This window comes from Scomber japonicus, chromosome 6, assembly GCF_027409825.1.
Source record: "Scomber japonicus isolate fScoJap1 chromosome 6, fScoJap1.pri, whole genome shotgun sequence".
NCBI classification, from domain to species: Eukaryota; Metazoa; Chordata; class Actinopteri; order Scombriformes; family Scombridae; genus Scomber; species Scomber japonicus.
The window spans coordinates 10,568,697-10,857,054 of record NC_070583.1 but is presented as its reverse complement, the minus strand read 5'-3'; the positions used below and the strand labels follow the sequence as shown (position 1 = coordinate 10,857,054).

Below are 288,358 nucleotides of genomic sequence, written 5' to 3'. Positions count from 1 at the left end.
CACAGACAAAGAGGAAGCTTTCAGTACACAGAATACTGAGAGCTATGCCACTTACATTTCACTGGGAAGTTATTGCAAGTGCACTTTTAACACTGACTTTTGAACAGATAGATGTGCAACTTTTACTTGGCAAAGTGTCACAGGTTACAGTATAATGGCAATGATACTGTCTAGCAAGACAATAATGGTCATTTCAAAATATAGAATTTCTATTTTAACCTTTGCCACTAACACGTATCATTGGAGAAGATGCGATTATCAACATACCTGGGAAGTCTCAGACAGGGCAAGGCTATTGAGCTTTGAAGTCAATCACAGGTGGTTTCTTGAGGATTACATCATTTTGATGCAGTGAAAAGGATTTTGCCATTTTCTCATTGATTGAGTTCGTTGTTGTCTCTCTTTTTTACTCATGGAGAGGCTCCATTCTGTCCTTTTGTGGCGTTGCATCACTTTCACCTTGAGGATTAAATAAGATGTAGTACCTCAAATGTATTTGCCTTTTTAATTTTTTTAATTTAATTTTTTTTGCTGGAGTTTGTCTGCAACTGATATTCTATTCAGACAGTTTAAATTTAGCTTTGGTACTCCAAAGTGTTTCAGCTTACACTTCAGACTGCTGTGCCAATCACATAAACCGAAAAGGAGTCTGGGACTCTCAAACATGTTCCGTAATCAGAGCCTCAGCAGCATGCTCCATTTGTGCTTGTGAAGTATAGGCAATGTAGATGCTCTATGCTAGGTGTGCAGAGTGTCAGATGTTACTGCAGTATTGCAGACTCCGTCCATTCTGTAAGCTTCAATTGCACATTGTACAGTGAGATTGGTGTCAAGGGAGAATGTAGGTATCTCAACATGAGCTGGCCAAGACACAGAGCAAAGGAAGGAACTCTTCACTGGAGAAGACAGAATTATGGTATCATTGGATACATTGGATCTGGAACCAACATATTTTGATAACCCAGCACAACTGTTGTCAAAGCTATCTCAGAGTCCTTTAATATTCAAATAATCATCAAATGATAATGATTTAGTGATCACTGGTTCAGAAAAAAGCATCTTGATGGTGCCTTTGCCCTTTATTTCAGTAGTTTCAAGGAGAGTAAAAACCTGATCATGTTGGTCCTCTAACTGCAACCTAAAATCTTGTTCAACTGCAATTGAATACAATATGCTTCAATTCAAAGAAGACATTGTTGAATTTAGGGATGCAAAGAATCAGACTACATTCTATTACATATGAGATAAGGGTTAGGGTTAAACAAATAATTTAAAAATAAAGACTTTAGTGTTAACGGTGCAGCATGTAGAACATAGTGGAATCTAGCAGAACTGACTTGTTTTAATGATGCTTTACTGTGTTTTAATTAGTGTGTAATCACCTGAACATGTGAATCAATTTGTTTTTGTTACCTTAGACCTTAGAATTATATATGCATAGGCCTTACACAGAGCCCAACAAGTTACACAACCATGTTTCCACAGTGGCCCAGAATGGACAAACCAAACACTGGCTCTAAAGAGGGCCTTTTGCCTTTTTTGTGAGTTTCGCTGCCATCATTAGTTCTCCTACACACTTGGAAAGGGAGGTTGAGGGGGAGGGATATTCATTTGGTTGCAATTTGCAGCCTCACTGCTAGTGTGTAGTGAGGAGTATACAGAGCAGGAGGCATTCTTAGGTAGGTAAATCAAGGCTTTTGCAGACATTCATATGCAACTCAGATAGTATTTCTGAGTGGGTAAAGGTAAGTACAGCTAATAATTAAAATATAATTTCAATGCACATGGCTCCCCCACTGAGAGTTCAATAACAATGCCAGTATTAATAAGACTTTTAAATAATTTTCTGCTTTGTCCCACTCATTAAAATTACACCGACTGGTTTTTTGTATATTCCGTGTTTGTACGAGATCACTTATTTAGCTTGCAAGAAGATGTGAAATATGTTTAAAAATCTGCATCCACACACTTGAAAACCTTTGACTTTTAAATACTGCTTATGTTTGTCAATGTTGCTGTAATTATGCTGTAATTTCTATTTAATCTCATCCAATCTGATGGCAGTTCAACACATGCACATGTCAATCTGACCACAAGTGAGATTAAACTATAGTAATGAAATACAGCACAATCAAGAAACTGAACAATGTAAGTGGTGAATAAATGTTCATAATTATAATTACCCATGTCAAGTGATTTTAAAGTGCCTGGAGTGGTCTTAACATTGAATTAACATGTCAACAATTGAATGGAACCAATGTAGAACAAAACAATTGACTCATACAAGCATGTCGTGTACATGAAAACAACCAGGGGTAATGCAAAGGAGCTGGACAATGCAGAATTTTTTTTATTAAGGTCTTACTAGGACTGGTATGGTCCTTTAAATACAATTCAACTATCTATAAAGGATGAAAGCCAAGTTTGATTATATCAATTAAAAATTTTCAAAATTGAAATTGGATCTGTCGACTGATTTGCCAGTGTGGGTGCAAAATGAGGATTCAAGAAGAAATGGTCCAAGTTCAAGATCTTTATTGCAAAAGATTTGAGTAGATTCTGCAGAATAATACTGAAGAGGATGGATTCGCACCAAACCTTTTATAACTTCTTGCCTCCCTCATGACACATTGCTTTGCATCTCATCAAATCACTGTCTTTTCTCAACTTCTGTCACAACCAGAGCATCCCAAATATCAGAGCCAGGAAGTATGTCCTATCTGGCATAAACAAAAGTCTGATATTCCGGTCACAGCAACTTTTTTCCTAAGAGGTATGTGTCTAATAGAATAAACAGTGTCATGTTGTACTGATCTTATCCTTTTAGAGAAAACAATGGGATGCAGAAGAAGTGTAAGTAGAAGTGTAACTACCAAGACATAGTTGCATTGATAACCAAATACACAATTTGGCAATCAGGCCTGTTGTGGACTTACACAGCTGCATGCTCTGGCTGTCTGACACTTGTGAAAAGATACAATGAGGCATAGCAACGATGCATATCATATGAAAGGTACATATCAAAAATGCATGGCACGCCCCAAAGTATATAATTTCCACTACACAGATAATAAAACAATCTAGGCAACAGCGCTGATAAGAGCAGAGTATGCTTGTTTACACACCAGATAGGTGAATGGATATGGCATTGTTGTGTAGTGATACAGAGGCAGTCTTACCAAAGAAAGTAGTTTCATGAAGTGAAAATCATTTCAATATATATTATATTTAACTTTAAATCTTTCATGGGAATGTGACACTTCATGACGACTAAACGTTTTCGCTCAACAGTGTATGCTGCAAGATGGTACAGTAGGAGTTCATATATTCCTGTTGCTCAAGGACTGTCACTTGTCTTGTGGATTCCAATTCCAATTCAAAAGCCCTAAGGTGCTCACTGTACCATGAATGTAGACACTTGACAGCAAATAAAGGCTGGCCGTGCACAATGAGGATTAGACTAGCTCAACAAATTCCAGAAGCCCTCCATTGGATCCGTTGGGCAAGATCATTCCCACTGAGTAACTGGTGCCATAGCAAGTTTGGCCACCCAGATACATCTTTCTCCAGGAAACTATATGTTTCCTTTGAGGATATTCACAGGCACTGTAGAGAGATTTGAGACATGGATGGCAGGTTTCACTTCAAAGCGCACTGTCCACAGAGCTACAAGTGTTCCAAAAACCTTGATTAGTTGTGGAGGCCTCTGGGAAAACCTACAAGTATCTATGCCTTTGTTTCTAAAGTTTCCAAAGTTTCTAATTGTGTCATCTGTGTGAAATGGAAATAACACTAGCTCAACAATGTATTTAATATCCATTAAAAGATGTTATGATGGTTCACTCCAGAGCACTTTGAAACCAATAATAAAAGAGAACAGACCTAATCAGCTCCAATTTTCATGAGCATTTCCATCTATGCTCTTTCAGGCGGCAAAGTTCAGTGAGACAGGCTGTGGGCTGTACGCTTTGTCAGTCCACTTGTAGGGTCACTGTCTGATTATGTCACTGAGTTGAAATATTTATTAGAACATTAAGGCACAAAGCCAACTCCAGAGTTATTATTCCTTTGCACAGGTCATGGAGCCTGGAGTCTGGTCGATAACTAAACATGGAAATATTTTAATGTATTAATTAAGGCACACTGCCTTTCCACATCGAAGCAGTGAGTAAGAGTGGGACTTTCTAAAGCTGCTTGTACAGGATGAGAATGTCCCTGCTTTGATTTTGCTCAGAAGGGTTCAGTTACTAATTATTTTCACTGAAATTCGGACAGCTACCTCGAACTTGCAGAAATTAGATGAGAGCTTTCCAAAAAGCCACCAATTGAATGGGCACCTAAATTCACTACTGTTTCTGCCTTTTTTATTTCCAAACACAGGAATAAAGAGGTGTTCCTTTTCCAACTGGTCATGGTCTTTTAACAGTGACTCATTCAATGCCTCATGACCATACTTACATAGCCTTGCAAAGCGCAGCCAAATAAAAGGACTTCAGTGTAGCACAAAACTGTGATGGAACATTTGCCAATACCCAACACACAGCAGTAATCTTGTTTTTGTTTTGTTTTTGTTTTTTGTTTTCCCCAAAAAAAATAAATCAGTGTAGAGAATGTGGAATTGTAACTGTATGTCTTCAGTGGATAAAAGTGAATTTTCTTTAAAATATTTTCCATCACAGAATGACTTGTTTTTTCCTTCATTTCTCTAAGGTTTAATATCTGTGACAATGACTGAAGAATGAGAACAAACTGTAAAGTTTGATCTTCTCGTCCAGAATGTATTCAACAGATTCAACTACATTTAAAAAAAAATAACCTCCTGTTTTTGTAAGATGTGGCAAGAGGACCACAAAGCTCTACGACTGGGGTTTGACTCACTCAACTGTTGGACTTGGTGGAGCCAACTTGGTCATCAATCACACAGTCATGTTTCCTTAAACATGATTTTTTACAGTCTTTCTTACCCCAGTAGCTAACACCAAAGAGGATATAAACTAGAGCGCTGCCACTACTTCAGTAATACACTTGCTAATTTAATAAAGGTGGCCTAGTTTCAGTTCTCTGAAATGTATTTTTCTTTCATACCCCTCCTGTACAGTCATATGCTACTGAACACTTGTATGCCTCAGAACAATGTGCTTCAGGAATGTCATCTGTAATATTTGACTGACTTATTTACAATGTGTATGTGCATGCTGTGTCTTGTCAGGATTTGACGCAAAAGTTCCATACACATTTTGTAAAAATCACACTCTCTGTAGACAGTGCACAGCTTCATACTTCTCAGTAGAGAGAGAAGAATGACCAAGTTCACAATTGAAACAAATTAATTCTGGTGTTGACTTGTTAGATTAATTTTTCCTTCACTAATGTGATTTAAAGGCCATTCAAAGTTTTGAGGGAGCAGGGACTTTTTGTCTGGCCCATTAACTAACTGAATTAATCTAACTTTAGTTCTACTTTCATCACTACAATTTACCAAGTGCTTGTACGTACCGTCATACAGTGTACTTGTCAAGAATCACCTGGTAAGGATACAATGTCATAGTCAGTAACGGACAAGTGCAAGAAACCAAAACCGTAGCAGATTATTATCATTTTAAATGAAAAGTATGTGTCTAGCTTTCCCTATTATACTTAACCTATCGGGGAGGACAGCACGAGGAGTAAGGGAGGCTATCTATGTCTACCATATTTCATCATGGGGGTTGATCTACGATACCATTTATCACTTACCTACACCACTGTCCTTTCATGCATTTCCAGGAGATCTATAAACCATTCACATTTGGCCTCATATGACAACTCCTATGGCTGTCGTTTACACGTAGTCTCAGGTGACTCCAACAACTCCTAATGATTGTCGTTATAACAGTCAGGAGCACTGATGAACCTTGATAACGATAGAGGTTACAAAATAAGATCATTGTTGTGCGGGTGTACCTAAAAAGACTGGCTTGGATTCTGTCAAAAGTTCTTGTTAAGTAAAACATTGAACAAATGAGGATTACCTTCAAATTTAGTCAAGATACAACAACATTTTTGATTGTAAATATGCTACATTTACATCCACTCAGATTGTTTTTCTTTTTTAGTGGGGTCATTGCACCAATGATAAGTGATTTTTCCCCCATCTCACTTATTGAATTCCCATCCACTCACTTGAAAAAATGCAATATACCTATGTGTGATAACTCTCCCAAAACACCCCAAATAACCTCCATTTCGATATGGTGGTTGAGATGATAGCAAGCTGATGTTTATCCTCCCATTTCCATTCCTTTGTAGATCACTGAGTATGTTTTGGTGAACAATATTTTTATCTGTTGCTGTGGAGGATTTTATTTTAGACCAAGCCTGAGACTCATAGCAGGGGGTAGAGTACACAACACTTCTCTTAAAATTTAGATTTTTTTTTCCTTTTTTACTAATTACAACAAGGACATGAAAGCCATTAAAGCGTAGTAAACAAACCATGGTGCCAATCTCTAGTTGGAGTTTCGTTTTTCTTCCTTCTTTTCCCTCATTATTATTATTATCAGCACCAACCACAGTTAAAAAGGCATGTTATTTTTGAAAACACTGGCTCACAAGGAATTCTGCAGTGTACAGGGCATCTTATGCCAAACCCTCACATGCACAAGTACACTCCTACACACAAGCATGGAGGCACGCATGTCCCCTTCTGCAGACACACTCATCCAAGGAAAAGAAAGAAAAAAAAGTTACATCTTATTACTGCATGTTGTTTCAAGTTTAAATTATACAGCCACATATTTTTTCAAACATTTTGCTAATCAATTTGGAATTCCTCTTTGAGTCAATTAAAAGTTCTGAAGAGATCTAAACTCAGTAGTGACTACTTTTCAGTTTCTCTTTAAACTAATGCAGCTTTGGCTATAGATAAGTACAATGTTTTTGGCCCCCAGCGTTTGTTTGAATCCTACAATTTGATATCAGTGTAAAAACATTTGAGATGTAAGTCATACATTCTGGCTGGGTGCACAAAGTTGGGAGAAAAAAAAGATTTTTCACGACTGTTTTTGGCTCTGGAATAAAGAATATGCCCAATCCCATCAATAGAACTGCTAAAGGCAATTTAAGCGGAACCAAGAGTTGCAGTCTCCCACTTTCTTGGCTGTTTTATTTTTATTTTTATTTTTGGACAAAGTGCTTTGAAGTATGAAGACCATAAGTACTTTTTCATGGGCTGAAGAGGTCAAAAAGAAAAGGCCTTTTGAAGCATAACATATTCAACTGTCGTTTGCCATCCACTTCTTCACTGAATTCATTTCACGTGCAGGCAGCTCAGAAAAATATGGAAAACAGGCAAGTTGACTTGATGACTTAACCTTACGCTAATGCGACCCTTACGCTAATGAGACCCTTAATCTTTCCATCAACCCCCTTTTTCCCCCCATCTTTCTCTTCACCTCCAACCAAAATATGGGGTGGAAAACACTTCCTGTGGGTAAATGTCATTCGTCAACTGAAATCAGTGTTTGGATTTGTGAAAAATCCTTCAACAATGACGTGACGAAAAGCTCAATTCGACCCCAGTCAAATAATTCACCATTTTTATGAGCGTCCTTGTCAAGCAGTGAAGTGATGATTAGGTGGAAACTGGAGGACGGGAGATGGTCATGCCTGAATGGCCCTGTGTGAGGAAAACAGAGTCTTGGCAGCTGACAGTGAGTGGGGTGAAATCACGGCCACAAAAGGCCATGTTTCCATCATAAAAAGATAGATAGATAGATAGATAGATAGATAGATAGATAGATAGATAGATAGATAGATAGATAGATGAGAATTACAACCATATTTCCTTGTAAAAAAAACCCCTAATTTTACTCATAAGTGGCATGTAGATTATTGTGAAGCAGAGAGTCATGTGCATCATGAACCTTTTGTTTATTCAATGTAATGTAGGTGGTGAATAACAATGAGCTGTAAAACTTTAAACACTGACTGGTGGGATAATTTACCAGCACTCTCAGGCACAGCATAATTCAATAATGCTTGCTCTTACAGGAACAGTTCATTTTCTCTCTTTCTCTCATTCGGAAGTGTTGGTTAAATGTTTTATTAAGATTAGATTATGGAATGGATACAATGCAATTAACTGTTGTGTCTCTACCCATAGCTACAAGTCGCACTGTGCTTTCAGAAGCTAATTGGCATTATCTTTCATTTGTTGAGCCATTCTGTATTATACAAACAGTTGCAGCACTCATCAACTTTAATATGATTTGTCTGACAGGCATTCCTGTGATTACCAATACATTATGCCAGAGGAATAGTTGCATTTATTCAGCTGCTGTATAATTATTTTTTAAATCTATATTTTGAATGCAAGGTGTGGTACTTCTATTTCCCCTTGAGATTTGCATTGCAGAGCTCTGACCAACAAAAAAAGGGGCGACATTGGAAAGAAACCATCATTGCCATATTCTTGCAGTCTTTTCAGGAGAATTGCATTTGATTTGCATCAGCTCTTCATTCTCTTTTTTTTCTCCTCTCAGATTATTTGCATATATTAATGAACCAATCTGCATAATCAAAAGAAAAGTGAAGAGAAGTCTTGTGATTTATTTTGTGTATGACATCGCTGCCACCTCCTATAGGACTGCTCCCCCAGAGGGAGAGGTGTGACTCAGTGAGTTAAACACTGGAACAGGGTTTGTTGTTGCGTTTCTGCTATTAGCATAATTGTGTTATTTTGATGCTTTTCTGCTGAATTCCTGAATAAATGTGCTGTCAAGAGTGGATAAATAATGAAATATACGTAATGCTCCGACACAGCCCTGCTCAGTCTTAACAAATCATTAAGAGCATAACATTATGACACACATATTTTCATCATGTCATCTCATCAGGAAAAAGCATAATCAAAAACAGTTTTTACAGCAGTATTGCACATTTTTATCTTATGTATTAAGGGAAAAGTAACTATATGAAGAAACTTTCTGGTCCACATAGCACATACAAAACAACATATCTTTCAAATACTGCTCTCTAAACTCTAGTGACTGTAAGAATGTCAATTTAATACTCATTTAGATCCATTATCTGAAAGTTGAAATGGCACCAGTTTGGGATGTTAAACACCTCACATCCAAGAGCCCTGCTCTTAGAGTGACCTCTGCTTCCTTATCAATAAGAGCTATTGATATTGTTGAAGGCACGATCAATCTCTTTTTAAAGCTGTGGACTTTTTCTATAGGTAATTAGCATGTACCATGCCACTGTACAGTAGGTTGATTTTAAGGATTTGTGCTGGTGACTCATAATATTACAACATCAATTCTCCCTTTTCTCTGAGGCAACTCCTTTAATATTATCTGTATGTTTTTGGGATGGCCATATATTAGAACATAGTTAAATGAAATATAAATTAAGATAAATGCTGTTTTAAACTGCTGTACGTGCTGCGTAACAATTAAGAGGCAAGAAGTGAAACGATACAGATGTTTGTGTGCTGGATTTCTATTGTTACACAAAAGACAAAAACTTGGATGTGTGCATGCAGGCTTGAAAGTATCTCGAGGGGATTCCCTGATTTTCTTCTGGAAAACTCCCCTTTGCTGCACTCTAAAGGCTGACAGATGTGTGTTGGATGTGAAAAGTACTCAAAAAGGTTGTGCACTTTTGCCAGATGTCTTGTTCCTGAATCCTGATAAATCTTTTATGAACTGATTCTAAAAGCAATTTCCTTTTGGTTCCTCTTTTATATCAACTATGGCACTTTTCACAGAGTCTCTTGCTGTTGTGGGGCTGCAGAATAAATAATAAACTTTGGTAATGCTATCAAGGGATTGCCCCAACTATTTCAGCTATACCCAAAAGTGCACAGGTGTCTTGTGTGTGTCTGCGCTTCCTTTGAGGCACAAACACATAATATATTGGCCTGTTATCCATCACAATTCGCTGACAGAGCCTCGGAGGAAGAGCGTTTTCAAAGACAAGCCAGAGAATACATTTTCACCACTGCCTCTGCTTAACTTCAGGGGGTAAATAGAGCTTCTTAGAAAATGTGGTTTTGTGTTCATGAGAATGTGTGTTTGTGTATATATACAACAAAACAGAGAAGTATATTGATAGTTTGACCCATTCACTGGACAATCAGCAATGGCAGGATGTCTCTGCTCCAGGCAACACCCCCCACTGCTTATCCACTTTCCTCTGAAAGATCATCTCTCCTCTCCTCTGTTCTCCTCTTCTCTCCTCTCCTCCTCAGAGTCTTCTCTGGGCTTTAAAAATACTTTGCCCTCAGGTGCACGTATTGGTATGAGGTGGAGGCTTGCCTGTGGGCATAGCTTTGGAGGAGAAAGTGGCTGCATGATGTTCTCAGGTTGTTTTTAACAGAAGTGGGTGCAGAGGCAGGAATGAGTTCCCTCTGGTTTCTGAGAGGAAGATGTCTAAATCTGTTCTGACACAAGATGCTATCAGAAACAACAAAACAGAAGGAGCTGAAACATTGTTAAAAACCCACATTTTAGGGTTACAACTGGAGGATCCGGAACACTGGGGGACTGGAATCTTGTTTTCCTTTGATAGATGAGAAAAGAAATCTTATTATTTAATGGAATTTTTACCACATACAACAAAACATAATAAAAGAAAAAGTGCTGGGCAGAAACGTGGTGTACATGTACTGTGGGGGAGGGTGCAGAGACACACAAGGAAAAGTGTCAGTGCTTTAGTTGAGACATTGCAGGTACATGGATGCACTTGGTTGGTCATCTCATTTCATTGTGTGTTATGGGTTATGGCAGACACTGACCTGTCAGGCTGGAAGAGTCCACAGTGTTCCACATCAGTGCTGCTCCTACAGTCCCCGAGGACTCCTTGTGGGCCACAGTCTCCGTGCTACATCCTGTGGAAGCTCTTAGCTGTACTTCCTGGGTAGTATTGACGCAGAGGGAACTACGACTTTAACTTTGTTTTGTTTGTATCTGTGAGCATGTTGCACAGCCTGCAGATTTCAGGCCAGTAGTAAGGTCAGAGTGTAGCAAATGCAGTTCCTCTGAGTCTTGGCTAAGATAAATGCTATATTTCACATTTATTGTGTAAATGTATAAGTTTGGGTCTGATGTATCCTGTCAGTGATGCAGGTTAAACCATGTTGTTCGATCAGAATGGGTCAATACACATCATCCATTCTGAGCTTCTGACCCTACCCCAGGTTTTGTTGTACTGGTGTTTCTATTATGGATTTGAATTGAATTTAATGTATACTTAAACCAACAACTTGACCTGTCTAGAAAGGGCTGTAAAAGGAATGAGTGTGAGGAGAGAATTGAACCTGTGTTTGGTACCTCTGTAATATAACTGTCGAATACCAAGGTTTTGGAGCAATGTTCTGATAACTACAGTTGCAGAGTAGAGCCTCTCCAAACACTGACAACACCACAAGATTAACCCAAGCCAGCAGTCTCATATGAATGGGGTCAAACATGTCTTGAACGTGCGCTTTCAGTAGATCTGCGTCATGCGCGTATCTCCTGTATGAAAGGAGTATGAAAGGGGCCAAAGCATGAGCTGCAATTGGATTGACCCTGTCAACCTCCGGCGTGAAGCGAGGTGGAGAGTGTAGCTGTTGGCAAACAACAGGCACTGATTGAAGTCAAGGAGCAAGGAGCTCTACCCCTCCTTCCCTCTTTCTGCTTTTGTTCCTCTTTCACTCTAATGTCACATTTCATTCAGAGTTTGAAGTTGAAAAATTTCACCCCCAATTTCCTGTCAGTGCATCTTTACAACTTAATCGTGTTTCACTTCCAGTTGAAAAAAACAAACAACTGAATCACACATGAAACATACAGAATGAAATCTTATTTTGCTTAATGGAAAGTACTCTACAACAGTCAGTGTCACGTGAATACTATTTTGAAATTAGCTTTGAAGGTATGACCTTCCCAGCCATCAGGTCTGGGGAGACCACCAATAGGAGATCTTGTTGCGGTACCAGTAAAATGTATGATAATAATCTTAAATCAACTGCCTGTTACTCTATGTGAGATCAGACTGTAAAATGTTATTTTTTGAAATATCACATGGTGTGATGACTGTGCTGAAATGTAGTGCTACACCTCACAGTCCCGTTTTAGCTCTCAATTTTTGACGTACAAATGTTGACAGTCTCCATCTCTTTGGCTTTTGTTAGTATCAGCTGTAAACGGACCAAAGATCAGTAATCGGATGTTCTCCACCCTCATTATCAAATCATAGAGTGAGATTATATATTTTGGAACAGTGGCATTTATCATTCCAGTAGAAGTAAAGCTTTAAACAATCTGCTAATGAGAACTGAAGCTTCACTGGATGCTTACTTGAAATCTTACAGTGACACTTTGTATTGGTTTTGTCCCCCATCTGTGGAAGCATTTACACTTGCGTGTCAATGACTTAAGATAGTTTCTGACTTAATATGAAATGATTAAAATCAATTGAAGATATTTTTCATGTTTTTTTCCCAGCTCAAAGTTGGAATATGAGACTCACTGAGACAAACTTGAACATAGTGTACCTCTCCATGGCTCTCTATTGTTGTACGGTGATTTGCTTGTTGTCTTGGCAACTATTTATAATTTACAATTCTTTGTTTTGTTTTTCTGTCAGTCTGACAGTTTTGTCATTGATTCTGTTATTGTGTCTCTTCCACTCAGGCTGCAATTTGATAGGAGCAAAAATAAATGCACTGTAGCTCTGGCCTGACCCCTTCATGCATCACTGTAAAGCTCCAGTATCTGTCATCTGCCACTCAGATCACAGCCCCTCTTCAACAAAAAAAAATAGCCCAGCTCTCAAACCAGGAAAAATCTCACAATTTTCACCTGCTCTCCTTTTTTTAAACGTTTTTTTTTTTTTTCTCTCCCCTTTTTGTCTCGCAATCCTTGTTCTCTCTCCACCTTCCCCTTCCACTCTTCCGCTTCCTTTTTGTTGATTTGAATTGCAGCTCTGATGGGAGTGAAATAATCAGGCTGCCAAGTTGGCTGGACATGGACAGCATGGGGCGCTTTGATCTGGACTTTCTCTCATATGCATGCGCACACATATGGCCATGCAAGCACACATACACGGAGCACGAGGCACAAGCCAATGGTTTTTTTCGGCTAGAGATTTTCAGCGTTATGTCTGTTGACAGCCATGCAGATGATAGGGATACATTGAATGAGGATGCATGCCCATCACAAAGTAATACTTTTGTGTTCATGCTGCTTTACCACTTGGTTAAGTGGTATTGCCTCTAAAATGCACATCTGCTGGTTTGCAGGCTCCACTTAAAGATGGTCAGATGACCAACTTCAAGCATGAAGCAACCTTTGGCTGAGGGTGCTTTGAGTATCTCAGTGTGTGTGTAACCTTACAGTACAGACCATCCCTGTAGCTGTTGTGTATAGGGATGTCCTTAGCCAACCTGCCTGTTTAAATAAAGGCTTCAAGGTCTAGAAATTCAAGGCCTTTGTGAGGGCGTACATTGGACAGATTAATTGCATAACTGATATGCAAATTGTGATAATCCTTAGAGTCAACTCAGTTAATATGGTCCTTGTTTGCCTTTTATATAACCTGGTTATTGTTGTTTATGTAAGCATGGCATCTGCATATGTGTTTAGTCATGAGTGAATTGAGCCTCTGTGCAGATGGTGCATTCAATTGTTTTCGGGTGTTTGATGTTCCAGCTGTTCTTAGCCTGCATCTCAACAAATTCCCAAGGATTGCAAGCCCTGATTGTAAGAACTGAAGGCCTGTCTTCATTTTAAAGAACCGTGGTGGAGCACAACATTGATTAAATATTAGATAATAACAAGAATAATAACAATAATAATAATGCATTTTATATAAAGGCGTCTTTCAAAGCACTAAAGGACACCTTACAAGACACACATAACACAACAACAGCACATTGCTTGCTGTAGTAGTTCACTGTCCACAATTGTTGTGCTTAGCTTAGCCGTGTAGCTAACGGGCGATACTGACAGAGCAGTAGTCAATGCAATGTACCAAACAGTGTATGTGGCTCTGAGACCAGTCCAAAAAGGCAGATAGTTATGCCGAACTGTAGGTCAGTTAAAGAGACTTGGAAGACGTTAAAGTCAGCTTTAATCACAGATGCTTAGTGCGGAACTAAATAAAATACCTGCAATTGTCGGTGGAGTACGGCAGTGTGTGACTGTCCTCCTATGTTGTTTAGGCAGATCTCGACAACAGATGTGCATCCAATGCAAGGAAATCCTTATCCAGGAAAACATGGTTTTAAAACACCAGTGTTGAAAAGTTATATAGCCTTAAACTGGATAAAAACAAGGTAGAAAGTTTCTGGCGGGTACACAAAGACGCTGACACATGCACAGTTATCTGGATCGTGAAAGCATCACAGTTATCTGGATGAGTAATGGATCCATTACTCAGTAATGGATGGAAAAAAAGTTTTTAAAAAGCAAACAGGATTGTACAGAAGTGTTAACTAGCATGACATTCATTAAGTACTGCAGTCTGTGACAGCCTGTCAGCGAGCTCTCATAGCGACATATAAACTCTAACAGAACACAACAAGCTCACATATTTTTGGACACATAAATATGTCCATTAGACGTTGTGCCGCCATCTGTCTCACTCTGCAGGTACAGGCACGTAGTGAGCATGATGCGTTCATGTTCAAAGGACAGCGTCTCAAATGAGATAATTGAGTGAATGGTGCACAGGGGCTCAGCCTTTTTTACAGGGATACTACAAGTTTGGTCTTCTTTGGGTCATTTAAAGAAAAGTTATAGTGCTTGGGACCTTGACCCGTATTGATTTATTGATTTTCAGTATGATTTTTGGTGAAGAAAAGGATGGTTTACAGCAGGGGCGATGGTATGATCAGAAGTTTAGGGGGCTCAGCACCTAATGAGAATGTGACATTCAATGCCCTACAAGTGTTTAAAAAAAAACAAGAAAAACAATAATAATTCAGTGTTTCCCACACAATTTTGAGAGAGTATGGTGGGTTTATTATGTATTTTTTGGGGTGCTGAGATCACATTTAGGGGTGTTAGTGCATCTCTAAAAAAGGTCTAAAATCGCCCCTGGTTTACAGAATCCACAATTTATGCCACCTTCAATTCAATGGTTGTGTTATTTGAAAATGTTTTATGGGATGATCTGCACTAAAATTACACATTATATCTCCATAAATGTTTTAAATGTCATTGTCATTGTACTTTAACTTGTAAATGTATACCTCATTTAAAACAACTAGTTAGAGATTTATGGGCCATCACCTTGTCCTTTTTGCACTACACGAGAAATTTGTAGACACGTACTTTTACTCGTACTTAAGTAAAATGTCATCAAAGTAGTGGTATTTTTACTTGAGTAGTACTCTTTCCACCTCTGTGCGTACAATGTAATGAACACAAGGATTATGTCATGATTTAAGAGCTAGATTATTCCACAGCCAGGACCTTGTTTTGAAAAGTGTTTTGTTATGTTAAAGATATCAAGATGGCAGAATTGTGCCACTCATCCATCAAATCCCACTGAGTAACGACCATCAATTAGGTCCCCATAGATAAAAATAAATATGGTTTTACAGTTCTCGATAAACATGTCTGGAGTGTACGCCGATTAACTTATGATTCCTAACCAAATAGCTTTACCAATAGCCAGCCATCACAGACAGCCATTCCAATGACAAATGTCCAATGTTCTGCAATAGATGAAGACAGCGTCAGCCTGCCAGGTACCTTCCTCTGCATCGTCTCCACAATGCCCTACTGGGGTCGTTTAGTATTTATTCGATTGACCTGGCTCTTTTATGGCCCCGCTCTGCTTAATGGGCCAAAAGAGAGCTGCAGCTCACAGTTTACCCCATCTCATAAGATGATGCATGTTATGACTCCGCTCATATACTGTAAACTTCAAAAGGCAGCATTAGCAAGTTCGCCAGATCCCATTTAAGTCACATACTGACTTACAGTGTCTGATTAGAGTACAGTTACAGCTAAGTTAACCACCTCATGTCTGGTTCAGACTGAAGTTTCTTCCCGGTAAAGGGGAAAGTTTTTGCTTGCTCTTATCTCTAAGTGCTTGCTCATGGGGGAACGTTGGGTTTCTGTAAATTATGTATGTGAAAAGTGCCTTGCGATAACTTCTGTTGTGATTTGGCACCATGTACAGTAAATGATATTGATTGGACTTGACTACAGATTTGTGTAAATAGCGAGTTTGATGTATTGACTCTGCTGTAAGTTTTGTTTCAGTGATTACTTTTAAGTTAATACTGTATAAGTACTTACTGTGTGGACTTTGGTGACATTGAGTGTTACCCAGCGTAGTGCCTAACATCAGAAGAGGTCTTATCAGCAAGAATAGCTGGAGACACTTGTGTGGGTGTGCACAGTCTATAGAAAAGGAGCAATGAGGGTTAACTAAATATATGAAACACTTCTCAGTAGAAATCTATACAACAGCAGCACTCATCTGCAAACTACAGTACAAAATGATCACAATCAACACCTCTCTAACACATTTTAACATAAACTGGAGATTATAACCTTCATGAATGTGTGGTTTACTGCAGGGCTGTTATATTACATTGCATGTACTTTTATCAGGGCTACATTAAATGATTCATAATTAGAAATAATTACTGTTCATGACAGTAACAGAAATTTAACTTGATTCAGTATAATGTATAGCTTGCTGTTTTTTATTGCAGTATAGCATAATCTTTTTTCCCACCCATCTACACAGCTTCCTAATCCTGTTTTGTAAAATATCTACATCAATATTACCATAAAATGATCATTTACCTTTTAAATCAGATTCACTGTCAGTATGCCTGTAGGCTGGGTAAGAACTTATAAAGACATTGTTTGAATTCAGTTGTGTTTAACAGTAGTATGTATAATATCCTATTTACCACTGTGGAGCAGAAAAGCTGCAAAATCTATTCACAAAAATCAAGCTGTTTTGGCTCACCTGTTAATACATAGCCTGCAGTGCTTTCCATCCAGTAGACACAGGAAAATTGACCCACTCAAGTTGTGTTTCTGGTCACCAGATGAAGTCCAAAATTTAAAAAAATGTTTATGTTAGCTCTGATTTTAGTCTCCATTTACTCTATAGAAACACGATTAAGCATCTCCAGTCATGCTAAGTGCTTTGTGAGTATGCTTTGAGCTAAAAAAAAAGGTTCTCTCAGAACCATGAGTGTTTGTAGAACATTTCATAGCAGTCTGGACCAAAACAGTGGACGGACTGGCAGCCAAACAGGATGGACTGGCGTTGTCTTCCATCGAGCCATGCCATTACAATGATGGCGAAAACCACCACTAATTTACTCAGGCTCTCTCAACAATATACACTTTAAGCAAAGCACTGAGCTACCAGTGCAGTGGATTTGGCTCTAAGCAAACCGTTCACATTACATGGAGTTATTAGATTTGTCAGTCATAAAAACTAATTCATTTCTATTGTCGTCACATAATTTAAAAATAGTTGCTACATGTGGAGTCATCCCTCCGTAAAATCATTGAGGCTTGACAGTCATTTGGTGCTGAGAACATAAAGTCTTGCTGGGTTCTTTTGTATTTATTTATTTTTAGTTTGTTTGTTTTGTAGCATAATTTGTATTTGAACACAGCACATTCCAGTCAAAACATTTTAAAATCAAACACAGAAATGCTTGATGACTAAAAAGCACGCTGCTGCTGCTGCTGACTAAAGATGTAGGAGTTTGGGTTAGAATTACAAGGCGATGGCCTGGTGACTAATACCCCCTCATGCCATGCACCTGTCCTCCTCTGACTCCTAGAGAAAGTGTTGCCATCGGGGCCTCCAGTCACCATGATGTATTTATCTCTGGCTCTCTATCATGACTGATGCTTTTCCATTAGCATGGGGAGGGGGTGGGGTTGGTGGTGAGGGGGGTGGACAGGGGAGGATTTTAAATCTCCAGCGCTGGCTTGCATGGCCAACACCTGAATAAATTCACCCTCCTCTTCCCATCTCTCCTGCTCTCTACTTTCTCCCATATCTCTGTTACTATCCACTGATCATGTCTCATCCATCCCTTCACTCCCATGACCATCCTCTCTCTGCTTATCTCTCTATCAGCCCTGTTGCAGCCTTCAACCCCCCCCCCCCCCCACCCCCCCTTCAATCCCTCCATCTCTCCCTCTGTCTAGCCTACACAGTGCCTGTTCAGTGCCTTGATAATCCCTTAAGTTCTTTTCTAAATGGCTGACTAACCCGGCAGTGTCCTCTGAAAGACTTAGCATTATTGAATGAAACGTGGTAAACGCTGCCGTTGGGGAAAATTAATGCCACATCGTATCACTCTCACCCTTCATCTCCTCCCATGCGCTTGGCCCAACTATTGTTTTTATTGAAGAATTGAAGCTGAAGAGTGATATTCCCTGTGTCGATTCGACTGCCGGTGAGGCTGGCCGAGTATAGTCAAACGCAATACAGAGCTGTCACTTTTGATCAAGATGATATAGATGGTTCAGGGCTCTTTTTTTTCAAAATTGCATGTGTTACCTCATTTCCATTCAGTTTGGGTTTACTAGGCATTTAAGACGGTGAGTAAGACTTCACAGGAGCGCTTAAAACAAACAGAAAGAGCAGGAACATGCATTTTGAAGAACCCAGGTGGAGGATGCTAAATAAAAATTGAATCGCCTTCTGCACGTTGCAGCGATACAGTCCTTTGATGTTTCACCCTACAAGACATTTCATGCATTATAAGTGTGTCTTTTTATCTGGAATTCTGACTGCACAAAAGCATTGGAAATTATTTAACAGCTGTATTATCTATTCTAAGTTGTTTTCTTTTTTTTTTTCCCCCAATGATGGCTTTTCATGAATTCAGCCTGAAAAGGGTGCTTTGCAAAACGAACTAAAAAAGAAGTCATTCACGTTTAAGTGAATTCAACAGGACCATTTGCCTTCTTTTATGCTTTTAAGCTGATGTTTAAAGGTGTCATTTTATGTCAGAGACTAAAGAAGTAAAAACCGTGTTGGAAAATATTTCCCCTCTAGGCCTTTGTCTGTTTTTTTTGGGGGGGTGCTTTTTTACAGCAAAATTACAATCCACAAGTGCGCTTTCAACGGCCACACTTTGCAATCATTATTATGCAAAAACACAAAAAATGCATTGCCTATCTTCTAAGAGCATATCAGAAAGTGTGTGTGTGCGTGTGGTGGCAGGGGGTGGGAATGGTGGAATGGTGGGGGGGGTCTGAAGTAAAACTTTTCTTTTGTCTTTGTGTTCTGTGAATTTCCTTACCAATCGATCACTTGCCAGGTCAGGACAGACAGTTGAAAATTAAACACCTTTGTCAACGCTACCTAGCAACATTGCCAGTTAAATGGAGAGTGAGAAGATTTGAGCCTACCTATGCGGCCTGTGTCTGCTTTCAATCTCTATGCTAATTTATCTCCTATTGAAGAATCCTGCAGAATTGTTCGAACCGAGTTAGGTCTTGTTAGTGAAATAAATGAGGCTCCAGTCACCAGTAACTATGGGAACAAGCCCACATATTACAGCAGGCAAAAGACTGCAGAGGCTAAGGGGCTTGTCAATGAGAAGAGGAAACGATCTGAAAAACTTGTGGATTGATTAAATATCAAGATAAACCGCCTAGTTCAAATAAGCAATTTTAGAATTACTATGGATAAACTCAGGTCAGAATTATTTAGCAGTCATTTTCAGTGATGAACCCGCCTCCCACCCCCCCCACTAAATAAATCCAATAACTATTCACTCTCTTCCCACATTCAGATTCACAGATTTAGTAAGCTGTCATCTCCTGCATAACTGACATGTTATTGATTGTCTCATTAATTCATTCAGTCAGTTTATTTTAACGGGAAGCATTTCTAAAAATCAAGATATCTGCAGCAAATTTTCTCTGACACCTCCTTACATTCACTTTCCCCCCATGGTGCCATCAGCATATGTAGGACGTCATTCCCTGATTCGCCCTTGTTATTCTAGATGCCTTGCACAGCAGCTCCTTACAACCAGTAATTGTGCCGTGTGATATTAGCCTGCTGATTCCACATGGTAGTCAGCGTGTGGTCTGTTTAGAAGCCGGGCTCATCAGAGCCAAATGACGCCACATTATCGTCAATCAATGCTTCATCAGCACAAATAAACAAGGCAATGCTTTAGGTGCTGATACGAACAACCTTTAGCAAGAAAAAAGTTACTTCCTTTCTTTCTTTCTTTCTTTCTTTCTTTCTGTCTTTGAGCCTAAATTTAGATCTTATCATGAGTAAGCGCATTCAGGTGGATGCCTGAGCTCTATTTTGGGCTCTCAATTTTCCACCACTGTTGTTGAACATTCCGTTCACTTAGCTGGTAAACCGTGCATTTTGAAATAATTGCAGTTTAAAGAGTCACAATTCATTTCTGTCTCACAGCAATGGCACCTAATGTAATAATAATTAGGTGGAGAGGGGGGGGGGAGGAGTTTCTTTCTAAAACAAAGCTAATCATGTGCTCGGCTCAGTGTTTGAAAATGTGAACACTAATATTCTCCTGTGTTCTTCTGTCACATTGGCTGTATGTCCTGCACAGGGACAGCACATGTTGTTTAGCTTAATTCTGGACTGTGATGCAATTTGTATTGTTTTTGTTTTTTATTGTAAATGCACTTCATTATGCGATAATCTTATAAAATAGACATGTTATTTTGTGTGTTTTTTTTGTTCTGTTTATGCAGGGATTTTAATTGCAAGTCATATAAGATCTTGTGGAACAGCTTGTGGAGCTGATGAGTGCTGTTCCTCTGCTCTGTGTCTGCTGGTGTGATTAGGGACTCAACTACTCATTTAGTCCCTAATCACAATTCAACAGGAAGTACGTTACGTCAGAAAAGCCACATGACGGGAAAAGGATAACAGAAATAGATCAATATCAGCTTTAAGAAAGTTATTATCTCACTGGGACACTAAATTTACAACACTCACTGTTTGGTGAATGACAACAAATCGTTTTGTTCCTATATTATTTGAAGGTACCTTTTTGATTTGACATGAATTTTAAAGACTTTTTTTCACTTTTTTCAGTAAATAATGAGGTTTCATTTGAGAACAGAAGAACAGCAGGCCTGCATTGTATTTTATGGGTAAGAATAACATCCAAAAATGACATGCCCTGCAGGTGTCGCTGTTGAAGCATTTTAATCAGAATGTCAATAATGAAGTTTTTTCCAAAGAAGAGAGAAAACATGTTTTGTAAATAATAGTGAGAATTGGTAATGATTTATTTCAATCAATTACTCTTTTTTTTAATATCCTCCTCTCCCTTTTGCCGCTCAAAATAAGAGGAGGATGAACCACCTCTGCCTCTGTGGACAAGCCTCCTCTGGTGTAGATGTCCAATCCTGCTGGCTTGAGATAGGACCAATAGTTACATTCTACTCACAGACATTTCAGAGGAAGAAAGACGCATCTGTGACAACAAAGTAATTCTAAGTAGCATCTCTTTTCTTCAAGACAGTACAGTTAATTCCCCCTTCAGCTGCACCCTGCAAACATCCATGTGAGATGAGCTGTGGAAATGTCCCCATTTGAGCTGCATTCAGAAATCTCTTTGTTCCTCTCCATTGGGTTCCAGCCTAACCCAGCATTACTATGAATAGAAAATCTGATGGTGATGTAAAGTCATTGTACGTGCGTGTGTGTGTGTGTGTGTGTGTGCGTGTGTGTGTGCGTGTGTGTGTGTGTGTGTGTACATGTGGGCACATGATATACATGTCCACCCGGTGTTTTAATAATTTCTTCCTTATTACAAACTCAAAAGATCAAAACAAAAGCTGTCCTACATACAGTAAGGAAGGTTAAAAACAGAAACAAGCTGCTTTGGAAAATATAAAAAGAGAGAAATGGCCCACATGAAGACAATTAGTATGTTTTGTGTTGTGCAGTGTGTCATGTTACATCAAGCGTTAACTAATTAAGTTGAATCTCTTTGGGTTATTGACTTTTGGTTTGGCAAAATAAGACATTTCAAGCCATAACCTTCAGAATTGGAAACATTTATCACTGTATCAAATAAAACACAAATTAACAGATTAATTAATTGCAGCCCTAAACTAATTTATGCAATACTCTTGTGTCAAATACACAACTATGGAAAGGACCAGCGGGCATATTTTGGATTTGTGTGTTTGCATATTAGTTTGCATGCATGTGTTACAGGAACATTTACATAAACTCTAATGATCTCCACGGTTTAATGCTGTAATGGACATGCTGTATGCTCATTAGGATATAGGTGCTGGTTTCCCTCTTGCCTTTATTCTCTTTAATGGTGTTGCCATTATGGATTCATTATGTGCTACCATGGTTTGGCTTGGCTTGCAACGATTGTGAGGTTCACTAATCTAATGACACAGGAGTGCAAGCGTCTGACTGCTGTGCCGATAGAGGTCGTGTACTTACATAGATCAAGATAAAGAGGCTCTGATTGTGTGCATTGGTGTGTAAGTATCGGTTTGTGTGTCTTATTGTGTGCATCCTCTATTGATGTGGCCTGATCTTTGTGCAGAGGTGGTACGGACGCTACTGTTAAATCATTATGTCCCTGTAATTACTTTGTAAGACCATTGGTATGCTACCTCGTTTTAACTGGCTGCTTAAAGATTAGGACAATTGAAGATTTTGTTTTATTTTATTCATGCAAGCTTAGGCAGCAGAATAGCTGACACAGCAGCAATTTCCACACTAGCAGTAAAATAATTGGTAAGTTAATTGAATGATTGTGGTGTGTATTTATTATTTTTCTTTTGTTCAGTTCCTGTCTCTTTGAAATAAAGTCCAAGATACAAGTTCTAGCGTTGCACTGGTAGAGGGGTCATGAACAATGTTGAAATGTAGTCTCCCTTCACAAAAAACTAAACTAGTGCAGCATCAAGCAAATAATTCACCCCAAAGATCACTGGATGGCAAGAACCCCTGTCCACAGTGTGCTATATCCACATTCAATTACAGCTCTTGGCGACACAACAAAAACCTCTCTCACAGCATGATAAGACCCAAACCAGTCTATTTGAAAGGCCAAGATAAGACCTGAATAGAGATTAGAGGTGGCCAAGGTTAACGTGAAGAGCCAGGATCCACTCATACTAAGCAAGAGGATAATTGAGCTCTCGTGGCCTGGTGATAAAGCAACGCTTAATCTCTCCCAAACTGTTTTAATGAAAACTGGAATTCCCAGTGAATTTTCAAAAAGAAGTTGAGCTCTCTTTGCAGTGGAAATAAAAGGAAATATATATTTGGGTCTCACTTTCAAACCAGACTAATTCCTTACAGGTGCCATTCTCTCAAGGTTATAGTTGTACAATGATACCCAACAGCAAGAGGAGATGTGGCCAGAAAAGTACGAACGATTTGCTGTTTAAAATTTTACGATGCAATCTGGGGATCTTTGCACATGACTTGCAATAGTCATTTGGCACAAGCAACTTAATTGAGAAGAAATTCATCCACTCTGACATTCACAGTGAACTTTGAGATTAAAGATTAATGATAAACTAATGCTTCTATCAGATTAATCAAATGACTAGGAGATTAAATTTGGATGCTTCCTGGTTTTGGTTTTGATGACATAATTACTTTTACCCTGTTGGAAAGCATCAAAGAGCTAGCATCTCCTTTTTTGCCACTTAGAAAAAATAGTAAGGAATGAGCTAAAACCCAGATAGAGGTCACACTGTGTTTTAATTAATTCTTAGCACTTGTTCAAACAAAACTTGGTGTTTTACTTGGCTGAGGCTTTTCATTCACAACAAAACAATATGTAGTTGCAGCAAAGAAAGATCTGTTTTACATTGCCATATACTTATTTGCATTAGCAGTATTGCCTATGTAGAAATGCTTGTCAATTTAGCAGCTGTTAGACCATTACATTTCTCCATTGCAAAATCAGTCTAAAATGTGACAGAGTATATTATTATAGATAGTTATATGTGGTTATATATTGTCATGACATGCTTATAAGTACAGTAGCTATTGATTAATGCGGCAAAAAAAAGCCTTACCAATGCAATAACTGAGTGAAATCAGCCACAGAGCAGATATACATTGTGCATTTATCAAATCCCTCAGGAAGGTTGCAAATAAATTAAATGTGAATACGAGTCATTAGAAGCAATTTAAGTGTAAGCCTGTGAATCCGAGCTTCCTGGAAAGTGTTTTCAGAGGGAGTCTTTATTACTGCTGAATATTACGTGTAACACAATGCAACCTTAATGGAATCCGATGACATGCACTGTGCCGGCTAAACGGATTACTCTCCTCGTGTCTCGCCCACCAGCACTCACCGCTGGCATCCCTCGCAACAAGCCGCTGACTCAAAACTGCTCCAGTTATGAACTTTCCACACAGACTTCAATAACCACAATTTATTATGTGGTGGTAAAGAAACAGGGGGTCAGTTTTTTTTTTTATTTTATTTTGTTTTCCCTCTATCATCTCTCCTCATTTTTCTTAGCTCCCCTCTTGTATCACACCTACCATTGTTATATGTGTTCTGATCCTCTGCCCTTACTGTTGTCTTGTCCCTCCCTCCCTCTTCCCCACACCTTCCTGCTCTGTTCTTTTTTTTTTGTCTTCCTTCCCCCTCTGTCTCCAGCTCGGGTACTCCTCCTGAGTCTTTTTCTCTGGCTGTGTGATTAGTCAGTTTGAGAGCAGGTCTGCAGCTCTCTGATAGCATCCGTCTCCCCCACATGTTCCTGCCCGGAACAAAATAACTTTGGTGTTAAAGAGCTGGAACTGTGAGTGGTTTGCAATGTGTGTGTGTGTGTGTGTGTGTGTGTGTGTGTGTGTGTCCGTGTCTGTGTCTGTGTGTGTCTGTGCGCACATGTGCAGGTGTATATATGTGTTTCCATGCGTGTGTACTTTTTCTCCTGCAGTAAATAGGACCAGTGGATACAGAGCAGCAGTGGAGCTTGACTTTGCTATGTTTATACAGATACATGCTGTAGTTGACAGTTCTGTATGTGCCTTCATATTATTAAAACATTTAATGATAATACATTAAAACAACAATATGTCAATTTCCAGATCCACATATGTATTTTGTTGTTTTAATATTTGTATTTGTATTTATAAAGTGACCGAAATTCAAATGTTAACTTTTGAGTGTTATTTTAGCCGGACTCGTGGTGTCATTCTGTCAACCTGATGGTCAGTTTACCACTTAGATCCTCTCTGGATGGATTACCATGACATTTGGTGCAGGCATTCATCATTCCCAGAGGATGAATCCTAATGATAATCCTAGTGATCTCCTGACCTTTTTTCTAGCATCATCAGCAGGTTAAATAGTTTTCACCTATCCAGTGAAATATAATAATACTGAAATAAATCTACTAGATAGATTGACATACAACTTTGTGCAGATATCCACAGTTGCCAGCTGATGTATCCTAATGACTTTGGTGACATTTTTGGTATTAAGTGGAATGTCTCAACTACTATAGGATGGGTTGCCATTAAATTTGATTAAGCCCCCCTCACTCCCCCTCAGGATGAATTGTAATCACGTTGGTTATCCACACTTTTTTTATTTTAACCCTTTAGTGCCATCATCATGTCAAAACTGCAGTTTGGCCAATATGTTGGTTTATGACCAAATTCCTGCAAAACTGATGAATGACGTTCTCATCAGCCTTAGTTGTACTTTGTCTTGCTATAAATACTAGAATGTTGGCAATGTTTTTGTGAGCATGTTCACATTACACATAACACTGTATGCGTGTGTGTGTGTGTGTGTGTGTGTGTGTGTGTGTGTGGGCTACATAAGTGTTCGCTCAGCAACACAGCTAAAGTTACTGCTCACAGGGGCGACTCCCTGCTTTGCTAGATGCTGCCTTGCTGATGGAAAGGGAGAAACTAAAAGATTTTACACCCAGTGGCATCAAAATGCTACCACTCCTTAGCTCCACCATCCGCATTAGCACCAGACATTTGACTCGCTATGTGTCTCTATCTTTGGGGCCCCCGTTAAGCCTACATGTGGGAACAGGTTGTGACAAGTGGTGACAAATTTTACGCTGCCGGAGTCATTGCTTATTGAAATGAATTAGGAAAAGTAAGGTATAGTGAGAGAAATAAGATGCAGTCCAGTGAGGGCTGATGTCTGCCTGAATCATGCTTTCAAGTGATCGGAAAAGCTGAGTCACAAAAGGTGATTCGGGGAAGGCGCTTTGTCCCAGTGGCAGAGCTGTAATAAGCTCTACCTACAGTAGCTGCAGTATGTCAAGTGAATTTCAAGCCAAACTGGTGAGAAACCTCTGAGATGTCAGAACAATAACTATGTATACCTTTTTGCAGAATTACACGGGATGGAATTTTGATAGTCCCATGTGAAAATACTTAACAAATTAAATTAAAGCACCAATAACCCCACCATGTGATCAATTATTACATGTTTTACCTTTGGCTAATAACTCATCAGCTGTTAGGTGTATCAAAACAATAGCACAGTGTGTTCCTTGGATGATCTGACTGATATAGATAGAGGGAAAATGAACTGTACTTATACAGCTATTTTCTAGTCTTTTGACCACTCAAAGCACTTTTATGCTAAATGTCACATTCACAAATCTATAGTCCACACAGGGTGCCAACCAGCTCATCAGGAAGACCTAATATTCACTTACCATTTGGTTTAGTATGTTGGCCAAGGACACATCGGCATGTGGACTGGAGGAGCCAGGAATCGAAGCACCCATCTTCAGATTGGTGTGCGGCTGCTCTACCTCCTGAGTCACAGCTGCCCCCAATTCATCTACTCTTCACCAAACTTGGTACATACCATATTTAGGTGATCCAGAGTAAAACTTACAGATGGGGATTCTGAACAAGTTCATAGTGATTCATACAATTTCACCCGTAGGCGATGCTACACATAGCTGCAGATTTCTGCATTTTTAACCAACTTCTTTCAGCTGTCAGTATTCACATGCCTTTGCTGCCGGAAATGCATCTTTTAGTTAGCCTATTTTAAATATTCTACTCAGAAGGCTGTTTTGGTCCCTGAAAAATGTGTTTCTATAAAGAAGAAGCAAAAAAATCACCCAGAGACATTAAATGGGTAGGAGGGCCTGCAGCACTCATTCCAGTTCTTATGCATGCAAAGGGGAAAAAAAGAAATTGTGAAATGGCAGAAGAGGTAAATGAAGACTTTTATAGCTGATGAGAGAGTAAGCCATTTTGCAAGTCGCCAGTGTACTGTGGACACAAAGCTTTCCCTCGAGGAATATCTTAATCACAGCCTATGCCTCAAAGCCAAATGTCATCAAAGCCATTCAGTGGTAAAGATGTAGAATGGCAGGTCATGCAAAACATTGCCAGAACATGTAGTAAAAAAGCAGTAGCTTTTAAGTGTATGCAGGCATGAGTCAGTGTATGTTATGGGGGAGGGGTCTGTGGAGTTCAAGCGTTACTTTCTTCCTTCCTTTTCCCTCCCTCTGCACTTTCTCTTTGGTGCCCGGAGCATAGAGTTATGTGCTCGTGTTCCTTTGTGCTCTCCTGCTTTTCTTTCCAGGCTTTTTTATTTCATCTTCTCCTGGACCTTTTTCCCTCCCTCCTACCACTTCCTACACCTTCTTTGTTCGCACTTCCTCGCAACTCAAAGTGAACATGCACACATACGCACACATGCACACTCAGGGTGCTAAGTATCCATCCAATATTATGTCTTTGTTTGAGGAAGAGTAACTGGCCAGCATACCAAACTGTGAAAGCCACCTGTGAGGCCCAATCCCAACAGCAGCAAGGGACTGATTACGACCGAGGAGATGGACTCTCCTCACAAAGTCAGGAGCACGTGTTCAGAGGAGTGACCTTGGTGTGGGCTCCACATGCCCTCCATTATGTTTTTACAGAGTTTTCTTCTGAGCCACTTTCACAAGTTGTTGCTCACACACAGAGAGATGCATTATCTGCACCGCTACACACATTTATGTACAGTTGATTAGAAAAGCTTCACGCATATGCCATGTCATTTGCACCTACATCCAATATGACGTACACGCCTACAGTGTAAAACTGACACACAGCCTGCATTGTAATGACTGAGTGACATTCACACTATACAATACATTCACTACCATATGTTTCATTATCCAGTGCATTGGTGAAAAGCCATTGTCACAGGTTCCCAGTGCTCAGTGTGACACCTCCTTTTTTTTTTTTTTTAAGCCTGCTCTCTATGATTTTCAATTTACAAAAAAAGTAGCAAATTATCACATTTGCTTATATGAAATTGTTGCATGTGTCAAATGTCTAGTTGACTATTCATTTCGGCACAATTTCAAGTTCACTGTGGAACTTCATTTATCAGTGTATGACTGTATTAATGTGCAGCATGGCCCCTTGTTATTGGCTGCGGCAGTTGTAAATGAAGTGCCATCCTCAACAGGGTTTTCTGACGATGAACAGCACACTGCTCTCTCTCTCTCTCTCTCTCTCTCTCTCTCTCTCTCTCTCTCTCTCTCTCTCTCTCTCTCTCTCTCTCTCTCTCTCTCCATCTCTCTCTCTCGCAATCCACCATGTTGCAACCATTTGTTAGCTTGTGGTTTAATCACAGCTTATTCTTGTTTTTCTGTGAGGAATCTGGTCATTCCTTGTTAAACCTTGATCACAGAGGTGATGAAATGACTGAAGCTGCTTAACACAGCAGCCGTGTAGTTCATCTTTGTCTCACACCACAAACACAGTGTTAAAAGAGGCCTCACAAGTCTACTGTTGGCAGACAGATCGCCAGATGGGCTTATACCGATGATCGTGTGTGTGTGTGTGTGCGTATGTGTGAGTGAGACTTACTCACCCCCATGTCACCATGTCTGCCTATCTTTGTCTTGGACTGACTCGCACTCTCACATGGACACATACACTCGGCAGTGTAATACAATCAGCAGGAGTGGCAAACACAAGCAGAGAACATCTGCGGAGCAACGGAAAGCCAAATCCTCTCTGCTGGGAGACAGTGACCATGGACACTCTGGCATATGGAAGGGCCAGAGCTTTCCAATGAGGCCAAATAATGATTGATGCTAGAATTCGCTCGCTACACAACAGTCTGTGCATGTCCAATATACCAGAGAGCCTCTGTCGCAGCCAAATGAGCAAATAAAACATAATTTCATTGTCATTGATGATCGAATTATCCTGCTAGTCGAATTTGTACCAGGGTGCAGATAGTAAGGGAGTATCTAGTTTAGTTTTATCTCATTTTGGGAAGGAATGGGAGAATAAAAAGAATGATGATATGGTGCGTGCGTCATTGAAACCTTAGAGTTGGGAAACAGTGCATTTCTTTCTTTGGCAAGGTGCTGAGTTGGAGGATGACGAAAAGTTCTGTAACAGCACTGGCATCTTAAACACATACAAGATCCAGACTAAATCCAAGCCAGCACGTAGTTCAGCTGAAAGACCTTCACAATAACATTGTCAGGTGTAATCCCACATTGTTAACCAAAGAAACTATTTAATTGTTTATGGTTTAGCTTAAGCCTTTTTGCATAAAATAATATCATGTGGTAACTGACTAGACTGCTGAGAACTGGATTAAAAAAAACAACAAAAAAACCCCATCAATTTCAGTTTGATATTAATTAATTTATTTATATTGGTTGTTTTTTTGTGCCTTATGGTGATCATTAACTGTGCATAGTTTACTGGAGTCCGGAGTAACACAGCAGAGTATACATTTATCTCCAAACAGAGTACTTGTATTCGTTTCAAGTGGAACCTGTTATTGTGTTCTTCTATTTCAGGATGAACTGACAGTTAAGTGTTACTAGATGCAAACAGATGTTTTCTCACCTTCGTCTCTTCTGTAATTTTAAAAATTTTGTGGCTCACCGTGACATATTTGGAGCTAAAATGGGTCAAGGGCACACTAATGGGAATATACACTGGTGACACAATGCAATTTTAATATCAAAATGAAAGTGTGCACTGTTGCCCTCTTGTCTAGCAAATCATAGTGGAGTGCAGTAGCTGCAGACAAAGTAAACCTTTCTAAAAGCATTTTAACTTCTGGTATTTATGTGTTTGCATGTATTGTTGATTTAAAGAAGGGAAGTGTTTAATAGGTTACATTCAGAGGTGATTCTCACCAGTTATCATTTACTGCCCATAAGCTACTGTTGATTAAATTTCTGCAGCCATCTGGGGACAGCCGGACTGGTGTGCATGTTCCATCTGCAGCTTCTAATTTGAGGAATGCGGTGTACATTTCCAAAGCACTGAACAATTTCACAAGCCCCATCTAGTGTGACTTCCTGGATTAAATCAGCAACTATCAGCGTGCTCTTTAAAATAGGTAAACAATGACTTTAGTGATTTATGTTTTGTATAGCTTCCAAACACACAGCTGCTGTCATCATCAATAATAAAGGAGATGGACAGAAGTAGAGACCGACGGTTCTGTGGAAACACAGTACGTTTACACAGCACAATCATCACTAGTAGAAGTGTAAAAGTGAGCACTTGTACAATGAGTATGTGTGGCATTGTTGCTTATAGAGAAAAACATATTCATATATATTCTGGTGGTTTGAAGAGAACTCCAGCAACATGGTTTAAAGAACAATGCTATAAAGTTGTTCAGAACATGGCTTACAAAGAAATCTCCAAGAAAGAACTTCATGAACGGCTTGGGAAATAACTGCATTTAAAACATTACTTGTGCCAGACCATATTACACTTCAATTTAAACCTGAAAGTACCAGAAAGTTGTTTTATAATCCCAAATTGCACAGAAACACTAAGTGAACTACAGCAGGTGCAATTGTTTAAAGGTGAACCAAGGCTTTATGAAGTGATGGATGTTTCCAACAGTTATTGTAGGGTTGTAATATGATCTTTGGTGTAAAATTAAAGTCTAAAAATTGTGTTGACTAACCAAGGTTTGTTTTGAACTTCTCATTTTGTATTTGTAGGATTTTTTTTTAGCTATATCACAGTGTTGTGAAATCAGAGCCATCACTTTATACAATGTAACCAATAGAACCCAAAAACAGAGTCCTAGGACTATAACAGATGTGAGACTTCATGAAAACAAGGCAGAAAGTTAGTCTTTAAAGTTTAAAGTTAGTCCATCTATGTTAATGTGTGTATACAGTACCAGTTGGACACACCTTACCATTCTCCTCAATGAGAAAATTTTAATTGGTACTACAATATACAATACACAATCTCTCTTTGGAGGAGGTTCATACCAGGATTTAATAGAGGATGCAACTTTTAAATTGGGTAAGAGGAGCTGCTTTAATCGTAAGCAGCCCTTAATACGTCCACTTATGCTGTCCCCTGCCCACAATGTAACCTAATTTACAACTGTGTCACTGGTGTGCCAGCACCTTTGGTCACAACCATGTGAGCTAGCACCATGAACTTGTGCCACCACCTGTGCACTCACCTTGATTTCCAAAAAAATAGGGCATCATGTGCCTTAAGGGAACAAGCCCAACTCAAAAAGTAATCCACAGTAATCCACTAAAAAAAACAAAAAATAGGAAAAAGAAGTATGCTCTTCTATGCACTACTGCTTCTCTGTAGTAGTTTACTCATTAAAGAAAAGTATATGTCATTTATCCCAGTTCCCATTTGAGTCTCCATCTGCATTAAAGAAAAAAGAGGCCTGTATTTTCCCTATATGGCTGTGGGACGACAGTGACATTGTATATGCTGTCACCCTGTGGTTTGTGAAGAAAAACAATCAGGTCGCGCTATACATTCACCCTCTGCATACTGCTGCTTTGTGTGACTGCGTCGGTACACTTTACGCCGCAGTCTCTGAGGACATTTTGGTTGGCTCAGTTACTCAAAGGCACACACTCCCATTGTAAGATATATTTCCACTGGAGATAGCGCTGCTTGAGGGAAATTTATTATCTCTATATCTGTAGAGTTTGATTGTAATGTGTCTGTGTTAGTTTGTGACCTCTCTACCATGAAAACCAAAGAGTCCTTTGTCAACCACAGAGAGAGTATTTCCCAAAAGACACGCTTCAAGCTGATATGTTTGTTTTAGCGGCTCGTGCACCTATATATCTCCTCTACCACACACACATGCACACACTATCAGCTCCGCATGGTCCCATTTACCGCAGTTGATTTGACAGTGTGTACATACGTATGCCTGTGTTAATATAATTAGACTTGCAGGCTTCCTGAGTATGTAATGAACCTCTCCTGTGGGAGCCGTGACGTGAGATTCAGTAAGAACAGCCACACTATCCAGTAAGTTGACTTTAATAGTAATAGTAAGTGAGTCCATGTGTTAATTAGAGCTGTCCATACTGTAATTTTATGTCTCTATGTGATAACTTATAATAGGTGAATGTGATAATCTATGATCCATCCCTGTGGTGTTTTTATAGCAATTCCATTGTGATAATTCAGTCTATTTTTGCACATCCTGTCATGGAAACTGCAACCAACTCTTCATCTTCTCATCTATCATCCACAAAGCCATCTCTCTCTCTCTCTCTCTCTCTCTCTCTCTCTCTCTCTCTCTCTCTCTCTCTCTCTCTCTCTCTCTCTCTCTCTCTCTCTCTCTCTCTCTCTCTCTCTCTCAATCCTTAGTGTCTAGGCTCTCAGCTCACTCCATGGATCCACCACCACCATGACATGTTGTTGCTCACAATTTATCAGCAACTCAGTCTGCACCATGGCCGGCTGAACCGCTCTGTATAGAGCCCTGCTTGATCGATGGTCATAAAAACACTCACACACTTACAGAGCGAAGCACAGGAAGAATCACCATCCAGAGAGTCATCCTTAAAAGTGATTCAGACAAAAAGACTGCTTGACTATTGGGTATCTTTTAAAGGCAGAATATTGAGGTTCTAATGTATCATTTAAATTGACAACTTTATATTATCCAGTTTATTTTTGGCTGTAAATTATGTATGTTGTAATGTGGGTGTCATTTGTTTTTCAGAATTGGAAATGTAATTTTAACTACTTCAGCTGCCAATTTAAAGGGATGGCTTTGCTCAGTCATTAGTTCACCACTTTGGTCTTGATAGAAAATTCTCAATAGGTATTGGGTAGATTGAAAATTGAAATTCTGTTCATACATACACCATTTTCAGAGGATGAATCCCCCTGACTTTGGTGAGACTCAGACTTTTCCTCTAACTAAAAAAAAGTCAACCTTTTCCTTTTTTGACTTTTTTTTTCTCCATGAAATGACTTGACAACTTTTTTAATGGATTGCCTCGAGATGTGGTATACATGGCTCCAAACTTCACGTCTGTACCAAATGTCATGTTTCCTGCCTGAGGAACTGTCATGACCTTGGTGATTCCTTAACACTTCATCTGGTACCAACATGTCTGGATATCTCCTCTCTGTGTGTAGTGCTAATTGGCTAATGTCAGCATGCCCAAGTAACCTCACAAAGCTGCTAACATAGCTGTAGACAGACTGACTTCCAGTTGTTTCTCACTATTACAACAATTTCTTATTAACTTTTCAAATCACAATTTTACATCAATATTGAGCCATTTCCTGGAGTAAAACTGTTGGTTCTGGTGATTGAACACAACCAGATAAGATCCATTTCACAAAATGTTTTTAGAATCACTGCAGAAATCCCAAAGGGAACAACTCCAATTTTAATACCCTGTGATATTATTCCCAAGCAGTAAATAAAGTGACTCACGACAGATTTATAACAACCATGGTAATGCACTTACTGTTTTATCTTCCTTTGATGTCACCCATTAGTAATCATTCCACTGCAGCTTTATTTGTTTGACAAAACAGCCAAGGCCAAGTATTTTCTAATTAGCCCTTATTATCTTGAAGTTTATTGCAGTCACTCTCTACACGACTTCACCGCAGTAGTCCTCCTTCAAACAATACCTTCGCATTAGCATTTTGCATTGTCTGCTTAACAAGGTTCGAATGCTTTATATTCCTTCTGCCACTTGTGAGGGAGCCGCAACAGACCAGAACAGGCCTCCCCATGACCAAGACTTGCTTAATGATGAGTGAAGGGGCCTCTGTGTGTTCAGGCTCATAAATATCTGTCTTTCTGTGCGAGTGTGTGTGTGTGTGTGTGTGTGTGTGTGTGTGTGTGTGTGTGTGTGTGTGTGTGTGTGTCTCCGGTTTTAACACACTGCAGGCAGAAGAGCGTCTGCCAGGCTGCGATTATGCCCATGGTAGCTGCTAGCAGTTGTGTAATCATCAGCGCCTTATTGTTGCCTGTCTTTAAAGACATACTTTCATTGTTGCTAAGACGAGCGATAAAGCTAAGAAGGAAGATAAAAGGCATACAGAAAGAGAGAGAGACAGAGAGATACAGACAGAAAGTCCACCAGGGATGCTGGAGGGGACTCTTGTTCTCAATTATGCTTTGGATTTGTGGGGGAAAAAAAAAAAAAAAGTCTAATTGTTTTTTTCCCCCCTCCTCATATATTTCCTGTAACTCCCATTCTTCCTTTCACTTTCGTTTTCAGCAAATGTCTCCCTCCTCCGCTCGACCCCCACCCCTTTCAGGGGTTCTCTCCACAAATTTCCTCTTCCTTACATCACATGCAGCAGAGAATCAAAACATGGGAAGAATGAAGGAAAAAGGAGGAGTGTTAGTGGAGTGGCTTACAAGCAACTCATCTCCCATAGAGTTATTATTATTATTTTTTTTTTTTGCCTCTCGTTCTTCTTCATTGGTGTAAAAGTACAAGGCTGACAGAATGTTCAAAGTGTTCAGGATCAAAGAAGAGCACTCTGCTTTTCTGAGTGATGGGGGTGGGATTGGTTCCAGAGGGTTAGCTAGTGTCAGACCGCATCACGCCTCTCTTTTCTCGCTATCCCCTGCTTGTCTGTCTTTCTCTGTCCGTGCCTTGTTCTTCCTCTCTAACCCTGTCTTCCCCTCCCTGTTTACTGTATCTCACTTTATCTCACCCCTCCTGCCTCTGCTTTTTTTTTTTGTTTTTTTTTGTTGACTTGCTCTCTATCAGTCTCTCACTCTCTTTACATTGCTCCGATCTCTCTTTCTTAGCCTGTCTCTTGCCGTGCGTCATCTCTCTTCATCTTACCTTCTCTCACCCATCCATCTCCACTAGGTCTCACTGTCATTATCCATCTAGTTGTATCATTTATCCCCCCCCCTCCCACCCCCCTCCACTTTTTTTTATTATATCTTTTTACCTCTCCTCCTCATGTCCACCCTCCACTCCCCTCCCTGCTCCTCTATCTCTCCCTCATCTCCTTTATTTCCCACGGAGGCCCATAAGGCTGATGGCTATTCTAATAGGCTGTAGCAGTTTCAAACGTGGCATGACTTAATTTTCAAATTGATGGTAAATGATAAATCAAAGACACCGTAAAACGCCAGAAGGAATCTTAAGTCCTTGAGGATGCGCGCCTACACCTGAGGGCTATTTGTGGACAATGAAGCAGTCAAGTATTCAATTAGATTTCATGTAATTTTTTTCTACAACCACTCTCACGAGCTAAAAATCCTCACCATGCTTCACAATTGAAGTCTAAATAACAGTTAATAGCACCTGATCAAGGTTTACTACAGAGCACAGGTTGGTGTCAGACACAGACATTGTCTACTCACTAAATGAATCAACCTTGTGATTTATCAAACTGTTGATCTTTCTTTCTCCGCTGTTTCTCATTACTGAACTCAAAGTGCTGCGAATAAAGCAGAAAAAGACACACTGGATGATTTCCAAAGTGGCAATACTTCTACTCCTGTATGATTTCTGCTGTTCACATGGAAACATCACACTTGTTTGGCTTGTTTTCTACTTTGGCCCTCTGGATCTGGTGTTTCTATTCCATTTAAAAACCAGTCTGCAGTGAGGATCATATTTGACAATGTTGCTCTTCCATTGTAGTGAATGCAAGTCCTCCAGACGGAAAGATAGAATGTTGTTTGTCCTTGCTTTTGAAAACACAACAAATTATACAAGATATACAGCACTGAGAAGACCTTTAACATGTTCAGTTAAACTTAAACAAAACATAATGAGCGTCAGAATGTAGGTATGAACTTATATTTTATTGTCTGTCAACAAAGTTGACCCTCTCGACCCCACACCGTGAAGTGCTGGTGGCTCTTATTGCAATTGCGCTGTTTTCCAGATGAAACGTGATGCAGATAAAAGAAACTCGACAGGTTTCATTTGGTTTTGGTGTTTCGGTACGAATGACAAAAATTGAAAATGATCTGGAAAACATTCTCCCACACAGGAACAGCAATTTTTAAATGTATCTGCATTAGTGTGAACACAGTTTTAATGACAGCTGAGAGGAGGTTGTTTCTTATCTGCATGTGTGTGTGTGTACATGTGTGTTAGTGTGTGCGTTTTAGAGGTTTGACAGTGAAATGCAAAAGCCTTGTTTTCAAATAATTAAGGCAGAACTAAAAGATTGATCTGAACAAGAGTGGATTTGCATTCTGGAGATCACGAATCTGTGGTGAGTAATGCATTACAATCAAACCATAATTCTAAGAAACAAAGATCTGATGTGCTTTTGTGCAAATGCGTCATTTAAATCTGCCAAGGAGATGACACAGCTGTTGGCATCAGGACTTGTAATAGCTTTGTCAAATGCATGCGATTATGGGTGCAGATAAAAGACATGACACATGCGTACACACACCCACCCACACACACACACACACACACACACACACACACACACACACATCCTTACCTACTGTGAAAAGCAGGTTACCAGTCTCTGTCTGACTCTGACATTATGAGAACACCAGGTGCTCTGAGCAATAGGTCTTCTTCCCTAACACGTCCCCTTGAAGTGTATTGTTTTATGAGGTGTGTGTTTGTGTGTGTGTGTGTGTGTGTGTGTGTGTGTGTGTAGTTGGTGGAGGGGTAACAGGGTTATGGAACCGTTCCCAGAACAGTGGAAGCTCTCTGCATTGTGGTGTTGCTGCTTTTCAGATTGTGTTGTTACAGTACAGGTCAGACTAATCAAGCACAGAGAAAAGTGTAGGGTCATGTCTTTGTGCACACATTATATGTATTTGTGTGAATGGTGTGTATGTTTGTGTAGGTGTACAATGCCCTGTATGTATTGCACCACTCCACTTTGTGTATAACTATGAGCCACCTTTGAGTGGAGAAATCTCCAAGGCTCTCTCTCTCTTTCTGTCTCTGTGTGTGTGTGTCTCTCTCTCCCTCTTTGCATCGCAGCCCATTCAGCCACTTTGAAATGCAGAAAGCGTCTGAGAGGACTGTTGCTAAGCCAGGGCTTGATGCTGTCTTTCAGATAGGGTGAACTTTTAAAGAGCTGGGGAAATAGCTGAGCACTGATGGCTGGGGAGGGTACGCGAGTTGGCAAGCAGTTGGACTCAGACTAGAGCGGAGTCGGATCTCAGGGGCAAGTCATAAATAAATGAGGCCGACGTCTGGCTGTTTGGCCGGGAGGGAAGCGTTGACTGGGTGGCCATGGAGTAGTGCAAAGATATGGAGCATCGACTGACAAGAAGTACAATGAGATGTCACTTTGAGGAAGATTTATTTAAGTCTCTAAACATGAGATGAAGCTAATTTCTCCAGTATACAGATGATAGAGTTTGTTGGTCCCTATTTATGAATGAATGGAAGCACTGATTGTTGATTTTGTATTCAAATCTCAATTATCTGTTGTGTCCATTGCTAATGATGTATCACACTTGCAGAGAACATAGATATAGTTTGTAAACAAGGTTGCATGCCTGCCTTCCTCTCCACTTCCTCTCCCTCCCAATGTGATTAGGAGTGTAATGGGGACATAATAGCATGGCAGACACAAATGGTGCTCAATTGTACTCATCTACACCCCTCTCTTCTTCACGCCGCCCTTTTCCAACCCTCCCAACCATCCTGCTATTGCTCTGACTCTAATTCTGTCTACTGCTACTGCTCAGGGAAATACAATCAGAGCATAAGCCATTGACAAATTCCCATTATATGCAATTTCATGGACGAGAAACCCATTTGAAATCAGAATGATCCCCTGAATGTATGCATGCAGCTCCCCAAATGAGCTAATTATGATTTCCTTTTTTTTCTTCATTATTTACTCTCATGGAACCCAGGAGACAGATTTGCCTTTTTGAAATGGAGCTGAGCTGGAAAAAGGAGAGCAAAATGCGTGTGAGAAAACACAAGAATTAAATAAAATAAATGTGGCTTTGTGACAAAAAAGGTTTTGTCTGATGCCGACGTTTTTGACATACATCTTATTCTGTAGCACAAAGTTGCTCAGACAACCAGTGTTTCCTACCGTTCTTTTAACTGGAAGGTGCCTTTCAACCCCCATGCCATTTTCAGTCATGCTGGGGACAACAAAGACTAAATACATATTTTTTGTTTCAAATGCAGTTTTTTTCTGCGTACATGACATTTAACTGTTTCATACAACATGTCTAAAAAATGGAGTCCATACAGGAGTGTGTGTGTGTGTGTGTGTGTGTGTGTGTTCTTTTTTTGTTTTGCTTTACTTTGTTTAGTAGAGAAACATCCTGTAACCAAGTGCAGCTGTGTTCCTTGTTACACTGACTAAACAAAAACAAAACAATAAAAACGGGAGCTTCCAAGTCTTTACACTGCTGTGATCAGTCCATTACAGCTGTAAAGCCCTTGTATATTAGTTTGCCTGACTCAGACATACACACTCACATCCAGGCATCAAGGTAAGCTTGTCTACCTTACTCTTTTATATATTGCATGTCCATAGAATGTGTTTCTGTCATTTTACACACCCATCTTTTTCCCCCTACTCTATCCTTTTATCCATTCATCACCACATCTGTAAAGGAGCATCCATTTCCGTTGTTTCGCATGTTGCTATAGCAACATGTGCCTTCTCAGTTTAAATGAGTGGATATTCTCACAGTGACAGCTTTCCAGACATAATCGAGATAGGAAAAATGTCAAGATTGGAGAGATCATTCAAATGTGTTGTCCTGCTGTGGTTTTCTCTCTTCTCTCAACAACCCTCTCATACACCCATAAAAAGTCTTATAGGATCATTCTTTAGCTGAGGATTCTGTGGGATGATGTCTTTTGTAATGTGCCCCTTAATGTGCAACATAGATCACTTTACCTTTGGTATAAACACTATACATCATCTGATACTTGCAACTCAACACGCTCAAGTCGCCTTCCCTATAACTTCAAAACCCCTATTGTGTAACACAAAATGTTTTTACTGAAATAAATATATGGCACAGTGTGTGCATATGTTTCTATTTTGATGTACATGTCCATTAGAGATATGATACTTGAACCATGAATTGCAGCAGCCAAGCCACCCAGGACCGTTTACATCTTTGAAACGCTGCACTGACAATGAATAAATTCTTGTGTTTGCTGCAAAATGACTTTGAATCAGACTAGAAAGCATTAGGAGTCAAAACAATTCCATAATTCATAGAGCTCTAGAGGTGGAAGCTCTATCCGTGACGCATACTGGCCCATAGATTATTTACAGCTTTATTTGCATATGTTGCTTGTATTTGTTGTGCAACACTGCACTTAAGTTAATGAAATTTCTGCAGAAGATTAGCGGGGCAGCTCTGAATGGCCCACAGCCTCCTCAGCAATCGGTTTGAGCAACACAGTCATTAAGTTACTCATTCTTCATCCATTCTTAGGCTGTAAAGTCAGGTCTCCCTCTCAGAAATACTGTAACTGTGGTTTCATCAATCGTTCCTGCTATAAACTAATTTCATGCATCCAGATACAATTATGCGTCTACGCATCATGACAGTAAGGACCAGTTTTGACATAATGGTCCATCTCCCCAAAGAGCAGTCTGACGATATTGACTTTGTGATATATAACGTAGCTCGATTACAGCATCATTCCTATAAGCCAGCTAATGTCCTCAGGCAGTTTCCAGGTCTGTCTGCTTCAGAGCAACAGTTGAAATTCAGAAGATACAAAGTCGTTCTCCCAGCGGATCACCACTCCCTTTTATTAAGAGGGTGAAGATGATGATTTCATGTGAGTCATTTTTAGAGAGACCTTTCCCAAATTGACACTGACATTTCTGGTAGGACAGGCTAGAAGAAGAAATTAATCTTTTTTACCACTGACTGTGCTGGGCAGCTCCATATGCCACGTTTTTTCAACTCGGTTCCTCACCTTCCTCCATTTCGGCTTCACTTCACATCATTTCTGAACAAGTGTTGGTACAAAAAAGACTAATGCACTCTTCACAGATTATATGTGGCATTTTAAGTTGTCTCAAGCATGCTTTTATAACAATTTTCAGGACCAACTTAACACTTAAATGCTGTTGGGAAACTCTTCCTGACCCACAGATTTACTGGAAGATGGAACAAAAACATAAAAGCTTGGTTAACACATATATTATATTATATATATATATATAGCTTTTCCAAATGTAATATATATTCAAGTTATACTGAAGGATGAAATTCAGTTCTTTATTTTAATCTTCCATCAGGTATGTAGCATATGTTCCTGTCTTGCATTAGTATTTTTAATAACTCTAACCACAACCCTTATCTTGCATGCTAAGTGAGAAAACAACAACAACAACGACAACAACAACAACAACAACAACAACAACAACGACCAACACAGTTGTTTAAAATCTGCTGTAATGATGATACCAGCTGCACCTTTGTAAGACTGAGCCATCCTTGCAGACAGTTCTGATCAATGGAGCACAGTGCACTCTAGGGCACTTCACTTGTGAATCACCAGCCAGAGCTCCAGAAAGAGGCCACATTCAGGTTTCTATGCAATGTTAATTTGTTCCCAAGAGAGACCCAGCCTGACTGTCTTAATGGGTCGGTGGTTGTTGACGGTTGTGTCGCAGGACTAAACTAAGCTCCCTATTAATCCATTAAGGTGTTGCAGAGGTCTCCTTATTCCACCTGGACAACATACTGTGTACGGATGATAATAATAATAATAATTGTGTGAGTAAGATTATGAGCAAAACATGTCTTAAGGTTTTTCTTATTTAAGCTTAATTGTATTTGCACTTTAAAAAAGAAATCTTAGTACTATAATAGAGAGTAATGCATTTAATTCAGCTTCTGTACGTGTCGTGTTTTCCTCTGAGTTTTCTGATTTCAGGCAAATCTCATCACTGAACTGCATGTTTTAATCCCCCTTGAAGGCATCATATTGGCTGATTACACATTAGCTTTTGGTTTATTAAATCAGATACATGACAAGTGTTGTAATATACTGTCATGTTTGAAGATAAATCTGATGTTGTGTTATACAATATGAACTGGTGAACAATGTAGGCATGTGAATACCATTGATTAGTGCATTGCAACAAATCTATTTATAAAGTTAGGCTTCTACCAAAATGTCCTAACTTTGGTGGTTTCCACAACTTGCAATCCTGGCAGGAAGACATCTGCGGAAACACAAGTACAATCACACATTCAACAACACAGTAAATGTAAATCCAGCTGTGAGATGCTTGGGTTTTGTCTGTATCTCAGTCACTCCTACAAAACCCCTCTAGAGATTGAAAACTTGCTACTTCAATGACTCCCCCTGTTTAGTGAGCTTCAGTCCCTAAAAACATCTTCGGTCCCCCAGCTTTAAACGTAACAAGGCAAAGAATTCCTTGATACCATCAGCCATAGAAATGTACAACACACATGCAACACAAGGGGGCGAATGTGTTTGTCTAGCACATAAAAACTCCTAGTACTCACAGCAGTAGCAGTCAGTGCTGCATCATATTGTGTATATTTCTGGGCTGCATTGTGTCTTCTCTCACATTGGATCTTTGTACTCCATGAGCAGTGCTGGACAGCGCTACAGAATAATTTTCTGTATTTTAGAAATGATGTATGACATGTGTGGACTATGTCTTACATTATTATTTTTTCTTCGCAGTGTGTATTTTTCTGTTATTGTGTGTGTAAAGTTGTGTGCACACATTGCAAACCAATTTCCCTCTGGGATAACAAAGTTAATCTAAATCTTAAAACTGGCAAGCAAGAAATCTTCTCAGTTCAGTTCCACTAAGTACAGCAGCATGGGTGCAGTCAGCTGTAATAAAAAAACCAAAACAGTGTATTGTAGTGCAATGTATTCACAGTGTGCACAGCTATGATTGCACATGTTGAAAAGCTTGCAATGACAAAATGAATAAAAATACATACTGTACTGGCTGTAGACAAAATAATGAGGACAAGAAACTTCAACTAATGCAAACATGGGTCATACTAGGTTAGATACACTTAGTAGGAAACATCTTGAATTGATATATAGAGTCTACTGGCTGCTGTTGCATTCATAGTGTATTTGTTAAGTACTTTATATCATTTCATAGCTGAAGAAGTCAAACTATCCAATAACCAGTTTCCCTTTTCTGAAGTTTCTAAAACTATTATAAAACATCAGCCATACTTTAAGAAAGTTCAACTTCATGTATAGACTTAAGACACGATTCAATGGGAGGCTCAGTAACTCTCACTGATATTATTTTTGGACCAGCAAGAGCCTTTGTTCTCTTTCGTTCCCCTCTCTCTTGCTGACTGTTTTTCTCTCCGGAGTAGTTGGGATGACTGTAACAAAGAGAATTAAATATGAGTGGCATGTTGGCCAAATATGAAGAGAACAAAGTGGGACAAAGAAATGCCATACAAACCATTAATTAAGCTTGTTTGATTCATACTGTATTTAGTTGGAACATTCTCTCTTCCTTTTACCAATTTAATAATTGAGCTCCCTTTGTTAAATCCACCGTGTTTACTAAAGTGGGGATAAAAACCAAAAAAATTTCCAGTGCCTACTTTTGAGCGTCTATAAGTATTTGTGCTTTGGATATTCCTCAAAGTGTTCACCCTGTTTCAAAAGAAGTGGATTTGTTAACTTTTAAGGGGATTAATTTTCCTTTTTTGCTCTGAGTAGATTGGCAATCTGGTGAGGAAGTCAAGCCTGAGGAGAAAATTGCTCAGATTTGTGTCTGTCTAAAGTTAAGACTGTCAGACCAAATTTATTGACATACCGTATACTGATTCATTTCTCCCCAAAGACCTACAGCATTAACTGTCATATACTGCTTTTCTGCTATGTTGTACACTGTCTCATCCTTTCATGACTTCTCTTTTCTCTCCCTCTCTTTTTTTATCATTCCTTTCCTTTTTTTTTACTTGGTTGCAGAGAGCTTGTTAGACCACAACTTAAACTCTTTCCATCCTCTGGGATGTGAATGGAAGCCAAAGCATTAATCAGTACTATTTCTTAAGTTACTGCTTGGGTTATTTGAGCCCCTAACTCAATTGCTTTTGCACAAGTTTCAGAGTAGATGTGTATTTTGGTTGTATCAGCCAGCCTGAAGATTGTTCTCCTTCTAGTCTTTTTTTTCCATAGCATACATATAGGTAGGGAATAGGTAGATAAGGAATAGTTAGATATCTTGGAAAATGCTTTTTCTGGGAGATCGATACAACTCTAACATTTAAAATATGAAGCCACAGATGAGATATAAGTAATGAGCTTTAGAGGTGTTTGTAGGTGGATCTCGTATTGGACAGAGCCAGCATAGCTTTGTCTTAATACTAAGCTAAGCTGAGCTAACTTTTGTACTAAGCATACAGTTGGGAGTGGTATAAATCAACTAACACTTCAAATCAAATATTACTAGATTAGAATTTAGTTTCATGATGGGAATGTGTTTTAATTCTAGAAGTCAACTAGGATTTTTGTCTTCCTGTTGTCTTTTTCCATACCATAAAGTGTTTAGATACATTGCTTATTTTTTTTCTTCTCTTAATTGAAGAAATTAAGTCTGTATTAAATGTTGTTTAGTTGTTATGGTTGCAGTTTTCATTCACTATGTTAATAACTGGTGGAGAGAGGTAATTGGTGAGCCGTTGAATTAAATGTTTGGAACTAGAAAGGCTTGCTGGCGATTCAGTTAAGTGTTCAGTCCTTCATAATTGCAAAGTCCTTGTACTGTGCTGTGCTATGTGGGATGAAATGAGTTATTCTCAAGTGTTTTGCCAGAACCATTATTATCAGAAATTCTCCAATAATGTGTGACTGTTGCGCATCTATCTTTGGGATTTGATTATTTATTTATTTTTTTCCACTGCAAGCCAATTCCAGTCAAACAAAGATGCTGGCAAAGTTAGACAACTCGCAGCTCCGCGGAAGAAAAGCAATCAATCAGCCAAGTTTTTAAAAGAGCACATACCCAGAACCTAATGAATCACCACACTGGAAGATTTCCTAATCGCCTGGTAGCAGAGTACAGAATGCAATAATGATAGATGGCTGTATGCTTCAACAGCAAGGATGTGTCTTGTCGAATTCAGATGTTGTAAATTAGCTAAATACTGTCCTGAATTGTAATGCAACTTTGGTCATTTCAACAACTGAGCAGTATAATTATTTCATAATGTTATTGTACAATGTTTCCTTATGGATTATTATTACTATGTTCTATCTCACACAGGCTCTATCCCTATCCTCTGCTGGACTCTATGGGTAATATTCTCCTCCAATCAAACACTTACAATCACTCACTGAAATTCACATTGATGTAACCACCAAATCAGGGTACGCCAACTGATTATATGTGTCTCAAGCAGTATAAAAGGCAGCATCTCACAGCGGTCACAGCTGAGCATTAGTGGAGTGGATGGACAAAACACTGAGCATGGGTTATTCACTCCAGTTCTGCTGCGTTCCTCGTACATTATTGGGCATCGATGATAGATTTTCTCTCCAAGGAGATCCAGGACCTGTTAGAGAAGGAAGATCATATCTGTCTGTCTGTCTGTCTGTCTGTCTGTCTGTCTGTCTGTCTGTCTGTCTGCCTGCCTGCCATTCCCACTCTTGACAGACAGAATGTACTCTCTGGTTCCCAAGAAGGGAGAGGTTTCAGACCATTTTTGGATCTACACAATCTGAACCAGTGTATCACATGATAACTGTTATTAGACTATTATTAGACTGGAACTAGTTCTACCAGGTGACAGGTTGACCACCATTGACCTGAAAGATGCTTATTTTCCCAGTGAGGTGGTACCAAAACACAGTAAGTTCCTGCATTTTGCTTTTCAAGGGAAAGCCTACAAGTACAACAGGCTGCTTTTTGGCTATTACCTGGCCCCCCGCACATTCAGCAAATGTGCTGCAGCTGCTGTGCAACCAGGGCATGAGGGTTCTCTTTTACTAAGATGACCTCATTATCTTGGCCAAGACCAGAGAATGGGCCATTTTCCACACAGCCAGGGTGGTGCTGCACCCAACCCAGTTAGGTTTTGCTATCAAATGGAAGAAGAGCGCCCTCCAGCCACACCAGCAGATGGAGTATCTTGGAGTCAGCCTTGACTCAGTCAGGCTGCAGACTGTTCTGTTAGAACACAACAGAACAGTCCACCATTGTTTGTTACAAAGCAAAGTAGTTGGGATTCCAACGTTGGTGCATGGAAAGGAGAGTAGAACCCTTGTCATGTGCAGAGGGAGAGATTCTCTTCCTACAGTTTTCAGTGGAATAGGGGTTGTGTCATGCCACAGTTAAAGTGTATGCAGCAGTGATTTCCTCCTGGCATGGGGGCTTTGGTGTAGCAGTCTTCACTCAACCTCTCATGAAACGTATCCTACAGGGGGTTAGGAGAAAATGCCCGGTGATGACTTAGTCCATGGTTACAACCACTTAATGTTCATGTCAGCTGGGTAGGACCCCCTACTGCTCCACTCAAGCAACTGGGATTATATCAGCAGTGTTGGGGAACGTTACTTTTAAAAGTAACTAATTACATTACAAAATGACTTCCATTAAAATATAACTAGTTACATTATAGCATTACCTTCTGAGAAGAGTAACTTGTTAGAATACTTTTGCTTTTCCGAAAATGAAAACCCCTTCATAATTCCTTGCACATGTTGTTTTAGTCCAGACCTCCTTTAAATATAATTACTGTACCATCATCACACAGCCAAGTCTGGGCCATAATTTGTAAATCTTTACACTAATAGCAGGAATAACAGACACAATGTCCCATTTACAGCTCTTTATTGTATTAAAGTGGCTTCCAAAACATATGTCCACATACAAGTTATAAAACTACATAGGCTATAGGCTTTTCAAACACATCCCTATATCATTGCAACAGGGCAACAGGCTCTTGTTACCCAGGCACAACTTACATGTCCCTGTAATGCTCTTATTTTCTCCTTTAAAATCAAAATAATGTGAATATTTCACTGAAATGAATGCTGCGCCATCTTGTTAGCTGAGCTTCTGTATATGCACAGTGATATAACCAGAGCATGTAGCCAGGTGCCTGCCTGTCTGCCAACGGTGCAAATTTGTGGCAGATTTTCTTTTTTTGTTGCAAAAGTTACAGGAGTAGTTGGTTAAAAATTAACGGATTACCTTTTTGAAAATGTAACTAAATTGCTAAGTACTTAAACTGCGGACCTAAGGCGGTAGATTACTTGTTACACCAAAAAAGCAATCAAGTACTTTGTAATGCGTTACCCCCAACACTGTATATCAGTAGTAGGAGGGTCACACTGACTAACCTAAGCTCAGTCAGGCTCAGTGAGGCAGTATGATGACATGTTGTGGCAGGGCGAACATTCATCAGGCCTGTGTGTGTTAGAACCATGTTCATGAACTCCGGTTCTATAAGCACACATGGAGTCCTCTACCTATTGAATAGAATATAGAAGAGTTACTATATTGTAGCCTTTGTTTCTGTTTCATTTCTGAGTTGAGATTTTTGTTGTTGTTGTTGTTTTTTTTTCTTATTAATCTCAAGACCTTGTTTTGACTTGAGCTTGACAGTTCTGTGTCATGTTTTTAAAAAAATGCTTCTCTCTTTTTGAACAGCATGTCATAATTTGTCTTATCTGAAGAAAAAATCTGATTTACAAGAGCACCAGGCTCATCCCCCATCCCCTATCAGAAAAAAACACTATAAGAGGACTCTTGGCAATGCTTTAAAATGTCATTGATATAAAAATAAATACAAAGATTAGGCTTGTTTTCAGGTCTTTTGTGACACCTGAATGCTAATCCTATTAGAGTATCAAAGTTGATGCCTTTTATATCCTCACAGTATCACTCTTTTTTTAACAAACCAATACCGATCATTCACATCAAGCACAGTCTGGTTTATGCTGTTAAAATAAAGTTGAAGTTTGAGACATCCATTTTGCTTTAACATGCATTTCAGCATATTGCTTAAGCCTCATCATTTTGATAAGAGACAACAGGAGCATTATTAAAATGATAACAAACAGACAACAAGGCTGAGGGTATGATAAAAAGCACAGACAGTCTCCACCAACTAAAGACTGAGCTGAGGAACTAAAAAAAAACAAAAAAAACAGGACCAATATGGAACAATGTGAATTCATGTTGTAGACTACAGTGACAGCCAAAATCTCAAAGCTTGATCCTTTCAAATGAAACACTCTTGGCTTGTTCTAAAACAAGCTAGTTTCCATTTTGGGATCAATTGTTGTATCTTAAGGGAAAATAACATAGGCTGTACACTATTTCATATGCTTTCTCATATCGTCTTCATGAGCCACAAGAGCCTGGAACAATTTCTATAGGAGCTTTAGGCCTAAGCGACCTCTGACAGATTACAACATAATGTTTGTTCTTGTAATAGATGTCATCAATAAATTAGAATAAATTAGGTAATTCTATTTGAAGGAAGTTGAAATCATTTCCATTGAATAAAATAACTGGCTTAAAAAAAATCACCGTGGATTATTCATCCACAGTATTTTTTTATTATGATGTAAAAGAATCCTCTTCAGCTTGCAGTGAGTGGGCTGTTTTGTTTTTTTGCATAATGGCAATTCAGAATGTTCCCCTGCAGATTTCCAAGATCTCATTTTTGTACACTTCCAACAGTGCCAATGATGACATGTTGATTTAAAGTGACTTTCAGACATTGCATGTTTTGTATTTTTTATATGTTCCTTTTGTCCATAAAAGGAGTTTTTTGAAGAGCTGCCTATCTGTCCTTTTATGCAACACTGATCAAGTCTGCCTTTTCAACCAGCTTTATAATTAGTCCGCCATGAATACGGCCGGAACGTGAAATTTCTACCTCTCAGGACAGTTTCATGCACATTTGAAAACGAGCTTAATTGGGGCCAAACTCGGTTGATATGAGATCTTATAGGAGGACATAAAGAGATGCAGTAGACACAGACAGTGCCGCATAAAAGCAAAGAGGTCTGCTTTGATTCTTAGACTAGATAAGGTAGCTAACAAAGGAATCCTCTGAAAACAATGCTTAAATGATGTTTGATAGGAACAGTGTTTCTCTCAGTTGTATTTCATATGCAGCTTCACCTATTTTAAAATGTATTTCAAAATTCTGCGATGTGAAGGTCCTGAGTGCAAAAACAGTAGAGCAGTATGTGTGAATGTTATGTAAGCCAGAACAATCATATTGTGTATTTAAATTCATACAGATAATAAGATGTGTCTGTACAGACTATATAAAGGAAGGGAGGAGGAAGTGCTGTCAGTGTTCAGGTGCTGTACCAGTGAAGTGAGAGTAGTGTGTGGTCAGAAATACAACCACCTATTAAAGAACAGATAATCATTGATTCAAGCTTTTGGCTTTTTTTTTACTAAATGAGAGTGTTTTCACATTTCTCAATAATATCAATAATATATATTTGTGCATGTAATATATTCATGGTTTGGCATGTATTGACTAGTTCTGCTCCGTAAACATCTGGAATATTACATGTGACCAGAGTTGGTTATTTAATATGCTACTGGTACATTATGATACCATTTAAGATACTTAAGTTGAACATTTATACATTCATACTCTTTCTTGCTGAGAGTTATATAAGAAGATCAATACACTTTCATGGCCGTACACCAAGGAGTAAAATCACAAAGAATGGATTGACTGATAATACCATGAATTGTGCATCATGCTCAGCCTTTATCTACCCAGCTTTAAGGTCTGATTCACAAAACATTTTGTGTTAATAATATGCCGACGCAAACACGTACATAAAGTTTTGCAGCTGGCTACAATTTCCCCTTGTTTTGTGTCTGATTGAGTGAGCGGAGTGGTTACGAGTGATTCAAGCTTCCAGTCACATTCCTGCCCACAGATTGGTCAACAATGAAAACTGCAGAAAGCACAAAAGCCTCAAATTGAGTGTCTTCAATTAACAGAAGTGCACACACACAGAGCTCTTCACAATCAAAAACCAACGTCCCTTTTCTTTGTGTGTGTGCATTTTTTACCTCTCTAGTATTTCATCTATTAATAATCTACAGCAGTGTCAAAATACAGTTATTTATGTGGCTCAGGCAGGTCTGAAAAGTGTTGTATCTGAACCTTACAGTAATGTTCACGTGTCAGCGGGATTTTGCAGAAACATCAATACTGATGTTCTGTTTGTTGCCCACAGCTGGCTGTGTTATGGTTCTGTGCACAGTCTGACTCTGTGTCCCTAGCTGACATTCTCCACCAGTCCCACCAAATGCCCTCAGACTATTTTCCTGTTGTGTTTGGATTGAGTGGGAGAAGTCCTCTTACAGGAACAGTAAATGGTTAACATATGTAAGTTTAACATGTGTTTCCATAGATTTGACTAATTTGCATTTGCAGCGTCTGTGTAACTCATTTGAACAGGATTGTTATTACATTGTAAGTAAGATCATTTGCAGGGTATAGTTTACCTTTATACCGTATTTAGGTTATATTCATGTCTATTCTTAGAGTTATGGTTGTATGTTTGTTGGTTATTTATGAAGAGGATTCTGTTTCCTGAGGGCTGTTGCACAAAAACAGAATTAAGAAATGAAGGATAACTGAAAAGGTGAGGCTCCACAAAGTCTCATCAGTGTATCCTGGCTTAATCTGTCGCACGATCGCCAATCCAGGATAAAGGATATGTGAATATGTCAACCCAGGTCTAAGTAATTCAGAAATGTGCGTGTTCACGACTTTCTTACATAGACCACTCGAAAGATTACAAATTTACTGATTGTACTGACTGAAGAAACGCCTGCCGCACACCTCTTACCAAGTGAGCAACAGCCTCCAATGGAAACTAATGAGGAGGTGAAACATATATGTTCCAAGAGAAATAATTCTGATGTAATTAAACTGAGAGAAAAAGCCTGACAGACAATAACGCACTGATTTAATGTGTAAGTGGTCCAAATACTAAACACTGCTCCATTGAAACCATCATAATTACAATTCAAGGAACAATGAACAGTTTACATTTTGCCTTAAAAGGGAACAGAGGAAGTTAATGTTACTCAGGATATTTACCATAAAGACAAATTACAAGCAAGACTATACTATAACCATATGCACAAATCTCTCTCTCTCTCTCTCTCTCTCTCTCTCTCTCTTTGTGTTTGAATGAATGAATTCAATAGCTTACCAAATTTGATAGAGCTGCAAACAGTGCCTTCATGCAAATTTTCAGCATGTTTAACTGAATATAAGAACATGCTTTTTATGAAGAAATGTAGTGAAACACAGATCATATGTGGATGGTGAAGGCTCCATGCTGCACAGTGCTGAAACTTTGGGACCCAGCAGTCTGCACAGAAAGCTCCTCTCATCTAACACGTTAACACCCTAACAAGGGTACACCATTGTGAAGAAAGAAACATGCGAATGGGACTTTATGTATTACATTCACTGAGTAATGATTTGAACCTGCAGTAATATTCATCATATCTCTGACCTCACAATGGACCGCAGGCTTCATAAAAACCACACGACAGCTAATAATGACTGACATGTATGATTATGAAAAATATAATTATATTTTTTTTAAATTATAATGTATCTGTTGTATTTTAATGCAGGCTACTGAAAATGAGGCAGGATACATACAGAAGACTATGAATTAACTTTAAAACACATTTATTTCTGCTGACTGAATAAATACAATACCAGGATTAACTAAGCCTGGCTGTTAGCCTGGTTGGGAGCAGGCTAGCCGCACAGAATAAATCTCCATGGTAACTTATGCTTTTGTGCAACTGAGTCCTGGCTAAATTCAGCCAGGATAACCGGAAAATCCTGGCTTAATCCGCTATTTAGGTTTTGTGCGAAAGCCCTCTGGTGTCTTGGTTTTCTGCTGCTCTGACTTTTTCTTCCTGTGTCTGTTCTGCCTTTCGCTCTACACTTTACCTCTACACCTGCCTTGCATCAGTCTCATGTTTTTCTCATATACTGTATTTATGTCGTGGATTTCAGTTCAGAGCCGTTGGATCCTTTCTTCAGTCTGCTCTTTTTGTTTAGCTCTGTGTTGTTTAGTTTTGCTCTTTTCAGTTTAGCTCAGCCTGCACTCCAGCCTAAATAAAGATGTTTGTTACGGAGAATGTGTTGATCAGTGGTTAACCTCATCACGTCAAAGTTCCCTGGAGCCCGGGATGTCTTATGCTGAAAGTGTTTATTGAAGCTTGGCCAAGGAGAATCAAAGTATTATTAATACACCCATCTGCATGATGCCACCACGATTCTGAGGAAACGGTCCTCCGTTGATAGTCTTTAAGCCTGCACAGATAGGACCACAAAGACAGTCATATCATCTGACCCTGATTGCCTTCACTGTCTCAAGGGGAGAGTCAGAGGCATTGTCTCTTTACTGTGACCTCAAAGCCCACTTGTCCCTAAATATGGAAAATTTAAAGTAAAACAGTTAAAGTAAATTTCACCCATTGCAGGTATTTTGTAAATTACAGTTTTTGCCTCATTTGTGCGAGGTTAGTGACTGTGAAAGCAGCACAGTCCTCTTTTTTAATTTGCCACTAATTATGAAGCTACCCAACAATTGAGACTGGCAACAGGGGGAAACAGCTAGGCTGGCTCTGACCAAAGGTAACATGGTGGAATATTTTTTATATCTTCACTCAGATATGAGATGGGTATTTGTCTATGTATCTGATCTAACTCTTGGCAACACAATTACTTCAATGACTATGTATAGTGCAGCCATAGAAATCACTGAAATGTTGTCATTTTGTGAATTTCTGCTGTGCAATAAGGTGATACATGACATATGCTGAAAGACTCAGTGATATCAGTGTGTATAGGTAGAACCAAAATCACTATATTACTCTTAAAGTAATATAGTTAAGCCTCTTTTGTCCAATGGTTAAAGTCAACGGATTACAGTCGTTGATGGGCAGTCACTTACTGTAGGTTGGCAGCTGGCTTGCGGCAGCGGAGCACAGCTTATATATTATTAATGTTAAAGTAGTTACAGTCCATCAGCTGTTCCGTCCTCCTCCTCCCACTGTGCACGTGCCCTCTGGGTCCACAGGAGTGCTCAGCAGCACTGAAGCACAGCTCCGCCTTTCATCACACACCCACAGGACAACCTCAATTTAGTCTTCAGTGTGTCAAACAGCACATAAGAGAATGACTTGTCTTGGAGAATTAACCTACAATCTTACTGAAGTGTTGTGTTTTTTGTTCTTCCTTCTCTTCGTGAGCTCTAAAAATTCCCATACCTGACTGCACTCTTTGCAACCACATGATAGAGATTGGCATTTATTTGTGATATTTATTACAAGTTTTATTTTAGATGACTGGAATATTTTGCCTATGTTTACCTCCAACGAAATAGGAAGTCATCATATAAAAGTTCAGGTTTTGCATTGGACATTTCAGTGTGTCAATAGAAATCTGAGCTCTCTATTTGCTTGAATTCTGGGTGACCCTGATTGAATCATGAAATATTAACTTTAACAATCTTAGACAGAAACAACACAATCAGAGGCCAGTGTTTGTGTTTGTGTGTGTGTGTGTGTGTGTGTGTGTGTGTGTGTGTGTGTATGTTTGTGTGTCCGTGTCCGTGTCCATGTCCTTGTCCGTCCTACATTTGTTGATCTTGAAGCGTTGGTCTCCATCAAGGTAAAGACATCAGCTGAAAGTGCAGACATTGAGTGACATTTAACTGCCAGGAAAGTGCTGAACTGACTGCAATGTAAAGAATCAATATTACAGGAGAAGCTATACTGCAATATTTGTTTTCCTGTGGAACAAAAACAAAACCAGAAATAAAATGAAAGGAAAAGAGATTCATGTGTTTTAGGGAAATAAACCTGACCTCAGCTTTTTACTTCTTTCATTTTTTCTGTCCATTTTTCAACTCATGTTGTCACATTTATTGTGAGCCCAATTTTTTGGGAACACTTTTTGGTGCAGGAAACAAACAAATCTATCAATCAATACATGCAAGACTTGACAGAAAACATTTTATAATCAGTTTAGAAAAAGTCTTGTTTTTATCAATTCCTATTAAATGTATTCTTCCCTTCTCTTTCTGCTTCTCTAATTTCTGTTCTCAAAACATTTTGTGCGGTCTATAAGACTTTCTGTCAATTACAACGCAAGAGATAAACCAAAGCAATATATTTTCACAAACTGCAGTGTTAAAAAATCAAAATTAAGGTTGATTTTTACAGAACTGGAGCTTTGAAAATGAATTTGAAAACCCAATTTCCATCTAGAGTGATGTGCAACAGAGACACAATTTGCAAAATGAACAAAAATTTCAACTGAAAATCCACACAGTAACACATGAGCACATAGAGAGAGATTACTGTGTAATGACTATTGTGAGTGAGCATTACGAAACCATAAAACAAAAGTAATAACCAGTAATAACATTTTAAATTCATTCATCGTCCATAAAAACATCCCTAACAAAAGTACAGTAAGCTATGTATCTGCTTTGCTTCTTACTTGTCAGTGACAGACTCCACATTAACAAAAAGAGAGTGCACACTGAAAAGATTTGACTCTATACTCCAGCAAATTAGATTTGCAATGTTACAATAACTTTGAGATTAAAGTGCTGACCTACACGTTTGATTTGTTAGTGTGTGCAACCACATGTGATGAACTGTGTAAAAACTGTAACCTTTTTTCATACATTCCCCTGAAGGCTAACAAGAGTCCTCCAGTGCACTACTTACCCACTATGAATACAAACACCCTTAAAGCTGAAAGTCAGCACTTAAACATCATCGTGTTTCATTTGGAATCCAGTGTGCTTGAATAGAGCCAAAATAATGAAAAACATATTGTGTTCCTAATACTGAAGGACTTCACTGTATATTATGTGATCGGAGTAGACTAAATGTTCTTCTCTTCTAACTGGCGGGTGCAAACGTTGTGAAAACAGTTCAGCAATGACTGGTAAGCTCAACTTCCAGATAGAGTACTGGCACGCTGTGCTTATTAGCATAGCAATTTCTGCCAGTGATTTCGCCTGACACAACAATTTTGATTTGACCAAACAAAGCACATTTGCATTCTCTCAGTTTCAGTCATATACTGGATATCCAACACAGTTGCATCACCTCTAGTGATTTTACGTGAGTGTACGAAAGTTGGCATAATGTTATTTGCTGGAGTAAGGAGATCTACTGTTTCCTGGAATCATGGACAGATGCTGTCGAGCACAACTTTGGACCTGGTGTTGAGCTGACACAGCCCCTGTATATGCATGCCAAACTATCTCTCACAAATTAATTCAATCCAGGACTCAGTTACAGAATACTTGCATCAGTGTACAGTCAGGTGACATGAATCAGCTCATGAATATGTTTCCTAAGTTTCTCTCCCAATTTGTTTTGCAGGTGATGTTCACTTGAGTTAAGGTTGCAGATTCTTGGGGAGTAAAGTTTTACAGTCTATAGTATTAACTTGTGAACATCAGCAGGCTGAGACCTGCTGGCTACCTAACTAGAGCTGGTCCAGCAGCAGATGGACCTGCAGTGCTGCTCTGCACCACAACGCCTCTGCACATGTGTGTATGCACCGTTGCGCGCCTGTGTGTGTGTGTGTGTGTGTGTGTTTGATACTACCCCAGGACTCACCTCTGGCTCCTACCATAACAGACGGCTCTGGGTCATTATGGCAGGTCCAGGAATGACGAGTAATGCGGTGATGGATTATAGTTGGTGTGAATGCTTGTGTGTATGTGTGTGTGTGTGCGCGCGTCTGTGTGAATCAGGTCACCTCCACTCCCTCCTGACCTTCCCCAGTTTCCTCTATACCTCCTCCCTTCTTCTATCTATCTCTCCTTCCCTCCTTCTCAGCAGCAGCTCTCTGCAAAGGTTATTATCACAGCAAGAGAGGCCACAACTCTTTTAAAGTCAGGAATTAACACACATGTAGTGAGCTGAATTGAGTATAAAACATTAAACATGTGTGTGTATTCTATAGTTTTTATTATAGGTAATAGAATAATTAATTAAAAAGATACCTCCAGAGTGTATAGGGCTGCATTACAGTTTTGTACTAAAGGGTGCACACAGCAGTCTGTTGTTGTATATTTACAGTTTATTTTCTCATCTTTATTGATAAGCAGTATGCACCAAAGCTGTGTGGGAGAACACTGCAGATCTAAATCTGCCTTTGTTTTGATCTGTTCGGGGAAATATAAGTGGGTCATGGGTCACTACTGTCAGAGATGAAGTAAGGGTAATCTGTGTGCAGGCCAAACATTGTATGACACTGGAGATGTCAGCAAAGGAAGCAGACATGCTTTTGATCTGTCAGAAACGATAAAGAACAGGATAGGAGCGCAATTGTTCTAATAACGCACACCTTACAGTATAAAGGGGAAGTGGTTTTACCCACTGTGGTGGTTAATTAATCTTTCACCATTGGGGGGTTGCCAGGCTGTGAAAAGATCTCTTGGCTGGTTCACTTCTACAAAACAGCTGCAGACGTCCTGGATCACAATCTATCCATTAACAATTTATTAACACTTACACCTGCAGACCCAGGGTCAGACTGGGAACACAATTTAGCCTTGGCAATTTTCCTCTGGAACAGGCCCAATATTCCCATTATTTATATGCACTTACAAGTTGCATCAAACAATATCAGGCTATTTATAATACATAGCCTAAGCCACAGATATCAATTTGGCACCCTAACAACAGGTGTACTTACACGGTTTCATAAAATAACGTAATAAATAAATAAAAGAAAAGCCAAGAAAGAACCTAGAGGTAAAGTGGGCGCATTGTTATGGACGACCCAACTCTCAATGCACTCATGCTACAATCCATAACTTCACAAATAAAAAAGTATGACATAAAGATATAATGTAGTCTAAGACAAAATGCAATGCTGTCATCATGAAACAACATAGTCAAAACTTAAGTTTCACACTGGACAAAAACTTTGGCTTATAGGCCAAACTTATGATGACGTGGAAATGTGTCTGAAATTGGACATTAATTAACAGCGCTCTGTTTGTAGTCAATCATCCAATATTGTGTTTGCATCTGATTCACACGTCAGGCTCAACAGTCAAGATTTCATGCTACCAAGACCATTTAAATGTTCAGTTACTGCTATTGCCAGGCTGTGACAAGCAACACCCTATTGGAGCACATCCAGAGTGATAATCTGAGTCATAATAACACTTTTAGTTTGACATCATGTAAAAAGGCATAGCAGCCTTAAACATTGGCTCGAATAGAATAATATGTCCTACCTTCACTGCACTCAACTCTTCTCTGCCATCCTGTTTTTTCATCCATCAATGTCCAAAGTCATAAGAATGGACAGATACTTTATGCTGCTCTTGTGATGAAGTGTACTATAATCTATTCTTGATGAATTTTAAAGTTGAAAAGCTGTGCTCAGTATGATGAATCCCCTATGGCCTAACTCCGCTGTGAAGACAGTCACTGCATGAGCTGGCAGTATTACCTGCTGGGAGGTTGTCATGCACCTTTCACTTGTCCTCAGCGGCAGCTTCCTCTTCTTGCGCCTGTTCTCCGCTGGAATCAACCTGCTGTTCATGTGTCCAGACTCTTTTTTTCTCTTCTCTTCTTTCCCCTTCTTCATTTGGCACCAGTGGACTGTTGACATTATCACTCCAGCTAGTAGGATTTTGTGTGGTACTGGCATCGGTAACATTATTTGTGAACAATAAAAGTGTTAACTTCAAACATTTTGTAGCAGTAGCCTCAAGATTTTTCAGACCTTTATTCCTTTAATTTGTATTTTTGAGTTCCACTCTTTCTGTCTTTATTTCATTTGATTGTTACATACTTGAACTCTGACATTTGGCTGTTCAGCTATTCAACACATGCTGGCTCAACTATTGCTACTTGGTTCATGAGCCAGTCCATGCATAGGAGGAAGAGAAAGGGTGAGAATAAACATCCCTGCCACACACCAATCTAAGCATTACCAAACATAAATGATAATTAACAAATGGTATTAGTTAGCAGTCTATTAACCATTGATAAAACATTCTGTTAAAATGTATAAATTATTTATATGCAGTGCCTCATTAGAACATGGTTCACAGATGGTAGGACAACATGATGTAATGTAAAGAGGAAGAGGAGGAGGGAAGCTCTTTATATGACCTGTTTAAGAGTAGTCAGGCAGATGGGATGATAATCATGGACACGCAGGTCTGGATGGAGGTCTGACTGCATTTCAGTAGAGTTATTATCATGATAATACATTCTGTCAAAAATATAGAGAGAGCTGAGAAGAATGAACCATAAGAAGTCATGTTTTTTTGTCATTTATATTTATGACAAAAGCTGCAGTAATGTATGCATGAATACATCAAGCCCCAGGGGCAGACTGACCAACTAGAACGATGGGTGGTTGCCTGGTGGCCTGGTCAACACCGATATGAAAAGTAAAAACAACCCCATGCTGTTCTGTGTTTCTGCTATGGACTGGTTGGCTGGCTCCTTAACAGGTTTGTTTGTGTGTGTGTGTGTGTGTGCACTCACATATGGGGTCATAAATTTGACACATCCATCCCTCTTCCCTCCATTTACTTCGGTACATTCTGCTCTTCACACTGAATGCTGAGCTGACAGTGTTCTGTATAAATTTGTGAAAATAAACCATAACAAGTGAGCAGTATATGCTGCCTTCAAGGTTCTGGTTGAAGTATTAGTCTTTCAAGACAAGCACACATGGATTTTGAAAAAGGAAAACGAACAACAGATGAATAGTTTGAGATTGAAACTGTTGAAATTTGAAATGAATTCATTGAGTTTAGTGATTTTTGAAGGTGATGGTAAGGATGGGGTTGTGTAAAGTTATTGCTTTACACAACCCCAGTTCTTGCTATTACTAGTTCCATCAAGTAATATTTTGGGTTGCATAACTCAAACTGAACTTGTTACTATATTGTTCCTGTTGGGCAGAAACTTTGTATCGCCATATTTTGTCATTTTTATGTATTTATTTTTTCATAAATTAATTCTATCTCACTCTATACATCTGTCTGTGGGCTTTACACATATTTCCTGAAAAGTAACAGTTTTGGACATACAAGGTTTACACCCAACGGCAACGTTATGAAACATGTTGGAAGAGGCACTGAATCACAATGGTGAGGGTTTCAGAGGATGGATATTCCTTTTGACAGAGACAGCAAGCTGTGTTTGCCCCCGCTTCACCTTCTAGTCTTTAAGCTGAGTTAAGCCAAGAGCTCTAACTTCACTTTAGTGTACAGATATAAGAGTGGTATTGATCTCCTCATCTGACTGTCAGCAAAAAAGCTAATGAAGCACAGTTCCCTAAATGTTGAACTACTCCTTTAAGGATTAATCTTCATGAGTAATGCAGTTACATGTACATCATGCTCAATCCTGTCTGCTTTACACTTCACTATTAAATATAACATTCATGAATCAAACTAATATGAAATAAAAACAACCCACGAGGGCAATTAGACTGAAAATGAGACGACATTGTTTAGACAGGTATCTGTAAGAAGATAAAGTCCACTTTGAGTTATACAGCCGTTGTTCTGACAGCTTATCTAATTCGAAACACCGCACGACACAATGCATTTGAGACAGGACTGCAACTAATGATTCATTTCATTATCTATTATTCTGCCAATTCTTTTCTTCATTAATCAAATGGTTGTTTGGTTTAGAAATGTCAGAAGAGTGTCGATCAGTGTTTCCCAAAGTCTGAAACAAACACTTCTGAAAATGATTCATCGATTATCAGAGTAGGTGCTAATTAATTTCATCAGGACAGCAAATATCGTATTCTCTGTTTCACCAATCGCATTAAACATGAATTTCATCTTTAATGTTACACATTAATCGACAAGGAATGTGAACTGACACCTATTTGATCTGCCATTGCAGTGCATTGCACGGACAAACGTTGAATCAGGTTCAACTTTATTTTCCAGACCACCCTGCGTTTCATGTTAGAGCCCTTTGCTTTAGGAACCCAACTGTGCCAACGCACTAATCTCTTTGAAATGGATGAGGGGGTCTGCTTTTTTTGATGTAGCGCCGTCATCTGTCTGAACCACAGCCTATAGGGTGCAGAGGAGTGAGAATATGACACTAATACAGCCTGAGGTCTTGATGTAAACACACAGTAGGGTACTGCTGCACCATCTTGGATTGTAAAGCTGTGTTATAGTTGATATACTGTGTGAGGTTGTTGGAGAGCCATTGGGTGCTGTATCCTGCTCAGAGGCTCTAGGCTTGTCATTCCTTTGCTGTACACATTTACTCTGTAATTCACCAGAGAGAGAGAGAAAGGTTTAGACACCAGATTTGCCATGTTTATGGTGATGAAGAGTACGATGAGCATGGAAATGATGAAGATGACGGAGGTGAAAAGATAAAAGAAATATGACTCGTGGAGAGAGAAAAAATGCAGGAAAGGAGGAGATAAGGATTTGTCACAAGGGAGGAATAAAATGAGAAATCTGCAACAACTGACTGCAATTACTGTGCCTCCTCATCTATGGCCTTCTAATTAAGAGAACAGAGGGAGAATGCAGATTAGAGGGGAGGGCCTGGAGATAGGCCTGTGGCTCTCCAGTCCTCAGAGAGAACCTCATCCAGGGAATCTATCTGTTCATACAAAACAATGAGGAGGTCTACATTATTCATCTCCAGGAGTGAGACACAGAGGCACACTGGACTGTAAGGGAGAAGAACAATTGAGATTCATTTCTCTTAAGGTTGATTTTACACATGTGGTTACGGTACAGTTTATAGAGAAAAAACACTATGTGTGGGTTTTTAGCAATTTTCTCTACTTTTACTCACAGGTTAAATCCTTCTCAGCACATACTCACAGCGTTTCCAACTACCAATCACATGCAATTTAGCAAAGTATGACTGTTACCCTCTTAGCTCCTGATGGTGTTGCTGTGGTGTAGCAACTTGCCAAGAAATGACAGCGCTGCATGAAGATGCTCACTTCGTTTGCCTCCGCAAGGTGTTAAATCTGTAGAGAGTGTTTTTCAAGTATCTCTGCACATCAGACATTTATCTCTGCCACATAACTGGTGTTATCGATTTGAAATAAAGGGATTTACTAACTTATTTTTCACTTACTTGATCCGGTTGTGGACATCATTATCAGTGCAGTGTACAGGTGAGAATGAAGATGTCAATCAGATGTTAATATCTCATAGGTCTGACCTACTTGTTAGATTTTTCCTTCTACCTTAAAAGGAACTGCTAAGCTATAAGAATCATATCAGTTGCATTTCAAAGCTGTTCCCTCTGGCTACTGCAGGATCAATACATAGGTCAGTATCAGCAGGGGGTTCCTGCGAGAGGAAAATACAACTTACTGAGATTCACACAGCGAACTCGTTCATGTGCAGTTCCCAAGGAGTGTTTGCATGCTACCCAATGATATCTGAATGGGTCACAGAACGAGTATACTGGGATTATTTGCAGTCTTTTGTCTCACATGTTGGTCTGTGTTTAATTCAAGACAAAAATCCCAGCGGAGAAAATGGAATAATCGGATCTGTTAGGTATGTACCGAACTCTGCAAATAAGAACAGTCAAATGTTTGGCAGCAAGGGTTGCCAAAACAAAACTGACAGCAGACAAAGATGGAAATCTGTTTTGTTTGTTAACTTGCTCCTTGATACAGGGAGGTCAATCATCAGAAGCACATAAATGATGTTGTATTCTCTTTGTGTGACCTCTGCCAAGCTGGTTCTGATTCACAGTAAGTCCAGTTTGTCTGCTAGTGTGTGGGATATTTTGATACACATTTTACTTTGGGAAATTCTGGTGAAATTGAACAGAAAGTTAGTTCATGTGCAGGGCAAGGGTCAGATTTGTTGTGCAGAACATTCACAGTTTTGTACATAACTTATTGTAAAGTATAGAAGCAACATGATTTTCTTTTTTAAGGATAGCTCAATCCAGCTCTTTTCTTCTCATATAGGTCTATTATAGGTTGATGTAGAACATTGTCTATTATGACCATTACACATATAAATGGTCGTGCAGCTTCGGTGAAGTTATATCTGTCTGAGTGATTTGTCTGTGCTGTAGTTTTAAGTGGTTTTCTTTATAACATTTATTGCTGTTCTTGTCTGCACACCAAGCAACTTATGTCTAAAAAGACACTAATAATCACTTTATTATTAATTGTATATGTATATGTGCACGATGAAGAAAAATTTCCCACCAATTGCTTGGATTTCAATATATGGAGACAGCCCTCAGAGCCATTTGGGCTGCGGAACAACGCATACTTAATGAGTCATCCATCACTTCTTGAAATGCATTCCATAATGTATTAAATGGGTAGTACAAAGAAACAACGGTTTAATTGAAAAGTGTATTTGTGATGGTTTGCATGGATTTCCTCATGATAGACGCACAGAGTTTCTTTGTACTTGCAAGGACGAGCTTCTTCATTTTATCAGGGCTGTACATCCTTGTACTTCTGCAAGGAATTCATCTTGTTATCCCCTAGGCTTTCACCTTGAACATTACAGCTGCAGCTAAACCAATCCTCCTCAGCAAGGTCTCTCTGTGCCTTAACTCTCTAATAGAACTGAATAGCAAAAGAAGGGATGACCATCAGGGGCCAGCTCAAAGCAATTCTTTAGCCAGAAGATTGAGGTTGATGTGGTGTAGGAGTAAAGGCAGTGTGCGAGCATCTCCAGTTGAGGAGATGGATAATGTACAGGTGCTGAAAGCTGTGGTCAGACTTCGGCAATTTGCAAATATGGCTTGACTCACAGCGTAATTAGTTTTCCTAACCACAGGCATGCTTGGAGCTAGGGCATTTGCATCAGCAATTGACTCATGGTACATGCAATTGCTTTCCCTTTTATCTTATAATATACAGAGAGCAAAAAAGCAATGAAACAATCAAGGGCTGAGATATTATAAATGCATTTCATATCAAAGGATGATGCTGTTCTACATTATCAGACAATATGAAATGTTTTGTACTTTCACAAAATATTCTCAAAGTATTCCACTGTACTGCAGAATTTTAACCAGGCATTTCTGGCCTGGCTCGCCTCCCTCACATAAATCCGTAGAAAATGTGGATGTAGACTGCAAGCTCATCCAGGAATGTTATTTGGGGATTTTTGCTGATCATTGCATTTTGTATTTCAGCTCTGAATGAAATGATCTTACTCAAAGTCAGCAGCTATAGCTGGGTGTGAATGAACTGGAAACAAGCAGAAATGAAAATGCATGATGCACAGTGCTGCTTGCCTCAGGATTGAGGATTTTGCTTTGGTAGCTGTGCACAATTACACCTTGACCAGGTAATTTTTGGGCTCAGCTTATATTAATGAGGGTCCTAGCCATCTCACAAAAGCAGGACAAACAAACAAATTAAATCAAATAAATAAAATCCCACTCCCGCAGGAGAAAAAGTCCTGTGATCATTAAGAACATGTTTGTGGTTTAATCTCTGCAGATCTGAGTTTGTGGTCCTTACTGTTTGTAAGACAGCATGAATTATTTCAAGTGGGGTTTGGGACCGAAACAGCTTTTGGCAAAGCACATATTGATGGGAAGTTTGAGGCACAAAAGGAAAACCCAATAGAAAATAGAAAGCACATTGCTGTTTATGAGATAATCCAAATGCCACACACACACACACACAGGAACACACAAACAAACACCCATTGTGTTTATCTGACAGAGCATACAAGCAGAAGAGAAAACAACCATTTAGATATGATCACATTACACGGCACAGGTACAGAAGTTGGCCTATAGATCTGGGGAACACACTATCAAGCGACCAGAGAAGGAAATCACTCTTCAACAGCCAGCCTTGCTCAGTTCACATATAAGAGAGCTCACAGGTCCTCACAAAGAAAAACAACATCAGAACCGCAGTTCTATCAGACATCTGCTCACAAACAAAACCACTCACAGGCCAGCTGAAACTTTGTCAAGGTTATGCATTTATGCAAAGGAGCCCCGAAAGGTGGCTTTTGGAGTGTTTTTTGATGCTTAATGTGTCCTTTGAAGAGTGTTTTGTGTCTGTTGCTGTCTTATGCAAGTAGGTGTTGGCAGTTTTGCATGTAGGCGTTATGCCAGCATAAACAAGCTTCTTTGGGAATGCAGAACACATTATTCAGATGTTAATCTAACCAGAAACAGGGTAAAAAAAAAAAGATTTAAAAAACCCATAGGTGATCATTTGTTACTTTCCTCTCTTGCCAGCAAGTTATTATAAATGCAGTATGCACCTGCCGTGTTGAATAAATGTGCAACCAGAGATTGGTCACCTACTTATCAGATGGTGTGCTGGAAAGTTTGTGCTTGTTGCTCAAAATACTGGAGTTGAATTGAAAGAAGCAGAAATTCACTTAAGTGTTCAGAGTGAAAAAAATTGTTTCGCTATTTACTTGGAAATATCATGTTGTCTACAATATAGCAAGCTTTGTGCCAGAGTTTTGCTTTATTTTATGTTTCTGCTGACAGAGAGAAAGAGAGGGATGAAGAACAAGTGGCTTCAGGCCAAGGTGTATTTTGTTACGTGTGCACGTGTGTGTGTGTATGCATGTGTGAGAATGTGTGTGTGTGTGGTGGTGATGATACAGTATAGTGCTGAGTATGTTACTGGGTATCCTTTTTCCTGCATATCATGCATTTTGTTGCCAAGACTCAGGTTTTGATAGGAATGCCAGGGCAAATTATGCATACACTCCTTTTTTATGAAGAGAAGAAAACTCACTCTCTTTTTATCTCCCTGGACACACACACACACACACACACACACACACACACACACACTATGTATGTGTTTGTGTGGGCACGTTTTGCTAATCCAGCCTGCTCTACTTTGACACAGACTGTATTTGGCTTGGGGAAAAAAAAAAGGGAAAGAATCCGAGGGGCAAGCCAGGCTCATTGATCTCCTATAGCTCACGACAGAGCCGAATGCCATTTGTTTTCATGCAGAGGTTAGATAGTGTACAATGGAGGTGGATGAAGAATCAGAATCCCATTATAGCTCATCCTCTTGTTGAAAGTGTTCTGGTGTTTGTGTTTCATAAGCCAGTATTGATATGGAACTCAAAGACAGAGGATACATCTTGAAACAAAATTCACCTATAAGGAGGTTTATTCCAAAATGACACAAATACAAAAACTATACCAGCTGTCACTCCAACAAGACAACAGGCAGAAGAAAAAAATATATATAACTGGGGGAAGACTAACTTCTAATTAATCAAATGGATGGCATACATGTGGGAGAACTTCCATCATCCACTGGCATATATTGATCTCAATGGGGAAAGAAGTATATGGAGAGTTCACTCAGCCAAATGTAGTTTCTCCTTTGAATCTCTGAGGGACCAGAGGATGTTGTTGCAGCTCAGTCTACTATAATGGAGTTGAAAATGTTATTTCGTCCAGCCAAAATGACTTCTCAATATATACCCACAGAAGGCTTTATTGACTGATTCACATTTTATAACATGTTGTCAGAGTGGAGGCATACTGAATATACTGAATGACCCTGTGCCCATCAGCAAGGAAATGTAGCAAAGTGAGCCAGAGGATGCTGTCGTTGCTGATGATTGGTCAGCAGCACGGCTAGCTGGGAAAGTTTGAGCATGAGTTTCCCTTTGCTGCAGGAAAAGTTCGCAGACAACCTTTAAACTGACTGTGCTACTTCTTCCAAATGTTCACACGGGTAAAATGTTAGGTTTGCAACCAAAATGGAATGAAGAATTTGGCTTTGATGTGGCAGTCTGCGCATGCTGAAATGTCAAGGTTGTTTAGGTTTCTGCGCAGCCTCATTGAACACTCCCCCACCCAAAAAAACACCACCAACAGCAAAAAGCAGATTGTGTCCTTTGACTGGTTTTTGTATGTGGGTACACGGTTTTACTGTGTGTTAACATTTCTCTCCTTCTCCTCCACTTTGTCTCTTCCTACTGTGACTTCCATCTGTGTAGATTATGAAGTGAACAGATTTTGATCTGCTGTGAGTCCAATGCCATTAGCACTCTGTTTGATATTTAACAGCTGCCTAATAATTTATATGAAATGCCATATTTGATGCATACGATATCTGCCTAATAGATAGTAGTAGTAATAGTAGAATTATGTTGCCTCACACCTGCACAGACTAATGTGTCACATCCTTCAAGTATCAACTGAAAGAAACAATCAAAGACAAAAGAGGCAGTATGTTTGCATCCATTAGTGCACATATATCACAGTGTATTATTTACTGTGGTTACTTTTGTAGCAAATTGGTCATGTGTTTATTTGTACACTGTACATGCAAATTGTGTTTACACTTATCAACAAAAGGAAATGCTTTTTTTCAGCAGGCATATGTCATATGGAGCTTATACTCATAACCAGTTACGCATGCCAGTCATCAAGTTGACATTGCCCTTGATGGTCAGTTTGCCATTGTGAAGAGACCTATTTTAAAGAAGAAAACTAAGAAGTAGACCATTAGTTCCTAGTGGTTTGATGGCTCCAAAAACACTGGATCCTACACTTCCCATAATGCAACTTAATGGTGTCTTTCCTTAGATCAGTCCTATTTTGTAAATGTACTTATTTTAAATCCCAAGCCCTTAACCATGATAAGTACCTACTGACCTTAAAGTGTAATATAAGCGATTAGGCCCTTTTAAACATGGTGTACATTTTCAGACTACGTGATCTCCAGTAAAATGTCTGTTATAAAGAGAGATGGTTAATGATGAAATCTAGGCAGTGATGAAGAATCCAGTTAATACTGATGAAATCCGGGTCAGGATGATGTTATGAAATCATGCACAGCCACTGTCAATTTGGCAATGTATGGTTACATGTGCTCCTCTGAAGACTTTCAAAAGGGAGAAGTCTTACTGATATCATTATAATACATGGTAAAAATTGACTGTGGGCAACAAAAACAAGCATGACTTAAAATAAACAATGGGAAATTGTGTAGCATGGTTCACAAGTGCACAGAACAATGAATGTAAAACATGCAGCACAAGCTGCCGGTTGTTTATTTGAAGTAGATTGTGAAGCAAGGTGTTGTAGCCCATTCTTATGCTCTATTCTTAAACTGTAATCACATCAAAAAAGCATGAATTTTAACACGGCATGAAACTGAAATCTCTGCGTTATGAGGTCATTAGTTATACTTATTAGCTTTAAAATTGGCCCAGAAAGTCCTTTGGGCCAGTCTTTCAAAGATTTTGTATGCAAAATTAAATCACATTCTGATTATAATGATAGTAGCTGAATGATAAATTAAAATGTGTGATATTTTGTTTTTTTTTCATTTTACATTTTAAATAAAGGGTTATCTGGAAAAATGGCATGCCTGTGAGCCATTCAGCACTGAATGAGCAGAACAAGTCTATGTGTGTGTGCCATGTGATTTTCATGTCACAGTATGAAGCATTGGTTTGTTTATGTCTTTATTTTAATTTGTAATTTTAAAACTGTACTAACATCATACAACATACATGTGAATTCAGTTTTTTCTGCCCTTATATCATACTTTACTTTATGCTGTTCAGAGTTCTTCTGCTTTGATCAGTGGGGCCGTGCAGAGTCACTCTGCTAGAGTCATTATGACTAATGAGATGGGGAGAAAGTCAGGGCACCTCGTAATATGCATTAATAAAATCATTCTATGCTGGTTGCCCTTGGATACAAAACGTGTGTCAAATAAATTACAAAAGGCCAAGTCATGTATTGCTAAAAAAAAAATCTAAAACATATTCAATTTTCAATCCAGCCTTTGAACAAGCACCAGTGTGAGTGTCATTTGCGATACAGTGCGATCGTCCCTTTGCCAAGGGTGTAGAAGCGGAGAGTTGTGATTTCTAGTTATATTACATAGGTCTCTGGTGTGTTTTTCGATAAAATCGCTTCCTAGGGCGTTCCTTGCTATCACCTTCTTAAGTTGAGCCACACAGAGTTGAATAATAGATCATGTTCTGCTTCAACTCAAAGAAATGAATTCCCCCTATACTGCCTTTGTTTCATCATTTATCTGTCAGCCAAATGTTCAGCTGGACTTATCATAGAAGATACCAGTTTTTATGCATCTCTCCTCACTACAGAACACATTAGCATTGCCATTGTCATAAAATATCTCTTGGGATTATGTGTTAGAGTGCTGCTGTGTTTTTGCTGCACGTGCCATAAAAAAATGACAAAAGTTAGGCATGCACATCACATTCATAATTCACCTTTCATCTTTCAACAAATGTGCTGTACATATCACCAGTGGAAAAAGTAATTATAATAAAGGACATTTTTCCAGTGTGTGCCATCCTCCACTTATTTAGCTGTCTGTATTCATAGAAGGTTTTTTTTGTTTGTTTTTTTTCAAGGTACTGTTCCCTAAATTGGCCATGTGTTTTTACACATGTGTTATTGTATTTACTTGTAGTACATCATGTATAGCAGGGATGCCCACACTTTTAACGATTTTTTTTATGAGCTACTGTCAAAATGACCAGTTTGACATAATCTACACACACAAAAAATCCATTTGCTCAGAAAACATACAAAAACAAAAAATGTTTGCATTACTGCATTGACCCTCCAAAGCACAATACATTTCTATACATTTAGATGACTTACACTGAATGGAGTCGGCCAGGGTTGCATAATCTGGAGAGTAGCTACTTGTAGCTAGTCTCAAACATGATCATATATTATTCTGGAATGGTATCTGGGTTTAATAATCTTCATGTGGGAAAAGGCTGACTCACATAAATAAATTGAGGAGAAAAATGAGGTAGCACATTTCCTCATGTTTGAATCTTTTTCCTCCATGAATATGTTCCAGAGCTGCCCAGCATGGGCCCAAGACTTCAGTGGAATATCAGCCTGCAGTGACAAGCTCTCATCCTCCAGCAGAGTCAAGTTCATGTGAAAGAGTGTTGTGATTTTTTTGAGGCCGGGAAATCAACTTTAGTGTCTTATCCAAATGGAAAGCACATGAATGTAGCCATCAGCTCTAGTAAAGCAAACTCTTGAAAGCATTTGTCAAAGTGTGACCGGACATTTTCAATCTGCTCTGTGCAGCATGCACTGTCAAGTTTCACACATTCCTTCCCTCGCTTCTCCAGCTCAGATGCAATGTTTTGGAAGTTCCCCAAATCAGGGCAGTGCAGCTTTGAAGACAGCAATTGTAGTTTTCATTTTAAAGCTTTGACTGAGCTGATCACGCAGACCACAGTTTTTTTTTTCTTCTCCTTGCAGCTCTAAATGAAGCTCATTCAAAATATCAGTCAGATCTGTTAAAAGCAGCAGTCATCAAGTTGTTTGTATTCTGCATGTTTAGTGCCAGTGTCTTTGATGAGAACTTGCACAAATAGAACATGTGATTTTCACTGACACATGCATGACCTCTTTCATGTTCAGCATCGTCACACATAGTGCTTCTTACTGTATTAAGCAGTGTAAGTTAATAAAGCTTGGAAATGCGTCTTCCTCCTTGTTTTTAGCAATGAATCCATTAGAACAGTCCACTATCACAGGTGCACTATCAGTGGTCGTTGTTAATATTGTTACAGTAGTTACATAGTTCCTCTTTCACTGTCATGTCGATGAACAACCTCCTAATGAAAATGCACAATTGTACTGTATTGCTTAGGTCCGTGGACTCGTCTAGCTGCAGTGAAAAACACTTGCAGTCTGTTATGCCCTCCCAATGTTGCTGAGTCAAATCATCAGCCATCATTTCTCACTGCCATTCAGATTTGTTTTTTAAATCAGTCAGTCTGCTGTCTTAATGAAGACCTCTTTTTTCATTTGTCCATATTGGAAAGATGTTTCTTACGTTTAATCATGGTTACTCACTTGGAAGGATGTTTTGGTGGCTGCCATTACTTTTGATTTCAGATGTGTGAAAAGTGACCCAACTGTGATTTCTGTTCCCTCACCTTTCACTTTTTCCATTTGCTTTTTGTGGGGAAGTTGCTGCCAGTTTTTACGAAGGGTTCGAAAGTCCCTCTCCATGTTTCCTTTCTTTGGAAAAGTGATGAAAGTTTAGCAGATCAGGCAAGTGCACCTTGAATAGGATGTGGTGAGAAAGGAAGTCTTCCTCCCATTCTGCATGGAAGTGGTACATTTTTGATTTCTTATTTAGACCCACACTAAATATTGTTACTGTTCTTTTGCTATTACATATTACTTTGAATTAGTGGACATGGTTGCTATGAATGAGTGAGATTAGCTCATTAGAGTTTTCCATCAGCTAGCTTTGCATTCTGGGTTGCGCTGACTACAGAAGCAACCCAGAATGCACGTGATCTACCAGCATGGCCTTTACAATCTGCCGGTCAGTCACGATGGGCGTATTGTGCACCCCCGATGTACAGTTTATATTGTGTGCACAACAGCAGAATGCATGAGCAGGTTTGCTTTCTAAACCACAACACTGCCCAACCAAGAGCATCCCACAAGCATGATAATAAACCCTCTGTCATCCAGCTCTCAGTTTGTCTGTGTGTGTGTGTTTGTGTTTACCACCCGCGTGGGGTAGAGAGCGAGAGACCACTGGCCTTTTGTTAGGAACCAGTTAAAGCTGCTACTTCTCTCATTTCCACTCCTCCATCTCCCTGTCATACAAGGAAGAGTTCTACTTATTATACATACTATATGTCAGATCACTGACAGATTTTTGAAAATGTCTAAAGAACAATATAGCCAAAAGTCTCATGGGAGCCATTCCTGTATAAATCTGCATGTAAAAGAGTGCCTATCTTTTTTTCTTCTGAGCCCTGTAGTTCCTTTCTTTTATAAATAGAGATAACTCTGTTGTTGATATTTGTTTAATATTACTAGTTTGTGACTTGTACATGAACTGTATCTATATCTACTTATATCCTGCTATTAGTATCTTAAGTACAGGTTTTAGGCACTGCTCTAGTTTAATGGTCAGAGGATCCAAACCCACTACAGAAACATAAGACAACATGTAACCAGCTCTTTTTATAGGATAATTACGTGAAAAATTGATACCAGAGTCTCCCTCTCTTGATAAATTAAACAAGTTGGGATGACACCTTGCCCTCTCCAATTTGTTGTACCTACTCTTAGCTAGAAGTATGTTTAACTGGAGAGGAAAACATCCCTGCTATACCAACTCAAAAAGGACCATAAGTTGATGGACTCCCTAGCAGGAGCAACTGCTAGTGTGGTTGATCTGGAGACGACCATTCCCTGGACAGGTCTTGGCACTGATTTCAATGGGCACAGTCTGATTTGACTGCAGACACCACATCTGATCACTGGACAATGTCTGCTTCTTCTTCTGAGAGTAAATCATAAGGTTCTCTTCTCAAAATGATCACAATATAATATATCTGAAATCACAATGAACTGGATTTCATCCTATCTACATAACACGACATTGCACTAGAATAAATCGTCATCAATTTACCTTTCTAGACTGCACTGTTGGGGTACCTCAAGGGTCCATTTTAGGACATCTGTGGTTCAGTATCAGTGATTTGTCGATCATCCGTCCAGAGATAAATGTATGCAGATGACACGGTAATATATGTTCATTCTAAATTAAAAGTGGCTTTACAGCTCACAAGAGCTATGGAGAACATATCTGACTGGCTAGTTCAGTTGTGTCTGTCTTTAAATATGTCAGACTGTTTGTCCTCAATTAAAAAAGTAATTACTCCTAATTCAGAGATCTTAGTGAGAGGGGAAAGTAAATTGGTAACCATTTTAAGTATTATGCATGATTATTAATCTTAATTTTTTTTAAGTATATATTGGTGAAAATCAAAAACAGCTGAATAATTGTCATATTAATTCATAATTAAAAGTAGCAGCTAGGATGTACCGGAACTTTATGATATTATCATATCTGCCCTACTGTGCCACCCCTTGTTCACAGGCTTGTACAACAACAACACAACCACTTTTTAAATGGTTTAAACAATCTCTTAAAACACGAGACAAAAAAACAAACTCATTCCACTATTGCAAGATTATAAAAAAAACAACTTATTGAGCTTTGAATTTTATATTCTGTGTGTGTATGAGCAATGTTTGTTTGCTTTATAAGATATTGCATGGCTTAGCTTCCTCACTCCTCAAACAAGGTATTCTCACAGCTCATGGTGAAATAAGATAAACAAGATCATCAATGAGGCATACTGTCAAATCAAACAGTTCTCAACAGTGAACACATTTTCGGTTGTAGTAACAAACCAGTGGAATGCTAGCTCTACAAATATAAGAGAGTGTCTTAGTTTTAATCAATTTAAAACTTCTGTCAGAAAATGGTTGAAAGACATACAGTCATGTTGTCTGATAATGCCTCTCTGCATGTATACTAGTCTGTACTATAGGTGTATTTATTAGTCTCATGTAGTAAAATGACGCTTTAAGGAAATGGTAACAGTCATAATTAAAGGGCAAGTAGCGTGATGGTCCACACGCTCCTAACTGAAAGCATTTTCGTGCTCACTAACTATTAGCACCTCCATACACTCACCAATATTAATTACGTCTCTGTAATTCCTTTTCAGAGGCATGTCCTAGCCTACTGCACTTCCATTTTCTCTAATCTAGCTGGAAAGCCTACATATGCTGCTGGAGGGGGCTGCTGTAAAACTAGGTTTTTCGTCTGATCTGGTACTTAAAATCTGCTGATGCTGGAAATAAGGCTTAACCACACCGCCTCGCTGTGGTTCAATCAGGCTGCTGGTGCTCAGAACAGGATTACTCCTCCTCGTATATGGACCAGAACAATTGCATTATATTCAGAGATAAGGGCGAGTCATCACGCAAGATTGTGCAATGCAAGCCCTATATGAGCTCTCTACATGTATAGATGTATCCTTACTATGCCTTGACCTTGTATCTATATATGAATTTGAGCACTGCAGTTGAATACTTTGTTGTGTGTCTGATTCTAAATTATTACCCAAGCATCTTTTGAGACAAAACAAAAATGGGAATGTGGCATGCAACGAATGGCAATGATTCACATTAGTATTAATACACTTTCTGTATCGAATAAAATGCTAAATGCTCAGCCTAAATTGTCACTCTGCAGTTCATTAAGCACATCGCCAAATGAGCATTAGATCATGGCTTATTAAGCTGGTGCTTGATTGGCAAGTGGTGAAATGAAAAGCTCATTTTGCATTCACATTTCTGTTGAATTGGAAGGTAGCAGGCTAGACAAGAGGTGATTGCGTCTTGTTCAACTACAGCTAAGTGTCACCCTGCTCACGGTCAACAGATTGTTTGCACTCATGGATCAGTTTTTCCTCTTTTTTTTCCAGTTAATAAATTTTGCTGTAAAAGGGTGTATGCAATGGTACTTAGACAACAATAGAATGAAATAGTTATTATAGATAAAGCTTCTTTTTTTAAAATGCTGAGTTCAAAGTCCTTGGCGTATTACATTGTGAACATACTAATACTAATGGGAATTTCAACATCACAGTTTTCACACCAAAAGTTAAAGACTATAAAAGTTCTGTATGAAAGGTTTTACTACTCCCAACCCAACGGCAAGCTGACATTATGTAATATTTCACACTAAATCATAATTAACTACAATTTTATACACTGGAAGGTTCATTGTTCAATGTAAATCTGTTTGGCATTAAAAGATGCAAGGGAGTAGCTGCTCAAGATAACTGGATACCTGTGAGCATACAGTTGCTTTTGTTTGAAGACTAATGATAATGTGATATTGTAGTGATCCCCATTGGGAAAATGTCTTTCTGCATGGCTGCACCTCCAGAGAGGTACTGTAAGAGCACATAGTTGTGTATAGATCATCACCCATGGACCTGCTCAGGATTTAAATTGTGTTATTTTTGCTCCTGAGCTACCTTGTTGTCTTCATTTGGGTCAATACACAGAAAGAATTAATGCTATTGCTAAAAAAAATTAAAAAATTAAAAAACATCCTCCTTTTTCCCTTATTTCTCAGTTCTCGCTCAGTTGTGTCTCACTGAAAGGGACCTCAGGTGGTGCTGTTGTCCTGACAACCAATAAGGGGAGCATCACAGTCAGACGGCTGGATAATCTGAGAGGGGGAGAGAGAGAGAGAGAGAGAGAGAGAGAGAGAGAGAGAGCGAGCGAGGGAGAGGGGGCAGAGGAGGGGAGGGGGGTGATTTTCCCAGACTCTGAGCAGAAGCCTGCCTCTCTCAATCGCCGTTGCTGGCTGTGCCGTCCTGTACGCGGGGAGCATTACGCATCAGTGGACTATAGTGCGAGGGCCCCGCGCAACACTGCACGTTTTCGCCCCTAAAAAGTATTTTAGGAAAGTCTTATCACCCATCCATCCCGGGCTGTTTTGGACTTATAGGCATCCCGCGGTTTTTTTTTTTTCGAGAAGTCTGGACAAGTACTCTCCTACCTCCGTTCCTTTTACCCTTGGATCTATAGCTCCCGAAACGCGCGCTCCTGTGCTTCAAAATGCAAGTCGGACGTAAATCGTGTTGGAGGCAGTTGCAGGCTTCTTTTTTCAGACTGCTATGTCTTATCCCCACAGGATTCCCCGTCCGGAGTGTGGATATGCAGCGGGCAACCGACAACATCACCGTTCGCCAGGGCGACACAGCGATTATAAGGTAAGACTCATCTTCCAACTTTCCTCTCCTCCCCGTGTCCCTTCGGATGCACAGGCAGCATCTTCCCCAGCCACCAGGCAGCTGCATGCTCCCAAAGCTCATCAGATGACTATTTATTGTAATGATTTGGATGTTGCACAATCATTTTAAGACGATTTCGCCTTGATTTCATTGCAGATAAGTTATAGCCTACCTACTGACCCCATATTATAGAGAAGTAAACAGAGATGGGAAAATGTTTAGGTTCCCAACTTTTACCTCATCAACATTATGATAATCCTTACACTATGTCTATAATATCAGTTTAAGGCTCGTGTCGTCATTGAATTTATAATTAACTAATGTGATCTCCTCATTCATACGCTGACCTGAATAATATAGTTTTGCAGTGATATGACACCCTGTTTTTAGGGGATTTACGTGGCTAGACAGCTCTAACGCCTGCGCTCACATGACGCACAGAGGACCAGTGGTCACCGATGCTCCTCTTTACTTAAGTGAAAAACCTCATGATAAGCCGAAGTGCGTCACGTTGTCCGCAGGTGATGTGTGTGCATTACTGGCAAGGACAAGGTATTGTAGATACAGATGAATGAGATGATGCGAGGAAAAAGTGCGCAGTCTTCTTTAGATGTACGACTGGCTGTGGGGGGCTTAATTATTACGCGCAACTATATCCTTATTAATATTAAGCTTCAGTCTCCAAATGCAGTTTTGTCTGTCAGGTAGGGTCAGTTTTTGCGTCTGTAATAGCCTTATAGCTCACTTAATCACTTACTAGACAATGCAAGCTGCCAAACTCTGTGGTATTGTGATACTGCTTACTGCTGGGCAGATGTCAGTGACCACGTGATTTGAGCCATGTGTTTTTGTCAGGCTATAGAATGCAAGAGGATTTAGATTCTGTGCTTCTTTTTTTGGTAAACAAAGCCCCAGTTCCCTTCCACCACCACCCCCTCTACCCCCTCCACAGAACTGGATATAGGGAAGTCCAGAGGTATAATAGGCTGCACACAGAACACTCAATCACATTGATTTTTTTCTCTTCCTCGCTCTACACTCTGTCCTCTCTCCACTTTCACGCTGTATTTACAGTACCACCACCCCAGTCTCGCCTAATGAGTGCAAGAATATAGAATGCAATTAGGCCTATAGGATAGTTAGACCTTTAACACAGTCTGTCAGGCACAGACACACAAATAGACACGCAGGCAGATTTCCTCACACGCACACACGCTCACACACAAACATTCACGCATGCAGAAATAAATCCCTTTAATGGATTCCTTCTTGCGTACAGGTGCCATCCATTCAGGTACCTGCTGATCAAATTAGTCAATTGACTGAGTTACTGGTGAACTCACCAGGAGGGTCACAGCTATTTGTTTCACTTTCCAAATCCAATTGAGTAGGTCTTTGCTATATTCAGCCGTTTAGTTACCCAGCCTGTCTGTTTTCCTTGAAAGGTGATGGCAGGCTTTGCACTCAGCCAGGGCCAAATTAGATTCTCCTTTCCAAGAAAACACTTGCATCCCAAGTCCACTGTTTTACCATTATGTCTGATAAATGATCCCTGAATAATTGTCTGCAGTAATCACTCACGAAGTGTCCCAATTAATTCAGTGTTTATAATGCATTTTGATGGCATTAGTGATCAGTCTTATAGTTTTGGTCAGTCATGCAACGATAAACTGCAACTCAGACCCCTGTGGCTCCATTGAAAAACACAACCATTTTTCACACCCAGTTTCCACCTGACAAATTGGATACGAGAGGGGGGGAGGAGAAGAAAAAAAGCGTAGCAGAAAAAAAAACAAGAGGGCTAAAATGTGTGAACTTTGAGCAGGGGTGGGAGGCCGTCGGCTAGTAATTTGTCGAGCAACACAGTGTATCTGATTCCATAAGCTGGGTTTTTGTGAAGGCTGAGGGGATATTGGTGACCTGGGGGCGTAATATAGCCTATGCTCCTTTAGTGGAGCCTGTGGCTGCAGTCGTGACATTCATGGCACAAGAAGAAGAAAGACGCTAGAGTAGAGAAACAGTATGTGGCCAAACAACCACTGTGACAGAACACACAGCAGCAGGCCACGCCACTGAAATAAGAAAAGGACATTTATTTTTACCAGGGGCTCAAAACTGTGTCATGCTGAATAAATAAGCAAACAAAGTCCCTCTTCAAGCTTAAAATGCTCAGATATGCAGCACTATGTTGGCTCACTGTGAAAACTGTTGTCAAAGATCTATATTTAATCTTTACAATGGCTCTAAAGTAATTGATGCTATGAGAATATTTAATGCTTTACTTAATATTGGTGTGGTACATTTTAAAAGCACGTTTAAAGGGTACGTTATTCATTACATACAGAGACACAATACTTCATATTGTGACACAGTGCTGTGCTAGCAGGAATCTCATTCTCTCTCCGACTCTATCAAAAGTCAGCATAAACCAAATATTGACACCAACTGTTTGTGCCTATAGGGAACAGCGGGGCATCTAAACAGATCTTTTACTAGCGTGTGTACTATCACACTAGACTGAAATTCAGTGTTAGTCTGTTTTCCTTTAAGTCAGCTTCAGTTGTAAAGATTTAGCTATACACTTAACCTTTGAACTCCTTTGCCTAAACCGGTCATCAAAGGGTTAATCTGGAAGAGATTACTCGCTTGAAGGCGGCCAGTATGTTCGACTGGCTTAGATAAACATTTTCACACCATCATTTGCAGCGGGAAGTTAATTACAGCTCATCTTGTGTACACTGGGTTGTAATATAGGTTGCTGGGATTCCTATATGGTCATTAGTAACATTATTTTCTCTGAACTAACCAAGTCAGCATGTCGAGTCCATGGGTCTTCTAATATTTTAATGATCTGGTGGTTCTTTGCTTAGTTCAAAGATTACAGACTGTCTGGGTTTTACATTTGTCCTCAAGCTGTCTTCTTGCACTTAAGGGCGGGGTGGGGGGGCTTTCTGATAATTTGTGTCTGCTTGAAGTAACATTTGCCCCCTTTAAAGGCATGACCACAAGTCCCCAGCATGATAAATCTAAGCCTGTATCCCAGCAGTTGGGTTTCAGACCTATAAGATTTAGGTCATTGAAAAACACAATTTGTCAGAACCCCCTTCCATGGTGACTTAGCCTCTTTTGTTTTTTTTTTATTTTTTATTTTATTTTAAAATTTTACGAGTATGATGCCAACAAATGAAACCAATCCCCTGGCATCCTCGGTGAGTCACAATATGAATCTGAGGAGATAGAAAAAGAAAGTTGCACCCCACCCCCCCACATTCCTCCTAGTCATTTCTGTGTCACAATAGTTTACTTTTTAATTGCTTTTTTGATTCTCTCACTAAGCAGTGGCCTTAAGGGGAAGGTTGCAATGTCAGACAAAGCTCTGATAATTGACAATTGCTTATAAAAGCATTAATGACACAGCCTGTGTGATTGCTCTCCTCTGGGTCAATTATCTATGATTTGACAATACACTCTGCCTGCCTTGTTACTTTCAGGGAAGATGATTCTGCACTTGTTCTTTGCCCCAGAGGATCTTTGTCAAAATTTACCCCAGAACTCTGCCTTTAATTTGAGTCAGCCAGATATTATGTATGTGAATTCTGCTAGAGGCTCAGACATGATGATAGCCTAATTTGAGTTCTAATACAATTCGCGCTGCCTTTGTGAATTGTTTTATTTTCTTTTGCATTATTAAAACTTCAACTATTGAACTCTGATAGCTGATGCATCTTTGAGTGCTGTGTGTGCATTAGCCACACACCAAAGAACAGCATTTTTCCAACATAGGAATGAAGACTTTCTTTTCTGTAATAGAGTAATTAATACAGTTTATCAATCCAGCAACACATGCAAGCCAGTTTGTGAAGATTGCAATAAAAAATGAAATATATTAGAACCAATGTTGAGAGGCTATAAAATCAAAACAAAGTATACTTATTTTAACTTGATTATCACTCTTTTATCAAGCTGTATAAACCAGTGTCATGATGTTATTAGTAATGATAAAAACATCTCAAATTTACAGACATTTCCAATCATGGTTACAGTGATGATGGCAGGATATAGCATGTAAAAGCATCTTTTTAAATAAATTCATAAAAACAGATTAGAAACTGCTATAATGGCATTGCAGGATTCATATTGTGCCCTTTCCATTATTATAGCCAGTTGTCTCTTCTGGCTTTGAATCTTCTATTTTGAAATTGTAAATGTATTAGATTTGTCATTCACTTAGAAAATAAGAACTTTCGGAAAACAATTTAGTCCATCTGCTCAGCCCAGCATCCCAAATTATGTTGGACAAATGTGCAGTGGTCTAATGCCAACGTTCAGATCCAATACAGCAAGTGTTGTGGCCCTTATTTAGCGTAAGCAAAGATGTCGAGGTTGACACTAATAGAAAACACTGTCATAAATCATTAAAGTCGATATGAAAACATGGCCACATCCATGCACGCATGATGTTTATTTCCACCACTTTTACATAGAACAGATCTGTAATCAACATTTCCTGCTGTCACGTTAAATTATGGCGGAAGTGCAGTGCAGGTATTCATTTTCACAGACACTACAAAGCTTTGGTAAATTGATACTGTGGACAATACAAATCAGGTCCGAGTGGACTGAGGAAAATGGAGGGAAAACAGATCAATTTCTGGATTTCCACACAGAAGGCAACAGTGCAACATAATTTGGGATGTCCATTCCCCAGGGGGTCTCTACAGCTCATCAGATCTGAGTGCTGGCTTTTTTTTTTTTTCTTTTTTTTTTTACAGTTTGGAGCCTCCCTAGGCATATCTCAGTCCCTCTATCTCTTCATCTCCCTCCCCCAAATCTCCCCCTCTCTTTTTTTCCCCTCTGTGCCAGCACTGAAGTGTCCAGCTGTGCTGTCTTAACCTGTTTCACAGCATGAACATGAAGTCAGACGAGAGAAAAGGGGGGAAAAAAGAGGAACTGAGGACTGAACAGAAAAAAGAAGGAAAGACTGACGGCCAAAGAGCACTTACCAAGGAAGAGTTACACAAATAGAGGGATGAGCGAGGCGGATGATGGGGAGAAATAGGGTGGGAGGGAGGGGGAGGGCAGGGACACAGTATTAGTACAATCAGCACATAATCCCTTCTGTTCCAGCCTGGGCCGACGTAGGATTTTCAAATCAATTTCATTTCCACTCATGATGCTACAGTGGGGGAGCTGAGTGGCTGCCAGTTGGGTCATTATCGTCTTGTCCCCATTTTGGCGATGGGACAGAGCAGAGGTGAGGGGAAAGCTTCAGGGGCACGGGGACATTGGTTTCGGTTGATATTTTGCCAAGTCAGCAAAGTTTTACGAAGTCTTCTGGAACAGCTTGAAGTCATCAGAAGTTCCAGAGGCTTTCATCTTGGTCAGTAGGATCTGAATAAACGGCCTGCAGAGACAGAGCCAAGTCTTTTGACACGGCAGATGAACAGAGTTCAGACTCTCATCTGAAAACTCACAGTCCAGTCCAGTTCAGTGGGCTGTCTGAGCTTCTTTCAAAGGCCCCCAACCAGATATGCTTTCAGCCTGTAGTTTGATGTTTGGTAGCTCATCCTCTGAAAACATACCAGGACTCTCTCAGCTCTTCATTATGTGCTTTCAACGTGTTTTTTTGTGTGAATAACTCAATAAGAGGAGCCTTTTTTGATACAACTGAATATTAAAGCAATGCTTCCCCCTAAAAGCAATTCCACTCCATTTCCCTCTTTACCTAGGCTTTTGTTGGGCAGACCAGACTGTCTCTTAAGTGCATGTTTAAACTACTCAGCAATTTCTCACAGCCTCTGGCTACCTATGGACGAAGCCAGTGGAAGTAGAGTGGAAGAGTATTCTCATTGCTATCAGAACATTAAAACATCAGTATTACAGAGATATAGTAATAGTAGGGCTGGGCGATATGTTTGAAATATTTATCAAAATAAAATGTTTCAGTCGATAACCATTCAACCAATCATTTTTGGTAATTTTTGAATTATCTGCACTGTCTCCACACTGTTTTCACGTTGTTTCAGTTGTTGTGTCACATAGCAATGGTTGGGTGTTTGAATGTCACTCATAGCACACGCCATTATCAAGGGATATGATTGGCTATCTATGAGCCAGGGAGGGAGCACAGTGCATTTAATGTATTCAAGTGAAACTATCAAACATTCTATTGAACAGGCTAAAGATGTAGTATTAAAAATGATAAAGAGGGCAAAGAGCATATTTCAAGTAATTATAACTTATAACTTAATGCACTGCTGTGTAGAATATAGCAACACTTTGGGTATGTCTTTCTTACTGTACTGTGCAAATATGTTCTACTCTTCACTCAAGCTTTATCACTGTAATGAAGCTTTCATCTTTCAGAGGTTCAGCGCCATTACTTGTGTTGCATCATGATTAATTACAAAATCAGCACAGCTCTTTACTGGAAGGTTCAATCTTGACTGCTATTAACCAGCCGTTTTGCAGAAATTTAGATGTTATGTAGAACTGAAGAGAACAAAGCAGGAATTTGAATTCAAATTTTTAATCCACAAGGAGCCCTGTGTCAGCCCTGAAAGGGCATATGAATAAAATGAATGTGCCCAATCTGAAGTCAGGTCAGCTGCAACTCTGAAAGCAGGTTAAACACATTTCAATCTATCAGTCAGTCAGGATGAATTCAAATTAAAGCTGCAGCATGTGGGTTTGAGCTGTGATGACTCCCGTCCCTGCAGCTGCAAATCCACATGGCTTTGACGCAGATTAGAGGCCTTCAGTAAGTATAGTCCTGGATTAGCACACTCATTGTTTACCTCCCATCTCTACCAAGATCAGCAAAAAAATCTGCTTACTGACCCAGTGACACTTGCTGTACATCTAGATGGCATATACTTTTCTTTACTGTCACCAGTGAAGCAAAGTATTATGTTTAGCAATGATGGATTGGTTTGGATGATAGTTTTCACTGTGAATGACCTAGACAACAAATTGCACCTACTTTACAAGCAAAACAGGAAAAAATGCCATATGACAGGATAATAAGAGCTCTATGAATGTGTGTGATGGCACAGTTAACTCTTGGTGCCATATCATTCAAAGTTATATGACATCTCCTTTAGTATTTTGAAATGCTGTATGTGATGTGAGGTAAGTTTTCACAGTTTGAATCATGAATCATGACTTCAACATTATAGTGTTGAGTTGTCTTGATTGTCTTATCATTGTCTGCCCCTTGGGCCACTAGAGAGCAGCACATATGTAGCACATTTGCACATTCATTGACAGTTTAGTTGTTTATTGTTCATCATTCTACATTTAGCTTTAAATGGAGTTGGTGAGTCATGAATTATAAGTCACTTATTAATTATTGCTTTATTCTATTAAGTGTCTAATTGCAATGACTTTTAATTGACATTTTAAGAAATATTCATTTGCTTTCCAATAAATAAACAAATGCTTTTAACATTAAATGTACTCTTGGATACTTGGAAAAAAAGATGTTTTTTTTCCATGAATATGCAAAATAATTGACCGACAACAAACCTACAGTACACAAGCAAGCCTGGTGAAAGCCTGCAGGCACACTGTTGTACCAGCAGTGATCACTTACCTTCATGTATTAATTACCCTGCATGGTCAGCTCTCAAACACAGATGCTGCTCTTATTGCGTTTGCTTTGCACAGACTGATGACACACTGTCATGAGACATCCATTATATTTAGTGGGTTACAGTCCCCCGACCTAATTGCTTAACAGTAACGTGAACGCCGTCATTCAATAGCATCACCTGCCAAGCTGAGCCCCGTTTCAGTGTAGAAGTCAAGTGCCAATAATCAGAGTCATCAACACAATAAAGGTACAGAATGGAAAACCCCCTGTTAACGTTCCTCATACATCATTATTTGTCAGACCATGAAGAATAGTCTGCACTGAATAACAAAGGAGCTGTCAAAGAATTACAGTGTGCTATTTTTTCATAACAAGGCAAGCGTCAAAATGCCAGAATATAGGCTTATCAGCAGTTTGACCACTTTCAATATGGTACACTGCAGTGACCTCCTAAAGCAACATTACAGTCAAAGTTATGTACCATATACCATATGTCACCACCCACAATGCTAAGTGAGCTACACTTTGTCACAGTCGCATACAAAGTTCATTTGTAGCAGAAGAATAGTGGTAGTAGGTGTAGTGTACACATTCTGCACTGTTATGATAAGCAATAGCATTTTGTGACAATGAACCTCTTTATTTGACAACTGTCATTGTTATTCACTGTAATGTCATGTCATTGTTTGTTCCTATATGTTGAATGTAGGCAGTGTTATTTATCAGAAGATTTACTTGCAGAAAAACTCTCCCATTGCTATTCATCACCAAGGTTTTTTTTTTCTAAGGATAATGCATAGTGACATTTTTATTATCACCAGGAAGATCTATTCAAGTGGTTTGTTGTCATCTTTAATGCAGAATATGTTGATTCTATTCAAATTAAGCATTAAATAGCTGAGTGGTCTTTGAATTGTATAATTCTACATCTTGGTACAGGCATGTGTGTATTATTTATTTATGTTTCTATTTATTTATGCATTTAGTGTAAATTAAGTGAAACCAGAACAGCAAACACTTGAACACACGATTAGTTGGACTGTGAAATTTATAGCGGACGTTTTTGAAGATTGCGAAAGATTGAAAGAGACGGAAAAGAAGGCAAAGGAAACATGAAATATGATGATGTTGGAGGATAAATTGGATTAATTCCATCACTGCAAATGACTTTGTAAGATGTTAGCAAGCAAGGGGAACACAGTTTGAATGTGTTTTCTAGACATGATGTAAGCTTTAATAGAAACATGTTTTGTCTGCAGTATCCTATTGAGTTTTACTTCCCACTCCAAAAGAACCAGAGATACGAAGCAGTAAAGGTGCAAGAGATGAATTAGTGTCTCTCTCTTGAGCATTTGGCATTTCAGGAAATGGAGATGAATCCATGGCCTACTTGCTCTGTGTTCCCCTCTGACTTATACAGCATAAATGTGTCAGGTGTAAAAAAAAAAAAAAAAAGAAAGGAAAAAAAGTTTGGAATACTTTTTCAGTTCACACAGCACAGGCTTGTTAGATTGATCTTTTCAGCATGTGCACTGACAAATGAAAAAAAAGAGGAAAACAAAATCAGTGTTGCTTGTCTGTAGCCATTAGTTATACCCATTCAATTCAATTTAATCCTCGACCCAATGGAGTAACATTGTTTTCAATTACTAAAATCTCACTTGTATCTAGACATGGTGTACGATTACTTCCAATTAAATCAGGCTCCCTAGTGAGTAGTCCAGGTATTGATTACTGAAAGCCTCCCCATTCATAACCTTCCTTTACTTAAAAAAAAACCCCGCAATACTGACCCTTTACAAAGCCTTATTGTCAGCTGACACCTATGGGCTCATAGAGAACTCGGTCTGACCCAGTAGTACACAGCCTGCCTGACTCATTCATTATTACCTGATGTTCACAAGTTAAACTTAATTATCTGTAGCAGTGTGGTGCTCTCGCATTTAAAAAAGGTGTCTGTGGGAAAGCGCTCTCAACACCTAAGGCCAAGGGGTGACATTTGCCAGCACATCAGTGAAAGAGGAGAAAATCAAATCTTTAAAATGAAGTGGTGGTTGATAACCTTCAGGGTGTGTGGTTGTTTTTTTGTTTAGATTTTTGGTATTTTTGCTGTTTTGTAAAATTCTGCTGAAATTAAATCTAGTATGAAGTCACTGCTCTGTGTTGTTTTTGCTTTGCAGATTCATACTGTTTTTTAAGAGTAAAATAAGCATCTATGTGCTTGGAAAGTTAATTTAAGTTCTGTTAACTTTTCAATTTCCTTAATTATTGCAGCCCCTAAAATTCGGGACTTTGCAGACATTTGCATCTCATTGCTTTGTTACACAGCACTGGAGGACTTAATGCAATGTGGTATGCCTGAAGTAAACATTGTACCCAAAGACTAGGAACAGGTGGCCAAGTACAAATACACAGTCCCTTGGAGAGATGGCAGTAACAGCCTTCCTTTGTGTCTTCAAAGAGAGAGGAAACAAAGGAAGGAAACCGCTCAAGCTATTTAACCACAGCTCAGTTCAGATTCTTATAAGCCATTGCTCAAAAATAATGTCTGTTTTATTTAATGAGGGCATTTACATTCAGTAGTATCCCTGCAACAAAGACTAGAAAAAATAAATCATATAGAGGAGAAGATGGTGTTGTGTGATGTGATGTTTGGGATGAGGAGAAGAATGGAGAGTTTCGGTGTTTATACGTGTGCATTGGTATGCTCGGTGTGTTTGGATGTGTGTCCGTTTTCTCATGTTTGTGTGTGTGTTTAGCACTGACCGTGAGTGAGTATGTGAGAAGCCCACTGTACCAGGGTTAAAAGGATTAGAAACCTCTATGGTTATCCAATCAGCTGTGACAGAATACACCAAAAAGGGCTAGAGGACACACTCCACACTAGAAGGCTGTTTTCACATTCATCTGCTGGCACACACACATTGAGAATGATCTTTACAGTGAAGTAGGAAACATCTTGTGTCATTTTTTTATTTGGGAGGAGGAGTACATGTCATTTTCAGGATTTCAACATAATGGATAAACCATATCAGGCACACATACGCTCAAGCAGATCATGTCAAAGTCAAGTCTAAAGCTATGTTCAGGAATGAGGTGATTATTTCCATGTGTTTTAAACTCTCCACTATGCTCTCTGCATAATGAATACAAACAGAAATCTCATTAGAATAGTTCTCAATACCATTTTCTTTTCATCACTTTAATTGTAATATTCTCAAGGCATCTTATAGCACAGAATAGGGTTCTGATTCAGTAAAAACCAAATAACCTCTCACTGTCACTCTATAATACCTTTTTTTCTGTTAGGATTGACTCACAGTAGCTGCACTCGTCCAAGTCTTAGACACAAATCCCTTCTATTTTTATTCAGATTCAGACTGAGGCCAACATTCACTAACGACTTCTGCCAAAGTGACAACATAGGGATAGGTATGCTATTCACTGACTCTACACACTGAGAGGAAAGTGTTGGTGCCTGTCAAAGACTTGCAAACAGTATAGCATGCAAATCTCATTATTTTGACAACGTAACATTCAGGTGATGCCATTCAGCTCCCCGACTTCCCCTGAATTACTGTAACATGTCACTCATGGTGGCATGGAGGCATTGGGCCAATTCCACAAAAGGATTGTGCAGTTTTTTCAGCCACTAAACCTGTGCAAATGAGACAAAAGGTGGCGTGTAATTCACAAAACACCCCAAAACTGTGCTGCCAAGCAAAAAGTGTCATGGTGCGCCTGTTCCATTTGCATGTATGTAAATGAGGTAATATTCATACATTCGGCACAAAATTGGCCCCTTTTTTGTAAGTAAGCCTTGTTGCAAAAAAGTCCAATTCACAAAGACCGGGGCTACCTGCCACATGCAATTAGAGTGATGTCAATAGCAGGGCACACGATTAGCACCAGCCACCAGCCAAAAAATAACAATGGTAATCAATTGAGTGGCTGGTAAAATTTGAACATTCACTACAAAAGCTTACTTTGAACCGTGGTTATTAGTGTCTTCAGATAGTTGGGTTACCTCCATATACACTCACTCCTCTCTCTCTCTGCAAAACTTTATGCTTGTGTGGCATTAGATGATATTAAATTGATACCAAATGATATTAAGGATGCAATCTACAGTCAGACATGGGGGGGATCAAGTGAGGTTGTGGGCTTATCTCGGATTTAAAAATAAAAATAACAGCACTGATGGAGCTCAGGATTCATCCATATAGTAAAGGGCTGCTTTATTGCAAAAATTCACCATATAAACCTGGAACACACAACAAAACACACAACATTAATTGCTGTTAGATCCTGACTGATCTGGTATTCATAAAGTTATTGCTGTTGTGCCATGTGTATAAATGCACACAGCCTCTTCCACAGTTTGGAGACACACTTATACTTATCATTTCAGCTGCTGTATGATGCTGCATTAGGGATGAATGGCCATACCTTTGATGTGGATATATAGGCCTAAGGAAACATAGGGCTTAATTTTGATGGGAGGAACATTTCTTAGAAATGGGGGGACATAGGGCTGTGGGAACATAGGGCTGACCCCAGATTGGATGCTTAATCTTGACATTTTAGAACTGCATGAGTCACATTAATAACTGTATTACTACATTTACTACAAGAGAAGTAAAAGAAGCAAAATACATGAGAGTTTATTTGTGATGGTGGAGAGCTGTGTGTGTGTGTACTTCTGTCAATTAAAGACGTGCAACTTGATGCTTTTGTGCCCTCTGCAGTTTTCATTATGGACCAATCTGTGTGCTGAAATGTAGAGAAAAGCCTGACATAGAAAAAGATCTGCTCAGTCAAGATGCAAAACAAGAGCAAATTGCAAAACTTTATGGGCGTGTTTGCACCGTCATATCATTAACACAAAAGCTTTTGTGAATAGGAACGTAAAACGGAGCAAATAGAGAACAGAAATGCAACAGAATTCACAGTGCCATGAGTGGGCATAGTCCATTCTTTGTAGATCGGAACCATTGTGGGAAGGGTTCAGCAGTATAGAATGGCTGGTGTCAGGCAAGGAAAGGAAAGGGTTTTTTCCAGTGTTGGGTGTAATGCATTACAATGTAACGCATTACTGTAATCACATTACATTTACATGTAACACAGTAATGTAACGTGTTACAGTGTCTACAGTCAGTAATCACATTACAATTACTAAACAAAGACATGTGGTGTTACTTGTGTTACATTAGTTATTCAATTGTTATGTAAATACAAACAAAAAATAATAATCAAAGGTGTGTTTCATGCATGCTTGCAGCACAACTGCCTGACCTCTCATGCTAACACGAAGCAAATAGAATAACACCTACAGACCTGCAGTGATACCCAGGCTTAGTGCAGACCCCAACCAAGCAGCCAAAGCTTGCGTGTTGCTTGTCAATCTCCGTCTTTCAGAAATAAACTCAGCAAAGTACCGATAATAGTGAACAGACAGCTGTCAATAGACAGTAGAACTTTGGTGAGCTATCTGGACTGCTGTTATGTTGGGATGGAAACACCATCTAGTGCACTAATGTAGAGGCTCTTCAGCCGGGTCAGTCTGGTGATGACTCAGAGGAGAAACAGGTTGCCAATATACTGTATGATTTTGAGGCAGTTATTATTTGTACAACATGGTGTTATGATGGTCATGACTCATATTATTTTATCTGTTGATTTATTATTTTGACACATCACCGGCGTTGCTAAGGAGTAACGCAAAAGTAATACAACTAGTAGTGGAATTACTTTCCACAAGGAGTAATTAGGTAATGCATTACTTTAAAATAAAAGAAATGAGTAATGTGTAATAGGCTATATTACATTTTTTGAGTAACTTCCCCAACACTGTTTTTTTCATCCATCAACACTCCCGATGCAAATGGTTCCTTTGGGCTCTCTTTGCTTTATTGGCCTTTACGTGTTGTGCTCATAACTGGTCATAAAAGCAACCGTTTTTAGAAAATATGACAAAAAACAAAATCTTACCTCAAGCAGCTGAGTCAGAATATATGAATATATGCAGAATATATGTATATCCCCCATGCTGTGCTGTCTCAGTGAATTTGCTCCTGAGGTTCTTTTATGATATGCGATTACTTGTCCACCAACTATATGTGTTGTGTTTGTACAACAGCATTCCTAGCTTTGCTGTCAGTATTTCCAAATTGGCCCTCCAGACTCCTGCTGTGCTCTGTGCTTCATGCTCGTCTCACTTCTACTCTTACTCAGTTCATAATTCGTCTCGTCTTTGCCGCTCTTCTCTCTCTCTTATTTTGATGTCTCAATTGTTCGAAACTAAGCTGCTTTAAAAAAATGTAAATCTGTCATGGACAGGACTCAGGGAAATTTTTGCCTCCTCAGAGAATAGCTTTTGGGTAATCAACCAAGACACCTTATTCCTGAAAACTTTTAAATGTGTTTACCTAATACTTTGAGTAAATCTGCTTCTTTATGGTTTCCTCTGCTTCTCTCTTCTTCTAATGACTTTGCATGTATTCAAGCTTTACCTTTCTACTGCAGCTTGAACTTTTAATGGTGAAGTGTGTTTTTTGGTCACGAACTAAATTCCTTTTTTTTTTTTTTTGTTTTTTTTTTTAGAAGTGTTTCAGAGGTCTGAGTTAGGACACATATGCACCAGCTGCGTTTTTCTTTTTAACTCTGCTTTTCTGTTTCTTTCTGAGTGAGCAGAGTGCTTTCCCCCAGGTTGTCTCTCTTTGCTCTTTGTCCTAGACTTTCAGAAACAGTTACGGCCCGTTGCACCATATCTGTGTTGTTTCTTCGACACGTTCTGAAGAGACTCGGTATGAGAAAACCGTTAGCAGAGCGGAGCTTTCCAGAATTATGTCACAGTGGTATTACACAAAGGCAGACTTTGAGTGATGAAAAGTTGAAGATGCAACAAAGAAGTTCCAGGAGTTCCTACAGTTTTCTCCCATGAAACATCTTGCCATTCATTTATCAAAAGCTACTTCTGGAGGTTTTTGAGAGACCCCCCGCCCCCCACCCCAAAAAAAAAAAAAACAAGACTTGAGAATAATGGAGCCATTGCACTATTTCCCCAAGGACATATGATAGACCTACTCCTCACACTCATCTCCATTCTCTGCAGGCTCTCTGGCAGTTTGAAACTGTAGTTATTATCAAGACTTTAACCCTGTGTATGGAAAATTGAGGACGAGCGATAATGGCCATAGTGATGATAATGGCAATAGCGGTGATGAAGACAATAATGGAAATAATGATCATGGTGGTGGTGCAAATTAATTGTCATTTTAGAGAATATTCATATTTAAATTATGGTAATGAACTTTCCCCATTATCATTAGCTGTGGAATTCATTAATGTAATATTTGATTGACTGTGGTGTATTTACATCTTTTTTTTTTTGCACTTAAATGGAATCGCTGCAAACATTTTTATGATTATTTATTTATTTATTTTTCACTAACCATTTACTACAAGATCTATCTCAGCAGCAGGATAGAACAGGAACAAATCCTAGTTCAAGGGTGTCATCCAAAACCTCAATAATGACCCAGCAAATGATGCATTTGTAACCATATGAATCATTTTTGGGGCACATTTGAAAACCTAAAAATGCACATGCAGTAGAAGGTGAGAGGTGTATTGAGTAATTGAGCCTTGATTTATGTTCAATTACTTATTTATTTGCATTTATTTCAGTGTTTCATCAATACTTTAGGATTAGCATATATTCAGTTGCTCTCCTGCTGCCTGTGTGTACCACCATCCTCGGGCCAGTTCCTACTTGCAGGAGTAAAAGTAAAGTATAACTAGCTTGCCTTTAAGCTCTCAGGTTTTGTTGAACTACAAGTCGGCACTATTCTGCAGAATACTTCGGTAACACCTTACCAAAACTTGTGTGGCCTTGTTCCCGCAGTTCAATGTCTAAGAACAATATTCAGTCAAAAATGTCTCATCACTAACCACTAAATGCAGCAACCCACTTAATTTTCATTTCCCCAAGAATCTGTCAGTCACTGGGGCAACGGGGTCGGGTTGGATTGTACCAGCACCGCAAGGAAACCTGCTGAAGGGATCAGTGATGTCAAGTTAAATGGGAATTATTTGATTATAAAACAAAGGGTCTGTGAACCCCAGTGATTCCTTCCTTCACAGTGGCACGACTGTTTTGATTATGTAAGAGCCGTACCACAGAAGAAGTGGAGTGCTTTACACTGTGCCTCCACAATACTTTATTGACAGTAAGACTAAAATATAACAGGAGAAACCTTCATCATTTAGTATGATAGCATGCCACAACCCAAGAACTTGAATTCTCTTTTCCAAGCAGGTTGGAAAAAAACAACACCAAAAAAACACTTATATTTTGAGTAATGTCCTTTAATCTTAAGGAAGTCTATTGATACCATTAGTCTAAAAACAGTTAGACATGGTGCACGATCTACAGCTCCATAATGCCTGACTTATGTCTGATTCAGAGCTGGTTAATCTGGCATATGGAGGGCGGAAAGGGAGTGATAAATGTTGTGTTTGTAAAGTGTGAGGAGAAACAGAGGGAGAGATCACAGGATACAAGAAACAAGACACGCTATCACAGCCGAGACAAAAGAGGCAGAACCTAAGGGACATGTTTCTGAGTGCACGCCTGCTGCTTTCTGACGGTACTGCTGACAAAGAGGTGTGTGTGTGTGTGTGTGTGTGTGTGTGTGTGTGTACAACTGGGCTCGCCGCATATTCCAGACTGGTGTTCGTCTGATTCTGTTTGTGTCGGCGCGCCTATGTTGCACGTCTGTTTTTATCCGATAACAAGACCTTTGTTTGCATTTGAGCTTGAATGCTATTAAAACGTGTGCTTTTTTTTTTTCATGTGCATGCATGTGTTTATATTCACGTGTATAGTGTGCATTAGGGTTTAACAGTGATATAGCATTTGGGGGCTTAAACATGTGTCACTGTCAGAAAGCATAAAGCACAATAAGAAAATAAATCCCATTAGCTACTGGGAAGAGCTAGCAAGTGAGGAAAAGCTTATTTAATGCTGAGGAATAGCCGGTCTCCTCGTTGCCAACATCTGCCAGGTGTCTTGGTTTGGTGACTGACGAACAACCCAAATGCAAGGCTTTTAGAAAACATAATGTATACACTTAACCTTTGTTCCACCTCATTATGGAAAACAAAGAGACATGATGCCAGTTTTGTCTATGACACACAATCTGGCACTTGAAAAGAAATCGCCCTCATATGATTTGGCAAAGAGAGAGTGATGAGAGGCATAGTGAGGAGCGATGTGGGGAGGGCGGGCGAGAGAGAGAAGAAAGAGATTGATCACTGGGTGGGTGGAAATGTCAGTGAGCTCCAGGCTATGCATTTTCCACATGTGGAAGCTGCCATTTGTGCTCTTTTTTTACACTTGTGTCTAATGCTCTCTCTTAGACCTCACAAGCAACCCCGGCGTCTGTTTCCCTCTCCAGATTTATGTTTCGCTCCCTCTTACTTGTTTATACTCACAGTGAGCACCCACTTTTGTTTGGTTTCCGTCACGCATGTAGAGCAGATGATATTCCCAGGGGAACTTATTTTACCTCTCCTTCACTCATTTTTCAACAGATGTCTATATGATTTAGTTGAGTCGAGGACACATATTTCTCCACAGCTTTTTACATGTACATCGCCGGTCCCTTCCTTTCATTCCTAGCACCATCCTCCCTATATTACATTGTGTTACCTCTCCTCTTGTCTCTCCGCTCCTCTCCAATTTTCTCCTATCTGCTTCCTCCAGAGGAGGAACCAATTGACTGGTTTTGTCAAACTCCCATATCCACTGTTCAACAGCAGGATGGGGATAAAAAATTGTTTGCGTTTTCTGCAAATGACTTGTTGTTTCCCTATATATATATATGTGTGTGCATGTGTGTATGTGATTATGTTTGTGTCTGCTCACAGCATATTACTGCGCTTTACCCTCTCATCTAAGCCTCCACCAGGCACGTTAGCTTGCCCACCCAGGAAAGCCAGGATTTGCAGAGAAGGCCATAATTAAAATCAATCATAAGGGAAAGCCACTTCTGAGACACGCAGGAGTTTCAGCCTCCAACGCCCCACTGCTGAGCAGCATGGGAGCCCGCCAATTAAGACCCCTCAGCTCAGCGCTGTATACCCTCGGCTCAGTCACATTGTCGAGGAGGGGATCCTTTGGGCTGCGGCCAACAATCAGCCAGCATGTTCACATATACAGCATGCAGCACACACAGCTGGAAACCCGATGTTTGCTCTCCGCTCAGGCTTGTTTGTTGACAGGATATTCATGGCTTGTGCACTCAGTGGACAGCATGCAGGCCCCGTGTTTCACCTTCAGGAGAACCTGAATTCTTTATGGCATGGGTTCACACACAACACCTTGCACATGTATTGTGTGGAACTGCAATAAAACCAAATGCACATGCAATATCCTCACACATTTATCTAGCACAAAATGGCATTTGCAGTGGCTGTTTTTGGCAGTGCCCCTGTATCCTGGTCTTATTATTAAGTACTATTTTTGCCATGTTTGAGAGTAGAATAATAAATTTATACAGACTTATTTCCTGATTAGTTATTTGCCAACAAGAAGCCTGAATCCAATCTCACAACAAACAAAGCTATTACGCAAGTGTTTCTTGCATCATCTCTTATTTTGGTCCTTCAAAAAGAACTAAATAAGAGGGCACACTCATGCAGAAGATTTCTCCTCTCTACTTTGATTACAAAGCTGGCAGGTTTCAAACAAAAGCTGTTTATGCATTTTCTACTGTGAGATCAGAGCATGCCTGCAGGCCAAGCTTAGTGCCAGATGCACTGGCCCCTGTGACAATCTGCCTATAATCTGATTAATCTCTATCCACACACCGCATCATATGTACTGTATTTGTGCAGTGATATTTCTTGCTAACATGTTTGAGCCTCATTAACTGATTAGAGAGATATTTTAAGCCTGTTACAGGTTTCTAGCATTCAGTTCTGGATGTATGCATGTGCAGGTATGCATGCATTATATTAATGGAGGTGAATTTAGTTACATAATGCTTGTGCGCTGTTCCTTTAAGTATGCGTGGGTGCACATGTTAGTGCATTTGCAAATTCTTTTTTTCGGTGCATGTCTGTGCTACAAAGTGGAAATCCCTCCAAATGGTAACATGTAGGTCAGAGAGACAATCTGACAGTCAAGCAGGCTGGAGCACCATCAGGATAAACAAATAGAGCCAAGTGTGGCGGGCGTTTGGTTTCAGCAAAACCGTGATTGAGGTAAACAAGGTGAGATCAGAGAGGAAACACTTTCATTGACACCCAGTGAGGAGGTGAGTTACCATCGATGGCAGTTTCCAGTTGGCTAATTAAAAAGGGGTTGCTGTATGAGGGTTTTAAATGCTGCCTTCCCAGTCGATAAGCTAAATTCAGGTGGTGGAAGTATTCTCATCACATGAGAAACCCAGGCTAAGATGCCCTGAACATGATGATGGTATTGCATTTGCCCATTCTGTGTGTGTACACCATGTGCCTCAGAGAACGCTCATTGATTTTGTCATTATTGTTTTTTTTCTCAAAACCGAGAGGAGTAAAGGTAGATTATTTCTGTGCTGCAAGCTGTGTTTGTGAGTGGGACAGTGCATGTGTTTTGTGTTCTCATATGTCCCCTGTGGTATGCATTGGAGAGTGGAGAAAGAGAGCAAAACAGTATCTTGGTCATTAGTACAGCAACAAGTTCCTGGACTTAATTCCTAGCAGTGGTTGGTCCTGTGCTGTGCTGTGATGTCTGTGTGTTTGATTGATTTATCTCTAATTTCCCCTTATGGCAGGATGGCTGCAACTCCCATTACTGGACTGTATACAGAACTGTGCATTGTATGTGTGAATTAATGAATAATAATAACCGTTATTGTATTGTATTATTGAGTCTATAGCTGTGGTAAACCTATGAGATCACACTGTTTGAAGTGTCTTTGTTGGAGGGACTGGGTGTGACTGTGAGTGCATCACTATTTATGGATATACCTTTATAAATCAACCCTTGGGAATAGCCTTCGCCCCACACATTGTTTTAACCCTTCCTTTGATTAAATGTGTCTTTTAATCAGGGCTTGTCAAAGGTAGCTTGATAACACATTAAAGCATCGTACTTTAACAACATTAAAAATAATAATGCTGTTAATGCAGGTTAGGAATTAGAGTAAAAAAAAATATTAGGGTCAGAGCTAATCAGAGGTAGGGAAAGGGCAGAATACTGCTTCACACCACTCTAGTCACTGTACAGTATATTCTTTGAATTGGTCAATGATGGTGAAACGCCTCTTGAATGGGAACTTCCATTTCAAACATTTCCAGATGGCCTTCTAAGATCAGCCCAAGCAATCATGGCAGATGGATGCCCAGCTAGAGCCCAGTCCTGCACGAGGTTTCTTCCCATTAAATGGGAGGTTTTCTTTGCTGCTGTCCCTACTGTAAGTGCTTCCTCATGTGGGAATGTTGGATCTCTTTAAATTAAGTGCCTGGAGATAACTTTAATTAAATTGAATTGAATCAATAAAACTATGGCTTTGTACAGTTATTATCAGACAGAGTTTAGTTATCATCAGAGTGCATATAGCCTATAATATTACACGCAAGCCAAGCTCACAATTAATGGCAACAGCATTAGCCCTGGTAATATGGAAAAGACTGCAATCGATTCAATGGAAAGAAGTAGTGGTATGAGACTACCTTTCTTATTTGTGCTATCTGTTTTACAATCAAAATCCAATTTAGTGTTTTCTGTGTTCAGTATTGCACAGCCATACTGTGTGAGTGAACTGAACTGAACTGAAGATATTTTTAATTAATGTTCCAGTTACCTCAACTTGATTAGTACATTTGTATGAAGCTTCTCCTGTCCACTTTTCTAAATATAACCTTACTGCACTTAAAAATCGTTCACTGGGGGAACATTTCAAGAGATTAAAATATTCAATAAATGTGCAATTAATCATGATTAACTACATAAATTCATGTGATTAATCAAGATTACATTTTTTAATTGCTTGACAGTTTTGACAAAAAAAAAAAAAAACTCATCCCAACAAAAAGCAGTTTTGGGGTGGTAATCCTCTTTGGTCTGATAGATTTCAATAGGAGAGAAGTTCTTCATCTTTATCCTCCTCAGGGAGATCATTTTAGGCAATCTCATTATACTAGCTCATATTTCTAAGCACGCCTAGGTTTGGGTACAAATTGTCCTTTCATCTTTTGCTATGTTTCTCAACTGGTGCTTGCTGCCATGAGGGGAGTATGAAGTTCACCAATTCATCAAGTCTTTTTCTTTCTTTTCTTTTTTTTTCACTTCTTAATGGAGTGCTGCTGTCTCAGTGAGCTGAGGCCAGCTTGGCATACAGCAGAAGATGTGGACAATCTACCCTTCAAACAGGTAGACACGGAGGAAATGTCGAGAAAGAGGAACACCTTGTGACTATTGTGTCTAAAAATAAATAACATCATTTTGAAAAAATCCTGAGCTGAACTTTGTGAAACTGTCATCCACTGAGCACCACATCCTGTAGTAGCTCGTGTTCTAGCTACACGGCCAACCGAGGCCTGCCAGGGCTTATTCATTATTTATCCACGACTTAAACCCAGTTCCCCTGTCCCCAACATCAAATTTCTCTCGTTCTTTTAACATCTTGTTGCCAACAGGAATCAACATCCAGCTGGCCCACAGCTTCAAATAAACTAATGGTGTTTTTTGATCCGTAAACATCGTGTACCGGCCATCTGGCAAAAACCACACTTGGCTATGTTGAAGTTTACTCAGTGTGAATTGTAAGTGTCTGTGGTGTGAGGTGTTGTCAGATCAGACAACTGGATCTCGTTGGGCCGTCTGCACACCTGTTCTGAAGAGCTGGTTCATTCTTTTCAAAGAAGAATGGTATAAAATTGACACAAGATACCCTGTCCATCTAGCCATCTATCTATCTATCTTGCATGTTACTGTTGCTTTGTCATGGCAGAGATGGAGGTTTTGATCTCACTGTCTCAACCAGCAACCAGCATATGAACATGATTTTCTATAACATGATGATTTAGTATTGTATGTGATAATTACATGGATCTGAGTGTAAATATACAGTATAAAGGTTTCCGATGTGTTACTACAGATGACGTTTGACCTCTATAAACTGAGCCCCAGCTAGAGGCCTGGTAGACCTGCTGCTTTTTGCCATCCAGCAGGTTTACTGCAACCCTATAATAATGACCACACACACACACAGACAGACACACACTCACATTAACACCACCCGGGTCCTAGATTATAGTGACCTACATGTGGTGGATATTATTGAACTAGGTTACTGCTAATCAACTGTATGCCCATAAGCATTGTAAGTGTGTGTATGTGTGTGTGCACATGTGCAGAACAGATAAGATTGATTGGGTACATATTGGTTTGTTAGCTTGTGGGGTGTGTTGTTGTTGTGTATGCGATTATATGTGCGTCTGTTAAATTACCGGTAGTGTCATTGTGTGCTGCACTATAAAACTTGCTGTAGCTACCAAACATGATTGTAAAAAAATATACGACTGACACGAGCTTTGTGCAAATGCCAGCTACTCTTGAAGATTAAAATATTAAATGTCCTTGTGCTGGCTTCTCCAGACATCCTACGTTAATCTGGACCCCCGCCATTTAGTCAGCACTCCCACATTCAGCCACTCAAGCAATTCGCCTGGACACACACACACACACACACACACACACACACACACACACACACACACACACACACACACACACACACACACACATATTAACATACGTATGTACAGTGTATTGTATGGTATGAGGCAGGCAGGCTCCAGTGGCAATGTAGAAATAGATCATAGTGTGGTTAGTGTTGCAGGGACTGAAAACTCATTACTGCTGGCCTAGATATTCACATTTACACTCCTTTCCTCCAATGTCACGCACACACTTTAGCTTTACATGCATGTGCACTCAAATGTATGTACGGTGTGTGCAAAGATCTACTGTTAAGTTCTCATAAAGACTTCAACTATATCCTTTTCTGCCAGCCACACAAGAAACACCACAACCCATATGTGGCCTACCATATCTCTTCATTTGTCAGTGCACAATACAATTAAACACGCATTTCCTCCAACTCTGTGCTAGTTTGCGCTAATGAAAGGCTAATGGTCTGCTGCTGCTTGAGTGGAAAGCAGAGCTTCTTCACACACTCAATCTTGTTTTCTGTGAGTTGTAATTGTTTTGACATTGTGGTTGTGTGACAGAGTGGTTGTCAGCGTGTGTGCATGATAAATTGAATTGCACAGGAAAATATTGCACGTTGGAGGGATGGAACGTGCTGCATGCAGATGTAGTAATAAAGAGAGGATGTGTAATAGACATAGTGTGCTGTCAAACCTTGCCTCATGGGGACTGCCAGGGTTAGCAGGTCTTTTGACTGTGGGAGACCTCATTCGTCAGCCATCCTGCTCTGTCAGATACTGTACCACCTTTCTGTGGACTCAGTATACACCTCTCCACATCCCTCGCTTCCTTCTTCTCACTTACGGCTTCCATATTTTATTTTCCTTCAATTTTTTTTTAATGGTTACTTTAGAGGAGCTAACGTCGTTTGAAACTCAAATTACTGAGAAATCACGGTTGAGTGAAGAAGGTGTTCATACCGCCTGTGAGCAGTGTGGGAGGTGGGATGAAGTGGGTGTCGAGGTCCTCTGCCAACATGCTGAATTTTGCACTGTGTATATTTTGCCTCTGCATATTACCAAGAGGTCGCATAAGGCTTTCAGCTGCTGCCACTGCTCTGCTTATGGGTAAAAATGTTTTAAGTGCAGTACTCTGTTGGCCACACCCACACAGTGACATCAAAGCAGATGTTTACCATCAGCTGTTGAAGGTAAACTACCCTCTTTGACATCACTATTGAAGTGCTGCATTCTTGAAAGCGACAGTCGTATACAGTACTGTCAATCTTTGACAGGCAATAAACATGCAAATGAGAATGCGAAGCGGATATAGTTGAATACCTGAGGTCAAATCCAAATCACGATTCAATGAACAGAGATTTTAACATTCAGTACCGCTTGTCAAACAGAATAAATACTCTTTTTTTTTTTTACAGACTTGTCAAGCACCTTTTTTTTTTTCACAATCACCAGAGGATTGTCTGTTCAAGAGCACCCGCCAGTCTTTCATATTAGAGGCTAAGAAAGACTCAAGCCAATTATCTGTTCTCCATTTTCATCCTCATAAAAGAATTCCTTGGAACTGAAAAAACCTGTTCGAGGCATAAATCAGCGGTGATTATTTCTTCCTTCTTGTCGTGCGTTTGCTGTTTTTTCTCTGCGCATCTTAAATCTCTTGGGATGTGCTGTGCCTCCAAAAAGAACGAAGTGTTCTGCCCCGTTGTGATATCTCTCTTTGCAACTGATAGTTTCAGACAGGACACTAATCGCAAGGTAAAGGTTGACTTAATAAGAGGATTAGTGACCTAGGAGGCATACACATGTGTGCGAAAGAATGCACAAAGGCACTGCCACGTGTCATAGAGACATCAAACCCACATGAACACCCTCATAACATTTGGCTTTAGGCATGATATGAAGTTGTTGAGATAGAAAGCAGGATATGTTATTTATAAAAGATATTGAGTTTTAACTATACATACATATATATATGTATATATATAAAGATACTTCACACATGATTTCCCCAATGAAGAGGAACTTTAAATATTCAGGTGCTGAAAGATTTACTCACAGCTCATTAGTCAGATGCCGACTCTTCCTAAGTGTAGGACACATACAAGCAAATGAGAGCTGAGCACATATCGATATTTATTTCACTTGCAGAGCGTGCTTCTCCTTGTGTGCTTTCAAGTTTTTCTTTTTTCTCTCCTCTTTTTTTTTTTTTTTTTTTCCCAGAGTGTAGCTTGATATATGTGGGCAAACGGTGCTTTATTAATTCAAGTTTAAAAATAAACAATAATTAGGGGAAACTTTCATTTCAAGCTTTGTGGGGCACCAGGGGAATGTTCCTCAGTGGATTTAACTTCACAGGTACTGATTTAATACAAAGACATACACATGCTTCTTTTTTTGTTTTTGTGCTCATTGCTTTGCCTGTTGTAGCATAAAAATAAATAAAATAAATTTTAAAAATGCACGTACGCTCAGAAGGTTTGCATACTGAAACTTTAACCACCCACCTCTGGTAATTACTGCATGAACTCCTGTCTGAAGCATCAACTGGCAAAGTGAAGGGGCCTCATCCACACGTCTCTTCAAGCTGTTTTTCATCCAGTGTCGATGGATAGGAGGTAGTTTGAAGAAGAGATAAATCACCTCATTACAGAATAATATCTTACAAGGGATTATGACATAGTGCTAATGAAAATTGCATTGTATCTTGAACTTTAACATCCAAGGGCAGTTAAGAGACAAATAGCTTCTGATGGTCTCTTTACTGCAGTCTCTTTTTCAACCTCTGTATATCACGCTGGGTGGCAATGTGCGACATGCCTTACAAGAGGAATCCTAATTAGCTACTGTTGTAAATGTGCTCCGTTTCCCTTCATTCCAGCCGTGTCTTACATAGTTCTTCTTTGACTACGGCGCACTGTGATACGGCTCACGTTGATCTTGGGGCGGGGGGGGGACAACAATGTAGAACATCTTTGCCAAGACAGAGTTCACTACTTTAAATAAAATTAAAAACTGGAGATTTTCACACATAAAAAATGAGCTACAGTACAGTGTCTTCAGTCTAAGCATATGTGCAGGTTTTTAAACACTTGCTAAGTTTTGCTGTCTGTCTACACTGCTCCACTAAACTAATATACTAAACTAACTACTATCTCTGGTGCATTAAGTTTTATAGATAAATGAAAAGACCAAGAAAAATTAAGCTGAATGACTGAAAAACCTAAGAATAGTAGCTTGTTGTGATCAACCTCTTGTAATGTTTGCTGTATATGTACATTTTCTTGAAGCGAGGTTGACACTTCCATAATTACTCGGAAGAAATGATCTGCACAAGTTATGTGTTAAAGTGTTCAGCCACCACAGTATGAAGTGATATACAACTCTGTCATACATGTGTCACATTAGCCTTTTATTTGCCGTGCAAACACACAGCATAGCCCCTTCAATTAGCCGGTTATGTGCAAGAAAAAAAGTGTAATCTATAATAAATAATAGATGTCCTCATTATTTCTCAGCATACATAATTCACTGTTGTTCTTTGTATTATGCATATACCTTTTTATCCACAATGTAAAGGGTTTCTCCAGTGTTTTTATACCCACTCAATGTTTCATGCATTTATTTTCCTCAGAGTCCAGGAAAAACGATTCATTGCTCAACAAGCAACATATCTAATCAATGGAGACACGCGTGATTGTGAGGGCTTGTGCGAGCTCCGTGGATGATGGTGGTAATGAAACGGGTTTTGGGAGATGGCGTATGAATTGGTTTGTGACACATCTAATGGTGTCGTATAAGATCTTGACTTCATCCCGCTGATTGGCGACATGCATGCACGCGCATTCCAATGCATTCTCATTCCCAACCCGACGAATACGGCCGCTTGTTCAGTGGAGCTACGCTTCAAACTGCAACGTTCTCGGTACCCTTTTAGCGTCAGTTTGGCCTGTACTACATATCAATAGTGACAGGTAATATTTTAGTTGAAAAAGTATCAACCTGGACTGATGGCCTAATGCTGTTTATTCTGTTTCCTTGTAGGTTTTAGACCAACCATCTTGTTGCCACTCTTGACAAGAGCTAAACTCCCATTACAGCCCACTCTCCCTGTTCATCCTTATCACTTGTTTTTCTCTATTAAATATCCTCAGCCACATATTCATGGATATTGTAATAGTCTTAATATATTCAAGAATTTATGTCATTATTTCCTCAAACAGAATTTTCCTAAATTAATATTGAGCCACCTGTGAACACTGAATTTCTTTTTTAAAAGACACTGTATGTAAAAAGTGGAAACTGACAGTAAATTAAAAAAAAGGTTAACAGCACAGAAATGCTACCATAGAACACAGGGAGTGAAACAAATGATAAGGATGAACTGGGAGACTGGGCTCGAAATAGAGTTTAGCTCCAGTCAAGAGTGGTAACAAGCTCTTACGTTGGTCTATTAACTTCAAAGAATCAGAATAAACAACATTAGTCCATCAGTCCAGGCTTACATTTTTTTGACTGGAACACCACACCATTGATATCTATAGCACAGCCCTGTATGTCCTAAACTGATGCTAGAGGGGTATCTAAAGTGTCATAATTTGAAGCGAAGGGCCACTAACCAAGCTGCCAACGAGTTGCTAATAAGAACGTGTTGCAAATTCACTCAGTATCTCTCTCACACCCACACACCCAATTAAGCTTAAACTTGTCAATATGTGACAGCTCAGCTTTGAAAAAGCACCTCTCAATTTACTTTCAAGGCAGTAAATGTGTTGCATTAAATTTGACCATTTACCCCTTTATCACATGTCTGAGATGCTACTGAGGAGATTTTGGAAAAAGCAATGCAGTCTTATAACATTGATTGGTCACTGATTGGCATCCAAGTGATTTCCATCATAGGCAACCCATATGCTGTAATGCCAATATTGCTTAACATTACAGATCATAGATACATGAAGCTGCAGGGGGAACTTAATGTCTGTTCACTTTTCTGTGGATGGAATTAGCTGATTGGATAGTAGTGCAGAGAATCTGAGAGCCACTGGACTAAAAGTAGACTGAATCCAACTAACAGCATGAAGCATCACAGTTTCTGATTGCAAGCGGGCTGATATAGGAATTTTTACTTTTCTTATCATCTCTGTCACACTGATATGATATCTGTTGTTTTGTCTTCTCCACTACGGAGCTCAGCTAAACCTTGTGTCGGGAATTGTGGATGTTTTTTTTTTTTCTCACCATCATCTCAGTATTCAAACTGCCTTAGATGAAGGGTCTCTACTATATCTGGTACTCTTGCCTCTAGTATACATGCTGTGATTAGAGTTTAGTTTGTTTACCTCACTTCTCTCTGCTACATGCAGGCCTTTATATTTTGTCGAGGTTTGCCTTCACACACACACACACACACACACCCTCTACTTTACGGGGAAATGTGCAGTTATTGATCCGCATTTAATTGCTTCATAACAGGCCCTCCTATAATGTGACATGCTACGCTTTTCACTAATGCACCTTCCATGTAGGGGCAACGGTGCACATATATCTAGCCTCAGGGCACAGCTATACTGCTATCTGTGATGGAAAGAGCATTTTTCAAGGTTTATTTGTCTGTCTTGTCTGTCTGTCTAACCATAGATGGTTTATGTCAGCAGCAACGTACAAAACAGATACTGCCAACAGTGCAGAAGTAATAATCCTGTTGTTTACAGAACTGATTTAGATGAGGGATGGAAGGGGTAGAGGAGACAAACAAATCAATCTGAAAATGGCCCTTAACTGTTATTATTTGAAATTTAAAAGTATATGATTGACCGGAAAGTAATGCATTAGCATCCATAAACCCAATAATATTGACCTCTCATGATTTCATATGTTAAATTCTATCTTCTATTGTTCTTTGATGATAATGACCACCCACTTCCACTTGAATAAATGTATCTTGTTGTGTCCTGGAGTAGATATGTGGTCTTAATCACATAATAGGACAGGTTTTACAAACAGCCAGGACTCACAAGGCTGTTTGTTTCTCATTTCCAAGTCCAAATGAGGGGTTGGTTGTCAATTGATGGGTTTTAGTACGTTTGCCAACAGTTGGCAGTGAGTAGAAGAAAATGACACATTTTCTGGCAACTTATATATTTAATGTACCATATATATTTATTTATTTTGAATATATAAAATGTCTTTAATTAAGGTATTTAGAAGTAATAATAATAAAAAACTCAATTAACTCAATAGAAATAAGTTAAAAGATAAGAAATAAAAGGTACTGGTGTTTGCGATTCACAAAATGTGTGTCCTATAGAATCAAAGTAGAAGCAGAGTCTATAGGTGGATGCCAGGGTTGAGGTGAGGTTAACTGGAGGGCAACAATATGACTGGCAGTAGCTTGGTGAACAACAGTAAATGGACTGCATTTATGTAGCACCTTTCTAGTCTTCCAACCACTCAAAGCACTTTTACAATACATCACACATTCACACAGGCTGCCGTGCAAGACTCATCAGGAGTAGTTTCTAATGCTCATTCACACACACTCACATATCACTGCCACAGTCTCCTGGAGCAATTTGAGGTTCAGTAAGTTGCATAAGGACACTTTGACATGTGGACTGGACGAGCCAAGGATCGAAGCAACAACCTTCTGATTAGTGGACCATCCACTCTACCTCCTGGACCACAGTTGACGCATTTTTGCACATTGACTGAAGAATCAGTGGTCGCAAAGTAAGGAGTCAAGCTCCAACACTGTCAGAGTGAACAAAAAAGTATTAGCTTGAATTGTTTCAGTTCTTAAAGGAGGTGTTACATGCACAGCATGCTGCCACTTCTGAATGGAACTACAAGTGCTTCACATGGCTTCGCTCCTCTTGGCTCAGTGTTCAGTGTGATCACTCAGTAATGATGGAATCATTATACATCATGTATAATAATGTCATTGGGAATAATCTTTATAGAGTTATTATTATGCATACTGTTAATCTGATGTTGCACATTTATGTTTATTTTACAAACTGCAACCCAATTATAAACCTACAGGTGGCAAATATGTAACGAGCACTTGTTGATCAGGATTTGTGAAACACACTGTTAATAAAAACATGTTAGTTAGGATTAGTACTTATGCTTTTATTGTATTGCCCTATGATATCACATGTACAATCAGCCATTCACATAGAATAATAATAATAATATATAATCTCTTTACATATAAGACATTTAATTTCCCATGTCAGAATGTATAAATGGTCTAGTATAGCTGTTGCGGTATATTACAACACCAGATGTGTAACTGTCTAGAGCTGTACATTAACTTACAGATTAACCTTGTTTATCCCACTCTTCCTCCTCCCATCCTCCTCCTCATCCCTCCATCCTTCCTCCCTCTCTCTCTGTGATTCCCCAGAGGGTGTTTCGAATTTATGAAAATTGACTCTGTGTCTCTTTGAGCAGATGCTCTTGCTTGGCAGCAAGAAATGCTTCATTAGTTATTTAAATCAGAATAGCCTGGGACTGCATATCAGGCACTAAATTAATTTGATATATGGCAAGAGAAAAATAGAGCTATTAGTGGAAAAACAAAAACACAGTGTCAGTGTTGGAGGATTTGCTCTGTCCTAGTGTTAACCATTGCAGTTACATGTCTGAATGTCATTTCATAACCTTGAAAGATATATGCTTCCCCCGGTAAGAGCTGAAAAAAATCCATTAGGACTCCATATTTGTCAAGCTTTATATGCACTGGCCATTACCTATATGCTGAGTAGAAATATAACATGTTCTGCAGAAAATGTCATCCCAATGTGCAGCACTGTCACAGAGCCTAGTATATATTTACTGTATGTTAAAATTATGAATTACATAGTAACCAGTGGCCTGACATGAATGGCATCCTTCTTGATGAGGATGTATGACCAAAGGGGTTATGGGAAAATGAGCCTCAGACCTTGCACAGCATAACAGTGTGTGTGTGTGTGTGTTTCAGACTATTGCATATAGCGTATGCCATTTCGTACAACCTGACAGGATGGCCAATTTCATGTATTTAGAAGCCATACTCATTATACTCTACGTTGTTTGATTTGACACACTGTGGTAAGAGCGGGTACTTAAATGTATAGATGTTTTTTGGCGGCTGCAGAGGTGAGTGGAGTTTCACGTCAGCACAGGATGGCAGCAGTCGGTGGATGGCAGTTTATTACGTAGGCAAGGGGGCTCTGTGCATGTGTTCATGCATGTCAAACCCAATCCTTCCGAGGCTTAGAGGCATGCAAAACAGGACACAGAGGTGTGATGAAGCTCGGAGCCCACTGTTTACACTGCTATACCTTTTTCCACTCATACCCCCACTTCCATTTTATCATCTTCTCTCTGTTCGCTCTAATTGGGCCATTATTTTACCACCACCCCCGCCTGGTCCATTGAGAACACCGCAATCTGTATTTAGGCGCTGGTTCCTGCTTCCAGTTTGTTTTGCGCAGTCTGCCACCTTGCATTATGCGCTCCAATTTAACACGTCATTTGTAACAATTTGTTGCTTGTTTATATGGAATCACTATTCCAATTAGGCTAAACGACAAACAGCCGCGGCTGTCAATACTGTCATCCTGACTGAGTCCTGTGGGGGATCGGGCTGAGCTGTATGTCTTTATTCACTGCCGTCACCATGACTCCTGACGTATTTTTATTGCCGGCCATGATGAGCGCAGAGTGTTTGGGGGCGTATCTGTCGAGCGTTTTCCGATCAAGGACAGTGTACATGGTGAAATCCAGTTAGCACGCAAGTATCAAAGAGCATATTGGACAAGGGGATAAATTAGTAGTTCTGCAAGACTAACTTTTCTTTGTTCTTTGTCTACTGTTTTTTTCTCTTTCCTCCCACAAGGCGTCATCTTTCACAAACGGATGACTAGGCTTAAAAAGCTAACGCTCCGAGAGATATGGCCTCGGCAATTATACTCCCTTCCCTCAGATTAGTCTGCCTGCCGTTCTGTAATCCTTGTGGGTTATTATGAGCGGAGGTGCCCAGTGGAGAGGTTTTCGGTGATCAATCTTAAACCATCCTCTCTAATTTTCCACGGTCAGCGCTTCCATCCGGCCTGCCCTTGTCGCTTGGCTGCACCAGCCAATTACGGCTGTAACTATGTCAGCTTATTACAGGACAGGCGTGGCCCTTGCCGGCGTATTGACCTCATGTGATAGGCCTAGGTCTTCCAACCTCCAGGCTCCAATTAATTACTACCATGCCCTTGTTGAGCATGCAAACCAAGAGAGGGTTGAATAAACAACACAATCACCGTACCTGTGTGTTATTTTCTTTCCACATGGATTAGGTTTAATTAAATTGAACACATTCCTGAACATTCAAGCATTATGACAGGCAATAAAGGTGAGATAAAGGTTTATTGGCAAGAAATTAAACTTGTTACTCAGTCTGTGCTAATGCACTATATATTGTCTATCTATATTTTGTCACAGGGCCAATAAAGAGAGAAATACTGGAAAATGTACTTCATCAGTGTGTATAGGAGTGTTTACAGTTAGCTAATAAGGAGGAAATTAAAAATGTTTGAAGTGAATTATCTCTCCTGCTTTCAGTCTCCCTCCTTCCTCAATTAAATGTATGAAATGCAGTGCAGCACGGACTTGCCACTATAATTATTTTGCCCCCCCCCCAAAAAAGGCATTCCTAATTAATATGACAGATCCCTAATGAGAGATAGACAGATTGCTGACCCTGCAGGCAGAGTGGACTATTGAATTAGGACAAACTGAGGAAAAGCGAGAGAGGATGAGAGTGAGATAGGAGGAGGAGAAAAGAGAGAGATGTTTTGTGTTTGTGCATGTATGGATATGAGGGGGTTCAGTGACACTCAATGAGGCTATTATTGATGAGACCGTTCTATCATTAGCTGAAGTAGATCAGAGGCCGGCATGTCGGACACATGGTTGGCTGGTGCACTGGGTCAGTTCACAGGCTGACCTTATTAACAAATCAGACTGTTATCACTGTCACCAGCATAGCGCTAGCTTTATATTGAATGACCTGACTTGTTAAAGCTCAGGTTGTGAAAATGAAGAAAGATGAAGCTCTTAATTCTTGGTACCATATTTGCATTTTAAGAGGTTAATTCACTTATGTCATCACACATGTGTGAGCGTTGTGCTAAATAAATAGTGAAGTGCATAGAGGTTGTCGCTCCACTTGTTGCACAATGTTAACAGAGCAAAGATCCAACAGAATCACTCTATTCTACATTGTATTAAGTACTCTTAAGTTGAAACAAGTGTAACTGTTCATTTTGTTGCATGAGACATTTTCATTTGACTTTCTGCCTACAATTTCAATATTTCTTCCATTGTCATAATACCTTCTTTTCTATCCCACAGTACAATATACTCTGCCCTTGGCATTACATCTATGGAGGACCAATTTGTTTGGCAAGTTACTTAAAAATTGGAGATGACTAGAGCTTTCATGTCAACCTTCATACTCAGTCTGCATTTGGTCTCCGCTTGGAAAAGTTTTAAGACTGAAAGAAAAAAGAAATAGAAAGAAATAGAAGCAGATTAAGAGTGAAAGCAGCATTGAGGGGGGAAAAAGGAGAGCTGAACATTGTGGCTTCTCAGAGTGAATCTCGGAGAGAAAACAGCACTATATACTGTAGAGTTTATCCTTCAAATTGAGAGAGTTTACCTACCTTCAGACATGCTGGAATCTCTTCAACACAATAAGCTTCAATACTGGGCCCAGTGGACCCTTCCACGCAAGGTGGAATGTTCAGTAAGACTTTTGTGTCAGTGTGAATAACACACCAGATAACATAAAAGTAGGTTCTTTGAGGACAACGTGCAAGCAAAACAAGCAGCACATGCTTACAGTACATACGCCCAATTGCTATACTGCTAGTGCAGATAAGGACACGCTTAAAAAGGACAGCTCTTTTCCTCACTGTTTTTGTAAGTGGAGATTTTTACAGAGAGGCTTGGCTGGCTTAGAAGTCATCCCTCAGCTGTTGAAGTGAGTCAAGGATTGGATGCACCGTGTGCACTCATTATTTGACCCAGGCATTCCCACAGGCGTGAAAGGGGGCTTGGCCCTTTGTCAGTGGAGGAAAAAAGAGACGTATGACAATCTCAATTCATCTAGACCCATGAGTTCCCCCTCAGCCTTTTTTCCCCCCTCCCTGCTCTCTGTTACTCTGCTTCTTTCACGAGACTCTCCCCTCCTTTGATGGCGCCTTCACTGTCCTCCCTCTCCATTAACTGTCCCTCTTTCTTTTCTCTCCATTTACCCTTTCACCCTCTTCGCTCTCTCTTCCACTCATCACCCGCCTTTTCAGTCTACTGCGGGCTCTGTTGTGTGTTGCTGCTATGTGTGGGAGAGAGAAGCAGAGATAGAAAGGAGCGGCGTGAAGGATGGGGGAGCCAGACCATTGTGACGGAGGAGAGGGATGGAGGTGTCCAGGCCATTACTGACAGGGGCTAAGTGGTGCCATGCTGTCCCACTGTCTGACCATCTTAGCGCCTGGCTGGCCTACACCCAAGTCATTAAAGCCCCTTGTCCCAGCTGTGAAATAAAAGGCCATATCACTAAGGGACAATTTGGGACCATTTTCAATCACATTTATTGCAGCTGTATCACTGTCTCTTTGTTCTCGGCTCTGTTTGCAGCTGAGACAATTATGAGGATGACAACCAAGGAAAATAGCAAAAAATTATCCTGCTCTTTAAAAGAGCTGACCATGTCATAGCTTAATTTGCTAATCTCAATCTTGAACGATCAATGGCTTCAATCACTGCTGTGTGTGTGTGTGTGTCTGTGTGTCTGTGTGTCTGTGTGTGTTTGGGTTGTACACACCTGCATGAGTATTGTAACACTTCTAGGGTTTAGCCTTCGCCATCAGGATAGTGATTCTGCTTCATGATTAGTAGCTTGCTGATTATAGGCTGCTTGACCCAGGCTATGGGTTCCTCTCCTCTGGGAACAGGAGGAGGAGGAGCAGGGGAAGGAAGGGACTAATTGTTGGCCGGAGTGTGGACGCTGCGTTGGTGGATAAATGAGGTGATTAATATGCAAGGAATGGAATGTCCTCTCCACGCAAAGCTTGGAAGGAATAGCAGGGGTTCATTGGCTGGGGGTGAGGTGTGTGTGTGTGTGTGTGTGTGTGTGTGTGTGTGTGTGTGTGATGAAGAGGGGCCAGAGAAAGAGAGTGCAGCAAAGAGGCCTCAAAGACACAAAGAATGCCTATGTTGTAGCGAGAGAGAAGTACACACTGACTCACAACAACAACAACAGAGAACTGAAAGGCCTTCTTCAGGCTTAAACTATGTGATGCAAATTGGTAGGAGAATGTAATGAACACAGAAGTTTCAGCTTGACTTTGGGTTTGAATTTGATTGTTTTGGTAGTTTACAACATGTTCTAAAATGGGATTATCAATATACTCCTTCCACAGTGATTTCAACTCCACATAAACTTGAATGATGTGACAAACAGATAAGCATTTAATCGGTAACTGACTTTTTTTTTCTACTCCCAGATAAGCTGTAATAAGATCAGACTCTATTATGTTGTGGTTATCATCTGACACTGTTATGTCCCCATATCCTAGTTTACACAGTTAGAGCTTACAGCTTCATTTGGGTAATAACACAGCAGTGCACAGAAGGTTAACTAGACACCCAGCAGATACTGCCCATCATTCGCTGTAGTTAAAAACCTGTTTAACTGTAGGTGTGAAACTGTCATCTGTGTAAACCTTTCCTCAACCTTCAATAATCATTTTTGCTACTCACGAGAGCTTGTCTTTTACCTCAGTGCTGAAAACAACTCATCCATCCTTGATCTATCATCTTTTATTATTGTGAAATAAAATGATGTGCAATGAATTTGAAGCCAAATGAAATATATACTAACAAGATTTTCAAGGTTGCACATAGAGATGAATAACATGGTCTAATTGAACAACTTTACGAGGCTTTGCAGTCAACTCTCCCTGTTTGACATCGCTCTCCTGATCAGGCTATGGATTTTGGATGTCACCTTAGCTCTAATTATCCCTCCCACACACAAATTTAACTCCTCACACACACACTTGGCATCCTGCCTTTTTTCTATGTGACACATATACACAATCACACACACACACACACACACACACAGACACAGGGTGCTTTTTACTTGGCTGCATAGTAAGTGAAACATTCCTCTTGTTCGGACGTACAGGAAGGAAGGACAATCATTTTATCACTGTCAATCTCTGTTCTACTGAACCGCATCAGCCAAGTTGTCTCTTTATCGAACAAATGCAGTCACTCATCTCTGAAAGAGGCGATTCTTTTGCTTTCTGCTCTACAATTGAATGACTTAGACACTGTATATGACTTCCGCTGTAAGCTATAGAAACAGTGCTGCTCTTGTTTTGGTATTCAGCCATTACTGAATCAGCAGGGTCAATGTGCCACCATAGATATCAGCTATCAACATATTGAAATTAGAATCAGCTTCATTGTCATTGTTCAAGACATCAAAATTATAATGCAGTTCCCAACAAATAACGTGAATAGACTCCAGGTTAGTTTATAGTTAGTGCGAAATTAAATTAAATTCAAGACAGTTGCAAAGGTCAATGTCAGCCCTGCAGAATGTCTGCTTATAACAAGATGCAAGCAGCATTGGACACATAGTGCATCTTTGTTCTGTTTGACTTCACTATTGTATGATCGCGTGCGTCAATAACACGCTTAGGGCTCATCCATTAATCTATACAAAAAAACCATTACAAAGCCAGTGATACACTCAACAAAATTGCACATAATCATCCGGTGCCAGTACGAGAAAAAGAAAAAGCAACATCAAAGTTTTATAACCTCATATATAAAATAGAAGGATTATTCCATTGCCTGTCACCTATGCAAACATCCAACCTCCCAAGGGAGTTTTCCTAGCAGGAGTGATTTGAGATTTCTATTACTATTAATTTAGTTTATGCTCATGTGCTTAAATATCTTGCCACAATATTTATGAGGTAGATAGCCAGAATCAACAGATTTCTCACAGGCTAGCAGATGTTTCTTTAAAACATTTGTATCAGTCTCCTAAACAGTGGAAGTAGCCATTCTATAAAAATCATAGACAAGCCCAGTGACAGAGAATCATGATAAACAAGCCATGTGTGAATTATTCATTTCATATTTAATGAATTATTCTAGTTTCACCTGATATTTACATGTGTTCTGACATCTGACCACTGTCCTTTTTTTATCTTTGTCCAGGAACAGCAGTGGGAACAGTGTTAACCTCTGCACATGTTGAAGCTTGTGTTTCAAGCATTTGGCTTCCCTTGATACACATCAGGTCAGCAGTAGAAGTAGCAATGACAGGGACTGCAGTGCGCAGGGAATTGGCCTTTCCAAATCGGAGAGAAAAAAGGGCAGGAAAAACAAGACATGACAGGAAAGTGGAAAAGTTAAAGTACTAAACTGTTAATTAGCTGATTTTGTGCTTAAAATACTGCCTCCTGAGTGGCACTTTGTCAAAAGTAATTCTCATTACAGGTACTGCTAGAAAAGCACCTCCAGCAATCATTTACATACTTTACCTTTGGGACTTCATCCCATGATAGATGTGACAATGTGTCACTGGCGATTCTCACAGCAATACCCGTGATCTCATGGGATGGCATATAAATAGCATGCCACTTTTAAGGACATTTCATGGATCATGTCTAATCGTTACTCAATGCCTAAATGTCATTTAAAAAAATATGGCTGACATTCTGTTGAAAATACAATATTTTCCACATTAAAATGCATTTTGTTAAGATTTCTATCAAGGAATGTGCATCTTATCATGATAATTTTTGTTCAGTGAACGTATATGATGTTTAATTTGTTCGTTATTACGAAGATTCATTCAGGCTTTTTATATCGAGAAAACCTGAATGAATCTTACTGACAAATTAAACATTGACTGAACGAAGGTTATGAAAATAGAATCCACATATTTTGCTGTAAATGTTTTCAAGATATGTTTTAATGCTGCAAAATATTGCATTTTCCACTGAATGTCAGTTTTTTTTTCTTTTTTTCCCCCCTTTTTCTCTTTTCCCGCCAAAAGAAAGTTGACAGTCACATGATGTGGACTGGCGTGATGCTGGGTTGTAATGGAAGCCTATGGGACCTAAAGGGCATTAAATGATGATAAGACATTAAATGACAACGAGGCATTAAATAACGATTAGACGTGATCCGTGAAATGTCCTTAACAGTGGCATGCTATTTATATGCCATCCCATGAGATCAGGTTGGGTATTGCTATGAGAATCGCCAGTGACACATTGTCACATCTGCTGCGTGATGAAGTCCCAAAGGTAAAGTATGTAAATGATTGCTGGAGGTGCTTTTCTTGCTGTACCTGTAATGAGAATCACTTATGACATGCCTCTCAGTGGCCAATACTTTCAGCATGCATCAAAACCAGCTAATTTAAAGTTACTTAAAGGGCTATACATAGTTAATCTTCCATGGCGTGCCCTCAGGAAATGAATCAACAGTATAGCATGTGAACTTTTCAACTTTCCGGTCATTGCCCACTTGGAAAGTCCAATTCTTTGTTCAATGCAGTCTTTGTCAGTGATACTTCTACTGCTGCCCTGACGTATATCAAGGGAAGCAACATGCTTGAAACACAAGCTAACGTAACAGTTCAGCTAACTACAAATGCACGATAGTGATTCAAACAACAAGCAATAGCAGCATCTATAGAAAACACCATTGCAATGATAGAAAGCCTGCAAGAATCTCTGTAGTAATATGTTATATCATATACATTATGGAAATGAAATGCACATATCTCTCTAGAAATATTACCTATCTTAAGATATTGCATTTTCCACAGAGAATAAAAGGAACGTCAGCCCTTTTTTATGTTGTTGTTGTTTTGCAGACAGAAACACATAAAAAGCACAAGATGCATTGTGATAACATGCAAAATGACTTTAGAACCTGGCATATTATTGATATGTCAAGTGATACCAGGCTACAATACCACACATTCTTATTTACATTGATTCTGCACTGGCCTTTCAGCAAGAAAACTTCAGCATGGTGCGAACAAGTGTCAAACAGAATCCCAAATGGTCATCCACAAAGCAAAAAAAAAAAAAAATCACTATATCTTGTACGATTCATCACTCGTTGATAGTGAAATTGAACTGATTAAACAGAAGATTCCTCTCAGTGAACTAAACCTATTAATTATCTGGGGTTAGACCAATGTGTAAAAAAAAAAAAAAGACCAATGTGAACTTAAACAAGGTTATGCTGTCACGGCTGCAGTATATTAGTGCTAATGATCACCATTAACCCATGGCAGCCATTGAATTCCTTATCCTCTAGTTTCTCCTCGAGAGAAACTTTCAGTTACCCCTCTGAATCGATACGAATGCTGTCAATAATTAAAGGATCTGTTAAAGTTAGCACAGTTACGTCTGTTCTATGCTTTCAGAGGTATTGACTCACCACTCTATATTTCAAGGCTATTATAGAGTAAGAATTTTGTCAAGTTTACAGCTTTTTGTGTGGCAAGTACACTTGAAGGACAGTAGCTCTTATATCATTCAGACACACACTTGATATCGATTGAGCCAGTGGAGCAGCGTCTGCTTCTTCTCTTTTGATGGCCAAACTATAAAGCTCATCAACAATCAATTTTAAAGACTGCAAGGTATGATATATTTTTTCCCCCTCTTCTAAACAACACAATAGAGAAAAAAACACATCAAAACATATGCAATCACTGGTATGCACATCAATCCAGTCTTTATGAAGCCTCTTAAACAGGCGCTCTGCACAGATGGGGATAGTACCCACACACTGAAAGCCTCTCCCTGTCTCAGTGGCATGCTCCCTTTGTTCACTTCAGAAATGTTTACAGCTCCAGATTCTCCTTGTTTGTCTGTACGCACAAAACTGATGTGAGATAATGACCCTCACGGAGTGTCAAAGAATGATGCTTTCTGACACTAATTGTTCTCTTTTCTTAAGCGGAGCCATCTTAGTCAATCTCCAGAGCACTCCATAATAAGGCCTGTTGTGGAATAGAGAGGAGGAGGCAGACACAATGAACTGACTATTGAAATCCTGACGCTTTTAGTCATGTGTTGATTTCTTTCTTTATTTTTTAAACTACACAAATTATTCAAGGATTATGTCTCCTGCTCTCCCCTGACCCATCACTGTTATTCTCTGTGAGGTTGTTCTGGTCCGTTCGCTGTAAGAACATCTGCAGAAGAGGATGAAATATTCGTTCTGCTGGCTGGTTCCTTCCATACTTCATAAAGTGGATTTTGAGATAACAGCCATGAGATTAAAATCCAAATTGCTTGACCAAGCAGAAATAACTACATAATTGACCAAGGTTGACCTCAGGCATGAGTACAGTCCAAAGCTGCTTAGAGATACGCATGACTGATGTGTGCTGGTAGTCCTGATACTGTATAGAGGACGTCATTGTTTTAATAAGTTTCAGGTCAGATTCACTGTAAGAATTATTGTAGCTTCAGTTAGTATTTTGGGAAAAATAAAGTAGCATATAGAGTACCAATTAACCAACCAGGTATAATTCACACTAATTAATGAAGCACCGAAGCTATAAACTGTCATGTAAACATCATTATCTGATGGTTTTAATTAGAGTCGAGCCATAATCATATTAAGCAAAACCCAGTAAATTCTTCCATATATCTTTGCTAAATAACTGCCATTACATGCATGCTTTTTTTTAATCATTCTGACTGAATTCATCCCATTGGAAGAGTTGAGGTCGTGGGATGTGATCCAATACAATCTGGTGTTTTGCTTCGCAGTTACATTCCATCAGAACAGCTGTGTGACTTGAGCAAAAGTAATGCATCATAGTGATATATCACAGTGTTCATACCAGCCACTGTCAGCAGTAGGCTAAGCCATTGTTGCTAAGTTTGGGGTTAATGGTGCATTCCAGTTGTATTCGGAAGTCGGAATTTCCAAGTTCCCATTTAGAACATTCCCAGCAGCAACTGCCAACTTCCGAGATCAATGGAACACAATTTAACCCCCTTCGCTTTAATGAGCAGGTGGCAAGCAGGACATGGGAGCTTGGCTTGGGTCTTGAGGAGTTGTAGCATTTATTCACTGACAAATAGCCTAAACTGTGCACTACTTCATTCACAGATATATTGCTAACTATGTCAACCAGAAAGAATATTCTCTTGCAACCAGAGAGAAATGATCAGATTAAGCATTTACATCATTAGTAGGCACCGATAGCTTCCTACTGAATGGATTATCAAAGGTTTACACCAGCCTTCTCACCCAGAACATTCCTTTTGATCAAGTCTCTTCCAAGTGAGATGGTTACATGAGACATTTTTATTCCAATCTTGGCTATTATTCCAATAATTAGTGTTATATTACATGTAAGAAATACATATTGTTGTATGTAAACCAGGTTATTAGAGAATGAACGCTTTGATCAAACACTGAGCGCTACAAGCAGATTCCTCCAGGCATACCTGTGTATGTGGAAACATACTCATCATTGTCATCTGCTCTCGTGCTGTAACCGTAGCAGCCTCATAATTAATCAAGTAAAGGCTGAGCCCCAAGCCAACTGAAACCGTTTGATCTAACCACATCAGATGGTTGAAGATAACCCCATCAACTTCATCAGTCCAGAGGGATGTGAGCTTCCTGTATGATATGTGTTTCAGCCTGATAGCGCTAGACAAATAGCAACCTTCAATGCATACATTTCATCACGATACCAGATGGCAATGTGGCAATATTACAGAATGATGTGACACAATTATTTCTTTATTTTATTTAATGAAAGGATCCAAAATGCAGACATGTACATGAACAGAGATGCAAATACATGAACACAAGCAGATATGAAGTCCGGTGCAGCGTGAAGTGGAAACACTCCCCCTCCCCACCACCACCACCACCACCACCCTGTCATGCACACCACTTTCACACATTTGTTTACACTATGTTTAAGTCAAGCAATTACCCCAAAAGACAAAAGACATAACTAAGCGAAAGAAAATAAGCAGATTGTACTCCAATTAGATGATTGCATGTAAGCGGCTACCCACATGATCCCCTCCGCATGGTTACATTAATTTAGTTTGAAGGAATAATGCAATTATGGTCTCCGTCATTACAGTCGGAGCAGACCGAACGGAGACAGGTGAACACCTCACAGTAATGCAGCACTTTTGGAAGCAGTCATTACGGCTCCAAGGGCGCCTCTCTCATTACTTCCCTCTTAGTAAAGGAATCCGTTAATAAGTGATGGGAATCAGTTAATAGTTTAGAAAGGAAACAGCTGAAGTTAGAAGCAAGGAAAGGACACCACAGTCCTCTTTTTTTTTCATTCTTCAAGCCATCCATTGTTGAAATCGATTGTTCCGCTTTAGTGATTCCCCAAGGAGCCATTTAGACTGAGTTGGCTGTGGGCTCGCCATGAGCTCTCTCTGTCTCTCTCTCTTTCTGTGTCTCTGTCTCTGTTTGTCTCTCTCTACCCTAAACACTCTCTATCTCTTTCTTTTGCACACATACACACGCACCAGACACAAGTATCTAACAGTGTTTTTAATGGCCCCAAGTTTGATCCACTGTCAAACAGCCAGAGATATACAGTTTCTAGTGACTGAAGAACCAACCTGAAAGGTGGATTTATTTCCCTTTACAGAATAAATCCAGCTCTCAGTAGTTTCTGTGTGTGTGTGTGTGTGTGTGTGTGTGTGTGTGTGTGTGTGTGTGTGCACATTCTTAATATCTGCTTGAGCATCTTTATACTGTTCATCCATCTCAGCACACTGACACACTGCATACAGTACATACACATACGTTCTCACACACACTGTGCTTAGTATAGTAGTTGCTGCCTTGTGATTAAAATGTTTGAGCTGTCAGTTTGCTGTAATCCCTGCCCCCCTTAAGGCTTTTTTAGGGCACCCACCATAACCGTGGAAGTCCACACACTCTGGGATTAATTAATAGTTTAGCCAGGCCAACACACTTGCAAACATCTATTCAGTATGGAGGGAGGGATACGGAGGAGGATAGCAGGTGGGAGAGGAGCAGATGGAGGGGAGGGAGGCAGAGGTAGCGGCCAAGAGACTGAGAGGAAAAACCAAGTCGACTGGAGTGGACAGAAAACAAGATTTGTATTTTATGTGCAAACAGAAAGAGCAAGACAGAGAGAAAGACGGAGGGAGTCACAGCTGGGGGGAGAAAAAAATGTGTAAACAGAGGATGCAACACAGAAAAAATGTAATTAAAGGAGCAGAGTACGGGTGGTTTGTAGATTTGCGGATAGATTCTATCTGGTATGTTGGTCATGCCACACTGGGGTGGGCTGGCTAGATGAGGCTGTGAATGCACTATGACTCCTCTCCTTATCGATTATGTCAGCCAAGCTCTTCTTAGCAGGTTGACACAAAATTCTGTGTGTGTATATGATCTGTTTGGCCGTCTGTCGGCGTCTGGCTCAATCTGCACACACACATTTGCAAACTGTCTCCAAATCTGTGTGTGCCATTCCTTAATGTGGGTTTAGCACCTGCAGGACCATTATGGACGACTATGAGAGCGTGCGTGTGTGTGTGTGTATGAGCACATACTCTGCCTCTGTGTGAACTTTCAATTAGGAATAACTTTATTGCTCATAGCTCCCCAGAGGCCGTGATCAATCACTGTCATCAATAAAGACAGGCCATTTTGTCAGAAGAACCCACAAGCCTGAGGGTGTGATGGCAGCGGCAGAGGAGGTTCCTAATCGAGGATGATCTTTTACCACCAGTCGTACCTCAGAAACTGCCTCAGCCTTTAATCCTGTTATGCAATTACCACTTGCCATTGCTGGGAGGATCAAGGCCCACTATACAGCAGAAGTGGGAAAAGCAGAAAAGAAATACTGCATTTGAATTCCTCAGATGAAGAACCTCAACAGCCTGTGCTTTCATAAGTTAAGGAACTCCAATTTGTGTACTTTCATGCAAAGAAAAAGATATCAGTCTTCAAGTGATGCAAGTTAACTGTGCCACTACAAGCACATATGCTGTACAAATCATTTCCAAACAAACTTACACAGTTCAGTGGTTAAAGCTTTGATTTGTTGACATGGCTTGAAGCCAGCAGAGCTCCAGTCTAGTTTTGAGGGAAGAATGTTTTTATAAGGCTTTGTTGTATAAGAGGGGACAGAGAAACACTATTTGAGTCTTTGAATGATGGGTCCCTCATCTCACTACTCCAGTGGAAAAGATAAGGTAGTAGCTGTTCAGAAGCTTGTGTGAAAGGTTGAGCAACCATTTACAACAAGGCGATGGGATTTGGTTTGAAAAACTGATTTCGAGCATAGTCACAGAAAAGTTGTTGCTCCATTTTTCACCAGTGATGAGACTGGGTGAAAGACTATTGATTGCTCTACATCTATTCATTTATTTTTCATTACATGTGAGATCTCAGACTATGCTGATCAGAGGCCTGATGAATCACACTGCTTTGTTTTTTTCTCTTACTTCAGAGAATATGTTTTCACTATGTTTCAAAAGATATCAAATGAATTTGATGGAAAGGAACAAGTCAATTGTTTTTGTTGTGGTTAAAGCTACACTAATCAATATGTTAAGATTAAAAATTGATGTACTGGAAATGTGAAAGGGGTCATCCATAGTGACAACCCACAGATAATTATCACTACTTTCGCAACAATGAATCAATTACTCCATCAGCAGAAAGTTAATACATTTATTGGCAACAATAATCACTCAAGCCAACTCTCTAGTTCCCTTCAGCTGTATGGAGCATTTTAACATTTTAGCTCTTGCGGTTCAATGTTTCGGTTTTAAAGCTGAGAACATTTCTCATTTGGTTCAGTGTGACAACTCTCGTCAGTATCATATTCGGCAGCAGCAGTGTGCAGCTTTTACTAGAAAAAAAAAACTGTCATAAACACTCAGTAAACTTTCTTGTCCAGCTCCAACACCAAAGGTTGGAGTTTAGCTGGTAAACATAGTTGAGCATTAGACAGAGAGCGTTTTCCCATTGGAATTGGTGGATAGTAAACCAGAGCAAAAGGAGAATCAATGTTAGCGTTGCACATTTTCAAGGTGGCCAAACACAACTCCCAATGAATAATAAAATTGCTCTATGTCCACTGGATGTGTAAATAGGTTTACCTTTTGCTTGCAGTTCTGCCATATACATTTTATTAGGGAATATATAAATGTTGTGATTCCAACTTGTCGCCCCTATGTGGCCAAAAAAATGGAGTAATCATTAAAAGCAGTCCACTGTTACAGACTTCACAGTGATAAGTACATGGCACTAGAGTCTATATTTGCTGCTACAATTGGCCTGTTTTTATGATACAGTATATGAATAGAAATAATAGATAATTAAACCATTTCACAAAGCATTTTCAGTTTCTTAAATGTGGCAATTGACTTTTTTTTGCTTTAACCTATCTTAAAAGATGATTGCACAGTGTAATGACTATAGAATAATTACACCATTAGTGTTAAGACTGGTTTCTTAAAAGCCTCGCTTTCACTACGCAATTCTGTCTGAAAATCTGATGACAGACTAATTATATTTGCACATGCTATGTTTTCATCACATTGAGAATACTGCTTGAAAAACTTGTCTTTAATAATGTCTTTAATATTCAAGAGGGCTTTCTTCCTGTTAGCTACAGTAGCTCTTGTCTTCTAAAGAAGCAGTAGACGTACAGGTGGAGGGCTTTGTATCCACCAGAGGAAACTATTTCCCTCTTTTCTGTAGGCATACCTTTTTTGTACAGTCGCGTTTGGTCGCGGGCTCTCTTGGATCCAGTGAAAGGGTCTCTTCTATTGTCCAGCGAGGTTAAGCTTTGAAGCAAAGGTGGGGAAGGAATACACATTTATTTACATCTTTTTAAGCCAGTCGCTAACGGAGACCAACATCTTCGCTCGTTGGATGAATGGTTTAAAGACAAGGCGTTACTCGCGCGCCCCTATGATTTTGTTGACGTCAGCGGCTGGAAATGACGTCGGATCCTGCGTTACTTCCACTACGATTCTAAACCCTGATGTAGTTACTTGTTTGTGCAAAGCAGTAATGTCAATACAACAGCTCTGGCCCGTTCCCAAATTCATTATAAAATTGTGACATTTTCAATTTACCTCTTCAGTGAACATGCTTCTTTCTTCTCTCTTATTTGAAAAAGTGGTGTTGATTATTTTTCATTGAATCACGCTCTGAGGAAAACAGAAAGCGATCCAGTTGTCTTTGCGACAGCGGCGCAAAGAATATTACCGCTTGGAAATGCTAGGGGGAAAAAGTCGATTCCCTTTTAAAACTGTGTGGCTCATTTTTGTGTGCTTGTTCAGTTATTACAAAATCAGGTGCAGACTGTAGACATTAGCATGCAATCACATTCACATCCACAGACTCAATCTCCGATTGTTGCTGAATTAAAGTGTGCTTCCAGACCTGCTCAACAGCAACTTGTACTACACCGAAATAATTGTAGCCATTACCAGAAGTACCGTCATGCTTTAGCAAACAGACAGTTTAACCTTTAGACAGCAAGGTATGCTGTGCTCACTGTGTTGCTTTCTCCTCTAGCATTAAAACTAACCTCATCTTTGCTCCAAAGAAAAGCTGATGTTCACAGCCTCCCTCACAACAGATGAGTCGACCATTTCACTTATTAACATGAACAGATTTGTAAGGGTGCATGTCAAAAACTAGCACATCTTAGGTGTAAGGCCATGCAAACAGTACACCAGTGGGTACCTGGGTCTATGTAGATTCATGGCTGACTGTGTGTACGCACAAAGCCAGAAATATGCATGCACGTTGTTTTTCATTGGATTTATAAAGCTGTGCATATACATGGTTCTGTTTTATAAATGTCATTGTGGAACTGGGCACGCACGCATGAGCCTCATTTCCACTCCAACAATTAGATATAAACGGATGAAGATACACCCTTAACCAGCCATTCTCTTATCAATATTGTCTGCTCCAGCAGTCTATACACCTGTCAATGAAGTAAACAGGAAAGAAGTGAAGCTTCACTGATTGCATTACACCAGAGAGGTTCTGTAAGAACCAAACCAGTCTCACATCAAGGTGTGTAATAGCTGTGTTAGTCCACGGTACAAAACGTATTAGTTTCAATATAACTGTGTTAAAATTGTAGGATGCCTATGTTTGTTTGGCCTGTTCTTTTCTATTTCTGTCTAAAAGAGAAAAAAGACTGAAATTCCTAAAAGGAAGAAAGAAAATAATGTATGTTTGTATAGTAATCAGCCATAAACTGTGAAGGAAACAGAATGTGAAGCTGATTACTCAAGCCAATGCAGTTTGGGACTTGTTGACCTAGATGATATCTAAGCATTTTCATATACACGGCCCACTAGACTTTTTCAAAGAACCTGAATTATTTCAACAAAGTTTATTACATTACATAGATATGGAGGCCATAATTACAAAAACAAAAGATCCTTAATCATCTCTTTTAAGGTTTGCTTACTGTAACTCCCACAGATAGTGAACACAACTCAAAAACTCATTTCAACAATACTAGTTAAAACTATCCCTGATGAACTAACATCTTTTGTTTTGTTTTTTTTAACATGTTTCAACTGTAGTAGATTGATATCTAAGAGCTGTTATTGTGAGACGAATATGTTTTCTGCTGTGAACCAGCTATTACACATATTGATGTGAGACTAGGTTGCAGGAACAGTGGTCATTACACAAAGCTGTTTATACCATCCAAAATATGAATTCATCACATGGACCTGCAAACCATCGTCAACAGGGACATCTCAGACATGTAATCAGTGATTAGTGTGTAGTGCTCATTTCTAAAATGTCTTTGCAAGGGGTGTCAAAACTAAGGACAAAATAAAAAGAATAGGCCTACTAAAAGCTTAAAAAGTGTTGACTCCTATGTAAATTAAAAGAACTACAACATGTGTCACATAGCAGTAACTGATCAATATTATGATTAAAAATGTGCCTTTGATTGGCATTTCACAGATTGATATGTATACCTTATAATCGTGAGGTGCAGTGCAGCTAGTTGTTGACCTCAACAAACAATATTGTATTCAAAGATTCTGTCTCAAACCCTATATTTAATCTCCACCTCAGATCACTTTAGAAGAACATGTCTACATGTGCTCTCAAGCATGCATGAGTTGTGCACATTCTCATGTGTGCAGGAAATGCTGTATGCTGTATGTGTGTGTGTATGCATCGTTTATACATCAGTGCCTTGTAGCGTACAACTACAAATATTGTATGAGCAGCAGCAGTGAACACCCACCTCACTTGTTTGTCAGTATATCACACAAAACTAAAAGAAATATGACTGTTTCATCATTTGATGAACCCTAATATGGTGATATTATTATGGTGTTATTTATTATTCCGTACCGATAAAAGGACTGCATTCTTTTGAGTGATGTATGTGAGGAGGAAAAACAACTTCTGAAGTTAAATATATTTACAGATGGAAATGCCAAACATAATAATAATAGGAAACATAATCCCACATTATCTTTGTTGTTACTGTGTCGTCTCACCACTCTACAACACAATTCATAAATACACGCATGAGTAGTTGAGCCCTGACCTACTGTATATCTGGTTTAACCTTGTAGAGGACCACATCCCAGATAATCCTTGGACTTTAGTTAATATGTGCTTTTTTGTGTAACTCAACTGTATTGCAATTTTACCATGTCTGAGCCCCCACACATACCAACCTGGAGCCAAAAGACACAAATCAAATGACTGCTGGTCACATAGACTACCATGCATCTCACAGTGAACAACAGATTTGTCTTTTAGTGAGGATAGTTTCAAGTTTGAACTATGTGTTTACACACATGCTTGCACACACATGCACACACACTCAAGGAGAGAGTGAAAAGGAGAGAACAGAGGTTGTGTTTGAGTTCAGGTCTCCGGTGCCATCATCAGCCTTCCCCTGTACTCTGACCTTTGACCTCACTTTAATTCAAATGGTCAACTCCTTGCACTCTCCCTCTCCCTCTCTGCCTGCCTCTCTGTCCTTCTCTGTCTTTATCTTCTCATTCTTATCTTCTTGCTGACTCTCTGCTCTCAATTCCTGAGTACATCACAAATTATATTGTGGCTGTGTGTGTGAGGGTCTTAAGAAGCAGTAATTGGGGTTATCTCTGCAGAGGATTGTGTAAATGACTGCGGCTGTGAATCTATTGAAGTACACGTCCAGTGTAGAGAGCATTAGACTTGACTATGTGTCCTAAATAATACAAATGGACTCGCAGTGTGTGACTTTTTTAAACGAATTTGATGCCGCTGTAATATGTATAATTATTGTGTGGTTACACAAATATAGTGGTTCTCAGCATGAGACTGGACTGAGGTTATGGGAAATTCAACTGGATCACAATGTGTTTTTAAGAGGACTTGTAGGGTTACTGTTGACCTTACTTTCTTTTAAAAAAATACCACACGAAGGGCCCCATCTTGCGGTCTGCGCACAACGGATGGCAGGCATGGCGCATGTGTTTTTGTTAGTTTCCCCCTGTGCAGTTGTCATTTTCTCGCCCTGCGCCCACGTTGTCTAAATAGCAAATGCACTTACACCAGTCTGTGCGCCTATGGGTGTGTTGGTCTCAAAATGAGGTGTGGTCAGGCGCATTGGTGGCGCGTTGCTATTTTGAGGCAGAGGAAAGCGATTGCGCTACTGACCAAAAAAAAAAACAGGTCTAAAGTCACTGGCGCATATGTTACTGTTATTTAAGGGAGCATTATCAAGAGTCCAATATGCTCCTATATAGGCGGGTTTATAGGGGGGTATATAGGTGGGTATATAGGGGGGCATATAGGTGCAGACACTGTGCTTGTTACCACATGGATGCGCAGCAGCACACAAACATGCAAAACATTACAAATAAAAGGAATTCATATAATGATGTACATCAACATATTAAAAATACATGTCATATTAGTTAGTCATAATATTAATCAGATGTAATTAATTGTTAAAAATGGAGAGCGCTGTTGTGGACAGTCCTAACAACCTATGAATGCGCTCCTGGATATTAAAGGAAATGATAGATGACATTCTGATTGGTTAACTTCATGTTACGCCCAAAACACGCATATGATTAATGAGGGGACTTAAGTCCATCCCTTTTAGACCATGCGTCTGGCGCAGTGACTATTTTTCCGCCGTTAAAATAGCAAAAATGGACTTGAACCCGCCCCAAAGGCACTTGTGCCACGCGCTTCACGCCATGCGCTATAGATGGTTAAAATGGGGCCCTTCATGTTTCCTTCCAAAGCATCATGAAAATGAAATCATAGTAAAATATAAATCATCAGTTAAGAAAACACATTAAGATTATTCTGGTTTAATGTAAATTGGGTCTTACTGAGTTAAGATAACAGTGTTTTGAACAGAGTAATTGATGAGAGTTGAGACCAGAGCCAAATCCCTGCAACAAAGTCCAACAGAGCAAGAATCATGAACTCTCAGATGATCAGACAGCTGGGGAGGGGCAATAGTTCAACCATTTAATTGAGTAATAGTCCCTCTGCATGTGAAAACTGTAAAAATTCAAGAATTGGAAGGTTTATTTACAATATCCTTAAATATGTTTTTTACCTGATTAACTAGAGGCTACATTTTCATGAATATTCAGAATGATTATGTCATATTTTGGTGCAAGGTTAGTCTTCCTTCAGTTTGACAAAATGGCGGCAGACATCTTAGACCTCCAAAAGCAGCATCTCTGCAGTTGACAGGAAATCATGTGTCCTCAGCAGTGAAAGCTCGTTATCTTCATAGTTTTCTTAGTTTGCAGTGTGCTTGTGCATGGTTCACTTTACAGGAGGACTTTAAAGCAGTAAGACATAGACTGTATTAAGGGTCTTTTAAAAAGTTTGTTGACTTATTAAATATTGTCTATCAAATTTTAATATCCAGGAATTCAGTGAGTGTACAGTTACAGTATGAAAAATACATTTGAAAAATTGGCTCAAAGGATTTGACATTAGAAACTTTTGTCTTGTTGTTGCAGATCATGTGAGCACTCTTTGAAAAAAAATATGGGTGTAAATGAATCCTGAGTTTCAAATGGATACTGTAGTGTTGAGTACAAACTGTTTTCCAGATGCACCCATTCATAATTCAAACTGCAAACCAGTTAGAGAGCAAAACCTACTACAGTTGGTTTGTACTCTGTGCTCCAAATTGAAAACCTCATGTGGGAAGACAATATGGAGACACTTGGATTCCCACATCAAAAATGCAATGAGGCAAGTTGATGAGAAGCATTTGCTAAAAAAAAAAAGACTGACAAGCATGTTAGAAATATAATTTGGTTTCAGGCCAGTGAGAGCTTTGTAAACCACCATAGATGTTATTAGGGGATAAGTCATAGTGTAATTGTCCATAAACTATCAAGAATTTTTCTGAGAAATGGGAGGCTATGTTAGAGTTAGTGTGGTCAATCTTTTACCCCTCTGGAAAAAATATGACATTATCTAGGACAGCACAAGGAATGATTGGATCATTTGATAGCCATTTTTCAGATTACTATAAAAACCTGGAGGCTCAATAACAAACCTGGTACCAAGCAGAGGTCACCATGGCCAGAGGGAGACTGTTTGTAAGCCTCCTATGATGTTCAGAATCAGAATACTTTTATTGCTCAACTATTGTATATTTTCACAGACATTACATAATTTAGCTTGGTAATTACATGTGTATTTAAAGACAGAAAGAATAAACCACAATGTACTTAAACAAAACAAGAAAACCAGTGTATGTATGAAACAGTGGAAGAAAAAATGAGATCAGGAACATGCAGCATATAGTTATTGCACCCCAAGTAATTTGTTTGATGAAATGCATAGATTCCAGTGAGTTGTAGTAATGTATGGTAATTATGGAAGCGGAAATGGGGGAAGGTACATTGTAGTAATGATTAATCATTTAGGAGTTTTATTGTGTGTGGGATGTAGTTATTCTTGTGGTGGGTGGATCGAGTCTTTACAGTCTGGAACCTCCTTCCAGGCGGGGGGTGCCTAATAGATGTGATGAGCTTGATGGGAAATGTTTAAAATGGGACCATCATTGTCACGGGCAAGTTTACATTTCTCAGTTGGATGAGATCTTTTTCTTTTCTTTTTGACTGATACTTAAAATTGTTGCCTTGCTTTACAGCCTAACATAAGACACACTGTTTTAATGAGTGTTTGATGTTTTTTATTCCATTATTGAGTAACTGCTACGTGTTTCTCACTGATGTTCTGATGTGGAAACCTTAACCCTAACCCTAACCCTAACACTTTCAATTACGGTTCTTTTTGTAGGTTGAAATTACTGGTGTCAATTTGACCCCAAACATTAAAATAATAATAGTTTGGTTTATTTTGATTTTGACAACAGATGATGCAATAAATGTGCTAATGGTTACTATCTTTCATCAGTAGCTCACAGGGTCTTCCAGTTCAGCATAGCCTGTTAACATTGTATAATAAAAATAAGAAGAAGATGACTCACCTCCATCGCTGACGTCATGTGATTTCCGGTCAACTGCACAGAGGTCTACTGTTCTGTTTGCAGCTGGTAATCTTGTCTACATTGGCCATTTGACACCAATCTTGGAGGCCATCTAGTTGTCTGTTGGGAGTCTTCTTTAAACTGTGATGTGTGTTTACAACAAACAGTTTGGGCGGCTATTTGGCTGTTTTACTGACTGTGTGATTGCCTGTGTTTCTTGCCGCGTCTGTCTTCTTTTTGGTAATGTTGCTGCACTCTCAGCAGTTCAGTTTGTGAGTGTTACAGTATTAGCATAGAACATGACGTTCAACCCCCCATTCTAAACTAGAATACACTTTTAAAAGGCAGTACATGGTCTATATCACGATTTTTTTTTATGATAAAACATGATAATTAATTTACACACTCACCCCTCAGTTTGTGGACTCTAGTACTTTTCAGTCTGTAACTTTGGTTGTACTTAGTGTTCTGGCAGGACAAGAGAGGGTGTCCAGGGTGGTAGCAGGCCTTTGATCCTGCAACAGCTGGTGTTCAGTCTCTACTGTATGATGACATGAGCCAGTGACCCTTACTAAAGTTTTTATGACTCTTGGAGTTGCCAAACCATATAGTAATACCTGTGGTTACTTGTGGACTAGTTTTCATGGTTTCATAGGAATTTGGGGTGAAAAAATTCCCAACATTTGGTCGTTGTGCTCTATAACCCCCCCCCCCCCAAACATTAGCCACTGGGCTTCTGGCTATATTTATACATCAGATCAGATTAACACCAATAGAAGCAAGATTGCTTACAGCAGACTCCTAGTGATAATTACAAGGCATTCATCTCTCATTTGGCGTCACATATTTCAAAAGTGGATGGGTCCAGCTGCACCACTGTCATCAACATTCCAATCAAACATGTTAATTAACTCAATGTGTGCTTCGGCTCATGTCTGTTTAAATATACATTCAATTTATAAAGCTATTTTGTATGTTCATGCTGTAAAATAGAAGTTGAATGCTTCCAGATAGATAGCATCTTTCTTTTGATGTGGTGTAAAACTAGCAACAGTCTGGCATCAATCTTACATTACACAGCCAGACCAAAAAATAGAAATGAAAAGTAAAAACTTTGGGCTGTTCCCATTTCAATAATTTCTGATTTCAAAGCAGCACTGCCTCCCAAAACTGTTTGTACAACCACAATTCCAATCTGCTTGCAATCTAACCTCCCTGTGTGTGGGAGGATAGGCGTGAGTGAACATGCAGCAAGACAAACTCCAGTTAGCGCTTGTAAAATTGGCCCACGGAACACACTAAATTGCTTGTGCGGGAGCCTTTTGAAAGCGTAATCTCTGTTTATGTGTGACGTCTGCAGGACATGTAAGCCTGAATTGAGAGATTGATTTTTCATAATGAAAGACAAAGAGCTGAAAAGATGGAAGGCTGAATGAATGAATGAATGATGAATGGATGAATGGATATATAGATAGATGACACATTTTCTCACCTTTCTCCTCGGGCTCTCAGTCCAGCGATGGTGTAGAATGCAAAGCAGTGTGTGTGTGTGTGTGTGCATACTTATATGTGTGCATTGTGTGTAGGTGTGTTCTGTGAGCTGTGTATTGATCGCTATGGGGTGATGTTTTATTAAACAGAGTTGAGGACAGAGAGAGGAGCGTCAGAGAGGCTGATGTCCCTCATTGTTTATAAAGTCTCTCTCAGCTGTTTTTTTTTTTGCTGTCACAAAGTCATGATCTCCTCCACTTTCACCTCCTCCATCTTTATTCATCATTTTAATCACTCCTCATTACCTTCTCTCATGTCTTGCTTTCTTTATTCATTCTTTCACACTCTCTGGATCCACCTCCCAACTTTCATGCCACATTTCCTCTTTTGCTTTTTTTTTTTCCAATCATCGCCGTGAGTGCAATACTCTCTTCGTCTTATCTTCCTCCATTCCGAGTAATTATCTCAAATGTCGCAGGTACGTTAGCTCCCCTCTACCATTCACTCTCCGTTTTTGTTTCATTCTCACGCCTCTTTTCACTCTTGCTTTCACTCATCCTTGCAGCAATTTTCCACCTCCTTCCTGCCTCTTGACTCGCTCTCCACCTCACTTCCTTTGAGTCTCTCGTTTTCTTTACTCTTCCACTCCCGCCTTTGTCCTCCCCCTTCCCCACCTCTCCTGGGTAAAGCCAACAGATAAGCCGGTTCGAACGGACATGCCTTCATGCTCTCCTTCTCCCTCTTTCATTTCGTCCTCTCGCTTCTCCCAGTCTCTCAGGTCCTGCAGACCCCCGTGGACTCAATCTGTGAATCCCTAGTGTCTGGCTATCCCTCTTTCCCCATCTTCCACCTCTCCGCTCATCTTTCCTCCAGTGAAGGAAGAGAGATAACACTACACGCGTCCATGACCTTCTTCATCTCCTCACTTTCTTCCCCGTCACTCACCCACCATCCTCTTCACTCCTGGGGGAACAAACACACAGCTAGAACACACACACACGCACACACACACACACACACAAAAACAAGACTTTCAGACTTTGTGTGTAAAGTAACCACGCTGAGTCTTGTACAGGTTGTTCCTGGCCCACTGTCATACAGTTGAACTACCAAGTACTGTAGAGTATAATGTGCCTTTGTGAGTGTGTATCTTTCTTTGTGTCTGTGTTCTATAGCACATTCACTATGTGTTTCCTCTCTTCCCGCTATCTTCCAATCTGGACTCAAGAAGGTCAGCGAGGGGAGGATCTGGAGAACCTCTGTGACACATACTGAGAAGGAGATAAGAATGAAGAGGGGTGAAGAGGGGCGGCATGTGGGAGAACTAATCAACAGGTCCAGTCATGACCTTTGAGACTTAGCCTCTTGTCATGCTCATCCAGGCTTGACACCCAAACCTTCCTGTTCTCTCTCATCCCCTCATCCCCCTACCTACTTTTTCACCTATCTCTTCCCGTATCTCCATCGGATTTAATGTAATAACTTGACAATACAAAGCCAGCTTCAAGAACTGAAAGACTACATTATTACTCTTTTTGACTGACTTTCATTTTATCTATATTTGATGATCTGAGCCCTGAAAAAAAAGGTACATTTTGTGATAGGATCTCAACCACAGATTTCCTGGATATACTCTTTTATTTGCTGGAATAAAAAAAATATTCCGATAAATAAAAACACCAATATAGGTAATGTAGGGTGAAATAGAACATTAACTGATTCATTGTATGACTGTAATTTAATCAAGGAATGCGCAATCTGTTTCTATTTCATTCCTCTGTTGACTTAATGTGGAACAATTAATTTGTGGATTACTGTTAGTCAAAATAAATTAGTTAAGATATAGATTTAAATAACACAGTATCACAAGGAATGACATCTCATTGGATGATTCTGCATCTTATGATTTATATTTAAAACACAAAGCTGCTATTAGACATGGGTAAAAATAAAGGCATGTCATTACACAGCAGAATTGTCCAAAATCTACCTTCTTGTTCTCAATTGCTTTCCTTATTTAGTAACTTCCCCACATGATCAATCGATGCCTATTTACAATAAATACATAACTCAATCAAGTCATGTTCAAGTGAAAGTAAAGCCAAATCGTCAGAATAGAAATTTGGCACTTTGTTGTTGCCATCCTGCCGTGAGAAGGTCGGCACCTGCTGTTGAGAGCAACACAACAGCGAGATATGAGACTCCCGTCCATGTCAAACAAGCTTGAATTTTTCTGGGGAGAAACTTTAGCAGAGTCTGTCACTGCCATGTGCGTGACTTTTATCTGAGTGTTAAGTTTATCTGTGTTTAAATTTGAATTTAGTAAGTAAATTAATATCCTAGCCTAGTTTTCAACAAGAAAACTGGACTCATTTCTGCCCAGACCTTATTTTCAACAAGAAAACTAGGCTGGTTGGTTGCTTTATCTGGCACCAGATGAGAGAAATAAAAATACATATATCATACTGTATGCATGCAAATGATGTTTAAACTATCGCATGACATGAATAGTTCTGCCCTGTGTCCTCAACTGCTCTTCTTGTGCCCACTGTTCTGGCATCATTGTGTAAATCAAACTCAGCAAATTGGACATGGCTCAGACAAAACAAGTGGGCGTTCGGCCTTCAGGGGACCACATACAGTAATTGCTCGCTTCACACCTCCCATTCACTTTCATTCAAGTTTTTGTGTGTGTAGGAAGACTCGTTTCTATTTTAAATCACATGTATCTGATTTCCAGCAATGAAACAAATGTGCAACCACTTAATTCACAAATGTAGAGAATGACCCGTGAACTGATCACGAAGGGCGTTCCTTTGTGACTTTGTCATAAGGAACTCTTATGTCATGTTCCCATATGTCCAACAGCCATCCTTGTACTTTCTTCCATTTCTTTCTTACCCTCTCTCTCCGTCCAAGACAGGAGGGGCACACATGTGGAAATGACGTGTGATGGTACAGCAGTAGCTATTTCAGGGTGGTCACTGGCCTATTGATTTTCTCATCCTTTTTTTTTCTCTTTCCAATAATGCCCAGTAGAGGTTGTCAGACAGATTGATTGGGATAGCGTGTGTTTGTACGTGTGTGTTTGTGTGCTTTTGTGCAAGTGTTGACTGCAGATCACTGGGCATCATCATTCTATGTTGAATGAAATGTGCAATTTGAACACTTGTCATCCCCTTTGGACCATTGAACAAAATCCCACAAACAATCAATGGCTGAATCAAACACACATACTGTAGACGGAATACAAACACCAATTGTCAGCCACTCTCACCCAGGAGAGACATTCTCTGATAGAAATCAAACATAGTGTTCAAAGGCACAAACAAAACGGCAGGACAGACCCTGACTTAAATGAAATATCAAATAGTAAGGCTGAGTGCTGTGCAATCTAGGTGACATATTGATACCTAGTGGCTCTGAATATAAATCAAAGCAATCCTGAAAAATAATTTATTTTTAAACTTTTTCCCATTAAAAAAAAATCCCATCTGATTGAAATGTATCATTTTTGTATTCTGCCACTGAACACCCTTTGCTGAATGTGTATCCCTGAAATCCTGGCAGTATCCTTGCAACACCTTAATACTACAGTTTGGCCCCCAAACCTCAAACCATAGCAGGTTCTTTCCAACATTGTCTCATTCTGGACTCATTTCTGCCCAGACCTTGATTCACTTTGCACAGAGAAAGGTGGTGTCTCTGTGAGACGACCATCTAAGACTGCCTGCAGATGAAAAAGCCTTTTCAATCCCCGGGACCAAATTGAAACGCTATGATACTGAGATGAAGGTTAGCCGGGTGGTTCACAAGAAGACATAACCAGTTGAAGCAGATCTTATAAAGTGATTTTAAATGGAATGATATTTGTTCTCCCCTGGGACCAACCTTGCTTATATATGTCATAGTCAATGCTGAAAGAAATCAAGAACTTCTATCAAGTCGTTTTGCAACTCTGGAAGGTGCAGTGAGAGAAAAGGTAGATATTAGTATTATATTTTCAAAGTTTAGAGGACACTGAGTTCATGGTTATGCTTTTTCCTCACCAAAAGTTGGAATCTGTTATGTCAGTGTTGGAAACATATTGAGGTGTATCCTACATTGTTGGGAGCAAAGCAGTACATAGTTTCCCAAAGGTTCAATCAATCTTTCCATCTGACGATAATTCAAAATACAAGTCCAACATACTGTATTTGAAACTTTTCTGTGCTTCAAGTGACATTTAAGAACAACAACCTCTGAAACAGACTGTTGTGGAAAAATGGTATTATTTTTATTTTTTGATTTCTCATGTCCTAACATGCTCTCAATGCACCACATTAAACACATCAAGAGATTGTCAGCAGCGAACAGGCAATTAAAATGTGACTCTTGAAGCTCACAATCAAATCCACATGCATATATCACAGCAAAGGACCTTTACTTGCGAGGAAAGTACTAGATGTCCATAACCTCTCAATATAAAAGCACAGTTAATTAAATGCCAGCTATGTGGCACAGCATCTCTCTGGCCTGCTCATTAACCTTCCCCATTCAATATGTCAGAGGAAATAACCTTTTCACAACTCACTCATGGTCTTGAGACCCTGAAGTGAATACGGTAAGGCACTTTGCCATCACAAAACATTTATTATAATAATAAATGTGTTGTTCTTTTGTTGTTATATCGTCTGAGTGTGTGTAATTTTATCATGCCCTGATTCTAAAGTAGTTCATTATTTGCATGGAGCCCTGTGGCAAGACTGGCCTTATTAAAACACATTGGACTGTTAACTTCAGTTAGGGCATGTCAGCTTATTGAGCTACTCGTGTACAAGCATGAAAGTCGTGCATTACAATAATTCCTTTTTAACCCAATTTGACTGGCCAATTTATTAAGTCATGTTATTTTTAATTATAATCACCCTTCTTTCTTACCTTTGCTGGTTGAAGTCTTGACAATCATTGTGTAAACCAATACTATTAGTAACACTTTGTGAAGTAATATCTCAAAGGCAACTGCAGGAACTTTGTGATCAAATCAGCAATCTGTTTTACTTGTGATCTTAAAGCCATTTTCCCATTACACTGATAGCTCAGAGGAACCAAACATCCTGCTGAAACTCATCGTGCCATTGCAATGTGGTTATTATTGAAAGAAATTGCACTGGGTCCTTGTTTGTTTGCTCTTGTCTACATGTGTAAGTATGTGTGGTCGTGAGTGTCGGTCAAAATGGTGTACAAAGGGTGCGCAACCTTGCTCAAGGACGCTCCTGCTTGGGCTTTTAGACTTCCATCTTCCAAATCAATACTCTGCCATTTTACCTCTATAGTGCCTAGGCTCTCTCCACAATTCAACTCCTGTCCCTGGAACAGCAGAGATCTGTCACAGACTGTTCCTCGCTGATACATGAAATCACCGGCAGCGGAAGAGAAGCGATGCTGCCATTTATAACAGTCGTCTATCCTTTCGTAAGGCCCCACAGGGGAGCTGCGATGAGAAGTGGGGGAAGTTGAAAGGTTACGTCCGTCGAGAGAACAGACTAGACAGGGATTTGGATTCCGACCTGAACAGGAAATGGAACCGTCTCCATCTGTCGGGTTGTTCATCATGAAGTAGCATGTCAGATATAGTTCAGGCAATGGAAATTGCTTTAACTTTCTCACCAGCTGAATTTCTGTTGCTTAAAATCGGTGTAAAGGAAAAGGTGTGAAATAACTAGTTCTATATCATTTCCGGAGGAAGTATAGGGAAGAGATGCCTGCCAGCAAGAGAATCGAATCCCTACATATTCACATGACACAATTAATTGTTTATTATTCTGTGCATTGTGGCTGTGTGTGTGTGGCCTTGGAGAAATAGGCAGATTCATACATACATGTGAGTTTTTAACTTGTACATGAGGTACTTTCACAGTTTAATCTAAAATGAGTTTTCCACACTTAACTGATGAAGGAGTTGTTTTTTTTTTCTTTTTCTACTACAAGCCTTTTTAGTATTTTGAGATTGATGATGATTATAGCTCCGGGGTAACCAGTATTGGTATTGATAATGGTGGTGGCGAGGTCAGTGGTGTTGCTGATGATGGCAGTAATGATGGTGGTAGCAGCTGTGGTGCTGATGCTGCCTCTGCTGTGATGACAATGATGATGGTGATGATAATGGGGCTTCCTGAGCTAAACCTTTTTTTTTAATCTATTCTGTATAATAAATGTCATTATTCAACCATTTGCTGATGTGTCAGAAAACAAATTATCTTAGATGATGTATATCTTTGTAGAGTTTTCTTGGATTTTCAGAAAAGAATAGCAGGTTCCGAATGACAAGCCAAACTAAATAATTCACAGCAGGGGTAAGAGTTACGTAAGAACATGCAATCCAAGAATGTGTGATACCATTTTTATTCAAAACAGATTGTGTGCTGCAAAGACTTCTATATGTCCAGTTTTATAAAATGGTTATGCATATGAAATGATCCTCTTGCTAACCATGCCTTTATCTGACTCTTTTCTTCCATGGTCTCTTGGGAACGTGTGCATCTGTCGTCTACCTGAATGATCCATGTCACGCGCAACACTTACTACAGGTAAGAGAGCTACTTCATCCTGGCAATAGACTTTTTGAATTTTCTTCTAAATGGTCCCTCCAGGGTCCGTTTAGTACTAGTGATCCTCACTGTGACTCAAAGTTTGCATCATTGACACATATGTATAACTGAGGACTGACTGTAAACTCATATTTGCATACTTAGAGCACACTCCTGGATCTCATTGCATATTCATATGCTGCTGAAAACAAGTCTCAGAGTTTGAAATAGAGATTGCTGTCACAGCCCGTGAATCACGGAGCAATTTTAGCTCTTGAAGACACTGTAATCAGTGCTGCCTGCTGTCATCTCTTATGCACACACACACACAGCCACACACAAGCACTGCTGAGTGTCTTTGTGTGCATAAGAGATGTCTCCTTTAAACCAGGGGACAGTTTTAAGAAAAGCCCAGCGAAGGGTTTGTAGCTTGATGTGTCTCACACTATCAGTTCAGATGCACTCCACTCTCAAATCTCTCTTCACTAACGGGGAGGACCTAATAAACCCAGTGGACAGCTACAAGCCTGAAGTGTCATGCCACATCCATCCAAATAGTCTCCTCAACTCACTCTCAGATGTGACTAAGGGATTCTTAAAAGTGGTGAAAGTGTTTATCTCCAAAAACCAATAGTCAGAGTAAAAAAAAGAGGGGGAAAGTGGAGAAGATTAGAAGCTGTCTCTCACAGCCTTGCTGGGGTAATTTCCCTTGCCTATCACGTTGTGTTAGAAGTAGTGTCACTTCTTGTTAAAAGGAGGAAATACTCATAAGCTTTTTAAGGCACAGGATAAGGACTTTTGTATGTTTCCTCCAGTTGCACTGTTTTCAATTGTAATAGGTCCGAGACAGTAATAATAAAACTGATTAGAATAAAAGGAAAGGAGAGAAGGAGTTGAAAAGGATGAAGGATGTAGAGATGACAAGAGAAAAATGAATCAACATAAAGGAGTAAAAGAAGAGTTATTTGTCATGAGATAACATTGTTGATGTCTGCAATACTGGATACTGTCTGTTTATATGCTTCTTTGTTAAGCAAACTGGGGCTACATACTGTGAATGTGAGAGAATTAGCAAAAACAAAAGCCAAGTGAGAATTGGGAGGAAATAATGTAGGACTGGACTGAAAGAATCAAATTAATTGATGCCATTCTCGTCTCGGTATCCCTTACATGCCGTCGGCTCTGTTACATCCACCCTTTTTATCTAGGCCGAAGAAAATATAGGCAAGTACGAGAAACTGTGCTATTCATTGACACAAAGTCGCTGATTTTACTCTTACTCTTCTAAAGGCACCAACTGTGAGTTAAAGGAATAGGTTTACATTTTGGGAAGCATGCTCATTCACTTCTTGCTGAGAGTTAGATGATAAGATTGATATCATCATAACTCTGAGGTTTTTTTTTTTCTTTTTTTTGCCACGCTCATGTCTCAATGTCAATCTGTCAGTCCGCCACTTTGATCCAGACCGAAATATCTCAACAACTCTAGGATGGACTGGCGTGAAATTTTGTCAAGACATCTATTGTGCCTGGAGGATGAATCCTTATGACTTCTGAGAGAGCCTGACTTGTCCTGCAGCTCTACCATGACTTTGACATTTGAAGAGGGAACATCTTGACAGCTACTGGATAGATTGCCACACAATTTGGCACAGACATGAATGTCCCCTTTGGGGTGAAGTGAGATAAACTTGGTGATCCCTTCACTTTTTCCTCTAGCTCCATCGTCAATTCAAATGTTCAATGTGTCCAATTATGTGGTTTATAATCAAATAATGTCAAAATGAATGACTTACCCATCAGTCTCAGCTGCACTTTGTGTATGATGCTACATATTAGCATACTAACATTTTAGCTAAATTAAGTTTGTCACTAAATGGAAGTTAGCATTTAGCTCAAAGCACCAGTGGGCATTAGAATAGGGTGCTAGCATGTCTGTAAACTCTCAATTAGTTAATAAAATGTTTTAGAGATGACCATTGTACTTTATATTTTGACAGTAGCTACTGAAATCAATATACTACATGCATATATTTGCATTGCTCAGTCTTTCGCTTGTGGAAATAATTGTCTTCACATTGCATTACATTACACTACACCCTCAATATAGGAACTTACTATACTTGTATGACTGATCATACAAAGTAGCTGTGACAAGCTCTTGTTTAGATAAGGGCCATTACATTTGTGTTATTATCATTAACAATTAATATGAGTCATAATAGAGAAAAAAAACACTTACTCATTCTGTCACATTCATTTTAATTATAAATGACAAAATAAGACAAAATAATCCAGGCGAGCAGTGTTATGGACATTTATCTCCCATGCTGTTGCCATACGTTTTAATATAAATCCCAAAGCCCTGCTACCCCCGAGAAGATACCTGAATTCATTTATATGTCTGGTTGTGCTGATCCTGCTCATAAATTGCAAATGTGCTACTTCACAGTGTTTAGATGTATAACTTGTAAAGCCTGATAAGTAAATCATCAGAGGTGTTCCTCCACTATCCATCCGTCTCTCTCCCACATTAAAGCGCATGATTGATGTTCAAAAAGTCAAGTTGATACACTGCTTGTCATTCTTCGGTGGGCACCCATTGCTGCGTTACCGACACCATGTTTCAACTACAGATTTGGTGATTTTGTGTGTGAGTGTCGTAGTGTGTTAATGTGTTTCTGTTTATGTGGAAAGGTATGGGATTAGCGTGTCTTCTTCTTTCTCAGTGCTGGACACTCACTGGTGGATGCTCCTTGCTCATGTATGTATTCAGCTCTGTTTTTCTGGCCACATGGCAGCATGCTGAAGAGTATGCGAGTGTAGAATGGAGGTGCTTCACATCCAGAGCAGAGCTGTTCATTTAGATAAGAGCAGCAGCGTATTCAGGACATGAAACAGAGGGTTTGGGCCACGGCCCGTAGATCAGCCAGCAGCCCTGGATTTACCGGTATTTCAGGGAGAATTTAGTGGGGAAACTGGGACTAATCCTATTTGTAAAAAGTCACAGGTAGAGGGATTAAGTCCTGTTGTGTTGTCAGCCTCAACATAGACACAGTCTTGGCAGTAAGGAGAGAGAGATGTGCGCTGGTCTGAAAGTATCTGTGTGTGCGTGTAATGGTGTTTTGGTGAGGGTATGTGAGAAGTGCCAGGGGGATTTGTGAGGATGAGGGAGCATAACTGACCTTCAGTAAACGCACACATACACACACACACACACACATACACACACACAGCCACAAGCAGCGTGTGGCTATTGCATTACATGCTTATTCATTCATTCAAAGCATGCCATGTAAGATCAGAGAGAGTTTGTGGTGTAAAATATAAAGTGTGTTGCTTCTTTGAATCAACTGAAAACAGTCTCATTCACCTTCACACATGCTCTATTTTTTTTCAGTTTACCAGCAAAGCCTGATCAGTATTAAAGGAAATATTTTCCTTGTATAACCTCCCTCAGTATTTAAAGAAACTTCAAGGTTGCTGTTATGAATTATTATTTTTAAAGCTTGTGCGAGCATTCCCATTAGTTATGATACAAATGCAGTTAACAGCTTAACTCTTGGGGGAATGTTAAAAAAACATGATTTATTATGAAAAACACTAAAAGTATAAACCTCTACCACCTGTCCATGGAGGCTGCAATATTAATAATTTTGCATTACTGATTATATTTTGTTGTCTCTGGGTTTCCAGAGCAATGGTATTAGTTTATAAGATACTTTAGTCAGTGTTGGTCTGGGACAACTGACCGAGAGAGTGGTGCAGAGGGTTACCAATGTCATTAGTACCTCAAATGGCCAATGGTTGATGAATCAGCCAATTCTGATAAGCTGGAAGGTTTGGATTAACTTTTAACTGTATGACAGTATAATTAGACTCCTATGTGCTTGTATTAAAGGGTAGGTAAGAGTTTTACACTATATGTAGTTTTTCAGTGAGCTGCATCTGTGCCCCAGCATTATTGATTGCAATCATGGAATGTACAACTTGTTACATATTATGCCTTAATTAGAGTATATAATGTCAATAATGTCAATATTTCCAATGGTTGCTTTAGACAAAAGAGGCAGACAGATAGACAGAAAGAATAATTGATTAACATCACCACTACAGAAAAGTAGGCATTGCTATTGAATAATGATTAAATATTAGACTGGATTTAACTAGAGTGATGGCCATGTGAAATACTTAAAAGTAAATTAAAACTGAGTAATGCAAGCTGCTCTGAACTCTGAACATGCCTGTTCTCACCAGTCTAACTGTTTAACTCCAACTGAAACTTTAAGTTTGATTTGTGACTAAATGTAATACTATGCATAATACATTGTAGCTACAGTTAATATGTCAGACCTTGATGATTTGTTAATCACACAGGGAGGATTTGGGTATCATCCATTACAAAGGAATGTATAAAGGGGAGTATGATAAATAAGAGACATCAGGAATGGCAGACAGAAGCTGTTGTGGTAACTGTTTGGGGGAAAGCACAAACCACATCATGAAGGATTTTAAAGGAGAAACTATCCATTTCTTTCTCCCAGCAGCAAACATAAAATCATAGTTGAGTGCTATATTAATTCCAGCCTTATTTATATTCAGAAAGACACACTGAGGAATGATAGCCTTTTCTTACAAGTGTGCTGGGTTATCAATTTAAAAACTAGACTACACAAACACAAAACTAAATATAATGTTATTATAAATAAAATGTAAAGATAGAAATCACTACCACAAAGTCGAAGATATTAACTAAATGTATCAACATATACAGGAGGGAAATATAAGTTTGAGGAAAATATCATTGAATCATTGATAAAACATTCACAATTAAGATTAATCATCACCTTTATGAGTTTATTGAAACCACCACCAGACACCAGAGTGTAAATCTTTAAAATCAGGATGCTTGAGCAGACTTCCCATGCTCAGTATTTACTGTTAAAGCATGTGGCTTAGCTAGTCTACAGAACAAATATGTTGAGAACCAGATTTCCTCAGAAGAACTAAAGATAAACATATTTGCTAGAGCTTGATAAATACTCAAGAGCCAATCAGCTACGTCTATTTCGGCCTGGTAGTTTGACAAGTGCTCATTGGAGACTGTTGAGAGCGAAGCTGAAGTTATTCAGTTGTCAAATTCCAATAAGTTGAGCATTACATTTTATCATATTAGCATTACAATACAGGACTGTGTCATCAGCATAGACATGGGTTGCACTAGTATATACAGTGCAGCCCAATGTCATGTTATGTATAGTACTGAAAAGGACAGGGCCTTAAATAGATCCCTAATCCCTCATTGGAGCAGTTGCTTTTTATACTAGTTCATGCCATGGAAAAAAAGAAAGGCCATAGTCCAGAGAATATGACTTTGAGAGAGTGCATTATGCTAAAAATGAGATGTTAACATGAATGAGTGTGTGCACCCAACAGACATGCACTCGCACACTTTCATATGTGCAAACTGTTACCTAAGATGTGCCACCAAATGTCCCCGCCTTCTGCCTCATTTAACCTGGCAAAGCACCCTGTAATAATCCTCTCCCTCTTGTCTCTCTCAGTCCCCCTTTCTCGCTCTCTTTCCCTTTCACACTCACATTTCCACACATTTCCACAGCCAGTTTTTCTCTCCCTCCTACATCCAAATCCACGATTCTGGCTTGAGCTGAGACCCTCTCTGTCTCTGGCTCACATTACATCCACTATCTTTGTTTTTATCTTGGCTTTGTTGGCTCCCCGACCTTCACCAACAATAGTTTTATTCATTTTGTTTTCCAACATCTCAAGGCTAGAGGACCCTATTCTTCTTTTACACCCACACAGGTACAGAGACGCAGCAGGAGAATTTTGTGAGCCCCTTATAAAAACATTAAGTAAAGCAAGCCTGTTTGAAGACTGGAGTCTAAAAGTTACCAAATCCATTGCTGTCTCATTTGAGCAGCTGCAGCCTTTCCTGTCTCTACTCTATTTCATCTCCGTCCGCTGTCCAATTCAATTTAATTTCAGGACACAAGGGACAGGCAGAGCTTTCAGATTATTACAATCAAGCCATCGCTGGCTTTAATGATAGTAGCTTAAGTTATTCTGAGTTATTCCACCTCATCTTATAAAGAGACTTCCTCCATCTCTGTGTCACTTTGTCACACATGCACTGTTTGTCTCTTCAAAATTCAAGATGCATTTGAAAACATTGCCATATGAATCAGAGACTGCTGCAAGCTTCTATCAGGACAGAGACAAGACAGGGCATCAGGTAAACATATATATATATACTCCCATGAAGTAATATCCAATACCAGTGAAAGCAATTCTTTCCCTTTCATGCACACACTGTTCGTTATGTCTGTCATACACACACATACTCTCTTTCCCCCAATTTCTTGTGCAGAACTTTCCACCCCGCAAGAGGTGCAGATAAAATAATCAAGAAAAGCGAGACAGGAAGAGATAGGACTCCAACATCGTATGATGCCAGACTGAGTCAGCCAGCACTATATTCCTCACTTATTAATTGAGTTCATGAATGAGCCAGCATTGTGCAGTGAAAATGACTGGAGATTAGCACTGATTAAAGAGGGAAATCAGTTAACATAAGCACCACCCCCACATCCACTCCAGCATCCCTCCTAATTAAATGCAGCCATGTGGAGCTAGGGCTTGTCGAGCCTGACTCTCTCCTGGGCCTCGGCTCCACTCCTGAAGACCGCATATCAAATATGTAAACCACTTTCGATAGCGGACAGATGGAATTAATTATTTCCCACTAGTTGACTGATGAAGCTACATGAAAGTTAGTGTGGGCAATTATTTTTGACATTAATGGCACTGTGTTTTTATGTTTCCTTGTGAACGTGAGTCAGGATGAATAGAAGATCGTGCAAATGGTTGGGAGGAAAGTATTATCATCAATGTTTTGGCATGTTCCTTTAATCATCAACAGAAGGAACTTTTTTTTTTAAGTAGATTTGAAGCATTTCTTTCCCAGATCTTGAAAAAGTGCTTTAGAGTTGACTGATGCCCAACATAATAGAAGCTGATCTCTAGAACAAATGGCAGATTTGATCAGTTAAGGCTGAGTCCTGGGGTAAAACTGGCAGTTTGTGTGTGTGTGTGTGTGTGTGTGTGTGTGTGTGTGTGTGTGTGTGTGTGTGTGTGTGTGTGTGTGTAGGTGTGTGTGTGTCTGTATGTGAAATGCAGAGGGTCATTTTTTTTGTCTTGTGGTCATTTATATCTCACAAAAAAACAAACAAATAAAAAAGTTGAAGGCTCCAGTGGTGTGGATGGAGCTGTACAGTCTTGCACTCTGTAGCCAGAGGGTCACTGCCTGTTTCTACCCAGTCTGAAGTGGCCTGGGGCAAGACATGTTTTTTCTTTTTTATCCAGAGGCAGAAACAGCTGACCCTAGAACTGTTATTCTGCTATGACCCCCCCTTGGTACTTCCATGTGGATGTTTGCCAAATAGGAATATGCCAGGAAATGCACTTCTAATGTATTTATTTCCCCCAAAAAAGGTGCTTTGCCGAACCCTGCAACAGGAGCCACTTTACATGCTATGGGAGTGTTCCAAAATTCATAATGCCTTTGGCCTTCTGCACACCTGCATGTTGCATAAACATGAAATTGCTCAACCTGCCAGGCTTACTGCTAAATTAGGTTCTGATGCCATCTTGAATGTCTTAAAATGCATTTTGGACACACACACACACACACACACACACACACACACACACACACACACACACTCAGACACAGACATCCATAGTAATGCCGTCCTCTGTAAAGAAAATAAAAGCATCATCAGATGACTGAACCTTCACTCTGACATACACTTACTTTACAGCACACATATACTTTCTCGTGCTCGCAAGCATACATTACAACACAGGGCTCCCTGCTAATGGAGAGGAAATGATATACATATCATGGGAAGAGACAAGAAGGGACGACCATACTCATATTCCCTCTGAGTCACCAACCGTGAATTTTACATCTGCGTCCCTCCGGTTGCAACTGACGAGCGAGGGCGCGCTTCATGTATTATGGATGAGGTGGAAGGGATGGAGGCGGAGAAGAGAAGATGGTGAAGGAGTTATCACACGGAGATGGAATCGTGGAGGAAAAGGAGCTTAGCAGTGCCTCTCTGTTGTTCTTTCAACGAGACATCTTAGCGTGGGCCGTTAGTGAGCATGCACTTAGGAGAGCCTGGTAAACACAGACACCCCTCAGCTCACACACAGACACATGCATACTGACTTGATGCATTCACAGAAAACAGGGTTTAAGACCCTAGAGGCACTTGAAGGCTTGTTTAGATACTTTTTTTTTATCACAGCCTTTCAGAAGCTACAGCGTAAACAGGAATTGCCTAATGCACCTCAGAAAGAGGAGGCGGATGAATGTTTTAAGAGCACCTGACCATGGCTAAAGGCATATCTAAAATAGTTGTAATATGCAGAGTCTAGACGCGCACTACATTTGATAGTAACATGCCCTGAGAGTGTGGTTTTTCCCTTCCTGCTGCTGCTGCTGCTGCTGGTGGTGCTGGTGGTGTTTTGAGATTGGCTTGATTTGACTGGAGCTCAACAGGAACATGACACTCACCCTGTTTTTGTATTGAGATGACAGCAACCTGTACTGGACTGGATGTATTTTTTCTCCGATTTCCCACATTTTGTCTTAAAGTTGCTGTACACATTTGTGGAGAATGTGTGGGATGCTCATTTTAAAATATTTCCCTTTACTGTCACAAGTAAATGAATCATCTTCTGAAGTAATGTGTGAAAATTAGCATCTGAAGTCTGCTCATAAGTTATGTTGGCACCTGTATACATAAGAAGAAGACTATTAAGCTACACGTTGTACTAGAACTGGAGCTTAATGTTCCAAACTGCATTCTTAGCATCAAAGCGATACTGTATCTCAGTCCGTGTTTTTATTCCAGCTTAAAATACTTTCCCTCTTGCTGCAAAAGAACATGTTCTGCACTGAACTCATGTATCAACCATTATTAGTGCAGAACCAATGAGTGATTCATGTATATTTAATGCTAATTTATTATAGTTGTTGCACCAGGGTGTGAATAAGGTGAGGTTGATTTGTCTCATCTCGAGCTTTGAGTTTGCTATGTTTCTGTTAAGGGGTCAGTGGTGCAGCTGACCCGAATTTGCCACAAATCAAATACTAATGTGTAAAGTTATATTCCTCGGGTGCCTTTGACTTCAACTTTACTGAGATAATGCCTTTGCCCTCAGTGGACTGTTTTATTTCTCTTGGTTGTTTGTGAAAGTATGAATCAAGTGCACCTTGACTGCAGGAGGCAGAGAAGCCATTCGACCGGCTTCTGGTATGCTATACTTCACTCTGTATTGAAGGCATCAAGGGCTCTCTGGCTGATGTACCTGATCTGGTTTTGACGGATGTGAATCTCTGCCCCACCATAAGTGACAATTACCCTGACAAAGTGCAGTCACATATGAGGGAATGTCCCTATATATATCATGAAAGTAGTAAGCAGAGAAAACCTAGGCCAACGTCTGTTAAAAGTTGGATGGAAGGTGTTTTACGGGGGGCTGTATACTGTGTGTGTGTGTGTGTGTGTGTGTGTGTGTGTATGTGTGTTATATTTATTTACAGGGTATATGATGTGGTGATTTGTATTTTAAAGCATGTCTGCAAACCGCGTTCCCCTCATGGGGCTATAAACATTTAAATTGGATTGTTTCGTGTTTGAACATATGCGTGTGAGCTCGCTAGTGTGTCTTTGCAAGCTCACATGCAGAAAGTAATTTGCAAATTCCCTCGCTCAGCCACTATTTTTATCTAAAGCAAAATTTAGTTCGTTTTTTTTTTTTTTTTACCAGAGAGAGGAAAAGAGGCAACATTGCACTTCCACACACTTCATTTCTCCCCCGTGTGCCAGATATGGAATGTTTCCACTTCTCAGACTGGGGGAATGATGCTGACTGGCAGGTGCTATAGGGGCCCTATTGGCCCAGTGGGCTGTTACAGTACTTAATCAATACAGCAAAGCTTCAACCATGACGTTAGTACCGGCAGAGGAGGCTGCCCAATACTGACAGATGTTTTCATTCACTCTGGAGCCATGACAGAGCTCTGTTTTACTTCAAAATGAGGTAATCCTCATCTATAAATCTAATATTTACTCTTTGCAATTAGTTTCAAGCTTCAGGGTTGAACTACCTATGGAAGTTTGAGCATTGCATGTCCCATATGGTGCTGAAATAGTTTAATTTAGATTGTATTAACACTCACAGCGTGTGTCACTCTCATTAGTTCCTCTGTTTTTATTGAGTGTGATGACAGATGAAGCATTGTTCAGTCAGAGAGAGGCTTGAAAATATTCACCTACAAACCTCAGGTACTACTACAAACCTCAGGTACTACTACAAACCTCAGGTACTACTACAAACCTCAGGTACTACTACAAACCTCAGGTACTACTACAAACCTCAGGTACTACTACATACCTCAGGTACTACTACAAACCTCAGGTACTACTACAAACCTCAGGTACTACTACATACCTCAGGTACTACTACAAACCTCAGGTACTACTTTGCCAGTTGCTTAGGTGGCAGATTTTACATTTGAAAGAAGATTTTTGCAACAGAGTAATATATTGCAAAGTCAGCAGAAAAAAGCCAACCTCCTGTGATAGTTTCTCTATATGCATACGGTATACACTTGCACATGCATTTGCACACACAATTTAACGTGGCAATGTGTGCAAACCGCACGCTATCAACCACAGCAATAACCCCTCGCAAACACACAAACACAGACAGTAAATTTCATCATTTCAACAAACATTCACACCACCCACCTATGATGCACTCGTTCCACAGTGCGGTGATATTGAGTGCGGGTTCATCACCTTGTGCTCTATTGCAAAGTGAAGTGTTTAATTGAGAGTGAGTAAAGAGCAGGTCTGTGCCATTTTTGGCCCATCTCCACCCAGTGGCCTGTGAAATAGACTGTATTTCACGCCATTTCCACCAACAGACGTGATGGAAATGACACCCGTGCCTCATGTCTCAGCACCATCTCTTTTGCCCTCTGAAACATAAACACCCGAAACAAATTTTTATACCTTCACTTATTTCATGCATTTCCCACCTCCTTCTTTCACTATAACGCTTGCACGGCTCAGTGGCTCCGATCATTTGGGGCAGAGGCATCAGCGTGTAGGAGCGAAAGAGAGAAAGAGAGAGAGAGAGACCGAAAGGGAGATGGAAAGCAGTGTCACAAGGAAGTTGCTGAGGTGACGACCTGATTGATTTTTAAATGAACTCGAATTTGTGGATTTATTCCCTTTGCTTAGTGTCTGACTGTGATGCTGACTGCCTTGGATTTTGATTTGGCAAAGTACAGCACTGGCAGGAACTGTAAGTAGTTGGATTATTGTGGATTATGAGAAGGTGGTAAATTGGCCTTAGTGAAGGGTAAGGATAGAAAAAGACAGTTCTTCTGTACTGATGAAAACACACATATAGAATTCCTCAACTTAGAGTTTTTAAAAGAACAATTGAAGAAAGTCCATGTCAAAGTTTTTAAAGTTCTTTAAGGACGCGTAATGCAAAGGGTGTCTTCACAGAAAACTGTCATCCAACATAACTTTACCCAATTTAACTAACCTCTTTATTCAAGGAGGGGCAAATTAAAAAAAAAATAGTGAGAATAATCGTTGGCCTTCAGCCAAAGAGTCATGTTGGCAGGTGTCAGTTCTTACATCACTGGCTCCCAGTTGAGGACAGAGCTTGTCACATTCAATTAAATGTGGTTTTTAGGGTATTAAATGAAAGGGCTACCAGGCTTTTTTTTTTTCTTTTTTTTTTAGTCAAGTGGGTGAAGCTTGAAGTCATAAAGGCTGATTTATGCTTCTACGTTAGGCACTGGCGTAGTTATGGTGTGGAGGTTACGTGGAAGCATAAATCAGCCTTAACACCAGCGCCAGTGTAGCAAAGTTAAAGCTTTACAGATTCAAGTCTAAGATGGATAATCATTCATTTCTGTATTCTGGGGCCATGGAGTGGAATATGTTGCCTCTTCTAATTAAGTCAAGTAATGTGTAGCTTTAAGTCAAAAGCAACACAATGGCTACTAGACACTGTTTGTGAATGGAGTGATGCCTCACTGGAGACATTTTTGCTTTTTAATTTGGGATTTTTATCTAGCTATAATAAAATGTGTTGACAAAAATGTCCCAATTTAAACCATTAAGACTGCAATGTTTGATCTCATGGCCATTACAGCATAAAATAATGCATTCTATCATATCAGACATCATGACATTTTCAGAGTGCAGTCCCCTTTTCTCTTTCTGTCTGCCTTGTTTTCTTAAATGCACAGCTGCAAAGAAATGAGCAATCAGCCTTTGGCCTCCTTCAATATAAAAAAAACCTGACTGAAAACATGCATCCTGTGAGTGCTGGCATCCGTTCATTTTAGTGTCTCTGTATCTACACCTGTTCAAGTGGGTGACCGAAATGTTGAGCCTGTCTGATGTATTGTTTCAAGGACTGAGATAAAGCCAGGAGTGAAGCCTTGAAATCAATTCTAAAGCTGACAGGCAAATGTAAGGTTGTCAGACTAGGAGTAATGTGATCCCTGTTCGTCCTGGTCAAAAACTCCAATTTTCGTATGGTGTCTGGCAGGTATGGGCTCCAGAAGTATAAGTGAATGTCCTTGTCAAAAGATTCCAAGTTTGTTCTTAAATACATCTTGTGTCAATTGCAAGATGTATCTGACACCATATGCTGAAACTAAAATGGCATGTCGAATACAAATATGCGTGTATGGTGAGGATGACACATCCTTTCTTTCTGTAAGTAGATTGGCCTCCCGGGGACGGTGTCGCTTTGAATGAATAATATAGCTATGTCTTGTGATTGGTGAAGCAGACAAATAAAAGCTCATTAAACTAGTACACTAGGAGACAGATGGAAGTCTGCTTGTCTGCTCCTCTCTTCTAATGAGGTTGTCCCTGAGAAGCTTAGTGAATGATTTCTATTAGGAAAGAGGGGGTTTAGAGAAAAAAAGAGAGGGCAAAAGAGGCTGTGTTTGTGGTTTTATGGTCTACTTCCACAGTTCGACTTAAACTTCCTCTATTTCTCCAGGGGAAGACATATTGAATGCGTCAGTGATTTACCAGTCCTTATAAAACTTACTCCTTGCCATGGTTAAGTATAGAAATATTCTTTGTCACAATTCTGATGAGTTAAAGCTGAATTTAATCTCCTTTTCTTTGTGTCCGGGTAGAATAGACTGTCCTTAAAAAGACTATTGTCAGAGGCAGTGACAAAAAAGATACCTTATTGTCATTTCAAGCAATATGAGTTGCCATGGCATGCCACGTTCCCATGGCAACAAACCAAGTTATCACGTACGGGAACATGTAGAGGAATAATGTAGTTGTTAGTGTCTGACCCCATGGTAATTTTTATGAATAGCTATTTACCCAAGTTTGATGAATCCCTGTGGCTTGCACAATTCCTGAAGAATAGTTAGAACACTTTTGTTGAGTATGATAAGTGCAAAGATAAAAATAAATAAATAAATATAAAAGATAAAATCAATTTTCTTTTCCATTGGCAAAATGCGGTGCATTAAGTGTAGACGTTGCTGCTAAGTCAATGCATTTTTCATTAATTTCCACCTCAGCCATGTCCTTTAGCCTGATACTGAACTCTGCGATGAACATCTTTCTGCCACCAGCATGGTTTTTAATAATGTAAATGTGATGGGATCATTTATGAAGACATGCCCTCATGAATAATTTGCTCATCCAAGGTTTTTATCCCTGAGACATAACATGTCCATTTTATGTAACTGCCTGCCAGGCATGCCTGTTTTAACCTCTCTGTTATTCTAGAAAGAGATCAGACATTTAGTCTGAAACACTTATCTGAGGATGACATATCTATATATTTTGTGGGATGGCAATAATTAAAAACACTGATGTTGCACATCTCTGTATGAATAAGCAGGTCAGATGCTGGTTAAAGGTTTGGATTGACTCACCACATGGCTAAATTACATAAGACCCTGCATTCAAAATAGACCTAATCCAATTTTTTTTCTTTTCATTTACTTCAACTCAAAGGCAACATCAGGACTGAGCGACCAGAAGAAATGGCTCTCATTGAGGTTATAACTTATTTATTTAAATGAAGGAAAGAAGCTGCCTCTACTGTTTTACCGCTTATGCCATCTGGCGAGATTATCATCAACACAGCTATGCTCCCGGAGTGCCATTACAAGGAGATGAAGTAACGTGTGTGAAGTATGAATTGAGAAAGTCACACCAGTACCATATGGAGGAAACCTAAAGGATGTTAACAGAAAACTCTTGATCGCCTCAGTGGCATTGACTTTATAAACACCCATGAGCTTTTACTGAACTGTCTCCCCCCAACTATAACAAATTATATTTTTCTTGGATAAAATATTGTCTCATCTTCCTTTTGCTTGCATACTGAAATTATCAACATTATCAACATTTTTTGTAGGGCACCTCCTAAAGTAGCTGCCACTGGATTGTATCGTCTGCAACAGCGCTCAGACATGATTACATACTAAATCAATGTAAAGATGGGAATAGATGCACCAGGCGACGTCAATGACACAGATTTTGCATTGCGAATGATGCAAATACACAAAATGTATTAGCGCGAGTTGAAAATATTCAGCTTTAGTGAATTTGTGCGTATCGTGGGGCTTCACAGAGTGTTGTGTGGGGAAGACAGGGTGAAGTGAAGGGACAGAGCTGACAAATAGCTGCTGAGTGCTGGGGAACTCTGGAGGAGAGAGCTATAGGAGGAGAGCCGGAGCTTGTGGAGGAACAAACACCTTAGAGTCACACTGTATTCTACTCAGATCTGCAGCCGTTCACCAGGAGGAGATGTCAGATGTTTTTTTTTTTTACTTTTGGGATTTAAAAGGTGGATTTATCTTCACTCTCGCTTTTTAACTTGTCTGCTGCAACGAGCCGCCAAGGTGCTGACCTACACTGTCAGGTGTTATAATGTAATTAGTCTTTTTTTGTCCATGTTGACTGCTGACTGGAGGGGAAAAGTGCTTGAATGTACTCCATGGACCTACAGAGAAGAGAGGCGAAAAAGAGGAGAGACTGGAGGGAAATAACAGAAAGAACTAGAGTTCCTGTTGAGTTTCAGTCAGAACACATAAACACACCGCCAGACATAGTAGCTGCCTGTTTAGGGCAAATCAACATAAATGATCCCTAGGCTATTACACGAGCAATGTGAATAAGAACAAATGATCCCATGGTCAAACTGAAAGAGGTAACGCAAGGCATACACTCGCTTTGCGTATGGCCCGAACACGCCATAAGGAGATAGATGGTTTTCATTAAATGTTCACAATAAAAACAGAATAGCAACAAATTGCAGTGAATATTGCCAGTTGAACTTAATGGATGTATAACAAATGTAAACTCTGTCTCTGTGCTGTTACAGATCTATTTAATCCCTCTTTGCTTTGTTGTTGTTTATTGGCAAATGGTGGCGCTTGAAATGAATGGAACATGCAACTGAAATGATAACTCTCATGTTTCAACTCAAATGTCACTTAAATGATGTACAATAAACCAGCTGAGATATTCTCATTTATTTTTAAATATATACAGTTATATTAAATAGAGGCTTGGCTGACTTATTGTGCCGATAAGACATTAAGCAAACTATTGAAAAGGTGTGAACTTGGCTCCAATAGTCTCCACTCATCACACGGGGATGTAAACAGGGTTTTTCCTTCCATTATGAGACAAAGGCACAGCATTTAATTGTTTTTTCACAGTGCATGTAAGCCAAATGATAAGAAAAAAAATTATGCTGAGAGTTCTCTAACATGTTTTGCTGTTATTTATGGTTGCTCTGCTGTACACACACACATACACACACACACACACACACACACACACACACACACACACACACAAACACAAAGCAACCAGCAGAGCAGAGAGGCTGCGGTGTACAAAGTAAACCAGGTGAAGTGATGCTAACCCAAGATGACTCCAGTTGATGACAAAGTACACTTGTTTCTGTAAATGCGATAAAACCCTCTTGAGTAAATAGCCAAGAACTACTTCATCAAAACCATCAGTTCACCAAGCATGAGCATGTAGAAAAGCCTTATTTAGACCTGCTCTGTCTGTAAACTCATGGTATATTAAGGTTAGGGTTAGGGTTAACTACATTTATGTAGTATGTAGCCTGTTTACCTTTGCCACAAATCTTCAAATTTGCCAAATTCTTATAAACTTAGCTACAGGCTGAAACACATGAGCCCCTCTCCTCTCTCTCTCTAGCAGCAATGCTTGCATGCTGTGAATCACATCAGCAGCAGAGGACAGGATAAATGACAGATCCTGACTGATGTCTGTGTTCTTTATTCTTTCTAAACTTCACTTAGTATTTTGAAGCCATGAATATTATTTATTTTATTGATGTTTTAGATTAATTCCCACTGAGTTTATAGTGACTTTGCTCTACAAAACGTACTTAGTTGCATTTAAAATATGAATTCTCATCCTTTTCTGAATGTATTCTTATTTTAAGATTATGTTTTATTAATGAAAAAGAACCAGTAAGAGTATTGATAAAGAAACAGGCCAACAAGAGTATGGATAAAGATAAAGCCTAAACTTTCACTTAGATGTTCAGTCCAACAACAGTCATCCAGTGTCTATAAAGAAATGAATAAAGATAGTTCATTGAACAGTTTCACATTTATCAGCTTTTTCCTGCTCCAAACTATTGTTAATATACCAGCCTTTAAAAATCCAACTATCAAACTATTACGTTGTATTCATAGTGTTGACATTTGCAGGTCAGCTGCATCTTTCCTTTTCATGTCTTGAAATCATTCTTACTGCCAGTCACCTCTGGTTTCATACATATTTCACAGTGAATTGTTTAGACCTCCGGTTATTTCATGGTTGCAAATATGCCAACCTGAACCAATCCCCCCTCCACCAAATGTCACCTGCATGCCAGAGCTGGGTTAAATAGCTTGACGTGCTCTTTCTCCAATTTTCTTGAGATGAGCTTCGTTGACACCTCTGTCTACCACTGCCAGTAAAACAGAATATAATTTCAAATCCCAATAGACCTGAAGTGAGCTTGCAGAGATTTAGCTATAACTGGGCACAGGCTGCCGCAGGTATCACGGAAAGAAGAGAAGATGCTATTTTCACACATGGCAATCTGGTGCAATTTTATTCAACTTGGAAGATGTTGCTGTCAAAATGCCAGTTAGGGCCAGCGAATTCCAGTTTGCCTGTGTCACAAATACTCTAGTATATGGTAAACAATACAGCTGGGGCTATTGTGATCTGTTGAGTTTTGGCTGTTGTGATGAAACAGCTCGGGGAGGTGTGCTCTGTTAAAGAGCTACAAACTGGTTTCACAGATAAACCCACACCCAAACATGTGTTTGTGCATATAAGTCTAAGCAAAGGAATATGCACATGCACACACTCACACTATCCACTTGTGCCCGCTGGCATTCCTCTACAACTCAGGGTGTCATGCTGACAGCCAGAGGTTATTATAGCTGTCTGGCTGCCCAGGATGCCTGGGTCCAAGACAAATGTACACAAATTCAGGAGGTGTTTTTGTATTACAGGAAAACATTGGGCTCTCTCTCTCTCTCTGACTATACCTCTGCACCTGCTCCCCATTTTCCTTCTTTCCTCTCGTCTTCAGCTGCATGAGCAGCTCTGCATTAGCCACCCTTTCTTTCCAACTCCCCACTGCTCTGTGCCACCCACCGAGTAAAGTGACATCTGCCAATCAGGTCCATGTCAGCAACCGGTTAGCCGTTCAGTTAAGTCAGCATATCAGTCAGTTTATCTGTCGGTCAGAAGTGAGCCTGCTCGCTTTCCAGTTGGACGGTCGACCAGTCACTCAATCAAATGAGACAGCTTGTCATTCAGGCAGGCTGTCAGTGAGACATGCGAACAGTCAGCTGCAGGGCGTTCACCAACTCAGCACGGTGCCATATCTTTCGCCTGAGGTAGTAAAGAATCTGGTCTCCTGTAATGAGTCTCTTTTTAATAAAACACTTAGTCAGATATTGTACCTCATTATTTCATAGTGGCAGTATCCAGAAACTCCTGTCATCACAGCAAAGGTGGAAATTCCACAGCTGCCCTGGGTGTCATTTGTCATAAGGAAACACTTCTCTTGTTTCTTTACATTGGAATTATCAGAAGGTAATTGCAAAGTAATTATATTAAATGCAAAGAAACAGAATTCATTCCTTAGCGAGTGTTGTGCTGTTACACATCATCCTCAAGCCCAGACCATTTGTTCCCTGAGTGAAAGATTGATCACTGCTGTTTTGTTAAATTTGTCTACACTCAATAACACGCACACACACATACACACACAAATAATGAGAGAAAGAGAAACAAGGGATGAAAGAGCGATCTTGTTTTTTTGAATGAAGGAAGTCTGTTTTGCTGTTCTTGTTGATTGGAATTAGGTGATGGATGCTTCACTGCTGTGTATGTGAATGCGTGAGTGTGTGTGTGTGTGTGTGTGTGTGTGTGTGTGTGTGTGTGTGTGTGTGTGTGTGTGTGTGTGTGTGTGTGTGTATGTGTGTGAGTCAGTTACCTTTTCTTTCCCCCTCCAGCATATTAAAACTGCCGGAAAATTGTACATTCTGTTGAACAAATTATTGCGCAGCCTGATGCATTAGTCTGCTACAAACGCCCACACTTACCTGTTGCATTTTCCCATTTTAAATTAGAAGTTGGGGCCCTTCTCCAAAACAGCAGCTGATTTGAAGTAATAATTGCAGTGAGGACATGTTTATCCGCTCCTCGCTGAAAGCAAATCACAAGGGACAGACGGACAGAAGGAAGAGAGCAATGCTGAAATGCTGCCACCTTGTAGGTCAGGTCAAGGCGCATAATTAATTTGTGAAATTCACAGGCACACTTAATCTAAGCCTCTAAGCAACCATAACACCCTACCACCCACACACACACACACACACACGCCCAAACTCACCTCCCGTATGGTCCTAATAGCTTAACCTGAAAAATTGTAGAAGATTAGCGGAAAATTACATTGCACAGCGGCAGTAATCACATTGTTTTGTCCACTGAAACAACGTCATGTTGCTGTCAATGTTGTTGCTGGTGGAAACAACATTATAGAGCTCTAGCAGTGATAATCTACACTGATAGGCCAACTGAGGAACTCCGTGACCTCTGGTCTGACGCACAGGATGTAAAGTATGATATAAGGTATAATCCTGACACTGGCTGACTATTTCAGTTGGAAATCTCCTCCTTTTCCGCCATCTGCGTGTTAGCATTTTCAAATTCCCCGTCATTACGTGAACCGATGATACTAACCTCTGAGCTAGCAACCTACACACTGAAAATGACAAGTATTTTCTATTAAAATTGCCAGTTATTATTTATTTAGTATTCATGGCTATAATCATGTAATATAAAATTATTGTATTTATGGGAAATTGTTATATCAACAGACCTTACCTTTTTAGTTTAACAACCAGGCTAGGAATCATGGAGTACCAGAGTATATTTGATAAGATTACAGCTCCTGCCATCTTATCTGCATCTGTGGTCTGTTTTTGACCCTTTTATTATAATTTAATTATTAATAATTTAAGGAAATATCAAGCCCCTGAGTGTCTGTGCCCCCAACCAATGTAGTGATCCATTCCACTTCACATAAGACTCTCTGATATTGGTTAAATAATGAGCTAAAGTTATCTAGATCACAGATGATCAAGTTGTGTCTGCCTTTATCAGTAAAATCATATCACATAGTTGACACATATTTTATTTTCTTATGTGAGAATTTCTCTCAGGGCTCGTCTCCTCATGTGGAAATGTTCCCTCAAAACAAGTCCTCCACCCCCCCCACACATCCACAGTGTTTTAGGTTAGTGCCGCCCAAGATGATTGTGATACAAACAAGCCAAAGCAGAATGATAATGAGTTCAGCCAGACATTTCTCCTGTGCTAAAACAAAGTGAGGAGAAAGGTCTGGCTATGTGGGACCACATGACCTCAAACTAATGTTGAACAAACTGAGGAGTTTACCATGTGGAGTTTGACTGTGCGTGCGTGTGTGTGTGTGTATGTGTGTGTCTGTGTCTGTCTGTGTGTGTGTGTGTGTGTGAGCTTGGGTTTGTGGGTCGGGGGATTATATGTGCCTGAAAATTCTCCATATTAATTATGGATGATGGTAATATTTGAATGTTACCCTCCCACATCCCCACCTCTCTGTCTCTATATCTGGCTCACAACTTCCCATTAACAACACTCTAGTCATTGTTTGGACTCCATTCAAACTGATGCTTCTCATATCTACTGTGCGTAAATTGTCAATAATATATAACTAATTGCTTTTTAGTCAATGGTTACATGCACAATTGTAAAAATATTTTACAGTGTTGTTATCTGGTAAGTTACCTGCAAAGTGTTTTATATGATCTATTAAAACATGCAAGTGAAGTCAAGCTGTTGCCTAGTGTGGTAGGTACAGAGATTTTTATATGCTCATTTATTTCAGCTTTCTACTTTTATATACCCTGTCTGACCATGGTTTATATGTTCTTCCTTTATTACATTTAACATTATTAATATAGCTATAACACTTTGAATTGCTTGCTGTTAAACCATTGTTTTCTTGTGTGTTTTTTTCCCCTTATTCTTCCCAATGGCATTTACAAAATATCAGTAATATCACATATCACATATAACTCAGCAACAGTCATTTTTCATCTTTGATAAATGGTCAATGGACTTTAACATTGATCTTTGATGAGTTGCTTTTTTTTGCAACGATTCAATTAATCATTCAGTCTTTAAAATGTTACATTTATTCAGTTTACCAAAGCTCAAGGTACGATCTGTATTCAATATGCAGTGAAAAGCAAATTCTATCATTTGTTGAAATGGATCTTTTGGTATTTATCAAAATATTTTCAGATTAAGTTCTTGTTATACTAACTATCAATTTATCTACTAATTAGTTCCACATTAATACACTGTTAGTCATCCTAGCAATGACTATGACAATGACACTTCTCTGTCTAGCCAGTAAAAGGAATGCCAGCAGAAGCAGTCCTGTGACAAAGTTCAGTGGCTGTACCTCTGAATAGAAAACCTTGCTTTCTGTCCGCATATTGAAAATTGCTTCAAAAATGGCTGCCAAGGATTTTGTAATATACAATGCAGTGCCACTCCAGCATATGCCAGCAGCCCTGTTTGCAAAGTATTGTTATTATACTGTAGCTCTCTATGCTGCATTGCTGTCTTTAACCATTTTTAATAAATTGTCAGCACTGATGCAGCTTCAGAATTGTCAAATAAACTATATATCCCCTTTATAAAGTGAACACTGAAAAGCCTCTCACAGTGCTGCTATTATGTTGCTTTTATTAGGCTTATCTTTTATTGTATTGTACTGAGTCATACTGTATTGCATAATATAAAATGAAAAGCCGAATAGCAGCCATTTTAGTTGGATGGTATTAAAAGATTAGCAACACCTGAATAAAATTAAATAAAAATGTAATGGTCAGGAGGTGTTTGGGCTTCTTCCAGACTAAGCCTGCCAGCAGCCTTCAACTCTGTCAGTACACTAGGAAATATGAAGCAGTTCATAATGTCCTCTGTGTGTATATACTGGAAAGCTATTTTTGTCTGTCCAAAATGCCATTCTCAGATCAAAAAGCTGAGTGTAGGGTATGATATATCCCTGGAGTCCAGGAGGGGGAAAATAAGTCTTATCTTAGCTAAGCTCTTCCTGTAGTCCTTCCAACTGATCCCACTGATGTGTTTGGACGTCAGTTGATGGTAAAAGTAAACCAGGCTGCTACAACTGACGACAGTGATACAGAGTACAGAGAACATCAGCACACGGTATGGATGTTATAGACATGACAGCCTTATGTGTTATTCATGGAAACAAGGTTGACAACTGGCAATGTGTTCCTCTAAACATCAGAAACCAGCTGGTTCTTCATAACGTGTGCCTCCATTACTGTACCTGAAGGTGTCTGATGGAGCACAGGGAGCCAAAAGAAACCAGTAAATGTTGTAGTTATTTGTGTAGTTTCAGTGTTGTTATACGGACTGGGAAACATAAAATTATGATTTGTGTCCAGAAGGGAAATAGAGTTCCAATTATACAGCGGGAACAAAAGAAAATTAGACAGCATGATTGTGGCTTTGAGAAAAGATAAACTAACAGTGTTGATCTGCTCTGTGCTTCTAACCGTTTTCTATCTAAAAAAAAAAAAAAAACTGGCAATGAATCAAAAAACAGCTACTCTACTGTTAAAGACTAAGGTGGAACACAGATTGTGATATTGGTTTGTTTCATTTCTTATTATTCCTCTGTTTTAATTATGTGCCAGTATTTTTATTCACTGATGGTTAAATTTAAATCATCCAACACAAGCACACCAAATTTGTGAAATCGCTATCTCTCGGTTTACCATCGAAATGATTTAGAATTGCAAAGCTGATGCTGATGGTATGATTGCTGCATCGCGTTCCTTTTGCTAGTATTGTGTTCCTCAGTATGATGCCTGCTCTTTATAAATAGAGAGGCTGTATGGGGACTATCCAAGAATCATTGAATGGTCTCATGGCTGACTTGGATTAGTATTCATTTAGAAAAGATCTTCGGTAATTACTGTTTGTGTTCTACTCAGAACCAAAAATGTGGAACTAATGTGGGTGTTAATGCAATTCAGGCTCCAGTACCTGGCTCTGCTAATAGTTTTTCTATTGACACACCAAGGCAAGTTTGAATGGTTAATTGCTGTTTAAATAACAAAATCCGCCCATTAAAAAAGAGTACATGGAAGTCACTGCTGTGAAATATTGATCTGCAATAGAAATGTTTATTTATTTCAAGTCTCTAGCAATTACTAATGTTCACCTCAAAATTGTATTTCAAAGTGAAATACACTGAATGTTTGATTATGAGCAGACAACAGTATAGTAAAGGTTGTGCTGTGAGCAGGGTTAGCTGATACTGTGTTTGTGGAGACATACATAAAAGCTGACATTTTTCACACTTCTCCCCCTGACAGTATGTGTTTTTCTGCATATTTGCATGCCCGCCTCTGCATATCTCTCTGCTCTTCCTGTCCGCCTGGATGTGATCTCTCTGTCAGGCCGTGGATATTATAGATTGCTGAACCCTAACCCCCCCCACCCTCCCTCCTCTTCATCCACTAAGCCTTTTAATGATGGTGGCCTACCAGCAGGAGGTTGGACACACTGCCAAAGGACAGCTGTGTAGCCTCAACCACTGGCCAAGCCCTCCTGGCCCCTGAGTCCTCATGTTCATATGACCTCCATTGAGAAGCAAGTGGCAGTACGATTGCCTGTGTGGTGAAGGAATGATTTTGAAGCAGCAGCTCAATTCTGGAACAACCGACTTGTTTTCTGTCATTTTGAAGGATGAAGGGTAGAGAGCTGCAGAGAGACTGAATTAATGTTGTGTTTTTTTGTGTGTGTGTGTGTGTGTGTGAGGCTGTGTGGATTTGCATGCCCACCAGTGTGAATGAGAAAGCCGGTGGAAGTTGCTGCTTTGGTCAGTCTAAATAATTGAAACTCGTGTCCACTATTGTATTTTGAGCCAACACGTGTGTTTGTGTGCAGGTATGTGTGTGCTGGCCTCTCACACCTTTCTGCATAGCTGATGGTATTACTTGATCTCCATGCCAGTCGAGTGATATGCCTGCAGGTCTGGGGCGATAATGATTAATGGTACAATGGGGAGCATTCACATCTTAGGGTGCCTAACACATGTAGTTTAATTTCATGTGTTGAGCATAATTGTAGCCCCAGTGGCAAATGCTGAATTCTTACTGTCACACACCAGAAGCTCAACTGTGTGAGGTTTTTTCTGCAAATCTTAAAATCCCACGGTGTATTTCATGCTACATATTATTTTTTAAACATATTTTGGAGACTGGAGATATGCAGTGTTCTGTCAAAATGCAAAATTGGCAGAATTACACTCATTATGTGTCTTAAGGGAAAAAGAACAATAGAGGGTTTTTTTTTAATTTTTGTGCACAGAGCTGAAATCCGAGGATATATTTTTTATACATAAGAAACAACAATTAAAACACAAGTCAGCATACAGTTCCGGCATTAGGGAGTCAAATAACATTAATATTTCTCATGTTTTTCATTTAAGGACATCTCAAGATATGCATTATTTCTGCATAGGTTGCATATGTAATACATCCCAAGCATGTCTAAAGTGGTGCTTCTAAGCTCCTTGTGTGTGGAGGTTGATACAGAAGATATATGCAGCCTGTTTTGCAACAGATATCTATGTTCACAAAAGGTACCTAATGATCATCGACAAAAGAAATGAAAGACTATGTTATTCTTTGAGGCGTGCGCTAAACCCGGAGTGTCACAGGGCCATTTTTATACCTCGTTCATGGTGTGAGACACTTTGAGCAGCATTATGCGATCTTTGTTTCTCAGTGAGATGCATTACGCCTACAGGAACGGATGAATCCTTCTCTTTGATGCTCTTATTCTTTGATGCCACCATGTCCTTTATGTGACACAATTTACATTCATGTTATTCTTCACAGAAAATTATTAATGTTTATTGTACATTCTCTTAATCTAATCTTTCCTGCAATTGAGGGTTTAAAACTTATTAGCAACGTTTTCAGAGTGCAGTTCATTTAGCTACAGTACAATTAAGTATAAGTGGTACCATGTATGTTGTGGTTTGTAACATGAAATATACTGTTCTCATCAAGCATCAAACAGCAAGCTAAACTCATTCCTCCAAAAAGTATTCCTTCAATGAACAGGCGACGTGTTGTACTGTACTTGGCAGGTCATTTTAAATATACTCACTGGCAATGCTCCATGAACCAAATAGAAGATGGATGGATGGAGATGGTAACAACTAGACCACATACTCTGATATCTGCAAAATTAACAGGAAATTGGAAAAAACATGCACTTTCAAAATAAAATAATCCTACATTAAACAGTCTAACAGTCTAACCCTAACCCTGATGTCACGCCACTGACATCCTGGAGTACACCTGCAGTAAGGTGAGACATTAAATCACAGGAAGTCAGCAAAGACAAGGTCCTCAGTGGGTGCCGAGTTACTGTTTAGAGACCATCACCTTACTGCTGTGATGTACAGGTGTAACCCAGGACCCCTTGACATCACCTCTGAGTGTGATACAAATGCAACCAAGCACGCTTCTAATGTGAAATACTTGAAATTTTCAACGAGAGAGGGCAAGAAACATTACTTTTAGTGGATATCAAATCCTATATATGTTACAAAAGTGCACCCGCCACATATACTTGCTAAGAATATTGACAAACATTACCCGTGAATATTACTACTAGTGATTAGTGAGGAGACTGACCTAATCAGCTTCTTGATTATGTGACTCAAGCTGGAGTTTGCTAGTGATTAAATCTGCATACTTGAGTTCTAACTTCTAATTTTACCATGCGATGGCAACCTTTCATTAGTATTTTATGTAAATGTGTGGAGACATGAAACATTTAGACAAATGGTGTTTAAGAATAAGCCTCCCCAATAGTCCCCTCAAACTTTTAATGTTCAGTTTGCGCTTCAAAATATCAGCAGTGAAGTGATAAATCAGGGAGATTATCTTTAAGTATCATATTGAATTTTTATTCCCAATGCTGGTGTGTTGCAGAATGTGAAACAGATCTGTTTATTGTTGGCATCGGTAGCATAAGAGTCAAGCTAACCAGACACACCTTCTTTTTGCTAATGTAAATTATGTAGTAGAGGGAAAATCTGGTAGTTTGCGGTTGTGGTAAATAATCTATTATTCTCAATGATGTGTATTTTCATTGACCCGAATGTGAGTGATTAGTGCTACAGTGAAACATCAAATCCACTCTTTGTTTGTATTGATACTAGCTTACTTATTATCCTAAAAACTGGTGTATAAGTCACAATCTATTTTGGGGGATGTCATGCTGGGAAAAATGCTTTTATATTAAAGACTGTTTTATTTGACTGCACCAGTAGATATTAATTTATAAACAAATATGTTTATACTCTTTTTCAATTTACTTTTATTAGAAACACAATCAAAACACACATATTACACCTGAAACAGTGTGTCAGGTTAATGGTTCGGTAATGATTTGCTTAACTGAGCTGGACCGGTATATTAAAGGCAAAGGCTATTTGAACCACTGGTATGCTAATTGCACTCCAGTACAATTAGAAGTGGATGCTATTTGTACCCTGGTATATATAGCAAAGTGTTCTATTTGCACCCGTCTTGGTGCAAATATAAATGTATGCTATTTGCACCCCAGTACAATTAGGAGTGCATGCTATTTGTTCCCTGCTGTAGACAGCAGTGTGTGTGTGTGTGTGTGTGTGTGTGGAGGGGGATGGGGGGGCGGACTGAGTGTTGGAGGGGAGCACCTGGAGATATGCGGAAGACTCCCGTATCGCACCAGGACAGCGGGATAAATATACGTCGCTGTTCTCTTCTGTATATCATATAATCATTTCTGTCCGGTGAGATCTATCACTTCTCGGCGTGAGAAATGTCAGGAAGGTGTGTGAGTGTGAGAGCAGCTTGAAATGCATGTGTCTCATGGCCAATGCCTGAGACTTGAGAGGTCTGAAATGTATTTGGTATCCATGGCAACCAAAGACTTGTCTGTCAAGATGTGATTTCCATCATCTTACAAACTGAAGGTTGTAAATTCAGATATTTTCGAGTTGTATACATTTACTTAACAAAGTTATGAAAATGCAGCAGAGCATCCACCACTTCACGTTTGCTAATACGGAAGAAACTGACGCTTGTTTGCATTCAGTGAGAAAAGATTATGAAAATATAATACAGCTTTCCTGCCAGAAATGTCTTTACAACAAACATTAGCTGAAACTTTTCTGCTGGCGTGGAACATGACTATCCTCCATGTTTTCACGTTGTTATACATCCAGGGTGCAAATAGCTGAGCTGTGTGGCCGAGGCTATTTGTACCAGGGATCCAAATAGACAGTCCCTATATGAAATCAGACCGGGTTCAGATTAGGCTATGAGTTTCAACTGAACCTTTTAAAAGAACACAGTAACTTTACATATTTGATGCAGTGTGTAGCTGTATGCTTACTCCAGTCACAAAAACCCTTCATCAGAGCTGTCGCTGTGGGCAAATACTACGCCCAAGTCACAGTAAGTCTCACCAAGCACACTGTCCTCTGACTCTGTGTCAGTCCCAGAGTCAAACAAAGCATCATCCTCTGTTCCATCCAGTAGAAAAACAACAAAGTTAGTGAATATTCTATTCTTCAGATGTGTGCTCATACTGTGTGTTGCAGCCACAGCGCAATAGCTGAGCTTTTGCACATCACGCTTGAAACATGTGCTGCTGTCAGTCAGGTCAGTTTGGTCTGTAAATACTGAAACACAGTGAATCATCTCCCGCTGGTGAACAGGCCCGGTTTTATTTTTTATTTTTCCTTACAACGTACAGCACTAACGGGTCATCAATATTATTAATATTAATACTATTTTAATTAGCTGCAGACACAGCTGGAGCGTGCACATTACATAGTTGTTTAATGTTATAGTCCATGTGTGGACGCTCACATCGTTATCTTTATAGTTATTGTTCTTAGTGTGGACAGCCTTTTACATACCTATAATCACATCCAGATCCAACCTCTCTGTATTTTACTGCTGTATAGAACACACTGGTGTAAGACGCACCCCACTTTTAAATGAAAATAAAAAAAATAGCGTTGAAGGTGCGATTTATAAACCGTTTTTTACGGTATATGCAAATGCCAAAATTAAAGAGAGTTTCAAATTAGTTTTCGCAAACCTCGAGGGCTCATTCAGTCCCATCCAATTTCAAATGGCATCGAAAACAACTCCAGAGACATTTAATTCATAAAAGGTAAGGCACTGCTGTGAATGACAAATTGACATTTGCATTTCTAAAAGTTACAACAGAAATAACAGACTATCAACAGCTTGAAAGCAGCCCTGCATCATAGGAATGTGCACATTTAGAAGCAGGGAAAGAATTTCCAATTCTGCTCTCCATTTCTTGCTTCAGTGAATCTGCTCAAGAGGGAAAAAATCTTATAATAGTTTAACATTCATCTTCTATAAAATGTTTTGTTCTGCTTTGCTTCTAAACAACATGAACTCTCAACCAGAATTTGTCAGAGCCTCTAAAACCAACAATGTGAAACACTTCAGGTTGTTGTGTTACAATAGATTTTCCAGACTCTAGTTAAGAGGTCAAGCTTTGAAGGGGGGAACTTTTTAACTTTTTTCTCTCGGGATAACATAAAAGAGAGGCGATCTTTGTGCTAATATACTTGGATTAGCTTCCTTTTTGTTTTTCCTGCAAATACATGGTTGTGTTTAAATCTGCGGTACTTTCAGCACTAGATATTCTGTGGCTCTCTCAGCAAAGATAAAAGTGAATAAATCAAATGAAAGAAGAGCAGCCAGGCTCACTACCAGAGACATAACAAAGAGATCCACCAGCTGATGTAAGGCTGCTGTCATTGATGGCATATTTCTACCACCTCTCTGGGGAGAATTCGGTTGAATTCTGGGTGTGTCATTGTGTCTTGGAGTCTATCTTGAAAATGACTGGAGGAGCACTTTAGTGGTCTAATGGTTAAGGCACGTAACCCTTACATGTAACATTTACGGTTTGATTCCAGTTTGGAAACCTTTGTTGCATGTCATACCTCTCTTTATCTCCCCATGCTTGCTGTCTGTTTACACTCACTCTAAAATAAACCTAAAAAAGTCATCCTCAATAGAATATGACTTCAGGTGTGACCACAGGTGCTGGTAGGCTAAAACAGCTGCAGCTGTGGTAAACAGCAGTGGAACAACATGAATACACAAACACACAGGTAGCTATGTAGATGCATTGTGTGTTGCACAGAAAGGCGAACAATCAGTGCAGGGTTTTTATGTCTACTTTCTTCACATTTTATTGATGGGAAAACTATTATGTTCCACACGTGCCATGCTTCTGTAAATCACTGGTGCACGATAAAAATGTGCAGTCAGCTGCATGAGTTGCACAGGAGGCGGTAACAATGTTTTTCTGTAATTTTGCAGCCAGAGGCGTAAAACATCATCAGTGGTTGTCAGGAGCTATTGACAAGCATTTCTAGTCAAATCCGCCCCTTGTATTCCTTTGGGATGTATTTCACTCCATGTTGTTGCTGCCAGTTCATAACAGATAGGAGAGTCCAGTTCAGTTCAGAGGAAACCCAAATGTGTCCAGGAGGTGCAGATTGACCAAGGACAGATGGTATCTCCATTGGGTGGAATTAACATGCCTGGAGGTAATGGATGAAAGCATGGTTGCGAACAGTTTTTTTTATTGGAAAGCAAATCATGAGTTCACTTTATGTCCTAAAATCCGGTTTCTGATAAAAGCTCTTTCAACCATGTATTAACTACTGACCTTTTTTTCTTAATTAAAAAAGCCAACTTTAGAAATCTGGCGAGGGAACCCATGACTTTAAAGTGCTGACTCATTCCCCGCTTTTATGATGACAACCCATAAATCATTGTTAAGATTCTGATATTGACAGACTTCACATGAGCAATTATACGTAAAAAACAAACTTGAAATCGAATAGGCATCACTGCTGCTGCTGTTATGGTCAAGGAATCAATAACATAATAGTCAATCAATAATAGTAAACTCTACATGATGAGTAACACATAATGAGATTTTTGATCCAGGACTGAATGGAGCCTCATTCAGTAGATTTTGCTGAGCGAGAGCTGCACGACTGATCACTCTCATCTGTCCTCCACTCTTCATTTTTCTCAAGGCAAAATGGGGAAATTGGTCATAAAATTGGAACTCATGCTATCTTGGAAACAGGCTTCTCACAACTGAAATGAATACATTATGATGCTAGAGATGAGCAATATATGCCAGTTACCCCATCTGTATCTATTCTATCTCTCTTCTCTTTTTCTATCTCTCACTCGACTTTCTGCCACGGCCTCTGGACCAAAAGCTGATTTTTTTTTTGTTTTAAAAAAAAAAAAATGTTGGATTGAGACAATTTACAGTAGCTGAGGCCCTGGTGTTAATGTGCTTGAGTCTCCGTATTTATGCGCGCCTGTTGTTGCTTATCTCTTGTATCAAGTGCCTAGAGCAGCAATTGAAGGCAGGTCACGTTAAGGTAAATGAGGTCTTCTTTGGGTAACTGCAGTCGTGTTTGCTCCACTCTGTTTTCCTGATCTTCAGATAAGTAAATACCATGGATTCATAAGGACTCGTAAGTGTGTGTTTGACAGTTAAAGACAGAGAGAGAAAGGTATGGTTAGCACATATTTACACACAGTCAATAGCAAAAAATAAATAAAATACAAAGACACAGAAAAATCTTTAACACATCCTTTTGTAGGTGCATTGATTTCTTAAAGTTTCTCAAAGTCAGTAAAGTAAAATTATCAAAGTTTGTTGTAATTTTTGACTTGATATTTATTTATTTCTAAATCACATTTTCACAATCAATTATTAATAAAATAATGTACAACAACTGTAAATGAACAACCACACACATATACACACACAGACAACCTGCAAGAGAAAAAATGTGTGTGTGTTTATGCTTTGGAAAACAAACTTTCAGTGCAAGCTTCACACCCCCCCCCCTTCCCCCACCCCACACAACAAATTATTCACAAAATTTGAAACAAAAAGAAAAATAATCTCTCACAGGAACGCATTGTTTTCTTGAAGGGAAGTCAGGGGCGGGGTCGTAATCATGTGATAAGAGTATCGGTCGGTCCCTGTGCAAATTATAATGAAGCTGGCATCCATATGGTGCTGTGTGCTCTGGATTTGATGGGAATTTAGAGGAAACAGTGGGCCCCATGCAAGTTAATTTGCCTATCGCGATCTGGGAATTGAATCTAGTCTCGAGGCTTCATCAGAGGAGGTGTGGCAAGGGCAGGTTATTTTTTAATCTAAGAGTAAGGGCGGTATACAGAAGGAGGATTAACTGTGTTTCTGTGTGAGCAAGTGATGCGGAAAGGGATTGTGAGTTATGTGAAAAACATACCACTCTACAGTCTGTTTTCCCTCACCTGAACTAGATTCAGTAGGAGTCCTCTTCATGACTGTAAGAATAGTTGATCTTTGTGGGTGTAAGTGTGTGTGTGTGTGTGTGTGTGTGCGACAGAGGTAAAAAAAACAAAAAAAGAAGAAGAAGAGAGAGACAGAGGAACAAGGGAAGGGAGAGGAAAGCACTCCACTGAATGATGACAAGAAATGGTTTTCAGCCCTATGGTATTGGAAGTGCAGTTTGTCGTATTAGTAGAAAAACGCTGAGCCGAGTAACAAGAACTCATCACTGTTGTTATTGTGGCGACAACTCGCTCAATCCCTCTGCCGGACAGCCCTTGTGTGTTGCAGGAGAGTTGTGATAAATAATTGAAATGTTGACTCAGCCCAGTGGCCTGGGTCAGAACAAGCTGTATTTGTGGATACTCGTGCGTGTACATGCATGTGTGTGTTTCTGTGTCACCCTAGTGGGTTAGAAATACCTAAGAGGCCTCTGTCTGAAAGACATCATTGTATATTCAGTGGGGAGAGAGGGCATAAGGTTTGGACAGATTTGAGGGTGGAGTGTGTGTGTGTGTGTGTGTGTGTGTGTGTGTGTGTGTGTGTGTGTGTGTGGTGGGGGGTAGGTAGAGAGAGAGAGAGAGAGAGAGAGAGAGAGAGAGAGGAAGTGTGAAATTGAACAGCTGTTTTCCATCGCCCAGCTGATGTGCCTTCTATCCAGCCATCACTTAATAATGTTAGAGCTAGCGGAGAGTGCTGTGCAGGCACACACACACACAAACACACGCATGCACGCACACACACACACACGCCGCCGGCTTGTACAGCACAGCAACCACACACAGGAGGAAGTTCGCATCAGCTGGAAACTGCGCTGTGTTTTTCAGGACTTAATTTATGTCTGCAATTAACTCAGAGAGGCGTGGAGGCTGGATGCTTTCCACTGGAGAGTCCACTAACCCTTTGAACACAGCAGAGCCAGATAGACAGTAACAGGTCCCTATTGGAAACCCTGCAGCTTGTTGGACTGTGTTGTAGAAATCAATGAGAGACAAACCTCAAAGGTGTAATCACAGAAACAAAAAAAGTCCTCTATCTTCTTTGGGGTTTTGACAAATCTATTAGTTTCATTTAATCTCACCAGCCCACCCCCTCTTTTTCTCTTTATTTCCCCAACTTTCTTTCTAGCTTGAACTTTTGTGGTGAGCGCTAGGGTTTAAACGTTAAACAGAACCTTTGTCTTGCCAGTCAGTGTCAGTACGGATTGAGCAGAAGAAGGCAGGTTTTCTGTGGCATTTAGTGGTGCTGCAATATGTCAGAGAGATTTTCTCTTTGAAGCTGTCACCTTAGAAAAGCGTCTTGAACCTGCAGTCTGATTTGAATACAGAGCAGGAAGGTGCCGCGGCTAAGAATACGGTTTCTCAAAGTGGGGGTGTATAAAAAAAAAAAAAAACGACACCTGCAGGTATTTTGTGTATTTCAGGCATGAGCGCTGTAGCTTCCCCTTGAGGCAAGTCAATTTAACTCGTGTAATCCATTGCATGCCATATAGGATGGTGGTTCTTTTGCATTGCTGTATAGTAAAGGGTGCCAAAATGAATTCCAGACACTTTACAGAAAATCTGTCAAAACAGAGGAGATTAGGTTTATGCAACATTTTATCTTTTTTTTTGTTACTTCTGTCCATTTCCCCAGAGATGAATCCAGTTTTGCTGCTTTCTTACAGCTGACTGACATGTAAGAGATAATCCAGCAAAGATTTTCAATACACAGTGCAGAGAGAAGGAGCCACCCAAAGAGAAGCAGAATGCCTTAAAATCCTTTTACGCACACTTTAGCACGGATTATCCCACTTATATCACGGTCATTGGCCGAAACATTTAAATACTAGCAATCATGTATTTATTTATTTATTTACTTGTCTATTTTTAACTTTATGGACTCAAAATTCAAAGGAATTAAGCAAACATCTGTCATTACCAAGCTTGCTTATCGTTTGATGTGTCCATGCATCCAACAGCCTCTGGCCAATCGTGAACAGGTATTTCAATTAACAATTCCATAAAATGCAATAGCAATATCACCTCACTCTTTTTAAAAGCTTTCATAAAGTATTTTCACTTCTGAGCAACCATTTCCTGTCACGTACTGCTGAAGAGAAAACCACCTGATATTCACTGGAACATCAGGTCCCACACCACCCCCTAAGCCTTTGCCTTACTCACTAATCCCTGATTTTATGCCATCACATGAACTGCCACCGTGACATTAACTGCCCCAGTTCTGAATGAACGGAAACCCAGCGAGGGCAAGATGTTGTTCAGGCCACGGGCCAGGCCTTTGAAACAAAAGGGAATGAAGTGCAGGCTTGAAAGCCAGTAGTTATCCACCATCATGCCAAGTCATCTACCACACACAGAGAGAGAACTGGTGTTTAGCACGCCATATGTGGTGCATCACAGGATAATGCTACAAGTGATGATAGAGGGTGATTAACACACAGTGTGGGTTTAAAGACACATAAACACGGTTGACGGGTAAGATCAATGTTGGTATAAAATCAAATTCCTTTTATAGAATAAGCTCTGAAAATCACCAGCGATATACAGAAATGAGCACAAAAGAGAACAATATAAAATCAGTCATGAAATTAAATGAAGTGAAAAGGCATGTCAGATAGTCTATATCAAATGTTTCAATTTAAATTTAAATTAACATTCAAATGAATAGCTGAGAAAAAGGTCTGAATGAATCTGTGCTGTGTAAAAATCCTGAAATGCATTTCCCTCTATGAGCTAAATGTGTCAAATGCAACAAAGTCTACATCAGTTATCGACCTGTGAGCTCACAATGTATCAACTGCAAATGAAAAAAAACCAAGTGTCTCAGAAGTGGTCGAATTTGTTTCATACGGAAGCGCTGAGCTGCCAAGCCCAATATATATTTGGCTCAGTATCATGTTATTACGTGAAAAGTTTCATGTTATAACGTGATATTTATCATGTTATAACGTGATAATTATCACGTTATTGCATGATGTGAAATTATCACGTTATTTCATGATGTGAAATTATCATGTTATAACAAGAAATTATCATGTTATAACATGAAAATATCACGTTATTTCGTGATATGCAATTATCACGTTATTCTGAGATAATACATTATCACGTTATTCTGAGATATGCAACTATCACGTTATTCTGAGATAATACATTATCACGTTATTCTGAGATAACACATTATCACGTTATTCTGAGATAACACATTATCACGTTATTCTGAGATATGCAACTATCACGTTATTTCATGTTAAGCATTCATCATGTTATTTCATGATATTAGGCCATTCAGCACTCACAGGTTGCACTTCACAGGTTCAGTCAAGGACCATGGCTCGTCTACATGACTTGATTCAGTTCTATTTCAAGCTTGGTTTAAGACATGGTGACATTCTACAGTTGTTGAACACTGTAGATGGTATTGTTGTCAGTATGCGCACTCTCCGAAGGATTTTGAAAAGCATGGGGTTGTACCGAAGAAAGAATGAATCCGACCCGCTTGACGTTGCATCATTTCTCATTAAGAAATAACATGATAATTTCACGTTATAACGTGAAAATACCATATCATGTAATAACATGATGGTTTCCTATCATGAAATAACGTGATATATATCACGTTATGACGTAATAAATATCACGTTATAACGTGAAACCTTTCACGTTATAACATGTTACTGAGTCAAACTATATTTACATGGTTGGCAGCTCTACGTCGCCGTAGTTTCACCTCGTGCCCTTCACTGCTATTTATCTTTAAGGAAGGAAGAACATTTCCAAAGAAGGGTTAGAGTCAAACTGTTTTTCCATTCTGCAACATACATATGTAATGAACAACACATGTCTGACCCCTCTTTGGTAATATCTTTTATGGCTTATAGGAAACAATCGTTGCAACAGAAATTTCTACAACCCCCGCTATGGATCATATTACACCAGCTTTTTGTCCCTAGTGTCCAGTAGAAGCTTTTACTCCAGTATGTGATGCCTCTCATGGGGGCTTCTGTGTTACACTCATTTGGTGACACCAGATGGAATTGGAGATGGAAAATAGTCTCTGATCTTTATTCTTCTTTTGGCATGGCAGGCCTGTGCAGGAGAGAGGAGGTCACTGGATGTAGCCTCTCTATCTCATTAGAGCTTTCCGTGTGGTAACACTACTCCGGTCCCAGTCCACATTTTAACACACAAGACCTAATTGCTTTTAAGCTTTAGCATTTCCCTGCCTAACTAGATCTGCACAATTTTACACACATGGGGTTTATGGCTTGTGGCCATCTTACCGTGCCTTTTCCCAAACACTGCTTCTATCTCTTTGCTGAAAATAGACCTTAATGTTCTAAATGGCGAGTAATGTATTTATCCAGGAAACAGTCTCAGTAAATAGTGTTTGGGAAAAACACTTCGTATTCTGTGTGTAATCATATTGTAACGCCCTCAGTTCACTAATGCCTGCAAGGGGGAATACAGATTTGGCCATCTCTTATGGATTCAAAGTGTGTGCTCACTCGTATTGCACCAGCGCACGCACACACACACACACACACACACACACACACACACACACACACAGGCAGGTTTGTTCAGTGTTTAGCCCACCACTGTTACTGGGAGGAGTTCACTCAGTCACAAACAACAGGAGTTCTGTCCTCTGTCCTTTCTGGTCAGCTGGGCTCCCTTGTTTAAATACACATGACGACTCACATGCACACACCTACACGCTCAGTCACAACCTTTGTTATCAAAGCCTCCAATTGTTAGTTGCCTTTTACCTTCCTTTCTCTTCATTCCTGTCTTTATCCCTCTAGCTCTCCCTTCCTTCACCATCCTCCTGCCATCTGTCCCTTACTTTGCTTTCTCTTTCTTCTTAATTCTCCCACCTTTCAATCTCACTTTCCCCTTCTGTCGTTTACCCTGCCTCAGGGCTGTGACAGAGCGACACTGAAACAGTAACCCCCACCACCTTGCACCTCCTTCTCTTGTCATCGCGGGTCCCAGACTGATAACGCTTTGCGGTGTCCCTGCAGGAGAGCTTCCTTCTTTATGCCGCACTTTAAGTTGTGCTACCTGAGGCAAAAAGAGCTGCTCCCCGCACCTCTGGGTGGGAGTGTGAGTGAAGGAATGATACAGCCTGGGAGCGAGGCCGCTGAATAAAAGATATCTCTCAACCCGATGCCCTGTCATGCCAGCCAGCAACAAGGCTATTTAAATGCATCAGAAATCATATGGACTGAAGTAGTACATGAGGTTACATCTATGGGATGTGTGTGTTAGTGTCCCTCAGAATAATGACCATAAAGGATGAGTCCGCACGTAATAATTTATATTCTATCCTGGGGCTCAGTACCAATGGAATGATGTCCTGTATGTAGCCAGGTAGAAAGTAGTAGTGCGTAGGTCAGGGAGATGCATGTGTGTGGAGCATGCAGATGGGAGTTTGTGTTCCTCCACAGATGCTGATGTCCGCCTGTTTATTAACCATAATCACATACTTCCTCTAAAATTAACTTTTTTTAATGGTTGGCATTGGACAAAAATCATTGTTATTGAACGAGGGGCATTGCAAAGTCATCCAGTATTGACGTTATGGCGGTAGGTGTTGGTGTGTGAGGGAATGTAGGAGGTGATAAAAATGGAAGAGCAGGAGGAGAGGAAGCAAACAAGAGTGGTGCTATTCTTATTGATGTAACTTTTGGGGGGGGACTTTTTTTTTTTGTTGGAACAAACACCATTGTCATCTTCTAAGTCTGGCACTGGATGCTGAAAACTCTAATGCTTTAATCTCTTGTCTGTTTGCATTTACTTGTGTGTGTGTAAAAAGAGACAGAGAAAGAGAGAGAAAGAGAGCGACCCTCCATCACCCAAAAGAGCAGAAGAAAGTCCCACTTTCTTCCCACACTTTATTTGAAACGAGCTTGCCAAAAGTAAAGTCTGATTGATGTCAAATGCAGAGCCAACGGGAGAAAAAAACAAAGAATGTGAGAAAGACTCTGAAGTTATCCAGAAGCTGATGAGTTATTCATGCTCGGCTTGATTTTACAGGCCAATATATGCCAGTCTACACAAGCTTGTATTGTTAGTAATAACTATACTTTTTTTTTTTTGTATTGAAGTTACCACAGCACGATAGAGGAATTATCAAAAGAAAAAAAAAACATCATCAATAATAATATGAACTGTTGGCTCAATAAACACGCACTCAACAGAGCAGAAGTTATGCAAAACTGTGATGATAATATTTTTATAATACAAACAAACATTAAAAGGTCCACTCATTGGGTTTAACTATGCCTCATTACACCCTTAAATTGAATCCAAAAGGATAACTAATACTGCTGGCTCATTAAAGACAATGGCACAATGCATTAAGCATGTTGGACAAACAAACAAATTGTCAAAATGAGAGCAATAGGAGATCATTGTTTGAATTATGTTCATAAAATGAGTTTCATGTTAAACATTAGAGGTTTTTAAAGAAAAGTTTGCTTGTCCTTAGGCAGGGGTGTTATAAAGTTTAGTATCCGGCTTGTGCCTTCATGTGTTTTTTAATGTTAGTTTGTTTATGCAAGTACAGTTTATGCCCATGCAAATGCGTGTTGGTGTCCGTAGGCGAGCGGAACACTTGTTTGTTGGCGGCATCTTTCACCGAAAGTCCTGTCTAATTTGGATAAGGGAATGGCCTGTGGCAAGATAGATAGAGGGATGTTGTGTTTATTCTGACGAGTCCACGGGCTACAGCCTCGACATCAAACCGAGAGGCAGAAAGAGCTGGTAGGGAGAGAGAAGAATTCACCAGAGAACAGAGATGATTAAGACAACAAAGGGGAGTGATAAGAAGAGAAAGAGAGAGGGGGATTATTGGGAAGAGAGGAATACGCTGGGGAAACTGACGATGGAGATGGCAATGGGGAATGACAGGGAGACTTAAACTCTGTCAAGAGAGCTTCAGTATTGTTAAAAGATCATCATATGCGCACTTGAAGCCCTGCTATCCACAGTTGGCAGATTCCAGGCAGGCCCTTAGAAGGCAAAAAAAAAACCTCCCCAGATGTGGCTGTGTAACTTTAATCTGCATCAGACGAATGCACAGCTCCATCCAGCTTTAACCACACACATACACACTGAAAGTTCACACTGTGGGGGCACATTATGAATACATTTTATTATATTATAAGTTTAGAACGGATAGACTTTTAGACAACTTGTAAGAGTGTTTTGGATATGGAAGCAAACTAGAAGAGAGTTACAAGACAACCGACAAAATGATGTGTAGTGAGTATTCTAAAAGAGAATAATGAAGAAGTAAAAAGGCAGCGTCTACTCTATATTAATTATATTCAATTAGCACATACAGTGTAAGAATATCGCCTAAAACATGGTTAGCATTTAGCTGTGAATTGAAAGCCTTCATTAAAGCATAGCTCGGCTTAACATTGTAACAACTGATCTTGTATAAAGAAATACACAGACTCAGGGTTGTAAGAGTCCCAAACCTCCTCTTCATATTCTATTTTTTTTTTTAAATCAATTTTTACTCACAGATAATTGCCCTAAAAGGACGCTGATCATCCATCACAGATAATTAAGTAAAAGATGCCATCCTTTGTATTAAAGATGCAAATAAAACATCATTTATTTTATTTAAAAGTTCATTGTTGACATTTTAGGATGAGCATATGATAATGCAACGCTTTGCATCCCAATTTTTTAAATTTTTTTTTTGGGGGGGGGGGGGGGTCGGAGGATAGGGGCGGTCACAGTCATGACATTACAAATTTTTCTCTTAATCCCTATAAAAAAACAAAAGCACATCCTCCATTCCTCAACCCGTGACCTAACCGTCTATCACATGTTTTACTGGAAACCAACAAGCACTTTTTGGGAAGTCTTGTTAACCAACAGACTAAGAAGCAAACAGGGCTGCAAATGTCCTTCTCGGCAGGTAATGTTTGTTTTGGATGACTTTAGGCAGAGCACGCAGGGGCAGGAACCCGAGAAGCATATTTGTTTTGTGAATTTCTGACATTTGTTTTGTGAGAGCTGGGCTGTAAGCAGTAGGTAATTCCAGCTAGAGCCCATCATAATGAAATTCTGCCAACATATACAGTGCAGTAGATGGCTGTGCCTTTTGAGATTTGGTTTAAGAGGTATCAAAAACATGGCTGTTTGTCTTTGCTTTATTCCTCAAACGAGGACTGTGCTTGCATGTATACATTTTCTTCTTTTCTTTTAATCTTCAGGTTTACTTTAGGATGAAAATGGCCTTAAAATAGCATTAAGAGACTTAACATGCTTTATATTTAACTGGCAGGACCCTGAACTCACCCTAGTTTAGTTTATGATTTGCACTTTTGCTTTGTTTTTTGTCTCCCATATGAAATAAACTGTATTACTTTCTTCACTGTGATGATCTTTGTTCAGATGTGACTGCAAATATTGCGGAATGTAGAATATTTATCATACATTGTTTCCTTGCAGTCTAGTACGTGAATAGTGTCCCGGTTATACATTTTATGGATGTCACCTAGTTCATCTTTATATAGCACTACTGATATTATGCAACCTCTCTGGGAGTCTCGAATGTAGATATTTGAGGAGACATTTGGTGTAACTGTGAAGTCAATGAATTTAAAGTACTACTTATATTTCCCTTTATTTGTTTAGTGTTTTTCTCTATTCTTGATCTGCTCTGCTCCGTCTCTATTTCTACCAAAAACCTACATTGATCTTCAACTCGGCTCTGCCGCTGTAATGGATGACGCAATTCGCCCCACAGGGATCAGTAAAGTGTAATCCTTCATCAAACTCTCATGCATCATGACATACACATATACACATGCAAATACATACAGACACCCGCACTCAATCTGGCAGCAGGATCAAAAGAATCTGGAGGTAGAGCTGGGATATATGGTAGTGTGCTTCATTTAAATCCTAGGCAAACACATAAAAACAAACATTCACACAAGCTCCATTCATTTCCTAACACCTGTTGCATCCGTGTTGTCAGAAACATTACTGATTAGAGCCGAGCTGAGCCAGAGTGCTCAGTTAAACTGGCTTGTAACTCTGTTAAGTTTATAATAATGTGGGGTTAGCTGTTCATATATCTCGTGTGGGATGCAAATGATGGGTGGTTGAACAGCTGTCAGCGCAGCACGCGTGGCAGGTGTGGTGAGGCAACGTTGCAACACAATCTGTCAGTATACTTATAGTACAGTATATAACATAACAAAAAATATCCATCCATCATCAGCCCATCGTTCATTCAGTCATCTGTTTATCTATATATCCATCTGTTCATCCATCAATACAAACATAGAAAACATCCATCTAGCCTTTGAATGCTCTGATCACTTCCCTCCGTAACATATTGCAGCTAGATCTTCATTAAAGTAGTTGTATCAAATTAGATGAGACATTCTGGCTGCTATTTGCTCACATCACTCTTTTTTTTTTTTTTAATTGTGCAAACAAGGCTCCCGCAGCCCCATAAGGAATATGGCACAACTTGTCAACATTTCCTGTTTAATGATTTTGCTACATGCATCCAGTTGCGGGAAAATCACATGCATATATATGTGTTGTACATTTGGGAAACATCCTCACATTTTCAAGTTCCTCTCTGCGCTGACAGAATAACAAGCCCTGGAGCGTTTGTTGTATATATTTATCACCGCTCCGAGTGAGAAGGAGAATTAAGGACCAAGTCGAAGTTCTTTTTAGTTTTCTTTATTACCAATCAGTGTCTCTACATTCTGCTTACGTGTACAATCTTTTATACTGAAGTTACATCCCCTAAATGTATACATCTTCCCAAGCATGAGCACTCTGCTTTTCATCCTTAAAAGGACACAATCTATTCTTGCTTATATTTCAAGTTCCAATGCCTTTACTGTTTGACAACCTCCAAATAAAATATACACATGCACACACACACACACACACACACACACACACACACACACACACACACACACATTTGTAGCAGCAAGACCAGTGAGCTCAGGATCACTGCTATCCAGGAGCAGGCCTTGGGCGACTCATTCATTTTAGAGACCATAGCCGCTTAACTTCCCTCCCACAAGCAGACAGGAGAATGTAAACATCACTTTATGCCCACTACATCGTGCTCTCATTGCCTCTGGAAGTCTTCTTTTCAGGCATTTAGAGGCATAAATTCTGCCTGAGAATGCTGTTTTAATTTCTTTTCGAAAAAGAAACTGTTTTTCCTTATTTTAGGCAAGAGCTGCTCTGTCATAGCCCACAGGATAGACCGTTTTTTTTTCCCTACCACTAGCAATTGTGAATATGTTGTCTAATGTAGGTTTGACAAGAGAGAATAAATACAATATAATACAAATTTGGTGATGTAACTATGCAGCAATCACGAGACAGCATGGAAATTATGCTGTCACCTATTCTGGAAGTTCATTTTAATGACTGCCTCAATAATTGAGTGTCCCTCGAAATGTTATGGGTGTTATGTAGGGTAATATGGCATTTCAGATTACAGTCATTTATCAATGTCTTTGTTAGTGTCAGACCAGAAGCATTTAATAGAACATTACTGTAATAAAGTTGTTTGCGGGGAAACATGTTGATATTATTTCCTTGAGAGTAAAGTGACAGTCGGCTGATCTTATTTAAAATGTGGTTGAAAGGATATTTTTATGACCCAGTCCATATCTGACAGTGAGTGTCCTTGTGTGCCTCTCTACAGCCTTTTAAAAAAGTGTGTGTCTACGTAATGTGTACTCACACACACACACACACACACGTACGCTCACCCTGACAAGCCACTTCATTAGCCAAAGACCTGAATGCCAGAAATGTCTTGCTGCTGTGCACTCTGGGTAATAAGCTTTGGACAAAAGCTCTCCTTTCTCTGACTCCTGAAGATGCTGCTCACACAGTTGCGCTCAGAGGTACACCTATGTGTGTGCACAGGGTGAACCTATATAAGCAATTCAGTTGACAGCAGCATCACAAGTCAAACTTGTTCAACCGGCAGATAATGGTCTAAACACACAGAAATGGCATCTGTGTCGCTCACCTTAGAGAGGCATCTGAGGGATAATTGCTAGGCTGCTTCCATGTCTGTCCCTTTCCACCTCTACCTCTCTACAGGAGAACATTGTTCTTTGTAATTACTCTGGTGGGCTGCAAGTCAACTTAAAGAGATGTGCTGTCTCTCTCTGTTCTCTCACCCCTTCCCCATATCTCACTTCTTTTTTCCTCCCTCCCAGATTACACCTTGTTTTTAAGGTAAAAACACAAAATCCTGCTTTGAAAAATTAAAAATTGTGTGGATTTGCTCAAAAGGAGCTTTACTATAGATTATCAGCATCCAGGTGAGGCAGCTTTAATGAGTAAAGGTATATTATATTTTCTTTCTATTCTATTCTGGTTTAGGACTTGGCCCATTGTGCACCAATTTCTTACACGCAGGTTTTTGTATAGCACACTAATTTAATGTCATCATTTCATTAAAGTCTATGAAGGGAACTTTCCATGAGGTGCTGACCTCTCTTTTATTGCTCATTTAATAACTGAGCCACAGTACATTTTTGCTGCGTTGAGTATCTCAGTCGAGTCAAGTCAATTTTATTTAGCACCAAATCACAACAGAAGTTATCTCCAGGCACTTTTCACACAGAGTATGTCTTGGCCGTGCTGTTTAATTTACAAGGGTGGGTGGTCATCTGCCTTGACCGGTTGTGTTTGGGTTTCAGCCTTAAAGCAAAGTCCTGTAGTGATTTTGCTCCAAATTGTAACACAGGTCACTCTTTGTGCCTGTGCAGCTGTGCATGTGTGTGTGTGTGTGTGTTTGTGTGTGTGTGTGTGTGTGTGTGTATGTGTGTGAGTATGTGTGCGCAAGCATTGTTCTATTCATGAGCTAAGCTGTCAGAAAATCAAACCCATGAAACTAGCATTAAGCCAACAACCAACTTTCAGATCATGAAATGTTAATGTTCAAGGTTCACACAGCACCTGAATGCACCACAGCAGAATGAGTGTCAGCTAATCACAGAGCAGCCTGCAAGCAATATTAACTTTTTTTTTTAAATCAAAATGTAGTAGATAAGATAAAGCATTCAAAAACTGTTGCCACAATCCTGGAACAACATTTTAAAAGATCCATGGGTGAAGAAGGAAACAGTAAATCATTCGTAGCCAAGTGTTTGGCAGCACAGCAGTGAGGGAGTTTTAAAGTAGACAGATTTTGCTGATTTTGCTTCTGCTACAGCCTCAGTAAAAAAGTGTAATGTGCTTTTAAGGGCACAGATATCGGTTTGCAGAATTCAGATATTATCTGAAAAAGCACAAGATCCTTCCTGATAGTTTAGATTTCCTGTCTACTTTGCTCATCTGTCAGCTGTAACAGGGTCAGCTGTCACTAGAGCGCATCTTATTTTGCTTGAAACATTGTTATTACTGTATCTAAGCAGTACACCCTATTCCAAATCAAGCTCTCTTCTCACATACTTTTACATCTCCTATGAATTAATATGATTGTGCATTTGTTTTAAAAAAGTGTATTCAGTGAAACCTAATAATTACTTATACGGCATATATATATCGACAAAAGTTTGAATTGAATATTCTTATTGAATATTCTTAAAGTATCTGTGGGTGGCTACCAAACTTTTTTGTGTTTTTTGGCCACTTACTTGCAACACGACAAGTTATAAATAAAACATTGACATGTTTTCTGAATACAAAGTTGTTATGGTGTCCATTATGTGTCATGTCTGTAGCCACCTGGTAAATATAAGTAACAAGACTGTATAATGAGCAGTGTTATGTACAGCCACTAAAGCAGTGACTGAACCAAAACAGTCCGATGAGCTGAGAGAGACACCGAAACAGTCATTAGAGCTGATGGAATCAGATTAGTCAGTGATAATTGTGGGTTCATCATAACAAGTGGCACCTCACACATTACACACTGTCATTTGATCCACTCTAATTTATTGCAAAATATAGATTTGTGCAGCTTTGCAATGTGAGATCACTATTTGTTTCCCAATTTCAGCAAGGAGTCAACACTTTTTTTTTAAAACCCTATGACCACGATCATGTGGTATTCCCAACTACGTGGTTGTAATTGTAAGTGTGATGATGAAGGGCCTCTAATCTGAAGGACGTAGTCATTTTAACCCAAACCACACTGCTCCCCTAATGAGGCACTTACATTAACCCTAACCATGATCTTTCTATAAATCTAACAAAGTGCTTTTTGTGCTTAACCTTAACCACAGTGTTGTCACACCATCATTTTTTTTTTTTTAGGAAGATGATCTGTGATGGTTTTGGAAGGCACAGTCAAATTATGTTGTTGTGCAGATAACTGACAATGTGGGTGTTAGATCAAAAAAATGTGTCATTCTATTTTGTCATTAATTTTAATAAGCTGTTGTAGAATTTACATTAGAATTGGAATTGCTATGTCAGTGTGGCAGCTGCAGCATTTCTTTCTGGACAGGTGCTAACTTATTGTTAAATAGATTGATAATTGAATAGATAAGTGGACTGATTATAGCAAGAAAAAAGTCCATTCTTGACAAACAAGTATAAACCAGTCACATCTAGCATCTCAATGAACCAGTAAAGTTCTCATTTTCTGTTAAAGTGGATATCATTACCAGACTCTCACACCTAAAGTTTTTTTATTTAAGATATTTTTTTCTAACTTTCTACCTTCAAAGAAAGAAAACCTCTCTATTCTGACTGAGGATGAATTTCAGTTTAATGAATAGACCAGCTGACAGCGTGCTTGGGAAGAGATTAGATCCATCAGTCGGTGTCCCAGACTGACAGATCCGTGCTTCAGGCTCCCAGTGACGTATTGGCAGGGTGCCGCACAGCCAAATCCAGGCCTGCCAGACAACATTAAAGCTAAACCTACAAACCCCGAAGTCACATCAGAAGATACCCCGAGCCTACATTGTATCGATTGAAGATCAACACTTGAGATGAGAATCTTTGAGTTGCTCATAATCAGTGTTTGGCTTGCCTTGATGTTGCTGTGATCAAAATAGTGATAAAGGCTTCGTTGCATATAACATGGGTTTTATTTGAACAGCTGTGTGTTGTATCTTTGAGTTTTATCTTCACACTCTAGTACTTAGAGGGAAATTTCACTCTTAAAACCTGATTATTCCCATGGTTCCATGAGCAAACATGATGTCACTTCCAGACTTTCTGATGCAACTATAATGAATTCTGACGCAGGAATCATTTTCAACTATCCATAGTTGAAATAGTAATATTTCATATGTCAGTCTCTCTTTCCAAAGAATAAGGACTGTAAACTGACATATTACAGTTTATAAAGATCTGTTAGTGCTCTCTCTAAAAATCAATCCAGGCTAGTTACCAATTTTATGACATTCATATCTCGGAAATGGCTCCTATATAAATCTATATAACAGATACTGTTAAATAATATATTTCATCAGCAGTTTCACTCTTTAGCAGTCGTTTAAAGTGGAAAAATAAATCACTGCATGTCATAAGCGACATCATTTTCCTCACATGTAGCTCACAGCTCAATGCACCAGCGATTCCCTGGGGTTTTTGAAATTCTGGGAAACAAAGAACATATGAACGATCACAATTTGACAAAGTTTAACACTGAACATGTGTACAAGGGTTGATTGTTCCTAAATGATAAGCAGTCATTACGGATCCTCTGCTTGGTTTTCATCCTCTATAAAAAAAACTGTCTCGAGCTGCCAAAGTAGATAAATGTAGGATTTGCTTAATCCCTCGAATGTCGAAAAAATTATGTGTCTGAAAGTTTGCAAGTGTTTGAAAAGCAGCAATTACAATGTCACTTATCGCCTCTAACACTTTAACTCTTTTTTGGTTATTAGATGAGTAAGATCAAGGCGACGTCAGTCCTTAAATCACAGGGTTCTTCCTCCATGTGGTTTATCCCAGAGGTACACTTCACAACCACCATTGCTTTAGCTGCAGTTTGAGGGAATCTCAGGCATTCAAACACCAATATTGGACTCTTTCTACATTTTAACCCACATGATGTCTCTAAACTATTTTTGAAGGAATACCATAAGTTTTGTAATTTCACTTCCTAACCAACAGCGATAGGCTTTAAATCAAGACAAAAAGCACACATTGTGAAAATGACATGAATTGGGGGGTTTGTTCATAGCATTGAAATTGTCATTGGGTACAACATTGTCAAGTCTTTTATTACTTTCTTGCTTCAACTGCATGACCTCATAACCATTCTGTGCCTACCATTTGACTGTATATATGTAGTATAGAAATGAAAAGTAATTACATTTTCATTGTCAGTGAACTTATTCTTTCTGCATGTTTATTTTCATTCATCATTGATTCTTCATTGATGTGAATGGAAGAATGGAAATCTTGGAAAATCAGTCTTGAACTTTGTGGTACTGTATGTTGTGAACAAGTATTAAACATAAGGAAGCATTATGTGAGATATGGCATCAAGACAAGTAATATGTCTCTTTATAAGTACGCTATATAGTTGTATAACTGTTCAAGGGCGATGCAGCAGTTGTTCCCATTCACTTCCACCATTCGACTCTTCTCAGACAGATTTAAACCATGATCTTACAATCACAGTTCTCTATGAGAAAGAGACAAGCCTGAAAGAAGTCCATTCTGAGCAATTGTGCTGTTAACATTTAGGTCAAATCGAAATTGAAAGAATAATGCATTTCTATCAGACAGTCAGGTATACTGAAAGAGTGTGTGTGTGTGGGGGGGGGGGGGGGGGGGTGTTATTTCATTTTTGTAGCCCAGGCTCTGTTTCATATCACTCCCTGAAAAGCGTAATTTCAACTCAGCCAAAAGTGTGAGTGAGCAACAGATCACGATGAGCAGCGGTTTGATTGGTGTGGTGTGAGATGCAAGAGCAGCCAGCAGCAGAGAGAGCAGTGAGGATGACATCTTAACTAGCCCATCATTCGGTGATGGCAAAGCTTCGCCAGAGCATCAGCTGATTTTAAAAATAACTCAGCTTCATTTCAGGCTTCTTATTGATATCATGTTTTTTGTTATAGAGAAACCAAACACTGTTTTCATTTTTGGTTTCAACTATGGGTGTTGTTATTCCTCCCTGAGGATACAAAATTCAATGCGTGCCAAAAGCCACAGTGGAGAACAAACCCACATCAACCTCAGAGCGAGACACCAACTACTGAGATTTCACAGGTGCAGCTCTCACCATGTGGCCAAGCTGCTACCCCATTCTGTCAGTATGAGGTGAGAATGGACAGCAACTTGACAGCTTTTGTGTATGGGTAGAAGCAAGCAGTATGTTATCATCTATTAATGCATAGGCTTCCAAAACAGTCATGCCTGCTTGAGACCTCGAGGAGCAGGTTGCATGAAGATCACCAGCTGTGACCAATTCAGTCAATAAGTGACTTTTTCGTTTCTTGTAATTATCCATCAATGTGCAGGGGGAAAGAAGCAAATGTTAAAATGAAATATAATTTGGTGCAGGAGCAATGTATTATTCTGCTTTTCTATCATCTTAACAATGTAGCTAAACTATCTTGTCAAATAAGCTGGGTTATTCAAAAATACCAAGGCACCTTCGATGTCTTGAGCAAAAGGACTTAATGACCCTGTGATACGCATCTCCAATACTCTGTGGCACGTTGAAGTAGAAAGTGTGTTTCAGACACAGCCTTGGCTCGAGTCATAACATAACAGTTTACTTTGTTATTAGATTGTTTGCGTCGGTTCTCATGAGGAAAGCCACAAAGAGAAGTGTCACCAGGAGAAGGACAGACAACACTCTCTATCTGCTGTTATCTGCTGGGCTTAGAAAGTGATAAATGAATAGAAGAATATGATACGGGAAACCTAACTTGATGGTAAAAGCTGGCCTCCCTTTATTGATGTTTACATGCCAAATATCACAGATGTTCCCTACCTATGTTCTATGTATGATAGTGTTTTCTTTAATGATCAGAAATGCAGCAACATGAACCAGCTAGTACAAATGTAACAAAAGTAACTAGTAAAAATATTAGAACAGAAATATTAATAATTACATCTTTATAACTCAGTGGCCTGTTCATTTACTGCCACTGATTAGCTTAAGTAATTACCTAAAGGATAAAATACTTAATATTGCTGAAATTCATTAGGACAATTACAGGACAATTATAGGAAGCAACTTACTTAAAAAAGCTATATATGCATATACCTGAAGGGAATCGAGTGAATAGAGCATATTATGTAATAGATTATGCTGTATTTAATACCTGTTGTCATTGACATAACACTATTTGAGACCGAAATGCAGAGACATGCCCCCTGGTGGAGCATATTTAAAGTGGCTGTATTTTTCTATATTTCTATTCTACCTTTTGGTTATCACTCTTCAGTGTATAATGTACATTAATATTCCTCATATTCATATTATATTATGTACATTCATTATTAAAGAAATAATTTCTGGGCCTTTGAGGGTCAACATCAGCACTAAGTTAAATGAAGTGACTGCTACTCAAAGAAGAGGAAAGTTATTGTTCTTTTTCTGAAGGCCTTGTGTATTTCTGTAAGAGTGGAGAGAATAATGTAGCATAGGTTGGTAGAATCTCTCTTTTTAAACGTTGAGGTGCTGCAGGTACTGTTAAAAAGAGGAAAAAAACACATTGCTGAAAAAACTGCTTTAGCTTCTACTATCTGTGCTGCCAGAGTTGACAGAAAGAGGGGCCAACAGCCAGAGGCGCTTTCCCCATGTGTTTTGAAATGCTGATACTTTGATGACTTATTTGTTAAATTCATTCTGTCTGTCTAAAATGTCTTCATCTGTACACTGTGTTAAGCCCAGTTTACTGTGGAACAGAAGGGGGAGTTTTTTTAAGACACGTCCATCAATAAAACTCTTCTCTATAATTGTAATAATTCCATCGTATCAAAATTCAGTGTGCTACCTTAAAACGTGACTTACAATATTTATATCCTAGGTGTGGTTTATTTGGCTGTTTATCAGCTTAGCTTATTAAGCTGCCAGACCAGTTCACAGAATGTGCCCTCTTCGTTGGCTCTAGTCAACTATTTCCTACGGCATTGGATGGATTTCTGACTTGAGTGATCTGATTTGGCCATTAGCTTGCTGCCAGCACCAACTGCAGAGAATTCCCTTTGAAATTCTTTTCATGGAGTGCTCGAGTTGATCTGCCACTGTGCAAACAGTTTATTGAGTCCAAAACTGCAAGCCATGCCAGACAAAAAGGATTGATGTTTGGCCGGTCTTGTATCTCCGCTGCAGCATCTTGGAGCAACAAAACACTTTAACAAGGCAGTCAGAAACAGCATTGTGCCTAAACCCAAAACCCTTGTAGCACGTAATGACCTCTTAGTAAACACAGCCAGTGAGCAGAGCATCTTTGAGTTTGTTTTTTTTTGTGTGTGTGTTGTTTGTTTGTATGTGATCTGCATGTCACCAACTTTATTTTTCACATTGCATTTGTCTAGAGTTGATTTTCAGAGTTGGATGTGAAGTTACCTCTGCACAGAAGCAGAGAAAAACACCCTCATCAAACACTGAGCGCGGGGGATGTAATTACTGTGGTATTTAAAATAGATGAACATAGCACAGGCGCGGGCCTTTTTTCACAGAAGACATTTTGTCACGGTCGGAAAAACACAGGTGTAAATAATAATGGTGGCTGAGTTCTATTCTCTAGCTGCTTAAATTGTACTGTAGCAGCTATAAGGCAGGCTACACTTTTCTAGAGTAAAAGCAAAATAAAGCCAACTACATCACAGAGTGGCCTAATTAAAATGAATGTGTACTGAATGTTGATGTCTTACATTTACATTTACACTGGATATTCCATCATTAAAGTACAAAATGAATACAAATATACTGTATATCTAGTAAATGTAAAATGTCTATAAAATGATTCTTTTTCTTTAAGTTAATTAAACAGTAAAGTATATTTAACACTATCATATCTATAACACTGTAGCATCAGGAAGAGTCAGTACTACACAGTTGCAGGCTCTCTCCCTACAGTGAGTCAGAGTATAAAGCCACCAGGCAACATCTCTGTTATATTAGATATTAATTATGGCCATTTCACTCAACCAAAAACAGTGACAAAACATTGAGATGAATTTGCATTCAAACACTGTTTTATCTCCATATTGTTAGAACCAAAAATACATGACATACTATCATCGGCAAGGACAAAACATATCACAATAGTCTTGATCCAACCTTAAAGCACAGCATGATATGTGCTGCTTTTTTCAAATAAAATCCTAGCAAGCTGGCTCAAAGAAAAGCTTCATAAATCAAAAGTGCTTCATGAAGTGAACGTTTTTTTTCACATCTGGGGCACAGTGACATCATCACAGAGGAGTTTTTCCTTGAACAATGTGCCTTGAAACTTGTGAGTGTGTTCATCCAGCTCTGCTCTCACCTCTCCTCGGCCCTCTCTGAAGAAATAGATGCAAATCTATAAACCAACAGCTTCTAGCGTCCGTGGTAAAAATAACAGTACTTTTTTATTTTTTCCTAGTGTGAAGTCCTTGCTCGTCTCTGACACTGCCTGAACTGAAGCCGAAGCGGAGCGCTGTCCGAGTGATTAACGACTTGCGTGCAACACGCGCTAAAACACACAGTCTGGTCGTGATAGAGAGAGAGAGAGAGATAGAGAGAGAGAGAGAGCGCCTTGTCCTCGATCAGATAGATGACAGACACTTTTAAGTTAAACCTTAAATTGATCTGTCTTTCACTATAATGCAGATTAGCATCCCACACTGCAAGGTTATCACAGCTCGCACGCATACATATTAATAAACACGCACATAAGAACTGCCAAACCATTTGCACACTACCTTTTTACATGGAAATGTACTGTATTATAAACACTTATCATTTCCCACAAAACACCTCTACAGTCTTTCGTCTTCCCTTAAACCTTTTTTATCTACTTCTATGTCTCTCTGTTACACACACACATATACATACACACATACACATACTTTGCACACACGCAGCTTTCTGTCACTGGGTGATATTCAACACGATAAACTTGACACAGTCGTTTAAAAGAAACATCAAAAATGCCCACAAATGCATAAACAGCTTACACACCAAAATAGACTCTCTCTTCCACAATCCTTCAACTGCACACAGTAAATTCTGCTCTTTTTTTTGTTTTTACAGGGTCTATATTGCACTTTGACTACTTCAATCGCCATTTATGTAAAAGCACCATTCCTTTGCAGTTGTAATTGTGTCCCATTAAAAATGTAAATGATACTGTGAAACTAGATCAATGCCTTTTAATTTGTCCAGATACATTAAACTTTGATATTTTATCCATTAGTATGAGCTTGTGGTCAAAGCAGCTTAGAAGCACATACCACAAACAATCTTTTAAAAGCTTTATATTGTTTGAATTGTAAGGGTACGTCTGTTAATAATAAAATAACTGTGGTTACAGGCTTGGTTCCTGCGTTTCTACAGTTACGTTTCAGGCTTCATTCACTGTCAAATCTACTATGACAAGGAAAGAAATCTATAAATCACCTGTGCAGTGTTAGGTTATGCATGAATGAAGCTGGACTGCATGATACCCAGGGCTTAAAAGACTGCATCTGTCTTTTTTGCCTCTTTTCTCAGGATTCAATTCGATCATCTGTCCGCAGTTGTGTAGCTATAGAATTTTCCCTAAAGTTCATCTTCAGTTATCTTAGTAGGCAGGTAATAAAAATGGCAAGCTTCTCAGTCGGTACTCAGAGCTGCGTGTTACTACAGTGGCATTTCTTGCATTTGTTTCTGAGTGTGGGAAGTTTATACTGGTACTGTGTGTGTGAGTGTGTGTGTGTGTGTATAGGTGTGTAGGTGTATGAATCAGTGTTGTGTTTGCACTAGTGGAAGGTGTTAGAAATATTTTCCATGTGTTGAGAGGACTTTCATGGTGTGGTGAGATGGTTCAGTTGTTTTTTATACAGCTATGGAAGAGTTTGCCTGCTATACTTAGACTTGCCCCAACACCATGTGCATTGACTTAAGTGAACACAGCACACTTGCACAGTATGTGTATTTGCATGTGTGTGTTTGTATATCTGTTTTTATGTGTATGTATGCATGGATATTTCTGATTTCTTACATTTTTGCTGTTTTCTTTCTTTCTTTCTTTCTTTCTTTCTTTCTTTCTTTCTTTCTTTCTTTCTTTTTTACTGCTTTTCTATGACATGGGGCTGTACACACACATTTGAGTTGAACTGCATTTGTGTTTGTGTGCTGCAGAGTGAATGTACATTTTAGGTGTTACATTTAATGCCTCATATACACATTCAGTTGCAGGTTCATCCAATTGTGTTTCTAAATGCGCGTACACATAGGCTGTTTCCCATCCAGTATGCTCTTGCCAATTTCAAAGTGTACAACTCCAAGACCCAGTTGCACTGTGTGTCCTGAGTGGGTGCAAGCAGACAGGACTTGGCACTGATTCGCTATCTTTCCCCCACAAACTGTTTAGCTTTAAGGACTTTTCCCTCTGACTGAACAAAGTTCTTATGGAAGGCGACAAGAGCATGTGGCTGGCACAAAGTGATTTCCCGTTTTACTGTCACTTTAAAGTGATATGCTACATGTCGCACAGTCAATTCCCCACTACCTGTGACAGATAGAAATTGGCCGGGCTGAGCCCGCGCAAAATGGTTTTTCCAGTTGATGTGAGCGAGAGCACCAAAGCAAGTGACTTGGAGGGGAATCAAAATCAGTGGGGGTTTAGATTGCCTCAGACTGTAATGGTGGTCTGGTGGCCTGCTGGTACATACTGTTGGAGTGTTGCGATACTATTGGCAGCTGATGTTACGGACCTAGAAAGATAAGTTCATTATCTTCTCTCTGTTCACGATAACTCCTTTCTTCCAGTACTCTGACAAACTGTGTGTCTGGACTTGTAAAGTTTGACCCTGATAGCGAAGGGTTGCTGCTTAGGTTTTAGTTGCAGTATGAGTTGTATGTTTTATAAAGGTTTTCTGTAACTCTAACTCTAAATGTACTAATGTTTTGAGTTTTTTTGTGTTATGTGATCATTAAATTCTGCAGTTTTTTGAGCAGGGATTGTTCTGAAAACTCCCGGAGCCTTGAGAGATGTTCCAAAATCCCAAGACTTGACAGATGGTAGCAGAAAATCATTGCATGCTTGAGCTATATGGTTTTTTGGAAGATCAAACACAGAGCATAAGCAAACATGAATGCTTTGAAAAGGATAATGTGAGTTTTTTCATAGATTCTTGCATTTAAACTTCCTGCAGCCTTTGCACAAGTCTCAGAACAGTCCCTGCTCACATCTGTTTAAATTTTGATCAAAACCACACCACCAATGAAATGTTAAATTGGATGGATTACCTACAATATCAAGCAACTTTGAATTCTTTGAAAGTTTTTTTTTGGATCACTTTAAAATGAAGGAACCCAATGGCTGCAAACTTGTGGTCTGATTTGTACAATTTTCAGTACATTATTATTGTACGAAACAATTGCTGAGGTCTTCCCATTTAACCTTGGTTACAGGTCTGGTAAACCATACCCTTGGCAATAGCAGTTTGTCATTGTTTCCAGTGATTTCTGGATCTTTGGCAGCTGTGTTAAGTAGTGCTATGTGGAAAGACAAACAGTGTGTGGCATTTTGTTCTAATGTTCTAAAACCCCTCCTAATCCTTGTTTGTGCCAGAGGCTATTTCCCCCCACACAGAGTCAGAGTTTTACAACTGTGGCATAGTTTCTTTTGTTATTAAACCATCACAATGAAATTACACTCTCAGGGTTGTTTATTTTCTAGTGGCAGTTGAGTATTTTAGCATGATTATTAGCTTCAAGCCTTCTCTTTTTCACTTTCATAGATGTGAGCAGAAGAAGGAAAAAGTGTAAGGATGATTTCAACCCCAGAAAAACTGATCCTTCTGCCTCCTGTTTCCTCCTACTCCCTCTCATCCCTTTTCCCTGTCAGGGTTGCCTGGCATTATCTGCTGGAACAGTTGCTCTGAGAAACAAGACAAACTCTCCTCCCTCGTCATCCACATCCCCATCCGTATGACGACTCCCTTTTCTCATTGCCCCGCACAGAAGAGGAAGCAATTAAAAGGGAATCTGCTAGATTGTCTGTGTTTATACCATTCTCAGAGAAGGATCCCAGGCAGTTATGATAATAACACATTGCTGGATCATTACCCAGATTCTCTGTTTTACTCTTGCCTATCTCTCAGGGCTTTCTGAGTGCAGGCACACATGCTGCCACACACTACAGGGCATCCACAGATTTTGTGCTTTGCAAGTTATAAACCTTTGCTGTCTTTTCTTTAGATTCTCAGAATTTCTCTTTTTCTCTGTTTTTCCTTGAACTTCTTTACTAAGAAACTGTTATGGCCTGATAAATGTCTTCACAGAGGGTTTAAAATGAGAGCAATAGAAGGAATTCTATAGAAAATCATTGGGCTTGGATTAACAGGACCACTTTCTGAGCTATGTTTGAGTTATTCAGTTATTACAGTTTTTTCACACTACGCAAGTAATTTTTTAAATTTTTCTTACAATAGTTTATTCAATGATTTATCTCTTTCTCTGTGATCGAAGGTGTGTGTACAGTAATTGACAAGGTGCTTAAAAGACTAGTGTTTCATGTGTATTAATCTCTTAGGCCTCTGCTATGCAATTAAGCAGTAATTTAGGTCAAAGATAAGATAATACCATATTTGCATTCCTTTATGAGTCCCCCGCTGAGTCTAAATTATGGTGTTAAAGTATCTTTATTGAATGAATTTAATAACACATCTGGGGCTGTGCCTTGCCACATGAATAACTAAATGAGTGAATGAATGAATCAATAGATTTACACTTCAATATGCTCGTGCATTTTGATCTGGATCAGATTGAGCCTTAAAGCCCAGAATGTACCGCCACAGCCTTCATGTTATCAGGAATTCTGATAGGGCACAGTGGATATTGAGATCAACATCTACATGTCAAAGTCCATTAGGCTCATGTTTTCCGTGTTCTTTGATCAGCAGGCAGATACCAAGTCAGCATAATTAAAGATCAGTGTAAGAAATAGCGTGGAACCAACGGAGTCAGAACCTTTTTATACTTAAGCTTTTTGCAGCATGCAGTGGTTGTTAACATTAGTTAGCCTTGCACAGACTCAGGGGAGCACTTGAAGCAGGGAGTTATCCTTCATGCTAAACGCTATGAAAGACCTTTGCAGCAGCAGCAGGGGGATTCATACTGAATTCATGGAGCACAGTCTGAAATGCCTCTGCTAAAGTCTAATTATGATAATACCATATGCAAAAGACATAATAATAAAATTGTAGTAACATACTGTATATTGCCATTGTGGTATGTTATATTGTTGCCATGGCTGCACGATCAATTGATGTAATGGGAGAACAACAGGAGGATGGTCCTTACAAGCTATTTTTGTCTGAAGAATGCAATCAAATAAGCAAAGTACATATCGTATGTTGCTACAAATCTTGTTTACATACAAATCTCCTCCTTTTAAGATTATATTTACAGCCCTGTGGCTGTCCCCTATAGCTAGAACATTATGTTCACTGTGGCTATGAACGCATTAAACACACGCTGTCTCCCAGCTCGCAACTCATACAAATGTGATCAGATATCCAAGTTATGTCCTTGCTTTTATATTCAATGACACATGCATGAACTAAGTATTGTAATACTGTGTGAAAAACAAACAGTGAAACAAATAAATAAAGCTACGACTGGAAGTAACAACAGTAAAGTGTGAATAACTCTTTGAATTATGTTGATTAGTGTGCGTAATTTAATGTAGTGTGAGAAATCAAAAGTAGAATAATTAATAATTCATTAGACTCACCGTCTGTCAGAATCTCTGGCATGTGTGAGACAAGCTAAATGCAAATACTGCTTTTATTTCACTTTTTTTTTTAGTCCCCTGTGTTCCATGTGTTGAGTGTGTGACGTGTGCATTTAAATGATAAAGGTGGCTCCTTCGAGTGCCTGTTAGATTTCATATGAGATATGAGTAACCGTCAATCTCTCAGCTTCTCCTGCTGCATCGGCATGTGAATTAGCCATTCCGTCACTGGCAACAAATCACAGGCGACCTTTTTGACCGTCTCATTTGACATGACACCTGTCAGTCTTGCATTTGATAGGCTGGCTCCCGCGCCACTGCTGGCTAACCTTTAAAGTCCATCGGCAACGACTAAATGCCGTACACTGTAGATGTAACATCAAATGGCATCCCTCACACCCCACTTAATGAGGCTGCGCTTTCAAAAATTAGCCCACAAGGGAGAAATGCTGATTAGTGGAGCAAGAGTGTATAAAAGCCGATTCTCACATAGGAAATGATGATGAAACAACCTGCGCCCCAAGCTCTGATTCACACCATAATTATTTAAGACACATCTTCAGTTCAAAGTGTTACCTTTGAGATAAAAAAGACTGCAACTAAGAAAAGGTAGCAAAGCTCTTGCTTGGATTCATGTGATTTTTCTGAGCTTGCTAAACCTCTACTAGATCTGCCTTGATCTATATTGTTGAGATGTAGTGCTGGTCATGCTATTTCTACTTCCCGAGCATATTATCAGAAGCCTGCCCAAGAAATATAAATAGTGTGCTGGGCCAACAAATTCAAATAAGCCTATTTTATTTCAGACAGAATTTATGATGCTGCATTTCATTTCCAGGCTAAGTAGAGGCAGCCAGGTCTGGAGTATTTTAGCACTTAGAAGAGTGTCTTTTCCCTTTTGCCTCTGCTCTCCTTTTCCTTGGCAGTGCATCATCAACTGATTCACCTCTTTCTGCCCGTAATGCACCAAAGCAGAGCACAGTGATGGATCGCATAAGAGGTGAATGTGGAGAGCGGAGAAATGAGGTAGTTGTTCCACGGCGTGTCACACTTGGAGACAAGACCTACTGTATGTGACATCATGTAATAATAGGAGCAGGTTGCGCGCGGTGAGGAGATTGCTGTGTGAAGACATCGGTGGGCTGGAAAGGTCGACACACTGCAGCCAGTAATTGTGGCATTATTAGTATAATTTGCAGAAATAAGAGGCATGTGGCTTACAGTAGCAATAATACCACTATGCCCCCTAAACTTACACACTTTCAGCCACACAAACCCACGCAGATACATTTTACATTTGTAGGCATAAATGCATATATATCTATTAATGCAATGCAGTACAAGCTGTTGAAATAATACTTCTCAGTAGCACTTTTGACTTTAAATAGATAAACTTTACAAAGGTACAGTACAGTAGAATTTATGTTAGTATCACTGTTATCCCCCCCACACACACACACACACACCCCTCCCAAGCTGATAGTCATGTCATACAGTGTGTCCACAGCTGTATGGGTGAGTAATAAGAAGCAGAGGAGCACAAGCAACAGATGCAAAAGAGGCAGATAAAGACAGATGGTCATGGAGGGAATGAGAGCAATGACGGGCACAAAGGATGAATGAGGAGTACATCGGGAGAAGGGCCAAGATTTAAAGATAAGAAAAAGTACAAAAGAGCAGGAAGAGAGTTAAGTGTGAGCCAGAGTGATGAAAAGGGAAGATAAGACAGAAAAAGGAAGCATAGTACGTCTCCTGAGATTTAATAGCAGCATCCTGCCCTTACCATAGATCCTCCTGCCTACGTTTCAATGAGGCAACATTCGTCATGGGCTCGTTACGTCCAAGCACTTCTCCCTCAAACTGCAGACCTGCTTAAAAAACACCATAAGGTGAAGGAAGGGGAGAGGGAACTGAATGAGTATGTGTGGTGTCAGGGTGTAGCTAGACTGACAGGAGAAGTGTCAGACCTTCTGCACAGCTGGCATGTGCAGTATGAACTTTGATCGGAAGTGAAATGTTCATTCTCACTGGTGCATGTTTTGAATTTGAGCTCCTCCTAACCCTAACCCTAACCCTAACCCTAACCCAACAGTTGCCGTACAGATGTGAAATGCTGTAAAGGGAAGCACAGTGTCTTCTCTTATTTGGAGCGGCTTCAGAAAATGCTGAAAAAGACCACACAGGCAGAATTTAACAACACTTCTTAAAACCTTAGAGGTGAAATCACACCTGTGCCAAGCAAATTTGAATCAACCAGACCTGAGTTGTTTGTAACCATTTTTGATTAATAATTTCCACCCTCTAGGTCTGCTGGCCAAGTCTCAAAACAATCATTCCTGCTATGATTAATGGTTTGCTCTAAGCACTGAGGCATGCCAACCAAGATGTAGAGGCTTCATGATTGGAGAATTATATGAAGATTTGTGGCTCTCTGTGGTTCTAAATCAGAGAGCAAAAATCAACAAAGGTTACTCCAACTCTATTATGATGAAATTGCATCATTGGGGAATTCCCTGCAGGGTTTTCACTATGAGGAGGGAATACTGAGTGCAAGAGCTAAAGGGATTGTAGTGACTGATGGCAGGTCGTTCGGAATTTAAAGGGTTAAAGCAGCTCCATGGCTTTTTATATTCCTCGTCTTTGTATATGGATTTCAGGGATAGTTAATCAGAGACAGATAAAGAGAAACGGGTCTGTGTGGCATCTGCTAGGGCCCACAGGAACAGCTCCACCTATTGATAACAGCTTTGTTTTAAAATCACTGTTAATGAAAGCAGACAATTTATCACCCTCCACGCATTACTGTCATCATTCTTGTCTTTACATGCTTCATTAAGCGTGCAAAAGAAACATTTTCACAAACAAGCATCTAACACTTTGCACCTGCTTTTGAGATCACAGTTATTAACATGACCCGTTTGCCACTCTTGTCAACACCGATTTACAAAGGCATAATGAAGATTTTTTACCTGCTGACTGACAATTAACACAAGTACAATACATTCACATTGAAAGTGTCATGTTTGTTGTTTTGTTCATGTTAATGTCTTAAAAGCACATAATGATATATCACCATTTTGTTATTGGAAGATATAAAAAAGTGAAAAGAAAGAAAGGGATTCTATAGCAAGACAGCATTGCACCAGGTGTTTCAATAAATGCTTTGTTCTTCTAAGCCCAGTCCAAGGGGACAAACTTACACCTTACAGGAAATACATTTAACCTGCTACACAGAGAATATCTAGGGCAAAAAACTGCTATAAGGGCTATAAAGGAATGACCTGACTTTGATTTGGTATGCAGCTTTGGCTTTGCTTCCGTCCCTTTAATTTACTCTACTTTCTCAGTGTCGTGTTCTTTCTTTCATGGCGCTTTGTTTCTTTCTTTCTTTTCATCAGCCTGATTGGCAATCTCTCCATCTCCGGCCCTTGGTCTGTAGTGACCCCAGCCACATGCTTATAGACAACAAAGACACAAAACTTAGTGGCTAGGACTTGCCCACCAGGCGGGTGCGAGGTCGATCGAACAGCCAGTGTGCCAATCCTGCCTTTTTATCTTTATTGATTGCTGGAACAAGTTCTTTGACTCTTTTGGGGGAAAATATTTCATATTCTGTCCATATGGCTGGTATATCAGGGTACGTACAACACACACACACACACACACACACAACTCCCCATACACATACACACAGATATACCTTTGGCAGCTGTGACTAAGTTTGGCCAGTCAATGTGAGGATGAAAGGCGGAAAGGAGAGAGGATGGAAACAAGTTTGAGGGGGAAGGTTGAAGAGGGTGGAGGGTAGAATAAGACAGGCACGCTAGAAAGAGAAAATAGATGCGAAAAAAGGGTTTTGTTAAGGGGCGAGAGGTGACAGAGAGGCAAGGAAAAGAGCAAAAAGAGGAGGTGAGTTGAGGAGAACTGGGTATTGATGGGGATAGCGGGTGGTGTGGCTGTTCTGTCAGTCTTGGCACATCGTACTTCTCATTACGGTTTCACCCCCTGGCTCCAGCCTGCTCTTTGGTCCTCCCCCACGGCTAGCCCTGGAGCAGGGATCCATCCAGCCCAGCCCTCCTGTCAACACAAGCCCAGCTCAGCAGCTCCGGCCCAGGCATCTGTCAGCCCACACAGTCCCCTGTCAGACATAGCCTATTGGCCAGTCCATATTGGCACAGCAAAGCGGGGTAGAAAGAGAGTGTAATATAGCACAGCAGAGCATCCATCAACAAAGCTCAGGGTAAAACAGTGCAGGACAGCAGACTAAGCATCCATCACAAGCAAACCCCGGGTAAACCCAGCCCCTGTTGTCTGAGGGGACTGATAAACAACAACGCCACTAAAATCCAGTTAACAAAAAAAGGTGCATTTAACGAGCCTTTTTGTTTACAAGCATCAGCAAATATTTGTTTGCATTTAAGAGCTTTTTAGCAGAGACCATGTATTCTGCAGAGGATTATTGGCTTGCAGAGGATTCTGCAGAGGATTGTGAACACGGAGATGCTGTTGTGATTAAAAAAAGCTGTGTTTTTTTTCCACAAAATATTCAAATACATAAAGTCTCACTGGCTAAATAACACAGCTGAGTTACTGCATCATTGTGAGGGCTGCAGCCAGTTAATGGGATGGATTTTCATTACAAATCGTTCAACCGTGGCTCGCCATTCCAATCAAATTGTGTTCCCTGCAAGCGACTTGTTGAGTGCGTCTCAGTTCAGGCCGGCAGCCGCAGACAGCCAAGCTCTTATTTCTCATTCTAGTCCAGCAGGGCCCCAGCACAGCCAGAGAAACCCGACCCTGCCTAGAAACACCTTGACAGCTACCCTGCTAGATGGAAGTGAGAGCTACAGGCAGACAACTACTCTGACAAGTGATAGGAAGTTCTCTGCTCCCCAGTCAGTCGCTCATTAGTGAGAACAGGAAGTAGCTACTACTGAGCATGCTCTACACTCTGCACCAGAGGTTGTCAGGACCCTCTGGGGGTTTGAGCACTTCGAAGGAAGACAGACAAAGAAGAGGGCAAGAGGTAGCTGAGAAACCTGATCCATAGCACAGATCACTGAATAGTCCCTTTGATTTCTTTTCCACGCTGTCCACTTCTGTTCTGTCGTGTTGATAGAGAGATGAGAGGGGAGATGGAACCTACGGAGAGGAGTGAGCAGGGCCAGGATGACAGGCAGATGGGGTGAGAAAACAAAGCTAGTGAGAGGAAGTGAAGTGGAGGAGTGGCGACGCTGAGGTGTGAAGAGATGAGAGGAATAAAGATAAGGCCAGGGAAGATGTGAATGTTTGGAGCAGTGGAATATGGCTCCGATTTAATTGTCAGTGTAGAGGCATGTACAGTACAGCACCGTGTGTCATGTATTTATCTTTTTTTTTTTATCCATATGGAGCAGCATATGGTGACCGCTAACTGAAAGGAGGTAATACAATTAGGAGCATTTGGATGATTAATAGTCCCAGTCACCTGTATTTACCCAAGAGCTGGCATGATGCTTTGGAGGAGCCACAGTTGAAACTGCTCGTCTCACTTAGACAGGGGCTTTAATTGGGTGCATCCCACTACACTACACATATATCCTCTTTTATTTCACAATGTCCTCTCTCCTGCGTGACCTGCAAACTGATATTTGCCATAAGATGGTGATATCCGTCCCAGAGCTGTGAATCATAGTAAGCTGCTTTGATATTATGTTCAAAGTACCTCTGACAGAACATATAGGAGTGTCCTTTCAAAGGTATTTTTTATGTTATTTTACAGAAGCCTAGAAGTTCAAATTTCAACCACATTTCACAAAACTAACAAATCTCAGAACACAGCTGCATTTCATAAACCTCGGTCATCATTTTGTCAATGCTTATTTTACATTTTTGGTCATGCTGGAATCAGATCTCTGAGATAAATTTGCAAAGATTGACATGGTGATAATCAAAAGACATCAAAAAATGTTTCAAGTATACAAGGCTAACCCACTGAACTCCTCATTGGCTCAAATATAAAATGCATCTATGTGGTAGATTTCTGTTGCCCAAGACAAATGTTTAAGAGGCTCACTATGAAGCCTTATTGATGTATTAAAATTAAAATAAAATTTAAAAAATCAGGAAAAGCATAATACCATATGTTACATAATACTGCAGTTGTGTACAAACTAGTCACTTTTAATATTTCTGTAACTACTGAAATCCATATGGATATTTATACAGAAGAAACTATTAATTCTATTCAAGTGCACAATCTTTGAATTGCCAGCTGTACAAATGTCATTCTCATGTGTTTATATAATATGCAAAACAGTTTCTGTTTACTTTATCTCTTCTTCTTTTTTTTTGAAAGTTTTTTTTATTTCATTTTTGTTCTTATTTTGCTACAATAGCTGCTTGGTTCAAATACCCATTTTCTACACAAATTCCATCTTATCTCAAATCCACTCGAGGAGTTTAAAGTCTCTACCATTTACATATTAATTGCAATGATGAATCTCTGTTTACAACTGGCTGAGTATTATTTCTGTAGCCTCTGAACTGTGTTTCCAGCGATTACAAAGCATCAGTCGGGGGTGCGTCGCAACTCAAAAAGAAAGCTTCAAATGTGATAAACAAAAGCTTTTGCCCCAGACTTTGCAGAGAGTGACAGCATCATCTAGGACTGTCACTTTGTTCCCTGTAAATAGTAAATAACAGTGTGTTAGACAGTATGTGCTATCAGAGAGCCTATGAATTTTGTGTGAGTAATTCAAACAATGGGGAGATATTTTATCTCCATGTAGAGTAATGCAGTGCCTCAAATAAAAAAAGAAGCAGTAGGAGTTTTCTACATTAATCAGAAAACGTGGGCCGCGCCCTGAGGGGTGTTGTCATTAGAAACACCTTTATGAATCGATGAATACGTACAGTGTCTTCGAAATCAGTAACAGTAAGAGACATGGTGAATGTCACAAGCTAATGATGACAAATCTGTCATAGTCTCTGGTGGGGTAATAACACTGGCTTACGCCCGTGCAGACTTCCCTGCAGATGGATTCGGTAACAGCATGCTGTTTGACTCAAAGTTTTTGAGAGAGACACAAACGTCTTCTTTTCACAAATGAGGAAATCCAGTGTCATTGATTCTGTTCACGTCTCCTCCTACTGTCTTCAACTTTCCTGCTGTTGATTTTTCACCTCCCACCGGTTACTTCACGGTAGGAAGCGAGTGGTAATAAGGACGGCAAGAAAGCAATCTGCAGCGAAAACAAACAAGATGCAACCATTCAGTCAGCCTGGCCAGTTTATTGCTCCACTGCAAACACCTAAAGGATGTTCAAGTTGTCACTGTGAAGTGTCTATTGTTCACTAATATGGAGCATTATTGCAAAAAAATGCTGCTCTTCGCCCTTTTCACTACCTCCTGTTCCCCAGCATCATAATTGTTTTGTGTATTAAATCATCTTATTTTCAGCCAGATGTTACTGTTAAGTTAGGTTGTTTTTTTTAAATAACCGAATACATGGGTTGATATGTGAGGTTTATCTTTGTTTGCAGGTTTATGATCTGGTGGAAGGATCAGCCCACTCTGTATATTTCTATTCCTGCCTGTGTTGTTGGGGGTAGATCAGCTGCTCAGTCAGGGGGAGTGGAAACAGGTTTGCATCATTAGCAGTGAGGAACTGTGCATTGTTAGGATGTGAGAGGTAAGAGGTAAAACTCCTCTGCAGTAAATGACATTTGGTTGAACTTTGTGCACTTGTGAACTGCTTGTGTACTTGTAGTAGATTGTGACGCTAAGCAGTGACAGAAAAAATCCTTGTTTATAATTGCGTGGTGGTTTGAAAGTCTAGTATGTGTGTAGCTCTTCCCCATAGTTACCTGAGCAGGTGATAGTTTCCAGTTAGGCGGAGAGGTAAAAATGCCATTCAGTTATCAGTATGGAAGAGAGTAGGTGGAGCTTTCTGTGAGGCTGCAGATTTTGTTTGTTCTTTGCTTCAGTTATTTTTGCTTGAAATTTTCCGGCTTTCATTTTTGCCTCTGTTTCATTAATATTTTAGTTCATAAATATTAGCTTTTTTTGTTGCACATACGCCAGCTTGGTTTTTTTTAACATCCCTTTCAAAAGATTCCATTACCAAATACCATCATCTGCCTTTTATTGCCATCATCTTCAGTGCTGCAATTATCCTTTGGAAAAGGAGGGATTGTTGTCAATCACAGTATCTTTGTACACATAGGAAGCAACATCCTCTTTAAAAATTTAAATTAAAAACAAACCCATCATACATAACCATGACAAATCTGTCAATAGTGTTACATTCTATATTTGTATTGATTAGACAATGTGCGTCCTTGTGGTTCTTTTCTATAGGGAAGAAACTAAACCAGCGTTGTCAAACTGATGTTTGATTAAAGGGAAATGCTAAGCTGAGGTATGATGAAGAGTGGATCTATAATAAAACTATATAGTGCATAATTGCATGCTATATGAACAGGTGCTGAACAAAGACTGACATCAGAAGTCGTTAACTGATTGTGTCACCTTCTTTTTCCCCACACTGTCGAATAATGTATACAGTATGCATACAGTTTTTACATCCAGTTGTACCAACACTTAATTGAAACAAAAGCACAGTATATCACAGCTGTTTGGTAAAGTTACTGGAGGTTTTGTGCACATTTGTAGACATTTCCACGTAATTAAAGAAGCTGGTTTTGTTATCTTTGGATGTGCTGAAGTCTTGTCTAGAATATAAAATAAAGTTTCAACATGCAACTTGCATGAATCACATATCGCAGGAGACCTTGATTCACAGATGATCTGCAGAGGTTAAGACGCAAAACTCATACTAAACATTAGTCATAAAAGGATCTGTATAAAGTGAGTCAGGTTCCAGGACTTTTCTCTAGAATTACTAAATGCCTCTGTTGTGATTTAGGGGCAAAGTTCATTTACACGGTCAGTTTGTCTCTCAGAAGAATGTTTTTGAGTTCAAGATGCCTTTGAATCAAGTCTGTGCATTCCTCAGAGGCCTGAAGACATTTGAAACTAAACATGGTAAACATGTACACCCCACAGTGAGGGAAGTAGAATGTAGATGTCAAAGCAAGTCAATAAATATAGTGAGTTATCTGGATTCTACACAAAAGGAAGGAAGATCAACAGGGATTCAAGCTGTGAGTACAAACCATCAACAAATCTGACATCTAGCTCCCACTGGGTAGCAGACTGGGGTGACTGCACCACCACTTTTGTGCATCACCCGGGGTCACCTGCCAAAGACAGCCTCACTTCACTGCCTTGCTAATCTACTCTGTTGTATCCCAACAGTATGCGCAGCCAAGGCTCGGGGAGTCGCCGGGATTTGCATGTGAGGCGCATCCAGTGTCGGCTTGCATTACGGCTGATATCCATTCTCATTGATTCCGACGTCTTCTCACATTTACATTTATTCATTAGGGCAGACGCTCGGCTCCCTTCTCTCCTGTGTGAGATATCTTAGCCTGCGCTTACTTGGAATAATGCTCTGACAGTGTGCAACAAGAAGAAAACAAGAGGATACCGGTGTCCTTTCTCATCCACAGGAATAGGTTAGCTGTTAAATGAGATGTATTTATCAGAGAGAGGAAGGAGAAGACTGAGAACATGAGATGGAATGGTGAAGGGAGAGAATGAGAGAAGAGTAAGAGGAAAAGAATTTGAAAGGGTTGGATAAGGGACAGGAAAGAGAAAGGGATGCTTTTCGACTTCAGGTTTTCTTTTGCAATCCCCGGAGTGGAATGCTGACTTTTCTGATGAGGTTAACCAACTCTGGAATACCCTTATGGTTAGCAGTATCAACCGCACAGTTAAATGGAGTTGCAATTGTAATATACCCAAGTTGGCTCATTATTTCAAGACATGATTGTGTGTTTAAACCCTTACTTAGAACACCTCTGGGTTTCATATAGATCACATGATCTGTGGTATTGCTTAATTGCTGTTATCTGATTGTTTCGCATTACCGTCCTCCTAATAAGATAACTATAAAACAAGCAAACTCTGTCTGTGTGTCTCTGTATGTGTCCTTTGCATATCTTGAAAACCATTCATCCAATCTACTTCACACTTCAGGACTGTATTACTGGGGGACCAAGGGAGTGATGTGCCAAATTTGGTGCAATTTTGGACATGCAACATGTTCAACATTAATATATTTAGATTTTTTGAAGTGATCTGCAGCAGTGCAGTGTGTCACGAGCCCAGCCTGACGAGCCCAGCCTGACGTCAGAGAAAGCTATTTTTCACATAGCGTGCTTGGACATGCGACATGTTTAATATCAATAAACCTTGAACAAACAAGCAAAAAGCCAACTGCTCAGTTCTGTGTCTGAGCACAGTATGCTGTCCAGGAGTAAAAAGAACAGGTTATTGATGTGGCAACTTTCCCCCGCTGCTGGAGTGGAGCATTTCTATGAATCTGAAATGAATTTCGATTAGTGTGGTGTGGATATTCTAACTCAAGATAAAATCTGATGATGAAAACTGCACCAGGCCTAACTGGAAATGGCCAAATGGCTAGAAATATAGTCAATTTCACCAAAAAAACTATTGAAGTATTGAGTGTGTGTGATCATTAAACCCTCAAATCCCTGCATTAGTTGTTTTTACCAAAAAGTACTTATCTTTCAGATTTTTTTGTTCTCCATAATAATTAAACCATAAGCATTAGTGCAGATGGCTATCAGAGCTGTACAGCAAGTTACATTCTAAAAAGAGCAAAAACACAGCTTTTAATCAAGAATGGACAGACTCTAAGGCTATTTCCCATTGTCAGTTCAAAACCAGTGTGTCACATATATGCACAAATCTTTTGAACAAAAAAACCCACTCAAATGATCCAAATGAATACCATAGACAATAAACCATCTCAGAGCCTAATGTGATCAATCCGCTTTATTTTAGGATGCACTTTTTTTTCCAAAGGCTGTTATGTATTTTATTTATAATTGCAGCTCTCATTATACTTGAAATGAAACATGATTCCCCATTCCGTATTTAACATCTGTATATAGAATGGCAGTTTCTTTCAAGTTGTTGTGTATTCACACTGTATATTCACACTTCACATCAACTGTATCCATTTTTTAATGTATTGACGCAGTAACACCAGAGGCCTGTTCCGAACATGCACATTCTGAACAGGCATTGCACTTACAGGGAATGAAAGAAGTTAGAAGCCTGTTTCTTTTCAAGCATATCACACTGCATCCCCTAATGACAAACCAAATGTTCTACTTCTATTTCCCTCTCCTTACCTCACTTGCTCTTAATATTCCCACAGGTGTTATGTTGATGACAAAGTATCCAAGGTGGCCTGGCTCAATCGATCCAACATCATCTTTGCCGGCGAGGACAAGTGGTCTCTGGACCCCAGAGTAGATCTGGTCACTAAAGGACAGCTGGAGTACAGTCTGCGCATACAAAAGGTACTGCTGACGTAAGAACTGAACCGGTCTAGACTACAATCCTTACAAATCTGATTTATCACAAGCTGGATCTGGTGAAAGTTGCATTTAGAGATGGGGGAGAACATAATGTTTTAGTTTCAAGGACCTCCTTCAAAACTCATCAAACATGACCGTAATAAACTGGATTCTTTGCCTTAAATGTATTATTTTTAAGATTAATCTGAAGCCAAGTTGTTTAACTATTTATTTCTGCAGGTTCAGTCAGGTTCTTTTCTGTCTATTTCATCCTGATGTTTTGGTTTTTACACTACCAGTGTGCTTCCCCAGTCTTGAAAATATGAGAAGACAGGAGTGTTTTTACTCTGAGAAAATATCTGCGGGCAACCAGCTCAAATGAATTAAATCAAACATCCCAAACAAAATTTGTACAAGGCGTAGCATAAGTGCAAGACAAAAGACAGTGTTGTAGTGTGGGGTGTAGTATATGCTCAGTTGCAAATTGAAAGTAGAAGACAAAGCAAACAGAGCAAAACACAGAATAAAGGACAAAATAAGGTTAACTGCAACTGCAATCACAATCAAGAGATGAGGCATTGTGTGGGTGTGTACATGTTTGGTTTAGTTAAAAATTAGGTGTTCTATTTAGTGTTAATGCAGGTGCATCCCCTAGAAATTATGTCTAAATACAACAAATTTGTTTTCCTAATTATGTATTGTATTGCTGCCTGGGTTATGGCCTCTAGCAATGCACTACATTTACAGTGAGTCCTGAGTCCTGTGTGTGGTCCTGTGTAAGGCAATGAAAACACTTTGTTTAAGGTTAGGTTGTAGTTTTTGGTTACATGCTGAAAACATAAAGTCATCCCATCTAATGCCTCAAGTCACTGATGACTTTTTCAAATTACAAACCAAGATAACAGTCTCTACAAACTGCTAAATATAACCATAAATATGTAGCTTTAGTTATTATAAGTAGATACTGCATTTCAAAAGCAGATATTGTAGGAAACACATGAAATATATTGTCAGTGAACATTTTGCTGATAGTGTACATTCAGTGTCAACATATTGTGAATTGCCAAATATTTTAATTAACATTTCCGAAAGAAAACATAATCCAGGTAGCATTACATTTATTTTAAAATGCGTTAGCCATTACAAGTTAGTCATATACTGATCTGCCAGTGTGTGTTGACTTAAAGAATAAATAGAGAGAAAAGGAGGGGACATGAGCAATGGCAGGAGAATAAAAGGAAATAATATATTAATAATCATCAATTTATAACCATGGTCATTCATTTTCATTCAGAGAGATTTTCCCTGATGCTCAAAAGAAGAAAATCCATTCAGGTCCACATCATCTTTCCACGCTGCTGTTATATCCCCACTACTACTAAAAATTACAAGCATTCAGTGATAATTGATCATTATGAGAATTGAAAAGGAAATGATGATGAACCAGCAAATGGATCTAAAGATGAAATACTATTTTTTGTGAAAAGGTAACATTGACAAAGTAATATGTGGGATAAAAGCAAAATACAGGGGAACAAAATGTCCTGATAGTAAGACTATTGACTTATATATAAAATAATGACATAACAATATTCTTCTTTATTTTGTATAGGTGGATGTGTATGATGAGGGGTCTTACACCTGCTCCATACAGACTAAGGAGCAACCCAAGCCCTCACTGGTCTACCTCATTGTACAAGGTAAGCTATATACACATGTAATACAGCACCATGCCAGCTGGACACATATAAACTTGGAAAGTTGGTCAATAAAGCACATTATTTACAGAACAGAAGCATGCACTCATCAACTACAAATGTACTTTATCATAATTTTACAGATTTTAAATCATATTACAAATGTTTTAAGAGTCAGAGACATCATTGATTAACAGCACACATGTAGGAGACATTAGTGTCACCGCTCTCAATTATTAATTATGGAAATGTTTACTTCTAAAGTGTCTACATGAATATTTATTGTCAGGGGAAAGAAAGCTATATGTCATGAATGCCCCCCTACAGCAACGGAATTTCTTGTTCAAGTTCAAATGAATCTTAAGTGCACTTGAAAAGCCTTCAGCACCAGTTTTCCATTTCAAAAGAACAGGAAGTTATTTCTCCTGAATGGAGGCAGCTGGAATTTTGAGAGCGAGAGATAATCGTAAGACAGTGAAAGAGAAATTGTGCTGCGGGATTTGATCCAAAGCCTGGAAGGTGGGAATTTATTTTTTATTTTTTGCAAAATGTCTACCGAAAGCTATATTTTCGGTTGTAGCTATTGAGATGAAAGTGAAAGCTGTTCTAAAACATCATCAAATTGTTGCACCTCAGAGGCCTTACAAAGAGGTACTGTCTGTATTCAGACTTCTTTGTAATTCCACAAGGAAGTGAAATCTGCTGACAGTCATTTCAACAAAGGTATCCCGACTTTTGTTCTTCAGAAAAATAAGGCTTACTATAATTATGCAGACGACACGCCGATTTACCTACAACAATATCACCAAGCGACTGTGGTGCATTCAACAAACCAATGACTCCATGTGCCAAAATATCATGACCATGATCCTTTTTTTAACACTTGGTTAAGGTATAAGTGAAAGGAATCAATCATTGTGATGAACCCACACAATGAGTTATTCTTCTATCCTGCAGGTACAAGAGTCTCATTGAGATTAAAATCTCTATTTCAAGAGAGACATGGTCATTATCACCTGACTCTGCTGTTCCCCCCCAAGCTCTGCAAAGATTTATAGTATCTTTCACATCATTGTTTTGGTTTTCTGGCCCACAACTTTACTTTTTTAGTCATCTCTCACTGCTCTCATAATGTCATCTTTGGCTGCAGAAGTCTGCTGTTTTCAGTGAAAAATTACTAAAAACCCCAATGTACACCATGTCCCTTGCACCAAACAACAGATTGACAAAGTGAAAATGGTGGAGGATTTAACAAGTAAAGAGCCAGACATTTCCCTCAGGAGTCAGTGGGGGCAGGTTTAAGCAAAGATACAATAGAAATAATTGCTTTTTGTGCCAAAGAAGGACCTTTAAGTGCTCATCTTGACTCCTACATTTTCCACACAAAGACAATTACAACCCCAGCTCACTATCACCTTAGAAAATATTTCTTATGTAAGAACATATGACTTATGGACTTATGTCTCTAAAAGACTTTGAAAAACTTTCTCTTACATGCTTTCATCTTTAGCAGGCTCAAGTGCTGTAATGGTGTCTGTACAGGTCTCTCCAAAAAGTTGATCAAACAACTGCAGCTAATTCAGAGCTCTGCTGCTCGAGTCCTCACTAAAACCAAGAAAGTAAAACACATCACTCCAGTCCTCAGATCTTTTCACTAGCTTCCCAAATGTTAGAATATTGATTTTAAAGTACTACTATTGATTTATAAAGTACTGAATGTTTTAGGGCCAATCTCTGATCTGCTGCAATGTTATCTCTCAAGTTATCTGGTGGAGGGGTGCTTACATGTTCTCTTGTCAAAACTAAACATGCAGAAGCAATTGTCATCCACCATATATTTAGATTAGACTACAACCTACTAACTAAATTTAGAGCCATTTTTTTCATATTTCTTGCTGCATTATATATTTGTGTCTTTTGTTTAATTACATTTCAGGTTTCCTTTATATGCTGTCTTTGCTTTGTCTTTCGACATATTATATAAAGCACTGACAAAGGTGCCATTTGGACTATATAAACTTGCCTTGCCTTACTTGAGAAGTACAATGGAGAAAAAAAGAACATCAAAGGAAGTTTTGATAAAATTACCATTGACTAAAACAGCCATTTTAATATAAGTTATATTATATATAAGTTGTATGTCTGCAACATTAATTACTGCAACTTTCTGGTTTAAATAACTGCCCTTTGACCATAGTGAAAGGGCAGATTTTTAGTTTCACAAAGATAGAAAAAAAAAGTAATCATGGAAAAAGAAACCTTGTTAAAATGATAATCTTACTTCTCTGGGTTAAAACAGCTGCTGACTTTGGACTTTTTAACACCTTTTTCTTCTTCTTATACGTTACATCTGAAATGCTTCTTAATTACTGATAAGGGCCTACTCAGCAGAATGCCATGCAATCACTGATTCTTTGCATAAATACTTTGATTCTATAAAAAATCCTTCACTCAGTGAAGAATCTAAAGCCCATAGTTTAAAGTCAGCAGAACTGCCCTCCTCTGAGCGTAGTGCTCTTATAATTGTACTGCTAAGCCTGGGAAATCACCAACAAAATGTGAGGCCAGGCCAGTCTCACTAATGAATTCTGAAGCTAAAATAATAGCAAAACTGCCAGCATGCCTTCTTTCTCAAAATACCTGCCCTTTCTCTCTGATACTGATTAAAATGGGTTTGTAAAGGGGCGTCAAGCTTCTCATGGTATCTGTTGAGTCCTAAATATTATCCCACGACAGCACTGCTGTCTCTCTAACTTGACGCAGAAAAGCCTTCGTTAGGGGTGAACACTGCTATCTCCACAAAGTGCTCTCCCATTTCAGCTTCAGCAGCTAAGATCAGCCTGGATTAAAGTATTGTATAACAACTCAGTAGCCTTAGTCACAACTAACAATATCATTTCTAAATCCTTTAAATTGGCTAGGGGCACGCGTTAAGGCTGTCCCCTTTCACCACTATTATTTGTGCTTTCAATAGAACCGTTGGCCATTGCCATTAGAAGGAATCAGAATATTATTGGCATTGAAATAAATAATATTGAGTCTTAAATTGGACTGTTCGTGGACAACATTATTATAATGTTATCCCACTTGAGTCAATCAATCTTCCATCTGCTCAACGCTATTAGTGTATTTGGCAACATATCGGGCTATACAATTAACGAATCAAAATCAGCCATGCTTTTCCTCAAGCACTCTGAGAGATTAAATCCACCCATTCAAACACTGTTCAAAGTGGTCAGCCTACCAAATCTTAAATGGTACTACTGGGCTGCCCAACTCTCTGCTGCCTCCTGTTGGTTCTCAATGGCTACACCGCAGTCCTGGGTAAACTTGGAAAGAGTCAGTACATCTCCTCTGCCACTCAACTCATATCTATATTCAGCTAAATAAAAAGAATTAAAGAAACACACGCACAATCCCTTTGTAAGAAATACAATTCAGGTATGGTATGAGGTGCATTTATATAAAACACTAAACACATTTGGGGCAACACCCCCTTTACACCTGGTAAGAATGATATGGGCTTCAAATTATTTGACAAGGGCAGATGTATGTGTTTCGAAGATTTGAGACAAAAATATGATATTCAGCCAAAGCATTTTTTTTTTTAAATCTACAGATTACAAGTTTTATATTTAAGACACAAAAATCCTTAACCTTACCTACCGTCACCTCGCCTGAAGAAATAGCAGTGAATAATCACTCTAAGAGGGGTTTGATCTCTCGTTTTTATGGTACAGTTGAATAGTGTAATATCTGTTGAGGACTGGCAGAAAGACAGACAGCTCAGACACAATCCATTGATTCTCATTTCAAATTAATTCAATACAAGTGGTTAATAGGGACTTATGTAACACCTTGTTGAATACATTTTATCCCAGTAACCCAGATGTGTTAAATGTGGAGTGAAAGGCAGATTAACTCACTGCCTATGGGAATGCCGGCAAATCCAGATATTCTGGACAGAAGTTCTAAATATACTTTCATTTATTATAGGTGTGAAGATAAAAATGTGTCGTAAATTGTGTATCCTGGGAATTTTTCCTCATGAGTGCAAACTAAACATGGAAAATAATAAAATTACAGTTTACTGCTTGCTACAAGCTAAACACAATATAGCCAATTGCTGGAAACCTATTAGCAAACCAAGTCTACAAGCCTGGTTGGCCACAATTTAAAACTCCCTAGCCCTGTAAACACTTACATTTATGATAAGCAGCAAATATCCTACTTTTAAGAAGATATGGATTTTTTTTTTTTTTTTTTTTTTTAGAAAGGGAGAAGGCCAAAGAGGCCTTAATGACCTAATTGTTACTGTGACATAACAGCTGTTATTTTGTCATGGTATTGTACTCTCCTCTGGACATGTGGACACCCACTTTGGACTCTTGGACTGAAACACAATGTATTGCTCTGTTGTAATAATTTATACTGTACATGATTGCATTTTTGTACCTACTCTTTGGCACAATGGTACATTGTGAAAAAAACAAAACAATAAGGGCCATAAAAACACTGTGTCATGCATCAAGACCATAAAAGAGAGTTCATTATCCATCAGAATGCCATTGCCAAGTATATGTAGTCTCGATTTCCAAAGCCACAGTTAGTTGACAGAAATTGCTCTTAACCTGTCAGAAACAGGCTGCCTGCCATATGAGTGCTCAGGAATGGGTTGGTTTGTTTATATGTTTGTGGGGTATGTGGTTGCTTTCAGCCATGAATCTTTCAACTGTCATCTGTCCATTATCCTGAGACAACATGCTAAAGCCTGACACAGAGCGCTGTTTATGTATAGTACAATGGCAAATGCTCAGCTCACATTTCACCATAGTTGATTGTTTCATCAATCAAAGTATGTTTTCTTTTAACTGCCCTTTCCTTTTTTAACCTACTGACTGTCTGATATGAAACCCAACCCTAGATAAATACTAGAGGCTTTCAGCTGAGATGCACCACCGTATAATTTCGCCGCACACAATAGCCTCCCAAAGAACTTCTCACAGTGCTATGAACTGAAGATATTATCCATTACTACCGTTTTTAAAGGTCAGTATGTGAATTGATGCTTCTCTTCTGGGATATATGGTAGCAAACTGCCTCTCCTTCCCAGAATCCATTGTGTCCGATTATTCAGTACTTGATCATTGGAATGTCATGCGTCGACTTCCAGAGTTCTGTCAGCGGGCTCATTTATCACAGCTAATGCGACAGTTATAGCCAAACATTGATTCTGTTGCTTTCTTTCCCGGCTATTTTGTCCTCTGCTGTGGCTTTTAAAATCCCATTCCATTTTGCTGCCATTGTTATGCTCATCATTTGTATTTCCACACTCCGTGGGTGTAATCTTCTCCTTGAGGTTCAGTTCAGCATCTTTCATCGGAATTGTGGAGTGGTACTGAAGGCAAAGGTTTCTGGCAATTACAGTGTAAGTGTCACTGTGAACAAATACGGTGAAGTTTTTATTTACTTTTAAAATGTGGTCAAATATTGAACGCAAATGTGAGGAAAGCACTGAATGTGGAATACCGATTAAATAGCGGATAGGCTTCACAAGCAATCCGCCACTTATTTAACTTCTAATTCTTCATTCTGCTTTGCTATTGTTTTACCCAATCATTTTCTACTCCGTATGTTGGTTTGGCCCCATCTTGCGTAAGTCAGTTTCTAAGAGCAGATAGGAATGTGGCTTTGTGTGAGGCTTCACTATACCATCACATGCAACAACTTAAATCAACCCCCACAAAACCCAATCAACTCTGCAGGATAATAATTCACCCTGCCTTCATCTTTTAATGGCTATGAAAATGTTCCAAGCATCAAACATTGCCCCTGGTTACAGACCCAAGAGCGGGTTCACATAACCAAAGCTGACAATTTTCTGCTAGCAGGGACAGGGATGTAATTGGAAAACAAATGATCAGACAAAGTAAATTTGCGGTGGATGAAAAAGTGGTGGACTCGCAGGGCTCAGACGAGTGGTAGCAAGCACCAGGGTCGCTGCACATGACAAGAATCCCAATATAATGGTAAGCTTTCCAACCCATCCAATTTGATTTTTTTCTGAAACACAGACGTAGAAGTTTAGCCTATGGGCAAGCGCAGCCCAGTGTTGTGATGATTTGACTGAAGGTTTGACTTTGATGTTCGCCAAGTCTATTAGTCAGTCAAGAGATGTTTATGAGTGTATGTGTGGTCATGTGTGGTGTGGGTGTGTGTGCATATATGTGTGTGCATAGTTGCGTTTGTGCATGGTCATGGGGCCGAATTACAAAGTTATACTTCAGAGCATTGTTTGGTTCATGCTCACAGGTTAGGATTTAGAAGATTGTACTTTTTATCAGTAAATCCACCATTTCACCTTTTCTATAACCTATGGGAGGTAAGATATACACTTGATATATGCACCGGGGTCGAAACATCACCACATTTAAATTATAACCATACTGCAGTGATGGGATTTTTGTAGTTTGCATTAAGTTCAAGTAAAATATTCCACCACTTGATCAACTTGGAAAAAGTACACTCTGTGGATGTTGCATTTGACAGCAATCCCAGCAGGGGGAACAGTCTAGGATCTCATGCTGACATTCGTGATGTTAAATCCTGTCTGCAGCCCATATAAACTGCTTGGCTGCCATTAGTGATACTATTCCACTCCTTAAGGATAGACAGTAGGAATACATTATGCAGAATGTAAAAGAAATATATTTGACAAATTAAAAAGTTGAAAAGCTCATTACTTCATCTTTTCATATAATTATTGTCACACTAAATGAGATAAAGCTCTCTGGAGGACCATTTGCATTTGACTAATGTAACTTGGGGACATCTAATGATCTGCAATAACTACATATATTATATGTTGATATTAATTGTGTTTTTGACATCCATTAATTGTCCTTTTTTTCATTTTATCTTTTTAAATATCATCAGGCCAGCCACTACAAATTCTCACTTACACACATGACCTAGTAAATGTAATGGGATATAACAGACACTATTAAAATACAAACATAATTATGTTAAACAGCAGACTCTGAAACAAAATGAGATGGGAGTTAGTGAGCAAGCAAGAAAAAACCCAGTATCAAGGCTAGTAAAACAGCATAAATCATGAAAGAATATACATGGATAATGAATCCACTTTTGTGGGTCAGTGTTATTAAATATTTAGTTCATATCATAACAATCATTTGGTGTGATACAGATACATTAGAAAATTTGACAACATAAAATCTAATTTACCATGTCTGTAATTGGTGATTTATATGCTATATTTTGGTGAAGACACAGATCCTCTGATAAAAATAATTTAAAAATGTGAGCCAAACTACCTACAATTTAATTTTCTTGTTCCTTTAGATTTGTGCCTTCTTTTGTGATGAAGAAGAAATGTACACAGTATTGAAAAAGATGGAGTGTGAACATTATCAGAAAGAATCTCTGTGCTGTATGCCTGTGGCCAAAGGTATGGGGTACTCTATAGGCCTTGTCACTTTTCTTTATCTCACTACTGTTTTGAGAAATTAGGGTGAGAGTTGCTTTTTCTCTTACTTTTTCAAAGAGGGTGCACAGTCAAAATATAGGCTCTGTTATAACAGAAAAGCCTCATTTTTTAAAGCAAGACTAAAGTAAAAATCTTTCTGAGTGCTTTAAGCTAAAATGTAGCATCATCATTAATGTGCTCATAATTGCAATGCCAGTGTTCTTATATTTAGTAGATACTGTTGTTCGCCATCTAAGTTTAGCATCTTTGAATCATAACATTTGCCAATTAGCACCAAAGCTGGTGGGAATGTCAGTAGTTTTACAGGAAGTTGGTGATAAACCAAGATACTTTAAAATCATTATTTATGAAGGGGATATGAATGTCTGTACTAAATTTCATGGAAATCTATCCCATAGACATCAAGACATTTCCCTCAAAACCACAAATGTCAACCTCATGATGGTGCGAGAGGAAAAGTCAGGAGATCACCAAAGTCCTTCATCATTTGGGGGCCATGAATTTCCACCAGTAGAGGCAGATAATGTAAAAACTTTGACCTGCTGATGGTCCTTAGAATTAGTCCTCTGGGAACCATGAATAGATGTGCACAATTTTATGGTAATCCATCTAGTCGTTCTTTAGACATTTCACTGAAAACTCAAACAATTTATGTCATGATGGTGGTAGAGGGTTAAAGAACCCAAATAACCCTACTTCCATATTCATTGGGATTAATCATCTACACAACATAATTCAATGGCAGTCGTTAAGATATTTCAGTCTCAACCAAAGTGGTGGACCAACCGACCAACGCACTGTCATTGCCATTCCCAGAGCCACGCTGCTTGCATGGCTAAAAATATGAAACATGAGCCCGAATGTAGCCCCAATGCCCACTCCAATAATTTCGTTACCCCATCTGTAGCAGCAGTTTTTCAGCAAATTCAGCAAATCTTAATATGCTATGCAAATTTGCTTCATAAAAGGCAGAGGCAGGAGAGTGATTCATTCATCTCATGAGGTCCTCTTATAATACTCATCCCACAGGAGTGGAACTTTTCGACCATTTAGCTCTTACTGTAACTGACAATCGGCCAACAGACTGCTGACCCCAATCAGAAATACTACAGCTCATTGAACTCTGATTTCCACTACTGTATCCTGTGTACAGTCATTGTTCATATGACATGACAATTTCACCAGTTCAGAAAATAATAGCAACCACAGCCAGTGAGGGATTCAGCGTGCAGTGTCTTAAATCACTGGCCTAATCACTAGCCACCAGTAAATCGAAAGTCATTCAGTTGCTTCATGTCTCCCAAGCTGAAGGATGGAGTTTGACACAGTGTCCTGCTGCTAGTGATCATAAAATGAATGCGTATGCATCTATGTGCATCTATGTGCATACATGCATGTCTCACTCGCTGTTTACTAACCTGTGCAATCAATTATACAAGAGTGTGTGTTGGTTGTTTGCCAGATGCCAGTGTTCCTTGAAGCTTGTCAATAGTATTGATCATGTGTCCGTCTCCCATTGCAATAGGCTCCGTGGTTTTTCTTCTTCTTCATTCTCCCCATTATTTTTTAAAATGTATTTTCTTTCTTTCTTTCTTTCTTTCTTTCTTTCTTTCTTTCTTTCTTTCTTTCGTTCTTTCTTTCTTTCTTTCTTTCATTCTTTCTTTCTTTCTCTCTTTCTTTCTCTCTTTCTTTCTTTCTTTCTTTCTTTCACTTTAGTGATAACAGTGCTTTATCAGCTGATTCAAATCAGTATCGATCTGATGCTGTGGCTTTTGAATTAAAGTCAGCACTTATTATGTATTGACCTTTATGAAATGATTTAAGTAGCATCGTTAATACTAGTACAGTGCCCGTCCAAAACTTGCCTGTTTGGAAGGGGCCCCTATTGTTTATTGTTTCCTCAGAATCGCACATGTATGTATCAAGTGACACACATATCAATTAACACAATAAACAATTAACAAAAGAAATGGTTTAAATCCAGACAGAAAATTAACCAGTGCAATGAAACTGAGGTTGAACCATAGAAGCAGTTTATAGCCTTCCATTGATTGATTCTACTGTCAGTCAAACATGTCTGTGTGTCTCTGCTCTTTCTGCCTTTTTTCCCCATGTGTTTGCTTTTTCGTCTGTCTCAGGCAGTTTAACTGAGCAGGGCATGTACCTTTGTCCCACTCAGCCAATCAGAGCCTAGAAACCCTACCCCACTGCGATGTGACAGTGTTTATATCAAACCCTTCTGCACACCGTTATGGAGCTGAGTGTCTCATTGTTCACTTGCTTATTCAAAGTTAATGAAATGTGTCACATGTCCAAATAACTTCACACTCAGTACTGCGCTTCCTTGGGTCCTGAGCAGCTCACCACCAAGTATGAAGTCGAGTCAGAAACCAGAAGCCCCACCCTGCTATGATGTGACATTGTGTATATCAAACTCCCCCCAGTTAATTTGCAGTTCACTTATTGATTTAAATCTTAAACATTGGGACATAATCTCCACTGGGGATGGGGCGGGTGGGCATGAAGCCAAGGTCTCTTGAACTTTTTCAAATCATTATCACTATGGATGCAATCCTATCGCCAACCACAATGTGGGTTGCAATGGCAACTGTTTGAGTGGCGCTGTTCCTTTTCACGTGCAAAAGAAGAAGGAGGAGCAAATGGTTTACGTGGCATTATTTATGTATTTCTCAAGAAATCGCTCATCCAGACAACGTTATACTCAACACTGCACTTCCTTGAGTCCCCAGCAATACATCTACCAGATATAAAGTAGATCGGATGAACGGTTCTCGAAATATGCAAAGGACAAACATACATACACGCAGAGATTTCTGACTTTATATAGAGAGATAAAAATTTAAATTCAACTGATGTTAACATGTCCAACAATTCTCTTTGTTTAACTTTCTAGGTTTCATTTGAGAATGCAGAGCAGAACAGATGAAACAACAAATCATATTCACTAGACTGAATATTCTTGCTTATTTTTCCAATACAGCGTAATAAGTCTTATTTCTGTTGGGTTTACGGCCTGAACCAGTCTGGCTAGGCAATCTGGATTAGCTCCTAAATCTACAAGTTATCACCCAAACCTTCCTTGCGAGCAGATTTCCCTCCAAGACAGATGGCATTATCCATTCATAAATGTCACAGAAACAGAGTGACTATAAAGTAGCAGACAAAGTGAATGGTCCCATAAGCAGCTGTTCCCTGGCTGCTGTGACCCCATTTCAATATGTTGTGTCCATTGAGAAGCGGCACATGTTAATGTACTGTGGACACTTGCTCTGGAGCATGGAGAAATGACTAAATTAATGCTGCAACAAAATTTGGCACAAAATCAGACAATTACATTTATAGCTTGGTGGGATGTTTAAGGGTTTAATCTCGCTGTAAAGAAAGAGTACAGGGTAAAACTTTTCCCCCATTTTTACTACATTTCCGTTTTTACCATTAAGGGGTATCTAGCAAGTGATCCTCTCCTTGCTTTTAACTGTATGTGCCCTAACCTTATTACTGACTATAATTCACAGGACAACAACCTTTATCCTTTGGCATCGCTGAATTTCTGACTAAAAGATAGGAACTGTCAAATGTCTCTTCTCCCACACTTATCCATCTTGTCTACCTTTCAATTCTTCACCTTTGTATCACATTGCTGTGGTATTTAAGGAGCTAATCCGCAGACCTCTCGAAAGGCAGCCATGTCACTCTGAAGAGCACCCGAGCAGGGGGGAGGGGGGGCAGGTGTGTTTGCGCACCCTTATATAAATATGTGTGTGTGTGTGTGTGTGTTTGCACATATCTTCTACTCTATAGTCTGTGCAAGGAGAAGGACTGACCTTTTAAGAATTATCACGGGACAATCAGAGCTTTTCAGTGATGTCTGTGAAGCCATCTATCCTCTATCCTCCTCTCCACCTCTCTCAATCGACTCGACTCCTCCTTCCTCGTTTCTTCTACCCCTGCACATACCTTTCACTTCTGCATCCTGGACCACCCCTTGTCTGTGCTGTTGCTGAGGTGTTTTGTTACCTCCTCTCACATTTACTATATGGGATCATATGGAGAGGAGGAGAGATAGAAAGACTTGGAAAGGACCAGGAATTGAAAGAGATGCAGGGGATAGTGCAGTTTAGGTATGGCTATCATTAATTCTAGATATCGGCAGTCTGTCTGGCTCTACTGCAACAGCGCTATGATCACACCCACATACACATTATAGCTTGTATTGCTGCCAGCCATTGAGCTTAGACTGCATTCCTTTTGCTTCATGTTCCTTCCTTGTGTGAAAAAAGCATATTAGGAAAGATCAATGAAGCCTCCACTCAACAAAGTGAAAAAAATCCAACGCATCATCAACATTTCTTCTTCTGCATGGCGCATGGCCCTTGAATCCTTGAATCCTTGAATCCTTGAACATAATTTTGGTTCTATCCAATGTCCAAGTAACTCTCTTTATACACCACTCGATACCACAGTCATGTTGATTTAATTTCTCTTAACTGATCTGATAATCATATCTATATACTACATCCAGCATGTTATAAATAAATGATATAGATTGATTTTCTACAATTTGTTGCCGCAGCAAAAGTGTATTGCACATTTTGCAGAAATAGCAGTTGTCTTGAGTTCAGAGCTGTTGTCGTATAGCATATCTCTGACAATATCTTTCTTTTTATCTAGGAGATGCTCCATGGTGTTCACTGCAGTCGGGTTCTGGGCTAGAATTGTGGTATATTTGCTTGTGTCCAGATATTACACTAGTGACAGGTGTTAGATTTAACCGGTCATAGGCCATAAAACCAAAACGATGAGATGAGACGCTAAAACTTTCTGTAGAGCTAGGAGAAACTGCAGAGTCAGATAAAAATTCTGTGGGTTTATTACAACGAGCAACACCATTCGCACTACACTACAACGATTCAACGGAATCTAGTTAATATAAAAATATTGATCAGTGCAGCTTTAAATGCATTACGACACAGTTGATTTACCCATCCCTAAGAACACACACGTTGCCCTTTTTTTTAAGCTTGTAAACATTGAGGATATCAAGAGAAAATCGAAGTCCACGACTCGAGGACTTGAAAAGTGAAGTCCACGGTAAACCCTGCAGAAGCATTGGCTTGTGTGAAGGCCAGCAGTAAGCTCTGTCCTGCCTTATTATGCTTGCCGTGAGCATGACGGCAGACCAGTCACAGCCTTATACACCTGCCCTCCAGGGACAAGATTACATGTAGTCGTCACATTGCCCATTATTCCATGTAGCTAGCCAACTGAATGAAGCGGGGAAAAGTGAGCCAGAGAGAGAGAGTAGGAGAATGCAGCCCCACGCATTTTTTCTATTGCCTTTGAACCTTCATAATGAAACTCACTCCTTGAAGTTTTAATGAAAGCAACAATTTACCATCCCCCTTTTTCTCCCTGGGCTGCTGAGCTTATGTTGCTTAGACTGAATATCTGAAAAATAAAAAAAATGAAACTGCAGTCTCCTTTAATCTTCTTTATGCTGGCTGCAAGAGGTGCTCTCATGCATTTAAATGGGGCCATCCCATGGACATTCATGACAGCACGGGTATTGACAAAGGCTGCAGGTGAACCATTGTGGTCATATTTCACTGACTAACCAGACGAGCCAGTGGCCATCGGTTCTGGCCAGTGTCTCCCCAGTCTTATCTCCGATATAGAGGACCACTATTTCTCTCCTCTACGCACAAATACCCATTACTTGTATAGAACCTGCCAGTATCCTTTCCCTCCATCTTTTTCCATCCTCTATGTGACCTGGGCCTGTCAGATAGATGGACGGCCCTTTGGCACGGTGCTCCTCACGCTGGTGGATGCCTCTGGAAGTGAGATTGAGTGGCACATTTAAACCTGACCTTACCTGCTTCTCTGAGGGGAAAACGATGAAGTTGGTTGTGCAAAACAGTGGTCGAGGTTGTGTCAATGTATGTTGTGTGTGTGTCCCGACATGTAGTAGTCAGTGTATGGTTAAATATATGGGCTTGTGACTGCCTGTTAAGACTGTTTTTAACATCCCACCTTGCTGTGGTTTAATAGAATGCTGTCACCTTCTCCTCAATGTCTCTGCCCTACATAACTGTGTGTGTGTATGTGTGTGTGTGTGTGTGTGTGTGTGTGTGTGTGTGTGTGTGTGTGTGTGTGTGTGTGTGTGTGTGAACTTTCTTGCCACTCAGCCCTGTCTGTGTTCAGGTCAATCCCAGTCCTAGAGCTTGATCCCACTTTTATCAACATGGGCTGGATAAGAGCAGAGAGAGGCACACAGGCGTAGGTGCTACTCCACATGTTTGCCATGCGAAAAAAAGGACAAAATATTAGCAGAAATTGCTCATTTGGAATTGATGAGACTAGAATGTGACGGCTCTGCTCTGTGAATAGCTTTCACTTATTTGCTCCATAGACCCTTGAAGGGTAGAGAAACAGCATGAGGATGAATTTTCTTTGTTTTGTGTGCACTCAGTGTGTCGGTGGCACAAGCCTGCACTTCAGACGCAAGCTGAGAGATATCTGATTTCGGAGGCTTTCTGATGGCTCAGCTGCACCGAGCTCAGCACTGCTCGGGCCCATGCGGATTTCACATACTGTCCTACCTTTCCTCTACTTCTCTCCACTGTCAACGATGAGAAAAAAGAAGTGTACACCTTCTTTTGTACACCGATTTGAATTGAGAGAAGAAATGCATGAAATCATTTTAAAGCCATTGCTTACTGTATGTGAGGGGTATATTTAAAAAAGATTTGAAATCCATCGACCAACATGTATCATGCACTTTGCATGGATTATATACTCATGCACATCCTTGTTCCACACATCCATACTTTCTAGTGAGTGCACTTGGCTGCTCCCTCTCCCTGTGCCCACTGCCCCACCAGATGTCTGGCATGTTATTCAGTCAGACCATATGGTATCCATCGCTGATGCAGTGCTTTACATACCAAGACTTCTGTGTGTGGCAGGAGAGTGCTTAACACTTCTCGTGATGGAGCATATGTCTTGTTGGATGTCTTTTTGATGGAGGACTGCTTATCAAAATGTTGGGTTAGGGACAAGGTTAGAGAAGTGAGAGATGCTGGCTGTCACTGACTGGTACCACGTGAGTATTTCTTTAAAGAAAATTATGTAAAAGTAGTATAAAGGCCTCCCAGAAATGTTATTGCCTTACTGTAGAATAGATTTCAAGTTATTTTTTATCAAGTAACTTAAACTTCTGTCTCGATATTGCTTCATTTAAAGTTATTCTACACTCTGTTATTTTTTTCTGTTTTATAAGCATACACATGCACTGTAATCAAAACAGAGGCCCTCAGAGAAACTGAATACATCTCACTAATGAGAAAAAAAATGCTTATCACTTTAAGAGGGAAAATATTTATGACTCTTCATTACAATATGCTGCTCTCTAATGCATAGGCGTCACACAGCTACAGAAGCTGAGTGTTTTCGAGTATGTGCCTTTCCCCAGCACTTTGATGGCGCAGCTACAGATTTGATGGGAAATTTTTTGAGAGTTGGCACTGGTCGGCTGCTGCAGTGGCCACTGTGGTAAATAACATATGTGCTTGTTATCTCTCATCTGAGCTAGAAAATGCTCTCCCAACACCAGCCACGTGCTCATTAGACTGCCGCTCAAGGCAAAGCACAGAAACAGAGAGAGGGAAAGAAAGAAAGAAAGATGCAAGGAGATAGAAAGAGGGTGACAGTGATGAGGCAAGAGTGGAGGAGACAGAGTGGCAGCAGACAAAGGGAATAGAAGAGACGCAAGGCGGGATGGGTGGGAGATACAGAAGGACGGAGGTTGTCTGTATGTGCCGTATCTGCACTAAATGAACATTTTCACTCGAGTGTGCACATTTGTGAGAAAGAGAAAAAGAGTTGATAAAAGAGGAAGTTGAAAGCCCACACAGACACAGGAAAGAAAGCGTGATGGCTAACACACCCCTCCCATCAGCTTCTATAGCAGCAACAGCAGCACCAGCAGCAGCTGTGAGCCCAGTTAGAGGCTGAGTGTGTGTGTGTGTGTGTGTGTGTGTGTGTGTGTGTGTGTGTGTGTGTGTGTGTGTGTGTGAGTGTCTGTGTGTGTGTGTGTCTGTGTGTGTTTGTGTGTGTGTGTGTGTGGAGTACTGTGGGGTGGTCTCCAGCTGAGTGTGTCAGGTGCTCTCCACTCTACCAGCTGTTCACAGCTCTTCACACAGCGAGAACCAACAAGCTAGTTGAGAGTCCACAGATCTGGAACCCAATCAACACAAACACAATGGCAGGGCTTCATTTTCACATTTCACATTTTTGAGCCAATGATACTCTCTAAAAGTTATGCAAACTATATATATGCTATAAATTAATATGAGCAATGTGACCCCTTTTACTGGATGCTCCTACTATTGTAGGATGGAAACTAATAATTATTTTCACTGTCACATCATCAGTTAGGTGTTAAAACATCAGGTAATAGTGAAAAATATTCATCACAATTTGATAGAGCCCTATGTGGCTTCTTCAAATTGCTTGTTTTGTCAAATGAGCTATCTAAAACCTAAATATGTTTGACTCTTTATTATACAGAACAGAGATAATCTGTTATTCCTAACAGTTGGAAAAAGGGGACATGTGGCTTTTTTGTTGATTATTGATGAACTAATAGAATAATTATATCAGTACGATATGAAATATTTAAGGCTTTAACATGAGTCTGTTATTCATTACATTTAAAAATGAACATCTACATCTGACAAATATAAAATACCCCCTTTTGAACATTTTTCAAGAAATCACAACCTGGCCTTTACTAACAAGCAGTTTGCCTTCAGCGCTTGAACTTGCTGAGGAAGGAAATCAACCAACTCATGAAATTCCTGGTGACAGCCTGCCTTGGACTTGTGCTGTGTCGGGAATGTGCTGTACTATAGTGCACACACAGGCACTAAACCGTTAAAGTGCTTACTGTGTTGAGTGGATCAGGAGTAAGGATTGCTGTAAACTGGTTATTCCAGTATAACACCATAGAGTACTACTGATACATCCATAATATTGACTGTTGGGTTCTTATCCATTTAAATCCTATTTAGTTCATTGGGGTAGGTTAGCTCACACACATACGCATATACACACACACATATATGGCAATGCATCCACATAAATGTAAACACCCCCTCTCCACCATTAGGAGGTGGAGGGCCATTGGGGTGACACAACACAGACACAGTTGTAAGGTGCAAACATTAGTAGTAGTAAGGTGTAGTTGACGTGGCCGTATTGAATCCCAATGGAGTGAGCTTGGGGGAGAGTCTAGGCAGCAGAGGAGAGAAAGTTGAACCAGAATCAGAGGAGAACATTTATCTTTTTATGATAATGTAAAAAGTAAAGTTAGGCTTAGTCGATGGCACAAGAGAAAAACACCAGAGAGAGAGACTGCATGTGATTTGAGCACACCAGCAAGAAAGAGAGAGAGAGACAAGCGAGCTAGAGAAAGCAAGTGAATGACAAAAATGACACGTTATATTCTGATTGTTTTCGAGCAGTTTCAAATAAAAACACACACACCCCCAATCCCACACAACCCTCAAGAGGGGTGCTGCAACTCCTGATTTGATTGCAATACAGTCTTAGTGAAGTAGCCGGTCAGTCTCCTTCATCTAGGAACAAAGAGTATACTGTAGGTGTGAGCTGCAGTTTGAGGTGAGGTAAAAACTGTTCTGCCTCTGGCTGTGAGAAGCCTCTCCTTATGTGGGTGCTCAACAAGCATGATGGGCTCCAGCTGTAAGTGATAACTGAAATGCCACCTGTTCCTCCCCAGCCTGTGCTGTGTGGCTCTAGCCGTGGTGCTAACATGGCTGCAGATGCGATGCCGACCAGGTGAATCTCTGGCCTTGGTGCTGAAGGACTGACACTGCTTGAGTCCCCTCATCATAGTGCACTCTAATGTGGTGAATTGTAGCAAATGGGGGGCAATCAGGTAGTATTGATTAGTTAGTGCTGATTGTTGGTTTGACTTCCACAAAACATCCTTGAGGGCCTCAAAGGATCAGGGGAATTAAGCTGAAAGGCTATCTAAATGCCATATAGGACATGTTGTCCGTTTTTCTTTAATTCCTTTGGATACAACAACCCTAATCCCATTGGACGTGGTAAGCGCAGACAACCATGCATGTCTGCAGAACTGACTTACAGACTTCTTCACGTCAACTCAACTCTGCCAGTGGGGGCTGACAGTGACTTCAAAAATGCTTCGTAAGAGACCATTTTTGACAATTAACTCAATTAACAATTGAACTAAAAGCATGTAATGACCCTTGGATCATTCAAACCAGAGAAAGGACCAAACAACTCAGGCTCCCCTTTTATGGTTCAACTTATCACCGGATCCTTGCCATAAATCTGAAGGACATAAGACAGGATAAGATAATCCTTTATTAGAGAAGGAAGTTTACAGCGTTACAGCAGCAAAGTGGATTAAAAAAAGTAAAAAGAGGTCCACTTAAATTTTGATAGTCCTAGTCATATTGAATGTTTCTATATTATGAAGTATTATTAGTGCATGCACACGAGATAATTTGTTCCCACATTTAGGTTAATTTATGCACACATGATAAGTGTATATGCAGAGAGCGAGCCAACAGACCAGCCTCTCCCCCGAAGCATGAAGTGCAGTGCATCTACTTCAACTATTGGGTATCAGACTGTGGCTGCTCACTACTCTTTGATAGTATGATCATATAATAGGATGGGTAAGGATAGGATTTTTTAATGCAAGACTTTAACTTGTTAAGGAGTATTTTTATAAGTTGGTATTGCTACTTGTTCAGTAAAAGTGGACCCAGCCAGGGTGAGGTAAATGAGGGGGCATTTTTTTAAATAAAATAAAATTAATTGATTTAACCATGTAATTGCCTCAGAAAAGCAAAGCAACACCATAGGGCTACTGTTTGAAAATAATACATTCTTAATCAGTACCTAGCAGAGCACTCATTTTATTTTTTTTAATTCATGAATGTTTCGCTGTCAGAATCAGCAGGGAAAGGCACATGGAAACAGGTGTTTGCAGCAGATGCTCCCCCACAAACAGCACTTTCCAAAGTTCAGAAACAACAACTGAGAGATAGTCACATGTATCAAGGCCAATCATTTTGTTGCTTTTGTTATTTTTCTATTAATACACAAACTTTAAACAGAGGAGAGATTAATAAAACTTTACCTTAAGACCCCTTGGCCTGAGTAAAAGGTCGTAGTTCTTCTTTCAAAGGTATTACCCGATGAGAAGTCTCACACTTTTTGTCTCTGCTGTGATTCGATGTTCCAACTCTGTGTTCACATTTATCAACCTGACGGGGATTGTGTATAATCAGATAGTCTTGGACTGTTAAGTGCTTGGTGACACTTGACAGAAATCCATTCATCATCCTGTTAAAATCAGAATCTCTTTATTTTCCAAAAACATTTTATATGCCAGGAATGTATACTCTGCATTACCCATCCTATTATAATGTTATACTATATAGTCATCCTAAGTATTTAGGAGCAGTGGGCAGTCACAGTCTGACACCCAATAGTTAGAGCAGGTGCATTTCAGTCTGGTCTGTTGAAGAAGACAACAATGCCTCAACCAGACAAAGCCTGGACTCAGTTGGACTTACACCTCTCTGGCCAAAGCAAGACAGCCAAACTGAACTGCTAAGTAACCTGCTGTCAGGCTCACATATATGGCAACAGACTCTTTCCTGGTGTTGCCAGGAGGCTAAGCCGACAGTAAAGACACAGTCCAGTCTGAAGCAGAATAAGACAATGCTCCACTGTTCATTCGCCACAGCAAAAGCCCAAAGACTCCCATGCCATAGAGGAGTCTGGTGGTGCAGCACAGGCCTGCCCCATGGGCCCGCCCCGTGCTGCACCCTGCCTGTTGTGCAGGCTTGGGCAGCTAACTATCAGCTCCACCAGATGCAACACCCACACCTGCAGGCCGTTCTCATCGTCTGTTCACATATCAAACGAAAAATTGTGCACATCTTTTCTTAGGATATCATACAAATTTAAATTGACGCAGTAACATGGGTGATCAGTGTGCCTGTCCAACCAAGTCCGATGGCAGTTCTTAAAGTAGCCCCGAAATTTAAATATTATATATTACTTTAAAAATATAAACCCAATATATTCAACATTTAACCTGGAGATTTTACCCCTGTTGTGTCTTTATAAGTCCTGGGAAGACTGGATAATTCACTGACGAATTCATTTTACTTACCTCCTCAACATTTCTTCACACAAAAACAAGAAATATCCTAGATAACTAAATTAAATGCTGGGTGAATGTTATGACCATCAGCTTTAATTATTTCACCTTCAATATAAGTTTTTTTTCTTCTGTTTTGGACAATAGTTGGAGTGGCTACATTAGCCTACCCATGATCCTCAGAGATGAAGAGAATGTTACTTGTGAGGAATAAAAAGAAGAAAAAAAACGTTCACCTCTCAAATCTTTTCCTCATAGTTGTCTACAGCCTCTACGGCTCAGATACACTATGAGGCTAATAATACTCTTTAGATAATCTGAAGCCTTCTCATTGCTGTACATTTGCCTCAAACCACACACTTCAATTCAGTTCTTTTTATCACTTCAAAATCTTGTTACTCATGTATTATTATTCTATTCATCATGTATAATTAAGGCATTTAGCTATTAATATCTGTCTGTATTAATCTAAAGAAGTCTTTGTTGTGTGCTTCCTTTGAGCAGAGCAGACATGTGGTCCATGTTTTGAACTTGCAGTTTATGAGACTGATTAATTGATTAAATTGAGGGAAGGAATAGTGGTGCCGTATCAAATGAGGAAAATGATTTATTTAAAGTAGTAATCGCCACAGCCACTTTAAGTCAAGCTGTAATTTCATAAAGCCCTTTAATCCTTAAGTAACAATGAGATGGTATGTTGTTGCTTTGAACTTGCATTAATCCATACAATGCTTTCTGGAATTACTAGTGTTATTATGAGCTAAATCTCTACTTCTGTTAAGTATAGATAGACAAGTATTGTTTTTATGAAAAAGTCTCCAAATCATTTGTAAAATATTAATTTGTTCAATTAAACCACCACAGCTCATATTGATTAAACAAGTTTTGATTCTGAATATGATTTAGCCTTTCTGAATTATTCATAATTCAACTATTGATAGGTAAAACTTATTTTTTTAAATGGCAAACTAGTTGGAATAGCAATGGAAGAGACACAAGAAGGAAAAAAATAATTTGCACAACACATTTGACTCTCCATCAGCAACCAAGGTTTCGCTGAACCAGCTGTATTGGACAAAATGGCTTTGGAGTAAGAAAGAGGCGGTGTTGTTGGTTTCACATTTGGAAGAAAATGGGATGTGGTGGGGCGTAAAAAAGGCATCTAAACTGAGCTGCATAGGCTATGGGGTTGGGGGAGGGCTTGTGATCTTCAATAACCCCTGTCTGGACAAAGTGACATAATGAGGAATGGTATTTGGAAGTGGAAGAGCAAAGGGCAGGAAGTGGTATTAAACAACCATAGAAATGGAAGCTGCGGAGAAAGGCTGCCATTTCAGCCCAGATTCTCTAACCTTGGATTTAGCTTGTCTAGCTATCTTTGTTTTTCTCATTATCATGAGCAGTATGATATCGTAAGCTTCTAAATCATCTGATGGCTTGAATGCAAAATCTGCTTTGCCTTTTTGGCAAGCCTCCCACACTTTTGTGAATGCCAAGCTTAAAGTACAAAGCTATTGCTTCTGAGGAGGCAAAGGATTTACAGAGGTACCTTCGTGAGGCCAAGATAAGAATTACAGCTTGTATGGAATATATAAACAGAGATATTTTTCATAGAGACAAGGACTGCCATTATTTACTTTAAATAATATGAAAAAAGTACTATCTGTAGCATTTCATCTTCTTTGACCTGCCCTGGTTGCCTGTGTAGAGCTTGATAGTAGAAACTGTTACCACTCCTTTTTCAGTGCAAACACCAATTAGATGTTCATGTGATTTACGAGTTGCTGCCCTTGTAGGACCCTCATTGGAAAAAAAACACTTCCCAAAGCAGAAAAAAACATCTCCTTAATTAATCACCTCAGTGTCCCCAACTAGGGCGAGGTCTAGATATCCGAAATGGATGGAAGTGTGATTGGTCTCAAATGTAGAAAATCCTCTTTCAGAAAAAAGCACAGAAAAAGCTTCGTTTTCCTCCCTCGCTTCCATCGGTGCCTCCAGCAGGCCATTGCATCTGTCTCACATCCAGCACCTCCTTTGAAAGTTTCACAGGCATCTCTAGTGTAGCTGCTGACGGCTGCGGTTGGGATGGGAGAGAGGTGGTGCCTTTTCCTCTGTCATCACCTCTCTCATCTACTTTCTCTTCTCTCTCTTCATCTGTTTTTTGTTCTCAAGGAGCATGTGGGGGGGGTCCCACTGGCATCGCCAGGCCACTTGTGCTTCATCTCCTGCAGCAGTAACAGCAGTGTCAGCCCACTTCTCAGACCTATGCATTCTCTTTCCTTTCAATTCTGCAGTGCCAGGCAGAGAATAGTGTCTGTGTGTGTGTGTGTGTGTGTGTGTGTGTTTGTGTATGTGTGTGTGTCTCTGCAGAAAATACACCCTGAGGTCTCAGATCAAACGAGATTGGTGCTCCTTTATATTTTGCATGAGGTGACGTGATGGAACAGGCTAAATGTGTGTTGAAATGTGGCTGCTTGTGTGTGTGTGAGCTTGTGTGAGCGCTTGTGTGTGAGCTTGTGTGTGAGTGTGCATGTGCAGCTCATGCAATGCAGATGTAGCTTGTCACTATATCGAGTAACACTGTCAGCATGAATAATTGAAGGGATCAACTGTGGATATTAACAATGAGTCACACTGTACGGTGACATACTGTGTAAGCTACAGAAAACAAAATGTGTGTTTGTAACTGTACTTTTTTGTATGCATACAGGTGTGTGTGTGTGTGTGTGTGTGTGTGTGTGTGTGTGTGTGTGTGTGTGTGTGTATGCATGCTTGTGTGTGTGTATATCATTCAGCAGTAAGTGTACAACCAATGGCTCAGCCAAAAGGCTTAGTGTTAATCTAAAAAGATACTCTTTATCAGCACTAGCACATTGCAGACATTTAGAGTTGTAGCACAACGATTACATTTTGCTCCTTCTCTCCTTTTGTAGCTATTCTTTCCTTCCTTCCTTTGCAAAAGTCTTTCAGTAAGACATAATATTTATAAGGGAGCAAATTTTGTGGCAGATTTATCAAAGATTCCTGTGTGAGCATGTCTGTGCATGCCTTTCCTCTTCCTTTGACCTCAAATGGCTTAATCTAGAAAAAGACATCTTTTTCAAGCCATTGAATGGTCAAGACTCCCTGATTATCACTCTCATAGTTCCCACAAGAACAGATTGCCTTGTTCGGTCAAGGTGCCAATGTGGAAATGAATCCAAGAAAAGGCAAAAACCACATTCATGGGCACTGAAGTATGAACACAAACACACTCTGGTATCACGAGTGGGCAAGGCACAGCAGGTGCTTGTTTAAGGCTACGTTATCCAGTCGCTTAGTTGAACCATTCCGGTGGCGAACAGCCTGGTAATAATGTTCTTTTTTGGGGGCCTTTGGAAAAGTGTATTTGGGTTGACCTTGTTTTATAAAAAGCAGGTAATTGGCAGTAAAGCATCCAAGCACTAAAAGCTAAAAGTTAAAGACCTGCGAGTGCTTTCTCCTGATTATCTTCTAATGGTTTTAAATTAGCTAAGCATAAGCGCACGCGTCTTCGACACTTGATGCCACATCACTCCTCCAAATGTCACATTGAGAGCCAGTGGGGGGTAAATGTAAGAGGGAGCAAAATGAGCCCAAGGGGAAAAATATAAAACATGTAAAATTGTATACGCAGAACTTATGACAGTAGATTTATTGATGTGCAGTACTTTAATGCCTTTGATATAAAAGAACTTTAACTGTTCCTGAGCTCTGCTAGTAAAAAAAAATATATATATATATATGCAAGGTTGGGGTTATTGTTTCTTATTTTATACCCCTGAGGTCTGCTGTGTAGTATTTTGTTGTTTTAAGCAGTAGTCTGTGATGGGGCGAGGTGAGAAGAGAATACATTTTCCAGTCAAATCCCAAAGCTGTCTGGTTGTGTATTGTTTGTGTCCTAAAGAGTGGAATAGAGTTTGGCACAGTAATCCTTAAATTGTAATGAACACTTTAGCTTGAATATAAAGCAATCTGACAGAGTCCAGGTGGGCGAGGTTGCATCCTGCATTATCTGCTGCCTTCTCTGCTTCTGTTCAAAGGATAATTTCATGCTCAATATGCCTGCATCTGAGGTGGACCAAGCAACGCTGTCAGCGTATTTGTGAGTTTGCTTACTGAACTAAACTAAATCACTAAATAGAGATATTAGGTTTCTGGTTTTGTGGTAGCACAAAGAGTAACACAAGCAGTGCAATGACAAGTTGGTAATGTTCTGGTCTTTAAATGCACTATCCATTTGTTTGATGTGTGTGCACCCAGCAATTTTTGTTGAGTGTTGTGCTCCAAACTCTACTGTGTTTCACTCTCAGTATCAACACCAGAGACTATGCCTTTGTGTGTGTGTGTGTGTGTGTGTGTGTGTGTGTGTGTGTGTGTGTGTGTGTGTGTGTGTGTGTGTGTGTGTGTGTGTGTGTCTGTGTGTGTGTGTGTGTGTGTCTGTGTGTGTGTTTTTTTTATTTTGTTTTATTTTGCTTTTGTGTAATATCCAGGTCAAACTGTTTTCTTGTATTCTTATTATGATTACACAGTACTCAATGCATTATTCACACTCATGTGTGCTGTGCCTTTTATTAAATTGGATAAGTCAGTTGTGAATGTGCCAAATTAAAAATCGTGATTTTGCTGAACCACACTTAGAAGTGCCTCTTTTTTTCATAAAATGTCCTTTTTTTACACCAAGAAGTTGTGGAAAAAGAAAGAACAAGTTCAGTGACCTTGTCACTTAAATGTAATCAAGTATAATTTATGGGAATTTGCTCAAAGGATTAATGGGGGGACAGACAGGTAGAGCGGTCGTCCTCCAATTGTAAGATTGGCGGTTCAGTTCCCGGTTCCTCCAGTCCACTTGGGCAAGACACTTAACCCCAAATTGCTCTCATTGCTGCGTATGAATGAGAATGAATGGTTAACTTCCTCCTGATGGCAGTTTAGCCCCTGCCATCAGTGTATGAATGGGTGTGAACGGGTGAATGACATGTAATGTAAAAGCGCTTTGAGTGGTCGTAACGACTAGAAAGGTGCTATATAAGTACAGTCCATTTACCATCCATTTAAAAACACCCATAATGTATGAATGTAATTGTGATGTGCAGAATAACATCATTCCAAAGGATTGTGGGATGGATTTAAGGCTCCACTCAGATGATAATCAGGTGAACAAATGTGAATGGAAAACTTGATTATTCAGTTTGCGTTTGTACCGTGCTACAAAATTAATATGTTATTTGATCCATTATCTGTTACTCACAGCTGTTTTCAGACTGTTCAAAAGCCTCTTTGAATTAATTAGTCCATACCTGAGGATAACATGACAGACACGTGATAAATAAGCAGCCTCCAATTTAAAAATGTTACAATTTAGTCATTTCAAAGTCATTTATTTATTTAGATGAATCCTTTATAGCTGCTTAAAACACACATTTGTATGTAGAGTACCTGCCTCCATATCAATAAGTTCCTAATGTTTAGGTTTTTAATTGCAGCCACATTATTTTTTTAGAGATTCCATGCAGTACAATTATTTAAAAGATTAATCACATTATAGTCTTCATAAGACTTTTTGGAAATAGTTGCAATAGTAAGTGGACACAGTAATGAAGGAGGAGTTAATCATGCAGAGATACAAGTTTATTGCTTTCATCGCCTTCCATTTATCCCTGTAGTGAAAATCTTGTCACATGGACGAGGGAGCTGCCCATGGCTGCGTCTCTCTCTCCTCTACATGGGCACACAGTTAAAGCACAAACCTACAAACACACAAACACATTCGCCCCTAATTACTCTCTCTCTCTCTTTCTCTCTCACTCACCGTCTTTCACTCTCTTTTCTTTCTTTCTTTGAAGTTTGAAATTAGAGTTGAAAGCAAGGTCAGCATATTCATAAAGTTTTCATCAGAGATTTATTATTTTGGAGGAATTGGAAAACCAAATAGGAGATCATTAGCCGGAGAGGACACGATGGGATTCTCCAGGAGCATGAAACTTGCTAACCTGAAGAAGGAAAATGCTCCTGTGTACTCCACAGCAGCTTGTGATATTTGCCTGTATATGGAAATTAATTCCTCTTTGGGGAGTGAAATTAAAACAGAATAAGTTAGAAAATAGGTTCCAGGTGGAGAGATGTGACTGTATATGAAAGTGAGTGTGCAGAGTGTGACATTAAATGTAGGCGTTTTTGTAGCCCGTGGCTGTCTGAACCATAATTCACTCAAACCCAGCCATATAGAAAACATTAGCAGAGAGTGCAGAGAGAGTATCTCTATGGAATTCATTCATCCTACAGTTGCAGAGGTAAAGTGCTTTTCAAAGAGCTGCCCTTTCCAGCATTGTTCCTTGAAAGCTGACCTATGACTAAGATTACAATTCATTCCTTTCCTCCGGCCCTCCTTCCTCGTCTCTGCTGACAGCTGGACACCGGGCGCTGTCACCACGAGAGGTGAAATGTCACTCACACTTTCTTCCTTTCACTATTGTCTTCTTTCTTCAACTCCTCTTTTCCACTTTTCTTAGTCTCCCCCCCCTCCCATTTATACAGTTGACAGGGTTATCAGTGTACGAGCAGTTGTTTCCTCCCCGATCCATTTTTATCTAGCCTTGCGAGGATTCATTCTCCAGTCACACATAGTACTAAGCCAATCAATATCCCTACCCCCCCCCCACCACCACCTTCACCCCCACCCCCTCTTCATTGCCACACCCCACCCCGCTTTGGTTTGTTTTTGAAGAGGGCACAAAAAGACAATTGGATTCTTTGTCACCTCAATCGAGCGCCTCCGCCCCAGCATCCCCTGTTCCATCTCGCCATATCGGGAAAACACATCTTCATTTTAGCTTGGTCATTTGACTACGGCAATAACTCTGTATGACTTCATTTAAAATGCTGTGTGGCACAATTGCGACTGTCTTATCAGTTGTTATTAGAGAGATGGGTTACTTGCGGGTGGTGTGTGTGTGTGTGTGTGCGCGCTTGAGTGCATGTGTGTGAGAGAGATGTTTGTTGGGGGGAGGCTCTGATGCCGTACACAGACAAATCTTCAATAAAAAACTTGTGTGGAGAAACAATCTGAAATATTGTTTCTTTGAAAACATGGTCGATACAGAAAAAAACCAGGGCAGCTTTATTTCAATTCAACACAGAAAGTCAGGTTTAAATAGCATATGAATCTCTGCATGATGTAGTCTCACAAGTGTGTTTCCAAATGCTTTCAGCATAGATTATCCCTTATTTGTTTCTGTTAGTTCGTCAGCTAGGCAAACAAAATAAATAATAAAATCCCTCCTGCAACAGGAAGCTGTACCTGCTGCCACCAACAACAGGAGTACAACTGGAGCACATTCTTTATTGTCAGGCTACTGAGTAACTTTAATGGAGCAGTTGGGGTTTAAGTGCCCTGTTTATGGACAAAATTGACAACAGTTGCTGAGAGCTTGCAGTGTATGTTACTTTCCCCACCAGCTTTGTGCATCTGATTGTTCTGTTGTTGACACTTTTAAACAGGTATCCCATAATCTTTAATGGTTTACTTCCCAACCCTGCTTTTTATGTATAAATGATTTGGATTGGAAGATAAATGTGAATCTAATGTGCAGACTAGAGACTGTTATTTTAATCATGGCGGTGAAAACTTATGGCACGGGCGTGCAAGTCTGCAGGGCACAGACTCATAACTCTGATGCAATCATTTTATTCATAAAGCGACATTTTGGCACATTTTTTTATCTCCCAAATTCACACTTCATCTAGCATACACTTTATTCAGCACGCGAACAGTACAAAAAGTGTGGCTATTTCTTCATGGACATTTAAAGCACACATTTTCTCTCGTCTTAAGTGATTGAGTGCAATGCTGAAAGAAATAAAATCTAATGAAAAGACCAAAGGAGTTTAAGTTTGTGTTCATCGTGTGCAACACCTCCTGTGGCTTTAAACACATTACAGTACGACTCTCTGGTTTAGAGTAAGTGCAGGATAGTGGCAGAGTTGTATTGCAGGAACAGCAGAGGCAGGTGAGACTGATGGGAAAAGGAGGTTAGCAATTCTTTAGACGGGCCGATGCTGTGAGAGTTCTAATAACAACACACAGCAGGCAGTAATTGCAAGTCCAGATTGGGTCATGAATTTAGTGGTGTTTAGGAGCGACAGTTGATACATGTAACAAACCAGGTTCATTAGTTTACATGTCTATGAAAACTCTTGCATATCTTCTTTCTTCAGTAAAATTTGAAAGTGGAAAAACATTTGGAAACTTGCAGTTAGGATACATGAAGGACAGGGTTGGGAGGGTCACTTTAAAATTGTATTCCAATACAGTTACTAGTACCTGTTAAAAAATGTAGTCAGTAACGTAATCCAATTACCACAATATTTAAGTAATGTATCATGATTACTTTCTGTTACTTTAGGATTACTGCAATACCAAATACAATTAGGGCCACTTTCTTTTCAAATAAAAACATCTAATTGACAAAGACCAGCGAAAATAGCCACACTCAGTTAGGGAGGAGATGTTAATGTGTTCAGAGAGTTGGTGCTAACTAAGGGTGAAATCTTCAGTCTGACTCTGGGTGTACTTAAATTAATTTCAGCTACTTAAAAATAAGTTCTGACTGCTCTGATGGAGCTCATCCATAAATTCTGCTTTATTATAAACAATCCCACATATAAACCTGAGACTGTGTGTAACAGCTGATCTCTGTAAATGTGCAAATGAACATTAATGGCCATTAGATCCGGATCGATCTGGTGTTAATGAAGTTACCACTGCTGTATCGTGTGCGTAAATGTGCACAACCCTTTTCTCAGTTTGCAGACACTTATTGTTTCAGTTGCTGAATGATGCTGCAGCCAGCTGTGACATACAGTCATCTGTGTGTTGCTCCCACGCAGGTAGTCTGAGTCTGAGTCTGAGTCTGAGTCTGAGTTTTCTTTGACTCATTCAGTATTGAACGTGTTCAGGGACCAGTGACTCACTGTCAGGTCAACACATAACGCACACACAGTCATATCAGTGGAGAGGAGTAATGTGCCCTACAAGCTGTCATCAAGCTGTTATCAACTCAAGCTCTCTTATAACTGTGAGTCTTTGGGAGTGACACAGTCTGTAACAAACATCCCTGCCAACTTTTAAGTTCAATGTGTGTGAAGTGTGTGAAGTGTGTATACGTGCGTCTGCTGCACTCATCATGCGGTATCATCCTCTACTCAGACTATCGTGGATCAGATAGATCATTTCCCCTTCGCTCTGCTCACGTTTGGGACTTTTACAGTGCATGGTCATATAAAGTTCTTTATTGTAAAATGTGTTTTAAAATTATAATCCTGATAAATAAATACCCATCTGTAACCTTAGTGGAATACAGTTACCTTACGTAACGTTGTTACATGTATTCCATTACTCCCCAAGCCTGATGAAGGATTACATGTTCGCCTGCAAAAATCAAGTTACAGAATTAATTTATTAGACTTCTGAAGGTGTTGAATATATTAAACACTAATCCCCAAAAGCAAGGAGTTCTGTGGTCTTGTTGTCATTGACAGTAACTATGTGAGCTTATAACCAATAATCATAACCAATAAGAAAAGACACATTTTCATTCACAGTAAATTTAGCTCCACTTTTACACCAGTTCAACCATGTCACTGTCCCTTCTTACTTCAATAAGGGTCAACACCTAGAATTTGAAGCACCATTACCAATAAATTATATAGACCACCATGGCAAAAGTGAACCCCTTACAGCCAACACAACCAAACTTGTTGCAAGTGTGTTTCTTGGATTGGCATAGCAGCATATAAGCAGTCAAGCGAGTTCTTGATTGGCAAAGAGATACAGCATTATCAGTTTATTCAAGTGGATAGAGTTCAGATGTAACCTTGAGACTGGTGGGGTTAATGGAAGAAAGGCAACATGGGCTAATGTGCCGAATCCATAATAATGTAGACCTGAGACACACACACACACACACACACACACACACACACAAATATGCACCCATTTCTGAAGTTAGAATAGTAAATCCACTTGTCACAGGTTCAGAAAAAAATGAATTTACTTTTCTTTGTTTGCCTGCATTATGTGTGTTCCCCCATTCATCATATTCCAAAGTCATTGATCATTATTTTCAATTCTTGCCTTATATCTGCATACGATACCTTACCCCCCCAACCAATTCAGCCACAGTTTGTGAAAACACTGATGTATTCTCTCTATATCCTTCATGATTGATTGCATCTTAGCTGCTGACTCTCTAAAACAGACTGTACCTAATTCATCTGAGTTGTTTGTGCCAGAGTAAAGTTTTCTCTCTCTTCTGCTCCTTCTCTCTTGTTTTCTGTTGGTTTATGTGGGTGTGAGAGCAGTGGGAGTGAGGAACAGATGAAGTAGAGGAATTAAGGGTATATGTGGCTGTGGCTCAGAGGTCATCCACTTATAGGAAGATTGGTAGTTCTATCCCTGACTCCTCAAAACCACATGTTGAAGTGTCCTCAGCCAAGACACTGAACCTAATATAGCTTCCGAAGGCTGTTCCACCAGTGTATGAATGAGTGATTGTTGCCATGTGGTGGTTAGAAGACTAGAAAGGGGCTTTATAAATGCAGCCCATTTACTATTTAGATGTTAATCGAAAGGCAGGGTGATCATTAAACGCTGCGTTCAGATGAAACACACACTTAACAACTCTCTTCATCTCACTTTTAAATTTGGATTAGTATGTTAAAGCTTACTTTTCTGAAAGAGTGTGTCTGAACTCTGAAGAATCAGTGCCAAGTGTCTGGTGTATCTCCACATGACAAGAGAAGCAATCTGTTTTCATGAGCTCAGGTCCCAGGGCAGGAGATTAAATTGCATATTTAGATCCTGGGAGAAAGTTTACTGTAAGTACCTCTGAGAGCTATAGAAGCAGGAAAAATGTTCTCCAACGCTTTTCTAAACACTTCCTTTCACTGAGAGAATCATGGTCAGCTTGTCCTTTGTATTTAACCTCTGTTTAAAGCCAGCGGTTTCTTAATGGAAAAGTCTGTTATTTTGTTGAGTGAAAATGTTTTACAGTAGAATGAATAAAACATTATTGTTATAAAGTTAAGTAAAGAGCAAAGATGTCAGTTTATAACTTTTAGATGAGTAAGGTCAACATGGAGGTCTGTGTGAGATAAAGATGTGCTCTGCCTTTTATTCTCTTAAATAAAATCAGTCCTAACTTTGATGTTTTTTTCTCTTTTGTCTCCAGTTCCAGCCAACATCTACAAGATGTCAGACGACATGATAGTGAATGAGGGCAGTAACGTGACACTCAGCTGTTTGGCCAGTGGCAGGCCGGACCCACTAATCACCTGGCGGCTGCTTAACCCTTCAGGTGAGAATCACCCATTCAGTACTCATCACTCTGTGTGTTAATCTAGTTAGTCTGTCCAATGGTGTGTCTGATTCTTTCATCATCCAAATGCCACATTAGTTGTTTAAAGTGACCTAAAAAGTTTAATCTGTTTTAGAACATAATCTGTGATGCCTGCTGCAGTATATGAGGGCTGATAGAGAAAATCAGCAGAACGCACTTTACACTGCTGTCAAGATCTCAGATATCCATCAAGGATAAGCTCCATAAATCCATTTAGAAGTCATAAATGCGCTCGCTGTAACTTCAGATCTTGGCTCAGAGTCATTAGATTCTGACTGTTCTTTCAGGATCAAAGTCAAGTAGTGATTGTTGTCTGTACAGTGTGAAGAAGAACCGCTACAAGCTAAAGCAGCATGACTTCCTGTGATGCAGATTTGCCAAATTGTAAACAAATAGGCCATAGGCTTAACGACACAGAGGTGTATCATAGACACTTCAGACCAACTTTAAATTCAGTTTGGTCTCCCCTCATTATATACATGATGTAATTTTTATAAATATCATGGACCAATGCAATTTGATACATTTAGATATATATGTTTAGTATATTATTGTTTATCATTTAGGAGCAGCTCAGCATTATTGAGTTCTAAATAGCAGTAGAAGATACAGTATGGGACTAATACAGATATAGAAGCACAAAATAAAGAGATACAGGCAGCAGCTTTGTCTTATATCCCCAATGGATAATGTATATTTATCCCTAGGGAGAGTTTATTTTCCTGTAGTTTTTCATGTATGATAGCTATGATACGGTGGCCCTGAAGGCCAAACAACAACGGCATTAACAAAAACACAACGACAGAAAGAAAAACACAACAACATTAACTAGGAACCTGCTATGACAAGGATTGGATGAAAGCACGTCTGTCTTTTTAACAGGTGGGAAAGGCTGCTTTACACTCTCTCTCTCTCTCTCTCTCTCTCTCTCTCTCTCTCTCTCTCTCTCTCTCTCTCTCACTCTCTCTCTCTCTCTCTTTCTCTCTCTCTCTCTCTCCTTAATGTCGTTGTGTTTTCCTTTTTGTCGGTGTGTTTTTGTTAATGTCGATGTTTTTTACTTTTTATTGTTGTCGTTTGCCCTTCAGGGCCACCATACTATGTTGATGTCTGTATGTCATCTCGTGTGTACAGGTTGCTTCATGTTGATATGTCTCAGAGAGCAGAAATACTGTCTCTTTTGGGAATGAATCCAATTTCGGGAAAAACAATAATGTCTCCAACCGCTGATAAGCTTGTAAGGTGATGGATGGAGATACTCAAGTTGACAGCATCTCAGTTTGATAGCAGCCTTGCGCTGATTGAAAGCCATTCTGTTTGTGTGTCTTTATCAATTACCACGCCACTTTGTCAGCACTCCAAACACGTTTCATCGAATATGTCTGTTTGCTGCATCTGGAGGATGAAAAACTAGAGCCATTTTCTCATATGAACTCCGGACAATGTCTGGTCCTCATTCTCCTGAGTTTCCCTCTCACAAGTGTAGCAGGAGACTGTATGTGTCAGACACCTTCTCACCTGCTGGGAACACTCCATTTGGTTGAGGTGAGGTGTGGCGTCTAGGTAGAGCGTGCAGAAGGCAGGGCACGATGCCAAAATTCCACTGCGGAAATTGCTGTGTGTTATTTACAGCACAACCCAGATGGTGGACAAGGCGACTTTGTTCTGGTTTTGCGTCATTTGCATGGTGCATGTTTCACACATAGGGTCATTCAGTTACGCAGACTATGTGCGAGGGAGCTGGCAGGGTTAAGTCTGTTTAATGTCCAGTCCGATTTATTTGCACATTTCCCTCTCACATAAATCTCCTCTGGGTCATGTCTAGATGAGTTCAGGGTTGCAGGGCATGTATGAAAAGAACTTTGGTTTGGTATAGTTGCCTCCTTTGTCTGTTTGCATTAAAGGAGAGTGAGTTGTTCAGTGTAATCCTGTGAGCCATATGGATCTGGCTGGCTCCTATACAGAAACTGGGAGCTCCTTTTCATATTCTCAAATTCTCCAAGGTTCAGATGGCTCACAATGTTGCTGTAGGTAAAGCTGCTTTGTAATTTTAAACAGCTTTTGTTCCAAGGAAATGGATGGAGATGTGGCTATAGAGGCAAGAAAAAAGCATTATTCAATGGTAGATTTTTCAAGCTGCAGTGGATGCAGTCGTAAGCCTCTTTCACACGTAGTTCCTGTTAAATAACTGATTACTAATAACCTTTTAGGCACCGCGTGGGATTTCCACTATTCACACACATTTTCACACATGCCACGGCAATTCCAGAACTGAACCAGTGACTCAAATGGGTGGCTTAATTTGAACTGTCAGAAGAACTAAAATGGTTAGAATAATTTAGAGTAAAATCAAGGCTATAACTTTGACAGCTAATTTGTTATTGATATTATGAAAATCAGTTTGTACAGATGGATATAATTTAGAGATTGATTGGCTCTGAGGATGAAGGGCTGTGTAAACAAGACCATTATGTACAGGTGACAGGTATGTTAGTCATTTTAAATGTCTTTTCAGCCGATAAGATTGCCATTAAGCTGTGGGAGCTCACAAATACAATTTTTAGATATTTTTGCCACAAATTCCTCACGCAGGGGCAGCTGCACTCATCGTCATCTGGTTTAAAACAGGTCGGATGGCGTCATTTATGCTAGCCTAACCAGTGCAACAGACAAGTAAAACCACATGAGTCATACTCAATCATATTTTACAAAAAAAAAATGATGACTAAAATCAGGAATTATAGCCTACACAAGTTTTGTGATCACAATATTTCCACAGAATCATAGAGTTAAAAAAACAACAGCAACTAATGAGCTACTAATTCATGTAGACTAATTGATGATTTAATGAAAAGTTTCTCTCATTTGAATTTAGAGTCTTCTGCATTTTATTCTGGTGACAGCAGCAGCTTGTTGTGTTATTAATTATTCATGACAATTTGGCAGCGCTCCAAAAGACACAATATATCCAGTGCAGCATTTTTCAATATGACTGTGTCACCAAGTCAGGTCTCCTCAGCATTATTTTACCTTGAAATCTCAAGTCAAGTCTTTAGGCTTTTAAGTCTCAAGCGAGTCAAGCCTTACAGCATGCAGACAGCTCTCATTTTAGCTTGTTCATATTATCGATTACTGTTATCTTAAAGGTTCATTTTAGGGACAGACAGGACAGGATTCTCCTAATTCAGGACCGTCCTGAATGTTTCATGACATCTGGTCACCCAAGCGATGTCTTGTGATTGGTTCACTCGCTCTATGTGAAATCATCTTTCATCATACAGACGTAATCCTTTACGTGCTTGTTCCTGCAGTGTTACTACTTTTATTCACAATACACCCATAGCAGCATTTTCCACCAAATGTTACAAAGTCTTGAGGTGGGAAATTGGTGGTAAAGATTTCCCTGTATATATAATCCTGCTCCCTTTCACACATGACTCCATGCAGGAAATGTCCCTGAACATTTCAGAGATACAGTAGATAGTAAAAATGGCTCTAGTAACTAACGCCTCTGCAATTTCTGCACATTCACCTCCACGAGGAAGCTTTTCTTTTGTATTATTCACTTACTCTATTTTCTTTAGGAAGCTGTGGGCAGATCACCTTCAACAGCTCTATAGTTTTCACTGAAACAGTGTGAATAGTGAAATGGAAACTGTGATAGAAGGGAAGTCCTGTCAGCATTCTGGCAGGATCAGATCCTGTAAGTCCACACAGGCACATATGGCTACTGAGAGAGCGTTCTACACCATTTGCAAACACTGGCGCTGTTGTTGTTTTGTTGTTTTGCGAGTGTCTTTCACTCTAGAATCCATAAGTCTAACCCAGTTCGAGAGCATGTGTGGTACTGCTGAGAGAGATAATGATGTCTGGCAGCCGGTGGTCTCACAGCTTCACGCTTTTGCTCGCCTGAGTGGTAACGTGGCTTTGCTCAGCTAGGGGGGCTCTCTACTATTTACTGGGACCGCAGATGTTCATGAGTCACACAATGACTGTCTATATGTTGAGTCTCAAGTCTTTGATTCAGAGCCCAAGTCAAGTCTCATATCTTAAAGGATCAAGTGTCAATAGTGATAGTGGTACAGATATACAAACAAATGCTATTTTCACTACATATTAACACATTGTTATATGTTAAAAGTGCAAAGGAGCCAAGATTATGATTACTTTTAAATATAGCAGTAAATATGTTCAGTATCAAAACCGTCAGAATATTCACATTACCTCACCAGTCTTCTCAAAGATTTGTATTATTCATTATTAACAAGTCCACGTCAAATCTGAAATCAGTAAAGACAAGTTTCAAGTCAAATGTATTCAAGCCTCAAGTATGAGTCACCAACTCAAGTGCGGGATCTGTCAGGAGCTCATGCTTGCATGCACATGTACTTTCATATTCAGATTGATGATGTTGTGTACATGTTGCTGTGAACAAACATTCATCACAAACACATTCCCTGTGTTTCTGTCCTCATTAAAACCTTCAAGTAACTACTGTATTCTCTTGGATTTAAACTGTGAGCAATGCATGCATAATTCACACCCCTCCATAACTGAACCATAATCCTAATCTTAAACCGAAACCAAAGATTTACCCATGAAACCTTGCTAAAATCACAATAATTACAAATATCCACACTTCATTTGTCAGGAAGCCAAACTCATTCACACAGAACAGAATTGCAAGAGCACCTAAACACATTTACACGCACAAATGCACTCATACAGGCAATCTTTTTTTAAATGAGGGCACTTTATGGCATATTCCTCATGACACAACAATCGTCCAAATGAATGACAGTCACCCAGAGAGTTTGGTCTGACAGACTAGGAGAACAGACTCTGTTTATCAGAGTCTTACTGTTTGAAAAATAACACATGCTGACACTTCATCATGTTTTAAGAAGAAGCCCCAGTGAATAACACTGCTATTGTGTATTTAGCCTTGCTTAACCCAACAATTAACCTTCAGTCCTGTAGTTTCTGCTGTTGGTTTGTTGTCATCTGTGTTTTAACAATCCACATTTGATATTTTTATGGTTGGCCTGCTCACAAAAAAAACTGAAAGCCTTAGTTTCTAAAGTCTTACAAATGACTGTTCTTGCTAAAGAAATGCCAGCACTTTTTTGTGCCAATCTGTCCATCCATCTGATTTGATGACTGTTAACTTTAAAATAAAAATATGAAGCAGGAAGAAGGTGGCATAAAGCAACATGACAGGTTAATGAACATTCAGTTAATCAAATTTAGTCACACCTGCAGGTGTATCTCAGCTGTGGCAAATGACATTCCTGCAATGCATATGCATAAGTCTGTTTACAGATGCTACCTAGTAAATTAAACACAGCAGGTCATGACGTAGTGTAATTATATTTTCAAATGTTGCAAAACTGAAAAAGCAATCAATGCCGAGGGAGAGGCTAAAGGAGTAAGGATAAAAAATGGTTTGCTTTAAATCAAACTGACAAAACTGTAAAACTTGAGATGACAAACCGACTATAAGAACCCAGAAACACATCAAACTGCAGACTGTAAAGAATATCTTTTCACAGGTGCTCCGAAATAAAACACAATCCCATACAATTACCTGAATGACAAATGATGGCTTCAATGCTGGAGTTGAATGTTTTCATTCTAAATTGGTATTCCATGCTAGGATTTGTTTTTGAGATGGTTAATAGCAGGGTTTCTCCAACACATTGATTACTGTTGTCATCTGTTTCTACACCCTCATCCAAGCCAAAACTACTCTCAGGTTATTGTTGTCCCTGTTGCTTGGTGATCATGAAGCTAATTAGATTATAACTGACTTGTCAGGTTTCATCATACCCCTGATTTTATTTTATTTATTTATTTGTGTAAATTAGGGTAAACATGCTAAAAAATAGGCGACTGACGGCTTTTCAATGCTAGTAGGTGAGTTTGCCTTGCTTATTTTGTCACGGCTAGTAGCTAGTTAGCATGGTTATAAAAAATAATGTGTAACTGTGGTGTATTTGGTTTAACAGTACCATTCTGGGTAGGTGACAGTTGTGTTTACAGTGTTTCTTCAGTGCTCTGAAAGATGTAACGGTGTACATAAAGTCGCACAGCTCATGGACTGTATGCTAATCCTACGTAAACATGGATGTGAGCATATGTTTACATGTGTTCTCTCTGTAATCACATAGTACACATTACTCTGTGATTACAGAGAGACCATACATGAAAAAAATGGATAAAACCATATGTTTACACTTATCTGCGGATAGAAACAGATGAAAGTGTGTCAGGAAAAGGGGCAATAATTAGGAAGTCTACCCAGGTTTCATATTTCCATCACTGCAGATTAGAACTGGAGCCAAAAATACCCATGACGATTGTAGAGTCATGAGAATGGGAATGAATGCCAATTGTAGACTGAAGACAAAAGCCAGATGTTAGTGGGTTTCAGGGGTTTTTTTGTCCAGTGTGAAAGGGGCTTCTCTGACAAAAAGCATGCTGGCTAGATTGAAAGATAGAAAGACATTTTTCAATGCAGAGGAGATAAATGTATATATACAATTAGACTCATATATGATCATTTTTGTGTTTGTCAATGAGACGAGAAATCAGGTGAGCAGCTTATTTCTTGCGCATTATTCAGCTGCATTTGTAATTAAGATATTGTGGGGATAAATTATATTACTTTTTCTGAAGGCTCTTAATACATTGAGGTAGACATTTTTGGACTTTGAAATGAGGAACACTGTGGCTTGGTAAATATTACAACCCTTTCAGCGTGATGTTAGTGACAATGAGGCAGGCGATACTTCATTATGAGTAAGGACATGGACTTTTGTGAGCACAACAAACAAGGTGCTCATTAAAGTTCTACATGCACCAGTTCACCTAAAGGGTTTTATTTGTTGTTTGGCTTACATTGGCGAAGCAGATAACAAGCAAAGTATAACAATTACCTCAATCACAAATAATAGCCTGAATAAAAACTGTGGGATTGTTAACCCTTTATTTCATACCCACCATATCAAAATATTAAGTGGTCATTATCTTGAGTTACAGCTTTATTTTTGGAGAGCTTAAAAAAGTCCTCTAACTCATCTCCTCATCTCTGGTGGGAAGACAGTTTTATAAAAAAGTCAATAAGCATTAATGGCTTTTACCTGGATTCCGCTCATCGATGCAATTCATCAAGAGAGTGAGTGTTGCTGTCATTTTATAATTTGTATGCATAGAATTTCAAAGTAAAAATACCGACTGATATTACAGTTGCTCCGTTCATTGGCCTTTCAGTTTATCATGATAACCAGCTCAGTGCACCACAACAAAAACAAAAACCAAAACATCCATTAGGTGTCTCATTACATGGACGTCTCATTAGATAGATGTCTTTGAACACAGTCACTGAAGGCAACAAGGGAAACTTTGAAGATCTGAAGCTGGCACCGATATAGTCCGCAGAAGCAGCATGACATCTGTTTTACCTGTGTGTGACAGCAGGTATACTGTATGCACCACACTATTTTGTAGTTCTTGTACATTTTATCTAATACGTTTTGTTCAGCCTCTATGTGGGCGCTGTGAATATTGACTGAATAGGTCATTGCTCAGACTTGTGAGGGGAATGATCAATAGGGCATGGAGGGACGAGCAGGAGTGCAGAGGTGAAGGCATATTCAGAAGGATGGGAGGAAGGAAAGAAGATGAAAGAAACGGTTGAGGAGGGGTATGAGATGTGTTTGTGTTTGAGGGAGAGACTGAATGCATGTGTGTGGCACAGGGCACAGTACATGTGGGCTAAGCTTGCATATGTGCACAACACAAATGTGATCTGCAAGCATGTTAGTGTTAGTCTCTTTAGTTGGCTGCTTCCCAGCTTGAGTCCACTGCTGGTTCCTTCTTTGTTGTTTTTTTTTTTTGCCTCCCCCAGCATAGTTGCTAAAGGTCGGAGACAGGAGCTCCTGGTGGGAGGCCGAGGGAACGGCGGCACCCCATCGAGCACGATGAGGGGGGAAATGGAGCCGCTGGTCAAGCAAGGAATCCTTCACTGCATGCCTCTCAGACCACCAAAATAGAAGTCAGACAAGTATGAAAAATACATGCCCTCTGGCTGCCTCTGGTATCCCATGACACATGGGAACCCACGCAGAGCTGAAAAGAGGAGCAACTGGAAGATGTTATGCTATTGTTTCTTCCATTTTTTTCCTGTTAAAGGGGTTTTCTAGGGAGTTTTTCTGTATTTGAATCAAGGGTCTAAGGACAGAGGATGTTGTATCGCTGTACAGACTGTAAAGATCACTGAAGCAAGTTTGTGTTTTAAGATCCTGGGCTATACAAATTAAATCGAGTTGACCGACTTGACTTGACTATCCTCAGGGAGGGAGGGAAGGAACGATGAAAGGAAGGATGGAAAAGAAAGAAAGGGGAGACAAGCAGGAGGTAGCGAGAGAAAGAGCAGAACTGTGTTTTAGTATGGCCAGTTTCATTAGAAGTGCAATCATTCTTATCATTAGTTATAGTAACTCCAGCAGTTAATTAATTTTCAATTATGCATTTGAGATCCTCTCACCTCTCTGGTACAACAGAGTTTGTCAGTCATTTAGCACTGCGGGGAGGTGTCATGGCAATTTTGCAATTCCACTCTGACAAAAAGGAATGAGACACAAATCTCTTACGGTATTGTCACACCTTATTAATGCTGAGAGCATGGTTCACAGCACAAAGTTAGTCTGTATTATGCACACAGATGAAAAAGTGTTCACATCTTTTATATCTTGGAACTCTTCCTTCTTGTCAAGGCTGCTTCTTCCAATAAACATCCTTATTTTGTTGTGTTCCCATCTAAGGTGTTGTGGCTGTCTTTGCTTTCCTTTGACGCAACATTTTATTCCTGGCTTTTCTAAACAGTTAATAATTAGCTAAAACTCCAAAACATCAAAATATCTTTCATACACATTCCATAGACCCCACTGTTACATTGAAAGCACTTAATGACATAATCAAGCCAAAGTCCTCTCATTTAAAGGTTACATGGTAAGATTCAGAATGGATTATATGTGTAGTTTATGTCATTTCCCTCACAGAGGACAACCGCAGTGAATCTCGGGTCCACTCAAGCAAAGACACACACATCTGGACATCTGAGGAGCTTGCAGTGAAAGTATTAAGACAGTGATGATTTAAATTCAAGTCATAAAGATGCCTTGATTTATTTATGATGCTGCACTCTGGTGGAAGACCAGACAAATGGCTACGAAGAATGTCCTTTAACTAAAATAACAGTTTGAATTCCTCAACACCTATTACCTGTCCATCAGCAGTCATGTTTACTGACGCAGTGTCCTTGAGCAAGACACCCTTGAGGTGTTCTGGATAATAGCATCAGCTAACTGTAAGTGGTAAGCTATGAATCTACCACAACAGTTTCATTGCAACAAAGACATCTGTCCAAATTAATTGATTTGGATGGCTGCCCACACTCCTACGCTATATGATCAGGCTGAATATTGAAGTCATAACCCTTTTATAACAGTGCTTGGCAGGGCAGCCTTTTAGAGGTTTGATGCTGAGTACCCTTGACATACCTCCTACGCCGGCCTCAGCAGTGTCGGCCATGCTCCAAGACCAAGCTCAGGAATGTCTCCCCTGGACTGTCACCTTGTCTGGAAAGCGCTCTCCCTGTTTCTCTCTGCAACTCCTCCGTCTATCCGTCTTCAGCTGTCACTCTATCTTCCTCTCTCTCACTCTCTCACTCTTTTCACTCTCACTGTCTCCGCCCATCTATTCCTTCTGCAGATTATGGCAGTCACTTCCATGTTCCTTTCTTTGCCTCATCTCACTGTCTGGGGAGAGACATGGAGCTAGAGAGCACAGCACACACATGTACACAACCTCACATAGACATAAATCTCTGTCTCTCAGGAGGGAGTGGAGCGAAGGAAGTGTTGAGATTCATAGGTGCCTCGATAGTGTGGCTCCTGTGTAGTAGGAGTGAGTGAGCAGATTAGGAGACACACACACACACACATGGTTGCACATCATTGTGTGCCAAGTTGTCAGTGACAGAGAGTGGCTGACAAGCCTGCTGATTGTGAGAGTGAAGTGTTAGGTGGTGACAGGTCCTTGTCTGAGCAAGCCAGGTCAAACTTCCGCCTCCATGTCTCCAGCTGTGTGTTAGCGTATACATGCATGTATGTGTGAACAATCCATTGAACACCAGCCCAACGGGAAGCAAGAGGAGACAGCTGCTCATCCATCTCGCAGCAGGTCTCAGATCTGCTGACTGTCACTGTTCACTTGTTTGTTTACGATCAGCACCATCAGCAGCTGGTCTGAAATCAGTCTGCTGTCACATCGTGAGCAGAACATCACGAGCACAGCTTGCCCTGTGTCTTCTTAGCCTCATTAGGTGTAGTCACTGCTGGGCTGGCTGAACACTGGAGCTCACACTTGCTTAAAGTCACAACTGTACAGAAACTCAGCACTTTTATTTCGAGTCCGTAAGCACTTTTTCAAAAGCCCCGAGTCACATATTCCCTCTGGGTGTTCGTAGCCTAAAGGAGAAGTGAACTCATGATTTGAAGGTTTCTGGTTTGAATCGTCGTAAGCGAAGGAAATACGGACAGGAGAGTTAAAAGTGAGACACATAGTCTTCTCATGCTGTTCTTTTCACATGCCCTTGAGCAAGCCAGTTAGCCCCAAGTAGAATTATGGAGACAGTAGTAAAATAATACGGTCATAATAGGCAGCTAACCATTTCCAGGCGGATGACAAATTAAAGCAAGAACCTGAATCAATGACTAGTAATATAAATTCAGATGCCTCTACCTGGGCACAAGGGGACACTTAACAGTTTGAGGTGTATGAAAATTACTTCTATACTGTCAACCCAGCTTAACGCCCACAGAATGGGAGATGTTGGAGTAATACAGTGTTCTCATCACCACCATCAAAACACTAAAAGAGGGACTATTATGTGAAGAAGGGTGTGTATCCTTCAACTGACTTGGAGACTCTATGATGAGGAACACTGTGACTGTTCTCGAAGTTCTTGCATCTTATTAAGTATGTTCTTGTTGTGTGTATGAGCAGTGAAAACCTTAGGACATTGCATTATAGTTATTTTACAGTCAGTTTCCTCATATCGTGTAAAGCATTGGTGAATTCCGATTACCAGAAAATCATAATTTGAGAGAGAGTAGACTTATTTCCCCTGTGCTGTGTGCAAACTTGCAGCGTTGGTGTACTTAGTCATGTTTTCTGTATTTGCAGCTTGTTTGTGTATCTATTTGTCTTTTCTCACTTTGTAGCACTTGTCTAAATGCTTTGCGTGTTGTCACATTGATGAAGATGTTTTCTTCAGTTGCTTGTGTTTTGTCTTTTCGTCTTAATATGCAGCACTTTGAGCTTTCAGAGCCACAGAGTAAACAGAAAACTCATAAATGATGAATTTTTTTTTCTTGTGCAATTATAACCGTCATAAATGGGTCTTTTTTGTAAAATGTTGAAATTATTGTTTATCATGAGTTCATTTGCATAACTTTCTTCCAGATCTTCTCAGACCTAACAATCTTTAAAAGAGGAAATAAAGTGGTAGAGGTCTTTCTAATAGGACATTTTAAAACAGGTCTACGTGTATGACATGGAGCAATGTCACCTGTCAGCTACAGTACAGTAAAATGAAGATTTCTTTTTGCAGGAAGCAAGTGATTTACAGGCGATTATGCAGGGGCGATGTTCAGTAACTAAATAAAACTGATAGAGTCACGGCCATGTGAAGTGATAGGTACACATAACAAGGGTAGAACCTTGGCCTACTGTCAATACATCTCTTTAATGACATACACACACACACACACTCACATTCAAACATCCTTGTACTAGTATCTTTATGTTTACCCTCTGGCGATATGTATCTCCTAAAACCAAGCCTCAAAATATTACACGCAGGGATGCAGCAATGTGGTTATGCATTTATCTTACCACCAGTGTCAGGTTTTGACATGAAGAAGTGTGGGTGTATGAATGATGCTATCGTGTGTGGAGGTGTCTTTGCGTGCACACATGGGTGTTGGTGCATAGGAAAAGGAGATAGGGCAGATTAAAATAGTGATATAGGAGTAAGCAGTGATACTCTGTGTCTGACCTTGCTATCCTCGCTTTATACAAAGCCTCTTCTCCAATAGCCAACACCAGCCCATTGAATCTTTCCAGACAGTAATGAGAAGTCTTCCCACAACAATAGCCTGGATCCGTTTATCTGACGAGTATGAGAGAAAGCGGACAACCCAACTCCCCTTCGTGGGAATTCAATCACTAAAACCTATTCTGTTCTATCAACAATTAATCTCCTTTTCAAGCCTGGGACTTAGAATAGGACAAACAAGCACAAGGTATACAGCCAGCACCGTACAATGCACGACCACATCGAGAGGAACCACCCTGAAGCTTCCTCAGAAAAAAACAACAAAGGCATGTGAGGAGTTGAAGAGGAAGGAGAGAGTGGGAAAATGAGATAGAGAGAGGAATGACAATGTTCTGAAAAACAGACGGCTGCACCGCTCCGCTGTGCGTATCATTTCTTCGGCTCAAGAAGCGGCAAATAAACAGCCGTCTTGTTTTTGGCTCCAACACCTGTGTTATTTCTGCACCGCCAGCAGCAGTGGCAGCAAATGGCTTGTGAAAAGAAGTGGAAGTTCTCCTTTTGTCCTCAGACTACTGAAAAGATATTGTTCATGTAGGATGTCTTTCTCAGATATATAGCATCGCTGCCAAATGTAACAGGACATGAAGAAGAGTGAGAGGATTCTAACATAGGTGCTTGTATTTAGAAGATATGAGACATTTTAGGTTCCTCCTTGATGTACTGATAAGTTATTTTAAGAGAGGAAGTGTGTATAATGCATTTTTGCTGTCATAAAAGGGCATTTGGCGTTTAACACCAATGCCAGAGACACTGAAGTAACATGCATTTGCACTTTGAGTGCTATAACTCATTAAGATAGTGGTATTTTACTGTGTAGAAGGATATTTGCATTTCATAGCATGTTTGGTTTTTGGCAACACACAAACCAATAAAGTCATAATTGAGCTCAAGATTCATTTAGTTTCTGAGCAGTCATATTTTCATTATCTATTGTTAGAAATTTGTTGATGAGTCATTTTGACCCATCATTTAAATCACGCTGACTCCTAACAGGAAGGTAGCTGCCATGTGACTGTGTTAGATACAGCCAGGACTAACTGTCTAAACACAATGGACAAGTGCTCCAACACACACACACACACACACACACACACACACACACACAGACACACACACAGATGAAAGTCCAGAGGCAAGTGGAGGGTACGTGCACGTATACGAACTCCGGCACACATACTGTCACACTCATGCAGACAAAAGAAAATAAATGTCGCAGGGCCTTTTATGCTACTCGACTCTGAAGTTTCTCAAATCAGCTGCTTAACATAAATTAGCATTTGCAAAATAAATGTAATGTTTTGCACTGTGGTAAAGCGATGCTGATGAATGATGCATGAGGATATGCAAATGAGCACCATCCAGTTGCCAACTGAAGTTGCTGGATTGCGATTCACAGCGCACACCCCTCCGCCTCCTCTCTCCCTCTCTCTCTCTGTCTCTCCCCCTCTGGTCCCCTCTCTTGCAATTGGTGGTGAGGGGCATGACGGGCATGTATGGCCCTACATAATGCGTGTTTGCTCTCCCATCCTACTGCTGTCCACTCCTACAGAGTGCTTCAATTGCCATGGAAAACTTGTGTTTGTTCACACAAACTTCAAATTGTCAGTGCAATGCAAATCAGTATCCAGCAGGCATTTGTAGAAGTGTACTTCTTCCAGGCCCCTCAATTCTTCCCAGCTCACTCCGAAAAGGCTGCTGTTGCATATCCCAAAGGCCGCAAGGCTTTCAACAGTATAATGTGTGGAAAAAGACAACAATTATATGCATTGTCTTTCCAGCATAGTTAGTGCCAGGCTGCATGGCAAATTAGAAAATGGCAGAAAAACAATTTGAGCTTGATGTCCAAGTAGAGGTGAAAGGCAAATTTAAAAAGCACATTTCTTATTAAGAAAAAAAAACAATAATACCTGTAATATCACTGCTTCCAATTAATAATAGCATTGGAGAGAAACTGGCTGAAATGCCTCATTCAGGCTATCACTTCTCAGCTACAGTATAGGTAGCTGAAATGCAGCTTATGTTATAACTTAATTATTTGTAGCTGTTTCCTGTAATTCTCAATCGTCACATGGTTTCCATTTACACTACACATCTGGAGCAGAGTGACGTTTCCTTATGTCTCTGACTCTAAGGGATTATTCCCACAGTAGCTCAAACACCCACATCAGAGATATTACTTTTCAACAGCTCCTAACACAATGCTTCCTGAAAATAAATGGTTTTCAGTCACGAAGCATCACAGCACAGGTAACTCAGGATTTTAATGGGCTTGGTTTACATGTTTTTGTGATAACCATACAATAGTTTCATTCAAACATTAGATATGTAGCCTCTAAAATGGGATTTCATTTGAAAAGAAACATAACAAGCACAAAATTGGAACAAATTATGACATTTAGCATTTTCATAGCAAAATGACAGCTGCACACAGTCAACATTGATTTTTTTTAGTGAACGATGAACTTCAGCATATATTTTTGACAGGGTTACGTTTTATCTGTCAATACTCCACAGATCAGCATCTTAAAACACCTTCTGCAACCACGAGTTTCTATTTCAGTTAACGTCGTTCTCTTGGAGCAGAAAATAGACAATGTATTTTGCCACCTATTCTCTCAGCTTACCTCACTGCAAATTCTATTGTTAGAGTAGCTCAAGGCTACTGACACTTCTGTGCCCCAACTCAAAGTACACCAGGAGAAAACTTTGAAGAAATCACTTGCAACATGGAAATGTAATCAAAGGCCCTGCAACAAATCTAGTGCTGGTTGGCAGGGCTCAAACTCTGACCAGCATCCACAGGTGCAGTAGAAGTGAGGTACACACAAACACAGTGAGTATGCATGTGTGTGTGTGTGTGTGTGTGTGTGTGTGTGTGTGTGTGTGTGTGTGTGTGTGTGTGTGTGTGTGTGTGTGTGTGTGTGTGTGTGTGTGTGTGTGTGTGTGTATGTGTATTTTTATTTAACCCTATTTAACCTTATTTAGGCAGGAGTAAAACACTAATCTCTTTTGTGGGCTTAAAATCTGGCCAAGAGGAGCAGCAGCACAAACAACACATTCAAAAAACATTTAAAACATCCACAGACAGATGTGCATGCTTCCAAGTCATTTAGAATCACTTTAAATGCCTCCAATGTGATGTTTCAGGTAGCAGCACAGGGGCAGGACTTCATATAGCAACAAATTCCAGCAGAAGTTATCTCAGGGTACTTTTCACACAGGGCAAGTCTAGATCATACTCTTCAATTTACAGAAACCCAACATTACCCCATGAGCAAGTACTTGAGCTTTGACCTTAACCAGATGGGTTGACAGAAAGAAGGACGGGAAGTGGGACTGAAGAGACAGGATAGACAGAGAAGCACAACAAAAACAATAATAATAAGAAACAGTACACATAATAATAATAGTAATAATAGAAATACTAATAATTTAACAGACTAATAATAATAATAGGATGCATTATCATTAAGCAGGACCACAGCAGCATGTGGTCACAATCCATGTAAGCTCTCAATCCATAACCAGGCGGTCTAAGACCATGATTCATAAGAACCTGCCAGATGAGAAAGCTAACAAATTCTGGGGAAGATGCCAATTTAGTAACATGCATTACTGGGACATGAATGTGTACAGATGGAGAGGGACTGAAAGAGAATTGAGCTCTGTGCATCATGGGAAGTCCCCCTGCAATCTAGGCCTATAACAGTATAACTAGGGGCTGGTCCAAGTCAAGCCCACAATGGCCCCTACTAGTTTTATCAAAAAGGAAACTTTTAAGCCTACTCTTAAATGTAGATAGGGTGTTGACCTCCCATTCTACTTCTGGAGACTCTAGGAGCCACAAGTACATTTGTATTCTGCAGTGCTCCTGTGGGGTAATAGGCTACTATGAGCTTTTTAAGACATGATTATGCCTGACCATTAAGGGCTTTGTAAGTGAGCAGGAAGATTTTAAATTCTATTCTGGATTTTACAGGAAGTCAGTGCAGCAAAGCTAATATAGGAGAAATATGATCTCATTTGGAGTGAAGACATTAACATCCCATATTTTTTGTAGGATGTTGATCCGTAGATAAGAGAAAGCACTCTATGAATAGCCTTAATTGAGATGCCAATAGTTAAGTGGGTGGACAAAGCATCCATCCCAGCCATACAAAGAGCAAGATCTATCTATCTATCTATCTATCTACAATTAGAAAGCATGCAGATTTCAAATCGCCAGAGGCAGAACATAAGTGACATGATTAAGTATTAAGTAGCAACTTAAAAGTTTTCAGTAATTTGCAGACTGTTGATCTCACCAACTATAATAACAGTGTTCATATAAATTTAGTCAGCTGTAGCTCATTAATGTTAATTGGATGGATTGGTGAAAAAGCAACAACAAAACACTGGCTGTCTCATTAAGAAGGCTTCTGCATGGCTGTGTCTGTTCATTTACACTTGGTCAAAGATGGTTTTGTGGAAGAAAAACAACATTGTATCATTTTCCATTTTTAAAAAGTTTTTTTTTAATGGTGAGTTCCATGGTTTTGCTCTAAAAAAAACATTTGAAAGTTTCAGTTCATGTCAGTTTCAGACAGGTAGCCCAGCACCTGTTGAGTATTACAGATAACAGCTGGTGAACAGTTGTTGGAATCAACCATTTAAATTTTAAACATCTGGTCATTTTAAGCTGATCACCCTAATACTCTGAATTGAGACCTCCAGGATTCAGGCTGCTTATTCTAGTCAGTGGTCAGTGGGGCTAACATTAGATTAAGCAGCTACAGTGCAGGGTTGCCATCTTATCACTAGAGGTTGTCAGTCAGATATCAAACATTATCAGAGGTTGTCAGTATTACCTTCATTTTACTGGCAAAACAGTGTAGTTGTTATTAGTAAACAGAAGGACAGTTTTGAATGACATGAATTTATCTGAATATCTTCGTTAGGATACGTTGTCTGGGAATCACAATGTCTGTACACACATTTGGTGCAAATCCGTCCATTAGATGCAAAGCTATTTCACTAAATAAGTGAAACCTCTGACCTGATAATGGCACTAGAGTAGTCAATCCAATAACAGTCAAGATATTTCAAGAACCACAAATGTCAACCTCACGGTCCGACCGGCACACACCAACCATCCCTAGAGCCAAGCTGCTAGTGTGGATAAAAATGATGCTCACGACTCATCCTTCCTTTACTTACTATGCTTTTTTCCTCTCTGTCACACACTCTTCCTTCTCTATCCAGATTAGCATAGAAATATGGTGATATAGTATATTGTAATGCCTAGATTCATTGGGCTTTTCTAATGTGCTCACTTCGAATCAGTCACAGCTCTCAATGTTCCCTGGAAACCTTCAAGAAAATGTGTTTTCACCCCAATTCACGCTTGCACGCTTCATGCTCACCGTAGAGACATTAAGCCTCCAAGCACCAGCGTGGGCACGTGTGTGCACACATATACTGTACAGTCTAATCAATTCCCTCTAGACAAGATTAACCAATCTATCTTCATTACGCTTCATTAAATAGATAACATGTAAAGCACACACTCAATGTGCAGGAAGTGGTATTCTCTGGTGGGCGCGGACGGATGTGTGAAATGTTGTATTGTAATTAATTGTTTCTTTCGACAATACATCACGTCCCATTCATTCTTTATGATTGAGTCGCTCCCTTTACACATCAGGTGAGATTACTGACAGTTAATTGCGGCGCTTAAACAACGAGTCGAGCCACTTCCTCTCATCTCTCATTTAAATTCTCTACTCTCCCCCTGTTCGCTCTTCTTTATTCTTTGATCTTTGCAGTCACCTGGCTTTCTCTCTGTCTTTATCCAGCACCAAACCAAAGCACTGAAGAAGAGATTGAGCTTCAATAGAATTTCCATGGCAACTGATTTTCAGTCATACCTCTCCTATCACGTTACCCCTGGCAGTTCATCTCAGGGAGAACTGAATATGATCTGGTTTAGACTTTGATCATGGTCCCACTGATCTTTCAATCATCATGAAATAATACTGTATCAACTGACCTCCATCTTCATCATTCACTTGATTTGGATAGTTTAGATATTTTTTCTATCTGTTTCAAACACTGAAGATGGACCCAGTTTTGTAGGTATTTCGGGCATTTGAGCTGCAGGCCTGTTTAAAAGTCGGACTGTTGTTTTTGGGGTGTTGATATGTGGTGTTTTTGTGAGCAATGCATGAAATGGCACCGCATTTATATGTGCTCACCAAAGCAGAACAACTAACCTCCCATATCAGAGTCCCTGATGTTGCCAGTTCATTTCTCAGGGCAGGGCACTTCGGTCTCATGGTGCCTGCAGCCCCTCACTTGGAACAGGAGCAGGAACTTTCCCAAAACTGAGACTACTGACATTTGCTTTTGTAACAAACAGTAACCAATCCCTCTCCTTGCACTTCAGAGATCTCCTCTTTGCAATTTATTTTCACGGCCAAGATTCCATCATCCCTTATTTTCTTAGATTAAGGAACGTATCAGTGGATGTTATTGTAGTTATTACATTTGCTGGTTCCTCCAGAGACTCTCTCTCTCATTCAGTGCAGATAATTGTGTCTCTCTAAGAAATACCCAGAGATCTGCACTGTTGGCATTCTGGCTACAAGCAGATGATTCCTCATTAAGTTATTGCAATTTCCAATTATTTAATTTTCTATCACACTGAAATTGCATGTTGAATCAATGAAAGACTTGAATGAACATTCATGACATCAAGTCAAATGAACCTGCTGTGCTCAGTATGGAGTGCAAACACAGGTTATTATCATATATAGCATCAATCATTACATTTGTGTCAAATTAACTGTAATGTCACACCCACATAAACCAAATAAATAAACTGTCACGTCACAAGTAATGATATCTCAGGGTCGTCACACCGACGCTCTCTTCAGATGTGATAAAAGATGTAGTGCAATTAACGTGGCAACACATCAAAGAATTTGCCATTTCCTCCTCCTGACCCATCTTTAATAAGACACAGCAGATCTTTCCTAATGAGATGCTGTGTTCTTTACACGGCTAATTAGCTGGATTGCTCATTAAACAATTAGTCAGATATCTGTCTGATTGTCTCTGCGGTTTTGTCCCACTCTGTTCAGATGTTTGGTCTGACATTTGCAGATATCATCTCTGTTAATTGAAGCTTTCAGACAAACTAATATAAGTCAGCTTAGCAAGTTGTTCAATATTAAACATCGTCTCAGTTGTAGAGTCATTCAGTCTGAGTTCTTGACCTGGCTGTGAATTTGCATTACCTCTGATGTATTAGAATATGAGTGTGAAAGCATGGTCCTGGCTAAATGGCTGCTTGATTTTCATGTGCTCTCCAAGAAGCTCAGGATCAGCTATTTATTTACCCCCTTAATCAAAACCATGGCTCAGAGGACCAAAAGCTGTCAGTGTGCTTCAATCAGAGAACTTGTCAGATGGTCGAACAGCATATGAAACCCTCTCCTCCCCACACCTTTCCAATATCAGAATTGAGACCCCTGTGTCTGAAAATCTTTGCAACATTCCCAAGCCAACATTCCCACAAGCACGCCTACTTCAGACAGTGATTGGAGGTTAGAAAGTAATAAGTTTCAACTTCTCTCTCAAGCCCTCTTTTTCTTTTTTTACGCAATTACTTTAGTTTTTTTTCTACAACCAAGTGCAACACCATGAATGCTTTTACGAGGAGAATACTTTTCACCCAATCTTCTAACATGAGCATACTGACACCTTTAAAGATCCATATCATACATATCATCCATACCAATATATGGAATGCATATATGTAGACATTTCAGCAGTGTTGAAAAGAAACCATTCTCATTTTTGTGCTTCAATATAAAAATACAGTATATTAGACAATTGAATTTTAATCAGACTGCCCATTCTGCTTTCTTCCCATTATTGTGTCTCATTGTCCTCCATACTAATGGTGGCCAAGACAATCTGACATGGGTGGCAATTATAATGTCAGTAGACTCAGGGGAGGCCAGCTTTACTCATGAATCATGACAATTCTGGCAAATTTTAATCTGAACATTCACATGCAGTGAATCTTTTTTTTTAGCTACCACGTTTCAAGTCCCAAACTTATGTGTAATTTCAAATATTAAAAAATAACCTAAGGATCAAGATGTTTAAACAAAAGCACTCTTTACTTTCATGCAGTTTTAGTACAACACAAACACCCACAAAAATCCATATGAAATCCATATCTCCTATATTAGAATTGTTAGCCAGTAGATTATGTTGGTTCAAAGTCACTGGGGAAAGTAAGGGTTAAAAATAACCATTATGTTTTTTCCACCTTTTTTCTCTCCTTCTCTGCAGCAGAACCGTTGGATGGAGAGGAGTACCTGGACATTATAGGTATCATGCGAAACCAAGCGGGTCGTTATGAATGCAAAGCCAGCAACGACGTCGCCACGCCTGATGTCAAATACGTCAATGTGGTTGTCAACTGTAAGTAACGACAGTCTGCAGGGCACACTATATTCCAAACTGAACACTGATCAATAGTCTCATCACATTTCATGTCAGAAAAGATGATATACTCACAGATAAAAGCAGACAAAAGTCAAGATTGAAGTTAAGGGTGGAGACAGACAGTATTTAGTGTGGCGGGGAGTGAAAGCTGTATATTTGAAAGTTTTGGAGCATCCTTCACTACTCTCAAGATGTATCCAGCTAGAAATGGAAAGAGCTCTAGCTTTGATTGCAACTGTCATTTCCATGGTAATTCTCACGTACCACATGGTGATTTAAGAGACACTTGTCATTTCAAAACAAGATCGCCTAATTACATCTTGTCAGGGGACTATGTTCAATCTGATGAGTGTAATATATACGTTGACTGCTAAGGGTTGATGAACAACTCATGAGACATCACAAACTAATCCCAGTGGAGAGGAGTTATAATTGATCTGATCTGAACAAATCATATATGGCTATTTTCCCAAAGTGTACTTTAGCTAAGTCTGAGTGCCTGAATTAAATGATTAAGATTTCTATATTGAACATATTTTTAACTTTTGATTCTAAATGTAAAATAGGAATTATCCACATTGGATGTATGTCTGGCATTTGTGGTGTTGAATGATAGATTAACTTGAAATTTGAACGTTTTAGTTGTGAATCTATCTAAACTGATTTCTGGGCCTTCAACAGTCTACAATTGGATTGAAAATGTGACATGTAGAAGAATCTTTCAAGTCAATCAGCTTATTCAGTAGATTTGTTTGTAGGTTTTTATCAGTAACATTCAACACAGAGCATTTGTCAGTGTGTGAAAGGACTCAATCTCAAGCTTAAATCCCTGATGCCATTCAAAGATGCTTGACACTATAAGGCTTTTTAGGAAAAGGAAATTGAAGTATTTCAAAGAAAAGCTGGGAAAAAAACCTGACAAGTACTACACAGGGAGGGAGCAGCAATTCACTTCATATTACTGTGTGTTTGTTTGGTCATTGTAACTAATGTGTTACGTTGTTGTGTGATTCTGCAGACCCTCCGACAATAAAGAAAGCCCAGAGCTCAGAGGCCCAGGTGGGCCGCATGGGGACGCTGCAGTGTGAGGCCACCGCTGTGCCCCCACCAGAGTTTGAATGGTACAGAGACGAAAAAAGGTAAAACTTGACTCACATTTATACCACCAACTCCAACCCCCACATCACAAAGGAACACCTGTACACAACCACTAATACCTCATCTTTCCTTTTACAATTACAATTAAAGTTGATTACGGTATATGACAGAGTATTTTTCTCAGTGTTTATTTTTAGGACACTTCAAGATCAAATGACCACTTAGCAGGTACTAGTTACAGATCAATTGAAGCTAAATAAAAACTGGGTTATGCTTCCAAGATGATATTTATATTTGACATTTTAGCCCAATCAAGGGCTAAGAGTCTAAGGTAAAAAATACTTGAGCTGTATGCAGCCATTCAAACAAGCCATAAAATAGAACACAAGCGATTAGCCTCTTTTATCACAATCAACCATATCAAGAGTATGACTGATCCACAAAGGCTGGCACCATTTAGCTCTGAAGTCTCTTGATTACTGTAATGATTCCTGTGGTGCCTACGGGATGGAAAACTTCACCCTTACATGTGAAAATTACTGGAAACGACAAAGTATTTGACTGTACATGCATTACAATAGTATGGGAAAGTTTATGTCATAACATTTTAGTCTCAGGCAATATCATATATCTCATTTAGTCATCTTTAATGGTAGATACTGTATTGAAACATTCTGGTTTGGGCTGACTGATGACTTGCAGTCCTGTGGGTGACCTACATGTGATGAAAGTGTATTACCTATAATAAGTTATGTTGATAATGTATGAATTTGATTTGATTTATGTTGCCACCATTTAAAAAAATAATGAGCCAAAATAATGAGATTTGCATTGAATTTACTTATGCATGACCATGGCAGCTGTACACAGACTTCGCTGTTCATTGTTATGAGCACAATTGAGGAATTATTAATGAATACCATTGCTTTAACTATTTAATTTGATTTAATAAGACACAGAGTCTGCAATCACATTAGTAGCTCTGTGAGATTGAATTTAGGTAGAGTAGTGCCTTGAGCTAAATGATAACATCAGCATGCCATTGAAATTTAGCAGATTTAATGTTTAAAATGTCACCTACTAGCAAACTAACATAATGTCAATTAGTATTTAACACAAAGTACAGATGAGGCTGATGGGCATGTCATCAGTTTTGCAGGTATTTGGTCAGAAACTAGAGAATTGGACAAATTGCATTCACTGAAAAGTGAAGGGCTCACCGAGGTTTTTAAACTTCATCCTGAGGGGAACATTTTCCAAAAACATGCAAATTTCCTAGCCAAGGAGGAGAAAATACAAACATTTCACTTGTTTATTTTGCTCACATTACAATAGAAAAAATGTTTCTGTGTTTCAGCACAGAGTCTTCTTCAGAGCATTTGGAGTATATAGGTTCAATTCAGTCACAAGAGCAGTTAATACATAGCTGGGAATTGGACCCAATTATTTAGGAGCAAATCACTTTTTCTTATCTGATGGTTCTAGATACAGGGACCAATCCCCAGTTTACAATTACATACAAAATGAAACTTCACACAACTTCTGACCATCACTGATTCACTAACAAGAGTGTATACCAGTTGGCAATAAACTGACATATGGATTACAAACAGTCCTATTTTAAAAAGCATTTTAAGATGAAGTCTACATTAAGTCAATTTGGTGTCATTAAACATTAAACACAAAGCACAGCTGAGGCTGATCGGAGACTCATCAGTTTTGCAGGTATTTGGTCAGAAACTGAAGTAATGAACAAATTGATTTTTTTTACCGAATGAACGTGTTAAATGAAAAGTGAAGGGATCACCAAGGTTATTAAACTTAATCCTTAGGGGGACATAGCAAATTACGTGGCAATCCATCAAATATTTGTCGAGACATTTCTAGTTATTTTCAACCTCATTGTGGCACTAGAGAAAAATCCAAGGAATCACCAAAGTAATTAGGATTTACTGTCTGGGTTCCATCAATGAATGCACAAAGATTTCAGCTAATTCACCCAGTGCTTGTTGAAATATTTCAGTCTGGACCAAAGTGGTGGATTGACTGACACACATTTCCATCCCTGGAGCCATGCCACCAGCATGGGTACAAGTGACATTGTACATTGTTACCCAAAAGCCTTTGGTGAATGTGAGCATTCATTTCTGGGTTGTCAACACAGTACAATATTGTTGTCCAGATTTTTTTCCATGGGCTATCCTTTTTGAAATTACACAGGTCAGAAGCTTTTCACATGGCTTGTCGTGAGTTGATTTCTACTCCACTGTGGCAGCAGCTTCATCTCTTTGTTCTCTGTGCCAGGAATGCTCTGTATCATTTTACCCGGTGGTTATAATGGATCTCTTTGATCCCTTTGTTAAATCTGCTCTCAGAGTGGTTCCATTGTCATATCCCAAAGTTAATTTGATGACATCATCTGTGTAGTTTGATAATGACTAATCACCCACTTAATCACTCACTAGGCTGTTATTCCATTGTTAATTGAACATTACTGTGTAAGACAGGGATGGATTCTGTGATGTTCTTCTGAAAGGAGAAAAAGGAGAACAGATTGGGTGTTCTCTTGTATGCAATTTATATACTGCAGTCTCAGTAACCCTTCTCTCATACCACAAGTTATTCCGCTGAAATGAAATTCAGATTTCCAGCGCTGCACTCTCTCCTGTGAAATTGCAAATTGTGAGACCAGACACAGATGTTCATTGCAAAGCTATCAATTTAAGTGTCATGCATGTATCTGGAAAACACTCGAAGAAGATGACATTCAAAGGGCAATGACAAACCAAGTCTCTCGATTTTAACACTTTTTATTTAATAACCTGAGAGATTCCCACCACCTGAGTCAGTGTGAGAATAGAAGAAGCTAATGATAAGAAAATTACACTGTGTCATGATCTGCAATTTTGCTCGTAAACCAAACTACAGCGGCAAAACTTCCTTAAAGAGGGGGAAAATATATTGAAGGAGTGTCACGAGTGTTATCACAGATATGGTCTCTAAAGTAATAGGCCTATCACACCAGTTCTTGAGAAGAAAGATTTATGGTTGTTGAAATATTTTTGCATTATCCATTGTTTCCAACCTCCATCTATCTCCGTTGTTTTTCCCCTGGAGGATTTTGGCTATGTGCCTATTCATGGTCCCCTTCTCTCTCTGTGCCAGCAGAAAGTGTTATTGCACTTTCTCCTTGGATGATGATGTTAATGCACCATAATAATACAATTTATCCTTGCTTGGCTAGTTAATTTTATAGTCCTGTCCCTAAGAATCAAAGCTAATGCACTGTAGCCTGTTGTGTCTTATTTAAATGATTGTTAAGGTGGGGTCTTGCTCCTATGCTTGTTTCCCTCTCAATCAGTTTAACCTCACCAGCACACAGGTTATCAGTGGACGCCCTGAAATCTGCATATAAATCACAAAGAGAAGATGTTAGTCACGGTTGCTGCGTCAAGCTTTCAAACCTCACACAGCACATGTGCAGTTTACAGGTGCCAGACTCCCCAATCAAATTTCCTAATCATTTTTCAAACAATTCATCCTTGATTTCAGACAGAAGTAGACAAAAACAGGCTTCTCATTTCTTGCAGACGGCTGTCCATTTTGCCAGCTGGAATCGCAACTGTTGCCTTCAGATTTTATCAGCTGCAGCTAGCTTGCTAATTAAGGTCGATGCTGGCTTTGTGAGTTAATTAAAAACGTTGTCACTGGCTGACTTTTTGATGTTTCCTGCTGACTTGATTTAAAATGAGAATTTTGTAAAAGGTTTCTTTAATATGCACTTGGTGGCTACAGTGCATACATGATATGCTAAATGAAAAAAAAAGAAACAGTATTCTGTTATAGCAGTGTAGAGTATAAACTTGTAGCCTATCATAAGTAAGGATTAGGAAAAATAGATAAGACTAATTTCTGTCAAACTGGCTTATTATATTACTTTTCAATCATGTATTTTCAAACTATATGTTTCACTTTTAATGTTACAAGATAAGGAAGAGAACTAACCAATGTGTTTGACAGGCAAACTTAAACCTGTCTCAAGTGCCTGATGATGCTAATGACTAGCATCCAGGATCAGCTTTCACGCACTGGGATGTGCTCACAAGAATGTTTTCTTCTTAATATAACCTGTTATTTTACTTATTTAGTTATTTTAAAATGTGCTTCTTGGAGCATTTTAATGATGTGATCCTTGGTCAAGGAAGTAACACTCAGCAGGTAGTAAAGCAGCTGGCTAGACATGCTAATGATTGCATCTCATGTTGGAACAGAGATGGATGTATAATGGGTTTTGTAATCCATTCTTTAAATGTTTGCTGTTTTGGTTTTGGCACGACCCAGAGAAAGACTGAGTATGGATCCATGCACACCACTTCACCATGAAGAGAAATCCAAAGCTTTACAACCCTGCAGTGCCAGCTGTCGAGCTATGATTAGTTTAGTGAACTGTTAATTGGCTACTATTGTAATACTGCATTACGTCGGACTAATTCAATACAGTTTTTTAATCAGTTGTGGAGTCAGTTGTTAAATTGCATAATCTGTAATCATCTGGACCCCTGGTGAGATTTGCTGTGCCAGAAAATTACTTTATAAAGTAAAGTAAACTAACTGTAAACTGAAGTCAAATGCGTGTTCTAAATCAGAACGAGCCTTTATTGCAGGGTTATCATGTTGGCAGTAAAAGTGTCAAAAATCCCTTTACCTCAGAAATATAACAATCCTCAGGTGTGGTTGTGTTATGCATCACAGAATATGGTGGGAAAATATATCTATGGTGAAATATGACAGAGAGAAGAAGTTAGCAAACTGCACTGGCTTCTTTATTAGCAAGCAAGTGAGCATGCGTCTACACTTGAGCAGCTCCTTGTATACACTGAGCACCACAAAGCGTCTCAGCATCACCTTCAGGCAATAACGGATAACAACATAACACCCCAAAAACACACCAGTACATTCTCGTCATTGTTAAACATTTTTATTTACCTTTCTGTGACACACCACAGGTTTCACCCTCACAAGTACCAATTTGCACATCAACTGACAAATTTACCAACCAGTTCACACCCACCAAAACACAAACACTAAAAAATCACAAAAAAATAATTGATGGATTTGGATTCTCACCTCTTGTTATTTCCATCTCAAACACTAACACTGTACTTAATTAATTCTGAAGTACAGTTGAGTTTTATTGAAATTTTCTGATTAGCTTTGATGCCTTGTTGTACTAAATCTTCTGTAATCCGTTCTTTTAACTGTATTTTGACAAACAAACTAGAGTCATGTTTCTGTCATGTTTCATATTTTAATTACTGATACCAGTCAAACACATTTTAGCAGTGTCTTACTGTATTTGACAGTGATCATTTGCTTTTCTTAATCCCCTGTAATACCTTTTAATATCTTTTGTTTCAAATTTGTTAATGCAGGGAGGAAAGCTTGAGTTTGTGTTCCCTCTGTGACAATCCCACCAACTTTCAAGTGAAATCTCGACTTGCTCATTTTGGCAACTCATGGCAACAAATTATTTCCACTTCATTGGTTACTCCAAACCAGCCACCCCACAGCTTTCTTGGAAGGGGACTTAGGCACGTTTTTGGTCCAGTCACAGTATTAGGTGCCAAAATTTTAAAAAAGCATCACCCTCACCTGAAGGAGTAAACACTTGAACAAACTGTTTGGCATAAACTGGTGAACACATCCTCTTACTCTCTGAGTACCCAACCTTGTACATATTCTTCCCCTGTCAGCTTTAATATCCAACTCGTGGACCTCCATATCTGATGAAACATAGCTAATCCTCTAAAACATAAATGACTTCACAGCATCTGTGACTTCACCAGGATCTGAGAGTCTCCATGGCGCTTGGAGACCAATTATCCTCAGCAGAGACCTCAGCAGTTGACCGTTAACTGTCTCTTCCTAGCCATCAACACACTCTGTATTTCTGTATCTGCTCACTGGCTGTATATAATGGAGTTTGAGCTACATTGTATATCATATAATATTGGTTCTGTTAAATGCGTTCACAAATGATTCTTCGATGTTGACCATAAAGGAGAAGCCACAAATGTGATTGTGCGCAGAGAAAATATTAGCAACTTCTATTCAGTAGATATTATTAGCTCCATAACACATTACAGTACTTAACTCTTGAGAATTGTGTTTGTGGAATCAACCGGTGTCTATCAACAAAAGCAATGTTTGGAGGAGCATATTAGTCCTGCTCTTGGTGCAGTAAAGCACTTCATCCATGTTTGTAATATGACAAAATCCAAACTGAGCTGTCAGCCAATGTGACAGACAGATATGTTTGTTGTTTTGTCAGCCGATACATGACTGTCACAGCCACTGGGCCGTTTTCAATCATCTCTAGGTTACATGTCTCAGCAGGACTCTCCACTTGATTTCATTTATCATCAGCCTTGAATCATAACAGGCCTGTCACTTTCTCTGGCAGTGATAACCTACTTTAGATGCTCCCACACGTTACAGAATCAAATCTGTCCATCTGATGATTTGTTCTGGTCTTTCATCTACACCGGCCTGCAACCACAGGCCTGCGCACACACTGTGTGCCCTCCGCCAAATAGAGGGGTCAAATCATTTCAGTCTTGGGTTTAATGTAACAGAGTGACTCCGTGCATCAATAAATGATTGTTCAAGACATCCAACAGACCTCTGCTGCCCTCTGCCTGCAAGGAAGCATGTCACATATAATACAGTAATGATGAGAACACTTGGAATAACTTCTATCCAACAAGGTAAACGTGCACGACTTCTGCCAACTTTTATGATAATGTATTCGAGTCTATTATGCCAGATGGAGAAGCTGGCAGAGACACAGGTGTATTTGAGGACAAACTTGAAATCAAAAGCGAGAGAGGTTCTGGGCTCCAGATCTGCACGTGCCAATACGTTAAAAGTTAAAATGGGCAGCCAAAATGTTGAGCTCGGTAAATGCTAATAGAAAAGTACTTTAGGGGCCAGAGATCCAGTTTCTTGTTCTTAGCTTTCCAGTTTTCTGTCCTTGGGCATTTGGAATCACACCCTATTTAAATGAAGGCAGAGTCCAAGCTGAAACTCTGGCTATGAAAACAAAAGATGGTTCCATCTCTTTTGACCTGTTTAGGTCAATTTATTCCCCTGCTACTGCATTACAATCATGCACTATAATCTATAGTAAAAGTAGCTGTTTGCTTTCAACTCCCTGTGGTGCTGTGTATTATCTGGGTCTCTCAGCATGCTCTGTGGCCAGGCAAGCCTTTTTAATAGTGCAGTCACTTCTCATGAAGACACACTGGAGAATATATCTGCTGCTGGCCTTATCGTTGGAGAGGGGGGTTGCTTTTAGATGGAGTGTGGACACTGTTAGTGAACTTGCCCTCCCTTAGGTCTCTCTCTCTTTCTCTCTCTCATACACATACACACAACAACACACACACACATACACGCACTCTGCCAGTGTTCTCAAGGTGTCCCTGTGGGAAGGACTTCAGCACTTTATCAAGTTCCTGCTCCCCAGTGAGCCAAATTATGCTGTGCCATGATGTGCGTTTTCCTTTTTATGTTAATACTTTCTATCAGCCAAGTATGTGTCAGCATAAATGTCTCGCTCCCCTGCTCAAATCCCGATTACCACATTACCCCGGTTTAAGCAGGATTAAGTTGAGGCGCCTTAAATTAACTTCACCTCATTCATGATACAAAGGTCTCAATCAGCCCAGAACAAGCACAATCCATTATTTGTGCTGTATTATTTAAAGACTTTTATTTGGTTGTGATGATGAGGAGGAAGAGTTCATTAGAAAGTTACATGTATACAGTGTGAGTCAGCAAATTGTATTGATTAATTTGCTCTGAAAGGGGTTCAAGGTTGACATAATTGATTGTCAGAAGTTTGGTGGTCATTAAAGCTCCCTGAAGTGCAGAGCAGAACTTCAGCAGCATACTAAATCTTTCATCCCAAAAACTGAATAATAATGTTCCTGTTTGCTTTATGGCAACTCACAAAACAGCACTAAGTAAGCAGTCATTATGAAAGAAAATCATTTTGCTGTGAGCGTGAATTGTTGAATTAAAGCAAAAGATTGTACATACATAAACCAAAATTGTAGCTACATTCTCAACAGTGTTCCTTTTGCTTTGGCAATATGTTTTGGTTGTTTTGCCATTTTTACAAGTTATTACATTTCTGTAAGCCTGAAATGAAAAACAGAAATGTACACGCCTGGACAGTGACATTGCCTTTCTGAAAAAACGCATCCTGTTTTCTTCTCTCACCGCATAATCCAAAGGTCATGAATTGCTTTCTAGTAAATGCAGCATTGTGTTCAGAGCTGTTAATGAAAAGGTTTGTTCCAAAATGAGAATGGCTTTTCTGCCCTCTTGAACAATGAGGCCGCTTAGACTCTTCTTTAGCTGCGTTGTAAAATATAATTTATAGATGGAAGAAATACAACAGAAAATGTAACGTGTTGACCAAAATTTGTGTGACATTTTGAGTAATTTTCTTAATAGATTCACAGAAATCATTGTGTTCGAGAAGCATTGTGCCTCTGGGATGTCACAATTGGGTTCAGGAAAAGCCGAATCTTGTCAATTACATTGTGAAAAGTAGTTGTCTCATTGTGCCCTAAGGCCAATACTGAAGTCTATGCTTAATCCAATACTTTTTTTTTATTTTTTACTAAAAGTGGCTATTCTCTTCTAGTTATAATTTGGAATATTTTATTGGTTAATTAAGCTCTACTGGGATTTTCCTTCCCCTTTACTGGCACAGACAGTGAAGACTTTATTAGTTTTCCCAAAATGTCACTAACTCCCTTCTGGCTTCGACTCCTTTAATTTTCATTACTTTGCAGTTTACTTTTTAAAAAATGGCGTCCCTTTTATCTTTCTCTCCTCTACAGGCTGTCCCAGGGCACCCAGGGCATCAAAATCCAATTTCTTGGCAGTACCACTATTCTCATGATTACCAGCGTCACCGAAGAGGATTATGGGAAATATACCTGTGTGGCCTCGAACCGACTGGGCGTCCAGAATGCCAGTGTTTTCCTCTATAGTAAGTATGCACACTGCTGCCATTTATTATAGCTCACTAGAATATTGCAGTAGAATCCAAAGTTTTTCGTGGAAAATAGTGTGTTGTGCAGCTTTCCAAATATTATGGTGATAACCTTAATAATACAGACGTCATCTGAAGCACTGAACATGAAGTATCACAGCAAGGTTATAATAACATCTACATTGTGTTCGAAAACACTGTCATACAAATCATTGTCAGTGTGAAGGCGAGAGTGAATGACTTTCTAGTGTTAAGTGTATTAACCTAATTTCCCTTTTAATCATTGAAAACTCAGCAGGGAGGAGACCCGCCACAGCTTTGCATGCTTTTCTGTAAGCTCAGTGGTAAGAACTGAACAATTTGAAGGTAGTTTGAGAACTAAAACCTCCCCACATAGTAATTTTCAGTCATTTGGCTAATGGTGTACTCAACTCTGCATGACAGTAATTTAACTGAGTCCTTTTGGAAAGCCAGAAAACTGTCTGGAGTGGGAAGGTGAAATTTACTATACGGGTAAAATAAGAACGTTTTTCAGTTCAGTTTTGAATGTTCTCACACTATCCACATCCACTAAAATATGTCATTTTTTAATTATTTCTCTGTCAATCCAAAATATATTGAAAGGAAAGGTAAAAATCTTTGTAAATACAGTGTAATGTTATATTCAAAATCACTCCAGTATGAAGAGAAAGTACCATTTGTACAATACGTGTCTCATAATAACTGACGCACCCAATATGTGATGTATTACCGGTCTAATCAATCACAATTAATACAAATCTAAGGTACGATTTTAGAGGTTGGACATTTTTAAATGATTAAAATGAAGATATAAATGTCTTGAGCAGGGGAATGTTTGCAGTGTTATAAAGCTTCATAAGCTGTTTAATCAGATTTTGGACCCTAGAGGGCAGAAATACACCAAAGTAAGCTGACAGAAACACCAGCTGGTGTGGCTAACATGTTAGCAATCAGTCACAGAGAAATAATTTTAGTAATAAATATTGCCATTGTTTCTGTCTAGCTGGTGAACAAAACCAACCCTGTTTTGATCCACAACTCCAGATGATACAAAAAGCTCAGCGGGGCTGCAGAGTTGTGTCATTCTGAATGATTTTTGCATGAGTGACTCCTTCCACACTAGTGAGACTTATTTGATTCATAGTTAATTGTTTTAAAAATTTGATTTAAAGTCACAGTTTCTAAACACACCCCTTAATAGGTCCAACACAGTTGTTTCAAACACACCCCAGTCACCCCACTGATATCACAGCAGGTGTTTTCCATGAGTGTGCTCCAGAACTCCATTGGCACAATGCCGGTTTGAGTAGGCTCAGCATGGTTTTCACTCCATTATAATTCGGCACACAAAGAGCTCAAACAAAAAAAACACATGTAATAGCAGCATCATACATTCCAGAGCAACAAACAAAGTATTTTATGTTTGTAGTGGTTGAATTGAAATAGAAACATCCAGCAAAGCAAGGTTACTACAGCAGAATCACAACCAGCTGCTACTTGATTATCAGTTAATAAAAACTCTCTGTGTCACACCTGCTGCATCATTTTGCCGCCTGCGGGTTTTCCGACCCTGCACACTAGCATGGTTGAATGTAGCCCAGCAGCGCCCAAAAAAAACATGATGAAAAGCAATGCAACCAGTTGTCTTCTCTATGTGGTTCAATGCTCTTTTTCATTTTTTAAAAATAAAATTTAAAGGAAGTACAAGCTGTTTTTGTACTTTCTGGGTTTCCATCATAGCAACAGAGTAAATAGCACATTATGGCCACCAGATGTCAGCAAACACCTAAAGTCTGCAGCCTCTCGCACCTTTGGTTAGACTGCAGTCAGTAGCACATAATGCATCTAATCATTCAGAATGAGGGATTCAAAAACATTAGTGGTATGATTGTGATTAATCAAGACAATCAAAATATATGTGATCATTTTACTTGTTGAAATAGAAGTGGTTGCAGTTGGTCTACTACATTTTCTCAAGGTGTTGGTTCTGCCAGTCTGAATGAATTCTCCAGCAGTGACTTCTTCATTAACACTCCTGTTCTTCTTCTCTCTTTCTCTCTCTGTGCAGGACCTGGGACAGGTCGAGATATCAACGGCTCTGCCTGTGTATCTCAATCACTGTGGCTCCTGCTGGCCTGCTTCGCTTGCCTTTTCTTCAAGTGTTAATACTGCTGTCCTCCTCTCCTCTCCTCTCCTCTCCCCCACCCCGGCCTCCCTTCCTCCCTCTCCTCCTTCTCTCCGACTCACCGACATCCTTATCGCTACCTTATTACCAACTTTACTGTCCCCAGACTGTTTGCATCATACGAAAACCTTATGTGCTCTCGAGCACTGCTTACAGATATTATGACAAGTGTTGGGTTACGAGTAAAATGTTATAAGAACCACAACAACAAAAAAAAACAGTATGAAGGACAGAACAAGCAAACAGTGCTCTATTAAAGAATTGCGTTGCTCTTTTTAATTCATATGCACTTCTTTGTTTCTGCTATATCTCTGTCTACGGGGTCTGGATCGGGTTTGGGATGTTGTATTTTTGTCTTCAGGGGAATGAAAGCAGAGGCGTCCCACTCACAGGGACGCCAACAATCATTTGTCTCTACAACTACTGAAGACATAAAGTATATTTCTCCTCACTCTCGTAGTCGCATTATGTTAACTGAAATTGTAGATTTAACAAACTGTTTTAACCAGTGCATTAATGAGCAGCAAACAAAGTATCTGCCAAACGTTCATAAACTTCAAAGGTTTCCAAACTAACATGTGCAGAAATCAAAAAGGAACATACAGCAGCCAGTGAAGTGATTCTATAACGAGATTAAAGCTTGATATTAAAGTCTGTACTGCTATAATCCGACACTATTAGACTGAAACACTGATATACAGCATTAGCTGAGTACGACATTGTTTCTAGAAGCAGCAGTCTCGGGTCGCTGCTGCCAAGTCCAGATATCGAGGATGCAGTTAATAGAATCGAGTTGATCCTCCTGAGCTAAACCACGCGGAGTACAAACCTGAGGAAATTAGTTTATCTGGTGACGGATATCTACATCCTCATATAGTGGCTTTGCAACCACTCGCCTTTATTCCAAAAAGAATTCCTCTTCTTCTTTTTGCAGCAGGACTCTCACTTTCAAAAAGAAAAAAAAAAGAGAAAAAAAATACACAGTAGGTTATAATGATGCGTACTGTACATAGTAACATTTTGTATTTCTCTATAAGACAACTTGTTCTGTCGCTGTAACAACTGGGAACAGAGAGGAATTGTTGCAGTGTTGCTGGTTCCAACGAACGCACTGTGCAGTTTGTCTCTGCTCCGCGGCAGACTGCACTGCATTTAGCAACATATACTGTACCACATACAGTGTTTGCATTTAGTTCATGAGTTTTAGGATCTTTATTCTATACTGCTGGAATTTGGATAAAAATGTATGACACCAATGAATGACTTACTTTTAGTTTCTCTCTTTCAAAGAAGTGTGTGTGTTTTAATATGAAATGATACAGAAAATCCATGATATATTGATATTGAGGTTTTTTTTCTGTCTTTACCTCATTCATTTTAGTTATGTATATATATATATATACTTGAATCCAATGTCCATATATATATGAAAAGGCAAATTTTATGTGTCCATGTTTATGAATAGGGTAGCAATTTGTTGAAAGATGAATAACTTGTAGATCTTAAACTGGCAACCCTGCCCTATCATGTGAACTGAAGCCCATTAGACAATGATGATTCTTTTTCTTTAAACAAAAAAAAAACAAAAAAAAGAAAGGTCTAGCATTAAAAGAAAATAGTTTTGTGCAGTTATTATTGTAGCTATCCTTGAGATGATACAAGTGCTGGCTTACATGACATTGTAGGGAATGGAATATTATGTTTAACTTGTAATGTTCCTCAATGTACCAAGAATTCAACATGAGAGCAGCAAAACTGAATATTGAACGCTTATTCCCCTCAATGCATCCTTGAAGGCCACTGCTGATGAGACTCTTCAACAAAATATTACCATTACAGTACGCTGCCTGACAGCAAATTTTCTCATCACACTTCTGCCAATATTTGGGCTGATTGCTGAATTTCTTTCTTTACAAACAAAATGGTTAAATGAATACTACGTGTCAATATTTTTGTGAAACTCACGAGATCTTTCAACCAGTGCAATTCCTTCAGAAAATAGCTCATTGCTGTTGTATGGAGAATTGCTCAAACTGGTGCACTATTAGCTGCCTTTATTTTTTGACATTTCACCTACCGTGAGGTGACTAATAGCGTACAGACTCCAGCGCCCAGCTCAGCTCATCGACTGGATGTGTGTTCACATCTCGGTTCTTCTAACAACCAAGCCGAGACAGTACAGTACTGTAAGACACACGTGTAATTAATGTCATCTTTGTAATACATTAAAGACTTGTTCCCAGTGTTTTCATTGTAAATGCTTCTGAGGCCGTGGCTGTGTGACATTGTAGTGCCATCTTGTTTTCATGTGGGTGAAACGGTGAAAGTAGTGCTGTGCAGAGACTGAAACAGGCCACAATCAAAAGTGAAGCATTTAAACAGTTACTCACCATCAATTTGATTTTTTAAGTTTAGGAAGTGATAAGAAAGCTTCTTTTTTTATGCTTTCATCATCATAAACATGCTTTTTAAGTTATTTTTTTAAAAACTGAACAACTCTGGTGTAACCACTTTAATGCTGATTAACTTGACTCCTGATGTTTTGTACGAGATTGGTATTTCTGCTGAAGATGCTTTTAGTGTGCAGTGGTTATCTTCTTACTGTAATAAGAAGTGAATGATCTAGTAGTGAAAAACTTATTCCTGGGCAGTTTGCATGAGAGTTGTCTGTGCTACATGTCTATCCCAGTAAGTCTGTCTGTCTCACTTAGTGTCACATAACAAACCTCAGGGCAGAGCAAGGCTGGTCTTGGGCAGTAACTCTCAGACAAACTAAAATAGGTTTTGTTTTGTTGCGCTTTATTTAGCTGGAGAAGACCCGGGCAAACACACAGAGTAGAGTCAAACTGTGCTCACTATTTTATTTTAACCTGCTTGGTATGTGCTGCATCAAGGCAAATAGCATTAGGACAATGTTACAGTAAAACATTACCTTAACTTTTTACTTTTTTAATGAGTCAAGTCTCACCAATGTGGACATCCAAGTGTATCCATGCAGGTTAAAACCAGCTCATGAGCACTGACTGGTGTACTAAGACCACTAATGTAAAAGCCATTGAGCTCTGTTGTATCCATAAAGCAGAAAGGAATAGCAGTCCTCCCATTACTCTTTAAGACCAACAGCCAGCCTATGGACACAACACCAACCCCCCTGCAGACAGACCCTGGATATCTACTGAAGACTGTAGAAACAGCTACCTAGTTTACTCTTGAGCATCGCCTCAAAAGATCACCATCACTTCATTGTACAAATCTGGCTTACGTATGTGTGTGCGCGCGTGTACTTATCTGATTCTGTTCATTATTATTAACCTACCTGAAAAGTGAGGCATGAGATACATGACGAGTTGGCCGAACAGCTAACTTTCTGTTTTCTGTTGAGCTATGGTTACAGTGGTAACCCTCTATTCTTAAGTTTGGATTCTATTTTTCTTTTCTTTTTTTCCCTTTTCCTCCTCTGTGTGTATATACAGTATGATGTTTCTATCGTAGAATGTTGTAAAGTCAGCAAATCCATAAGATCGTGTTTATACAACTCAACATTGAACAATTTAAACAGCAAATGTAACTATCACGTTTGTACCTCCCGCCCTTTGTCATGGGAAATTAAGATTCAATCATGCATTATGACAGCAATGTCCCATTTTCTTTTGTTTTTTATTATTATTATTTTACTTTACTTTATTATGGCATAAGGTAATTGCAGTCAGTTTCTAAAAAAAAAGGTATGTAATAAAGGGATATGAGAAAATGTTCATAATACAAAATAAAATTGTTTGAATTTAATGTTCTGTATTTGAATGTGATTGAGATGTCGGGGAAAGTAACCTCTTTTTGGAGACAGCTTGGAACACACGGAATCTTAATGGTACTGTTGTGTTTATCACCATGTAACATGCAAATAAAATAATATATGTATTGTTATTTACTCTCTGGAAGACATTTTTGTCCTCAGAAAAGTGTGAGAAATACAACTGACGTATCAGTTTCACTTTTGGTGTCAAAAGGCGAAAGGTAAGACTGAGTTGCTCACAGCCACATATGGTGACACATTAATGATAATACAGCACAGGCTCAATGTACAGCCATAGGAACGGTTGCTTATTTCCAGCCTTGCTGCAGTTAAATTTTTCTCCACAAGGTGTCATAACATAGCAAATTATCCTCCCACTGTGGTGTGGTATGTTGAAGAATGAGCACAAAAAAATGCATTATTCTCCATCATTATTACCCTCTAACTCTATAAATGAGCAAGTCTGTAGATGCTGAAGGTCGAAGGTTAAAAAAACAGGCTTGTGTCTGCATGGTTTCCAGCACACACCCCCACACCAGCTGGGAAAATGTGGGCAGGAAAAGCAAATGAGACACTTACAATTTCCTGTAAAAAGCTGTTTAGGAGTTCATGAGTAAAACCTGTGACTGATGCTGTATTTTACATATTTACTGTAGGTGATGTTTTCATCCACAAAGAGCGGGCACCACAGTGAAAATGAGCTTCAATTTTTCATGTTTTCACAAAAGTATGAAGTTTGTGAAACTGAAATTGCAGACAAAGGTGTTTTGAAAGTAAGGAGAGAGGGGTTTTTTTCCATAAGTCGATAACATATATAAGGGGAGGATGGTATAGGAGAATATAAGACTCAGAAGGTAGAGCCTGATAAAAGAAACTTTTCAGAGGCATTGTGCTCATTACTACGTGTTCAGCAAACCAGCGTCATTAGCTTAAAGGTCATGCAACTTCTTTGAGTCTGATCTGGTATTTAAATTAACCCCGGGGGTCATTCTTATTTATTTCATTTTTATTGAACCATAGCATCATGACAGAAGTCATTTGAACTCCTAGCATTCACATTTGATTGGATCTTTAGCTCAATTGGTCAAGTCTACCTTTAAAATGAGACAACCGTTATGAAGAGTAACCTTTTTATTTTATGCACATTATTTTTAGGCTACAACAGGGGTGCCTGAGAAGATGGTTAGAGATTCCTTCCTTATGTGCTTTCAATGTAAGTGATGGGAGATGGAATCTAGAGGTCACTCTCTGTGCTAAAAATATATTAGAAAGTTCACCCAAGGCTAATATGAGGCTTCAGCCACCAATATGTGTCCAATCAAGTAGATATCTTTCATTTTTACAGTCATTTTAGTGCCAGATTCTCTCAAATTCTTTTTTTAATTCTTACACTGCAGCTCAACAGAGAAACTGTCCACAGAAACAAAATGATTAAATTTTATACTAAGAAGAAATAACTTATCCACCGTCCATATCCACTTGATTTGACTAACTCTGACTATTGATATTAACTTTAGATAAACTAAAAAGTACATTTTTGAATAAAATGAGGACTGTGGATTTCATTATTAACATATTTGAAAGGGGGCTTATAATGGCCTGTATTATCAGGGGGAATGATTACAGCAATGTTCATATGTGCAACTGACTATTCAGACAGATTTAAACAATTTCGATCCTGTCCTTTAACTAACTGAAATCATATCTAAGACTGACTGTGTTCACGTGTAAACTGTCCCTTTTACAGTATGATCAGGGGTTTCGTGTGAACGTCATATTCTGGTTTCAGAATATATGAGAATTTATCCCAGTTTTGAGAAAACCTTCATGTGCTAGCTAGAGTACTCTGATGTGCTGAGATAAAAAGGCATGTCAAGACCTCATCCAGGTTTCTCATCACTTTCTAAAGCTCACCAATTAACATAGCTCCATGCCACCTTGAGGTTGCTAGGCAACCACAGAAGGCCCCAAGAAGTCACTCCCACACACATAACCCCTGAAAACTACAAATATTTGATTTTACACTTTGGCGTGTGTGTACGTGTGTGTGTAGATTAAACAAACACATTTTAAGGTTTAGTTAATGAGCTGGTAAGTAGTTTTTATCTTCAGACATAGCCAGACTAGCTTCTTCCTCATAGCTCTAATATGCTGTGCTAAGCTAGCACACTACTCCAGCTTCATATTAAACTGATAAATATGGTACCAATCAAAATTTTCACCAAGAAAGTGAATGAGTATTTTTTTAAAGTGTATGAATGATGTAACAATAAGCTTTAAACAAACTCCACAGTTTATGATGGTAATTGGCACATTTGCTTTATTTTGAAAACAGACATTGAAACCATTTTTATTTTTTCATGTTTTTTTTTCTCACAAGTTTGAACTCCTTGATAGGTTGAAACTGGACATTGCACTCACTGGAACATAGGAAAAGTATTTTTTGTTTGCTCGTTTGTTTGATTTTTCTTTTTCACTTTTTTTTTCTTAACATCAGTGCAAGAGTATGTTTCCAATTCATATAAACTGTCATGACAACACCAAAGACATCAAAAAGAAGCCGCCACACCTCTTAAGTTTTTGTGACTGCGAAAACGTTCCTCTCAGAGGGAGAGTTCCCATCATGCATCTGGTTCAATGGTTCATGCTACTGTTCTCACGTTTGTTTGGCAGAACATAAATCTTCATGTAAGAGCCAGTTACATCAATACTATAGCAGATTTCTATAGTTTATTATATGATTATGTCATTCAAATGGCAACAGGTCCTTTACTGTAAATGTGAGTAAACAGAGAGTTTGTAAAAGGGGTGTAAACCAAGCTTGAATGACTCAAGCAGAATAGAGAGAGAGTAATAGTCTTGTCCTCTATGTTGTTTTTGGATGTAGGATAAAAGCTGTCCAACTGGAAATATCACACATTTAATTATACATTCTATTCTCCGACAGATTTGTCAGTACATTACCTATTTGCTGTGTTCTCGATACACTTGTACCGTGTTGAAAACTAGACTTGCATTTTAAAACCAGCATGTTTTTGTGCGTGCATTTGCAGAAGTACGGATTTTATTTGCAGGATGTGTTGTAAGGAAGTGCATTGCAATGCAAATAAAGTACGATGCATTTGCAATGCATTTTAAATGTGTAATTGTCCAGTTGGGAGCGCTCATTTCACCACTAATTTGCTTACATTAAATAGTGGAGATGTTCCAAATCAAATCTTCCTCCTCCTTCTCATCATCATCATCATCATCATCATCATCATCAAGGTAACAATCACTTTTCATAAGCATCAACAACACCATCATCATCACCACCACCACCTCTTCATAGTATTAGCTTGAGCCAAAAAACTTCACGCTGGAAACTCCCCCAACACGAGAAAATCATTGCCACACAAAAAATGACAAACAAATAGAAACGGACTGCCTTCACATTGGGAAGGCAAAGAGCAACCTTTTTAGATTTTTGTTTTTGTGTTATTCTTCATACTCTTAATTCTGCTTTCTTCGGGTTAGACTTTGCCTTATTCCTCGTTGGACTCGGTGGCCTCTGCCGCTGCATCTGCCGCTGCATCTGCCGGGGTGGCCTCCTCTGCTTTAGACTCCTCTGCAGCATCTGGGTGGAAGGAGGGGAGGAAGAGGAGATAGGAGAACATAAAAAGGAAAAGGAGGAAAGTAAGAGGCAAAGGTGGAAAGAAGGGGGCATGGTAGATAAAAGGTGGGTTGGTGGGTTGGAGAGAAGAGAGAAAATTAGCCTGTGGAGAGGACTTTTTACATTGTGAGGTTGAAATAATGAAGCTCTGTCTGCTTCTTCTGAGATACTGAGCATCAAAAATATCATGTCAGCTGCTGCGTTTGATGTTTAAAATATTTCCCCTCAATGTTCTTGGCGAGCAAAAAACAAGCATAAAGTAACATTCAAAGATCTTACCGTATAGAAATATGAATAATGTGCATGTAACTGCATGTTGCTTACATCATGTCATTTTCACTAAACCTCACAACATGTCAGTCAGAGGATGCAGACTAATGTCTAAAATCCCACACTGACTGTGTAAATAATAAAGGAGAGTGCTCCTAATGGACCCATGAAGCATTTGAACTGACATCACCACGCTAACAGCAGCATCTCGGCCTGTCACATCTCATACTGTGTGATGCCCATAGTGACCTGGACAGTAATAACAGCTAGAGGTGAATACTGCTGAATAGTGATGCATGATACATCACTAAACAATTACAGGTGTCAGGTTTGTTCTGTTACATTGTTACCCTTTGTCACATTTGGTTCTGCTTTTGTAATTCTGTATTCAATATTATTTTGTTGTTGAGAGAATATGAATGATTGTGATTATTATTTTATTAATATATTATGTTTAATATTAAAGTTGAATTTTGTTAAGATGTGTTCACACTTGAGCTACAATGACCCTCATCCTATCAACATATTTAACATACAAACATTATTATTTATGTAATTAATGTTATTGGAAAAAACTATCTGTTGTTTAAAATATATGAATATTTAAATGAATACATTTTTAAAATTAGGACCCACAGCAAACATGAACTCAATAAATAGTTCCATCTATTAAAACTACATAGGCAGAATCAGGTGCTTTTGACTGGGATCCCCCAGGACCCTAATACATTGATTTTTTTTTTTTTTTTAAGCACTAATTAAAACAGAAACAGAAAACAAAGATATGAAGCCATTAGCAAAGTCATGAAAAATTGGAATAATAGCATAAAGCATCTGTGAAATATGACATAAATTATACCTCTGGGGTCTGCGGGTACCTCAGTCAATATGATTCAGGTTAATTTCATCATTTATGATCAAACCTATTATTCAAGCTGCAAGCACCCTGCAAGCAATGATGTCATACACTACAATGATCTCATACTCTTTTAATAGAAAGAGGAGGCATCAAAGGATGACATCATTGCATTGGAGATTGGGGTGATGGAGTGCACGCCTGTGTGTGTGTGTGTGTGTGTGTGTGTGTGTGTGCGGGCATATGTGCACCAGGGAGACAGAGAGAGAGAGCAGGAAAGGGAGAGAAAGACAGAGAAGTGGGGCGATGATGTCTGTGTTAGTGCTTGTACTGAAGTGTGTGTGTGTGTGTGCGTGTGTGCGTGCGTGCATGTGTGACTCAAGACAGCTTGAGTCATAGCAGATTTTCCAGGTAGAAAGTAATTTGCTTGTTAGTCACTATGACAGATTTGAGAATGTCCTTCTCTACAGTCACTGAACTGTGTGATACAAATACAATTTCACCCAATTCGCAGAGGCAAAGTCTGTCATTTCAAGTATTCCGCCATCAGTACCACTTCAGTTACCTACAGCCGTGATACTACCCACTTAAATGTTGGTTTTGTTTTGTTGAGTCATTTGCAAATAACCTTAAATAAATAATCTTTATATTTTACTGCTGGAGGTCATCATCCATAAGCACAAATGACATCCAGCTCTATATAGGTGGCGGTCATAATGACCTCAACTGCCTTTACTCCCTTGAGAGCTCTCTGACATTCATTTATGGATGACCAAAAACTGAATCACATCAAAATTCTTATTGGTTCAAAAGAGCAAAGTAGAAAAAAAAGAAATGTGCCTACAGTTTGCAGCACTATTACAGCACATCCCAGGTAAGATGTCTGGGTGTTATCACCAATTAGTATCTAACCTAACTTTCCAGCTGCCGAGAAGCTTCTACATGCTTTTATTAGAAGTAGGCACGACTATTGCAATCCATTGTTCACAAGTCAGCCAGTTACAGCTCATATAGGATGTCACTGCCAGTTTTTCACTGGAACAAAGGCAATAGCTGACATCACTCCTTTTCTAAAGTCCCTGCTTTCTCTGAATCTGAGGACAGCAAAAATGCATTCCGGTAAAACTAACCTCCCTTTTTTAACTGTTATCACTAGTCCACTATAATTTTCTGATAATGGAAATGTATTTTTATATTTTATCGGTATTTAAATTCATATTTTGTGAAGCACTGCGATGCATTTCAGGTATGAATAGCGCTATATAAATAAAGTTAATATTATGATGTATAATTACTTTTATGCAGTTGAAGCGAGGCACTAGACTATCCTTGGCAGAGAATCTGGATCATACCCAGTCTAGCTCATAAATTATTTAATTGGATCATAGTACCTGGTGTCCTTGTGTATGAAACTACATTCTGTGCGCTGACAAACTATAACTAAGTGACTTCAGCACAAGTTATAAATATTCATTGGTTCTCTCAGCCAGTTCAGTTAGTAAAGCAGATTGTGACCCAGCAGTAGATTCTTAATTAGCAGTTCTTTGTCAAGTTGCGTTTGTTTGTGACAGACTTCCCCAGCGCGGATCGTGACCAGTAGAGCTCATTAATCATTCATTTAAATCAGAGCACCTGTTATCCCCGCGCTGCTCCATGCAGGCCAGCTATCCCATCGAGGTGGTAACTATGACAACAGGGAGACAGTGCTGCCTAGGTGACCTAGTTTCAGTGTAGTTCTCCAGTTGGTGTGTGTGTGTGTGTGTGTGTGTGTGTGTGTGTGTGTGTGTGTGTGTGTGTGTGTGTGTGTGTGTGTGTGTGTGTGTGTTTGTGTGTGTGTTTTTCCCACCTCACACCCCCACCTACTCCAGACTGAGCATGCTCCATTAACTACCTGTCTGACCCAGTCTGAGAGTCCTTGGACCAGAAATATTAGTTCATGTCAAGTATATGTTGGGAGAGTGTGTTGTATCAGTGTTATAATGTCATTTCATGGTCCTCCAATTTCTTCTCAGGTACAAGTTTCAGCTGTAATTGGATGTCAAATGGTGGCTTGCTTTGAAATCTATTAGCTGTTGTTTAAGGTTATTAAATATTTCAACTTGCCGGAATGTATAACAAGAATTTAATGAGGTCATTCATTTTCACCAATATTTTTGTTTTCATTGGAATAAATGATTGTAACAGCAATATTAATATGTTGGTCCTGATATCATGAATCCATCTGAGGTATTCATAAATCTTTGTGACTCACAAAACATGATGCTTTCTCGTTAAACAAACAACACAATTTTTCACAATAACGTTTTCACAATACCTCTGAGATATACGACCATTCCCAAGATAATACTGACATATTGCATAACATAATTGTTGACCATGCTAATTATCTGCAACTCTGTGTTTCTGTTTCAGTCTTCATCTCATCAGTGTGGAGTCTTTAAACGTGCAGAGTCTGAGATACAAGGCTGCTTAATCAAATATTGAGCTCCATCTCTGTGTTAACCAGTGAATGGTGGAGCACTGCCAAAGATCTTTAAATCCCAAAGCCTCGACAAGCAGTTATTTCCTGTGGTGCTTGCCAAGCAGAGTAAAGGAAAGCTCACCTATTCTTCTTTATTTGTCCTTTACTGTAAGTAATTGCTTCTCGATTGTTGTGAGTGTCTGGAATTATTTTTGTCTCTGAACTCAGTGCCCTCAGAAACATGTAACTAAGTGCTGTATTCATAGAGTCACAGGTTGTTGGAAACCTGCCCCTCTTCAAATCCAAGTAAGCTTGTTTCATTTGGCATGTAATGGATTTAATTTCACACAAATCTTGCTGTAATTAATGCCATTTATGAGGCCTAGAGCAATCTGCATACCTTGTTTATCTTTTGTTTGGTTAGGCTCTTCCTTCTCAGCTGTCGGGCTGACAGCAGCAGGCACATCGGCTTGTCTGGCCTCCTCATTTTTCTCTTCACTCTTCTCCTCCTCCTTCTTCTCTTCAGGTGTGGCTGTGGTGGGACTCTTGGCTGCCACCACTGGAGCCTCACCCTCTTTGGGTTTCTCCTCGGCTTTCTCCTCTGCCTTTGGCTCCTCTTTCTGTGGCTCAGAGGGCGCTGAGGCGGCCGTAGGAGAGACAGCAGCGGGTGCTGCTGCTACAGGAGACGTTGCTGCGCCTGCAGGAGAGGCAGCGGCAGCTGCCGGAGAGTTATCTGGCTTATCTGCCACTGGGCTTTTGGCTTGGCTCGTTTCCTCCTCCTTCTTAGCCTCTTCTGCAGCTTCCTCCTCCTTTGCAGGTGCTGCCTCTCCCTCCACTTTCTTTGCTTCCTCTCCGCCCTCTGTTGCCTCTTCTGCAGCAGCAGGACTGTCTCCCTCCTTCTCTTCCTCTCCATCTTTCATCTTTTTCCGAGTTATGTGTCCGCGGAAGCTAGCCTGTATTTTGGTGGCAGCCTTGTGGGCCTTGTCCTCAGGTTTGTTGGTGGTACCATCCTGTTCAATCTTCTGGTCCGCCTCCTCATTCTTCTCCACCTGGGAGCCAAAAGAAAGAGGCGTGTTAACATCTACGGTAAGCCATGGTAAAGGTACACTGGTAGCCAGGATGGAAATGTACAGTTGTTTTGGCATAATCTATTAAAGTATGCCTCTACTGTGGTGGAATGTAGCTCAAGAATGATCAACCCAAGATCTCATGCTGGCATATTTTATTTGAGCCTACAATCCTATGAAGGAAAAAGGTACAATATGTGATGAGTTGGAAGGTCAGAAGTAAGAGAAAGACAAAAGTATATGCTATGAGAGGGACTGTGTTAGTTCATCTATGAGTTTATTTATAACTCTTACTGGAGAATTATAGGCTGGGACAGGACAGGTTAGGGTTTCAGGACTGGTTTAGAATTGAGTAGAAGCGTAGGACTGGATAAGGAACAGGGTTAGGGATAGGACAGTACACAATGAAATATTGAAAGGGGGTCCATGATATTACCTTTGGTAACCGGATCCATAGCTGTCCATCAAATAGTGGGTTGTGCTATATGAGTCATATAAATCTAATGAAAAGAAATCAAATCAAATAAAGGAATGAATGATGAGCACTGAAAGTGGCAAACAAAATGAATCAGTACATTCAAAATGAATAGGCAAACAAATCAAGGTAAAACATTCTATAGCCAAGGTTCAACCAATCAAAAGCCTTAAATGTGCATCTTAAATAAATGTGTATAAGCAACATGAAGCAAACACAAATTGTCAAACAGCATGCAGGTAGTGCAGCATCAGTTAAGCCAAAATGATAAAGATGTGAGAAAAGCACAGAGACTGAATGGTTTTGTATTGGTGTCTGTCCTTCCAGGTTTCAGGGCTTTATAGGGAGCCAGCGACTGGTTTGACAAAAGAATGGATCTACAGCATTTTATCATTTCATGCGCTGGAGAGGGGAGATTTAATGCTATTGTGAATCATGAGAATCAGGGAATAACAGATGTCTGTGGGTCAATTCTCTTCACATAATGAATTGGATACACTGGGATTTGGTGCCCAACAAATGACTCTAGGCATTTATTGTGTTTATTTAATCCAGACATGAGGTTGATATTGTCCTCTTGATAATGGTGCTGAATTAGATTTAGTGTAATAATTAAACTTCAAAGTAGAGCCTCTCCACGGCATCCACTAATGTTGTCTGCATTCTCTGCCAATGATTTCCTCGAAAATTGTCACCACCGAAATGTAAGCATTCAAAAAGTGAAGCTCTTTCTCCAAAATAATGAGCCAATTTCAATTCTCTAGGTACAGGAGCTTTCTACGGCTCCATCTCTGGCTGCTAGGGAACGGGCTGCCTGCTAGATTCTCCTCAGCATTCACTGCCATACCCCTCCCAACCATCAATGGTTACCTTGACAACCAGAGTGCTAACTCATCACAGCGCTGTCTGCTGGTTGGTGCTATGAAAGACTATATGTCACAGTGATTGGCAGTGCACCTGACCCCTCAGGGGAGCGGGCCAATAGGAACTCGTAAATCAGGCAGAGCAATCGGCATGGTTAAGGAGGGGTTGTGTTTGATGTAGCAGCAGGGTGTGGTGAGGGGCCAGTTGGGGCCGGAGGGGTTGAATATGTGTGTGTGTGTGTGTGTGTGTGTGTGTGTGTGTGTGGGTGGGTGTGTGTGTATGTGTAATAATGCTGGTGGTCTGTGTCACCGACCGAGCAGTGGTATCTTCTTTAAGGTCAGTGAACGTGAATGAAAATCGAGATGCGACTGGGGAGCAACATCCATCAGTCTATTTCCCGATTCCCTCTGTCTCTAATAGTGTCATTATATTGGATACGGAGTCTGACTTGGACAGCTGCCTGCGTGAGGTATCACATCTGTGTGACATGATTTAAGAGCCAGAGGCCCTAAACTAACATGTCTTCCTCAGGGTCAGTGTGTCACTCCAATATTGCAGCAGCGAGGCCAAGGTGCAGCTGTGTTGGTATATTCACCTCCTCCACCTTTATTCGTATGCTCTCCCCAGGGTTCAGGGTGTAAATCCTGCCCCAAGCCTCCCTGCATTTTTTAATATATACCACCTTTTCAAGCAATCCGGTGTAATGGAAAAAAACAGCACGACACGGTTGACTAGAGAGGGATGATGTTCAGGGGCTTCGTACTGCTCCTCAAATATAGTGATTTATGTTTAAAACCTGAACTATGGCTGTTTACTTAACGATTAGCTATTAAATGTGGATATAAACTTTACCAAGTGTCTTGCTATTAGAACAGATAGAGACAGACAAAGCGCCACCGACACACCCTCTGCTCTTAATAGTATGCAGGGTCTCTGATGACTTATTGGGCTTTTATTACGTCTGATCTCATGGTGCTTACAATTGCCAAAATTTGACCCAAGCACTTAACTCTAAATAGAATTACTTACTGGCTGCATCAAGTGATTCAGACAGAGAGAGAGAAGGAGAAAGCGATGGATGAGGGTGTTTGGGAATATGGGGGTATGACATCATTATTGGAATGGAGGGGATGTCATTTACTTTACAGATTAGGGCGTATGAGTCCAAATGTAATAAAATACCAGTAGAGTGCCAAGTGATCTCATATGAGTGTACGAGGAAGGGTAAGAAAATTGTTTGACCACAATTGTAGCATCATCATTTGCATTATTGACATATTTCAGTGTGTCCCTCCAAAAAGTGCTGTGCTGTGATTTTTTTGACTGATGTAGTCTGACCATAAGATTCATTGCTCAGGTACTTGGACCTTTAAAATCAAACTTTTTATGTCATACTATGCAATGTAGCAGTGGTTAATAGCTGCAACACATTTAAAAAAAACTTTGTGTTTATCATCTCAACAGTGCCAATCTATTATGGAAGACTCTGACTGTTAATTGAACCCTGGTCACGTACCCTCCTGCAGGCGCTATTCCACTCGGTGTCTGTGCGGCACACATTTTCATTCATAAATACAGCAGTACCTCCCAAAGGTACAGCGCACCACAAGGTACACTTCCTTTAAGCCTTCACACTAAGACTCCATGGCAGTTTAAACTCTTCCCTGATTAATTTGCAGTGAGACAACATATTTGCATTATCAGGTTAATCAAATGAGTTATTACAATTAGCCTGCAGTGCTTCCTCTTTGAACACGTTCTTTTTTGGTTGCCATAGATACACAGCGTTAACTGCTAAAAGCTGGCTTTTTTTATTATCTGGCAAAAAGTGGAATATTTGCAATGTAAAGTGCTGTAATGTAAAGTGCTGAATTGTCCTTACTTGATAGTGCAACAAATTAAGCCTGCAATTATTATAGCTGTAATGTAGGGATATTAAATGCTTACTGTAGGTTGCATTACCATGCAGCTCACCTTTAGATGACTATACAGAACTGTATGTAGGTGACAAATAATGCCATCTTCATGTTTTGAATCTCAATGTACAAAAGCTCACAGGTCAATTTCATCTAAACGCAGAAGTGCCATTCACCAGAGGACAAACTCGTCTGCGTGTCTTGTCTATCAAGGTAATAAATGACCACGGTAAAATGTGTTTAGTAGCATACATCATCTGACGGCTGGAAGTGTCTATTAGTCTATTACAGCTTTTCCTATCAGCTGCAGTCTGTGCTCTCTCTCCCTGCCTGTCCTTGGGTGGGCACCGGCTATCGTGAGAACCACACCCCAGAGTCAGTGGCTTTACCGACAGATCCATAACCACACGTATAAACACACACACACACACACATACACACACACACATACACACACACACACACACACACCATCCCCCAATGGTGACACACAGTAACAATCCGCCACCTTCCCACTGCCTCATTGCCAGTGCCATTAGAGACTTGTTTCAGAAGTGGGGGGAGGAGGAAGAGAAACGGGGGAAGACATGGTAGAGCGGCGAGGTTAGTTGAATTACTACAGGACCACAGCTCACGCTAATGCACGCAACAGACAAGCATATAATCATGTTGGGTTTTTTTTTTTTTTTTTTCAATCCTGATCCATTGAAGCGGGAGACTCCCTTTTCACCACATTGCTCCGCCCAGCCTTGGAATAGATCGAATGCAGTACTGCTGGCAAGAGGGGAGAGAAATATTAAAGGTAATATTTGAATTTATAATTGTGGAGTTAAGGAACGTGGCTTTGCAGAATCCCCTCTTATCACGAACCCAACAGGTGAAGCTACTGATGTTATTCCAATGTATTTCACTCTAAATGTGTAATTATTGGAGATTTGTGCCTATTAAAGCAGATTTTCTGAGTAATAAAATTGTATTTAAATAAAACGGAGAAACTAATGAATTATTTGTCACATGACCACTGTTCCCAAGCAGGCATAGGAGGAATAGGCTAATATTAGCCATCCTGCTGGTGGTACACATACTTCCCAGCATGATTTCAATGGCTGTCTGTTTTTCTGCAGGAATCATCCAGACACCAAAGAGCAAAAGACTGGCTGCTGTCTGCAACTGCTTCTCCTTCTCTCTCTCTTTCTGTCGCCTTTCACTCTCTTTCTGCTACCCACTCATTCTCTCTCTTTTTTTCCCTCTCTCTCTCACACACACACATAGATAGACACAGCGGAGCACCACACCCTTTTAGCCAGCTATCTCCTGCAGAAGAGGAAAGGGGGGCTCAGGTGGTGACTGCCACAGCCCCCGCTCGCCATCACGCTCTCTCTCCCTCCCTCTCTCTCTGTCCATCGTTTGACGGTGAATAAATGAGCAATGTTAAAGGGTGCACTGTTTCTTTTTTACGACGGCCCGGGAAAAGATGCTCCACAGCAACTAATAAGCGGCCATACGCCAGAATCATTACATCCTCTGGAGCGGTGTTTAATTCAATTACACCGGCTCTCTGCCTGAACAAAGGCTCCGCAATCGCCACTGATCTCATCGGGGTCGGGGGATGAAGATGAGGAGAGGGAGAGGGGCTAGAGGGAAAGGGCTGGGGTTGAGGGGTGTTGGATGAAACATGGACAGGAACTGGAAATGTGGGCTGTGGCTGACGCTTCGGCTGGAGCCGGATCTGAGGAAAGGGCATTGAGTGCATGTAGAGCCACAATATGAGAGGAGAGGAGGTAGAAGGCTGGGTCTTGATTTTGGAGTTTGATTTAGAATGATTTAGCTAAATGCTAAGAGTAGAGACAGGACAAGACAGGCAAGTATGGTCCTGGTGCTAGGATGAGACTTAAGGAAGGAGTTGGGGTAGAGCTGTAAAATAGCAGATATAGGTGAGATTTGATAAGTTAGGGTTCGGCCTGGTGGTGGTGTTGGTGGAACACCTGAGTTTAATAAGAACCCGGGCCTTAGAACTTGATCCTTGTTCTTACCCCCAAACCTTTGGAAGAGAACAATCAGTGTACTCTGTGGTTGAAACTCAAATTGAATTTTACTCTAAATCTGCACACAAGTAAAGATAAATCTTAAAACTGGTGCTACCGAGGAGACTTAAATGAAGTAACAGCAGCCACTCCCATTGTGAACATGTTGCAACAGCACTTAACACTCTACAATGGCAGGATCCACAGCAGTATTGCCATGTTTTAAAAGCAGAAAACCCATGCTCTTTGCTCATCCATCCATTAAGACCGCAGAGTCTGTCTGGATTAATTTATGCCTCTGCTCCTCAAAAGCAGGAGCAGGAGGATAAGTGCTCGTAGGCCGGGGGGATATTTTTCCCTGTGGTGAGACACGCATGCTTGAGGCAGCGATGGCGTGGTGGGAAAAGCTCACAGAAAAGCCGGTGCCTCACCCACATGGCTGCGGCGTGTGCAGCACGCCGGCTTCTATTCCTTCTTCCCTTCATCTTTCCTCCTCCTTTGATTTTTCTCACCTTCGCGCCTGCTCACCTCCCCATCCCTTGTTCTGTCACCACCACATTTCCTTAGAGTTTTCCTGCCTCCATCTATACTTTCATTCCCTTTTTTTCTATGCTGTATGGCTGCCTCTCCCTACCTTCCCCCCATATACCTTGCAACCCCCCCTCTATCTAAATCATTTTTTTCCCTCACCTGCCCCGCTACCTCTCCCTTCCACACTTGCTCCTTCGCACTCTACACCACTCCCCCGCCCCCCCCTGTATCTTTACTGGTGCGTATCTGCCTCCATGTGCACCAGCTATATTCCACACCCTGCTGCTCGTTCTCTTCCCCCGCCTGCCTCTCTGCATCCTGTTCTTCCCGCATGCCTCTAAACTGGCGAGCCTTGCTTCCTTTCTCTTTGCCTCTTCCTCTCTCTCTCCTCCCTGCCAGAGCTAATATGACTCATCCAGGCTGACATTTAAGAAGCAATCAAGTGCCATCGGAATCCAGCGTGTTATGAGTCTGATAAAATCATGATCGGTTTGAGATAGCAGCAGGATAAAGCAGCTCTGATCACACACAAAACTACCCATGAAAGCTGCTGAAATACAACAGAGTGGAGCATGGGGGGGAAGCAGTGCCACCTTCTCCTCTCCTCCACTGTGTCCAGACCCACCCGTTTCCATGCAACACCTTTTTTTTTTCTTTTAAAAAAATTCCCTGCAACTGAGAATAGACATGGCTTATTACAAACTGAACACCACCCTTTCACACCCTTTAAATGAGTGCACACTTCATTGTACCCTCCATTGACAGCATCCACTTATAAAGCTGGAGGGCTATGATAATCCATTTAGACTCATTTATTCCCATTGTATTCCCCGGAGGCCACTGACATGATGGTGCTGCTCACTCAATCCGTACCCCACCCTTTTTTTTTTCATCACTGTGGAAATTTACTTTCCCATGTTCACCCATTTCTGCTCAAGATAACGCAAGTACAAAATATGTTAACACTCCTGTTCGAGGCATCAATTAAGAGCACACTAAAGGTTAGTCTAATTAATATGAACAATGGTAGATTATGCTGAGTTCAATAGGGCTCCTGAATTCATGATGGAGTATTTCAGCTTTCAGCTATAAGACAATATCATAATACAGAACCTATCAAGTGTCTTTCAATAATCTTTCACTTTTTACAAGTGCATGATCAATAGGAGGGAATGCCCGGCTCCCCAAGATCGAGTTACAGTCTTGTGCCTCTCTGCAAGTACAGTGTGAGGTCTGAGAGGCATTGTGGCAACATCCATTCATGCAGGATAATCACATTAACTAGGCGTGTCTGGGCTCTGTGGGTAGACTTCTATAAGACAAGCCGGGCCCCAAGTCAAAAGAAATTACACCAACATTTTCTCTAATCTTTCCTCAAGCACCCTGATCTGACTAACAAAGTAACACTCACAAAGTTCAGAGTTGAGAAAGCATCATTTAGACACATGAAAGAAGCTGAAATATAATATAAAGCAAATCAGAGCAGTTTACCGGTTTGGTTCTTCTTATGCAGCACAGCATAGTTGTAGTTGTAGTATCCTCCCTTTTTCTGCTCTGCTTCTTTCTTTCCTTTTTTCTCCCTTTACACTTCTTCTCTCTCACCCTCTCTCTCTCTCTCTCTTGCTCGCTCGCTCTCGTGCACACACTCTCTCTCTCTCTCTCTCTCTCTCTCTCTCGCTCGCTCTCTCTCTCTCTCTGTGGCTGTATCAACAGCTAAGCCGCCCAGTGCATTTACTCATCCCAGTTTGCACACACACGCTCTTCAGTCGGTCTGCCTGGGCGCACCTCTGTCTCTCTCTCTCTTACTCGCTGCCTGACAATGACTACAAGCCCACCCTTTAAACCCCTCCCTTCCTCTCGCTCCCTCCATCCCTCTCTCCTCCCCTCTTCCCTTCACACTATCCCCTTCCTCCTCTATCTCCTCCTCCTCCTCCTCTTCTCCCTCATAGTGATGAACCCCCCCACCTCTTTTAGATCAGCACTCCTCTCTTCTACATCTTCTCACCCTCCTCCTCCTCCCCCCTCTCTCTTTCAGCTTGGCTCCTGCAAAAGCTGCGGCCCCACCCTAAAAAAAAAAAAAAAAATCTCTCCCTTAATGACTGAATTCCTCAAATTTATTTTATTCTCACACATCTGATTTGTTTTAGTGTTTTTGTTTCTCTCCAATACCTCTGTTTTTATCACAAACATAAGGATGTGTCTTTCTTTTTTCTTTCTTTTCTTTTTTGGGGGGGTGTAAAAAAAAAAAGAAGAAGAGGCTCACAAATGGAAGTCGCCTCTTCTGCTTGCTCAGGCTCCCTCTCAGACTGTGTGTTATACATTCTCTGGATCTCAGATCAGTCTTGTGAGCCTGTGAGCTCCACGTCCAAATTGCCACAGCGATGCCAAAAGCATGTTTTCTGGCACAGCCGGGAGCAGCTCTTGCCAGGAGAGACGTGTGAAAGAGAGCAGTGTGTGTGTGTGTGTGTGTGTGTGTATGTGTGTGTGTGTGTGTGTGTCTCTATGTGTGTGTGACTGTGTGTGTGACTGTGTGTGTGACTGTGTGTGTGTGTGTGTGTGTATGCATGCACACATCACCGCTTGCACACACGTACATATACACACACACAGTGCTCTTAGGACACGTCACCCGCACCACCAACCCACCCACCCCCCTATACCCAGCGCTCTCTGTTCTCATGGAAACACAAGCAGATAGACTAGAGGAGCAGAGGAGGAGGAGTGAGTGTGTGTGTATGTGAGAGAGAGAGAGAGAGAGAGAGAGAGAGAGAGAGAGAGAGAGAGAGAGAGAGAGAAAGAGAGAGAAAGAGGGGGGAAGAGATGGAGGGAGAGAAAGGGATGAAGGTAGGAGGAGGAAGCAAGAAGGCCGGGTGTGGCAGACAGGCAAGCTTTCTCCCTCCTACCCCCATTTTTTTCCCTCCCTCTGTGCCCACATTTGTACACAGTGTGGTTTAATGAACAGGCACAACACATGCATTATCCCCACAACTACATTTATAACCATTACCATACAGTCAGGCAGGGAGGCGCATGCTCATGCAAACACCCACACTGTATTTGTCTTTCATAATACACAC

At 39.7% G+C, this 288,358-nt stretch overlaps 2 protein-coding genes across 2 annotated transcripts; one reads left to right on the top strand and one right to left on the bottom strand.

The window, feature by feature from the left end:
• The first annotated feature begins 73,704 nt into the window (after positions 1-73,704).
• Positions 73,705-267,424, top strand: lsamp (limbic system associated membrane protein). Its single transcript, XM_053321405.1, has 8 exons — positions 73,705-73,859; positions 201,300-201,444; positions 203,054-203,141; positions 234,151-234,276; positions 254,843-254,974; positions 256,017-256,137; positions 265,012-265,163; positions 267,256-267,424. Exons 1-8 carry the CDS (start codon positions 73,705-73,707, stop codon positions 267,351-267,353), a joined length of 1,017 nt encoding a protein of 338 aa, XP_053177380.1. The 3' UTR covers positions 267,354-267,424.
• A 6,069-nt stretch (positions 267,425-273,493) lies between these two features.
• gap43 (growth associated protein 43) lies at positions 273,494-285,614 on the bottom strand. Its single transcript, XM_053320140.1, has 5 exons — positions 285,518-285,614; positions 284,760-284,767; positions 284,246-284,455; positions 278,805-279,453; positions 273,494-274,781 (listed from the first exon to the last, which is right to left on the bottom strand). The coding sequence occupies exons 1-5, from the start codon at positions 285,612-285,614 to the stop codon at positions 274,690-274,692; spliced, it is 1,056 nt and encodes a 351-aa protein (XP_053176115.1). The 3' UTR covers positions 273,494-274,689.
• Positions 285,615-288,358: the final 2,744 nt, after the last annotated feature.

What these genes read in the sequence shown, in the direction of transcription:
- gap43 (XM_053320140.1), bottom strand. Translation starts at nt 285,614, where the DNA reads ATGCGGGAAGAACAGGATGCAGAGAGGCAGGCGGGGGAAGAGAACGAG. An exon ending in TAAACACCGCTCCAGAGGAT is followed by an intron (nt 279,454 to 284,245) that starts GTAATGATTCTG and finishes TTTGGCTCCCAG; the next exon opens with GTGGAGAAGAATGAGGAGGC. An exon ending in CCAAACAAAAGATAAACAAG is followed by an intron (nt 274,782 to 278,804) that starts GTATGCAGATTG and finishes CCTTCCACCCAG; the next exon opens with ATGCTGCAGAGGAGTCTAAA.
- lsamp (XM_053321405.1), top strand. Translation starts at nt 73,705, where the DNA reads ATGCAAGTCGGACGTAAATCGTGTTGGAGGCAGTTGCAGGCTTCTTTT. An exon ending in CGTCAATGTGGTTGTCAACT is followed by an intron (nt 254,975 to 256,016) that starts GTAAGTAACGAC and finishes GTGATTCTGCAG; the next exon opens with ACCCTCCGACAATAAAGAAA. An exon ending in TGCCAGTGTTTTCCTCTATA is followed by an intron (nt 265,164 to 267,255) that starts GTAAGTATGCAC and finishes CTCTCTGTGCAG; the next exon opens with GACCTGGGACAGGTCGAGAT.